Raw genomic sequence first — 288,358 nt, 5'->3', positions numbered from 1 at the left:
AGCTGAAATAAGAGGCTAACTGACTGACTAAACCCCTTCTCCATCATCTTTGGAGGGATTTTTAAGACATCTCTTGCTAGACTTTACAGCAGTCTAAAGGAAGACAGAGGCACTGACTCTGTGCACGCCCCAGTTTGAGAGGGCAGGGGCACAGGAAAGCTTAAAAGGAGATCGCCAGTCAGAGTAGCATGCCCAGCTGCATCCCTCAGCTACCATGAACCTTCAGTAAAATGTTTCTACAAATCCCTTTTGTCCCTCATAGTCTCCAGAAAAGGTTTTACCTGCCTACCACACAACAGTCAAAGTGATCATGAAGTCTGCCTCCAATATTACATCTGTTCTCAGAGAACTTCACCTTAGTGCACTGAACAGCTAAATCTAATCTAGGTTTGGATAAAAAGACACAGGTGTTATTACTTACAACAGAACAGTCAAACAGAACCCATATTTTGATATGGGTTCTGCACTTTGTGTAATTTGGAGGATGCCTTCAACCACAATATCTGCGTATCTGCTGTAATGCGTTGTTACTTGAATGACTAAAGCAAATCTAGGCATACTGGTGAGTTGGGTGGCTGAAAGCCAACAGAGTTAAAGTGATAATAGTAATTCAGGAAACCGAAAAAAATTATTTCTCCAGATGTTGTCACTGGTAGTTCTAACTTCAAGGCCATAACTTGTCCCTGAGCCTGCCGTTTTGGTAAGTTCCAGCTTCTCCTTTTGGAAGTTTTTATTTTCCTCCTTGCTTAATTAATTTTATAAAGCTTAGGCTTCATTCTCCATATCTCCATTACAAGCAATAACTAATTTTCTTAGTTTCCAGATTTCATTGCCCCTCAGGTTTTGCTCATGTTAGATTGTTTGCCTCATCACAGAAAATATAATTTTGAGCTTATCTTTGCCTTAAAACAAACCTTGTGAAACTGAATTTCTCCTTTTTTGAGAAACCTGACATGGATGCCTATCAGACAGCCCAATGCTGAAAGCCTGGCAATTCAGAGCAGAAGACTCATTTCAGCTAAATATGGCATCTACAGAAAGTAACTTCATCTGGTAGATAACTGAAGAGATGTGATTGACCCCTCCTCCACCCACTTCTCTTTTCAGGAGTAACCACTAGGATGTCCATTTGTTTTTAACATCCATAATCTGGTGCAAACCCCTTCATTTGTAGTAAGATTCTAGTGTAGGTTTCTCCATAGAGATTCTCAGCAGCTAAAACATATACAGTGCCTCCCATCTGCCTTCTCCTATTCTCCAGGAGTACCAGCTGCTTGTCCCCCTTGCATACATGCTTACATCTAGAGTTACCCACTATAAACGAACACACAGGAATACTGACTATAGAAGTATTCAGGAAAAACATAGAAAAAAGTATTTCCCCTTCTTATAAAAAAGACAAAGAAGCTCTGCGATGTTGTCCATACAGCGGTCTAGGACAGATCCAAAATTTAGAGAAGCATCATACGGATGTCTCAGCACTCCTATTGCTATCTACTACACTTCCTAAATTATAAGAATTGGATTTAGCAGAAGATTATTTGCTGTAGATACTTTGCTCTTTTTTCTCTGTGCTGGAATACCACATATATTAGGAACTCCTCTGGGGAAAATAACTTTAAAAAAAATATAGTGGATGCTAAGTAACTTAATGGATAATAAAATGCCTTGTGCTTCTGAGACTGCTATTTAAAGACCAACCTGGTGTTTTATGTAAAATAAGTATTGCAGTCTTGGGACCTCACCCCACATTTCTGTAGGATTAACTATAGGTAAAGCACTTTTTTCCCAATAAGAGCATACATTTCTAGAAGTCATTAACAAGCTCCCACAGGACAAGTGGCCTTTTTTGCCACCAGCCCCCCCAAAAAATGTGGGAGTTACTAAGTAAAGAACAGTAAAAAGAAAATCAATAATGAAGTATTAATACAGGCTAGGGGATGAAGGGATTGAGAACAGCCCTACCAAGAAGGACTTGGGGGTACCGGCGGATGAAAAGCCAGACATAAGTGGCAATGTGCACCTGCAGCCCGGAAGGCCAACTCTGTCCTGGGCTGCATCAAAAGGAGCGCGGCCAGCAGGTCGAGGGAGGTGGTTCTCCCCCACTCCTGCAGTCTGGTGAGACCCCACCTGCAGTGCTGCATCTATTTGTGGGGTGCTCAGCACAGGGAAGACATGGACCTGTTGGAGCAGGTCCAGAGGAGGGCCACAACAATGATCAGAGGGCTGGAGCACCTCTCCCATGAAGACAGCCTGAGAGAGTTGGGGTTATTCAGCCCAGAGAAGAGAGGGCTCCAGGGAGACCTTATTGCAACCTTTCAGTAATTAAAGGTGGCTTACAAGAAAGATGGGGACAAATTTTTTAGCAGGGTCTGTTGCAATGGGACAAGGTTTAAACTAACAAAGGGTAGGTGTAGACTAGATACAAGGAAGGAATTTTTTGCTATGAGAGTGGTGAAGCACTGGCACAGGTTGCCTGGAGAGGTGGTAGATGCCCCGTCCCTGGAAACATTCAAGGTCAGGTTGGACAGGGCTCTGAGCAACCTGATCTAGTTGAAGATGTCCCTGCTCATTGCAGTGGGTGTGGACTAGATGACCTTTAAAGGTTCCTTCCAACCCAAACTATTCTATGTTTCTATGAATGCCTCTTTACCACATAGGCAGCGGTGCTAGAGTACAGACACAATTAGTTAAATGTATCAGTACAAACAATTTTGTATTAAAAAAATATTTTTTTGTCCTGTCACCTAAAGTATGAAAATTTACCACTTAAACAGTTCTAGTGCATATATTCTATTGCATATAAGCTCATTTATGACTTGAGTAGGCTGTTTAACTGCTGTATTCTGCCTTGGCATAGGACACTGTAAGTTCCTCAGCATTGATATCAGAGTGTTTTTCCAAGGACTTCAACTTCCTTTAGACACGGTGGGAAGAAAGTTGCACAGAAGTTGAAGCAGCAAGCTACACAGTACATATTGTCCATCCCTGTGAGAAGCGATGTGATTATTACAGAAGTATGAGCTCAGACCTTCCAACATGTCTGAGGACATCTAGGTTCAAAATCAAAGCTGTGCAAGAGTTGGAAGCACCAAAAATGATGAGGACTCAGTCCCTGGGAAAGAGCCCTCATACTGTTCTCTGGATAACTGCGTACAGGGCATTATTAGCATCTTTAAAGGCAGCTGTATCTAACCATAAATACTGGGGTGGAAGCTCATTTCCAAGAAGGATTCAGGGGAGGAAACAAAGGCTACAAAAAATCTATGTGCTACTAGGTACTCAAAAGGGGGGGAAATTAGATGCCAGCCTTCTCTTGCTACTTTCTTCCCTGTTATACAGACCCATATTCCTGTTTCAAGATGAATACCCTTTTTTTCCGAATAAACTCTGTCTTTGGGATCTTTAGAGAAAAAGCCTCATGGTGGCTGGGCAGGGGAAGCAGAAAGGTAGAAGAGGGAACAGTTACTTCTTCGTCTTCTTAGAACACTGCCAGCAGATTTAAGTAGGTGGTCATGGGCCAGCAGGAACCCCAGTGAGCTTACTCAAAGCTGAAAGAAACAGTTATTTCAAACATGTAAAAAAAAGATGAAATGCAGAAGAGATGCTCATTTAGATTTTGTGGTCATCACTGGCTTGGTTGCAGAAAGAGCTCTTTGAGTAAAACTCATACTCTCCTGACACACACAAGAGAAAATTACTGTGTAATATTCCTAGCACTATAAAGCAAATATTCATCTTGCCCCATTTCTCCAAGAGCTCAGTGATCACGGTGGCGGCAAGTTAAATAGAATAAATTTAGGAAATGTTCAGAGAACGGCAAAGCATTCTGACAATGAGAGGTCCCACTTTGGCAGTCTCAGAGGAGTGGGTGGAAGAGCCAGCTGTAAGGGTGGGAAGGCAGGCAGGGGCAGTAGGGCCACCTTTGTTAGCGCACTAGGCAGAGAGCTGGAGTTGCTAATGTTATTCAGAGAAGACACGTTTGAAATCCCATGGAAATTCATCACAAAAGAGGCTTGATGGGGGCAAGGCAGTCGGTTGGAAAACGATATTTCAATAGAAGTCATGTATGTCTCCCCAGTGTGAATGTCTTTTCCTGAGATTTAAACTTTGCTTTGCATTCAAGCTCAGTTTAGATGTGGCTAGCAAGGTTTGAGGTGACAGATCCCCCAGCTCTAATTGATTACAAGTCTAAATGGCCTGCTTTGGTCCAATGTTTTGTTCTCTTTCTAGCCATGGTATGAATAATGACACTCCCTCGTATTAACATTGATTGGCCTTGTTCACAGTTGTATGTGTATGAGCCCAGCGTAGCAGAGCATTGCTGTGAGAAGTCCTTGTGGCTTATTGTCTGCTTTCTATGTCTTTATCTACCATCATCAAATTCTCTGCAAATCCACAGGTTTCTCTGCTGTAGGCTTAGCTTGAAAGAGTTATCTCCTAATCTCCCTTATCAGCTTTCCTCCAAAACTCCTGTGCTGTTACTTTACTCTCCAACCTAAGACTCTTAACTCCTCAACTCTCTTTGCACCTTCTCTTGATTTTAACTTAAATATCTTTAACCAGCTTTAATCTCCCTCCAGTCTGGAAGTGATTCTGGCTTATATGTTTTGTTTGAGTTTGAGAAAATTATTTTCAGGATTGTGTTCTTTGGGGTTTCCAGATGCTGATCTTCTCATTTCATGGAATCATAGAATGGTTTGAGCTGGAAGGGACCTTAAAGACCATTTAGTTTCAACTCGCCTGCCATGGGCAGGGACTACATCATCACTCTTTTAATTTTTGAATTCTACATGTGCACACAGCCTGCATATTGTTTTAGTTAGACCTATAGTATAATATGTGTGTACATGCTATTAATTAGTAGCTTTATTAGTAATATAGGGAATGCATTACATTAGTGTAATATACATACACCTGATACATCTGATAGTATATGGGAGGTGTCTGTAATGATACTTTATACACGATATAAGACTGTAGATTGCCCTGATTACTATACATCTGTTCAGATATCACTGCAAAAGTGCATCAGTGTGAGTTCCCAAGCAAAAGTGATTGAGACAGAATTTATGATTTGGGTGGGAGAAGAAGTCAGTCCCTTAAACCACCATTTCTTTTACTTTGTGCTTGTCTCCTGACTCATTTCACTTCTGGTTCCCACCACTTAGACTCCATGACCCAGCCCCTGGCAGTATTATCAGCCTCATCTACCCAGTAGCAGGCCCAGCTTTGACTGTGTAAGTGAAAAAAGTCTTTTTCATTTGTTAGTAATGACTTAACTCTTTTTAAAAGGAACACAAATAACTGGTTCTGAAACTAGGAGAAATTTCACAGCTCCCTTTGATGGCAAAACACTTGTTTACTTCTTTAACTAATATGGCCTGGACAGCTGTGTTTTCAAGATTATCTACCAATGTTACATTATCAGAGATGTTTTTATGTCTGTACATTGAGCTGGTAAAAGTACGTTTGACCACTAGTTTTGATTCTTTTTCATGGAAAGCAAAAGTAAACACAGAGTCTTACCCAAAGCTGGCTGCCATTAGCATGGGGCCTCTGCTGACATCCTCCTCCTCCAGAATTACTGTAAAACTATTTTTCAAGGCTGCGGATTTTGTGTGGTAAGAGTCAACAGGTACTGAGCTCCCTCCTGCAGCAAAGTCATTGTGAGGAAAAAAATACCATTCTTCACAACTGAAATTTATTTAGCTGATATTTATTTAGGACATTCTATCTGGCAGTCAATTACTACAAATTTAATGCCACAGAATATGGCTACCAAGCATCATCTGTGAATCTTGCTCTACAGCTATTTTATTGCAAAATAAATTGATTGTGTTTGAAGGCTTATTTCTTAATTTATGCTAGTGACAGTTTTAAAAGTTCTTAAACCTATTTTGAAATAAATAATTGAAACATAAAACATAAAATAGAGTTTTTCTACTGCCTCTTAAAGCAGTTTTGTCTACTGTCATCAGTAGTTTCTGACTGGCTTTCACTGTGTTTGAACAGTTTTTGAGCTCTTAAGGACTTGTAAAAAGTCTTTAAAATGTAAACCACCTTTAAATTTAATTAAATTTAATAAATTATTTAAATTTAAATAAATGCTGTTATAGAAGTAGGATCACAAACATTATAAATGAGAGTTAATTATCTTTGGTCTATATTAACATTACACAAATAAAATAATGTATCCCTGTGATAAAATAAGAGGTTACTAATCAAAAAAAGACACTATCCAAGCAGGTTAATTGTATGGTCAGTAGAACCAAATCAAGAAAAAAGCATAATTTTTCAAATCTGGAAGCAAGTGCTAAACAATAACTGATAAGGAAAAATAGTTTTGGATTTTGGTAGAATAAAATATAAAATTGTTGTTATTAAGTTTTTAAATGAAACAATTTGTATCTATACTGTGTTTAAATATATGGCTGTATCTAAAACATTGCATAGACCTATTAAGACTGGGAAGACATCTATTCCTTTAAATGACTTATACAAATTCAGAATTCTCATTTTATTGATGATCCACTGTCCCTGGCCAAGGATGTAACCAACTGCATCTGAAATCCAAAGTAGGCTGAAGTTTCTAATATTGCAATAAGCCAAATCTGAGCAGGTAGTAACAAGCACAGGATGCATTAGATTTATGCACTGATCTCCCACATCCATTAATACTATGCTAACGGCTCAGCTTAAAAATGGTTTGCGGAGTGCATGCTTACCCTTACCCTTCAAAAAATAACTCCTTCTGGAAGGCCAAGAGAAAATGATAGAGAATAATGAAGTGCTTATTCAGCACTGAAAGAGTCTGGCAGGCCCACTGAAGTTTATACCAAAATAAAGTGCACAGGGAGAATATCTGTAACATAATGCATGTATAAAGACAACTCCTTCCTGCCTCCAGAAAGATTTCAAAAACTCAGAATGATATTTTCAAGGGAAATCCAACCAACATTATAAAACCAAATAAAATCATGCATCGCTGTGATAAAATAAGAAGTTATTAATCAAAAGCAGACACTATCCAAGTAGGTTAATTGTATGGTCAGTAGAATGAAACCAAGAAAAGAGAGTATTTTTCCTAATCTGGAAAGGTCTGTCAACAGCAAGTACTTAACAATAGCTGGAAAGAAAAGAAGTATTCTTGGCTTTCGATTTTCACCAAGAGTTTGGACAGGCTAAACTCAACCGGGCAAGCACTATTCCTGTGCTTGCAGTGTGTTAACCATTTCCATCTCAAATGAGAACATCAATGCAGCAAACTGCTCAGGTTCAAAGCTGGGTTCTAGTAAGGTAATATTTTATTTTTCTTAACTGTGCTGATCTAAAATCAGAAGCGGATAACTTCAGAGCACCAGACTGCAAAATGACAGAAGAAAGGACATAAAGCAGGAGCTAGGAACAAATTTTAAGTCAGCATGATGGGTACGGTTACATAGGACAAAGTCATTGATCCAGACCCTAAAGGAGATTAAGAACATAAAGAATATAGACCAAAAAGATCTGAAAGCTCTTTAGCATAGCTGAACAAATTAATTCCTAAATTTTCACAGGCAGGGGCTTACCGCCAGCTGTGGCAAGAGAGAAAAGTACAGAAAGACAAAGAAAACAAAATATTTGGAGGAATTACAGTAAGTGAATCTGAAGTGTGTATTTGCCATCTGGAAAACATGAAACAATACATTCTAAAAGCTACCTAGAGATAAAAGTATTTGATAATATATCTTGTAAGACCAACACATCTTCCCATCTACAAAAGGTATTTGGGTTGTCTATCCTGACCTCCAAAGTTCAAATATGTGATTTGCCTGTTAGTACTATCTGTGTGGTCCAAAACTATTGAGTTCTTAGTTCATCTAATAGTTAGGATTTCTTTTTAAATTATTAATATGTTATATTATTTAATTAATTAATTAATATAATATATGTTAAGCTTTTGCCATTAAAAAAAAAAAATTGAGGAAAATTTGGCTTTTGAACAGACCATACAGATGGGGAAATACCGGTGGCCACTTTGCTCATGTTCTCACTTCAGCAGAAATATGTTTAAAGAGTTTAAAGACAGGACAAAGAAACATCTCTGTCCAGCCACAGAGATAAGTATCTCAGGGCAGACCAGCAATATCAAAAGTAGTATGCAAAAAGTTTCATCCTGACATTCACCAAGGCCTGTAAAAGCAGCCACCCTTTCTTTGGCTATTGGTTGTGTGGAGAGTTTTATAGCAATAATTAAATTCACCAAGAACAGTCTAATAGCCAGCCCAACCATGAAACTTCTGTACATTTTGTTAACCAATTTCAAATTTACACCAATTTATACATGTTGAGACCTCTCTCTCCAATTCTGATGATTACACACGAACAAATGCACTGTAGTACTAAAAATTCACAATACTGAGGACATTACTGACCTTCCAGGCTTGATTTGGCTTCGAATGATCATGAACTACCTAAGGTCTTCCCCGAGTCAAAGCAGAGCCTTGGTGTGAGCTGCACTTAGTGTGAGTTAATGTAGCAGTTGACTATGATTAAATCTTTACGTTTTGAAATAAAGAAGACATTCACAAAACAATCAGATCTTTCCTGGTGTGAACTTGTCCTGAGGAACCCCTGGGAAAACAGATGCCCAGAGTTGATAATTAGATGAGGGCCAAGGGAAGGAACACCTCAAAGTAAAGCAGATCAAAGCTGTGCTGCTTATTCCTTCCAGCCTCTAGAAATGTGAACTCTAGGATGGAGACTCACAGTACTCTCAGCTAACCCCTGTATCAGGCTGCGAAGTTTCCCCCTTAAACTTCCTGAGTTTGAGCTGTAGCTGGTATTCTAAAATTGATCCTTTTACATGCATACAGTCTTTCTTTTGCTTTTTTGGTATTTTTCTTTTAACCTCGTGCAGTTCTCTGTCCTCATTCTGCTTGTTTTTATTCACTCCCTGTCTCTCTTCCTCCCATGACTTCCTTTTTCAGAATTTTCTCAATAGTCTCTAATTTTCTTTGCCACACATTCTCCCTATCATCTCCAGCAGGCAGTCTTTTTGCTGCAGGCTGTGGTGGAAACCAAGCAAAAGTCTTCTGGCCTTTGCTCCCTAGCCCTTGCCATAGGGGCAGTGCTGCTGCCTTAAACATATCGGCAGCTCCCAGGGTCCCCATTTGCCTCTGGTAAGTCTGGGTCCTGGTCTCTGTGGGCTCCCTCTGTACCCCTTGGTGAAAGGCTGGTGCTCCAAACTGTCCCTGACCAGAAGGGACCTGAACCAGCTCCTCTGCATTAACACTCCAGAGGAAGCGCTCACTCACTCTCCATATGGAGTCTGCAGTGTGACTGCCGCCAGATGATTCAGCCATGCCAGTTTTTCACTGAGGACCTCCCCTTTGTAGGGCACTGTGGAAATCTAAAACACAATCACAACATATTCCAACAATTTTGGATTTTTATCCAGGGTTTTCTGATCAGTAAGTTCAAAGACACAGAAATGTTGTCCGTGTAAATGTGTCTGAAACTTCCAGCTATCCCAGATATAGCTTGCTTTCTCAAAATAATAATTTTTAAAACTGATTAACCATAGTTTTCCATCACAACTGATTTTCCCAATCTAAAAATGATCTTTTGCTGCAAGCAACACACAGCTCACGCTTAACAGATAATAAATTGCATTATTAGGAAACAGAGAATGTGTGTGTTTATTTCTCTGAAACGAGCTGTGTGGGTTTCATAATATTTTCAATGCTTTTATATTGCCATACATATGATAATGTTTTAAATGCTCATAATAAAGTTTTCAATGTTTTTCTGTAATGTAGAATTAAAATAAGTGATTTCATTACATACCTCTCTTTCTCAAGGGTGCATAACTTCCTGAACAATTCAGTATTTTGATCTGGGAGAAACAGAGGGTGTTTATTCCTTTACATCCTATGTTCGGCCCAAGGAGCATTTTTGCAAAGTTTGAGTACTTCTCTTTCAACAGATTTTAAGTGATCACAGCAGAGAGGCTGTGGATTCCAGGTCTGTGCTGGCACCTAAGCTGCAGAGTTGGTGTACATAAAGTGTTGTGGAGAATTTGCTTTCCAACCAGTTAAAAATGGCCTTTTTAATCTTGGATACAAAGACTAAAATACAGCACGTTTACAATTTCAGTTTTTCAAAGGATTTAGTCTACTCTGAAGAGGAATATCTGGGTACATTAACTTAGAGATTATATCCTTCTCAAAATTACATTTTTCATGATCTTTTGCTATATTTAGAATGACTTACCAAGTTAGAGAATTAGGTATGTGTTCAATTACACTACCCTTCAGTAGATTTTCAAGCATTATTCCTATGGTATCCTGGCATCATGTGTGTGATATTTAATTATTTGGAAACATTCTGTGAAAACAAACAGAACCATGTAGTTGTGTCTGATTCTAATTTATCACACTCAGAAAAGCATAGGCTTTCACTCATAATGTCATTCTGTTTTCTCCAAAATGACCGTATTGAAGGGTTCTCAGCAGACTTGTCTTCTGTTTTTAAAGAGTTGATTTACCAGTGAAATTTTTTCTGTATTGCTCCCTCCAAGTGTTCCCTCTGCATTCTGCAGGACTGAAACTTAAGTGAAAATGTTTTTTAATCCCTATGTGAAATGACTGTTTTCTCTAACAAAATTGCTAAGGAGGATGCTGACTAATGAAACATGAATTTCTTTTTACTTTGTTCAAAAAAGAAAAGAAAAAGAAAACAGTCTCATTACCAAGGGGGGAAAAGAAAGACTTTTAGGACTGAGAATATAAACAAACAATCCAGGAATTTCAGTTGCATTGTGTGTATAGGACAGTCAAAGAACTTTCAATACATTATTTGTCACAAAAGCAGTTTATGAGCATGTCAAGATTTACAGGCACAACTGTGATGACGAACACAGTTCTAGGTAGGTCACAGAAAGCCTCGGGCTTAATTTAGCACAGCTTGTTAAAGTGTTGGTAATATCAGACTAGAAGTCTGGGCAGCAAATGTGGGTGTGATGGATGCCCTATGAACAACACTTTTCCCTACAGCCCACATACCAGGTGGTAGTCACCAGTATTCACAGGCCACAGGACCTAAGACCAATGCCTTTTGCACCAAATAACTAACTTCATGATACCACATTTTTTACCATCCCTAGCCTTACTAGTGTACAAAACCACTGCCAATTAAAACACTGTGAGGACCAGGTTCAAACTGTGGACTCCTTGATAGTTAATAGTGCAAAATCCTTAATTTATCTCCTGCCTTTCTTTTTTTTTTTTTTTTAGGTGCTCCAACTATTAGCCTCCCAGAAAAAAAGCTGGGCAGGGTTTCCATGGACACAAAGTGCTGTGTTTTAGTTGGCCCAAGGGCCAGGAATTGTCCCCAGAAGTGCATGCAAACAATTGCACAGACACAAACATAAACTCCTCTGGTAACCTACATGTGTTAGGTGAGCAGGAGATGTCTCTGTTGACAATTAAAATGGACCACATGCCATGACAAAGTTCACCTTCATAGCATTGACCCTTCCTCCCCTATGTCAGAGTCTGTCTTAAAAATAGTTCTTGGAATATACTATCCCCTGGTCTATGCAAAGCCAGTATATTAAGACTGATGGTGGGACAGTGACAGAACCTGTGCCTTGGCTTTGTTCTATTTCTGAACAAAGCACTGTCCTCTAGATATTTCTTTCACACCATAGAAGCCCTCACCACTCTCGCCCTAATAAATATTGTGGCATCTGTAGCATGATGGATTTTGTATTAAAGGCAAAATTCCACTGGGAGACAGGGGGAGGAACTGCATCCAAATGTGCTGTAATTCAAACCTGGGTGCATACAATGTACAAGCTTCGGTTATCCTATTAATAACTGCTGCACCGTAACCTTGTACCATAGCTACGGGGTGAACTTGGGATTTCGGAATGTAACCTACTAGCCAAGAATACTTCAAGTATCGCTGTAGGGATTGGTACCCAAAAGGAGGTTAACAGTTGCTTTGTCACTCCAGTGGTAGATGTCTACAGTGGATCAATCTGAAGGTTCAGGATCCATATTACATTAATAACCCATATGGGAGGAGCCTAATGGTGGGACGTGATGGATTATAGTGGTCTATTTTCCTTTTTTAATGTAATGAGTTCATTCTACTCAAAGAAAGAGAAAGCAACCCTGAAAATTAAAATGAAAAAAAATTCTGCTTCATCACTACAAACCCCATATTATGGCAAAGCACACAGCCAAATACAAATAGTTAACCTTTTGGTTTTTCCTCATCGTATTTAATTTTTCATGTTCATCATCAGTTAGTTTTAAAACAGACAGATGAAATTAGTTTAGTAGGCTCTTCTGAAGCTTGCAATACAGTTTGACTTTTTGCTGAAAGGTTATAGCATGGATGATCCAACCAGTGTAAAAGCTCAATGGAAACATGTTAAAAACTTTCCAGCCAGGTTAAATGCACAATAACTAAAAGCATCTAATATTAAGCAAAAGTTTAATGTTTAAAATATAAGTAGTTGTAGCTGAAATATTCAAGCATTTCTAGCAAATCTCATGAAAGGTCATCAGTTAAAGAGTTAACTGCAGTAATTTAGTGCATTAGTAATTTAAATACCCTTCTCCCAAGCTAATTTTCTCTCACCTTTTAGTGCAAAAGGTATTTCCATGGCTGCACTCAGAAGTACCCAGTTTCATATATTTACATTTTACAAATGTAAATCTTTGGTGTTCACAGTTTCATTTCAGAGACAAATACTTCCTAATGTGCAAATGTTATTCTATACAGTTGAGAAAAAATAGATCAGTTTTCCTTTAAGGAATAAAACATATATAATGCTACAACGTAAATAAAGCTGAGTTACTGTTGCTGTGGGAACCATAACTTTGAATATCCTCACTACTGTACATTTAAATTCTCTGCCATAATGTTGCATATGTTGCATTAACTTTTTTCTTTTTTGCATTACATTTATATCTAATGTGATTCCATTTCCTGCTCTTTACAGATGCAGATTAGCTACTGTAATGTTCCTGATGCAAAAACTGTTTTTGGTAAATCATATCAAAATGTTTCATGGAACTCACTGAGAAGTGTTGATATATGGAAATTGGTCTTTTAAAAAATTGTTCCTAAAACCCAAATTGCATATTTTGCATGGCACCCCCCCCCCCCCCCCCCCCTTTCTATCATCACTTCCCATATTTCTGGAGAATTAAAGGGAATGGCACATCTGTGACATTTCAAAAGGAAAGTTCTTATTATTGCTGGTCTAATGCTTATTATAAATACACTGTACAGCATGATACAGTAATCTAAACAAACAAATGTTAGTAATAAAAGTTCACATCATACCAAATTTATCAGGCTTGCATTGATAATGAATCTTTCCAAGTGAACTGTAAAGATTCTGTTATATGAAAAACCTGCGTAGTTTTTGAGCTAGTTCAGGAGAAGGTAATTTCAATTATAATTCATGACCAATGACCTATGAACCAACAATTGACTGTAAACTTCTTATGGTATTGAATGTATGCATTTAAAACATGTTGTGTGGTACAACTTTCACTGGAAATACTCTCTCCTTTGTTAGATAAACCTTTTGAAAATTTCTCTTCTTTCTCTAGTTATTTCCTGCCTTTTTGGTAGGCTTGTTCCAGTTCAGAACAAGATAATGACAAATTAATTCCAGCTAAGAGTCAAATTTTTTAGGCACTACATGGAGTATTTTTATAATTAATATAATTGTAATTATTGAGATTAATGTACTTACGGACAAATAGAGTAGGTTCCAGAGACAATATTGTAAGAGTGCCTATTAAAATCAGGGTAGAGCATAGATCAATAGTACTTATGAGACTGGTTGCTTTCAAACAATTCATGTGAGAGATGTTAAATTATATCAATAAATTATATTATTTCAATGAACAGTACTGGTAACAAAATTTGAGAGCAGAGAACTGAATCAGCTACTGCTCAGTTCATACCAAAATATTTTTCCCTTAGAAAAAAATCTTACAAAGTTATGCTGCAGTGGAAATGAGGCACAGCAGCAAGAAGCAGAATGTTTTGTTGCTGACTGTAATCCTCCAGTAATGGCTCCGCTCTTCCCTTTTTGTGGCATTGCATTTGCCACTGACTTCCCATGTAATCATCTGTGGGTTTGGGGTCTGGTCTGCTTGTCCAAACCCCATTTGTCGCAGGTCTTCCCTCGATTTAAATAGTTTAATGACACGCAAAATAATATTAAAGGAAAAAAAAACCTCGCAAACTAGAAGATTTGAAGCCGTATATAAGGAGATATGGATGTGCAAACATATGTGTATATATACATGTATATATACACATGTTTATACATACACGAGTTTGATTTCTACATTGAGTACCTACATACTGACAAAACCACACGTGTAGTTGAAGGCATTATTAAAGAGAGTATGCTTATGTAGGGAAGAAATGAGTATATTACAAACTTCTGTAATTTGAAATTGATCACAAATCATTCTGAGAAGATCCATTTATTACAGTGTCTTGCTAGCTCTGACTTATATTTATAATCTATCAAGCACTTAATCAAAATGTTACACAGCTTTGACAGAGAACTTTCCTATACTCTACAGGATATGACTGTAAAATGTCTTCCTTTCTTTGACTGCATGATTGAAAAATCAAGCTTTGAAATTTTATTTTAATAACATTGTTAGAGGTCTGTGTATTTCATTTCATTGTCAAAGTCTAATAGAATAATAAACCTTGATATTTCATCAGCCTTAAGTGTTTTTTTTTCTCTCTCTTTTTTTTCCCCCACATAATGGTTTTAGTATTTTAGTTACTTAGTAGATTTAAATTGTACTCTTGGCATCTTTATTATTGATTCAGCTATCCTTAACCTCCTTGAACATGTAGAGGCATCCTTTCATACTTACATAAGGTGGAAGTTTGTACAAAAGTTCCATCTAATTTATACAGGTTCTCCAAAAACAAAACCAAAACTTAATCACTTCCTGGAATTTCTTTAATTTCTTCTGCTTTGACTTCTGCTATGGCTTGGCAGATATTAATAAAAGAATGAATGTAATAGATAACGATAAATAATGAATGTTACATTAATGTTCCTCTGAAAACGATCTTCAATTACAAGTAATTCAGAGGTAAAAAAATTAAAACAAACCACCTTTCCAATCTAGTCCTTATTTTTCAAAATCTCCAACTCAAATGTTCTTGTGAGTTCTGTTTTGTATGTGTAACTTGTAGTACTGACCAGTAAAAGGAAAAAAATTAGTTTCTGTTGAGAGCTTAAGATATTTGCAAATTGATTTCATTTCTATCTGTTCCAGTTACCACTAAAATATAAGACACTTTTTTGGTTTGGGTTTGGGTTTGGGTTTTTTTTTTACCTCTAATTTACCAATAATTGAATTCAGCATCTCAGTATTACATTTTTGCATCTGTCAATTTTCATCTGAAAAATCAAAATATCTAGTTCCTGGGCTCTATACCTGAGTTTTGCCTTAGATAACTATCTTTTCTCTTCCTCACATATTATCTTTTCTTACTAGTATTATTTTGAAAAAGGGGGAGGAATAAGGAACTATTTTCTGGCATGTGCACCTATGTACTCTGATACCCATTTGAAACTGAAACCAAGGTGAATGATGGGAAACATGAGTCACAACAGGTATATTTTAGCATTCTGGCATAGAACAGACCTTTAAAGAGTACATTTACATTTCTTCAGGGAAGACTTCCAAATCAAACCCCACTTCCTCTGTGGACTGGAGAGGCAGGAGGTTCAAAAGGACTTTAGCACAATCTTAGGTTGTAAATATTGTGTAATTGCATCACCTCTGCTTTAACCTGTTAGTTCTCGCCAATTCCTGATTTGTGTGCTTTTTTGTGTCCTTTCACACGGCAAGGTGAAATATCTGTCCCAATTTGTACCCCACAGCCTGACCTCTGATCTAGATTGCTCACTCGGAATTCAGTTCCGAATGACTAGTGTTCTGTCAGGCAAAATCTACATAATCTGCTGTCAAAGACTGTCAAACAAATGGTTGACTTCATACACCCCATTTCAGTACAATGATCAAAACATCAGAAAGAAAAAAAAAATCCTTCCTTGGGCTCAAAAATATGGTACAAAGATTGATAAAATACCTTTGAAATGAAAGAAACCTTTGAAAAGCTAAAACCAAAATTATTCCTGGGAGGATATGAATACTTACAAAATGCTGAATGCATACTCTTAATTTTTACTTCAGTTGTGGGAAGAATTTTTCCTATTTCAGTTTTGAGTTCTGTAAATTTATTTTTTTTTTATATATATATAAAAGCTCTCAGACTCAGAGTATAGTGCAATTAAGTTTGGGAAGAGGTACTAAAGAGCAAGCAATTATATGTGATCCAACAATTGCATGGGAATAATTATTTAAAGTCCAAAGGTCTTTGTTTAAAAATGTCATCAAACCAGTTGATTGGATATAAGCCACCATTAAAAATAAACTTACATATTAGTTTTCCTCAGGGGAAATGGGCAGTTAATACATCCATTTCTAAATGTAATTACATTTCTAGTGCTACGTGTATTTTATAGCATAACTTGTATCTTAGTAAATCATTTTCTTTTGTTCTTGTAACAAAGTTCCTTGGAATGTTAAATGAAGAAGCTGTAGGCATCCTCCATTTAATCTATGTCCATTAGAAATTACATATTTTGCTTTCTAAAAGCTGTACATCCTTTTTGTACCTGAGGTTGTTTTCTTTTATTGGCTTTATAACTATAACAATGTCACTTTATTCTTCCTCTACATCTTTTTTTTTTTTTTTAAATAATTTATTAAACCTTCAGATATACTTCATTCTTGCCCTGAGAAACAGCAATTCACTCTGCTAAAGGTAATGTGCTATTTTGCCTCATTATAATAAACATCAATGTTTTTACAACTGCAACAGTTCTCCACCAGTATTAGCATATTTTGGCTGAGGTATTGTTTTACTGTGACCTGTATAATAAGTGTCACATTAGCAACACAACAAATCAAACGTTTGTTAATTTCCCTCGCTTTCCCACACAGCTGCTAGTGTTATCGTGTCACCAGATTTTAATTAATATGATAAGTAACACTTGCAAGACAACAGGCTGAATTTTCCCCCCTGTGTGTATGTGTGTCTCTGTGTGCACACGTGTAGACCAGAAAAGCAGCAAAGAAGAGACTTTTGTGGCAATTGCCTCGTTAGCTTTTAAAGCAATTCAGTATTAAAAGAGAATTCTCTTCCAGCTTGCCCTGAGAATCCAGTGCATGCGTTGGAAAATACGTTACAAATGTACTTGATTTGCCCATTCTACCGTTGAATTTTTATATTTTTAAGCTTTCACCGCCTGAGATATACATGGCAGACTATTTGAATCTGCCTCATTTCTTTTGCCCCTATATAAGTAATAACAAATATGTGCCTGACTTACGAAAACCCTAGCAAGTGGTTTTTATGTTGGGTTTTGTTTTTTTTTTTTTTCAGGTATTGCATCCTACCAACTGAATTGCTCTAGTACAAGTCAAAAGTGCCATCTATTTGTAACAGCTAGAAATGCACCGGCGGCCACTGCTGGAGCGGAGCGTGTGAGATGCGCACAGGCACCCCCTGCCCCCCGCCTGACCAGCCTAGCCGGGGGGGGGCACCACATCGCCAGCGAAGAGCTTGGGGGAACTGTCGTGAGAAGTTTGAACACAATTTCCTTCGGAACATGTCAACCACACTACAATCGGTGTCTGGAAAGAAATCCCTCACTCCCACAGAAGCACTGAATGGGCTTTTTAGCCTCTGCCCTGGGAAGCAGAGAAAAGAAATGACTTCAAACTAAGCTAGGGAGCTTGCCACGTTTTGAGGGGGGCAAGCATCAGAGCAGCAGTTTGTTACAATGCATTTTTAAGTCAGTAGTGGCATTAGAGAAAGGTGTATATACATAAACTCATAATTACAGCTTATTACTGTGTAATTATAGAATACCCAAATGCATTCTTACTAAGGTTAGGGTACAACTGAAACTGCCAGTAGCAAGTTACCATTTCTAGTACAATTTCATTAGGCACAGGATGGTGTCCTGAAGATTTCACCTCCACCACTGCCAAGGCTTCCCAGTGAGTGGAAGGATTCTTTTCAACATATATGAAAAGCAGGCCCACCCCTTGAAGAATTTTCACGTCAATTGTGTTCTCTATTTTAAGGGCAATATCGAGCTTCCTACAACCTTCAAGTGGGAAGGTTGAAGAATATAACATATATCAAAATGAAAGGAGAAAACCCAGAGCAGCAGGGATCTGAGAGCAGAAAAGTGAGATGGGAATGGGTCTTGCAGAGAAAATTCCCCTGCTGATATCAAAGGAAATAAAAGTGCACACAAAAAAAGACACAGAGCTGCCTTTTATAAGGCCCTGTTATAAACTACTGCTGATATTAGGCTGCTGAATTTTAATTCCCTCCTTCACTAAAATGCCCTTTTGCTTTTAACCTACTTTTCATTATAGCTTGCAAACTGAAAAACTCCCCAGAAGGAGACTACTGGGGAAAAAAATGCCCTGATAAACTCCCAGCATCTCTGCACCAGGTAGACCCCAAGCTAAATCACATGAGTGTGCCAGAGGAAAGGAATGGCACCTGGTTTTTTTTTTTTTATTAGAGGCAAATGTTACTGAGCATTTCAGAAAATATGAAATAGGCAAAGGGAATGTATTGACCATGATTAAAGGAGTATTATGATCTTAAAGTAGTCCTAAGGAAAAGGCATTTCATAAAAGGAACGTTGAAACATATATTTATTCAAGCCTGTCAGACTGAGTCTGTTTCCAAAGAAGTTAATGTGATATTGTCCTTCGTATCAGCAATAAGATTGCTGTAAAACACACAAATAGTACCACATCCCCCAGAGCAGTGTATTTTCCTAGCAGTCTGGACAACATCTTAGTTAAAAGAGTGTTGCCTATAAAACAAATGTAACACCAGAGGATAAATGGATATATAATAATAATAATAGCCATGTCTTAGGTATTTTAGTAGGATCAATATGAGGTTTTATTCTGTGCTTAAAGAGCTGTGAAAAGGCTGTCCCAACATGATCCTGGCTACTGGCATCTAATCCCTCTATAGAAGAGATCATAAATTGATGTTACTGTGCCTATAAATTAAAACACGCTAGGATATGCACACGCCGAAAAGCATCTGCATGCTTAAAACTTCTGGGGCTAAAACCAGTTTGAATAGTTTCAAGTTTATAACTGGCAGAAAATGTCTAGCATCTTGCGAAAAATAAAAAGGAATAGTGACCCATCTACTGTTTAAGCAGAGAAGAGTTACTTCCGTGACCAAAGGAACTAAAATGATGTTCAAATTTTGCAGCTCCACAGGCTGTACCAGTAACCTACTGAAAGCCAAGTGCCAACTGAATTTCCATAGCTATTTACATAAATCTAAATGTAAATACATCCATACAGGCATAAATCTGTCATTGTTTGCATTTTTATTCCCTTTGACTGACAAACAGCTCCTGCTTCTCTTTTGAGTTTCTTAGCAATAAAAAACCCCAACAACAGCAACAGAAACAAGCCCAGGGTGGCCTAATGGTTGTCTTTTCCACGGACTTGTGGAGATACAGAACGTTTGGGGTTGATGCAGTCCCAGTTTCAATGAGGGTATCAGTGTGCCCTACAGCCAGTCACATTATGTGTGTCCAAGAAGGACAAGTCTTGGCTGTCAGTACTGACGGGGAGAGCTAAATCTGCACTTGGAAACCTCTGACTGAGTTGAGAAGGTAAAGACTTTGCAAAATAGCCCACAAAGCTAGAGGCTGGAGGCTATATGCCATTCCTCTGCAATACTTCCAGAACATATTCTTCACCAACTTGGCAATGACTACAAACCAGTCTTAGATGTGTTAATAATGAGAAAGTCCTTTCTGTCCCCTGTTACAGCTAAATTAATATCTATGGTTCCTAAGAATTCCTAGAGAAAAAAGCTCAAAAAACTTTGGTAAAGGACAAATTTGAAAAGGAGTTACAGACTTCCTAGGCACAAAACTCTTCCAGCACACCAATCTTAGGGACAACTGTGCAGCCAGTTAGGTATCAAGTAGGTGACAGTATCTCGGTCTAAGACAAAAGTTAACAACCATCAGAGATGGGAACTAGATCAACCAGCTTGCTAAATCTTTGCTTTCCTAAAGCACTACACCAGGGCTGTTGAAAATGAAGAGATCACAAGTGTACCGTTTTCAACCCTGTGGCATCCAAGAGCTCCTCCAAAACAAGAGCCTCCAGCAAGTCAGCAGTTTTCCAAACTTTGGTGTTGTTACTGCAACACAACAGAGCTAGAACACATGCCCAGGATGTGCCACGCATAGGTGCAAGTAAGGACACTCCCAGCCCCATGGAAAACTTTCACAGTCATGTTTGTGTCTAAGTTAAAGTGTTTAAACTGGATTTTTATGTACAGATTTGCAATTCATCTCATAAATGTCTACAAAGAAAGACATCTACAGTCTGCATGAGCTCAATGTTGCTCAAATACAAACTCTCATTCAAACAAAAATGTCAGCTTTAAAATTTTGTTTCCTGAAAATGTTAATTCATACCCTCCCTCTGTTAATTCATACATTTACGTCAGTTGTTGGCACTGAGCTGGTAAAAATCTCTGCAAAATTGTCAAGTGGATCTTTTTCCAGATTCTGTCTGAGCTTTGCAGTCAAGCCAGCCTTGCAGGAGGCATTTGTAACCATTTAGCAGGAGAAATGACCAGCTCACATCCTGGATCGGTGAGCTCTTGCCTCACCTGTGTAATCTGTGCTAAGTAACTAAAATAAATGGAAGATAATACTGTGAGTAATATGGAGGGGGTTCTCCTGAATTTATTGCAAAGTGTTAGGAAATACGTTTAAATAAAGAACATTTTTTTCTGCTGAAAAAATACGCACTGCTGAATCTAGTGTATTTCTCTTTAAGAAGGTGACTAGTCTACTCTGAAGACAGTCTAGACACTGTATTATGTGACATTCAAGAGGTCTGAGGAATCATGTGAGACAGCAAATGATGCAGTAAAATTGTGTTCTTGCACTTCTTTTTTTTTTTTTTTTTTGTTAAATTCCTACAAAATTGTACTTGTAATGCAACAATCACTTTGTCATGAATAGGGCTCTTTGTCATTTGTTAGCTGACCCATCTCTGCTGTTGCAAAAATCAAAAGAGAATTGATTTTGATGAACTGACATGCAGCTTTAGGGTAACACAACCACCAGATGAACAAAAAGCCAGCTTCACCACCAGTAGGTAGATCGATACTGTACCTATGTCAGGTATATGTGGTTACAACAAAAGAAGAAAAAAAAATATCCAAAGCTACACTTCTCTTAGAATATGAGACCTTCATGGTACCTTGTATCCATTTGGGGGTTTGCTGGTCTTCTCATCAGGTGATTTTTGTGTCTTAAAAAAATGAGGACCCTGACCTACAGCGATGCATATATATGCACATGCATGTCTCGTCAAGAAACCTTGAAGACATAGTCCTCACACTTAACCTTGGATGTTTCACTGCTCTGTAAACAATGTACATGAATAAGCAGAGAATACAATTTCTCTATTTAAACAGGCCTGTGCTCATTAACAAGTGTAGTATTATTCATTACACAAACCATTCAGGTCAGTATATGAGAACAAGTGGGAAAAAAATGAAAGACCTTTATGTCCTGCGTGATACCTTTTGCTTCTGCTATTTTTAGTGATTGCATTTAAACTGGACATCTCATTAATTCTAACATCCCTGCATCTTTTATTTCAAAACAGAGGTAAAACTATTATTATTCTGCAAATGTAAAGTTCAGGAAGCAAGCAGCTATGTGGCTTGCTCGTAACCTGTCTGCTAGGTGTGCCTCTCATTTGAAATGGAAGTGGCAACCTTAACTGTGAAGGCTAGGTAGACTGGTTGATTGTACTGTAAACACAAGTTATGATGTACTTATGTGTGTCATGTTTTAGGGCATAAGTTTTGGTTGTACCCCAATGATATCCATACTCTGTATCAGCCACATATTATTTTAAACATTTTTAGGAAAACGTCCCCAAAATGTTAAAAAGTATTGGTGGGTGCCAGGGTAAAGAAAAATCTAAGTGCTCTCATACTGGTTTGTAAAGTATAAACAGATAATTAGATGTGCTGGAAATAAACCATATATTCATTATGAGAGCATTAGAGGAACAAGCAGCCAAACCGAGAGCTCTCTACCAGATGATGCTGTTAGAGGGGAGGCAGTCCTACAGTCTTTACTTATATTAAAGGAAGGAACAATTGAGCAAGGGCTTTTGGACTGAGTTGGGAAGACCCACCACAGTCCATTCACTTGCCTGCTGCAGTGTCTTCCAGGAAAAAGAAGACAAATTCATCTCAGTTCCCACCACTTTGTCTTACATAATTTGTCTATTCTATGTGAAAATAAAAACTTTATCTTAATAAAATTATGTAGCAAGCAAACTCTTCCCACATGTTTCATTAACGAGATATTCATGATTTTTGTTTCACAAAACCAAAAATAGACATGTTCATAATGATCCTATTTACTTTTATTACTTTTCTAGAAATCAGTTACCTATTTGTTCTTAGATGTGTTCATTTATGTCTCATGAATGTTAAAGATACACATGTATTACTATGCTGACATGTGAAAAACCTTGATATACTGGTGTGTAAAAACTTGATACCATGCATGAGAATGAGCAGCAGTTAATTTTATTCATAATTTGTCAGAAAGGCTCTCAAACATACCACAAAGGCTCTAAAACTTACATGTTATTTCTGGCTTATTATTTAGCAGGGGGGAGCATGGGCTTGTTAAAGGTCTCTCTGGTTGTATAGATCTGTCCTTACTCCTTAGGAATACGTCACATATGTTCCTATGTAAATTAACATCATCTAATGTAAACCACATAATCTAATTGTGTATTTATCTGAAAGACCATAATTACTCCGAAGCATTTGTTTTATTCTCTCAGAGCTATGTGATGTACCTTTAAAGAATTACCTTGTTATGGAGTATCTGCCAGAGACTGGACCCCAGTTTCTTTTCTTTTCATACCCAGCATTGAACTTCATTGATGCTTCTCTTAAAAATACTCTTGGGTAAATTCAACACAAAAAGCTGTGATTAAATAATAAGATAACGGTGACAGAAACAGAGAAATCAACAGTTAAATCTTCCATTAATGTATGCACCTACTTCACAAAGGTATGTTATCTTATATATCAATGGAATATGGGTGAAAAAGCAGAATATGTTTTTCTTGAATTTTTTATCCTATGGAAGTTTGAGATATTTACACACCTGAATGGGTCATCTCCCTGCCACAAATCAGTTGAATTCCAAGAGAAATAAAAGCTATACCCAGACCCAGTTTTGTTCTGAACACATCTGATTGCAAAAAAATTAAATGTCTTTGATGCATTTCATGAGCCCTAAATGCTACACAGTGCTTTAGGTGTAGTGGAACCTCAGGTAAGGACACGTTTAACTTTATAATATGAGTGTTTGATGGGGAGGCTGCATATCAAATCTGTCTGATCTTGCCGTTTGTTGAGCAGCCAGGATTATAAATAAATAAATAAATACACTAGAATATCAAAGGCAGCTGCAGGAAACTGTCTCAGCAGATATCAAGCTGGATGATGAACAGTGCCTAAGAAATGGCAGTCTTCAGTACCGTCTTGGGGTATGGTTGGATAGAGATACTTCATCTATACCTTCCGTCAAAAATGAATCACCTAAGGGAGCAGTGCTCCAGTGCACTCCATACATCTCTAGAAGGTAGGGGCTGATGTGGCAGCATTACCATTACTCTTTAAAATGAGTAGTATATAATAGTCATATAAAGAATGTAAGGAGCAGTTTCATATCTTCCCAAATGCTAAAAAAAAAGCAAAGCAAAGCAAACCAAAACAGAAAACCTCAGACCAGGTGAAATAAATGAGTGAGATCTCATGTCTCAAGGGCTTAGATGCTAAAAATTGGCATTGGAGTTGCTGAAAGGATAAGTCAATTAGGCATATGAATTTTTTTCTCACTGATAAACATCTATAAACTTACCTAAAGAGTTTTCCATCAAAACATTTACTTGGTATCATGACTTTTGAAAGTAAGTTTTGTTATAGGCTGAGGATATACTTATAACGTACTGGGATGTTGCCTGCCATCCTGTTGTGCACCACCTATGTTAAAGGAGCTTCCCATGGCTAAACAAAAAGTGGGGTGGGGATAAATCCCTTTTCTTAAAGTAATAACTGTAAAATTGCTGTTTGCTGTTTTCATGACTCTTGACTGAACTGTTAAAACCAGGAATTGAGCTGCAATCCTTGAGAGCGTTTGATGTTTCTCTTTAGCCCTTTAGCATCAAAGCCATTACCCAGTTCTGGTTTTAGATTCATTTTTATATTGTTCTCTATCCTCTGTGAATTCCTCCTTGTCTTAAAAGGGGAGCTGCTAACTCAGAGGGGTCTGGGGTTCACTTGCATGGCCTATTCTTCCCTAAAGACAGGGGCTGTGGAAAACATTTCAATGTTCTTAGATTTTATTGTTTATCCCAGAAGACTGGTAGGCTGTAAGATTATACATTGACACCCACTTATCTAGATTTAAAATAGAAAAACACGACTCCCACTGACTTGCTGGATGTTGAATATCAGGCTGTCGCCACTTTGGAGAAAAAGAGGGTAAAAAGGGCTGGTCTGAGAGCTTGAACACAACTCATTGCATGGATCTGCTAAAACCCCCTACTGATGCTTAGGCTGTCCAACTTTCATTGGTCGGACTGGCAGCCCCAGCTTGTGAAGTGGGAGAAGATAAGCCTGGTACTGCTCTGCAGCTCTAGGAAGAGCAGAGGCTGGCTCCAAAAGGAGCTTCTTCCTACCTTCCATGGCAAAGTAAACAACTACAGAGTAAAACCAAAAGTTTATTGTAATCAGTAGGCACTACAGGAAAATTAATTTCAAGAGAAAAAGGCTGAGTAAAACAGGTATTTAACTGGTCTGTCTGCAACCAACTCATCTACCTTAATGGAGACCCACACTCACCTGTTCGGAACATTTCTCAGTCAAATGGGAGAGGTTGACACTGCTTTTATGTAATGTAATGGAAGATCGAGTGCTGTAGACAAGCATCTCACTTGTTTTCTTTTCAGAGCTGGTTTACAGAAAGTTGAAGATTAGAGGGTGACTTAATAATTGACTGCTCTGAATTCCAATCACCTGTATTTCCAGCCAAAATGCTTATCACTTCGGAATTCATCTGTAGCAAGCACCTCTGCCTTAAGCCTATTGCATTTTATTAACCATTTGCAAAATATCATTAAATCTTAATATAAAGCGTGGCAACTTTCATTATTTTTAGGGGAAGTACAAATTAAACTGAGTAACTGGGAACGGAAATTAAATTCTGCTTTCCTCAACCAAATACTTTCCTGTTTCCCAGTCAGTTGAATTTTTTCTTTACTCTGTTTTGGTAAGAAGTGGAATCCAGTCATCATGCCTTAACTTTGGGCACTTACTTGAGGCAGCCTTCACTTTTTACTCCATGGAGAGAAGTGACAAAGCTTCTCACAGACATGTCACATGTTCTTTCATTATTAAGCTTACAACATTATGGAGATTATCTGAGATCAGGTAAGAATAGTCTTCCATGGCATTTTGACTTTTCAGGGCTGAATTTTCTGAGTAAACCAAAATGCATAGGTTTGGGTTGAAGTATAAGGGTTTCATGGCTCTTAGCAGCAGCATCTGCAAGTTATTTTCAGTGTGCACCACAAACTTCACGTTGCAATATTTAACCTGTTTCGTTCCAAAGAGTGAAGGGAGTTGCTTTCTTAAACAGCTTTGAGTGCACAGAAAAGGGAACCAGAAAAGAAGCTGAAAACTCCAGGATGGTACAGGAAAAAGATCGTATGGTTGCTATTTCATTAACAAGCCCATTCCTTTGCTTTTCTTGCAGTTATATAGAAATCCTCCATCTTTTGGAAGCCAGAACTCTGTTTATCAATTTGAGAAGACAAAGCATCATCTATTAGTTTCTGAGAGCATAGCCAACCAGAGCTCAGAAAGAAAGGATGAATGCTGTAAATACAGAAGTAACACAAGTCCTTGTGGACTTAGCCTTCCAAAGGCATAAGCCAAGCTCAAGCAGGTCAGCTTTCAAGGCTAGGTCTAAAAATTTATTGTACATTGCCTTTCAGCCTTTAGCTGCTAAACAGGCTTTTGATAAAAATACTGTTATATAGTCCACAAAGCTGTAGTTGATGGAGTTAGAGTTTATAGGTTTTATGGAAATAAAACTGATTTAATTTCTGTTTCATCTGAGGCTTTATTTCAACTTAAGAGAACAAAAAGCTCTCTACGAAGCCAAAGATAAAAACTTTGTGCATATAGGTAGTCAAGAATGTTTCAGCTGTACTTTTTGAATTTTTGGTCTGAGAAGATGATTCAAAACAACTCTAAGGACACAAAACAGCTGAACCAAAACCCAGCCTTTTTTTCTGCAAGAATAATGCCAACGTAGCAGAAATTTACATCAGGATAATCTTTCAGTTCCAAGGTGTTTGTTTTGGAAGATGTCATAAACCATGACCTAGTAGTTAGGCTGCTGCCTTTAATGTGCTTGTGTTCCTTTTCAAATCCTGTGCCTAGGAGCAGGAAGGAGAAAAGCATCTTCTCTAGCCCAGGACATAAGACAACCAGCAGCAAGACCACAGTGTTACACATAAGGGGATCAAGAAGTATGGCATGTAAGAAACTCAGAAGTGTAGCAGAACAGGAGCTTGAAACCAATTCCCCAATGTCTTCCGTGATATTCCTTTTCTGGGTTTGATGGGAAATCACTTATTGGCCCCTTTTCACCCAGAAAAAGAAGGGGGTTGAATTTGTCCTGATGTAGAATAGGGACATTTTTTAAATCTGAAGGACTCCTGTTAGTATTTGTAAATCCTTACTCAGTGACATATGGAGAAAAAGACAATAACCTTACAGAAAGGAAGTCCTGCAGGTGGAGATTAGTATTTCCAAGTAATTATACTTTGACTACCGGTAAATTTTTCTTTGTTTCAATTGAGTAGTTTGACTGTGCTCTAATCAGCTAGCAAAGGGCTACAGGGCTGTAGAGGAGTTAGAGAAGACTGTATGAAAAATATATTTGTAAAAAGGTTGTAAAGATTGTTAAAAACATAAAAAAAAAAGGGGGGGGGGAAGTGTATGGAACAAAGCTGGGCTAATTAGCATTGATAATATACAACTGTGGGTTGGCTTCAGGGTTAGCTTCAGGGGCGGCGGGTTGGCCGATGTAGGTAAGGTGCAGGTGTGGCTGGTTAAGTGGTTGGGCAACCAATGAAGAGACAGCAGCCAAGGAAGAGAGAGGAGGAAGAAGCAGAGAGAAGGGAGAGAACACATGCCCTGGATGAGGTGAGGAGAAGACAGCAGAGGGACTGGTATGAAGAGTATGCTGGTATGAGATGGTAAAAGACCTTGTTGTAGCTTGATAGTTTGGAGAGTGCTGTGATACAGGGCTACAGAAGTATCCACCAGTTTGTTTCCTATTTGCTCAGTCAAAAGTGTTTTCTCAGGGAATTTGAGCTGTTGTAATTTTGTTCCATTCTGAATAGTCCAGGAGATATATGCTACATAGCAGAAGACCACTGAAACTGCCTTTGAAATAAATGTAAAGTTAGAGAGTGTATTTGCATACCCAGGTGCAGAAATACTGTATTTAACTCAGCTCTTTACATTGCAAGCTATATGGCAGAAATATTTTTTTTATTCAAAAGCAGACAAAAGAGTTTATTAAAGACAGTATAGCCAGGGTAACTGAAGACTTTGGCTTAAATATTACTTAAGACTATTGCCGAAACTGTTCAGTAAGACCCAACTGAGATATTCTGAATACAGTAGCCTGGGATATGACCTGATATAATGTTTTTGAAACAATTTCAAAACCACAACTTTGGTGCCAAAGACTAGATAAAATTTATGCCCTGACATCATAGTATGTTCATTCTGAACAAGAGTCATTAGTCTTTGCAGTGGTGAACAACCAAATACTGGACTACATGTGCAAGACCACAGTATATAGATCAAGTGAGGTGCTCTGACTCAGCACTGGTGAGACCACATTTGCAGCACTGTGTCCAGTTTGGGGCTCTCCAGCAGAAGAATGACATTGACATAACTGCGGTGATTCCAGCACAGAGCCACCAAGATGGTCAGGGTGGTGGAGCACATGACGTACAAGGAGAGACCAAAGGAGCAGGTTTGCTCAACTTTAGGATGACAAAGATAAGAGGAGGCCATGTTGCTGTCTACAGCTGCCTAATGGGAGGGTGCAGAGAAGATGGAGCCAAACTCTTCTCAAAGTGGTAAGTCAAGAGGTAACAGACACAAGTTGGAATATGGACTTTCTGACTTCCTATAAATAAGGGATTTTTTTTTTAATTTTATTTTTATTATGAAGGTGATCAAACACTGGAATAGGAACCCAGAAGGGTTGTGGAGGTTGTTGCAGATATTCAAAACTTGATTTGCCTGCAACAGTCCCTGATGAACCTAAAGTAACTGAACTGCTTTGAGCAGATCTCTTCCAACCGGAATTACTCTATGATTCAGCAGTTAAAAGTGCGACAGTAAGGGAAAAGAGTGCAAAGCTGTGCTTCTGTCTTCCCCCAGCATACAAGCCTGCCAAACAGGTGGCCTGATACAGTAGACACCAAAGCCAGAAACTTAGCGTACAAAGAAAACATGATGCTGCTACTGGTAGACTACCCACAATCTGTCAAGTTCTTTTCATAAAAGAATGCACTAACAGATTCACTGGTCTAAAAAGACACATATTATCTAACTGCTTCTTTTTAAAAAAATACTTTCTTCATTCCTAGAACAAATATGTAAAAAAAGCCAAAGGATTCTCTAGGTAACTGAGCCGAGCAATATGAAAACCTACGCCCAGACAGACCTTCCCCAATTCTTTCTGTTGTCAGCCGAGGAGAAAGATCATGAAACATAACATGGCTGACTATACATTTTAGTGAAAGTAACAAGGTAAAAGATAAATTAAAAAAGGGAAAGTAAATGGAGAAAGAAGCATAAGTGGGAAGATGATGAGACCATTGTTTACAGAGCCACTCCTACGGGCATGGAAAGAGGCAAAGGAAGGGGGAGGAGGGCGGAGATAAATACTTCTGTCTTTGTAAGTGAATTCCGTGTGTCTAAGAGCAACGCTACTTCCAAGAGTGAAAGCTGTGCACTGTCTGAGCACTGGGATGCTTGTGCTGTGAAGTGGAGATGCCACTGCCCTCAAGAACAAAGCAACAAGAGTTGCACTCTGCTGTGCCCTTTCTTGCCATCTGGGTCCTATGGTTTCCTTTCAAGTCGCCAGCACAGTCCTGAGAGGTACAAAGGGTCATGACTCCTTCAGAATATAATCACAAATATTTTAAGACACTTCCCAAATATTGCAGAAATATTTTGCCGTTATATCACTGTGCTATACATATGTTTCTATTTAGCAAGTGCACATTGGATTTTTTTTTTTTCTGTCCCTTTCTTACTACAGCCATCCAGATACTGAATTTTTCTCCCTGCTGAGTGGAACAATGAGAATTTTTTTTACCATTATTTCAAATGTTTTTCACAAGCTTGATTCAAAAAAGGATAATTCCCCACTATATTTTCGGTCTGATTATCAGATGATGATGGACAATAGATTGATAAGAGTCACTCAAGAAGATGCAAGCTCTTGTGTATAACAGCCGCTGCAATTATCAGACACTACTAAACTATTATTGATCCTGTTCACATTGGGTGATAACTGAGCATTTTCCACTTATTTAAAGTGCTGTTAGCCAGAAACTCCCATCAATGAAAAGCAGTAGACAAATTTCTTCAAACGTGGTCCAATAAAAAAATAGCACATATAGAAGGTCCATAGTTCCTTAATCTCAGTGAAACAACTAATTGAGGCACAAATATACTATCCAGTTGTTACTGAATGGTTGATTACAATAAAACAGGAACCTCTACAAGTTCATTTAATACGTAACGTGAGTATCACTGACAGAACAATTTTAACCCTCCAGAAAATAGGAATAATAATAAAAAAAGCGCCGTTGCCTCATACAGCTTCAATAATATCAAGCAGAAAAAAACCCGCCTGTCCAGATCAAAAAATATGGATTTCTCCCCTATAACACCATGGGGTAGATCTCATTGTCTTAATCGCTAAAGCAAGGTTTCTTATATGTAATTGTATTATTTCAAAGATATGTAAATCTGTGCTTAGTATTAGACTGGTACATTTTGATAGAACTATAATCACAGCAAAAGTGGTCCTTATCAGTGAAATTCATATTACTTTCATTTTGTTCTCTTTAATACTGGGGACATACAGGATGTGATTAATACTGGGGACATACAGGATGTGATCTGATATTCAGTGTATTATATTTCTCAAGCAGGGCCAGTGGCAACATAGCAGTGGACTACATGTAAAATTGGTTATTAAGGATATTAACTAGTAATTGCTTAGGCTAATCTCTCCAAATGATCAGTAATTAAAAAAATAAATAAAAGGCTGACCATTGTGATTTAAGCTCAGATTAAAATTGACCAAAAAAAGTCAATTGGAATAGTTTTAATTATTTATGGTGCCATATTTTCCTTCAACAGAAATGTTTTATATTTCAGCATGGACAAAACAGATAATTTGTATCAACAATGGCAGTTCTTTTATCGGTTGAACAAGCAGCTAACAGGATTGCAGGTCAAAAATATCCTTTCTTGATTTGAATAAACTGCTAACAAGTCAGGCTTCTTTTGATCCTCTACTATTACGCTAGCAAGCCTCATCAGCAATATGTGTAGAGTCTGAATAAACAGATTTGGTGAGACACCCAGCTACCTTCTCAGCTACTTTCAAAGATGAACCTTTGCAGCTGATGCCCAAGGGGAAGGAAATTGTGTACAGATTATGTTTGCCAGTTGATGATGACAGTCAAATATAAGACTCAGCTTTGACTTGCTGGAGTCCAGAAACATGGCAATTAGTCTTGAAAGGATGACTACAGGTCTTCAAAGAATCCACCTCCTGCTCCTCTTGATCCATGGAGAGGCAGGGCAGAGCTCCCAGCACTTTTAGCATCAATGGGTGCTGCCTTGCTAATAGTCAGAAAGGATGGTTGGACTGTCTGACCCCAGTAGATACTCTTTTGACCTGTTTCAGATGCTGTTCAGGGAAAACATTCAGCACTGGTTTAAACCTCTGCAGTGCCCTTTTCTAACCACAACAGCAAGACAGAGAGCAGGAAACATCTACTAATTACCAAGAATTAAAAAAAACCAACACACCAAACAACCCCAAAAAGCACCACCACCCCAAACCAACCAACAAACCAAAACCCCAAAACCAAACACAAAAGTCCCCCAAACGCAATAGAATCTGAATTAAGCAAAACTGAGTGAAGTTCCTCTGAAAATGTCATTAAAGTGTTGCGGTTGTTGTGAGGTGTACTAGAGGAGTAAATAACTTCTTTATCTCTATTTGATGCAATATACTGTTTAATTTAGAAAAAAAAATAAACACACTTAAGATTCATAGATCTGTAACACACAGCTACAGAAAGTACCCAGCTACAATATAAGAACACCTTATGAGAAAACAACAGACAACTCGCTGATCGCGCTGTCCTCAACATAGCATACCACCAGTCTTTGGAAACTATGGAAAAGGTCATTAAGAAATTGCAAACTGTTCTGAAAGGAGGTCCAACCTTCAAAGGTATATGGCAAACACAAATTTTCCTAGCCTTCAAGTAACCTCCTCGATCTATTACATTACAAACAGATTAAAGTTTCTATAGTCCAAAAAGTACTCTACAGATCTAAACTATATGTGCTCTAACTAATAAGCAGGAAGCTTGCCAATACTTCTGTGCAACATCAGAGTAGCTAAACAAAACAACGAAAATCCTTGGATCTCAATACTTCTCAGCACATAGAATACTTCATACAGGGCTTTCACAGAATCTTAGTAGGCAAAAGTTAACAAATGCTATGACCTAGATTGAGCTCACACATCCATACAAAACAACTAAAGACCCAGATATTCACCAGTCACTCCATCTCTGATCTCTAATCTTGCTCTTCCGTGGAGACGTGCAAAAGTGCCTTCAAAAGGCAACTATAAAATATTATTCATAGTGTCCCTGGATACCAGAAACTGTGAATTCCAGTAAAATGCTGTTTTTGTTTAGATCCAAGGTGTGCATCACCCGTTCCAGACCTAAAGATGGGTTTGTATGCCCAAGAGCTTGCCTAGATTTTGTGGTTATACTGGTTGTCCTGACTAAGAGATTCTGTCTCTGTCTACCAGACTTCTTACCTGCTTCTTTCAACAGTTATAACAACAGTAACAGAAAAAAAAAAAAAAAAAAAAAGTGTATCTACTTGATTTCAGACCTTTTTATACTTGGCTTTGTGCAAACACATCATAAAAGATCATACATAAAGCTTAAATTCTTAAGAAGAATATCAAAGCTTTACTTGGGGGCAGAACTAGGAACAGCAACTGGTTCACTGATTCATTTGTTAAATTGCACTGCCCAAGCCCATGGGAAATAGTCCTGCAGAAGTCCTTCACAGTGCAGAAGTGGCATGTTCTCCCTGTTGTCTCTCTCCAAAGCCTACTATCCCTATGCTTGAAAAAGCCACTAGGTTTGCATTAGTGAGACCCTAATGTTCCCTTTTTTAGCGTATTTGCTGGTTAATTTTGTTGAAATACTGTATCTAACAAAAAAATTAGTGCACTCCAAATGCTTGTGGAATTAATAAACATCTGGGGGAAAAAAAAACCCAAACCTGACATGTTCCTGAATTATTCTGATGGCAGAATTTCTCTGTTAATCCATGAAGGCTCAAGCTCCTGAGTGAACTGTTCTCCTAAAACCAACACAAGATTGCCTTTACACTGAGACAACCTGGATCTAAAAAACAGCTGCCTTCCTATCCTCCATTAAAAGACTTCAAGCAGAACAGCAATTTGCAACTGTGTCACAATCAGAGCTTGAGTTCTTCAGTAGCAGGAGGAGGACATCACTCCAAACTCAGAGACGTGTTAATAATACGTTTTAGAATAGCATGACTACTAGCTTGAAAACTAATGCAATAAATACACAGTTTGTTACAAAAGAAGACTATTTGTACTGATGTCATTTTAAGAAATATAACAACTTCAGCAACAGTGAAAGTTCATTACAGCATTAGAGCTGCACGTGGTAAAGAACCAGAGAACACAATTATGAACCTAAAAAGATTGAAGGAGCTTCTAGTTAAATCTAAGCATCTCAAATTAATTGGGCCTTTGACTCTTTCATTTGGGCAGCGTATATTTCTTATTTCTGCCACATTAAATTTTATGGGAGAAGCAAAACGCCTCTGCTGTGTATCATGGGCACTATTCACTTGCAGCTAGACACAGAGTCATTATATAAAACAGGAAAACACCTTTCACATGTAAACAAATGTTGCTATTCCCATTTTACATGTAAGAAGGCTAAAAAGCTGATTTACTAAGTGATCTTCTCAAGATTAAAATGCCCAGACCAGTTAGCAAAGGAGTTTCAAAGACCTGTGCCTGAGGTCCATTATTTTGAGCTCAGTAGTATCACACTAACATCAGCCCAAACCATCCAACAGTAAATCAGACTCTAGGACTGCACATCCATAAAATTAATCAACACAGCCTACTTATCCAGTTAGCATAAACCAGATTTTTTTTTTATTTTTATATTAGTGTAAACTTTAGGTTTTCTTTCCATCACACATACCTTTTGGTTCTGAAGCCTTCAAAATCCACTTGGGCTTGTTTTTCTGATTTCTCAACTAACCGTTTCTTATTCTGTATTTGTCTTCCTGTCTTATTTTAATACAGGCTGAGATTTTCCAATAGTTACTTTATTTTCCAAAGCTAGAGTTTTAGGTACGATGTCAGATGGCCCAGGACTGCCGTAATGCTCCTAAGAGCAGTGGTGCCTGACCTGGGGCTCCCTCACAGCCCTCACTGCAGGAGAACTTGTCCCACCGCAGGTAGCTGGGGGTCCACCATTATACCAGTAAACCAAGGGTCTGGCCCCGCTGCTTCCTGATGCCAGGTGGAAAGTAGATAGATATCTGTATGTCTATTCCTTCAGTGCCTTCTGGGAGAAGCACTAAAGAGTATGTAATAATGCAAGCTGACATTATGAACAACCGTGAACTCTGTTTTATCAAGTAAAAGGAAAGACTTAGTGTGTGTGTGTCCGTGTCCCTTTTTTTCCTTTTTTTCTTTTCCTCCCCTGATCCTCATTCTTCTTCTTAACAAAACTGATAAAAAATACGAAAAAAGGCAATTAAAAAAAAATTAAAGAAAACCACAAATTAATCATAAGGATAAGAAGCATTTTGATTGACCACGGCAATGTGTTAATGTGGTCCAGTTAGATCTCTTTGCACAACTACTTAAGCAAAAATAGAACAGTAGACAAAAAGAAATGCTTCAAACACTGACCCCAGTTCACTCACTCCAGTTTATCTTCCAAATCCTTACAAAGAAGACCTGCTTTGTATGATAGTCTCTGAGATGTACATTGAAAAAAAACTTCTTGAGGGGATGTCAGAATGATAGCAACTGTAAGAACCTGGAGGACTTTCTTTGCTGAAGTTCACTGCAGAGGCAGAGCACACATCTCACAGCAGAGCTGCAAGAAGCAACAGAATCCTACCAAAAGCACCCCATAAAAGTAATGAGCACAACAGAACAAAGTTAGGTTTATAAACCGAACTGCAGTAGCCTTAGCATTAATTACAAACGCTGTTTCTGATCATCTAGCAGCAGGGCGCAGAAATGTGAGAGGAACTAGTGAACAAAGAGAGTCTTGACATTCACTTCCTCTTAATACAGGCACAGAAGGCATCAGCGAGAAGCTACAGTTCAGTATCACACAATTATGTGCCTCATTCATTAGTACCACATCATTGACTACACCGTGAAAGAAATGACAAATTAGCAATTTCACAGGACCAGCATAATACTATCATTTGTATCACAAAGTCAGCAAAATCTAACCTCCAATAATTCAGCTCACCATTCTAAGCCAAGGCTGGCCATCAATACGGTTTTATGTGCCTTGTACTAATCACTAAAGTCAGATAATATGCAAGGTTAATGGTTGCAGACAGTCTGGGGAAATATCCAAGATCTGATAAGGAAACCCCACATTATTGCTGTTCTATGTGGTATATCCCAATCAAGAATAGGCAAAGGAAGGAAATCAATGTTTAAGGCAGTTATAATACATCTCTTGGTGTAACATATAAATTGGCCCTTCATTGCCCATTCACATTTCAGTTAATAAATAGTTCAGGCATAGGACACATGGATAGTGAAGAAGTGTAACCATTGTATGTTTGTCTCCCTTACTTTAGATTTATTCTGTCTTAGTACAACAGACTCTATCAAGTGTTTTTCAATTACTTTACTAGCCTTTTAAAGAAAATAAGAAGTGATGCTTAATCCTGATCGGTAGGTTGTTATATAGTCTACCACCTGAAAGGAACTTGATGCATTTTTCCTCATTTAAACAGATAATCAACCAGGGTATTCTCATTCTAATTGTACACCATCACTGCTTACAGTCACAAATACATATATTTCATCTCCATTGCTGATAATGAAAATTCCTTTCTTTGATACTAGTTATGGCAGACTGGACGTTGATTTTCTTTTTTATTCAGCACCGAGCTATCCAAGGATAGTCTATAGTAATTTGCAGAGTAAGAAGTATGACTTCAATACACTTATGCACGTTTTTTAATATAGCATTGCTGATAATACGTAAATTCACATCATTTAAATCTGTACCTGTCCAATGTCCCTGAAATGTCAAACCTTACACTTTGCAACTTTTTTTAAGTAAGCCCCTTTCCCCCTCTAATGTAATTGCATCACTTTACCCTCTGCAAACCAAAACCAGGCAGGCAGTGTATTTAATTTGTAACTGTACCACTAAATGCAAATGTAAAATTGGCAGCTTTGATGCTGCAGCATTAAATATAGCTTATCTCACCAGTGACAGTGAGAAACAGACACTCTCTTAGGACTGTGAGTTATGACAGTCTCTCCAATGAGTGAAAAATCATCCCTGTACAGCTGTCACTGATGAGATTTTCCTTTTCTTTTTCTTATGGCATGTGAGTGCTTCAGCATACTTGGAGCCACCACACTGGTGGCAAAAATGGAGACTGCTTTAATGCAATGGAGTGTGCCCTTTTGTTCTGCTCAGTTTTCTTTGCCATTTTAAAAAAAACCAACAAACAAACCTACACCTTTTTCTTGAAAAAAATAAATCTTGTGTTGGGCCCAGTAACTAGCTGATATTAAACTAATGTACTGTTTGAAGAAGGGATTAGAAAATTACAAGCACACAGAGCCACAGGTTAAGAGATGTCTCCAGTGCTCACATCACGCAGAGCATGACTTCTTTTTGCAGATGTATATAGGTGTACCTTACTCACAAATGACTCACTTTAGCATCAGAAATACACAATGTTGTTCTTTAGGGATAGCATCATAGTACCAAGGAGCTTCAGTGACAACTGAGCACACTATCTTTCTGGGCACCATGTAAACACACTCAGAACAAAATGTCTTTCCAGAAGTTTGCAGTCTGAAAAAAAGAGTTTGCAATTCACACACTGATGCCAAGAAGGGAGCAGATCAGTTAGAAGTACTTCTAAATCCTGGGAAGTGAGGCTTTCTTAATTCTGTAATTGTGAAATAAAGGTACCTCCGTCTTTCAAAATATTCTTGAAAGTTGTGGTCATAGCAGTGTTAGATAAACATCGGATGATAAATATTGGTGAACAAAGGAGATGCCTGACATGTCATACATACCTTAATATACCTGCTTCTGTCTAACCACATGGCATTACATGCATATAATCCTTTCTTAGTCCTTTTGTGGGCAATAGATACTGCAGGAGAGTTGCTGGCCAAAGGACATGAACAGGATGCCAGCGCAGTCACTTCTTCCACAAAAGGAATGCAGGACCCGGAGTCAGCGGGCTGCACCCAGACTAAAAGGATAGGGGAATGGCTGCTAACATCTATGTGAGCAACCTTTGTGTTGCTTTATCTATCTGTTATGTATCTTCAGACACATTGACTATGAGTTTAAATAAAACATTGGGGGCAACATTTAACTAGCCAATGCTCACAGATCATAGATCAACCTCTTCTCTCCCCCCCCCCCCCCCAAAAAAAAAAAAAAAAAAGAGTTCCCTGGCACATGACGTGTATACTTGGTCCCTCATGTTCACATACCAGGGAAATGAAAGGGAGTGGTAATAGTCTAGTGACCAAAGCCCAGAAGTTTCTCTAAGAAGGAGAAGGCAACGAGTCTTCTCATTTCAGGTCTGCACTCCAGAGGAGCCAAAAATGCATCTCATATACAGCCACCTATGCAAATGTGAAGCTGTTCTGTGACTGCCTGTAACCCATTTGTGAATAACTGTGCAAGAACAGCTTGTACCTCCTGCTTGTACTTTCTAGCAAATGCATTCCAGTAATAACAACTGCTTGATGGCCAAGTATTCAGCAATGTCTTCCTTAGTCTCAGCTTTATGTCCCCTCTCTGTGACTGCTCTTTCCCTGCTCTTAAGAGCCATCATCCCCCAAGCCTTCCCTTTGTACAGGGGATTTTTTACAGTGAAACCCTCTGGTGCGCTCTGCTTCTCTCTTACCTTGACCTAGTGTTTGTCAGGAAGCGTATAGGCCCCTCTACTACATCCATTACTTTGAGAGCAAGGAGGGGAGACCTATCTGTTCTACCAAGCCATTACACTAAATGTAAGATTTTATGTGCTTTTTGTGATCCTTATGGTTAGGCTGACCACTGCATGAATGCTCACAAAGCAACCCCAATGGTCTTCAAATTCTTCCTCAAAATGCTCATGCAAAAAATAGACAGAGTACCAGTGGCCTATGGTTACAGATGTACATTACGACTAACACGCTGTTCTTGCTTTTATGCACTCTCCATGCATGTGTTACCTCTTGTGTTTTACCTAGGAGGAAAATATTGGGGAATCAAAAATGTATTTGTTCTAGGTTTTTCTAGAAACTTGTATAATGGCTCATTTCAAAACTGATAAGCTAGCCTGGAGGGCTGGGAATCTCCATTTTAAAATACATCATTAACTGGAGAAAAGCTCTTTGAGTTATGCTTTTCTAAGAGTCTTCATGAGAGAAGTCTAACAAATATTCATCCCTCTTTTCTCTAGCAAGAAGATCAGGACAGATGAGAAAATTTTACTGAACTTCACTAACAGAGGACTTGCACCAAGATCAAAGCTAACCATTACCAAATGTTGACAATGTGGTCTTTCTCTGGAGACTACCCATCTCCTCATATCTCTGGCATCTTCATGGTCTGTCACAGTCAAAACCTTCTCATTCAGGAGCACAAGTTTTGCAGCAACATGCAGCAGCTCCCTGGCAAAAAAGCTATCCTGACAATTGTGGTTATTGAAGCAATCAAGATGAAATTGAACCCTAGACCTGCCATCACACTGAAAAAGCAACGAGGTGTCAAGGGGCAGAGAATAATAATGCAGTTTTCTTAAAAATACAGGAGAGAATTGACCATCAATCTGAATTCTCCTTTTCTCACTCAGCATGACAATGTTGCAGTCTTAGATTAACACTATCTGAAGAGAAACAAGTATGCAGAGCATTAGCAGTAAGGCCAGAAGACCTCAGACGGGATGAATTTGCTCTAAATCCTCTTGCCATCATTGTACAAAAGCTCTGTAGGGGGAATGAGAGACAGCAAGGCACAAGGCAGCTGGGGTAGCATCTAGAAGAAATCTAAGCCAAAGAAGCAAGGCCTTGGTAACAAAATATTTTACCATGGTTTTGAGCTCCTGTTGATTTTTTTTTTTTGAGCTCCTGTACACAAGCTTTTCTGTAATTCTCAGCCATATCTTGGCCCCAGGTGACAGTGCAGAGGGATTTCCTGTTGACCACAACACAACTTTCAACCTCAGCAAGACCCAAAACCAAAGTGTGATTTACAACAGAGAGTGCCAAAACAGAATTCAGAAAGACTATGAGTGCAGGAATCCCCAAAAGCTAGATGATTTATTTGAATATTAATAAGAGGATCACCTCTCCAAATGTCAAGAACTTTCAGCGCTATTTGAGTTTTGTTAGGGATATTTGAGGACTAAAACAAGCTCTAATTTTTTATATAACACAGTGATAAGTTTCACAGTTCAGCAGGACTAGAATTTTTCTGCAAGTGAGCAAGCCCTCATTGCACAAAGTACTGACACCTTTTTTTAGGATGGATGAATAATAGCTCTTTTCAAAAGCCTGAAAACAAATGTTTTGCATTGTTTCTCTCAAAGCAAAAAGAAAAGGATGCAAAGGTTGAAAGAACAATTAAAAGATAAGGACAGAAAATTGTCCAGCATGTTCATCGCAACAGCTAATTGGAGCTGTTTTACGGTAGCCATTTCAATTCTACTACTTACAGTACATTTTTTTCAACTCATATTAATGCAACAACACTTAATTGTTTTCTCTTTGTTTCAGAGATACTGTATTAGGTCGTTACGTAGTTATGTTCTGTCTTTGTTTCATTCATACTTAGAGCTCATAAATCAGACTTTCACAAAGTGTCCATTTCCAGCAAGAATCTGATTTGATCACTAAACCTCTCACTTTATCCTACTGCTTCTTTTCTTTTTAGATTTATGATGGCTGGATTGGCCTTTAGCACCCTTTTTGTTTGTTTTTCTAAGCAAGTGGTTACATTGCAAGAACAATCTTTGAAATATTACTTGAATAAAGCGTTTCTGAAGATGTCTGCCTGAATCTGCAGAGAGCCTAAAACACTGGTTTTGAGGTGTGGGCTACCCCATTCACTGCAAGGGCTGATAACTCCGTGACTAATTGCAGAGCTGTATCTGTCACTGTTGTTAATTACATCACCACTAATCAAGGTATAGAAAGAGAAGCATTGTCAGAACTAGTGCACAGTTCTCAATGACACAAAAGGCTAACCAAGGAGAGACAGATTTAAAATTCAGAATAACAAACTTGCTAATGGTTGATACATGAGGGGGGGGGGGGGGGGGGGGGAAGGGCGCAGGTGTGTGAGGGGGGAAGGGTGTGTGTGGTGTGAACGGGTGGTGCAAAATTTTTATTTCCAAGGACTGGAAACCACAACACTGAGAATTCTGGTGAATGACCTCAGAGAACATCTCATATTAGAATGTGATGCAAGTGAGATATATTGGGAGGGGCAGTAAATCTGGGACTGGGAAGGGAAATTTACCATTAGAGCTCATGGCAAAAACCCTACTAATGTGAACAGAATGAGTGTTTTATGACATTCTCTTCTGTGATGTTGGCCAAAGTAGTTGTACATGGGATAAGTTGGAAAGAATATGTCTACATTTAAAAAGGAACTTGTACATGGCAGCTCACTATTCTTTTTCTCATTTTCCTGTCATATCTATTTTGTGTTAATTAGATTAAAAACATTGCTGATGTCAACACAATGAAAATAGTATCTAGAAATGATATGTTGCTTAGACATATGATAACAACTTTCAAACTACAGAAGGTGTTGAACTTCTTTCCTGTCTTCTGTAATTTGATAGTTATGTTGTCAGAGACATTTCTGATGGGAAAGGGAAACTAAATTAAATGTGCCCAGTCATGAGCTTCTCCCATCAGAATTTTTCTCTTTCCTCTTTGTCTTTCTCCTTTTCTTTTTCTTTTTATTTCAACCGCTTCTTTTCTTTCCTTCCCATGATCTTCTTTAATTGTTAGATAACATTTCTTCTATTTGTTTGCTAGCCACCAGCTTTATGCAGAGGGTTAATTGAGCAAACAGATTGATCTCGTATTGGTCAGTAGACAGGACTTGGGCCAAACAAGCATTGATCAGAGTCTAACTGCAAAAGTCCTACATTCTCAATGGTTATCGTATGCTCTAAGGAACTTTTCTGTGTTATTATCCTCATCAATGAAAGGTCTGAGAGAGAGTTGGGAGTAACCCTGGATGTTTTCAAGCTTCAGCTTTCAATACAAGGATTAGGACAACTTGTCTTCTAAATGCACATCCTGAAAATGCAGTATAAACAAACAAAAATGTGACATACAAACATGTGACGCTTTCCAGCTCTCAGGTGAGTAACTGGATTAAGCTAAAATCAGACCATTTGTTATGCAATATTAACCACTGAAGCACTGATGATCATGGCCTGAAGAAGCGGAGTAAACTTCCTACTTAGCAGTGGGAGGCTGGGGCTAGATGGATCTTTGGCAGAAGCTCCTAAAGTTTGCCTCTAAAGTTGGTGGCTGGATAACGGTTAACATAATGACCTTTCTTTGGAAGCCTATAACCAATACCTCTCCTACTCCAAATTTTCTGTGGAAGCAGTGGGGACCAAATGTAGCTGATTGTGAACTTGAAAAAAATTTGTAAAGCGGTTTTGATTGTAAATGTCAGGACTGAAAATTACAGCTGCCTGCTCCTGGAAACTGAGTGCTCTGACACAGAGGAGTAGCCAAGTGAATATACAACCTCAGCTATAGTAGCAGCCAACTGTACCTTCCCTATTCAAGGCTCTATCATCTTTCCTGAACCTTCTGACATAAGTACAGAGCTTCTTCCTGGAGGAGAATACGTTGTATGAAGTTACCCAGTACACAGAGTTTGCAGTTCAGCCTGACAACTGCCATGACTCAGAGCCTACATACTCCTGGAGAATTATTCTTGGTGCCTTATGTGTGGTCTGTCCATCCCAAATTGTACTCCTAAAAAAGGAACTCAATTAGTAGTAAGCTTACCTATCACTTATCAGCTGACCATGTAAATAGCCTGCAAAATAGTAAAAAGGCAGGTGGTAATCCAATGGGATAATAGCTCAGGGAAAAAATATGCTATTAGCCCTGCTGGGCTCCACATGGCAAACAGCCCTTTCCACTCATAAAACCATGAATAGATCTGCTGCACAGCAAGAACACAGCCACATTCGGCAGCATGTGTCAAGGCAGGGAGGGAGTGAACCTGCTCTTGTGAGACAAAAGACTACACTCTGTGAGATAAACAACACTAAGGCAGCATGATCAAAGAATATTTAAAAATAACCACAATAAAGAAATGCAGAGGGGAAGAAAATGTTCAAACAACCTGAGTGGAATCTCACTGAAAAATAATAAAATATTCTTCATGCCAAAAGGTTGAACCTACTACCTTTTAGTCACACTCTGTGTTCTTCCTCCTGCTGTTTCAAGGCCCTAAGGAAACCAATTTAGAAAATGAGGGACAGAAATGTAATCTTTGCCAGTTCACCCCATGGTGGTACTGGAAGCTGGGAAGCAGGGTATGGGTAACCACTGCTGAGGTTCACCCATCCCTAGCTCTGCGAAAGTGCCAAGGAAGAAGGCAGAGGTTCTAAATGACTGAAGCACATCAGTTATTTTCCTATATCAAACCCCTTTCAAGTATGAAACAATAGGTTAAGTGTTTAGGAACAAAATTGTCTTGTTGCATGCCAGCATGAGATTCCCTGTGCCTAGCCCCAGCTTTCCCATTTCTGGAGCAGGCATATGGAGCCAGCACAGACAGTCCCATGGTGGAGTCTCATTTGGGGCTGGAGCCAAAGGAACAGTTGGCTGAACCAAAAACTTTTCCTGTGGCCTTCAGCATGTCATTTAACCCATCTTAGTCTCCTCTGCCCACCACACCTCTGAAGTGGAGATAACATGACTTACTAAATGGCTACTCCAGAGACACTTTAATAGTTGCATGGCAGTTTGTGATCCCCAAGTAGTCTGTCACAGATATCACAGTAAGGATGATTAGAAAGCGATGGTCTCCCTCTGCTTCTTGGTGCCAGAAGAAATGCTCTAGGTAGACCAAAACTGTAGGTACAAGGTCACCCACACAATGATTAAATCCAGTAAATTTCCAGTAAACCAGAGTATTTACTAGCATTGAAGCCCCAATGTTATGCAAGGAACTGTTTGGTGTGTCTCATGGAATGGTAAGGTATAGCACAGGTTGTTTTCCTGACAGATCTGTTTTACTTATCTGTGTCTTAAATTTACAGATTTTCAAAGCTCACATATATACTTATTGTAGCAAATATAAAACATTTGAATTTTACTTTCTTGGCTGTGGGAATGATCTGCATTTATAATATAGATATAAATCTACTAAATCCTAGTGTCACCGGAAAACGTGCACCTAGTTTGTCTGCTTACGCACAGCTTGAAGCAGCTCAGCAACAAAGCAATAAAAGATTTTCCAGGGTGCTGAGTGCTCAAATATCCAAATGTCCAATGGTAGCCGCAGAAGTTCAAAGCTATAGAAAATCTACTTCCTTATTTTCTCGTCTGATGTAAACTGAATGAAGGAATGAGGAAGGAATATGGAGTTACTAGTTTACAGTTTCAGGGCAGATAGTGCTCTTGGAGGCTGAAAAAAGGCTGGAAAACAGTGGCTGATGGAAGAATAAGCAAAAGAAAACACCAGGAGCAAACCCAGAATAAATAACACCAGCTCTATGCTTTCTCCTTCAGGCACAGTGAGACATCTCTCTCCATACATACACACATTGATATATCACTGAATAAGCACACTGACCGCGCCACCAGAGAAGCGTCATATGCAGATGAAAAGAGGCAGCGCTTTAGCAGTGTAGCAGGAATTCAGAAAATCAGCAAAGCCTTGTAATGTTTCAGAAGAAATCCAGAAGAAAAATCTGTTTTCCAGACCATGTATTCACTACCTGAAATAAGTTCTTTGTTACTACAGAAAGGCACACGGACATTGCTTCCAGGAGTGTTGCTTCCACTCTTGTTAAAGTTTTCCTGTGGACCTCTTTTGACTCACTTCAAGATCCCTGGGCAACTACATTGGTCTTTTCTATCAAATTAAACATTGATATAAGCTTGTGTCTAATGAGAAGCAGGATTATGCTAGCAGATTAATCAAAAGAAAGAGCAAAGTGTAGGGAAAGTACATTTGCGAATACCAAACTTGAATGAAAAACTAAGAATGATAAGTAAAACAGGGTTGAATTTACCATCCTGCCCTGCATATTTCAACCTGTCTGACTCTCTCCCCTCCACTTCTTCATTTGCCTTTTTTTTAAACATGAACACCCCTAATTTAATAGAGATTTACATTAGACTCATCAGTACAAGCTTTCCAAAGACAATTCTAAAAAACACCCCTGAAGTATTTTTTAAAACTTTTAATTAAAAAAACAATTGCCAAGAAAGAATTGAATAAACCTACCAAATTTTTTACATAAAGTCCTTAACTGAATATGCTCAGGCAGGTCTTTAGGGTGGTGCTAGCCAGATGCAAACTACCCTGGCCCTGTCTTTCCTTGGCCAGCCTTTTCATCACATTTTCTAACCTGGTAGTCCTGCTTCTTCAGACTGTAGCGAGCAAGCTTACAGACCTGAGGTCCACCTATTTCTTGAACATCCTTTCTACATCAGTCACATTTTTTATCCTGCCATTTTTTCCTCTCCTTCAGGAAAATTTCCAGGCAAGAGAACTCTCACAAGCAAGCCTATCAAGGCATTATACGAAAATGCCCTTATCTTCTTTTGATAGCTTTCAGCCATCAGGTTCATCTAAATCCATGTTTGTTACAGATAAGAATCTGTAACACTATGACATTGAGGGGTATAATTCCATCTAACTGCTTCACAATTATGTCTTCTGTTTTGTGCACCAAAATACCATTGCTTCTCTTCCAGAAAAGAATGCCACAAGACCATCATCTTCTCGCTAATGGCTAGCTGAGTGCTATTGACAGAAGTGTTAACTTGCACTGACACTTCTGAAAAGCTGATGTGCAGGGTGAATATTCACCATATCTAAGTTTGCAGTCATTTAAAGTCCAGGTACATGGTGAGGAAGATAATTTTTCCAGCTGCCCGTATTCCAGTTTGTTTTACACTATATATTAGATAGCCATATATTGTCATATGTACAAAGCAGACCCACTAACAAAAGAAGCAAGCAAATGAAATGCTGTGCCTCAAGGAGTAAACATTTGTTAAACAGCTGATCCAAAAGGTAAACCACTTTTAATTTTGTGATATTCAAGACAATAAAAGAAGTTAAAACAGATGCAGCCATGTCGAGATCATTTCAAAACAGGATGATAATATGCACGTGTTCATCAATCAGTGAGGTGGCGACTGCAAGAGATAAATGGACTGTGGCTCTTCCTTAGTAATACCAACAATCTCTGAAAGGGTTGAGCTCTACTTTTCAATGACTTGCATATTCAGCTGTAAGGGCACATTACTACTTTCTAAAACATGATCTGTCATAGCCTGAATGCTTACCTGGGGACATCCTCAAAAGCAGGTTTAAGGTTTGGGATGTCTCTTAACCCTGAATAATAGTAACCTCCCTCGTGGAGGGCACGAGGTAGCTGAGGGTACGAGCATTTGCCCTACAATACTGCGGGGCAAGTGGCAGCTTACATCAGCGTAATGCCAGGTGGGTATGGCCACTGCTCAACACACAATCATACAGCACTTTCAGCACCCAAATACCTGAGTTGAAGCTCTCAGACCTAGTTCACAAATTCCACCAGTCAAGGCTCCCTGTCTCAAACAAAAGCATCTTCTTCAGCTCTCTGCTCCAGCTAACTCAAAGTCTGTCATTTAGTTGTGAATTGATGCCACACACACCCCCGCCCCAAACAGTGCCATGCATTCACCAGTAGCTAACTGCTTGTCTTTGAGAGCACCTCATCTTTTCCAGTGATAGTCAGCCATCCCCACCACCACCAGCCTGAAGAGTCCCAACAAGGAGAGAGGACAGTCCCCAGCAAAGGCAGCACCATGTCAGGTTGTATGACGAGGGCACACAACAATAATTTTATGTAAAATGAGCCATACCTGTGTGTCATGGTTTAACCCCAGCCAGCAACTAAGCACCATGCAGCCGCTTGCTCACTCCCCCCCAGCCTGAAGGGGTGGCGAGGAGAACTGGAATGTGGCATCACTGTGGCATCTGAGAAAATATTTTTGATGGTATTGCAAGACTAGCTTATAAAGCCAGAACTGAATTAGTAAATGTTCATGGAAAACCAGCAGTAAAGCCCTGAGAAGCCAGCAAAATATAAAATAAGAAAGATTAAGAGCCAATTTAGTAATTAAGTTACACATTAAATCCAATGTACATATTGAAAATGCAGGAAACCGAGGCAACAATGTGTTTCCCTCAACTTAGAAAATGAGACTTTGCCATAGGTAAGACCATTGCAGACAGGTAGGGAAAAAAGACCCCTTTCAAGTTAAACTGGTACTTACTGGGTTTAGAAAAGATAAGACAGCAGAATGTACCAAGTCCCAAAAAGATAAAAGGGAAAGGTTAAGGGAGTGTTCTCGTCTAGTTTGTTCACTGGGTAGGTTGGGCTGTTGGATCAAATCAAACCGGGCGAGTCTGTTTCATGGGCTCCACCATTAACCTAACTGCTCCATAATTACAGTTTTTGGTGTAAGTGCTTTCCACAACAAACACATTTTACTTTGGCAAAACAGGCTTGAATCAACAACACTCCCATCCAGAGACCAAAACCCTTTCTTGACACTACGCAGGCTGCACAGTGCCTGCATGCAGCACCGGCCACGGGAACCAGCTGTCCTTTGTACAGCAGCAGCAGCCCCAGCCCGACTGGGGAGAGCTGAGGATGAGCGGGAAGTACCATGCAGTCAGGGAGCATCAAGGTTGACAGCTCTGACAGACAAAAAAGCCATCCTGACAAGACCACTGGACTGTGAAGGTGCATTTTTTTTCTGGTCCTTCTTAGGGCTTGTCTATATTGCTCTCCCCTCAAAGGCCCTAGTACTGAAAGTGAAGTAGGGATGTACAGCCCTCACCAGCAGCACCCATGGGAGTTAGTACAGAGCAATAGATTCACCGTAAACTCATGCTCTTGCATACCACAAACAATCTTTCCTATGTAAATGAGTATTTTAAATATCACCTGTGTTATTTCACCAAGGTGTTTACTGTCGACACAACACTGACAGCATGGAATCAGTGCACTGAGACTTGGTTAGTCTTTTATACCTATGCAAAGCGAAAATGACAGCCATCCAGATCTATGTGAGTCCATTTACTCACTCACTGTGTCAGTATTCTGTGTGAGTTCATTTACTGATGTGTCTAAATATCTGCACAAGATACTATTAGCAGGCATATGACTTGGAAGCCCACTTGAAACACTTCCACTCTTTCACATTTTAGGAACCCCTATGTATGGAAGTGAGAAGGCTTTGTATGTTTTATAAAATTAGTCTTTATGATCACTTCGACTTCATGATATGGCATTCTGATACTAATGTCTGTCATTTAATGAGAAAAAAAAAAGTGAGAAGTGGGGAATCAGAGACAGTATCATTAAATACTGCAGTCAACATAATTTAGGAGAGACAGCCTTCAAATACGAAGCCAGAGTTCAAGGATTAGCTTTACTCTGTACTGGAGCAATCTTATATTAAGGAATGTAACCCCTTCTGTAGCTGATGGAAGGCTTCTGAACTCCTCAAAGTGTTTTTCCATCCTGAGAAATACTGCCCTGAAAGACATTCTGTTTATTCTTAGTGATTTATTTTTAAAAAAGGTATAATCACCAAAATGTAAGGTACTTCCTAAGAATATAAATTAGTTGGGAAACTGATATAAATCACAAAAAAAGTCAAGTAAAAAGGTATATAAATTTTTGCTATTATCAAGTTTGCACCCTTGAGCCTTAGTGTTGTGAGTTTTGGAGGACTCCATATTAAAGGAGTCAAAAGCACTTGCAACACTGTGCTAAGGAAATTTTCATATATATGTATGTGTATAAATGAAAGAAAAAGCAGGTGTAAGATGCTGTAAAGCCGTAAAACAAGTCATAAGGACAAACTGGTCCATCTTTCAGACACCCTGAAGTAAAAGAAGAGAGAGAGGAGCAATGCAGCCACACCGCCAGAAGACCATTTACATCTTGGAGCCATCCATTTTGTCCCGCATGGGAAATTCACGTGCACAGCTTGTCACTCCATTGCTTCTTGCTGCCCTGTTTATCCCACACCCTTCCACAGGGCAGAAAAAGTGAACTGACCTCATGTGACAACCAAGTCAAATGTCTCTTTTGTTTTACTAAATAAACACATACACATACCATGCTCCAAAAGCCGATAGTAATGAGTAAAGAACTGCATATACAAATTCTTCTTTGCTCATGCAGTTATGCAGTTTTCTGGCTGAGTTTGTAGGGAATTCATTTTCTTTTGAGGATTTTTTGTCACTGCTGGGTTTTTTGTTTCTTTTTTTTTTACCTCCAAAAGCTTGATTACATATTCACATTCAGGCATCACAGTTGCAATCAGTATTTCATAATACCCCAAGTTTGTGGGTAGCTTGGCTGGCCATTTTTCCAGGCCTTATTATCTTTATCTGTTTAATGGTCCAGATGTCAGAACAATAGAACATGTTAAATATTGACACTGGGAAAGCATCAAGAAAATTAATATTGCTTTTGTTCATTTTTATATACTAGTAAATGCTTATTTTGGTGAGTGTTACCCTAAATACTCTGCACTGTTATGGAACTTTTTTTCTAAAATTAACTGCTATTCACAGGTTAAACCAAATTCAGATATCACAGGAATTAACCATTTTACTTTTAACAGTTTGATTATCTTACAAATCCCATTGCTTGAGGCTATTCTTGTGTCAGCTGCATTGTGTGACAGATATTTGCTCAGCTGAATAGTGCATATCATTTCTGTTTGCAGTGATCCTACGTCCACTAGACTGTTTTTATTTACAGATACTTGTATCATCCCTTGCCTGGCTTTATCCTTGCTGCTAACATCTACAGAAATCATGATACAGCATGCCTAACTATAGCAGCTGCTGCGGATCAAGACACAGCCCAGTAACTTTGCAAGCAACTTGTCAGTGTCCTATAGAGCAGTTTTAATTGAGTACTTTAAGGGGAAAGCCTGCATCTTCACTATCTGATGTTGCTATTTAAAATCTGAACATACATTTGAGATTGTGCTGTCTCATTGGAGAATGTGATGGATGGAGAATATAAATATTCTAAACAGAGTTTAAGTCATTTCAAGGTTTTGAAACAGCTGGTGCAATTAATTCTGGTTTTAGCACACAGTGCAGGGGACTTGAAGCTATTTTATGCCCTACTACATCCATCCTGTTTCTGTGGCACAAGCCACCTAACTTTTTAGTATGACTTTCTCATAGGAGAATTATTAGATTTAATAAATGTTTATTTAATGCTCTTAGAGCTCCAGAAGGCAGAAAATGCAGATGAACAGTGCACTGTTGTTTGTTTTCCACTAATGATTTGTTATATTAAAACATTTATAGAGAATGACTATGTGATGCCCTGTTATGAAGGTGGCTGGTGACAGATTTTTCTATGAGATCTCTTCAGAAAGACAGATAAACATGAAAGTAGGTCTTGGCTCATTACGGTTTACTTCAATTTATCATAGGAAGAAATCTTTTACAGCGATGTCATTGAATAGGAGACCTTCTGTGACAGATACAGCCACCCTTTCTGGGACTGAAAACTCCTTAACCACAGAATAAATCCAATTTGACCCAGCAGGGCTGAACGACTGCTAGACAGTGGTGTTGCTTGCAGAGCATTGGCACCTCCTGCTCCAGAGATATTGCTGGAGATGTGAGGCTATCATGGAGAGAGGGTGAGGTGCTTCGGAGACCACCAGTGCTTCAATTCTGCATTGCAATAAGCATGTTTTCCGTTCAGGACTGTAAAGCAACATTTCAGTTTTAGCCTCAGGCCTACTTACTGGCTTGAACTTGCTTTACCAACCTGAGCTGAAACCTAATAAATCTAGCCTAGCTACACAGCAATCTGAGCCAACTTAGCCACCCTGGGTTAAGAAACGAGCTGTAACAGTAGATATTTCCTTCAACAGCTTGCTGTGCTAAGGATTTGCCAGTTACATAAGGAAATACAGCTCAATGCCAGATATGGCGAGCCAAGGAGCCCCGAATAAATAAATAAACAATAAAATGTGGACATTTCAAGGTCTCTTCAAAGCAAATCTTGCAGGGGAGCGCATACTCTCAGGCTGAAGCAGGAGGCCCAGAAGGTCTGAGAATATTCAAGGGCTGATCGTGGGAGCCTCATCGTTTTCCTGCTGCCCCCTGAGAGTGGGCTTAGCTGAGCCTAAGGGGCTTCCAGCACCACAGAGGAGTGACCAGAAATCTTGTAAACCTTGTCTATGGGAGCTCTGTACCACAGGATGTACCACATGGTGAAACCCTAAGGCACTTTTTTCACACCCGCTTTTCTTCTAAAAAATTTTGCTCAAATCAACCTGTCCTGTCAAACACTCTGGTCTTGATGAATAAGATGGTTTTCCCCCACAGAAATCATTTTTATTCTGTTATCTCTGCAATGCTCAGGCATGAATATGTAAGCTCTGCATCTCAGCCCCCCCAGCCCTAAGCCTCTCCTCACCTCACCAAGGTCAGAAGGCATCACTGAACAGGTTCCTGGTTGTGCAACAGAAAGGAGACAAAAGGAGCAGCTATCAGACCAGTTTCTAGCTCAATAATGGGTTTTGGCACATTTCACAAGGACAGCAAACCACCAAGCACTGCTGTTTGACAGTGCATGTTGCCCAATTTAATTATATCTTATTTCAAACAAAGACAAGTAAACATCCACTGTACACCAGAGTGCGGTGGAACCAAAGGCACAATAGCTGCAGGAGTGTATAATACTCCATTAAGAAGAAAAACAAAAGCCATGTTAAGGTGATGTTCTAACATCTTATTCAGCATTCAGAGATCAGAAAATACCCAATATAGGGCTCTTTATATAGTCACCAGACTGCCTGTATGGTGCTGTCCAGAAATTCACTGGTTCCAGCTGAAGCTCCATAGGTTTCCCCAGCCAGCTCTGCTCCCACGACACATGGGTGCTGAAAGAGCACCCTCAGATGTCCTCTAGCACAGCCCGCACTGTGTGTCCAAGCACACCAACACCTTTGTACATGTCGATGCCGGCACAGACCTGCTGCCAGCAAGCTGTGACGGAGGCAGCTGCAGAAGGGGCAGTACATGGTTGTGCTGCATGCAGGTGTGGTGAAAGGTTACAGCTGAGCACCCTAAAATACAATCGGCCACAGTCTTTCAGTCTTTCTACGTGACATAACATGTCATCAAGCCTCAAGTGAATTTTTTTTGTTGTTCCTTTTATCTTTTTCTTGAGTTAACTTTTTGTATCAAGAAATACTGTTACGAAAAAAACCCAGTGAAAATGTGTTTTTTAGGGGAAAGGAGGGGCAAGCGCAAATGGCATGCAGTTTGGGATGATGGTTCATATCAGGTGAACATTAGAACTCTAAGAAGTTCATCCATTGCATTTTTTCCTGCTTTCTATGTGACTGAAAGGGACATCATTCCAGCTGGAATTATTTAAGCACAAGTCATATCCTAATGCATCAAGAATGAATCATTTATCTAATTATATATATTTGTCTCTGTTCATATCTGGTTTTGCATATTAAAAAGACACATAGCAAGCAATCTAATTTTTCTTTCACACTTTTAAATATTAGCTCTTGATAGGAATTCATAGAATAAAAGCATATTATAGCAACTAAAAATGTTGAGCTTAGTGCTGCTCTTTGCTATTACACAATTTAAAAGAATATACTGCTTCTGATTTGCATTCTATGTCTCATTGCTTCAACCTGATTTTTCTTAAGAGAAAAAGTTGGCAGAAAAAAACAGGCAAGAGGAACTGGAATGAAATACAAACCCTTAACACAAAAGCTGTGCTAAATTGGTCTGCTCTAACACTAAGTCTATGTCTAAGTTCAGATCAGAAGAAAGAAAAAATTAGGCAGGTAAAGGCAAGTTTCCTGTCTAGAATCCCAGAACTAACCATGATAAGGAGGAAAAAAAAAAAAAAACCCAAGTAAAAAAAAAGTTAAGAATTGGTGATAAAAGCAGGATGAAGGGATCAGGTGTGATGAAAGGATTGGCTGAGCAGTAAGCACTAAAGAAGAAACAGAAAGCCATAAACTGGAGGCTGAGGATACTGAATTTGATTCCAGAAGAAGATATAAGCAATTATAGGAATTCAGGAGATGAACAACATTGATTTAGCCACAGGAGTTGAGGTATTTATATGTCTATGACCTTCTCCTTTCAGAACAAAAGTGGGGAAAGCAAAAGAACATTCCTTTAAAAATGCATCTGGATGCTGAGGGCCAGGCAGAAGGGCAGGGGAGCGCGGAGCAGCTCGACAAAGGACTTGTGCTTGGGGGCGCCTGGGGTGTGCGGGTGCCCTGGACCCCAGCCCTTGGTGGCTCGCTCTTCCCTTAACCTTTTGTCGCCGTGCCACACCGGCAGTAGCGCAGCCCCTGGCTGAGCACAGAGTGCTCAGGCACAAGTGAAACAGAATTATTATTGTGTGTTATTCCAAACCCACGATTTCTGTACTCGTTTCCTCAGCAAAACCTTACAGGCAAACAAACCCTGGGTTCGCACGAACGAAAACCCGCGGGCGACAGCGGGCACCCCCAGCTGCTGCCTCCATGCAGCTGGCGTAAAAAAACCCACCAAAACAATAAAACAAACAACAACAACAACAACAACAACAACAATAATAATAATAATAATAATAATAATAATAATAATACAATAATGATAATAAAAATAAAACAAACAACAAAAACCCACTGAAACCTCCTCGGCTACTTTCCGTTCGGAGCCGAGTTGCAAAACTGGGCTGGCAACGTGCCCCGCGCGCCCTTCCCGGCCGGCGCGGCGCTGTTCCGTAGGGATGCGGGCGACATCTGGTGGCGGCGTGGGGAAGCGCACCCCTGCGCGCCCCCCCCCGCCTCCCAAAAGGCCGGCGCGGCACGCCTGGCCGGGGTGACGGCTGGCGGCGCCCAGCGGAACAGTCTTCAGCCCGGAGCAAGGAGACGGCAGCCTGACTATGAAAGGACGTAAGATGATGAGAAAAAACAAACAAACAAATAAGCAAAAAACCCAAACAAAAACCCCAAACAAAACAAAAACCACCAAACCTCAGCCTGAATCATACTAGGCGGCTCCAGCCAAGTTCAGCATCGTAGGGAACTCCAAAGAAAAAGTAAGAACAACCCCTTTCCCGTATTTGTACTGTCCTTGTAATGCAGCCTCAGCCAAGGAGAGGTCTGAACCTAGACACGAGCTCCAAACGCTCTAACAGGCTGTGACTCCTCAGGGTGAAGGTCAAGGAAGAAAAAATCATTCAATATAGAGAGAGCAGATTTCAAAAAATATTCAGGATTTTACTGGAAACATAAATCGCACACAAACTAGATGTTGAAGTAGATTTAAAACATAGCAAGCTTTTAGGAGTTTAAGACTTCTATGGAAGGTTCACCTAGCTTCCAAAAAGAAGCAAGAAAGCAAGCAATTTGGAGGAGACCTGAAGGAACAGCCATCAGTCCGCTTTCCAATCCAACTTTTCAGCCTACATTTTTTGCAGTTTAAATGTTACATCTGACAGATTCTGATGCTGCAAAGGAAACCCCAGCCAAAATTGCTGAGTTTTACCTGTACAAATCAAGGAAATTCATAGGATTCCTTTACATCTGGTTTGTCTGTGGTATCAGTAAGCCCATACGCTGACTGCTTTGGAAACTTTTCCCCAGAAGCAGTTAGCCGTTGGAGGTTCCTAAGAACATCTGTGCACACATCTTTCAAACATGAACTAGGTCCAGTGAATGCTTTCTTGTCCTGATTCCTAACGTGGGCCAATTGACCTCCCACGGTCATGTTGAGGAAAATGGGTACTTTTGGCACACAGCTTTCTCAGTTCTAGTTTTGCCTCCTGTTAGAGGTACTGTCAAGATAACTGCTATGACCCTTTCTGCCTTAGAGTCCTTAGAGGAACTTTTGGAAGAGCTGTAGTTGCTTAATAATCAGTCACGTTCAGACATTTCTTAGTTTTGAACGTCATGAATATTCAGCTACACCTCTAGCCACTTGGGTGCTCTAATTGAACCTGATGTAGAGTCCATAAAATAGCTGAAAACCGCTGGCATTTTGAGGTTACCCTTCCCGGTGCATTTAGCACCTCTATTTAAAACTAGTACCATCACATCTGAACATAGAGAAATAAAAATACAAGTACTGTATAATCAGTTTGAATTTGGCTTGAGAAACAACCTAAGGAATGGACTATAACATGGTTAAGCTCAAGAACAAATTTTTGCCTGAATCACAGAGATCTTCTAGGCTGGAAAAAAACAGGTTCAGGCCCCTTGTTTCTGTGAGCTATAAAAGAGGGGGTTCTTGTCCAGGATAGTTTAGGACTTCTTTAAAATAGGTATTGCCAGGTAATTATTTGGTTTGTGTTTCCTACATATATCAGTGGACCAAATGTGTATTGCTTCTCAGGAATCCTAGACACTACAAAGAGAGGGAAGTACAGGTGGAAATTCGGGAGCACAGAGTTGATGTGTTTCCACTTTTCAAAGAGGGCAACAATGAATCATCCTTAGATAATCACTGCAGCCTTGACTCCGACTTACCAGTGTGTTGTGAATAATCCATAGTTAGAAATCAAGCAGTACAGCACACTTTTCTCTATAGTGGTAGGTGCATTTCTAAGAGTGGGGGGAAGGAGAGAACATGACAAGGACTCTTGCGTCCCAGTGAGTCTTGACTGCTGGAGTGGCCTATTGACACTGCTGGCAGCTGATAATAGATTGAAGTACTTCGTGAGCTGCTCCATCTTGCCTTATGGGGACTTCAGCTCTGCTCAGGGTTGGTAAAGCAGCGGTAAGAGTGTGATGTCTAGTTTTGGTCACAGCACTCTGAGAAAGATGTGAGACAAATGGAGAGTCCAGAGAGGTAATAAAGGTGAAGAGAAGTGTAGAAAACATAACCTGAGGTAACAACTAAAGGAAATCTTCTAGAAAAAACAGAAAACAGAGTCCATGAACTGCCTTCGAAAACGTACACAGTTACTGCAAAGAGAAAGAGAATATATCCTGGGGGATAAGAAAAGCAGTAATAAATTTAAACTGCACGAAGGATAATGTACATTATTCTTAGGGTACAGGACAGTTAGGATTTCTGGTTTTAGTTGGACATGAATCATTGCATTACTTAAAAGCCTTCTCAACTCTTTTATTCTGAGTTTTCCTGCATGCATTTTTCTCCACTGCTTTGGAAAAGTAATATATACATTCAAAATACTGGTAACAGAATCACTTCCTAAAACATGTTGGCCAGTGTAAATGAAATCTTTAATTTCTTTATACCTGTTTACAGCAGCCCTACCTACTCCATACAGTTGTTGTAAGTTGTTGTGAGACCTACTCAAATACCTGCTGTGCTATTTGAAAAGTGTGAGTGCAAATAGCATTATTTTACTACCATATAATGATATGGTATATCTTTATTAATAGCACATATTTTATATGTTTAATAGTGCTTTTTATATATGATTATCAGAACTGACACAAAATAAGAAAAACGAGGCCTCCAAATGGTGACCTAGCTTTCATCAGAAAGTTTTTAATCTCACATTTTTTCATCATCTATAATTAGAAAAAGCTGAGAAAAAGGTAGCTGGGATGTATTTTAATAGCTGAAGAAAGAGACAGGGTCAGCAGAGAGTTATAGCACACAGGCGTCTCAACAGACCAACATCAATAACCCATTTTTCCAAAAGAGAAATGTAGTCAATAAAACATAAAAGAAAAGCATTTAAAAAATTTAAAAGCCCTTTCAAATACAGAAAGTCCATATTATGACAGCAACTGGCCGCTCCAGGATGCACATTACCAAAGCATGAAAGCACTGATGAGGTGACTGAAGTCAGTCTGCCTTGAGCCTCGTGTCTCCCAGCACACCCAAGGCACACATTAATGGCTTAATGCGTTATTGCTTAATTAAATGATTAAATGCTTTTATGTGAAAGACAATCTGTTAAGTGGTAGGCACTGGCACGCCTCACCCTGAAAACACATTAAAAGCTCTTGCCATCTGACAAGGAAAGAGATGAGGGCACAAACATTTGGCTCTATGCTGCAGAAAATGAATCCAACCAAAAGTGCCAAAATTTAATGATAGTGACAGTGAGCACACAAAAACATGAACTTCACTTCCAATCTCTGTCAGAAGGGAATGAGGAAACAAAAATAGAAAAAAGCCATGAATCATTTGTAAGCCAGGTGGCAAGTGCCTTCCAAACCTCCCGTGTGCAGTGCCTGAGATATCTTGTAGAAATACATGCCAGAGCTGGGTTACAACCTAACCTTTCTACTGTGCACTTTAAGGCATGTATTTTCACTGATAAAATTACTGCTGCTTGTGGTTTGACTAAGCCTGCTACACAAAACATAAAAAATATGCTATAGGTATATATCTTGCTCTTTAAGGGTGGATTGGCATCATCTAGAGATTGCTAAGGCTGAGAAAACTCTGTTAGCTCCCTTTTTAATTCCACAGAACCTCAATTCAGTCTGCATCACAGAGGATTATTAAGAGGTGTTCTTTAAGCCTGGGCTTAATGACAAAGAAAGACGGCTAAATGGCCCAGTTTGTCTTCCAGGTCCCCTAGCTTCCATAATTAGTCCTCTGGTGTTTCAGTAGCAGAACTGGAAGGGGATTGCTTGACACAGAGGACAGCCCTTACTCTCATCAGCTCTACAGAAAGCAACTTGGTTGCTGTTTTAACTCCTTTGGGAACTTCAGAGTTACATGCAGTGCCAAAAAAGAAGCCAGAGGGACCCCTGAACCTGATCCAAGGCCACCAGAAGTCACAGAACACAGAAAGCCAATCAGTGGCAAATATGCATCTTTGAAGCAAAGCTGCAAAAAGACAGAGCCCAAGATAAAAACAGACATGTTTACATCAAACACTTAAAGTGTATGCCTATTTTTTTCAAACAAGGGTTTTTTTAAAGACCAGAGATTGATGGCAAGAGTGAATTTAGGCAGACAGCTCCAAGGAAAACTGGTTGATGTCCCCTGGTCTCCACACAGCAGGCTGTGCCCAGCTGTGTAGGTCCCAGCAGCCAGCAGGCTGAGCAGCAGCAGCTAGCAGCACTACAACAAAAAGTGCATTTCTCCCAGTGTGGGGCTGGGCTTCACAGCTGAAAGTTGCTTCCTGGTCTAGTCAGCTCTTAACGACAAGTATACAAGGCGTTTTTGCCTACCTTGATGTAGCAAAATGCTGGTTTCTGATCATGTTCATCAGTTAAGCTGGTAAGTTCGACAAGTGTGAGTAATTTTGGAGGCTATATATATGTAAAGAATTTATTGGGTTTTGTATTCTCCTTGCGTCTAAAATCTTGAAAAGAGGAGCTGCTGAGTTTACAGGGAAAGCAAAATATAAGCTGTTACCTGAGAGGCTCACGTTTTCATGATGGAAAATAAGGGTGAGTGAGATGTAAAGGAGGTAGGGTTTTTCCATTTTCCCTCATCCCCTTCTTTAAGATCAGATATCCCCATAGCATTCCTGATAGATTTTTGTCTGGTCTGTTTTCAGAACTCTAGACTCCATTACCTTCTGCCAGAATAATCCTATGTGCTAGTATGTGCCTGTATTTACTGTAAGAAAATATTGGTGTTTGACTAACTTAAAGTTTGATGTAGTTCCACAGTTCTTTTATTCTGTCCGTACAGCATGTGGAAAATAGTTATCTCCTATTTTTGCAACTTTTTCATTTATTTGAAGACTAGATCACCTTTCAGTTTGCTGTAGATTAAATAATTCCAAATTCTTCAATATTTAGGTGTAAAGCTTTATTCTGTCATTACCAATCTCAGTTTTTCAATGAACTTCTTATACTGTGATGCCTCCTTTGTACTGTACTAAGTATTGCAGCAGGAGCCTTCCTGGTGCCAAGTAGAGCAAACGCACTACATCACAGCTTACAAATAAGGCACATCACTTTCCACTACATCTCTATGCCAAGCTCTATGCTGAGCACCCTTTCCAGCTTGATACTGCCCACAAACACTACAGAACCATTTTCTTCAGCTGAAAATACTGAGTAGTGCCAGAACCAGGAGACATTGTGAATACAGAGGTTAACAGCTAGGCAGTGCAGGAGGGTTAAAATATCCTCATACTTTCCCACAGATATTAAGAAATTGAGGGCCTTTTGCTTTGGTCGTCCAAGGTCACAAGCACGATTCATCAACCCACAAGCTTCAACAGTTTCTCTAGGTGAATTTGATATTTTTTCAGCTTATCAGATTTCAGTTATTCTTGTACAGACTGCAGGATCAGTCCTTTTGCTGGATGGATTAATCCCTTTTATCACTGATCCACCCAAACAGTAAACTACTGTTTTTCAGTTTTAGCAAAAAGACAAATCTCTTTAGGTGACCTCCAGTAGAAAACACAGACGTCTGTTTCCATAAAAGCAGCTCCAAGAGAGTTATTCTCTGTATCATACTCGAGCCTCTCATTGACTTAGTACCACTTAGCTTTGTCCCTGGCGCAATATTTAAACTAGATGATTGGGCAACAGGCCTTTAGAACTGCAAGTCAGCTATAATAAACTTAGACTAGTGGTACAAAACAGATTGAGTTTGATTGCTGTAATGCGTGCTGCTGGCACAATTTCATTCAGGGAAATCAGAAGCCTAGCGGATTGGTCAAGGTCATTGTAATGATGATGCTCTCTTCCTTCATGGCCCTGCTGTTGAAGGGATGCATGCTGAGATAATGAATCAGATTAAGTATCTTGCTGACACTTTTGATTATGCTCCTTCCCCAGAAAGGTCATCAGATTTTGGCTGGTAGGTGGCAATCAGCTTTGGAAAGGAAGCAAATTTCAGAGGCACAAGCTGCCCTTTTTTCATAACACAGTGACCTAGCAACAGTAACGTATACATTTGGGACCAGAAGGCTTGATTATTATAATTCTGTCCTAGCAGGACATTTCCAGTGCCTGCAGATTGCAGAGGATTCAGAAGCACATATGCACACTGGAGTAAGCATCACAACTTTCATGTGAACTATAATTTTGCTAAGGCAGTATCTTCACCTCAATTAATGGAGTTGCTCCACAGTCATTTACCAGTGGACCTCTTTATCTGAACTGGAGCAGAGCTTGGGAAGCAAAATCTTATCGTAGAAAGCTGGTCCTATCCCCACACAATCCTCTGTTAAGCGTTTGTTAAGGAGTCAGTGACTTCTCCAGGATCCAACACACACGGTGGGACCCGAGATACGAGCACATGGCAGGCTGGGTTATGCGGCCGAAGTACAGCCACTTGGTTTGGGAGGGCCGTGGTGAAAAGGTGCTGCTGCTTTTTACTGCAGCTCCTCTGAGCCACTGCCAGGTGAAGCAGCACAGCCCCGCAGCCTCTCTCAGGCTCCCAGGCACTCACCCATTGGTGTCACAGCTGTGGGAACATTGGTCAGACCAGTTTGTCACCTCGGGCATGCCTCAGGGTGGGAGAGAAGCTGCGGCTCTCCGAAGAGGATGCCTGAGATGGAGGTCTAGCAGGAAGGGATAGTGAAGCCAGGGCTGTTTTGGGGATTTAATCCTTCAGGTGGGCATAATGTTTCAAATGGACGGACAACTGGGTTTTTGCTTGCTGGCCCTTAAATTTCCACCCATATTCACAGCTGCCTGAGCTTGTCAGTACTCAAAGTTTCTTTGAACTACTACACATACTTTGAACTACTACTATACTTTGACTCTCTTATCTGAACAGGAATTCCAAGGCAATAAGCAATTAGTCAAAAACCTGTCTTCACCCGCTGCTGTCCTTCACTGTCTGTGCTTTTTGCTCTTTACATAGCAAAGGCATTCAGAAGGAACCACACAGACACAATGGGACCCAGGAAAGCATGTCTACTAAAAAAATAACAGCAAGCATGCAAAAGTTACCTTTGTAGACAGTGAACAGGTATAGACTGTGTGCACACACCAGGTTCTCAGAGTTTCTAAAACATGCAAATCCTGATGAAAGTTTCCAAAACCAATTGCATGATGTACTTCCCTTATGTTCAGATGAATGCGGTTAGTTTTGTAGAAATTTTTAGCATAGATTAAAACTCTTGAGGGCTATTTACATGCCTAGTGATACAGAGTGCTCAAATAATTTGCTAAGCCAGAAACAAAAGTCAGTGCATTTAGTTATAATTTAAAATTTCTTAAACTAAAATTATGACATTGCCCAAGCGCTTCATGGTGGTGGGAGGGAGCAGTTCATAAAAAAGGACATGCACTGTCCATCTTGTATGTTGCCCTAACAGTTTGAGTCTTATTAATAGTTAAGTTGCTAAATTGCCATTTTCCCTTAAAACTGCACTCAAATACTGTTAGTTACATGAGTGCGCTGCTCTAGGATAGTAATGCAAGAGCAGTCCACAGGAACAAATACACTGGGTCTCAATAAGTCTCTTCTGTTGCCAGTTAACTTATGAGCCACAAGACACACAAAGAAAAAACACTGGTTCAGGATGCATATAGTGTGCTGGGTGAATACAGACACAGCTGGAAAAGACACTTCGTGTTTTGTTAGTTTAGTTCTAAGCAACATCTTCAACATCTCATCACTAGATGGCGGCGACCTTCACAAATTTCAAAGCTTTATTCTCAAAAGTGCTGCCAAATCCTTGCTTTCTCTCTTTAAAACCCTCTCTACTGCAGAATGCCTTTGCCAACAACAGAGTAAGTCCATTTTTCAGTACAGATATTTTGGAAAATAAAGGCATGTTTTGTTAAAACTGCATTATGCCCTTGAAATAAACCCCATCTGGCTGAACAGAGAACAATCAACCTGTTCTGAGCTTATACCCAATTTCTTGAAGATACATATGTTTTCATATTCAAGTCTGTATAGACAGAGTGTTTGTAGACTTAATACAGATCCCTTTATGCATTTCACCTGTGTTATTTTCACGGTACTATCCCATCAGGGAAAATTCTCTGAAGTCACCCCTTTCCTTTCAAGTTCCTGTTACTTCCTCCAGATGTTTGCAAAACTCACCTCACTCAATTTGTAGAAAAATAGGTACACAAAACACCAAGAGAGTATATCTGTGTAACAGGTCTCCTGCACGTCCTCAGGAGGTCCTTTGGCCCTGTCTAGCTGATGTGCCAACACACACCCTTGGCCCAGCTTCACATCCCTTCCCGTCCTCTTTCTGCAGGCCTGGGAACTCTTGCACCCTGCATGCAGTAGTGTCACTTTTCTCCAGCACCAAAAGCCTGCATTGCCACTGGCATTTTGCTGATCTATCAGCCAGAGATACATCAAACATAGGAACCTGGGGCTGTGAAGAGGCTGCAGCACTGCAGAAACCCCAAATTTGCTGCCTCTTAGCACACATGGTCTAAGGAGCCTTGATGGGAGACATTCCAGTCACAGGCTTGTACTACAACTCCTCCGTCGATCACCTGACCTAACTTAAAAAAGGCACATCCTCTTCACAGGGAAAATGTCATGAGCCTCAGGAACTGGGTAACAACTGCTGGACATTTTATCTTTGTGCCATGCTAAAGATGGGGCACTGACAGAGGACAGTTCTTCACAAGTGACAAAGGGACTAAGCAGTCCACCAGATTTGATCATGGTACTGAGATCGTGTCACATTTGGAGTCAGTTCAAAGTTCAGTCCTGGGTACTGCCTCAATGACATCAGCCAGGGCGCAAAGGTACTTTGGTCCTTCTGAAGCTTAGAGCAGAAGAAAGCCTAGGCTGTCTAGAAGAAACTCCACCTAAATCTGCTTGTCAGTTCAGAACAGATCTCACAGTGCTGAGCATGAGGCAAACATTGGAAGTACATAATAAGATCTAAATGTAAGACTAAGAAGCTGAAAGAAATCATGGTGTTTCTTAAAATAATTATCTGTTGCATTTCTGAGAATTTTTTAGCATATTATGCAAAGTACACATGACATGACTAAATAATCTTTTTAAAAGTAAATCTTTTCACTATGTATTTACAGTCATTAATGTCACAACTACCCCATGTTTAATAAAATGATAGTAAAAAATTATAGCAAAAAAATGTACCTAATTCAAAGACACTATTAGGTTGATCTTTATGACTATCAATAAAAACGTCTTACTGGCATATTATGTAGCATAAGGATAGATTTCTGTTAGTGGTGTTTGTAACAAAAGTATCCATTGGTTATCTGAAGACTGAGAGTTCTGAGACTTTTCCTCAAAGCTTGTCACCTAAGAATCCTCCCCAACTCCAATATCTGCATAGATCAGTTTTAAACATTTACGTGCATAAGAATGACCATTGCAAGTCAGAGGAGAGGCCCAGCCATGGATGGCTGATGAGCTAACGCTGGGGTAGCCCAGGAACGCATGGTGTGAGAAGCACAAAAAAACAAGGCAAGTATGAAACGAACCTTCTTTCCCCAGCATCCATCAGCTGATGTAACACAGATGTGTGCAACTGATGGGCCATAAACATAGCTCACACTGGATGAGAGGGAAAACTTACCAATGGCTTCCTAACATTTCAGTTTCTGGAAGCTGACATAGTCAATGCAATGTAATGATAGGATATTTCATATCTCGATCGATGAGGCCTTCCTCTCTCCCCACTTCACTGTAAGCATCCAAGAGACTGCGTAGCCTGGGAACCCGATCACCTTGTTTGTTGGTGGAATAAATCTCCCTTTGAGGATCACCTTTGCTTCTTTTAGTCAACTATAGACTGCTTAGGATGACTTTTCATATGGAGACATCTCTGAGGAGCCTGAAATAAGAAGAGCTTGCATAACCCCCTTCTGTTAATGAAATTTGCCTTCAATCTCTTTAAATAAACATGCATAATTTACGTAATTTCTTGTACTGTAAAGCAAACCCTAATGAATTTAAAAGGAAAATATTTGCTTAGGCTGAGCAGGAAAAAAGATGTGAATGCTACCTGCGAAACTTCTGTACGGTATTACATCACTCTTTCCAGGACTGTAGCAATGTACAAGATATATTTATCAGGAATGGCCCAAAGTGAATAGGTTTGAGTTTATCAGAAAATGAGTATTTCAGTTGTTCAACTTATCACTAAATCAAGACAAAATCCTATTAGACATTTTCAGTTCCATGGAAGTCCAAGGTTTTGGTCCCCACACTTATGAACCAACCTCAATAGCAGAGTCACCTTTACTCAAAAGAACCAAAATGCTACAGCTTGTGATAGTCAGAAATTGTGAGGCAATTGCCCTTGCAGCTTGCTTTAACCTGTATAGTACTCAAGACAGAAGAATGTTTTCACACCCCCACCACCACTTTTATAATTGAAAATTTTCCATCCTCACAACCTCATGCTGTGCCAGTATTTTGCTTTGTTTCAATTAAAATGTCAATGTCTGTATTTTATACTCTTCAGAATTAATAGTTTGACTCAAGTCTGGAGTCTACATATATAGAGAGTGCTATATTGGACACATACAGTGGAAGGTGAGATGAGAAATTACCTAACCTGCTATAGAAGAGACATGGTTTTGCCACAGAGCTGTTGGATCATCCAGTAAGGTGTAGATCAGATCAGAGTTCCAGTGTACCAACATACTTTTGAAAATATGAGGAATTAAGGACTGACTTAAAAGACAAGACTCAGACCCGAGATGGATCTCAGTGGCTCACTTTCACTTTGGTACCTAAATGCTAGCAAGATCTGCAGAAATTCTGTCTAGCCCAGCATCCTTAGACATGTAAAGTTCTGCTCCCAAACACGGCCAGAAAGAAGCACAGCCATGCTGAACAAGCTTTTAAACACAGCTCATACCTAAGCAAAACCTGAGTACATTTAAAATTAATAACATAAATTTAACATTATAATATTATCAAGCACCAAGCACAGCTTTACTGCAGAAGAGCAGTAGCATTTAGTGTCACCATTTTACACACAGCAATACAAAGCATGTCCTCTCCCATGGCAGTTGAGATGGTGGCTGCACAGTACCACCTTCTGCTCCAAAAAAACCCCATCTAAAAATATCTGACCAGGACAAAGGGGCAATAGGTGCTGGTTGCTCCTCCAGAAAACAGGCAGTTTGGGTTCCAGAGTCTCTTCAGCCTGTGGGTGTTTGAACCCTCCTTTCAGAAGTGTGAGCTCCTGTCACAGCTCAGTAGAAGTTTAAGGATTAGCAATCTAGGCACAGAAAATCAGACATTTGTTTTAAAGTTTTCAAAAAAAATTACTGTTGAATGATCACTAAAAATAGAAGTTTCTTGAACATAGTAATCCATTGGTATGCCACTGGTAGCCATCAAATCATGTATGTTTCAAATAGTATTTGACTAGCGATTGTATTTGACAGCTGTTGGTAAAACTTGTCACAACTCAGACACCTCTATTTAATATACCAGTTTTTCTTATTCTTGAGAATGAGTAAGTGAGAGATACGGCAACAACTAAGCAAAGAGCACCGAGAACAGAGAAGCGTGCAGGAACAAATGAGGAGCGTGAACTACACTGGTCCATGCTAAAGCCTCCAGTTTCTTCTGACAAACATAGGCGGTTTCTTTCCAGCAGTAACAAAAAGTGCTGTACATAAAGAAGAAACAAAACATTGCTAATTTGTTTAGCAAGATGCAGTCTGATAGGAATTTCCCCCTTTTTTGATGTGTGAACATTCACAGGGGTCCTTTTTTTTACTGTAGGCTAAAGTCTCAGCTTTTGCTTTTGTACGTGCCAGTGAGATCCTTGTAAACGAAGACATGCCAATGAGAAAATCATATCCATTAGGAAACTTAGGTATGAATATTCCTTGCACAATAAAATACTTTGGCATCACAACAATCTTTAAAGTATTTATGTTACACAGTATGTCTTCAAAGTACAATGTTATTACTGTAGCCATGATGCAAATAGCCTCCAGAACTAAGTGTTCTTTTTCTCCCTGAGAAGTATCCGAAATACCCAAGACAGTTTGTGTATTTTATAACCTCCAAATATTTCTAATTATATTTTTTTATTTTGTAATGTGATATAATCCTCAGATAACTGTTATGATCAAAGTTGGCCTGCTACTTAACTGCTATGCTACTTGTCCCCTTAAGTAAAAACTGGTTTTGCCTGGATGGTTAAGACAAATGCTAAACGTGATCTTGAAGGCAAGTGGAGCAAATTAAATTGAAAAATGTATTCAAGCAGCTTTGTGGCATTTCTCTCACCTCCAGCTCAAGTGGAAGGATAGATGACAATTTTTAAAGCCTCAGTGTAGGTTGAATCATTTTTCTCCCATCCACCTCTGCCATTGTTTACTTCTTTTATGGGTACATCAAAATCAGCTGCTTCTCTCAAAATTAACTTTGCAGGCACCCAGTATGTGTTATTTTCATCTCCTTTCATAAAAAAGGGCTCCCCAGTTTCTCATCCAACTTCACAAGCTCCTGCTGTGTCAATCCCATCTTGAATTCACCATTTTCCTTAATGCTCTTAAACAACTCTATACAATTATGATTTAAGAACAGCCCATAGCTGTTCCGTCTTGTTATCTTCTTGGCCTTTCCATTCTATAAGTTATCATATCAATATCGTGAGTAAGCTTTCCACCTCACTTTCTGGCCCTAAGGAAGGGTACGGATATATGCCCAATTGTTCTTGAATTCCATGCCAGTCTTTGCATTTTCTGTTCTGTTGGCTAATGCTTTCTAACGAATCACAGGTTGACTCAGGCAGGAAGCAACCCACAGCAATGAGCAGCACCAGCTGGTCTGCAGGGTTTGTTGAGCTGAGCATCGGCTTCTTTTCCCCTTGTCACTGATAGATCTGATAGCAGAGGGTGAGCAAAGGCCTGCACCCACCCCAGCAAAGCTCTTACTTAAAATGCAGATCCCACTGAAACCTAACAGAGAGACAGACCAGCAGTACAGAAGTTATGGAGGACAGCAAAAGGAGGAAGAAATTAGACCTATCACCTAAGTTGAGCATCCCACAAATCCTCCTTTCTGGACCTAATGTATTTGCTAATTGAAAGGTTTATAATTGGTTGGGCGGTGATGCATGGTGGCAGCATGCACAGAGCAACAGGATCTCTATGAGTGACCTACAACACCAAAATGTGGGATTGGGGAAGGGGTGGGAGACAGATGGGGTAGCGAATTAAGAAAGGTTAAACCATTTCGGGTCCAAGGAGAGAATGAAGAATTGCCTCAGGGTGGGAAGAATTACTGCAATAAGATACCCACAAGGGATGACCACTTGTCTGAGGTTCAAGGTCCTTGTTAACCCTCCTCCACCTTCAAACACATACGCTGAATTAATGTATGTGCTGTAAAAGGATACACTTTTTGCCGAATATTTACCGAAAGCAGAAAGGAAAAAGTATTCATAGATATCCTAGCAGTATGTTAAAACTTAAAGTTTCAAATTGTTACACTCGCAAAAGGCATTCTCAAATTCTGTCCAATTGGTTCGAAGTACAGGGTTCAAAGTTTCTCCAATTTCCTCACACAGTTAAACTCCAAAAGCACCATCCCAAGGAAGATCCTGACACAACTCCATCAGAAAGCATTGCATAACACAGCCCTTGGGTTTGCCAAGGTCCAATTATAACACCAGCCTCAGCCAAGGATGACAATGGTTGGGTTGCTACTGCCATTTCATAAATAATAAAAGGTTGCTGTGCCCACAATGGTAAAGATGATGACTCAAATGATTGAGTCAAATGCACAGTAACTCTAAGACTTTTAAGAAAAGCAAACTGTCCAGCCAAATCAGAATCAAATGGCAACACAGGAGATGAAAAACTCTTCGGCAAGACTTAACTCCTATTGCTTTCCAAACCAGTTTTCAGATTCACCAAATCCTCTGGTAAAACAGTCTTAATCAGTTCAACCCCTCCTCCCCCTCTTTCTTCACACATACAATGTCCCACAATATTTCCTGGAAAAACAAAGCAAACAAAATGTTTGGTTTGCAAGTAAGACTGTTAGTAAGAACCAAAATCTTTTTGTAAAAGCTTTTTTCTTGAGTTGCTCTCACCAGACTTTATTTTCCCTGGGAAAGTCCCAATATCTCAGATTACAGTTACTTAAATATACTTAAAACTCAGTTTTGCTGAGCTTAAGTTGCAATATTACCGATCTATTTGTCAGTTCTATTTCATAGGAAATTTGAATTTGCTCTCAGCAATATAGCTTTTCAGGTGAATATCTGTACATTCAAGACTGAAGCCTAGGAACTGTTGGAAAAAAATTCTACCTAAACTAAGTTGATGGGAAAGCAAAACATTGCAAAACAAAAAGCTTTATTAGATGAATCTGCTGTCCACATTTTTGTAGGAAACTGAAATATTAGTCTTTGTATGGATTATTCACTGTCTAGTGAAAGTAGCTGTGTGGGTTTAGTCTCCCATTGGTAACTGCATCTTATATAGCACATTACAACCTTTCATGATATATGGGTCTGGTCTCAAGAAAGAAAATCTGTAATGTATCAGATTATTATCTCCTAATTGAGAACTCAGCCTATGGGAAATAATGAAAGCAGGATGTACTGGAGCTACAATTCTGTGAGGCTTAGTACAAGATTTTTCAACCCAAACATTTCAGCTTTTAATTGTAAATTTTCTTACAGAAAACATCTTCCTCCTGCCTTCACTGCTGCCCAGAAATCACTTGGACACAAACTGTTATTTGCTTTGGCTAAACTGTTTTGGTGCTACTGCAAATTCAAGATTGTTATTTTCACCTGATCTCTTCATAACACTTGGAGACACCAAGAAAAGCTGGGCTGTATGATGAAGTTAAAATAAAAATAGACAATTTGTTCTTATTATCTCAAATGCCAGTCTGGAAGCTTTAAACTCCTATATATAGTTATTTACTTGTTTTCTCCAAATGGACCCTGACATCCCATACTTCGTAGCTGACAATGACTTACTCCAAAACTTTAATAGGTGTTAGACTTTCAGGCAGTTCAAGAGATGAGATGTAGCTCATGACATGAATGGGAAAATCCTATTACTTTAAGAGGAAATGGGACCTGTGATGAAAAGTGCTCTGGGAAGTAATATAGACTGAATTTTACTTTGGTAAAATAATTAAAAAATAATTATAATAATAATTAAAAAAATAAAGAAGAAAAAAAGGGAAGTGGGAGTATCCATGGCTAAATCCATGGTTAAAAAAAAAGTCTCCATCACTTCCAACTTTTCATTTGTCTGAAAATTCTTAAAATCTTACTTTTTCATATATACAGGGAGAAAGCTTCCAGAAACATAGCAGCAAAAGTAGCACTATATTCCCCCCTCCAATTCCCCCTCCAGTTACTCATTTAATATTCAACCTTAAAACAAGGAAAACAAAGAATTTCAAAGACTTTATAATTAATTCCATCTTCTTTTTTAAACTTGGACTTTTAAAAGTTGCATTTATGCATACAGATTTTGCTGTATACTGTTTCCTTGCTTTTAAAACATTGTGCTGGTCAAATGTACCAGAAATTAAAACCAGGCAAATTTGCCTTAGATGTAATCTGCATTGTGCTATGTTTGAACACTTAAAACTTCTCCAAGTACAAAATTACAAAACCGTTAACTGTCATATGTGTTCACATCACTCCCTGAAGTATCAGAAAAGCAAATGCAGGCTAACAAGTAATCAAACACATGCATGGCACAGGGGACTGAGTTCCTTCAGATGATGCTAGGTGATGTGGGGAAACAGAAGACGAGTCAGAATAACTTCCCACAATACACCTCTGTTATTTTTCTCCATAAACATGTTCAAAATTCCTTAAAATATAATCAGACACACCAAAACATTTCTAAAGAACACAAGTAGTCTAACAGAAAGGTAATAGGTTTTAGCTATATATATTTGAAAGCATATTCTTAACCTATCTATCCCTATTATTTACAATTTCTGTAGTACCGGACTACACCACTTTCATCCGTGTGCCCATGAAAGCCTGCAAGTCATCCCCATTTTTGCAGACCTCTAGCACAAAAGCCAGTTGCAACAAAACTGAAAACCAGGGGACTATGCCTAAATAGCCTCTGGGAATCTGGCACTAAAAATTCTAAGATCACATTGGATGCTGGGGAAGAACAGAAAAGTGAACCCAGGTCTCCCAGGTTCTAGGTCTAACTGTGGGATCTCCCTTCTGCAGGTGCTACAGTACAAGGCCCGATTCTGAACCCACTCCAGTGTGAAGCAGATGACTGCTCTTGCATCAGTAGCTGTCTAGCATCAAATTCCTGGGAAGGGTAAAGGAGATCTTATCCCCTCTCTCGTTGCCGGGCGGGATGACTTGGCACAGACTCCAGGACCTCATATCACAGTCAGGGTTGCACAACTGTGCCATGCAGAGCAGCACAGGCAGATCCTGCATCTCCCGTTCAGATCATGACTGCAGTTCCCCTTTCTCCTCTTCCCTTGCTACTACTCTGCCTAAGTCCACATACAGGTGTACAGAGACACTGCAACATCAAGGCAATATTCCAGAAAATAAACCTATGAATCACTGACCAAAAGGAGAACAAGCCTAAAGTCAGCTGATGCTGAGAATTACCCTCTATTTTCCAAACTGTAACAATTTTTTTCTGGTCCTAATTAGGTGAGTATGGAGAAAAGCAACTGAAAACAATTATGCTATTATACATTAAGATGCTTAAGTGGGTTAATAGATTTGGGACTATCAGAGACTATTAATTTAGTTTTAAAATAGTTGTAGCTACTCTAAATGCACTGACACACCATCAAACAATTATTTTGTACATTCCTGACATAAACAATCAGTAGAAGAGTTCAAAACAAAAGCAAATTATTCATTAAAGACACACATATGAGAACTTCCAGCCTAACCAGTCTTTCTCACTGCACCACTAACTTTCTTAGACGCTTTAAAACCAGAGAGGCAACCCAGTCTACCTTACAGTGGCATTCCTTTGACTCCATACCCCAGTATGACAAATGACATAAACACTCCTATGTATGATACAAGGATAAGACCATCCGTGGAGCGGCAATAGCTACTACTCAGACTGTTAATTCTGAGAAGTGCTCTCTAAGATGTCTTTGGTCCATACATGAAAAAAAACCCTATTTAAAGTCCTGGTTTTGCATCCTGAGGTTTGCCCATACAGAGTAGCCTCTGGTACTCCAAGCAGTGGTAGAAAGCAACAAGAAGCAGGCTGTGAGCAGCATTACCAACTGTTTACCCCACATTCGTGTGAAATTCAGTCACAGAAGCTAAGCATGTGCAAACAAGCTCTATTCTCATTCTCTCAACTACCGTTGCCCATCCAAACACTCCCAGAGTGACTGTCTACCTCCATTTTCTGACCATTGTTTTCTCCCTGTCTACCAATTTCAGACCTAAAAAATATAACCACCATCCACTTTCAGAGCATTCTCTCTATGTATGACCGCTTTACATTAACAGGGATCAGCTAATCTCTCGTTCCCATTATACCAACTCTGCTGAGAGCAGTGAGGGAAACTGGGAGCTCACTCTTCCTGGAGCCAGTCTCAGTGCCTGCTGCAGCCTTAGCACACTCTTCCCTTCTGTTCCTCACCTTTGGCAGTGCAACACAAGAAATAATCTGCCACTTGTAAAATGGATCAGAGGAAAGGATGTGTTTTATGTAAATTTCAGCAAAAGTCTTCAGAACTAATTGCTTGAAGTGATTGGGAAAGCTAATGGAATTAAATTGCTGTAGAGATTATTTCCTGTTCTACAACAGAGAGACCCCTGAGTGCCTGGGCTTAGTACAATATTTTGCATATCAAATAGATACCAAATTGCTAGCACTAAAACATTACACAATCCAGCTAAGCACACAACAGGCTGTATGGCAATTATATGGCCTGACCAGAGTGAACAAACAGGTGAAGCACAGGTGAACTTTGTTTTCAGAGATACTCATTATCTTTCCCATACATGAAATAAGAAACCAGTTTAACCTGAGCAAAACAAAGTCTTTCTTAACATAAAATATTGACAAATTCAGGACATGCAAGTTCCTGTAAACATTGCGCTGTGCATGTTGTATGCTAGAGGCCAACTTTCTATAGCACTGGAAAGTTATTACATCATTTAGATTTCCATGGGTGGCACAAAACATCACCACTGTGCCTGCAACTACATGCTGAGTGTAACCAGACTAAGAGCTCTGGGTTTGCACTGTTTGATTCTGTCTGATCAGAGCTGACACCTCTAGTAAGGATAAACAAAAAAGCTATATAGCACTTCTAACACTTCAGCTTTGTCAATCAACAGCTTTCTGTTTCTGCTGTTCAGTAGACAAATTCTTTTCTTGGTGTCTCTCTGTGGCTACTGGTATATTTCTGATGTCTTTTGCTAGTTATATTTCATTTTGTTCCTTTGGCATTTGTGATGTTATCTTCACCTCTTTACACTATCCTTTTAGACTCTCTTTTAAAATGAGACTCAGCCTGAAATGCATGTTCCCTTCTGTATATCATCAGGTTGGAGTTTTCATTGTCTGAGTTTTTCAATGAATCTTCATCTTGTTGTCACTCCATCTCTGCCCATCATGACCATTACTTTTTTATTCTTTTGTGTATAGCCATGAAGTTTTATCTGTGTTTTCCAGAAATTCTGATTGCCACTGTGTTCTAATTGCTTCATTTTTGCCCCAGCTTGCTCTATGTAACATCTGGGGTTTTTGTGCCTACTTGTTTTGCATTGGTATACTCCAAAACTTCTGGGAGTAAACTTGTTTCTTCTTTGAGCTCATCTTTGTCATCTAAGTTTATTTAGTTTTCTAGGATTTACATTTTTCTTTCCCTATACTGAGCCCATAAGAAAACCAGGACTGTTCATTTGCTTTACTGGTAGGAAGTAGGTTTTGCCCCCCATCTTGCATCTTAGTTCACACTGCTGGGACAAACCATGCTTCAGAAGCTATTTTTCCAGCCATAGCTACTTATATATTTCTAAATGCCATGTGTATAACACATAATTTCTGGACAAATACAACACAGACTGTCAGTGCTTTAAGAGCTTACCTTGTTTCTGGAAGTTTGTTGTGCAGGGATTGTGAATGTGTACCCTGATGAGGTGTAGGGTTAGAGGGTCCACCATACAGCACTTCTATGAATCACACAACTCATACACGCTTCTGTCTTCCATTTGGAAGAAGTGATCTTCAGAGGAGCCTGTGTCTACTGGACAAAAACTGAGAGCTAACAGATGACCTATAGCAGACAGACAGAGAAATGCTGATGTGGTTCCACAGAGACCTGCTCTGTACTGCACCTTGAGCAACCGAGTGCAATTAGAAGTTTCTGGAGCATATTGTCATTACCTGGAAAGGGTTTGCCACCCAGGGAAGTCAGACATTCAAAGGCTTCTTCAGATTTCTACCAGATATAGCACTGGGAGGTTCACTTCTGGAGTCATTCATCCACTTATCTTTTCCTCGGAGTGGACATGCTGCTTGGATTGTGAACTTCCCACATCAAGCAAAGCCAACAACTTCTGAATCTGCCTGTCCAGCTCTGTCATTGCTTAGCAATGACCTTGTCCTCAGGAACAACAAAAGCTGTAAGTATGCAGATAATGCAACTGCTACTAGGGCTTATTCTGAAGTCCCTTTTTGGTTCCTAACCATTCCTGTACCGAGCATTCTTATTACCATTTTTATCTGCTCCAGCACAGAAACAGACACTTTAGTCCCAAGTTCTTTCTAATGCAGACTGGTGAAGGTGATTTCTTAAATCCTGCCAATAGCATAAACTGCCCAGTGACCCACGTCAAAGATGGCACTTACATGGCAGCTTCTTTTGCGTTCAAGAAATCCTACAAGGTTTTAGCTCTGAAAGCAACTTACTTCAATCTTAAAAAAAAAAAAAAATTGACACCCCCTACATACAGAGACAAGAAATCTTGCATTTTTTCTAACAGTTTTCTGGTTTTGTGACACTTATTGATGTATCAAGTCATCTCTGCTGTTTGAGATTTATTCCTGGTCGCCATCATAACAGGTGCTCCCAGTTCACAATATTCCAATGTGACTACAGGGCACAGTCATGGAAATGGAGGGGTGTTATAGCATGGTACAGCGAACAGTTTAAATGGGAATTTCCTCTTCCAGGGGTCACACTTTTACACAAAGTCAGTAGAAGTTTTCTTTACAGAAACTGCAGAAAACTTATAACAAATCAAAGCCATACAGCTCATGTTTTGAAGGGTAATCTTGAAAGGGATGGATTTTCAGAGAGGAAAGGAAGGTATGTGCTATTTAGGAATCAGATATTATAATTATTAGTTAAGGTCACAAAAGCTTAGTTGGTGGTTTCATACTCTCAAGATTTTCCAGCTGCTTCTTTGTACTGTTGTTCCCTCCGCAACCCCCCAGTTTATTTTAATACACACTAACAAAAAACAAACAAAAAAAATAACCCTGTGAGTCAGAAAACATAATTTCAATGAAAGACTAAAAGAAATCATCGAAAAAATCCCAGGGATGAGAGAATAAAGATTTTTAAACACTGCTGCAACTATCTCCACATCTATGTCCCTTTTCAGGAAAACCAGCTGAGAATGGGTCTCTTTAAAGCAAAATGATATTTTTTTCCTACAGCTTTTTATTTGATCAGTGAGATAAGATAAGCATCCACAAACTGTAATGGAGTTCGGAATGAAAGAGACAAACCTAAGCCTCAACAGCTGTTAAAACAGTTGTCATACTTGTACCTGTGCAGTTTGCTATGAAGAAACATACATTTTAAAGCAGACATACTTCAAATGTAATGCAGCACATGGTTTTATCCAGCTGTCTGTAAGAAAATTGCCTGAAAGCTTTTCTAGCAGAGTATCATTAAATGAGGTATTTTTCCATTTTGAGAAAAACCAAAATTCATACAAGGTGCTGTGGTACAACAGTGAGGAATTACTGCATACTACAGAACTTTCAAAGGAAAAAAAATCTGCCTTAGCGAGAATTTGTACATGTCATATAGCCTATTTACATTAATCCAACTCAGGGTAATTTTAATATGGAAATAAAGAAAATGAACACCAGGAAAAAGTAGTGACATGAGGTTCCACAGTGACCTAGAAGTAGAAATCAGAGCAGAGACGAGCATCCTGGGCTTTTTCTCAAATGCAGTCCATAGGGAAAAGCAGACAGCAGCACCACTAAACGTTAAGCACCTCAAGACTTAGAATAATAGCACTGCAACATAAATGAGACTTTGATTACAAAGTGACTTAAGAGTCTTTGTAAATGTTGCATGTGGTTCAAGACATTTTTTTCAGGATAACGTTGAGGCACTTTCTGCTGAGTGGATATGAGTGCATTGAGCATAATCGTGTTTAACGACCTGTTTCAGAGCATTTACAGAATGCAATACTAATTAAACTTTACTACATTCTGATTCCTTAATGCTAGACCTGTAACATTATATGGCAATGGGAAAGATTTAACACTCCTGTCATTCAGGGATACAAAGATTTCCATGGTTCCTATGGGTCCTAATGAGAAGCTAAACATAATTCTGAAAACAAAGTTAATGACCAGTAAAACACTCTCCCCAAAATTCAGTGCATGATGTTTTGCACTTGAATTTCTTGCAGGTAGGGCATCTACATGCAGTTACGCAGTTTCATTCATGCCTGCTGGCTCCTGCAATGTTTAAAAGACCCTCTGTAGTTAGGGAACTTGAAGAAAAAGTTTTGAATGTCATATGGCTTGCTCCACAGTTGTTCATCTATTTTATCTCACTGTATTTGCAAATGAAGAAAAGCATTCAGTGCAAAGCTTATACAAAAAGGACCCCAAGTGCTTAAAGCTGGAGCTAAACAGAAATATAGCTAGATCCATCCGAGACCACCTTCCTTATTTTGGGAACACCTGATCTTTGGAGATGGCACATTTCCCAATCAGTATGTTTCACAGGTGTCTAAAACTCTACCTCCAGAAGAAAACTCCTGTGTTAGGGGGCTGAGCAAGGCAGCACTTGCACACCACCAGCCCTCATGACAAACTTGCCCATTTCTTGTACAAAAAAGTGCTTCTGGTCCAAAGCACTCACCCCTGAGGTGGGTACCTGACTGTCACTCACCTCAGCCTCCTGAAAGTGCCATGGTAATGGCAGGTGGGCTGCTGGCAGTGGGGCAGGCAGGACCGTTAACTTTCCCCTTGGAAGCTGCTCCAGAGATAAAAAAGCACTAGTGATACATAACTGTGGAGAAGACTGAAAACTAGCACAATTTGGCAGCCAGCTGGCAAGGGCACCATGTGACAGGACAGGGAAGGGACCCCCCAGTTCATCTGGGAAAGTCCAGTGGCAGGATCCTGGTGCTGAGGCATGCACCAGCATTGCTGGGAAAGACGCACAGCTCCCTGAGAGAGACAGGGTCTAAATGAGGGTGTAGAGAGAGATGTACAGCACTGCTTGCCATGCTCCAAACTGGACAGACATAAGACATCTACCTCTAAAAATCCGGGTAGCCATGCAAAGGGTGATTCCCTGTTCTTGAGACGATCAATTTGGAGAGTACTGCTACCGCACGGAGCTGCTATGCCCTAATTCAGGCAACCTGAAGATGAGCACTCTGCAGGCAATCCCCTCAGCTCCTTCTACAGTCACTGGAGAGAAGCAGGCACCTCTAGAAAATTATTCCTTTCATCTCAAAACTAATAGGTGAAGTGAACTACTTTCTTAAGATGCCCATTTCTCCACAACTGTTGTGAGAAGTTCTGGGCAATTACCTCAGACATAGACCTCTAAAGCAGGGTGGGATGAACTCCACCTGTAATTATCTACAAAAACAATCCTGACCATAATTATCCATAATCTATCATTACAAACCATAACTATTTTCCATATTTTATGTAAAAAGAAATGCAATGTATTTATTCTAATGCCCAAATGGCTGCTAGACAGCATTTAAATCAGCAAGTCTTCCCCCAAACAGGTATTTAATTCAGCACTGTGATGTTCATGCATCTCCGTAGTGCTGTATTTGCTCCAAAACACAGTCCAATAAAGAGGAAAGCATTAATCTGTGCCGCGTAACACCATCAGAAACCACTGACCTCACCCCTCTTTCAATGAGACTCAAAAGCCAAAGAAAGAGGAACAAAAAGCTCCCACCAAAGCCGCAATAAAAATTTTCTCGTGGTGTTGCTATGGCCTTTTATAGTTCCCCATAGCGACTGACACTGCTTTTGAGAGCTGTGCAGAGAAGCAAAAGGAACATTTCTGGTTCTGTGTCATCTCAGTGTCAGTGCTCTGTTAATGTGTTTTCCCTTTCAAGTAACTATCAAATAGAGAGTGCAGTCCACTTGAACTAATTTCCCCTCCCAAATAACAAGTAGAAAAAGGAAACCCATCCTGCCTCACTTTCTGCATGCAGCAAGAAAGAAAAAGAACATCTGTACCAAAACAGTCTTTGCAGAAAGTGGCATTAAATGCCTCCGTGTACCTTCATATACTTACTAGTGCTGCAATATCAAAATACATGTTACTTATGCAAGCAAAATCAGAATTTAATTCTGTGATATGGGTAAGGAATCAGTCAGATACTTGCCTTTCTCTGGTAGTCCACTGAAAGGTAAAGTTTGACTCTAAAGGCAAATAGGGAAATGCCTTTAGGATTAATCTTTTTTTCTTTCTGCCATGAATCGGCAGTAAACTACACACTGTTACACTGGAAAGTTATAGCATTTTTCCATACAGGCAGGCAGTCCAGAAAAACTTCTAGGGTGTCCATTTAAGTTTTCAATGGCTTGGCATGATCTCCCACATACTTTCTTTACTGCCATAAACCAAAGCTACATGAGAAATGTACAGATTAGTATAGCTAATTAGTTAAATTGTATTCTGTGGTGCTCTCTTCCTGGTTAACGTTAAATCACTTCTTCTGAAATTAAGACTAAAACCTAAAATTATTTGATGTACTTTAGTTATTCTGAACAAGAACGGAGTCCTCCTTGAGTTCATATAACTGAAGTTTATTTGGGATTCAGAAAAGGAACAGACCTGTAAACACATCATTACAAAGCACAGTCAACTGAAAGGTGAAGGAACACAGAGGCACTGTGTTTTCTGATGAGTAAGGTTGCCTGGGAAAGAGAGTCCAGAGGCACACACAGTCTTATACTTTTGGAAGGATTATGGACCAGGTACAAAAGTATCTTCATCAGAAAGTTGTCCTACTACTAAAAAACTGAAAATAATGAAATGGTATTATATTGTAGTATTACAGTATAATATTTTTTTTTTGTATTGTAAATAATATATATGCACTTCTATAAGAGTATATGGTGTTCTATTTTTACATATTTGTTCATTTATATTTAGAGAGAGATATATATTATATACTCCAAAATATAGTTTCCTCTCAAGAAAATCTGTTGGAAAAGCTGTTTCTTTGTCATGGAAGACCTGATTAAATACTATAGACAAGTTGCAGAAAAGTGAAGAAATTTTATTTGATCACACAGAGAACAAACAATTCCTTTGTTCATTTAATGTTTTCTGGATTCATAGAACCAGAGTGGGAATAACATCTCCTAATTACATTTCTTCATTGAGAGTATTCACAGCAGCTTGGGCAGGAAACATCACCACATGCCATCACACACTGTCCATGCTGTGAATGTCAGTGATAACAGCTTTCAATGAAGACTGTTGTATTGTCTAATAAAATATTCAAATTGTTGCCATTGATGCCTGCTTTTTTTCATGTCTGGTAGCAGAGACCTACCAAACAAAACCAAATATTGATGTAAATGACAGCCTTTTGGCACTCTGAAATTAAATTTCCTGAAACAATGATTCTTTTGTTATAGTGCTTCTAAAGTCATAAATCCCATGGGAGGTAGCTGGGCAGGAGTGACAAGGCAAAATGCTTTTACAGAACACCTTTGCGTATCTGATGCCTGTTTCCCCATTCCATTGGTGGAAGTTTCACCAAGATGGCAGGGTGAATTGTTGTAATGATGACTTGAAAAATGCATTTTATTTGTGAGCCTGTCAGATCACATCCTAAAAAACAAAAGATCTAAAAAGGATCTAAAAAAGATCCTCCATCCTAAAAAACAGTTACCTGTGGGGACATAAAGTGCATGTCCTAAGAGAGCGGGCTGGCAGCAAGCCAGGAGCCCTAGAAAAATTTCAGCCAGCCTGTCTCTCCCTCTCCTACAGTGAAGTACTGTCCCCTCCAGAAACTCTTTTGTCATTTTGAGGAGGGAGATGAGGAAGAAGTAGAGACTATACAAAGGCTGAGCATAGGGGAGGTGCAGTCCATGTGCTGTGCAGATGCTCACGTTCCTCCTGATGGTTTGCTTCCTGTGTAACTGGACACTGAGCAGAGGCTGTCTAATATATTGCATTGCTGCTGTAAGGTATGATACCTTTGCATGGATGCAAGGAACAACCCATGATCCCTGCATTCATTAGGAATAACCAGTGATTATAAGCCCACCACCTATCCCAATGCACAACACACATTTACCAAGCCCTACAGAGCACTGATACTATTTAGTCTTTGCTAAGAGGTCCAAGTAATACAGTCACGGTTGAATGAAATTGATTTACTTACCTGAACCCAGACCAAAGGTGTGATGCTCTTGGTTTTTGCCCAATATCCATGATAAAACAAAGGAATGTTAGTAATGAAATATAAGCTCTACTTCAGCAGATAATTTCTCTTTAGTAAGTGCTGTTGCTTTCATAAACACACTGTTACAGGCTGGCAAGAGCCTAAAAATGCTTATACATCATTACAATGGAACTTATTCTATTAATGCTTAATTTAAAAGTGATATTCAAATGTGGATTGTGTGTGAATTCTGTTGTAACCGGGTAAGCAAAATGTGAATGACTGAAGTTCCTTTGGACCTGCAGCCTTCTCAAGATGCAGTGAAGTAGGCTGTCATAAATATGCCTGTGGAATAATATGAAAACATTCTCTAGTCAGTGTGTATTCAGCAGGAATATTGCATTCATGTTATTTTCATTTTATTAATTTTAATATGGAAATCAGAACTTCATTACAGTGCAACAAGAAATACATAATAATATAAAATTTCAAAGCACACAAATAAAATTACGCCTTACCGGCTTTCATTTCCCCACAGTACTTTGCAAATAATATAAACAGAAGTTGTGTTTCAGGATCGGTGTGGCATAACCAATTTTGCTCAGGCAGACAGCCAAGAAAACACAAGTTCTAATCCCTACCCTCGGGCTCTCAATTCAGCAAGGCACTTAGACCCTATGTAACTTTAAGAGAAAGCAATGTCGTCAAAGTCAATGAGTCTACTTCACTCAGGCGTTTTCCAAGTGCTCTGCTCAGCTGAGGTGCTTAAGCTCCTTTCTGTCATTTTTTTCACTTATAATGGGAACAGTACTTAACTGTCACAGTGGTGCCATGAGGTTCCTCATCTGTATCTCTGATGAACCGATACAGCCCTACCACCCATCAAACAGGAACACTTTGTGGTCTTTAATATGTTTACTTTTTAAACATAAATTCCCTTTCACTAACATAATGCCTCCTGATCTTAGGCAAGGCTGAGCACCTCTCTCTCTCTTTCACATTAGCCATACCGCAGTTACTGTTACAAGGCAGCAACCGAATCTCTCTCCCACCCTACCAGTCTTCGGTGAACTCACCTGAGCTCTGCTACAGTCCCTCTGCTGCTTTGTACACACGGTTGCTGTCCTCCTGCTGAGCTTTTATTTGGGGGGTTGCCTGTCTATGCAGACACAGCACCATTTTAAAGCTGGATCATGCCTGCCTTTGCTGTGTCCCTACAGCTTTGCATCTGGTGACTGTCTGCACCTTCAAGTCTCTCTCTCCTGCTTTGTGCTAGCTTTTGTTGCGGTTCCAGGAATTTCCTCCTTCCTGCTCTTGCTGTCAGTCACCTCAGGCCTCTTTAAACATATTTGCAATCCTGTTACTAGGACTGTCCTTCAAAATCATCACCCTGATTGCTGTGATCCACTCCTCCAGCTCCCTCGCTTCCATCACATCAGTAACAGGCTCTTACTTTAAGGCTTGCACCGCACAGGGCACCCCAGTTCACCTCTGATCCTTGCCTTACCCCTGCCAGTAATGCCCATGTGAACACAGGTTTTTTGCTTCTTTCTGAAGTATTTTCCCACTTTTTCAAGCTGTCTTCAGTGTGTTTATTGGCTTGTTAGTCTCTCACTACCTCTGACAAATCCTTCCTTAAAAACATTCTCTCCTTTCTGACATCGACAAGGCAAAATATGAACTGAAAGCTTTGCTTTTCTGTAAAATTCATTGTTACTCTATGCTCTCATTCACTCCAACTTAATTTTCCTGTTTCTTTATGTCTTTCCCTTACGTGCAGTTCACTTGTTTTGTGGGGTAAGATCTGTCGTCTTGGTTGCTCATGACTACAGCAACATCCACAATGGATCTCTAAACTGCTATTAGCCTTTCTAAAGGTCTGTGAAAAGTCAACCACAATTTGTTGGGCCCAAACCACATGCTTATCCCCTCTGTTCTCCCCAAGCGGGCATCCTTTGCTGGACACTCCCAGAAAGCCAGCAGCTACCTGTGCTATGCTTTCAGGAAATGCTACTGTCCTGTGATCTGAGAGTTCAATATTTTATCAACACTGAGGAGCATCACCAGGATACTCTTCAGTGTCGCTGGGATATTGTTATGTGCCCACGGGTGCTGTGTATATTTTATTTTGATAAAAGACAAAGCCTTTCAAAAACCTTCAGATCGATAACAACATGTAAAAGCCTGTAATGTTTGAGTAGCAAGGCTGAAACTGATTCAAACACATCCTAATGATGGCAACAACAGAAGAGTCCTGCCCATATTTTTTCAAAACTTGCTTTGTTCTGTATGATTTCAGAGTTCAAAGCAATGTAGACCTGCCTTCAAAACACTGCTTTTCATCATATGATTGTAAATTATGTTAGATGCATATTCCAGTTTCACACCAAAAGTGGCAAAACACTACCAATATTGTCAAAACCTGTTTCACATGTAAATACTGGGCTTGTTCCACAGTTTCCTAGCAAGGTAGTCTTAGAATACATCTACTTGGAAGTCATATTCTTTCAGACATCTGGCCTCGTTATTGCAGCTGGACTGCTATCTACATGCGGATGAATCCAAAACTGGCTTTGATGTCCCTGTGTTTGAGATAGCCTTACATTTAATTACAACTGCTTAGGCACAATTTAAGAAATTAAGGTAGGCTGACTATAGCCCCTCAGTCCTACAATGCTGGAAGTACTAGGTCTTGGAGAATGCTTTCAGTGGGAGCTAAGTGGCAGCTGAGCAACTTGCTATACTGCAATACGCACCCATGTAACCGCTGACTTCCTGCAAGTTTCACTAGCGTATGGTCAGCGCAGGAAAGTGAAAATCAAAATCACTGGCTTCTCCACCACACAGAGGAGTCTGAGTTAACACACAAGATGCAGCTGCTACACATTGACATGGCCTGCGTTCATGCCTTACTGTGTGTGTACAGAGAAAGATAACTTCATACTTTCTTCCTAAAAGCTTTCTACTTTTAGCACACTTTCCAGTACAAGCTCACTACATTCACTTCATTACAATACTTCCACCTAACACTAATAAGCATCCATACACAGGCTTGCATAGCTGTCTGCACCTGCAGCAGCAGCAGAGCACAAGAGTGATGAAAATATTTCAGCCACTGGCAAACAGTGGGCCAGTGTGGTTCATGATCACTATTTCTTCTGGAAATTAGAAAACCTTCACATCCTGGGCTGCATCAGGGAAAGTGTTGTCAGCAGGCAATGGGAGGTGATCCTTCCCCTCTGCCTCACGCTGGTGAGACACATGTGGAGTGTTGGGTCCAATGCTGGGCTCCCCAGTGCAAGAAGGACTTACTGGAGTGAGTACAGAGAAGAATGAAAATGATGATGAAGGACTTGGATCGTCTGTTGTATGAGGAGAGGCTGAGCACAGCACTGCACCAGGCATTTCCTCAGGTACAACTCACAGCATTTCAGCTATAGAAAGGTTTTTAAAGTTTCTTATCTTGGACCAACCTTAGTATTCCATTGCTAAAGAAACTCCTCTCAGAAAAACACAGACAACATCAGAAATGAAGACAGGACCCCTAATCTCTAAAGGTATAAAGGATCTCACAGACTTCACTTTTCCACTGTGAGGTTAGGCATGGGACAGAAGTGAGACACAAAGGTTTAAGCATTGCAGTGTCAAATTGCCTTTCTACTGATTTTCACCTTCCATCAGGTTGCATTTTATTCCTAGTTTGCTGGGCCCTCCTAGCCTATCTTGACAACAAATCTGTTGGCCTCCTGCTCATACAGATCCGTCCAACACATGAGGACTTTTTGCATCGCTATGTACTTAGTTACATGTGCTGGCCTTGGATTCCTATTGTGCCACCTGCCTGCCATCTGTCTGAGGACCCTGCACAGTGACTTGCTAACCAAACTGCCTTTCAGACAGTCCTCAACAGCAAATACTCAACTCAAATGTTACTGAAATGCACGAAGAGGGACTCACTGTGTCAAGACTTCAAAGCACATAGAATTTATTGCGTTAAATAATATATTGTTCAAGCTTTTCCAGTTCTAGGAATGAGGATGGCATCTCAGCATAGCTCTCCATCTTTTATTTTATCTTTGATGACTCGGAAACAGAATAACACTGTTTTCATGTTATTTTTTTGTCTTTTTCCATACAGTCCACTCCTGTGCAATCAATATCCTCCAAGACTGAATCTTAGTCAGTCACCCAACCCCTGACAAGTCTACCAGGGAAGCAGAGAGCAAAGCAGAAAAGAAAAAGTGAGGTCCTAGATGCCTTTAAAAAGTTAAGCTTGAAAATTCAGGAGGGAGAGGACTTTTCAGACTTCATGAAAGAACAGGGCAGACAACACAGTAGAGCCTTACTTCAACCTGAAAACAAGTGAAAAATCTCCAAACACCATAAAAAGCTGTGGAAGGCTAAAAGAAGCAATAGTTAATGGAGATGAACACCAGGGAAACAGCTTTATAATAAAATATGCTCCATCAAACCTCCTCCTTCATCACTACACAACGGTTGCAAGTTTCTTTTTTCACTAAAAGCACCCTATGACCTTTCACAAGCTCTAAAACCAGTTGTCTAACCACAGACAAAAGCAGTACCTGCCTTGGTACAAGCAGCTGGAGACCACAGGGGGCCTGCAGAGCTTTCTCTTCCCACACACATCCGCAGCTGACTGGACATCCTTGGCAGCACAGTGGTAATGGTCTTAGCGAATTTTTATGTAAATGTAATAAGACTTTAATTCGTAGAGTTGCACAAACATTCTGTAATGGATGCACAACTCCCTATTCATCAGTTTTCAAACTTGCTTTATTAGACACAAAGTGGAGAACACCTGAATATGGTCATAATCCATAAAATGGGCAGTCTTGATCATGATTATGAGTTTTTATGATATTTTTTAACATATTTCAGTTACCATCTACAGTATTTCTGTGAAATATTTATGATAATTTACATTCATCAGTTTGATTCCCAGTTTTCAAGATGGTCACCATGACGGGAGCCTGCAGCACCCTGATTGTGAAGGCCTGGCAATTGTGATTTGTTACTGAAGAGTCTTGGGGTGCTGCATAAAATTTCCCCTTGCATTAGCCCCAGCAAGGAATGAAGGTTCATGGGCTCATGGAATTTTGTCCACAGTGCTAAGTTTTGAAAATTCTTGCATCTGAAAATAATGATTTTGCTTCTAGGTGAGCTCTGCTCTGTGCATCATTCAAACGGCTCATGTGCTACCATGTAACAGCAAGGAGACTCCCCTGCAAGAACAGCTGAGGGAAGCCTTTCTGACCAAAGAGTGACTGGTGCCTCAGAGAAATCTACGGATGGCTTATCAATCTTTACAACACACCGGATTTGCAGAAAAATTAAAAACTTATGATGGAAAATAAATCTTCATTTCAGCAGCCCTCAGTGAGCAAACTTTCTGCTGCCTTCAGCTGAGACATTAGAGCGGGCAATGAGGCCTCAGGCTTGCAAACAGGCTCCTGTGCTGAACAAAGAGAAGTCATCACTCATCACGACTCTTCATGGGCTGAAAACCAAGCAAAGTGTTTGCAGAACTGAAGACTAATGTGCCTAATGAATTCATTCCCTTTGCTACTGAAAAAATAATTAAGACAAACAATTAAGCCATTTCCATTTTAAAATTAATACTGACTATGTAAGTAGATGGTTTTCACAAGTCATTTTCTAAATTTTAACAACTGTTTTTCATACAAGTCAAAACCAAACATAAATGAGCTACCCTGCAAAGGTAGAGAGTAGATGTTACAAGCAGTAATTTTCCTTTCTTATCAAAATCAGAGTAAAACCCTATTTATAAGCAAAAATAATCTGTACAGAAAGTCTACGGTATGTGTGAAATTATTTTAAAAATTGCCTACAACCATAAGCTCGTTTTCTAACAATTCTAGAACAGCAAAGCAACAGCATACTGCACAAGTACTCAGATTGTTGAGATAATACTGTTAGATACCCATTTCCAGAACATATTCACGTTGCATTTTCAAATGTTTCTGAAAATATCTGCTCAAACATTCAGGCATAAAAACAAAATCCCATGTTGGTTTTTACTTCAAAATTGTAGCTCCTGCTGTAATCAAATGGAGGAGTTTTTTAAGATAGACTAAAAGAAAGTAAGACCCCAAGTAGAGAGTTTCATATATGCCTCAATTTTTTTTTATAGTGCCATCTTTCAGATTGTGTGGATATTATCTTTCTTTAATAATTACAAAAGAGTAGGGGATACCTATACTTCCCAAAGTAGTATCTTTGTAACTAAGGTATTACAGTTACTAATTATTTTAATAAATTGGCTATCACCAATTAGAACATATATTAAATTATCCTTGTTGGACAATGCAGTTTATTTTGTTTAATCTTACACTGACGATGAAAATAAGAATATTTCAGTAATATTCCTACCATTCACAAGCCATGGATAATTATTTCTAACTGCTGCTGGGTTTCATAGAGAAATGATTGAAAAGTTATCCCCATCAAACTAATATATGTGAAAACATGGCAATACTACTTAGCTTCAATGTACAGAGGAAAACAATAGATAGCTACCTGTTGTGAAAGTAACCTCAAAACAAAGCTGATGTAAGTAATTTGCACAAATCCATTTTCCTCCTGAGCAGAGGGTCACCACAGCATCCAGTCTCAATCAAGAGCAAGCAAGGGGATATACGGTTTTATGTCCTTTAGTGGTTTGCATCATGTATTTTTGTTTACAGAAATCTACAAGGTTCATTGCAGAAAACATTTTTCATTGACAAACACACACTAATCAATGAAGAGAGATGAGCAGGTTTTACTCCTCAACGAAGCAGAAAGAAGTTACTGGCATAACATGAAACATCTCCAAAGGTGTGATACTTCAGTTAGGATGCTTCATTTGCACACTTCAGTTAAGACAAATGGCAAGACTGCCACCTGAAAAATATTTTTAAAGGTTTAATCTTATCTTTCTTAGGTACGTATCTTATGTAAGTTTCTCAGCTCCCAACATATACTTCATGTTAGTTACAGAGAAAGAATCCACAGATCCTTCACAAACCATGTGGCAGCATGGTACCCCAAGGTGAGGAGAGGAAGTGACTACCAGCAACCAGAAATGAGCAAGAAGGCTTTCTGACAGGCAACAAGATATCGGAGAGCATGCCTGCACCTTGAACGTATCGCAGACATGTACAGGTGATGGAACTCAGTAACACCCACATACTCATTCATAATCCCTGCTATGCTCCTGAACTTCAAATAAGCACATTTTTCCTGGCATTACCAGCAAGTTGCCCCCTTGACACTAAGTTCATCCTCACCTGTAGTCTGTTTACTACAAAGTGAAAACTGGCATATGGGGAAATATAACTTTCCCATTGCTTCTATGGGCCATGTGGCGTGCCTGCTGGGCGGCTTCTCAGAAACCCAGAGCTGCTTCCAGTGTTTAGACACACCTTTTGCAAAAAGCAGGCTTCAAAAAGGTGTTGCAGAGCTAGTGATTTAGAGATTTTCCCCAGTTGCTCAATTTCTGATAGACATCACATCACAAACAATTTCTCTGTTAAATTTTCTGCAGAGGAGCTGTTTAGTTGCTTTGTTTACTCAAAGGACTATTAGCTGATTTAATACATCACCTTTCCTGTTTGAACTCACTTCAAAGTCCTGTTTGCCAGCAGATCTAGCCAATGCTTTCGCTGAAACGTGCTTGGTGTTTACTTGAAGTCCTTCAGCCTTAACATCATCTTAATATGAGCCCAAATTAGGCATCCTTAACTCGTAACTGCATTGAACCAAGGGTCTTTGTACCAGGTCAGTAAGCTAAACATCCTGAACCTGGTACCTCACAGATTCATGGCCCTGAACAAGGTGGGAACCAGCTTTTGGAGCTCCAACCTTCATGATTGTACGAGTCATTAACATGGAAAAGCTCTCTTCTTGCTATCAATGAACAGCTGAAGACACTCTCAAAGTTCAAGCCCAAATATACATCAAAGATGCTCTGCCAGTGTGGCTGCAGAGCCCCAAATCACAGACTGTACACAGCCTAAGGGCCTGAAGACTTAGCAGGGTTTAAAGGAGAGGAAAGCAATGCAGCGATTTGTCCTCTCCCTTTGCTAAAAGGAGAGAAGGTGGAAGATCCAAAGAAGATAATTTCTGTGGATCTTAGAAAATCCCAAAACTTCCTTGCCTGCAGATAGAGTAAAGCCAGCAACAGGAGAGAGAGCAAGGGAAAAGGAGGAGGTTGTCCTGATTAAAGAGGTGATTGCTTCCTTTTTGGCCAAGTTCTGTATGGTTGCTGGCTTTTTCTTTCCTCAGAGTGAAAGCCAGGCAAGAAAGGAGGGGGACTCTGCTCTCCTCGCTTCTTCCCCAATATTAAAATTAAGTAGGCCATGACAGCATTTTTTTCTCTTCATTTAAGGATTCAGCACACATTAAATGAGCAGTGGTTTCCCTCCATATGCCACCAGGCATGTCATGCGTGGGGAGGGTGCTACTGACGAGGGGAGCCCACGATAGTGTTCTGCACAGCCCATGCTAATTGCCCTGCAGCCAGCCAGTCTCCTGCACCCAGTCCAAACACAAAAGACAATGCCAGTCACTGCCACCCAAGGTCACATCCATGTGACCAAAAAGAGTTGGCAAGCCCTCATTGCCGCCTTTGACAATCAGCTTCAATGGAGCGTAGGACATTAGCCCCTCATCTACTGACAGAAGCATTATTGTATAAAGCTAGCAGATATTTCACCCTTTCACAGGATGAAAATCATGGGAAATGTAATGTCCCCTGGCCATTCAGAACAGAAATGTAGTTTCCAGATAACAGAATCACTACAGCACGTGACTGGTGCTAGAGCTCAGTAACTGCACAAATATCTTTCTATCTTTCGGTTTCTAAGTCATATCCAGTTTGGAATGAGAGCAGCTGTAAATTACTGCCACGTATGATTGTTCCATGGGCTATCCCTCATGAACAGTTAGTCTCAAAGCATTTCTGTTTGTCAACATTACCCAGGAAAATAGTCACTGGTGACTTAACCTGAAAAATGAAAAGAGCTCATAGGCTTTAGATTCACATATATTTTTACAACACAAAAGATACAATTAGATCCATCCTTCCAAGCAACATGCCTAATGCTCTCTTCAGAGATAAATCCACTAATGCAAGGATTTAATTCTCTGTGAGTTTTGTGCAGTAACTGCCAGCCTCTCCCAGTTATGCTGAAAATGAATACAGCTAATCTATCACAGAGCTGACACATCCCTTCCCTGTGTTATGGAGCCCAAAGAGTCTTTCATGCTCTATTCAGTGGTATTTTGGAATTTCCTTACCCCTTCTAGTGCCAAGTGACAAACTCTGCAGTGGCTCTCGCTGACTACTTGCCCAAGTCTGCACTACCTACCACACACTCTTGGTATGATGAATAACGAAACAAAGAGTATGCTGCTTGAGCACGTCTGACCCTGCCAGGCAGAGGAGGCAGCCTTTAGAAACACACAGCACGTCCACAGAGAGATGTGTAATGCCCATGAAAAGACATGTTCTACAAGGGTATGACAGGAAGTTTGTAAAAGTTCACAGAGCATACAGCATTGCCCATCTCTACAGCGGCTCCTGGATGGAACTGTCAGCAGCCTTTCATCACCGTATGCGTCCTTTGGTTCAGGTTGTCTGTACACAGTTACACCCCTACTTTCAGACAGGCCATAATTTTGAAACTGCAGACTCTTGCAGCTTAAAGACTCCTTGCCTCTTTGAACAATATTCCTCCCTTTGCTGTGCTGCCATCTGAGGCAGCCTTTACACACACAAAAGCTTGACCTCTAGGGACAACGTGAACACAGTGTTCCAAATAGTAAGCTCTCTTACTACATTAAATACCTTATTTTTAGCTTTAAAAATAACTGCAAAAGCACACTGAGAGAGGATCTCTTTCTCCTGCTCATGCAAGTCTCATTACAAATACCAAACTGGACAGAATTTCTATAAGGTGATGTACTGGTGCTTCTCTGGAGTGGGTTTACATCAAAAAGTTGATTCTCAAGCACAGCTTTTCAGGTGGTTAAAAATTCAGACACTTAGAAAGTTGGATGTTTTTTCTCCTTAGTACCACAAAAGTGTCGGTCTGTTCTGGATTAGGTTAGTGTTGAGATATACAAGAAGCATCTTCAACAAAATGTACTTTCATAGCCCATAGAAGACAAAAATTAATCTCCCAGAATTGAACCTTAAATGCTGGTATCCTCACCAGATTAGAGATCTGTATCAACTGGACCTTTTTCTATATCCAGTCAATCTAGGACATTTGTACTCAGACTTCAGGATTGGCAAGGGTGCTGGCCAGCAATGTCAAAGTGCCTGATGTAAACCTCTAATTCTGAGCAACTCAACTCTCACATTCTTATCCTATTAGACTAACTGGAGTACTAGCTGGTTTTTGGTGCTGCAATGTTTTATATACATTAACAGGCAGTAGAGTCTCATTCAAATTACTGTTCTGGTTTGAAGTCCTGTTAAAACTATTCAATTAATTTTAAAAACTCATGACAGTAAATCTTCTTATGAGCCTACAAATTATTTCAATTGTTTCCGTACAGTTATGTCAGCTTATGAATTCAACTCTTGATCCGTGGTCCATTATCTATTTTACATATTTGCAACACAGCCTAATAAAGCACACGTAGAGTCCAGTGTAATTTTATCCCTTAACATTTATTGGCATGATTGTACGGATTTTGTTAAAAATTCTCAATTAAAGCAACATAATGTCACATTTCCAATATGGTTCAAAAGCAACATTTTCACATTTCCGATGTGGTTAAAGACTTCTGTGAAAGGCCTTGATGAAAGGTTTAAGACCAGCTCCAAAGAGACGTTGGAGATGAGCTCTCAAACAGATAAATCAAGACATGTTTTACTAGCTGCTATGTGATATGAAGTATTTGACGTATTTTATAAATGCTTTGCAGCTGGATGTTCCATTTCCCAGGGAGACTGAAATTACATTTTTGCAACTCTCTGTAAGTTTTGTATCTTTGCTGATTGGTAGAAGTATAAGCTGTGCTCCTTCTTCAGTGTAAGCAGTGTATAGAAAAAGGCTACATAAGTGTCTGAGGATGGCTGTTTAATGCTTCAGATGTGCTATCAAGCCTAGACCACGAAGATGATTACCCATAACATTTTGAATAATGATTACCCTTAAAAGTTTTCCTTTTCCTATGGTACTATGTAGTGGATGCACCAGTTACTTCTTGCTCCAATTATTCTGAGTTGGCTGCTATTCCATTGGCTTCAGTGTGGTAGTGGGAACATAATTTTTTTATAGATTACCTCAACACTAGCAAACATGAGTGGCTGTCGTGGTTTAACCCCAGCTGGCAACTAAGGGGAGCAAAACGGAAAAGTTGTTCAATGCATTTAACAGAGCAGACCTGATTTCCCAGTGTTTCCCATCACTTTCACAATGGCATAGCTCTGATTTCAAATTAGTTACAGCGATTTGTAAGTGGTTGGATGCTCTGGGGAAATCAGGACCAGTGCTTTTAGCAATGATAAGCTAAAATTAAGAGAAGATTAAATTATTTTGCAGCAAGGTAAGAAAACCAGTGAGGAAAAAGATCCATGGATGGAAAAAAAGAATAAAAAATTCTGTCTATCACAAAAGCACAAGTAAATTTAGTAAAAAAAAAAAAGACTGTTCCGTGCTGTGTGGGAGTCTTCTCCAGATTCCAAAGCACTACCAATTTGTACTTCCTCCAGTATGTACATACCCAATAAACCAAATAACTATTGGTCTGACTTTGCAATATGTATTCTCTCTGGCCAGTGGCATCAAAAATGATGATGGAAATATTTTGAGACAACACTTGATCAAGAATCTAATTCCTTAAACTCTGATTCCTTACAGCTGCACAAAGTGACTCAAAACTCCCTACAGTTGCAGTGGGTGCTTTTTTGACATTTACACCAGTAGTGTGCCCGTGGCCCCGGAAAGCCGCTGTGCCCAACCAGCATTTCCTCCACCCCACTTTTATAATCTAACCCAGAGGATGCTCTGGCCTTTGATCTGTAACAAGGCTGCCGTGTCAGCCTCTGTTTTTTACTTACTGAAATCTCCAAAGAAAGTGCAAAGTACTAGACAGTGGAGAGTTAGGATCTTGGTTTCCCATTTGTAACAGCAAATTGAAGGAATTTTTCTTCAGCTCACTGTTCAGTTGATTTTCCTTTGCTTATTTCCAGCCCATTTGGAACCCCTAAAGACTACAAAAGTGGGATCTCTACTTTCTTTCAATTCCTGAGGCCCCATAAGTAACTCAACCACCGGCAACATATTTTACTTTTATTGACTTATTTGTACTTGAGAGCCTCAAAGCAGAAAGATGCTGTTTCAACTGTCTTTAAGAACAGTCTTCGTAAAATGAGCTGAATTACACCGTAAAATAACGTTACCTTCAGGGCATCACATGCACTGAGAAAACCTGAGGGACCAGCTCTCCTCATAAAGTGGAAGATTCCTATCTCAAAGCAAAATATTGGTATTCAACTAGAAGGCACCACACACATTAGAGATCTGCTCTTCTTTCTGGCCACATTTCAGAATAAGAAAGTAAGAGTGTGTTCATAACAGCTGACAATTCAAATCTTGAGCACTGGAAAGCAAAGCCTTGTTTACAGAGCTCTTCCTGGATGTCTTAATAAAAACACTTGAAGCTTTTCATTTTATATGCACCACGTGGGTTCAAGTACACCGATAAGGCAGAGTGCATTGAAAGCTGAGAAGGCAATAAAAACTGAAATCTGCTAACCTTGTATTTTAGTAGAAAATAAAAAGTCACCCTTAAACAAGCTCTTAGTTTTCAAAGACTGAAGTAGCAACAGACATGAAATTATTGAAGCTTTGTGCTCTGAACTTTTTTCTCTGTACTTTACATAAAAAAGTACATTTAGCTAAAACCTACAAAGTTTAAGCAAGCATAAGAATCAGAAGAGTAAAAGCAGGAAGGTCCATGAAACAGCACTTTACAGACGTTCATCCACATGATATGGGTTGCAATTTGTGACCTTCATTATCATCATTATTGATAAGAATACTTTAAAATATTTACCTTCTTAAGTATTATTTTTACACATTTAAAAACCTGTCAGATCAGCCTGGTGTCAGATCTATTCTAACAACAGCATTCTTATATGAATAAATTACCCAAATATGCCTTTACTGAACACTGTTTTAAAAGAAAAAAAAACCCAACCAAAACTACATACAAACCCAGATGAGATGACCACAAAGTACTTGAAAAGCAAAGCTGAAAAATTTCAGTACACTTAGTACAGAGAAAGTGAGTGTGTAAAAATGTATTTAAAAGTTCTCCCATTTAGACTAATCTTGATCTTAATTCACCTTATTTACCTTCTTATCTTAAAGGTCAGCTTTCTTTTCCAGTGGCATGATGTATTCATTAGGTAAAATACTCCAAACCTGAATATATCAATATCTTTTTGACTACAGGGTTTGAGGACTTTTGATTACCTTACTGTCTGCAATGGCTAGAACTTGCTTTTTGTTGCAAAATAATTATGGTGAACTTGTTTGTCTTACATCTGTAGGGAAATTCATGCTCAGTAAAAAATGTATGTTCCAGCATCAGCAGATACTGAAAATTTCCAGGCAAATGTACAGTGCATCACTCAACCAACTTTGTCAACAGTGGACAACTTTGGATTGTAATGAGTACGGTGTAATTTATGGCTGCATAGTCTGGAAATGTGCTCCTTGGTGAACTTACAAATGCTAATAGCAATTGAAAATATCTACTTTTGTGAGTTACAGTGGTACATAAAGTTAACATTGGTAAACATCATACTTATTTATATCGTGGTCTAATATAGGCACCAAGAAATGAGTTTGGAGGTCTTAAAGTGATTCACTGCTAGGTAATTAGTCATTATTCATAATGCTGCCAAATAACAGAATAGTACTTGGGCATGAGATACACCAGCAGTTCTCTTGTGGAAAGCTTATGCTTTCTTTAGTATGCAGCTGTCCCTCTGTGGTGCTATCAATATGGGGAATATCTAACATTAGGGAAACTTAAAGACTGAGTTTGTTTTCATGGGCGTTTATGCACATACCAGAGCTTCATTCGAGCACCATACACCTAAGTGAAGCATCCTTTCTGCATGAATCCCAGAACAAAGCATGCATTTCCATGACAAAGGTGAATACAGCATCAGAAATATTAGGAAACATAATCCTCTTCAAACACGTTCACCAAATCTTATTTAAATATAGCAGGAGAAGAAAACTGTTCTCTCTAAAGCTTTGGAAAACTTGTCATACCTATTTGACCTATTTGGTGCTAGTATGACAGCACTGTGCAGCTACAACCAAAATGTTTTCTCCTAAAGAACTCTGATAATACAATGTATCGTAACTCTGCTAAGCCTCTAATTAAAAAGCTAACATCACCACCGCATCTGTCAGTTAAGTAGTCTCCCAATGAAACAAATGCCAACACCACATTGCTAGTTTATTTTTCAACAAAACAAAAAGCATGGTTCTATTCAATAGACTCTGTTCTCATGCTAGCAAGTACCAACAAGTGCTCCATTATGTGCTAACATACATTTCATTCAAATCACTTGAAAATTTTGTTGTACTATCATTCCTTTAAAGACAAGCAATATTATTTATCTCAATTCAACTTTGGATGCAATATAAAGCAGATTTTCCAGCTGTGAAGAAAACTGGAATTGAATGTATGGTACATTTTGTCTAGCCAGCATTTACCTACAAAAACAATTTTTCATTTTAGAAATTTTCTTCTAAACAGAGGTAATCTATTGAGCAACAAAGATGTAAATACATGTAATGTGCAAAAATATTACTCCAACTACAGCAGTAAAACACATATCAGTCTTAAAACACTTTGAGAAATAAAACATTGTATTTCTGAGAGCCAAACACAGAGGTATGTTAAGTGAATAATAAAAACACACTTGTGTGTACTAATTGGATAATGACATATATTGCTTTGACTGTCAGTTACCACTGTGCCTTTAAAAGTTCCTTTTGTTAAGCATGTAATTTCACTGTTAAAAATGAATAAAAACCTCTGCAACTGCCTCAAGACAGCCTTGCATATGGTAGAGATCTAACTTCAATGTTACTTAGAAAATAATCCCCATTGTAAGTCTTTGCACTTTACATTCTCATTTACTTTATATCTGCCTAGGGTACGCTCTGGTTTGTTTTTTTCAAAACTTTTCTGAAGCCTTGGGAAAGTTTATCAGGAGAACAATACACCTGGTTTTAATCAATTCCTGATTTTGATTAAAAAGAGTGGGGTTTGCAGAGGCTGGGTTACAAGCCCTTTCACTGGAAGAAAGCCCCTTGCAAAGCTGCTTCCGACTTGTCACCAAGACACCGTCTGTCCTCTAGTCCTCCTGCAACTGACATCCACAAGTAACAGCACAGTTTTGACCTGCTATCGTGTCTCACACTGCATCTGCCCGGGCACTCTGATGAGTGGTTTTAGTGTTACTCCTGTCACCCAGGCAGGGGGACTAGTCAAAACAGAATGAAATCCTGAAACAATCTCTCACCTCAGCGTTGGTGAGACTGAGCAAGTCTGCATCTCACACGTAAACAGACCCCAAAGCAGCATTTTTACATGCCTGTGTCTGCATGCAATTTTTTTTATCACCACTCAGAGCTCAAGACTATCAAAGCTATCAACAATTTAAAAGCATATGCTGATGGAGAGGAGGGGGAGGGAGGTAATTTCAGGTGCTCAGACTGAAGTTTACCCTCCACTCCCTGCAAGCTGAGGCAAAGAAAAAGAGTCACTGCAGACAGGACCCGCTCCCAGAGTTTTCTGCCAGCCTCTTGCCCACACAACCTATCTGGGGAGCATCCTTCACCCATACCGAGACCTTTAGCATCAAGTTGCAAAACACAGATGCGACAACAAGGTATGCCCCAAAATGCCAAGAAGCACCAGTGACGGGTCAAACCTCTGGAGGATCACCCGGCTAGTTCAAAAAAACACACCGAACCCCGAGGCAACATTTCCAAGAGCACCTCACAGTGCGCCTGGAAACCCTCACTCTGTGACCCCCGCGTCCTCCTCCAGCCCCTGCTCAGCTCCAAAGTGACTGAGTCGGCACCATCCTCCCGGGGGCTGGGAGCCTGTTTCCCCACCGGCGCTTGGAAAATCCCCAAGCAAGTTCACCCACCATGCTCTCCGCAACCCCACTGTACGCCTTTCCCCTCGCCCTGGAGAGAGGGCAGGCAGCCTACCTCCCTGTGCTCGGCAGTCCGGTTGCGTGCAGGGCGCAGAGTGATGGAGAGCGGGGAACTCTTCAGTGATAATCAGCGCTGAGAGGCTGCTCCTGTGAATAGTGTACATCCTGTAGCAGCAGGCTCTGTTTCTAGCAGCTGGCAGCAGCCTTCGCAGGAGCAGTGATGAGCACAGCTTGAGATCTTCCACAATTAACCAAATATTGTATAGCGGCAACAAATCAACAACTAAAACCCGGCTCACAAATAAAAGCAAAGTACAATTTCAGATGGGAGCTGAAAGCTTAAGTCACCGAATGCTACATTTCTTCTTCAAGATTATTCCAGCAAGCTCCTTCTGCTATTTTTACTGTACCATAATGCACTAGGTCTGGCTTTTACCCTATTGAAAGAACATGAATATATTATTATCCACACAAAAGAGCAGGTTATTGTTTATGAATTACCAGCCTTCCCAGCAACAAAGGCTATTTTCATAAGAAAACTCAATTTCATTTTAGCTCCAATTTGATTACCAGCTGAAGAAAAGCAGCCCTGCGCCTAAACCTCAAAGGATTTTTATTCATACCATTGAATGGGCTTTATTGCTTCCTTTTCAAAACTGATGTAGAAAGCTTTTAGAGTAAAACATTGACAAAAAATTATTGCGCTGCTATTTTGTGCAATAACAGAGCTGAAGAGGGGCAATGATTTCTCAGTCATCCTTCACTGTACTTCAGAACAGTAAAGGCTGGAATTAATGACAGACCATAGAGAGGAGCTAAGCCAAGGTCTCACAATGCATGTCAAATCTAAATGATCACTATACATTGAAAAGACCTAAAAAAGCCTGCAGCTGATTGATTCATGGCTTTCACAAGAAAGACAGGCTTGAAGAGTTTATTGCACCACAATTTACTCTGAATTATCATAAAAATGAATGTAGAGGCTGAATGTCACCCCGGCACACTCCAAAAACACACATCCAGGGACAAAGTTCACCTAGGAATTATAGCAGTGCTGTTCATGCTACTATAGTTAAGGGTCTGTCACTTTTCTCCTATTATAGGGGGTTTTAGCTCAGCTGTAAAGCTGTGCTCCAGAATGAAACTTGGCACAAAGGTCTCATTTTGAGGGAATATAATTTTTTTTAAACAAAGGTAAAAGAAAACCTTCCTGACTGTTTTTAAGTTAAACATTTCTAAAAGCAGCTTGCTAATTTCTCAGGCTTTTTAACAATTGTATTACTCAAAATTGGGTTTAGGATTTAAATATTTTTTTCTTTAAGAAATAAAAATTAAGCTGTCAGACCATAAAGGGCATAAACTGGTTTTGCTGTATCAGAGAAAAAGATTTTTAAATTATCGATTTTGTAAAAATGGTTTATAGAACATATATGATAGAAGAGTGGAACTGGACTGTTAGTACATCGACTTTGCCAAAGACACCTGGATGCTGCATTATGAAAGCAGCCTCTGTATACCACTATGATCTGAATTGGCTCAGTCACTAAATTAAGAAGCCTCCCAAAAAATCCACATACAGCAGATCAGAATGACTCAAACACAGCACATTTAAGACTCCTGATTCTGAGACAATTCCCCCCTCTTTACACAGCCCCAGGAAAAAAAAAAAATCCTTTTGATCTTTCAGTGGTTTGACATCAACTTTTGAAAAGCAAAAGCGGAAAATAAACTGTAGTTGCTATCAGAAGTCCCATTCGGGGCTCTGACTAACACAGAAACCTTGAAACCTGAATGAGTTTTACAAGTAAAGCAACAATTCTCAGCTCATGCTATATTCTCGCCTTTTAAATCATTGTGCATTTTTAACATTGCCTGGCCTAAGCAGAGATTCATATTTAAGGCATTCTTCCCAATCTTGTATAGATTTGGGGGGAAAAAAGGCTGTCGTTGGGTGTTGGTCACTCATAACTATAGTGGAGCCCAAACCTGGAATTGCAGAATAATCTGAACTTCATTTCTGGTTCTCTTGCAGAACGGGCACAGTTCACGCTGAAGAGCTGAAAAAGTTCAGCTCTTGCTAAGGGCAGATGTTACTCCTCAAGTTCATATCGAGCTCCAAATCCATTAAAGGTTAAAGGCGTTTGGTTCTTGATGGTCATTTCAGTGAGTCAGAATTTCTGTACTGGGATGATCAGACTGCAAAAGCCCTTTGTGAAACTCACCTAAGAGAAAAATAAAAGAACCTGTTCTTGTACATTTTGATATGAAGTACTTTCTCGGAAAATTTTCTAAAGAGTTTATAAAAGCAAGAGAAACCTGAAAACCCCTGCTTCATTACAAGAAAGAAAGTACATGTACATCAAAAGAACTAATTTTGAGTAAAATATTGCAGTTTGGTTTTGTCACAGCTATTTCTCAGAGCCAGGTAAGTCCTTACAAAATTCCGTGTACACACAGACTACTGTCAACTCACAGAAGCCGAGTACAAAGAAGTATTTTACAATTCCAATATGCAGCTATACTTGCTGCAGTCTTGAGCTACTCACACCTTCACGTTTTCATTATTTCATTTTATTTTTTATGGCGTTTGAAAATTCTCTGGATTTGCACAGCCAAAGACTGGCAACCTGATGCAGGAAAGATAGGAAAATTTTGTGTCCAGACCAAGAAAAAAAAAGAAAGAAAAGAAGAAGGGCATAGACCATGAACAATTACTCAGTTTTCAAATTAAAAAATTTCTAATTCCATAGTGGTTTAATACCCACAAAACACTGCAAATGTTGTATGCTTGCATAGGTATGCCTGAGTAGAGAGAGGAAGGCTACAGCCACTTACATTCTGAAAAATAGTTGTATTTAGGGAATTATGCTGTAACTAGTGAAAAATATTTGTCCAGATACAGCAATTTCAGTTCCTGTTTGCAAGGACTGTTGGCACATCAAGGTGTTAAGAGCACCTGCACAATACCACTACCCAGTGACACAATTTTTAACTACAAATTCTTATATTCTTGGCACCATTTCTGTGTGAAAAAGCTATTGAAGATCAGAAAAGTGCCTAGCATCAGAAGAGATCTCATACCATCACACAACATACTTAAATGTGTATACGCGTGCACATGCAGACTATGAAAGTGGTCTCCATATATATCCACACACAAAATCTAGCTGGTTTTGCAGTACTCATAATTTGCGTGCATCTATTACATGGAGTCACACGCACGTGCACATTTTTGTTTGCAGCAGATGCTTTCTGAAAATATCTTTTGTCTTTAATCCCACATTTTTTAGACATAGAGGATCTGACGGACTAGAGAAGTCTTACAAATAGACAGTATTTTAATATATCACCATGTCCTGAAAGGCTGAGCTGACTGAGGGTTCAGACCCTCCTCATAATTAATGGCTTCACCCTGCCCCTTCTCCCACTTATTAACATTTACTATCCTTGTTTGGGACAGGCAGCATTCAGGACAGGTGAGAAAAGTCCCTTCTCACAAGGCACCACACAAACCAGCAGCAAACAGCCTGCTGCCGCCTGCTGTAAAGCCCATACTGCAGAGACGTGGCAATGTTTGATGCGGTGCTGATCCAGAGGACAGCTTGCTTGTATAAAAGAGAGACTGGAGGTGGAAACCCGTGATGGATTTTGTTCCCTCAGCATACACAAGAGCCTGACATTGTGGAGCAGGGAGATGTCTTTGAATGCAAGAGTCATGGATGTGCATTAAACGCTGCCAGAATAATAGTAAGTAGGCAAATAGCCCCAGGATTTGTCCACGCTGTTTTCTTAGTGTTGCATAGGGAAAGCAAGGGAAGCTGCCAAGCCACCAGTTAAGTACAAGAGATGCTTAAAGCAAACGGACTTGCCTCTACTAAGTCTTCTTCATTAATCTTTCCACAAGATCGATATAGTCATTCCTCCCATGCCTTCATCCTTTGACAAAATATGATTGGGATGCCCTTAAGCACACAGAAGAGCAATACTAACAGCGGGTTTCTAGCAGACATGACCCTGCCCTAGGTGTCTTCCTGCTCCCATTTCATCTTTCCACAAGCCTTTGCCACAGACCCTTCTAGTGCTTCCCTCCTTATCAGGTCTAACTTCAGCAGCAGCCTTAAACCCTCTCCCGTCACACCCTCCCCTGCAAGTAAAGGCTGTGCTTTGACTTTCCCTACAGGTCCTGACCCTCCTTTGCCCTTCACCTCCTCTCACTAAAGTAACCGTGGTGAGAGTGGACTGCCCTAACACAGGAGAGATGGGCAATAAGCATCTCTGGGTGCAAACCTGGGAGGGGGAAGCTGCCCTTATCTTGGAAAAAAAAAAAAAAAAAAAAAAGCAGCTAAAGTACCTGTTCTGTCAGAACTTGACTAGTAAATTCACTACTTGGCCAATACTGAAAAATTGTCCTTTTGCAAAAGGAGGTGACACAGTCCATTTTCAACTGTTTCAACCAGCCAGTACTAAGTGATCCATATAATTTTAAAGATGGGCTCACTGTTTTATCATTGCCTTACAAGTGCAGGCCAAAGGACTGTCAGTCATCCTTCTGCTCTCCCAGATCACAGCACACCTTGTGCCTCAACACTCAGGAGGTAAGAAAAGCCTTAGAGAAGTTACACACAGGAGACCATGGAGGCCTCCTACAGGTAAAGGGGGAGGAATAGGCACTGCAGAACTTCAAACTACAAATTCAGTTAGTCTTTTTATATTATCTCCACTTCAGCTAAGACCAGACAAATTTAATTCAGATTAATTAGCGTATTGACTTTTTATTATTACCGCCCTTTGTTGGTTAGTTTTGGGGGGTTTTTTGTCTGCTCCCTAGGAAGACTTAATTTAACCTTAACCTAAAATAAACATCCTCTCAATTTTTGTATTCCTCGCACAGCCGAGCCTTCCAGCAGCCTTTCAGCCAGTACAGCTGCTCCCTTGCTCACCAGTTTTGGAATCTCAGGCAGAAACCATTCCTCTACCCAGTCTAATCCCATGAAGAAGAGAGAAGAAGCAGTAAGGAGCTGGTACAGACTGGCTAAAAGCACTACTATTGTGCATGTAAGCAAGAAAATAAGTGTTCACCAGCACCTCTTTTTTTTTTTTTTCTCTTCCCTGAGAGAAGGGCATTTTGATAGGATCTTTGAAAAAACAGCTAAGAAGTACCTTGTCATTGCTGTTGGCATTACTGCAAGATGTGGGAAAACTGGTGATGGACTTGGAGTCCATTATGTCAAATAGAAACTGCTCTCTGGCATGGAAAGTGAACAACCCAAAGCAGATACTGACGGTTGTGGGAGCAGAACGAGACAAGGCTGTACTGTCAGTCAGTGTTATTGGCTGTGGTCTCCCTGGACATCAGGTCCTTAACCACATTCATGTTTTTGTAAGTATTCCCAAAGACTCTGATTTTCAGGTGCAAACAGCATCACAGTTAGTTACTGGTGGAAAGTAACCAGCTTTTCAATTAGAGAGGGACAGAGAAGTATACATAACCCACTGTGCATTTTTATTAACAAAGAGATGGTCAGATCATGTAAACCTAAAACCCAGTTTAAGTCTTCATAAGGTTACAGGCAATGTCTGCTCCTTGGCAGAAATCCTTTCTCCCTAACCAGAAAAGTATTTACTTTAGAAAAGTAAATACTATTTATTAGAAATACTATTTAAAATCAGAAAGCAAAACTTTCTGTGAGGGTTAGCTGGCAGAAAACCCCACACAAAGTAATGTAAAAAGAATGTAAAGAAAGACTAGCTGTCGGTGGGAGGAATATTCAAAGACAGCAAGGGAAAAAAGCAAGCTCAGTTCAAAGGAAGGTTTTGATAAATGACTGCCTGGATAGATTTAAATGGAAGAAGATGACTTATGAGACACCAATAGAGACTAATCCCACAGCTATACCTGAGCTATAGCCATGTAGAGTAGCTAGGTAGGTATTTCGGAACAACAGCAGCTGTTTTGGGCCAGTCCTGCATTTCTGACAGAAAAGAATCCCCAAAGAAAATACTCTGCAATAACAGTTACATCTTGCTTATCTGGTTCTTCTCCTCACTGTGTATTAACATATTGAGGACAGGTATGTTTGAAAAATCAGGTACTTGTTATGGCACTAGCCCACTCTCTTGTCTGTCTTTGCATTATCTTGAAAAAAACAGAACCAGAGAAACCTTTTCTACCAATATTTCAAAATAAAAGATAGCTCTTTAAACATCACAGATATTGTTTGTGACAGTATGCAGTGATAGCTGGTGCAGTGTCACTGGAAGGAATTAGCTTTGTTTGCAGTGAAAGGGTTTTTTTTGAAAATGAACAAGGAGAATTAAAAAGAAATTGAAAAGGAAGCTGATAGCAAAGGTTGAGGAAAACACAAAGGGTCTATTGGGCAGCGCTTCTATTCTTCTCTGTATGGTGCATTAAGTGCATTATAGTAAAAATGAAGGAAATTTCTTTCCTTCTCTTTAAAGTCCAACGTTATTGAACTTGAAACCTTTAACTGTGAGCAAAGCTGTGGTTTTTCTTTAATACAATTCTGCTATTGATTTCTTCATGCATTTCATCGGAATGATTCTGACAGTTTAAAAAAAATACATTACCTTGATGAAAGATACAATTTTTCTCATGGAGAAAGGCACTTGAGTAGGTATGTGTGATGTACCAGGCATGTGAATCTTAAATGATGTTCTGAAGTACAAAAAAAAAAAAAAAAAAAAAACCAAACCCAAAAAAAGGAAAAAAGAAAATAAAAGACATTTGAAAGAAAGGTGATCCAATTCTTCTTGGTAAGTGAGACTCTGCACAAACAGGTCCCACACTGTATCAGAAAGGCTTCATTTTTTGCAAGCACAATCACCTCTTCTTCCTTTCTACCCCTTTCCAATATCCTAAATTCCTTTCTGGTCTCTAATAGACCTCTTTTCTATTGTTTTTCTCTCTCTCCTTTCACTTAGCATTTGTTTGTTTGTTTGTTGCAACACTGCATTGGCTTCCTCTCTATGCAACTTGTGTAGTTTCATCTTTGCTAATTGGGAAAGTTATGTTTTTAATGTGTCTTAATATCCTAGTACAGAAAAGACCAGCTGCTATTTTACCACCCCATAACCATTATGGAAAACAGTCTTCCCATTTCCCATCACAGTGTTCCCATTTGGACATGTGCTTATTTTAGACACGCTACACCTTTAGCACATATTGACAAGGCTCCTCTTTCTTACAGACAAGGACTACATGAAACCCACAGACTTGAAGGGCACAAATAATCACCTGCTCCAACCCTGTGCACTGTAAGGTTTTCCCTGTATGTGTTATGTGAAGCCCAAAAGCCTTTCTTGAACTGGAACATGTGCTTGACTTCGTCTTGAGTTGAAATTTGTGCAATGAAGGACATTGCTGCCCTTGATAAATTATAACAATAGTTAATTTTCTATACTGTTCCAGTTTCCTTTATCATGCCCTTTTAGTTTGAATTTGTCTTTCAGCCATTGTGAAGAGAGGGGCTCTATTCAAGCTTCTGCAGCAAGAATGCGTCCTGATTTTGGTCTCATTCTGGGGACAAATTCATCCGAACTAGGTGGTGCTGCCCTGGCTCTTTCCTTCCACACTACACACATCCCCAGCACCCTTAAATCAATCATTTGTCTGCCCAGCATGCTGCCAGCTGACCAGATGTAGCCCTCAACTAGTCTGGTAGAAGCGTGGTGTGATATCACCAAGCCCCAACTTTGAGAAGAGGTAACTGGAATTTTCACTTTTGCAAAGTTACCTCCAAGAAAACGGCACAGGAAAGCATTTCCCAGGCAACCTTGGCCAGCCTGTTAATCCTCTTCTGTGGAGCAATACGAGAAATCCTACATGTCCAAATTCCAGGGACACTAAACTGACCGTGATGCCACTGAGAAGAACAAAGTTTGAATATTTTCCTAAGAATATGAAATCAACTTGTCAGTCTCCGTAACTGTTCTCAGGAAAAGAGAAGCTGTTTGGATGAACAGCGCTCTGCTGGGGGCCTGGAGCAGAAGTTTGCATTTCCATTCTGAGAGGTTCACCTTCACCTACTCCCGTGTCAACGCTCTTTGTAATTATATTACTAGCAAAATGTCTTTCCCCTGCCCACTGTGCACACAACACATGACCTATATAGTACCTGGAGTCTGTGCAATTGTTGCATGAGGAGAAACTGGAACACGGCAGCTACAGAACTGGCTGGCTAGACAGATTTGTAGACCTGAAATTGTCAATTCCCTTGCTGCAATGCAGAAAGTTTTTTTTTAAAAAAAGGGGAGGTTAATTTTTTTTCAACTGCACAGAAAATTGTTATATGTTAGGTTACATGATAAAAGCTCCCACAAAGGAAACCAGAGAGACAGTAGCAGGCAGGGATCCTGAGTTAAGGACTCCCAAGGAATGGACACTGTCTGGACCGCTCCTAGGGTTGGCCCAGCAGAGCCACCAGCCCCAGTGTCCAGGCATGGAGCCCACCATGATGAGTCATCAGGATCAGCACTACACTTCACCTTTCCACCCAAATGGAGCTGTTGCCTAGGGCTGGGATGTATTATGGGATGCAAGGGAAAAGTGTTTTAGGCTTTCCTAGGACTTACTATGGCATGCTTAGAACAGGAACCAAAAGTGGAAAATGAAGGCATCTAGGGGATCTGGGAAGGAAGCACGTGGGAAAAGAGGGATAAGCAGACAAAAAGGGAGGGATGCATGTGAACAGGGAGCTGGTCAGTACACTTGCCTGGCCATGCCCTTTGCCTGATCAGTGCCTTCTGTCCTGTTCCCTAATCACATTCCTTTCTCCTTTCCTGGGGGCGAGCTCTCTGTTCTCTGTGCATGTGTGTGTTAGGGGATCCGAGTGCAGCAACCAGGGTGGGACCTCAGGTCACAGGGGCCTGAGAGTCTGCGGTGGCAGCAGCTGCAGTGAGCGTGGATGTGCTGGTGAGTGAGCGATCACTAGCAAGGATACCTGTGAATACGTAAAGCCATCTGGGAGCCCGGTGTCTGCCTGTCTGTTTTCAGCAGTGAGAGCATGGGAGGAGCAGGTTATCAGTGGGACCAGGGGAGTCCCACCAGCTGCCAGAGAGACAGTGGGGTCTCTAGGAGTGAAAGCGAGAGCAAGAGTGTGTGTGTGTATGTGTAAATGTGTAAAAGTTAAGTCCTTGGGGCGAAGGATGAGTGAGATGGTCTGTGCTAGCAACTACAGAGGGGCTGTGGCCTCGGAGGTTCATATGTCCAAGTGCCAGCAACTGGTGAGACTGGGGTCTAGAGACCAGCTTTGGGGCAGGCTAAGCATCTAAGCCCAGCTCCTGGAGGGATCTACCTCATACATGCATATAGATATACTCTCACTAGTGATTCCCCATCCTGCCCAGCCAGAGAGGGGAGTTAGGGTGAGGCTGCTGTGCTGCCTGTGTTCATGTGAGTCCTCCGCATGTCTGTCTGCGTTGCCCTGTGTGATCAGCTGTGTATTTGTACATATGTGGTGTGTAGATGTGCTCTGTGTGTGTGTGTGAGCATGCTCGCCTACTGGGAGTACGTTTCCAGCCTCAATACCAGGTGGATCTGGGGATGCATAGCTGCAGTACCCTTACCTCTCTAGGGCTGTTGGATCTGGCATGATATATTTTCCTCTAACAGTGTATATCATCAAACCATTCTGGGTTTTCCCCTTGTACAAACATAATGTAACAGTGTAGCGCTGTCCCCCAAAGTTAGATGTCTCAGAAGGGAGGGGAAAATTGAAGATAAGGAGTTTGTCAGCAGGTTAGACCAGAGGGTGGCAAGTAAAGAGAGAACGACTTAGACTGTAATAGCCAAAGTTCAGCAGACTTATAGCCTGTTATTCTGCTATCCCATCCATTTCTGTGTAGATATTTAGGAACAAGAAAGAAAAAGAAGCAAACTCTTCAGTTCATACCTTGGAAAGTGCAGGGTGGGTGCAGGTGCTCCCTTTCAGCACTTCCCATTCCAAGGCAAGAATCCAAGGACTGTGCATACAAGATAACCCTCTCAAAGACTCTTCTTATAAATTCCATGAGACTTTTTCTGACTCAAGGGCATATCTTGTTGAAGAATCAACACTATGAATGGAAATATCACAGTGGTTTCAAAACGTCTCAACCTACTTCATCTCTCATCCAGTCAGCCAAACTGAAGTTACAATCAGATGCCCAATGTACAATTGCATGTTTTTTCTGTATTGGGTTTGTGTGGCCAGGCTTTGTAGCAAGGGGACTACGGGGATGGCTTCTGTGAGAAGTTTCCCCCATGTCCATTGGAGTCTATGGACATGACCAATCAAGACAGACCTGCCGCTGGCCAAGGCTGAGCCCATCAGTGACAGTGGTACCACCTCTGGGGTAACATGTTTAAGAAGGGGAAAAAACTGCAGTGGAGAGAGAAGAGTGAGAAAATATGAGAGCAGCACCCTGCAGCCCCCCGACCGGGCAGGAGGGGCTCCAGGCACCCAGCAGAGATGCCCTGGCAGCCCCTGGTGAAGCCCCCGCTGGGGCAGGCCGTGCCCCCGGCCCATGGCGGCGAACGGGGGAGCAGATCCCCCCCCACAGCCCGCGGGGGACCCCAGGCCGGGGAGGGGGGCCGGGGCTGGAGCCGGCTGGGCCTGAAGGGCAGCACCATGGGGGGCCCGGCTGGGGCAGGGGCAGAGTGTGAGGAGGAAGGGGCAGCACAGACAGTGTGTGATGGACTGACCGCAGCCCCATTCCCATCTCCCTGCAACGCTCGGGGGAGGAGGTAGAGAAATTGTGAAGTTGAGCCTGGGAAGAAGAGGGGGCTGGGAGGAAGGTGTTTTAAGATTTGGTTTTACTTTTCATTATCCTACTCTGATTTGAATGGTTATAAATTAAACTATTTTTTCTAAGTCAAATCTGTTTTGCACGTGATGGTAATTCCTGAGTGACCCCTCCCTGTCCTTACCTCGACCCATGAGCCTTTTGTTGCACTTGCTCTGCCCTATCCAGCTGAGGAGGGGAGTGATAGAGCAGCTTGGTGGGCACCTGGCATCCAGCCAGGGTCAACTCACCACATGCACTCACTTCATTAGGTAAGCCAGAAAAAGGCTAGGTCTTCCAAATTAACAGCGGACAGTCTGTCATGCATATTACTAGTGGGAAACAAAGAGTGGTTTTGTCCAAATATGAAAGTTCCCAAAACACCTAGCGTGATCACCATACTGGAGCTTTGTGTGCTGGTTGACACCTCCCAAACCTTCCTTTTCTGTTCCACAGGGGCCTGTAAAATGACCCTTTCTGGGCTACATATTCGCTGACACCAACACCAATGGCTGAAACAGCTCCTGGCCCAGTTCCATGCCTTGCCTTGTCTCTGCTTGCAGAAGAACATCAAGCCAGAAGTGCTTCTGCTTTATTAAGTTTCCAGGCAAAGAATGCAGAGCCTGAGACAGGACAGACCAAGCTGTGAAATACAAATTGTGTCATGGCATACAACCCACAAATCTGGGAGGTCCTGTCTTGATCTGCACCAAATGGAAGAAAAGTAACATGGGAGAACATGAAGGATGGAAAGCATAAGACATAATAGGAAGAGATGCTTCAGTCTTGGCTACACATGAATACAGAGTCACTGTCAACAAGCATATAACCACAGTAAGACCACCAGCTAGTCACAACCTGATTTTGAATTGCCAAATTCTTCCAAGTGGATTTACTTAAACTCTACGCAAGAGGAAGAAGTTACCTTATTCTGGATAGAAACCCTACACTTATGGCTCTTACCAAGAAATAAGAGGTGTGGTAAAGGCTTTCCTCATCCTTGAAGGAGTTCATTACCCTTGGAAGCACCCTCCAGTAGAAGTTCCCATTAAAAAGTTCAGGAAAGATCTCTCTCCTTCAAGAAACACAAATCAAACCCCCAGCATTTTCCCCTTCTCTGCCATTCTTATTATGCCAGTAAGCCCAAAGCCATTATCTGAAGCATTCCTAATACTAAAATTAGATTTTTATGCACATGCTTTTAAAATCAAGAAATTTTTTTCCCAAGTTAACTCACAAAACTTCCTTTACCTTCTGAGTATGAGTGCCATTGTGTCTGAAGAAATAAGCTTTTACTCTTCCTATCATGAGCCCCCTTGGAAAAACAAGCTCAGAACTGTCTTACTATGCCCTTTAAAACTATTCTGATAAATTGTTCTTTCAACATAATGCTTACAAAATATCTTGACAAAGGTATAGCGTGCTGAGATTACCCAGTATTACTGCAGTGTTACTCCAGTGATGACCTTTAGTCCTAAGGAGACAAAAGGAAGATACAGCCCCAGAACAAATCAGGGCAAAAGTCCATTCAGAATAATATCCTGTTTATGGTGTTATCCAGTAGCTGGAAGTATTTGTCCCCACTATATCGTCCCCATCTCATTGAGGAGCACAGGGATTTCCCCAGGCAGGTCAATAACTACATTTTATAGTCTTCCATCCCAGTTCAGTTGGAGATGCCTATCTCTAGCTATGTTGTACACGAAACCTAGAAGACTAGTTGGACTTTGACATCTGATTTGATCTTACTAGAAGTAAAGAGGGTGAATCCTATCTTTTACTGTCCTGAAAAATAAATCCATATAAACCTCCAGGTTGAGTGGGTGACTAGGAAAAGGGAGTTTGGGATGCAACATTAGACTTCAATGACTTAAATATGCCTGCATTTCAGTTTATGTGTTCCTATGGTCTCTACTGTATCCTGCCCTTAGTTACATGGGTACCTCAGAAAAAATTGTTTGAGTGTATTTGCTCCTCAGAAGGAAGAGGCTATGACTGACAACCTGTAAGGAGTGGGGACACATTCTTCTGGGTGCAGAAACGCAAACTGATTAAATCCATGCATGAAAACAGAGATACGTAATAAAGATATTAACATTGGTATAAATGGAGAGTGAAGGGGCCTGTCTGTGTGTGAAAGCACCAGAAGGAAAAACAGAAGCAGGACTCTAAGAATGGCAAGTGTTGATAGCACCCAGGTTACCAGATCTGCAAGTTCCCAGCACCCAGACACACAGCTTCCCAGAACACCCAGATGGAGAAAGCAGGCAGACCTAAACAAAGGACAGTCTGTGTTATGAGAAGGTAACAGAAAGGTGATGGACAGGACTGGAGTGTGAAGACACAGAGATAAGAAGCTAAAAGGGAATAAAGCCTAACGACTTGCACAAGTGGTCCAAGGATGTCTCAACAGACCACAATCACTGTCAGTTCCTAAAAGGCACATCTTGGTGACTTCAACTTGTTGACCATGTGCTGAAGAACCCAGGAGATAGAGGGAGGGGGAGATAACTGGCATCCCTCATCTATACCCTAGCCAGACCTTCTGGACATGCAGCTCAGTACTTGTGAATAGGGAAGCATGAGTAGAATTAGCTTTTTTTAATATATATAAAAAAGAACATGTTGAGCTTTGCTACAGTATCTCCTGAATTCTGAAGACACCAGCACAACCTCTGGGTTGGATTTCAGGTCCTCTCTCTCATGGTGGCTCTGAAAGTACTGAAGGTCCCTTAGTCCTCTTGCCTCTGTGCCCACATCCTTCCTCGGTAAATGTCAAAATGAGGGATGAAACTATTCACAAAGCCAGCTTTCTCATGAAGGGAAGCAGATATCACATGGGGGCATAAATCAGAGACATGATTCTTGACCGACAACGCAGCTATCAAGTCTCCCATGTTGGAGATCGATTGCTGAGAATCTGGTAGTTATTCAGAGTATTTACAGTAGATCTACCAGCTGTTGCTAATGCATTTAGGGGGGATTGGATGCTTTATACTTGGGAGGATATAAAATTATTCTTGGCCATCAAGGACTGACTCTGAGATATTAAACTCAGTCACTGTCACTTTAATGGAAACAAAGCACTGGAACCGTTGGTAGCGACTGCGATTGCTCTCTAGCTGTTTACAAGCATTACATTCACAATTCCTCCTCTGCAATTCCCCATGAGCAAGTTAAGTGTATTTGTGTACCTAGGCTGTATTTCAGCTGAGAAGTGCTACATGCACAGGCAAATGGGAAAACAGTCTCTGAGCCTTCAAGTATATTACCTGTGGTAAATTAATCATTTAATATAGGTATACATTTATGTAATATTTGCCTAAGAGTTGCTCTGAAATTCTCTTTGTATAATACACAATTAGGTTTAAATGTTTTCTTCAGTTTTCCTTTCATGACCATGTTTTCCAAATTTCCTCCAATAATTCATTCCATAGCTGCATTTCAACTGGTTTGCAAAATTTTACTAACTCACAAAGACATAATTTGCATAGAAATGAAATACAGACAAAAATGCTGAAGAAAAGAGAAGGAGATTTAAACTAAGTATAGCATCACAAACAATTTATTTCATAGGTGCTTTCAAGTGCAGTTGGAAACAGTCATTTAAAAGAATATTATCAAAGAACATGCTGTACCAAGAAATAGTATATTATAAACCTGATTCAAACAGCCACATCTAAATTCCACATTCATATGGATTGAATGATTGACTGATTATTACTGGCATTTATTTCACAGAAAGAGGGCAGCTAAATAAAAGTGTATTATTCAGTCAGTGGTGTGCTATGATGGATAAAGAGGTGAAAATCACAAACATTTAAATCCAACAAAAGGAAGAAGGCAAGGAAAGTAGTAAAAAAGAAGGAAGAGAATTCATTTCTAAGTGATCATCTTTTAGGCTAGCCTATTGATGGTCTACTCAAGCAACCAGACTCAGAAAACAGAATCACAGCTTGACTTTACAGTCCAAACTAGGAGGAAGAGCTACGATTAATTTCTAGTCAATAATAAGATACCACACCAGTCCTTGAGGAATTAAAGGGTAGAAGTATTGGGGGTTTTAATCTGTATTTTAAGGTTTAAAAAGCAGTACATGGGAAACTGCACCTGGGACAGAATTTACAAGTGACCCTTGGGCAAAGAAGGAGGAACTGCTCGTTGTTTTCCTTTCTGTCTGTTATATATATATATACACACATATATATGTTCCCATTGGTCTTTATTGTACTGAAAAGACAGGTCTTTGTTGATTAAATCTTGCATGGGCTTCCTAAAATCAAGTAAAACTAGAGCAAATGTTGGTCTTACATGTCAGGTAGCCAACATGCATGTTAGTGTATTGTATCATGTAAGCCAAAGGCAACCTTCAAACAGAGCTTTAAAAGTACTTTTCTCCACATGCAAAATTCTCCAGCTCACTTAACAGGTGGATACAGAACTTGAGCTCTGCTCCTCAAAATGTCTCAGACCACCATTGCTGATTGCTGATCCTGATGATTCACAAAGTCTGTGGGGAGGTAAGTGAAGTCTCTTATGCAGGCTACACCTTCACATCACCTGGTGGTCACACAAGAAGCAACCAACAGCCATTGTCTTCACCCTTCCCATCAATTGCTTCATTCCCATGAGTTCAGCAGCAACGCAGGTGCTGAAATTCGAGTCCCTACAAAGACCCATCACCCCTCTTCTGCTTCCACCTGTCCTCCTGCCCATGTCCCTGGGAGGCCCAGAACTGAAGCACAAGACCATGAGGGCATAAAATTTGCAAATAACTCCCTTCCCAGCCACTCTGTGCTGGCCTCTCTCTTACACACACAAGAAGTACTGTTTCACACCAACCAAAACCATGCGCTGCAATGGTGTTTCAGGGGTTTCTTCCTAGGGGCGTGCTATCCTGACGCAATCTATGCATGTGACACAAATGCACATTTTAGATTTCTCCTAAAAAAAAAAAATTTTGAAAGTATTTATCAGAAGTCAGCCACAGGGATAGATAAGAGAAAGAAAGCAGCTTGCTGAATGTAAAGTATATGCTGGTAAAAGCTCAGCATGAGGAAATACAAGACTGGGGCCACAAGTATGTAGTGCTCCACCACGCACCAAGGAAGAGACCTAGCTTAACTGCTGAGACACAACTTGGTGTAGAATTCATCACACACTGCTTTAGTTCAACCTGCCCTTAAAACATAATGAAAACAACCTACTCCCATCTAGAACAAAAATAGATTGAATTTTTATTTTGAACTGAATGAATTTTTATTTCTATCCTAAGGTTTCCAGATATAAAGAAATCCTCTTACACACACAAGGCGGTTTTTGAACAGCAAGCACTGATCTCTTCCCAGTCCTCAAATTATACCTAAACTATGCTGACAGATCAGAGTAACTGAATAATCTGCAAAATGCAGTTCACGTAATTCCAGGAGTTTGCACTGTTCTCAGAAGTTTTCTTAAAGAATGATGGGGAAGATGTACTTTATCTCCTGCTTGCTACTCCAGTGCTTTCTTACCCAATGCTCACACAAAGGAGGTTTGGAGAGCCATTTACCTGAACAGTGCTTTATAAATCCTTCCTAAAAATGGCATCTTATTAATATGACATTCGGTTGCTACTCAGGAGACTTGTTTTAATGTCAAAACAAAAAGAGGTGCCAGAATTACATAAGTGAGTAAAAAGCAGTATTCATCTCTGTATTTCCAGTTTTCTCAGTTTTTAGTTTTGAAAAGTATATCACTATAATCATAGAATTACAGAATCATGTAGGCTGGAAAACACCTTTGAGATCATCAAGTCCAACCACTAACCCAGGACTGCCAAGACCATCATTAATTCATGTCACTAAGAAAACAAACGCCTGTATTTAAAAAAAAAAACAACAACCAACACCACCTTACAGGATATTTCTCATGGTAAAAGAATGGAGCTGGGAGTGGTAAGGGTAGCAGAAACAGATCCAATTGGCAAACTCCATTGCTCAGGTTTGGGCTTTTTACACTAACAGACCCCAGTACTAAAAGAGATTCTTTTGTGTATATTCTTGTAAAAATGAACCTAGCAAAGAAGTCCTAAAATGTATTGCCAGCTATGCAAATTTTTGAAATAGTCCATTCTTTCAAAATTTGTGGATGCAAGAGAAATACTTGGAGTTAAGAAAGAATTTCCTTTATGCCTTTTTTCCTGTCAGCCTTTGCACTAGAATGAAAGGCTGGACCAGGTGATCTTTCAAGGTCCCTTCCAACCTGGACTATTCTGTATTTCTATGAAATGGTCATTGTATACTGATTTCTTCTGCTTAATAGATATTGATTAAGAAATCATTGCCCTCTGTAAATCTCCTTTCAGGCGAAAATGAAAATTTGGTGCTCATTTGGTCCTCACTGGAATAGCAGCTGTGTGTCTCAGCTACCCATTTTCCCCCTGCAAAGGAGTAGTGTTCAAACTAGGTATATTCTTCTCATTATGCTATCAGTTAAGTCTATAATAATACTTCATATTTTCTTTTTGTGATAGCAAGTGGCCTGACAAACAGAAAAATAATGAAGACCAAATGCTATGTGTGTGCGTGTCTTATTAACCATAGTTAGCAAGTATGTGAACAAGAACACATTATTTCAGTCTCTTGCAAGTTTTCTGTAAAAAGTCTAATGCTTTAATTATGCTGGTAACACACCTCATTCCTGTATCTCATGGTCATATCATGAAGCTGAGGCCCCAAAAAATACCAGTGGAAAAGATTCATCATAATCTCTGCTCTTCATTCAGGAAGAACATAAGATTTTGGATCGACCTGAAACAAAACCAGAGAAAGTGAAGTTTGAGCAGAAGCTGGCCCATCCAGTGTTATTGGGAGAATGATGTGGCAACTGCTGTAGACAGAGCATTGATTGACTCTGCACAGGGTCCAAAAAGAACATTATTACATACTGTATTTTCCTATCTACCTTCATTGTCCCTTGTAGCTCACCACACTTACTCATACAACTGACTTCTTTTGTAAGTAATCCTACAGTAACTGTACTATTATTGTGGGAAGTGACTGTACTATTATCATGGAACTCAAAGAAATCATAAGCCAATTTGTTTCCACAGACCCAGAAGTACAACAGCTTCTTGGTCATCTAGATCTGTAGCAGTAACTTGAGACAAAAAGGCACAGTCAAGGCTATGGTATGCCATACAACACGGGTAAATGGAAGCACGTGCTGAATGCATTTTTGCATAATAGAAGTTTTTAAGCCATGTGTAGCTTAAAATTATTCAGAATCTCTAAAAGTAGCATGCAATGTTCGTGTCCTTCACATTTGGTTCTTTTTTTATAATACAACATCAGGACCTATCCTGATCCTATCCAATGATATGTGAGTAAAAACAAAGAAAGAAAGAAAACTGGCAGCTTCAGAATGGTAAGTCCCTATCAACGCATGTAGATTTTCCGGTAACATCATAAGAAATTAGATTTTATTTTCTAACAGTGACCCACTGCAAGAGTCATTTAACATCACATTTAACATAATTTTAAACTGACCCAGCTCCAGGAATTAAAAGCTATGTCAGAAATAGATACTACAGGAATCATTGGCCAGCAATACTTCAGAAAAAGCAGGAAACACTAGATGTACCTGAAGCTTTCACATGCCAGCTGCTAACACACAAACTCCTCCAGCAAACAGTCAAGTAGTGACAAACATGTGATAGAGAGGCTGGAGGACACCCACAAGAACTCTTAGCAGTAAGGGAAAAACTAGTCACAGCATCTGGCCTAACACTACAGGACAGACTAGAAAGAGCTAGTTTCTGCTCCTGGACAACATTACTGGCCATTACCGTCATCCTGTGTGGAGATAAGCAAGGAGCACAGTGCTAGCAGATAAGGCAGGAGCCCTTTTCTTTGCTCTGCTGTTCTTTGTTGGGCTTTTGGAACAAATGGGCAGGAAAGAGGGTGAAATAGCTCCCTCTCAATTTGCATTGCAACACACCCCATGGAAGTGAGAAATAAGACCAGAAAAAAATGTAGGGAGAAATGGGAGCATATAAGCAAGGATAATTCTGGAGATTATGGATGAGGGACAAGGGATAAAAAGGAGAACATTTGGACCCGCTGAGCAAGGAAAAGTGTGGGAGAATGAGATGCGAATAGGAGAGCCCAGGGAGGGACAGAGAAAAAACTGGTACAAGCGGAGATTAAAGATGTTACAAAAGAGAGTAAACAGAAGAGCAAATGCTCCCTCTGCCCAAAGCTGAGGAATCTCACCATATTCTTTACTGTCAGCAATGCACATAAACCCCTCCCGCAATCCCCACACCCTAACCTGGTTCATTTGGAGAGCTACAGTCTGCTACTACTGTGTAACACTTGGTTCATTCCATGGAAGGTGTTTGGATGGCAGATGTAATTGTTCCTGCTGATGAACTCTTATTGATGGCAACTTAGTGTAACACTGGGCATTTCTGAAGGCTTTTCTGGAGTGGTTGGTTTTGGGGGTTTTTAAGAGTCCCAGAAATCCCCCTCTCTCAGACATACATATATAGAATTAAAGTATGATTAGCTCTAAAGTTGCCCATGTTATAGTATGGAGGCGTTGAAGTTGCCTGCAGCACCTTTGTAAGGCTTCCTCGCATGTAAGCACTATGATCCTTCCTTCCACCATCACGATCTAAGTACTGCAGAACCCAGACATATGTTGTACCTCCTCCATTGTACTACTTGTATTTCCATGTACAGCATCCTGAGGTCTTCACCATATCCACTTCCATGCCAGCCAGCTACTTCTGAGACTGCCTGCTGCCCTGCTGCAAGTTCAAAGCATACACTTAATCTAACAAAGAGTTTAAGCAGCTAATCCACCATCTTTCTGATCATCTTGTTTAAGACATTGAGAAATTTACTAAAGACGAACAAAGCTTTCTAAAAGAGGAAGTAGGCTTGATTTTAACACAATTATTTTAGCTAAACTGGAGGTTGCATGCTGGTGCAGAGACAAGGCCTGTAGCTCATGGCCTAGGAATCAGTTGTTGAGGTGGATTCAGTACATTTTTGCATCTTGTCTTCTTCGAAGTTCTTCCAGCTCTTTTACTGAGACCTTGAGAACATTGCCAGTTATAACATTGGACATAGCAGATCTTTAAGACCTGTTCCTCTCTGAATAAGGGCAGATCCTGACAAACAATAAGAAGCTTTCTCTGCCTACCCAAACCATCAGGAATAAATGGAGCAAAATCTGTTTCCAGACCCAGACCTGAGACCAATGCATCCTGCTAATGACAAAGCAAGAAGCAACAGCTACAGATTCCTGAGAGAAAGGAGGTTTCAGTACATTAAACGGTCCAATTTTAAACATGAGATGCCCTGCATAGCTAAGGGTCTCTTCACTCCCCTCAACACCCTTTCCAGACAGCCAAGTTTGGCATGCTCCACACTGGGGGTTTCTCTCTGCCATCCATTTTATAATACTCCACACCTGGGCTGCCCCTTAATTGATAATGTAATTATCAGCATAGTCATATTACTTCACACTAAGCATTTTCAACCATTTATCACAATGTTGATCTTTATTTTAAATATAAATCAGGCAATCATTTATGTCTTTTATGTTCTTTGTATTTATTCAAGAATATTTAACTGTAGACAAAAGGTGACTTATTCATTATTCATCCTGAACAAGGCAAGTATGGCAATTTGAAAAGCCTGACATTTGAGCTTTTTGCCAACACTAGCAAAATTATATCCTTCCCATTGTAAATCAATGAAGTGGAATCATTGTGCACAAAAGAATTAAATTGCCTTGTCACTTTAATAAGGCCACCTTATATACAACCTTCAGCCAATGCCATTGTGCAGAAAAAGGGTGCATCCTTTGCCTCAGCTGCCTCAGATCTCAGTAGGCTTTCCAATTAAATGAACATCCTCTTAGTCTTTCACTCCACTCCACTCTTTCTCTTTTTTGAGAGGTGATGTCAGAATGTCATAGGCATAACTTGCTATCAGTGGCATGCACACATCAATGCGAATTAACTTCCTCCAACTCCTGCTTTCTTTTGGCAGCCTTTTAAACTTGTTTGTCAATTCCAAAATGATGGAACTCCAAGAAAGGGGATTTTTTTTTAAATTGTTTACTGGGCTTGGATGAAAGCTGCAAATAGCTATCTGCAAAACAAGAAAACTATACAAATGTGAGAATCCTTTGCCGGCAATGTAGATAATGTAAAATGGCAAAGAAACAACATGTCCAATCAAGCAGAACACAAGTGGCGTATGCCAGAAAGAGAACAACTTTGTGTGTTCTCACTTCATAGGCTAGGACCCTATTATTACAATCAGACCTGATTTTTTCCATCTAACACCCCTTGGATGCATTTTACCCTGAGAGTGGAAACCTTTAACCAGCCATTTCCAGGCTTTTAAATTACTATCCAGAACAGCTATTTCATAATTCAACAACAGATGGCTGTCTATAATAGTCATATGCCTGCCCCTTCCTTTCAATCGTAGCATGCAGAGGTTGAAAGAGTAACTTCAGCCTGGATTTTTCTCAGAATCAGAGAAATGAAAACGATGAGACAACGCTGCACATGCCAGCAGCCGAAACACAGCAGTGTGAGCAAATCTTGATATTTGAAAACATACTCAAAAGTCTGCAGCATTTCAATTGTTTTGGAGTCTGAATATTTTGTCCTGTTTTGATAGTTAGCTGAAAGGTGCATGGTAAAGAAAAAAAAACATCTAAGTATAGAAACAGTGACAACATTCTTGCTGTTGTTAACATTTTGAGTTTAGTCAGAAAACGTTAATAACAAATGACCTTTTTTCTGAAGGGTATTTTAAGGAAACCAAGCAATTTTCTGTAATGTGGTTACCATAGTGATTGGCCCTCTAAAAAGACCAGGGAGAAAAAAAAAAAAAAAAAAAAAGATGTACATCTGTAATCAACCAGCTACTGCAACAACAAATGGTCTGATAAAGCAACACTTTGAGTTTAATTCCAAGCCGGAAAGATACTGGCTTTTGAAGTTAAGTATAAAAGAAACTATTTATGGGTGGAAAATAGGTCCTCTAGTAACTATTACAGAACATTTGTGATGACTCAGAAGGGATTTTCCTTGAAAAATACATTAGTGCACAATAGATCAATTTTTTTTCTTAGAAACTACTTTATCATCTGTACTTTACTGAGTCATTCAGAAAAAGAGCTCAGCAAGCACCTGGGGATGACAAATAGGAACGTCTGCCTCCCCCAGTCACTGTCTCTTGCCTTTCTCAGAGCATACCTAGAAAATAAGCAGTTAAAAGAAGTGCTATGGTTTTAAACTTTTCTGCAGCTAGACTTATAAACTAACACCGCAAATGTTTTAGTCTACCTGTCTAGGTAAGGTTGGTGTATTTAAGATATTTAAGGGCAGGTATTTCAAATCACCTATTACAGAAAATATAAATGGACAGAACATTACAGAACATATAATTTGACATTTAAACCCAAAATTAAAAGTTTTAAAACTTCAACTACCTTCCCAATTCTCTTCATTGTTACTTGACTCTGGGAAAAGACCATGAATGTGGCATTTTCCATGCTAAAGTTCCCTGGAAGCCTAATGTGACAAGCCTGCCCTTATACAAAGAAGCTCTTGCCATGGTGAGATGCTGCAGCCTGAAACCATGTAACACCAAGAACCAGATATCCCTCCCTTCATAACCTTCAAGGCTTGGGACATGTCTAACAAACCCCGGCACAGCAGAGGCAATACTAGGTGATTTCTTGCTTTGTTTTAAAGCATCTAGAATCACATTATAAAAGCAAAAGAGTGACCCTTTTCTAATTGTTAACAATACAGCACAGAATAATAAACACATCATAGCAGCTCACCTTCATGCACAGGCATAGGGCTACTTCTCAGCTGGGACATCCCAGAGCAAGGCTGTAGGGCCAAGGCTGACCTTGGAAAGTCAATTGAACTCTTCCCTGTGTTCAGTTGTAAGCATTTCTTGGGTTGCTCTTTGGTCTGGGTCTCCTCCTGACACACCATCAGCCCAGAGGCAGGTTCTTCTCGCTTGGTCTAGAACACCTGGCAGTGCCACATCCAAATGTCTGTTGACCACCTCCAGCTTCCTTTATAACCAAGGGAGACAGGCATGTACACAGAAAAATTTACTTGGCCAAAATTAGTCTCAGATACAATCACTTACATTATAAAGGTTCCCTGTGCACCCACAAAAGAGCACAGAGAGACAACAGCAGTTGGGGACAACCAAGTAGTACCTTGCCTGACTACTTAGAGGTCCATCCCAGGGGACATCAGCCACATCCACAAGCCCAGAGGAGCCCAGAGGCACAATGGTGAGCATGGGGAACCCTGTCTCAGGACTGTCCCAGGAGACCCTCAGCCCTAGTGGCCAGGAGTGAAACCTAGCAAGATAGGTCACTGCCCGAGCACCCTTTAGACCAGAGGTCCTCAAACTATGACCCGCGGGCTGGATACAGCCCCCCAGGGTCCTCAATCCAGCCCCTGGTATTTACAGAACCCCCTGCCCCGCCCGCCCCCCCCCCCCGGGGGTTGGGGGGGAGGGAACCAAGCAGCCGCAGATGACTGCCTGCCGCTTCATCCGCGCGCCAGCCCCCTGGTTAAAAAGTGCGAGGACCCCTGGTTTAGACTAAGGGGTAACAGATGCCTAAGGGTGGGACATATTACGGGATGCAAGGGAAAAGTGTTTTAGGCTTTCCTAGGACTTACTATGGCATGCTTAGAACAGGAACCAAAAGTGGAAAATGAAGGCATCTAGGGGATCTGGGGAGGAACAATGTGGGAAAAGAGGGATAAGCAGACAAAAAGGGAGGGATGTGTGTGAACAGGGAGCTGGTCAGTACACTTGCCTGGCCATGCCCTTTGCCTGATCAGTGCCTTCTGTCCTGTTCCCTAATCACATTCCTTTCTCCTTTCCTGGGGGTGAGCTCTCTGTTCTCTGTGCATGTGTGTGTTAGGGGATCCGAGTGCAGCAACCAGGGTGGGACCTCAGGTCACAGGGGCCTGAGAGTCTGCGGTGGCAGCAGCTGCAGTGAGCGTGGATGTGCTGGTGAGTGAGCAATCACTAGCAAGGATACCTGTGAGTACGTAAAGCCATCTGGGAGCCAGGTGTGTCTGTGTCCAAGGGTGAGTGTAGAAGAATGAAGCTGGGTTAATTAGCATTGATGACATACAACTGTGGGCTGGCTTCAGGGGCAGCGGGTTGGCCAATGTAGATAAGGTGCAGCTGTGGCTGGTTCTGTTAAGGGGTTGAGAGTCAATGAAGGGAGGGCAGCCAAGGAAGAAGCAGGAGAAGAGACAGTGGGCTCTGGATGAGGTGAGGACAAGACAGCAGAGGGACTGGTATGAAGAGTGCGTTGGTATGAGATGGTAAAAGAAGACCTTGTTGCAGCTTGATAGTTTGGAGAGTGCTGTGGGACCAGGGGAGTTCTACCAGCTGCCAGAGAGACAGTGGGGTCTGGGGGTCTCTAGGAGCAACAGAGAGAGAGAGCGTGCATGTGCATGAGCACGCCTGTGTGTAGGCTCATGTGTCAAGGTGCCAGCAACATACTCTCACTAGTGACTCCCCCATCCTGACCAGCCAGAGAGGGGAGTTAGGGTGAGGCTGCTGTGCTGCCTGTGTTCATGTGAGTGCTCCGCATGTCTGTCTGTGTTGACCTGTGTGGGCAGCTGTGTATTTTTACATATGTGGTGTGTACATGTGTTCTATTTGCATGTTTCAGCATGCACCCCCAGTAGAGCCTTCCTACTGGTTGGTCCTGGGAGCATATAGCTGTTGCAGCATCACCTCTCTTGGGCTGCCGGATCTGTCCCTATTTTCCTGACATAACGCATACTAGTTTCCTAAAAGAGAAATTCTACTTTTTATATTGTGGACTACACACCTGCAAGCTAAATTTGGGTCATGCAGTACATCACCTGTTAACTTCTGGCAGCATCTCTATCAATTTGGATTCATGAACATCTCAACCATTTCAGCCCTACTCCACAGAACTAGAAGTGCTCGTTAATTCCGTGCAAATGTGGTTGATGGCTAGGTGTGAGCCAGCCCACTTTGGAAGCAGCACAGCTATGTGAACTTCTTGCTGCACCAAAATAAATAATCTCTATATCATCAGAACTTATTAACCTACACAGAGTCCATGCAAACACAACTTTTCTGGTTCCATGTACAAGTAAGTCTGCACAGCACAGCATTACAAGCTGTCATATAAACCTACCAATTCCAGCTTTCACTCTCTCTGCATCACGCTGGCCCTCAACTGCTTAAATTATATCTAAGCTAGCTCCCTCAGCACTCGTGAGTGCACCTCATCAGACCCCATGCACTTACGTATGTGCTGTTTAAGTATTCTCTAACCTGATCTTCTTCTACCAAAGGTAAGTCTTTCTTGCTCCAGACTTGCCCACTGGTCTCTGGGTCCTCAGATTTTTGAAGGATGATCTTACTATTAAAAAACTGAGGTGAAGTATGCATTCATTACCAGTGGGGTAGACCTCTCCTGAGCTAGGAGGAGGCAATCATTCAATATCAGCCAACTCTCCTGAACCCCTTTATCTCCAGGGCCATCTCCTATGGGATTATTCCAAGCAGATCCCTGAAGAGGCTGAATTCTGCTCTCCTGAAGTCTGGCTTGTTGTCCAGCTTTTTGACCTGCTTCCTCTTCTAAGGATCCTGAAGCTCCACTTCTTCCAGTTTTCTGAAAAAGCTTCATCTTCTGCTTCTTCCTGATCAGGCCGTGTATAGCAGACACCCACTGCAGTAACACCCATGCTGGTCTGCCCTCTAACCCTGACCCTATAAATTCTAAGCTGGCTCCTCATCCTTTCCTAGGCAGAGCTCCATACAGTCCCACTATTCTCTCTTATAAATGGGAACTCCCTCTCCTTGTCTTCCTAGCACGTTCCCTCCAAAGAGCCCGTTTCATCTGTTGCAGCACTCCAAGCACATAAGCTATTTCACCACATCTCTGTGATCCCCACATGATCATAGCCCTGGAATTGCACGCAGACCTCTAAACCCTTGTTTTTCCTGTACCGCACATGTAAGTGTACAGGCAGTTCAGAGAGGTAACCAAATGTGTGCTAATGGCCCAGAAAAGAGCTTTCCCCAGCGTGCTGTCCTGTAGGAGCTTCCTTATTTGTGTATACACTTAGTGTGAGGCCTTTTCAGTCCTGTTTTGTTGTTTACAAGGTCTGTCTTGTCCATATCACCCTGCACCCTTTGCTTGCCAACCCAGTCCACTACTTCCTCACTTGAATGTGGTCATCACCTCCCCCTCCTGTTATTCCTAGTTTAAAGATCTTCACACCAGGTTAGCTGGCCTGTTGGCTACAATGCTTTTGCACTCCTTGGTCAGGTGCATGACCTCTCTTCCTAGCAGTTCTTCACCCTCAGATAGATCCCATTCTCATAAAAAAAATCTCTGTTGTAGGTACCAGCTGCAGAACTGGAAGACTGAGAAATGGCTACACCTGAGCTGGTTCCTGCTTTTAAGGAAACAAGGACCACCAAGTAGCTCATAATATTTCTTTCAGATCTGTTACTAGAAAAGCTCCTCCTTTTGTGGATTCTTTCTATATTAGGGAAAATAAATATATGCTCTTTCTTTCCACACAACTGCTGATTCCACCCTTACCATCTTGAAGTGGTCTGCTAAGGTTTATTTGGATAGATAACAAATTACATCATCCAGATGTGATGTGACTGTACAGATAAGTATTCTGGGCAAACAGATATGGGGCAGCATTTAGCTTAGGAAAAGAAGAAATTGAAAAACCCTTTCTGATTTCTGATAATAAATATTTGTGACTTTGGACATATTAACAAGAGTCTCTCTGCTGATATGTTATCACATCTTTATGGAACATGAGTTTCCTAAATAAATAAAACAAAGAAACCCTGAAATTCCCCAGGCAGGCAAGCAGCATGATTAACATGGCTGTTAGCTCATCAATACAAGTCAGTGTTTTAACTGTGTTAAATCACTTTATTTTCTTTTCTAGCTATCAATTAACTGACTTTAACAATAACAATTTAATTAGGTAAATGTTCAGAATCTCTATATATTATTTAATCGGGCATTAATGACCAGTTTCTGAGAGTATATCATGCTGCCAACATTGCCATATTAGTTTGATCTGATACTGCTTTAAGTCTGCCTGGATAATTTGATTATTTCGATGTCAAAATAAGTTTGGCGAAAGCATATAATTGGAATGATTGCTAAGGTCTGCTTCTATGAAATTAATATTAAGGATTTATGATTAACCACAAAACAAGTCCCAGTATTTTTTTTTAATTCCCAGGCATTTTTTTTAACCAAAATACCGTGTTTGTAATTTTCCACAGGAGCTCTTCACACATAGACATAGCAAGCAACAATTTATAGACATCTTTGGGCAGAAATTAATAGGAGGAAGACTTTCAAAAGTAAAACTTTTGCCAGGTAGGACAAAGATAAAATCAGTCAATGCAGGTGAAGTGGGTTATTTAGACTCCTACTGGAGGGCCAAGAAACCTTTTCTAGAAGTGCTTGACCTTACAACATTTACATTTTACCATGCACCAATCCTGTAATAAGCCTATCTGACCCTCAGCTCTCCCAGTCATCGTACAAGCATTAGCAGCTTGCAACATCCAAGAAAAGTTTATTTTTAGGTCAATACAAACCACCACCTCTTGTTCCACCTTCACAGTCTCTCCAGCACTACTACAGGCCAGCTGGGATCAGACAGCACAATCCTGAGGTCAGGCTCACACAGCCAGCCCTTTAGAACACAGTAGCTTCTTTTAGCACTGCTCTAACCGCGGCCACCTCAGAGGAAACAGTTTGAGAGAGATTCAATTCCAGACTGAAATGGGTAAATTCGGGTGTCCATGTGTGCTGTGTCTCTAAGATCCCATTGCAGCCAACTGAGATCTAGTCAATACAGTCCTATTTACCCTAGTAGTTGCAAATGTATGGGTAACTGAAGCCTAAAGTGGAGCTGAGGCAGCACTGAACTGAGCAAATGTGGGTGTCTACTTGAGGCAGAAAAGTGGAAGCAATGGTCCCAAGTCACTTGCGAACACAGCGGACTGTGACCCAGCAAGACTGGCTAAATTGGTACATCTGTAACTTTTGTGACTTCACAGCAACACTTAGGGACGTGTCTGGGAGGTCTTTGTTAAGGGATATAAAGAGTTTGAGTAAGTTGTTCACGCACAGAAACCTAGCACCATTTGAGATGTCCAAGGCATCTGCACAGCGCAGGCAGATAGGACATGACCTGCAGGAGACTCATTTCCTTCTGCCGGATTCCGAATGTTGGGGCAACTGAGTTAAGCCTTGAGTTATGCCTCAGTGACTAGACTGGGAATTTAGATAATAAGCTTACATGGAGAAACCTGTTTGAACAAGGAGCAAACCTTACCTTTGAGCTCAGGATGTGCAGCTTGCAGAGACCCAGGATGCCAAAGGAGCAAGGAAGGGACAGGTGACAGGCAAATATTTAAGGGGGAAGACAACACGATAGACAAATTCCAGCTTTCTAAAGCAAGGGGGGAAAAAAAGAGTCATTATACAGATTTTGTATTGTTTGAAATGTGGTACAGCCAGAATTTTAGGAAGCAAAGCTTAAAGCTATCCTCCAGAGTTGTCATTTCAACACATGCATGGCCAGTCTCTGAAAGCATAATAATACCTGAGGCCCTAGATGAGGGGAGGGTAGATCCCTCTGGACCACAGACAGGGATTTCTGAACCTCACTTATGACATCTTTTTCTCCTTAACATCAGCACAAATATTTATAAAGATCAGAAGAAAAAGAGCATCCTGGGCTAGACTGCAAGAGCACTAAAGGAAGAGTAGGAACATTAAGGAGACAGAATGAGGTCAATTCCAGCTTTATAGCATCAGTAGATTTACAGATAAGAGATCGGTTTAAGGAGGGGAGTCTGGGGTCACAGATGATAAAAGTTACCACTGTTGGCAATAAATCTGATGTGCAAGGCAAGGACAGTACTGGAGCCCCAGAATCAGCAAAATTTACTTTTCTAGGAGTTTGGTCTTTGAAGTAGGCTCTTAAACCTAATCTCTCTTCAACAGCCTTGTCAGGGATGAAGAGGCATCTCACATGGAAAGTGATTTACAAATCAGAAATGTGAAAAGTCAGTTTCTGCAGTCATTCATCAAATGAAAAAAGAAATACACGGGAGAAAGATACACTTGAACTGCTAATATTTAAAGAGTATAATGTGTACAATAAGCAGGAATATTGAAAATGAGAGTATGAACAAAAAGGAAGATAAAAGCAGGCCTGTTACAACATACATTTACAGGGTTTTAATTTAGCCTGTGTCTGGCAAATAAAGAGGAAAAAAATTTTCTATTTGCCTCCAAAGTCCACCAAAAAAAACCCCAGACAGGTTAAGAGCCTCTCATTTTTTTGACTAAGGTTGGTGTCATTAATGGTTACTGCATGTCTTTAGGCTTATTGGGAAAAGACACAACAAAAGAATTCCTGAAAGAAATGTGGAGCTTTTTTGTTTGTTTGTTTTGAAAAAGGAAAACAAGAAGGCTGGAAGAACTTTCAGGAGACAAGAAGAAAGAAAGGGTGCCAACAGAGGAGGCAGTATGGGAGAAGGCACCAAAACCATTCACCATACCCCAGAACCACAGCTGAGTGTGCAAGAACCATAAAATCCTGCTTCAGAGTAAGAGGATGGGTTGGTTTGGGTTTGAAAATAAACAGTTAATTTTCTTCATAGTTGCTACTATAGGGCTATGCTTTGGATTTGTGCTGGAAAGAGCATTGATAATACAGGGATGTTTTCACTATTGCTGAGCGGCGCTTACACAGCATCAAGGCCTTTCCTGCTCCTCACCAACCCCACCAGCGAGCAGGCCGGGGCGGGGGGGGGGGGGGGGGGGCAGAAGGAGCTGGGAGGGGACACAGCCGGAACAGCTGGCCCCAGCTGACCCAAGGGGTATCCCGTACCACATGGTGTAGCGCTCAGCATGTAAAGCCGGGGAAAGATGGAAGAAGGGGGAACATTCAGAGTTATGACATTTGTCTTCCCAAGAGACCATTAATGTGTGATGGAGCCCTGCTTTCCTGGAGATGGCTGAGCATCTGCCTGCTGGTGAGCAGGAGCGAGTGAATTCTTTGTTTTGCTTTGCTTGCCTGTGCAGCTTTTGCTTTACTTATTAAACTGTCTTTATCTCAACCCATGAGCTTTCTCACTTTTACCCTTCTGATTCTCTCCCCCATCCCACTGGGGTGGGAGTGAGCGAGCGGCTGTGTGGGGCTTAGTTGCCAGCTGGGGTTAAACCACAGCAGTGCACCTGGCCAGCATTTAAAAATTAACTCGGGGGCAGGAAAGAGGACTGAGGTGCAACCCAGCCCTCTTCCCGTGGTATTTTTCTCCTTACAAACCTGGAATACATACAATATCATAAGTTCACCATTTTGATCAACATAAAAGAGGGTATGTAGGCTTGAAAAGCAGATGTTCTCCCAGAAGAAGAGACACCATATCAAAATCATGTGTCTGACCTGAAGGCGTTAGAGATACCATCAAACATGGGTTGTCCCCTCTTAACATTCCATACAGGTAAGATTTGTAGGGAAAGATAATACCTTTTATAACACTATCTGATGTATCTGGAAAATAAAGAGAGGAGCTTTTAGGCATATAACCTTTCTTCAAGTCTGAAGAGGCAGCTCACTTCTGGCTAAAGACAGAATGAGCACAACACCTCCGAGTTTAAATTAAGTATGTTAATTAATTAAAGCAGTTCGTACCCATGGATCAGAGGGAGGCTGTCAGCAAAAGCGGAAACCTAAGGCAAAGAGCAATAAAAGAAGAGGTAAATATGGAGGGCAGAGACTGTAAAAGCAGTACAGTGTAACAAAAATTGCAGTGTGGAGAAACCCATTATTGTTGCCAATATTTGGTTTAAGTTGTGTAACAGGAAGAATAACTTCAGGCACTATTCAGTCACAAGTAAATAGCAGAACGCTCCATTTCCACAGCCCCACAGCTCACCCCCCCAAACATTTCTAACACCAATAGAAGATGTTATAACCAAGTTCATAACTTTCCCCCATGCAGGAATTCTCCAACGTCTTTGTTGAAATAAATGTCCATCTCACTTCGTACTCTCATAAATAATAATTAAAAAAAACCCAACAAAACACACCACCACCACGATTCTTTGTATTTATGAGTACTAGAGGTCTATAGAGATCTGTATTATCACAGGTCCAAAATCACTAACAATTCCCTCACATGTCCCAGAGAATGCTATTTAAAGTGAATCTATTAAAATAGTGACCAGTACCCTCTAGACAAATGCCTTTAATGGATGAATAAAGAAACTCAAAATATTTTTAGTGGATTTTATTGGTGTTAGGAATATTTTAGGAGCTATGTAGACAGCAGTCAGTGTGACAGTCAGAAGGTTCAAAATGCTTGTGTATAGTTTTGTGCTATATGGAGATGCAGGATTTAATCATCAGTGGAATTCTTAATATCTGTTTTGATTATTTGATTTATATTTGATTTCTGCAAAAAAGGACAGTATTGTTAGAGGGGTAAGAGCTCCTCACTAACCTTCTCTTCTAACACTTCAGTGTGTAAGGACAGCAAAGTGGGCTAGAATGGCTGTCTTCAGGCAAGACACGGGCTGAAGATTAGTTGCACCCAACCCTCCACCAGTGTCGTGGTTTAACCCAGGCCAGTAACCAAGCACCACGCAGCCACTCGCTCACTCCCCCTCACCCAGAGGGTTGGGGAGGAGAATCAGAAAGGAACGTAAAACTTGAGGGTTCAGATAAGAACAATTTTCATATGTAAAGCAAAAGCCATGCATGCAAATAAAACAAAGCAACGAATTCATTCATACCTCCCACCGGCAGGCCGGTGTCCAGCCATCCCCAGGAAAGCCAGGCTACATCACACGTAACAGCTACTCAGGAAGACAAATGTCATAATGATGAATGAAGCCCCAACCCCCCCACCTCCTTCCTTCTTCCCCCAGTTTGTATACTCATCATAACATCCTATGGTATGGAATACCTCTTTGGCTAGTTTGGTCACCTGTCACTAGCTACTAAGAAGAAAACTAACTCTATCCCAGCTGAAATCAAGACAACCAGCTACAAATGAAGGCCAGAGCGAGACAGAGAAATTGTCTCCACATCCACACAGGAGGAAATGGTAGAGCAGAAGATATATCTTCTACCACAATTGTCTGGCATCAAAAGCTGGGAACACTGTGCCCACCTCCTGTGGTCTTGCAAGGACATAATGGACTGCCTTTGCTCTACACTGAAATCTAGCTCATAGTTTATATAAACGTGAACAAGTTTAGCCTATCATAAATTGCACAAAGAGCAACAAGGAAAGCCACATCATTGCTACATTACCAGGGAGCAAGAGACAGGCGCTAAGAAAAACAAGTCTAGGGAGGATTCGGTTTGAGATTCAGTCATCTGAATCTAGGTGCTAACATGAGCTGGGTGCCTAAGCTCCCATTATAGCCGACAGAGAGATAGGACCGGGTTCAGTGGCTTAAATGTGGGTGTCTAGTAGCATGTGAGATGAGATGGGTTTTCTGACTGGCCTCCAGCAGAGCAGAGATTTCCAGTAGGTCCTATAAGATATCTACACGAGTCTGAAATATGCTGGGGCACCAGATTTGGCAAGATATGCTTATATTTAGGTAAATGGATCAAGTTCCACTAATCAGAAGAGTAATGGGACCCCAGAGCAAGGTTCATCTCACCTCAAAATCACCAGCAGACGTCAAATGGCTGGATGGCTCTCTAGGCTCCACAGACTGTATTGACTTGCTATCAGGAGAGCTTGGACACCTACCACATGCACAAAGCTGCCTACATTTAGATGTCTTAATTGTAGCTGAACTGCACAGTCAGGGCAGGATCCAGCTGCCTAAGCAACTCAGGCCCATCCAAAAGGACACAAATAATTTTACTCAAAGCCTCCCTTCAGTAGGATAAAGTTATAATCAGCCTGTCATCCTTTTTCCATGGCTGAAAGGAGTTAGTTGCATCAAATCACCATCCAAGTTTGTAAGGCAGGATACTCAGAATACTTTGTTGTGGCTTACCACACATGTAATTCTCATACCTTACCTTTATTCTGTATGCCCTGGGCGGGCAGCACAGACATTTCTGGGGATTAAAAAAAAAAGAAAAAAAAAAAAAGAAAAAAAAAGTTTAATATCTGTGAAAGCCTCTATAAACCTGAAATCAGGTTATATACGGTATTAATTCAATTTTGCCAATGACATTCTCTTTACAAAGTAAAAGCACTCACCTGCTGTACATAAATACAGCGAAGACAACGAGGACAAGCATTATCAAGCTGGCGAGACCCCTTCACATAGGCTGAAAAACAATTACACTTTGTCACCTATAACTCCTCAACATTATTTCTTCCTCCTCCTTTAAATAATGATGGCAGCAACTTGCAGATTACATGCAGGAGTGGCACAGACAGTATGCATTTAGTGACATGTTTAATATTAATTTTCACAGGAACAGCTTTTCTTTTGCAACATATGCCGCCTTTTCAAAGTTAGAGATGTTTATAGGGTATTATTTGAACAGATATGAATAGTTTGGATCCTTAGCTGAGACTTCCTTTTAGTTTTCCTTAAGTGAAGAGTCTGGTCTCCACACTTGACTTGCAACAGGGCAATTATCTTAAATAGAAAATGAAGAAGTGACCAGTTTGTTTGAGATAATCACAGAAACAAACACACAGAGAAATCGTGCTTTCAGCTCTTCACAAGTTTGTGGGTTGGTTGGTTTTTTTTTATTTTTCCTGCAATCTGAAAGATAATTCTACCTTTCAAACCCTCCACAAAGTCATACTTTTTAGGCTTGCTCATTAGGGAAAATAAAACTTGAAAACCTTATGCTAAAAGGTATGATGCCAAATAAAAGAGTTCTGAAACATGTCATTACAAATACTAGTAATATTGTTATCCTAACTGCCATGACATTTTAAAACACATTTTTTAAAAGGCTGGAGGTTGACTGCTGGAACACTGTCTCACAAAGGTCACAAAGGCACCTTAAAACACATTTCATTTACCACAAAGGAATAAAGTGCCTGAATATTTTTGTACTGGCATTTAAATAAAATATGAAGCATTTCAACGTTCTACCTCTACTTATACAGCCAAGGCAAAGGGTCATGGGATTCCCATCCTTGCTTTACAGACTCACTTGCATCAGGACAAGGAAGGTTTGAACCCTGTGTCCCCACCAGCTGGCAAATTCCCTAGCTGCTGGGTTATCACACAGTAAGGAAGGACTGCTGCATCCTCCCTGCACAGACAGCACCTGTACTTCTCTACAAACCCGACCTGAAACACTGTTTTATTATGGATGTGTTTGAATCAAGCAGCACAAAATGTCATGTAATTTTCCCTTTTTTGGCCAAAAGAATTCACACAGTTCAATCAGGATGTGAAACTCTGAGCAGCCTCAATGAAGCAGCAGTTTTTGGCAGATAGATTTGTATGAAAAACAATACCCTTTTCTCTGCACAATATTCCTTTCAGCAAAGCCTCATACTGAGTCTGAGTCAAAAGTGCCCTATGCCAGAAGAAGCAATACCATGCACCGTCTTCTCGACACTCAGCATGAACCTGCTGCATGGCCAGCAAGTAAATGAAAATAAATGAGGAATTACAGAGAAGTACATTTTACACAACATGAAATAACCCAGTTCTCAGAAAAGGATACTGAAGCACATGCATACATATATATATATATGTGTGTGTGTGTGTGTGTGTGTGTGTGTGTGTTTCGTGCTTGTTTCACAAAACAAAATTAATTAGGGGGAGAAAAAATAACACGTAAGGGGCAGGTTGCAGCCAGGAAGCTTAAAAAAAAATATGCTGTAATCTGAAGGTGAAAACATGACTATGCAGTTCACTTTGTCTACTGTTTCTTGACTACCTTGCGCTGTACCTCAAAAACCTTTTTCTCCTCTCTGGAATTGAAGTCTGTTGAGCAAAGATGAGTTCCTCACTTGCACGGCTCTTTAGGCTAAAGAGTTATAGGTCAGTAATTTTCCCCTTTTTTGAGTTTAATTTTAGCCCATTACCCACACCCACACAGAACCTGTCTTCATTTTAGTATAACTTTCTAACAATCCTTCCCTATCAATGACATTACACCTTTTTTTTTTTTTAGTTCTTTATTATTTGTCCAGGCTTTTCACACTGATCTGGTTTGACTTTCTCCTGTTCAGTTAATCCAGGAAACCTTTTTATATGACAACCAGATGTTGTCAACCATAAGATTTTTCAGAGAACAGTATTTCAAGTATCACAGAATCACATAAACACAGACCGAACTTGTACATGCATGACCATAAAGAAAAAGGTGCTGGAAAATTGTCCAGCTCACAAAGGTGCTCTTTTGCAGATTTCTCTCTCACTTCTGGAAAAAAAAACCAAACTTGCTCTACATTTTTACAAATCTTTTCTATAACTTTTCTAAGTATATTCATTTCTGCTCCTTTACTCATACAGATCTTGTCCTCTTCTCGAATACATCACTTTCTCATCCGTTGGCTTCATGAGAGGAAGCTGAAACCAACCCTCTGAAATGCAAGTACAAGTCAACTTCTGACTATGAGCATAAGTTTTGGACAGAACTGTAGCACTAGTCACTCTTTATCTGCCTCCAAATAGGCTGATTTCTGAAAGATTAACATACATAGCCCGTCCTGAATGTTTTTTTTTAATGAACCTTTAAATAAATTTTAATTGAAATCTGGTTCTTATTCCTTCAAATTCTCATCCCACCTTAACCACATGGTTGAAGGAAGTTGTCTTGGTTCATTGGGTATCAACGTGATTCCTGCCACCAGAAGAGGATGCAGGGGCATAAGGTGTGGTGGGTTGACCTTGGCTGAATACCAGGTTCCCACCAAGACACTCTATCAGTCCCCTGCTCAGCAGAACAGGGAGGGAGAAAATAAGATGGAAAAAGAACCTTCTGGGTCAAGGTAAAGGCAGTTTAATGAAAAAACAGCAAAAGTTTCACGTGCAACTTCCTATGGGCAGGCGATGTTCGGCCACTTCCCAGGAAGCAGGGCTTCAGCATGAGTAGCGGTTGCTCTGGAAGACAAATATCATAAATAACAAATACCCCCCGCTTCCTCCTCGTTGCTCTTAACTTTTATATCTGAGCAGGTGTCATATGATATGGAATGTCCCTTCGGTGACTTTGGGTCAGCTGTCCTGGCTGTGTCCTCTCCCAAGATCTTGCCCCCACCCCCAGCCTACTGGTGAGGGGGGGGATGTTGGAGAGGCAGCCTGGGTGCTGTGGCAGTGCTGCTCGGCAGCAGCCAGAACACTGGTGTGTTGTCAGCACCTTTCCAGCCACCGGTACCAAGCACAGCGCTACGAGAGCTGCTGAGGGGCTCAGCCAGACCCAATACATAAGGGCACTGACCAACTCAAAATGAGAACAGAAAGACTGTGGAAGGCTTCCACGGGCATGGGCCCACCTCTTCCTGCCAGAGACATAAGCACTACAAACACAGCCCACAAAAAGACATTAGATCCGAACTTAGAAGCAAAGTCTGAGATCTGAACAATGTTATCTGACTTTTTAAAATACTTATATGGCATAGGTTTGACATAACTATCTTGCCCATAGAAGGAGCAGTCTATGGTTACACAGACCTGGCACTTTTTGGTGATATGTTTCATAAATATGAAGTTCACAAACTACAAGATAGAAAAAAGGAGGGGGGGGGGGGGGGGAAAGACAATTTAACATTAGCTTTTCATTTAATTTCACTGAAAGTAGTTTTATTATCTTCATCACTGAAAGTGAAATCTGTAATGCTTATCTAGAATAAATTAAAGTTTGAAGCAAACAAAGGTGGAATTGACTATTCATAGCAACTCAGTCTTCAAGTCATAATACACTTCAGTGGAAGCCTCTTGCTGATGCCAGTCTGAATAGTCCGGCAGAACACAAGACAGACTGAATACAATAGAAATTTTGAGATTCAATTCATAACATGTAATTATTCCATATTTTACTGCATTATAAGTTTAAATTATCCACATCAGAGGATTTTAGGATTTCAAGTCTGTGTAATAGAATAGAAAATTTTATTCCCATTTTGACAGGAAGGAAGAAAGATAATTAATATGTACTACAGAAGAAGATTAAAGAAAAGTACCAGTTCTGTGACTGACCATTTTCAATATATGTACAAGTAGTTCAACATTTTCATCAAGAAAGTTTTTTTGTAATATAAAGTGTAAATGGAATTGCAAAATTATTACAACTAGGAAAAACAGCCCTAAAACTGTGAAGAGAGCTACATGCTGGCACTTTGAGGGGCCCACACAAGATGTTGACCGCAACAGGAAAGGGCACACTGAACCCCCAGTAGGGGAAACCTCCCAGATGCACAGCTAATATTAATGGAACACAAACATTAGTAAGTTAGAATTAAAAAAAGATTTTGTGTCTACAGAAGCCCTTTGGCAGCTGCATCTTTGGAGGTGTATATGGTCCAGAACCATAGGCGTGAGCTGCATACCTGCGCATACCTTAACCGCTGAGGAGAAAGGGAAAGCTCATTCCCCATTTCAGCAGTCAGTTCTCAAAGACAAAGAGTGTTTCAGACCAACTCTGCATCAACTGTTTTCATTAGCCCTGTTTCATACAGTGTTTATATATATATATATATATAACAGAAGTGTAGGCATTATAGTACACTACCACCTCAGAGTACTGGATGCTGCAGTACGCAATGCAGTTGTGGTATGGGAACACGTACCCTGATGCTCAGCACGAAGCACAAAAAGACACTACCATCCCATGATTTGAGCTAGGGCCCATGCCAGCTACGCTGCAGCCTTGGAGACGTGCCCAGCCTACTTTTAATCCAGCTGTTTTGAGTAAAGTTCCTTCAGCAGCACCGGCAGCTCAAGCCCACCAGTTTCTCTGGTTAGTTTTCCATCCTTGAGGGTTTTCAAAACTTGACTGGACAAATCCCTGAGCAACCAGGTAACCAGGTATGAACCAGAGCTGATCCTGCTCTGAGCAGAGGCTGGACTAGAGACCTCCCAAGGTCTCTGGCAGCCTGAATAGGTTTAATCACGTACCTAGCCCATACCAAAGCCACTGCTGCTTTAGCTAATTTTACCATCAGTGGTCAGGTGGAGATGATGAGCTAGTCAAGTTCAGGCTTGTTCCTCTGTGCTGCAGTCACATCTCTAATTCCAATATAGGCTTATGAGCTCTGAAATTTAGTAACTGCAGCAAACCTGAAGACACTTCTTAAAAAAAGAAAAGCAAGCACCTGGCAACCCAGCCTAAGTGTGGGACATATTTGGTGTGGGTTTAATGTCAATCTTCCCAGAGGCAAATCTAAGCCAGAAAACTAAATAAAAGAAAAAAAAGTGATTAAAAGACCAGCCTGCTTGATATTGTTCTTTCACTTGACCAGTGGGGAAATTTTCTGAAGGTCCAACAAGATTTAGCTACCAAAACCTCCTTGAGCAGAAACAGGACCCATAGCCTCATTATTCTTTCCAACATGAGTTCAGTTTTTTTGCCTCTCACTAACACTGGAAGGTTGTTCCAAGTCCCAGTTCTAACTCAGAATAAAACTTCCCCGTAGTTTCCAGCAGCAGTTGTTACACTGCATCTATCCTTGACTGATGCTAACTGCAGGAAGTGATTAGGGTCCCCTTTTTGGAAAAATGACAGCTATGGCAACAGAAGCCACCACGTGAAATCACAGACCTGCCAAGTGCTGAGGAGCAACAAAAAAAGTTTGCCACTGAAATAGACTGTGAATATGCAGGAGGCTGGATCTGGCGAGATACGGTGTCTGCAAGTCTGTGAAGTATCTGGAGGCTGTGCTGGGTTTGGCTGGAATTAATTTTCTTCATAGTAGCTTATATGGCACTATGCTTGGATTTGTGATGAAAACACACTGCTACTGCTGAGCGATGTCGACACAGAGCCAAGGCTTTTTTTGCTCCTCACCCCACCCCACCAGTGAGCAGGCTGGGGGGGCACAAGGAGCTGGGAGGGGACAAGTCAGGATAGCTGGCCCCGGGTGACCCAGGGGATATCCCATACCATATGGCGTCATACTCAGCATATAAAGCTGGGGGAAGATGGAAGGGGGGGGGGGGGGGGACATTCAGAGTTATGGCATTTGTCTTCCCAAGTCACCATTACACGTAATAGAGCCCGGCTTTCCTGGGGATGGCTGAACAGCTGCCTGCTGGTGGGAAGTGGTGAATGAATTCCTTGTTTTGCTTTGCTTGCGTGTGTGGCTTTTTCTTTACCTATTAAACTGTCTTTATCTCAACCCATGAGTTTTCTCACTTTTACCCTTCCAATCCTCTCCCCCATCCCACTGGGGCCGGGGGGACGATGAGTGAGCAGCTGCATGGCGCCGAACTGCCTGTCAGGGTTAACCGACAAGAAAGGAAATGAAGAAAATGCCAAAGCAACAGGAAGAGCTCCTAAGAGAAAGGATTATTTGGGAGGATTTTAGGCAACGTCCTGTTTAAAACGTTATTTTCCTTGATTGCTGCTGCATGCCGTGAGTATGTAACTAGCATGGGCTCCAAAGAATGCACAGGTTCCCACATCTTAAGGTAACTACTCAAGTACCGATAGATGCACACATCTGTCTGCACCGGAGCCAGGATTCACCTAGATATACCAAAACAAACATCTGTCCTGAACTATATCCCCCTCTTCACATTGCTGCCCTGAATCCCACCATGAACTGAGGAGCTGAAACACCTGGCTGGGCACCAACACCTTGGAGGCTCAGTCTGGTACAGACAAACAGTAAGGGAGTCCCTCCCTCCCTGAGTGCTCCCATGTAACATACTGGGGGGGAAATAATAATAAAAAAAAAATACATAAGACGATGGTGGAATAAAAGCTTAGGGGAAACACCACCATCCTACACGCCAAGAGGCCCAGGAGGCTGCCGGCCCTGCCCTGCCCGCCAGCCCGGCCCGCCCTGCCCTGCGCGCCCGCTGCCAGCAGGAGGAGCCCCTCCCCCGCCAGCGGCGGCCCCGCGGCCCGCCGGCCGGCCTCCTTCACCAGAAGCAACGAAAGCCACCGCCTGTAAAGTCGCCCAGCAGCCGCAGGCTTTGCTCTCCTTTCAGGGAAGGATAAAAACCCACGGGAAACCGCAGTAAAAAGCAGAGTGCGCAGTTTCCTCGGCCAAGCACGTTAAAGAGACTCCTTCAGAGCACGGGAGGAGGGATTTTACAAGATCTGGGGGAAGGAGATGGATGGGAAGGAGGTCTCCCTGGAGTCCAGAGTTTCTTAATGCCTTCTGCATTTAATTTGAAGGCCCCAGTATGGATTTCCCACAAGCAGCGCTGCTCTGCCACTCCTGAGTGATGTTTTGATTGCTGTGAGTACCTACTTCCCTCATATCAAGTACAGAAAACCCGACTAACAGCAGCACGTTCTTCATTCCTTGGGGACTCGCATTAAAGTTCTTAAGACACTTCTTTAATTTACTTCTACTCTGTAAGCTGTCCTTAATTTACACCTTCTTCAGAGGCTGCTTCTCTTCCACCACTGCTCCTACGTGCCACTGCTCCCATGCATTCTGTAGTGAGATGAAGTAATTCCTACACTGGTAGTGAACATTCACCCGTGGATTCACCTCTTCACCGCAGGCATTTGCAGGGCGATAGATGAATTGCACTTTAGAGGATGCAGGTATGCAAGAACAAATTCCACCCTGTTTAGAGATGTCATCCAGGCTCAGCGCTCTCAGGTGTCAGCACAAACCCCACATTTCATTGTCCACTTCAGACGTAATGTGATCTTGGGATAAATATAAATGAGAGGGCTGAAGAAGAAATCTGCCATCCAGGAGGGCTTTTTTTTGTTTGTTTCATCCATCTTTCCATTTCCATCTCAGTTTAATATGGACAATCATGTTGGTTTCATATTCATTTAGGCAAATACATTTAAAACATTTTTCTTTACACAACTGTAGCAGCACATCTAAACAATCCACTATCAAACCCCTGCAGTTATGGCTCCAGGATGGCATCCAAGCAGCCAGTGGGAGTGCTTGGTTCAGACCAGGGGCTTTCGTGGGCAGCTGAAAAAGAGCTGGGATCAAGAAGATCAGATCTGATCAGGGCTGCCTGAGGAATGACCCTTGCAGAGCCAAGGAGGTGAAGAAAAAGCATTGCCCAGGACCACATAAGCCAGCACAAAACCCATGATCTCTGCAGCTGAGAGCTAGTAATCAAAGGGAGAAAGGGTTTGAGAACAGCAACAGACCCTGAGCCATGCGCAGGAGGGAGAAAGCACCAGAGACAAGAGGATGTACGTCTGTGACAAGTACACAGAATAGGGTTTTGGTGTGGAAGTTTGCGTTTGCTCTAGTCGCCTTTTCTCAAGTTGCAGAGGATACCTGCAAGTCAGTGGGGTTCCCTTAATCAGTATTCCTCAGCTCTTTTTATTTTTTTATTTTTTCCTTCAAATATCCATGGTACTACTTCACACTGAATAGGGGGACAAAAGTCCAGCAACACCATTCCAAATGTGCTGGGTAGCTGTTCTGAAAACAGAGCTTGGCAACTAAACAAGCAAAGTGTTATTTGCTTTAAAAAGTTGTTTGTTCTGGTGGTTTTTTCCCCCACAAAACTGCAAATGTCCACATGACATTATGGCTGCCCATAGGCACAACCTCCAGGCTTCAGCTGTGCCAGGCAGAAGTCATGGCCACACAGGCACCCACATCCCAGCACCCCATAAAATAGCAGTCTGATGCAGCCCAGCTCCATCGTGTTACTTGCAGTTCTTTCAAGGGTGACAAGCAATGACATGTTTCGTTACAAGTCTATACACACCATTTTTACTTCACTTTCCTGAAGTACCTACAAACATGACAAAATCACTTGGCCAGCTCCTCCGTTTCTCATAATCCCTCCCAATCTGCACAATTTTTGAACCTTCTGGTAGACTTTGACCACATTTGACAAAGGGGCTGAGTTCCTGAATTTCCTATAAACCAATGCTCACTAGACTTAAAAAGCTCTGTAAATGATTCTCCTTAAATCAAGATAAAAATAGATTCTACTTCATTAAGGCCAATCATGGAGCATTTCCAAAAGCTGCAAGACAGGCAAAGCAAGAGGCAGAGCAGCCTCACACCAGCACGTTTTTGCCTAGGAACAAAGTAATAGCTCACCGAGTAGTTCAATATATTATGGTGTGCACAGTCAGTGCCTGAAAAATGCATGAATACACAGAGTAAACTGCATTGCTTCTTTCTAACCTTACTGGGAAATCTTCCCTGTGGACAGCTTGGAGATCTCACCTGAACACCGACAGCGGGTTTATGGTCAATGATGCTATGTGACTTAGAGGAGAAGGCTGAAAGGAAGATGTGAAGAAGCACCCTAAAAGAAAATGCTTCTTCATGGAGTACATCTGCTCTTTCTATTGGCAATGCTATGAAGAAGAGTTTCTGGGAAGCCACAGGTTCAGCTGGAAATGAAGGGTAAAAAGGCAAGGGGGAAATCTAATGCAATTGAGAAAACCAAAGCATTTAGTGCAGCTCAGGTCAGTAGCTTCAATTTTAGGAGCAGCGGCTTTTCCAGCTGCTCAGTACCTGCCTCCCAGCCTCCAACCCCCACAGTGCAGGCCAATGCTTGGTGAGGTCACACAGTGTTCCATTCTGTGTCACAGTCACCAGTGGGTGGACGTGGGAGGCGTCACGTAGAGGAGAAATGGAGTAGAAAACAGTTAAACGAGGAGCTCATGCTCTGTGGACAAAAAGCCACCCCAAACTTTCCACCTCAGCTGGGACAATGTCTGTGGGTTGCATAGTGGGTTTGGTCTTGTTTACCCCTTTCCCTCAAATAAAGCCAGTCACTCCAAATTCTTCCAAGAGCCCAGGTTTTGAGCAATGCCAAGCTCCTCCTCATCTGTCACTTCCCACTCAAGTTTTGACACTCCTGTTCTTCACAGTGTGCGTAGCACACAGGATGGTGCCATCTTGCTAAAGGATCGTGTCAATACTTCCTCTATCAGGATAATGAGAAAAGGGTTTTTTCACTCTGTTTTTCTCACCTCAGAGCTCAGCCCCATGTCATAGCCCCCTGCTTCCTTTGTCATGCCTCCCCCTCCCCACCCCCCTCAGCGCACCTTTGCATGGGACTGCCTAATTTATCTGAGTGCAAACCAGCCGATGGCCATCCTTTTGGAGTGCAGCACAAAGGATGACTTGCTACATGATGGTCAAACTGGCTTCTAAAAGTCTCTGCCGAGAAGAATCCTCCCAGCACACACCACACGGGGCTTTGCAGATGAATCCAGCCTTATAGACATGTATGATTTAGGTAGAAATTACTTTTTCTCCTGCTCTACACCAAAGCTTCTCACCTTACACAGATGCATCTGAGCTCTTTATCCACAACCTTGCAGAAAGCATAACTCTTCATGTTAAGTATTCCATGGTAAATGCTGATAAAATCTGACACTCTTAATGATCACAAAGCCATTCAGAACAGCCAGAGAAAGAAAAAATGTTTTTTTCTTTTAATCAAAGGCTTCCCTACTAATGGGAAATGCATTGAAATGTTATTTCAATTTGCTTCCTAATAAAACCCAGTTAATCTAAGTTGGTTTAAAGGCACTTCTAAATGTACTCCAATAAATTACAAATGGACAGAAGCAAAAATACCTGGAATACAAATTTTTATGCTGTGAGTCTTCGTTGTCTTCAAAATAACAGGCAAACAGCAAAAAGATAAACCATTTCAGGGGGCTAGGCTGAATTTCACCTACAAATTGTGCACTTCCTATGTCTTTATGTGTGTTTCCTATGTCCTTTCAGAACAACTTTCCCATTTTACAACCTGCAGAAGGCAAATTATGCAGTGCTGATAGGCGCAGCTATCCATAGCAGATACTCAAGTATGTTGTAGACATAAATTTGATAATTTATAAATGTGTTTTACAGCCCCAAAACTAGGCCTGGGAATATTTCTATGCACGAAGCCCTCGGGATTTACGTTCTCCATTCAACCAGAAACCAAGTCTGATAAATGAGAATAATTCAAGGTTCTTGAACCCATTTCTTTATTACTTTCCCAAAATAGTAACATGTAAATCTGGTCATTATGGTCACCAGTCTTTTTCTTCTTTTCCACGAGTAGGAAAAATTAGTCTTGGCAACCCAAGATGTGTTGCCTATGTATGCACACCCAACCACTCAAAGTCAAAAAAAAGTTCTGCCCTTCCAATATTTGTAGATAAAGCTCACCTCCAACCCTCCCCCTGATTCAGCAGCTGGTATGCAAGATGGGACATGTTGTTTGCTCCCTGGTTATCTGTGAACTGACATATCTCAGAAGCAAGATTCCTGCATACAGTTTGACGGAGCAAAGGAGACTCAGACATGGCTGCCCACATCCATGTTTGGATAATGCCCATTTTGTTTTGTTTTCTCAAGTGAACTACCTACTCCAGGTAGTGGTCCCTCACCAAGACTACTATTGGACGGCAGCTGGGGAATCCTTTAACATTAAACATGTGCAAGAGCACATCCTATCTCATAAACCAAGTGTCAGGATTCACTGCAGCAGGGGGATAATGCACAGCAGGCACATCTCCTCCATGACTACCTCACCTTTCCACATGCCTTTGTACGATAAGTACAAGGCTCTGCAAGTGGAACCAATGATGATGATGATGGTCCATCTAGGTTGGAGGTGTCACCAAGGTTAGGTCAGCCTATACCTCCCACCCAGATCACCTGCATTAAGAAAAACGAGGGGCTACCGTCATAGAAGACTCTATTCTGAGGGGAATAGAAGGCCCAACATGCTGACCAGACCCACTGCTTAGGGAAGGCCACTGCCTTCCTAGGGCCTGGATTAAAGATGGTACAAGAAAGCTTCCTACTCTGGTACAGCCCTTGGATTATTATCCATTATTGCTTTTTCATGTAAGCAGCAATGAAGTTGCAGTAAGAAGACCAAGGGTGATCAGAAGAGACTTCAGGGTCTTGAGATGAATGGTTAAGGGATCAGGAGCACAAATCTTCCTCTGTCTGAATGCTGAATGTACAGATGCTGTAAGTCAGGTGGCCACTGGGAAGTGCTAAAAAAACCATACAAATCCCATGCACATGGCTAGGTCAAATGCTGCGTGAACACTTTCAACCGTGACTGTCCACTTTTGTTCTACAGCACAAAAGGTCAATAGACTGTATTTCCTGGAGCTTGAAAAGCAGCTGCAAAATATACAGAAAGCCTAACACCAGTTTGTTATAAAAGCATAGTAAAGTACAAATAATAACAAATTCAGGGAAACTGAGTGGTTTCAGACAAAGCAGAAGCTAACACAGTCCTCTGCTGGAAAAATACTGTAAAAACATGCTATTTCTGTATTGCTCATCTATCATAGGCTGCTCGACAAGCAAGAGATGTTTAACAAAACCTGAGCAATACACTAGCTAAGAAAAAATACACTAGCTACGGGCATAAGATCGAACACTAGGAAAAGGTTCTTCACCAAGGGGGTGACTGGAACAGGCTCACCAAGGCAGTAGTCACAGCACCACGCCTGTCAGAGTTCAAGGAACACCTGGATGACGCTCTTAGTTAAATAGTCGGGCAAGGAGCAGGGAGTTGGACTCAATCCTTAATGGCTCCCTTCCAATTTGAGATATCATACAATTCTGGTATTTGGGTGCCACATAATGCACCCCACGTTCCTGGGGCTGGTATATAGCAGTAGGTGAAAGCTTTTTCACTGTATCAGTGTCTGTTGCCTTTTAAATGTCACCCTAAAACCAGCCTCATGATCAGACTCACTGCTTAGGCAGAGGACACTGAGGACACAGTGAGACTTGTACAGATCCTTACCTGCCCAGGCTTGTTAGTACTGCCACATTAATTGGCAAGCCAGCAGGTATGCCTGCAGGTGTACATGGCACAGCCAGGCCAATGGGGGCCACAACAGCTTCACGCCCACTCAGGACTTTTCTTGCAGTGAAAGCACAGAAGTAAGCTCTGCCGTGCATAAAGGAGAGCCCACGCACGTTCAACAGAAGGGACATCAAGTGAGAATGTTCAGGAACTAATGAGAGCATCTCAGCAAATTGCAGACTGCGAAGATCTGCTCTATGTAAACAGTGATGGAGTTGTAACTGTTCACCAGTCCCTCACTGAACTGGAGCTCTCATTTCCTTCTAACACAAGAATTAGGTTTGGGCCTGAACAAACCTGAACAGTGTCCTGAGGGCAGCTGCTCAAATTAACAGAAAGCTCCAGAGGTTAACTTAGTTCCAAATGCAGGCTCAGCTCCTCTTCCACGATGATAATTGTTTCACATGAATTAAAGAGAAAGCCCAAGTGCAGAGCACACAAGGTAAAACACAGCAAGCGTACATCCTTTTTCCAGATTACAAAGCACGCCTTGTACAGCAAATTCATCTCAAATTTCATCTCGGCATTTCTCCAAAGTGCAAACTACACATTCCTGGGACCCTTCAACATCAGCACACTGGGATTTGTGGTGTACACGTACATACACACCCCCTTCACTCACACCTTGCTTAACTATTTCAGGCGTCTTGTTCCCATAACCAACAGTTGTTATGTGTTCCTTCCTTTCCCACCTCCTGCCCTGTCACAGCAAGCACAGGTGTCCACTGTAAGTGGGTAACAGCAGGTCCTGCACCTAAACTTCTGAGCCTACTATGTGTAGCTGCTTCACCAGGGTATAAATTAGATACCTCTTGGACAAGCAGCAGGGGTTCAGGACACAACTGAGTCCCTCAGCCAGAATAGTGGTGCATCCAGGAAAGCAGAGCGAAGCAGTGAGAAAAAAGCATGAGCAACAGCCCTGAAAACACCCAGGTCAGACAGGAAGGGGAACAAGGTGCTCCAGGTGCTGCAGGAGGCTCCCCTGTAGGCTGTGAAGACTACAGTGAAGCAAGTTGTCCCTGCCCAGCCCAGAGGTCCATGCCAGAGCAGATACTCACCGTGCAGCCTGTGAGGGACCCCATGCTGGAGTAGGTGCCCTGAAGGAAGCTGCAGTCCACAGAGCCCACACTGGCCCAGGCTCCCGGCAGGGATGGCAGCCCAGGGGGAACCCAGACTGGAGCTGGTTTACCCTTGAAGGGCCGCAGGCCATGGAGAGGACCCACACCAGGGCAGGGAAAAACACGGAGGAGGAACAGGAAAGAGGAACAACTGTGGACAGACCGCAACCCCTATGCCCCATGCTGCTTGGTGGGGGGAGAGGGGAAGAGAGGAGCGTCATGAATGAAGGAGTGAAGTTCAGCCTGGGAAGGGAAGAGTGGGGTAGGGCAGCTTTGCTTTTCCCCTTTGTTCATCACCATCCAAATTATTTTTAAATGGCAAGAAATCAGTGTTTATCTCAACCCACAAGCTTTCCCATCCTACTCCCTCTCCTGTCTCCTGCTGAGGAAGGAGAGTAAGAAAGCAGCTGGGTGGGGGTCTGGCAGCCAGCCATGGTCAACCCACCACAATAAATCACACTCAAAAACTGTCAAAACACTTTTAGGGTGAAAAATAAATGATTATTTCAAATTGCAGGCAATACCTGTCTTTACAGTGATGAACCAAGAAAATAGTAGTAAAATACGAGATTTCTTCTGACAAAAGTTGTAAAATGCTACACTTAAAGTCCTCTACTCTTTGTAAGTACACCTCCTTGGTAAACTAAGCTGGAATTACTGTATTTCACGTATCTAAGCTCAGTTATTAACCCCTTCAAATGTCTTGCCTAAAGACTGAAGCCATCTTTATGAAGAAAGGACTCCCTACACTTAGCTTTACCCATCCCATCACACTGCATAAAGCAGTATTGACAATGTTCCTACCACAAAAATCATCCCCCTCCCCTATTTCAGGTAGCACCAACCAAATAATCTCCCTCTGCTACACACTTGTCATAAATGTTAAGTTCTATTCAGATACATTGTGCATGCAGACAATTTTACTTTATGCAACAATTTGCTTTTCAAGTGTTTCTTGCTTTCTTTCTTCCTTTTCACCGTCTTCTCTCTGATCTCCTCCATCTCTTCCATTACCCTAGCAGGTCAGGTTGCCAAAGAAAGTTACAATTCCTCAGCGTAAGACAGTTAAGACCCTCCTTCTCACCCCTCTAAACAACCCTTAGTTTGGTTTGTTTTTCAGGCATCAAATTTCTGTTATAAAAAGACCATAAGAAAGCCTTTTCAAGGTATTGTATCAACTATTAAATATCAGAGGTTATTTATATGAAACACCGGAAAAAGTAAAGCAATTTTCCTTCTTAATCTCATAGCCCACATACTAGAGATGAAATGTAACACTTCACAGGATAGGGGAAAAATCATGGTTTAATTACAACGATGTAGCATAAACACTTTAGTAGTCGATATCAGGGTATTATTGTGAGGTCTAAACTAAATGTGAATTCTCCACAGATACCGTAAACAGACACTCTAAATTCCCTAAATGATTGGCGTTAAGAAGGTTTATACAAAGGCGGGCAGTTGTTCAATCTTTAAGATGTCATGACATGGTGAGACAAACACGCATACATCAGTAAGTACACAGAAACGTTATGCTACATTTTGGACAGTCGAGAACTGAAAGTGCTTCACATCTACAGGATAAGAAATGGCTTCATCTCCTCATCCCTAAATGATGAGAGCAAAGAAATAACCCTTTAATAGGTTAAATAAACAGTGCCCCATTTATCCATGCTTTATATAAAGTTCCAACAATTCAGAAGGTCCATGGTGAAATTTACAATCTATATACAGTATAACAAATTGTCAAAGAAAAAAGTTCAGATATTCCTTGGTTCCCGAAAGCCTGAAGCTCACTCTCTGCACTAGAGACAAAAATTACCTACAATATTAGGTGGGGGGCTTTTTTCTTTTTTTTTTTCTTTTTTTTTTTTTTTAAAACTTAAGTCATCCCAATCCACCTTGAATAAAATCAGATAAAATCAGTCCCTAGGTCCTGGTCATATTTAACAACTGCTTAATTGCTTAATCCCACTGTTTAAGGCATGTTCATTAGATGTCAGTACAGGTGTACTGTCAGAAATCATAACCACAGGTACTAAGAGTCAGCAAATCTATACAGCAATGCCACTTGTTGCAATATAATGCAAAACAAATTGTTATGATGGAAGTTGTTCCTGAGTTAAAATCTGCTAAATACTGGTAAGATTAATGTATTCCTTTTATACTTCTTCCTCCAGAACGTCCTTTCTCACATACGCTCAATTGAAAATTAAAATTCACTCTGAAAATAGCCTGTCAGAAAGGAAAAATGTTAGCAAAATTCCCAAATTTAGCCAGAATTATGAATACGCAGGGTTTAGTATCACTTAGCTTTTAGTGGGAGTATAAATACGAAGATGAACGCAAGTGTCAGTCCACATCTTTTGTGCGACTGCAAACAGGAAAAGATTTTGGTATCAAGAATTATCATAAATGTAAAGTTTGTGAATATACGTAACTGATACTGTAGACATTTTTAGTTTTCTTATCCAGTCTCCTCCTCTAGAATTAAAAGGAAGACATTTTAAAACTGTAGGAACACCAGTTAGAATACCTACAAACATATTCAGCTTTTTAAAACAGACAACTAATTGCCTATTCACTCCATTCCCACGGAATTGTTTCTCAAGCATGTAATCACTGATGTTCTTTCCCATTTGAAACAACAAGTTGTTCTTGGATGAGAAAAGTGGATAGCTTTAAAAATAGCTTTTTCATTAGATTCAAAATGTGCATGAAAATTCTTACCACCCTAACCATCCTGGCTCCTACTCGTTAAAAGTTCATATAAACATTTGCTCAAGTCTGAGCATTAAATTTAACAGGAGTTAAAGGGCACTAGAAAATCAGCATGACAAAAAGACATGACTCACACCTGTGCTATACCTGCACTTCTGACTGAAATAAACTGAAGAAAAACCCCTCAGAAAATTGCACCATCTGGAGTTTAATCCAAAGTTTGCTGAAATCAATGAAACACAATGAGCTCTAATGGGATTTGTATTTTAAGTGCTCCAACTGAAGCTCACCATTTGCAGTGATGTAGCATCTCCTAATTTAAATACAAGAAAGGATTGCAGTAATTGCACCTGTAAGACTAAGGAATAAATGTCCGTTTATGTATTTGAAAATCTGTCACAGTTCAAATTATGAATTACAGTATGATTTTTTAAAAAAATTCCTATCTCCAGATTTGTTTCCATTTAAATCCTAGTAGGACAGAAACCAGCAATATGCTGAGAAAACAGGGTGGGAAAGGAATGACTGCTTCCACAGTCTGGGAATTTCAGAGTGTCTTACATAGTGGTATAAAAACAAAGCTCTGAATGAAGTTAGGCCTAGCCCATGTGCCTTATGCACAAAGGTTAGCTAAATTTAATTGTTATGACCATAAAACATAAATAGCAACAATTTATTCACAAAATTTTGTTGGGTTTTTTGCTTTAACAAACTGTATTATCTATTAAATTATTAGCCAGCTGAATGTTTAAGCACAACAATAGAAAATGTAGTACATAAACACCTAAAAATCACAGTCATAAAAAGCAGGCAAGTACATCAGTCTTTTGGTGGCCAAAACAGATTAGTCTTCCAAACAAGTGTACATGAACATAAATCATGGGCATTAGTTTAGTTAAAAACTGTTTCTACTGTCAATAAACAATTTTCTGTATTTTAATACTGTTCTTAAAGATTTGTAAACTGTTTAAAAATGTATGCACAGACATAAATAACAGTGAAGGATTTAAATAGTGGTCAATAGGAAAATAGGTTTTTAATAGGTTTTTAAATTTGCATGTGTGATGAGTAGGTAATTTGGAACAAATCCATAATTATCCACAAAGAACTCTGACCTTTTTTAGGTAAGACAGTACTGCCGTCATTTCTAACACTTGTGACCATTATAATAACAAGAGAAAAAAATAACATATCAGCCCTGATACATCAATCACATATGCATTCAAAATTACAGATATTTACAAGAAAAATATATATTTAATTAAAAAGCCACTGAAAAACATGGACTTTTAGTCAGGTGCTGCACTTTCTGCAAAATGAGGTAATTTAGATGCAAACAAATTAAGTTTAGTAGAGTTCAGGATCCACGGTCTCCACACTTTACAGATTGCTTCAGTAAATGGCTTGACTGTTTCTATATGTTCAGAGCAAGAAATCACTAGATCCAGTTAAATCCTGTTTTGTAGTGCTCTTGATGCAACACTGACTAATGTCAGAAGGCTTCCCAGCTCAGTTTTACAACTGGTCTTTCAATAGAAAGAAAAAGGGGAAAAGAAAAAAAAATAGTTATAAGTTGGTTTCATCCCAAGATGGATCATTCATGTTCTTTAGAACTTTTCTAACAAGCTTCTCCAAGTCCTTGCGAGCTCTTTGTTCTTCTTCTAATGATTTCTTCATCTTTTTGTTATCCTGTTTAATAGCGACAGAAATATTAGTGTTTTGGTTTTTTTAACAGATCTTTTCTGACTACAGATACAGTGTCAATTACAAATTCTGAAGGCTCTTTTCAGTAAGACTGCTATTAGCTGTTCAAAAGCAAAGCCTTCTATTAAAATTTCACAAGTTACACACAGTTACTTCACACAATGCAACAAAATCTATCAGGCTAAACTATTTCCTATTTATACTTAGGGGTCTTTTATAATGCAAGTGCTAGTAACAGATGGCCAATAATCTTGAGTTCTTCTGCTCATATCTGATCAACGAAGAGTAGAATGTATTTGTTGTTAATGGAGAAGGGAAATAGAGCAGTAAGTAGAATAAAAATCCCCCCTAAGAGTCTCCTGTGATTATAACTAGTTTCACAATCTCAGAAATGCTTCTTAAAACTTAATGCAAATTAGCTTGCTTCGTTAGGGAAGTAAACAGTTGAAAAGACTATCTTGAAAAACACTATGTTCTCTGGAAAGTGTTTTGTGACCTAAAATTTAAACCAGATGACTACCAACAGTCTAAGAAGAGTCTGAATTTCAAGGAACACCACCACTCTGCACATTATATTGAGTCAGTTCTCAATACTTAGCACCATCAGGTAATATTGAAATACCGTGAACAACAGGACCACAAGGATGTCACTGACCAAACCACAGTAATGCTTACATTGATTAATCCTGTACAGGCCCAGGTGACGCTGGCAACAGTAGGGAAGCAACCAGAAGGTAAGACAACATTACATTAAAGCACCAGGACAACAAGTCTACGGGTGTTTAACAAACAGATCTGCAATCCAAGGCTACCACTGCACTCCCAATAAGCTGTCATTTACAGACATTTCTAGAAACAGGACAGGATCAACAGCTGCTGCCTTGCTGACCCCATTCCCTCCTCAAGTCTGTTGAGAAACTCAGAAATTTCATTATTTTCTTGTAGGTACAGACCTAGTTTATATTCATTCATTCATTTATTTATTTCCAGTTCAGGACTGTACTATTTAAGTATAGTGCCTGTGGAGAAAGAGCCATGAATAACCTATGGAAGCTGTGATGGCAGGCACCCCACTCCGTGTGGTAACTCTCACCAACAGGCAGTCTGGTGCCTACACCAACCAGCACGCTATGTACTCCCAGAGAGCCGTTATTCACAAAGCCCTTGGTCACTTGGGACCTTCCCAGCTCAAGAGATTATTTCTGCCACTTTCCAGTCAGCAACATCATAGCAGCAGACCAATAAATGCTTCTAAGCCGAGACTCCTGATACACACACACAAAAAAGAAATTAGCTCAGGCTTTAATAAGTTTTGGCTTTGGAAGGTACAAGATTCTGAAGAGAACAATCTATTTGGAAAGGAACCAGGAAAGAGAGCTGTTGCTTGAAGTTCAGGAGAAGGCAACTTCTTGTTTATGGTCACACAGATATCTGCAGGGCCTCAGTGGGGGAGCGTATTTATCCTTTGTACAAAAGCAGCCAGGCCACATGAGTATTAGCAGGTTATTACTGATGCTTGTATTAAGTGAATTATATTTTTAGTAAGACCATCAATTTTGTGTCAGTCCTGGGACACACATGCTTTGTATGTTGAAAACAGCAGAATTTAAGACATCAGCTGTCCTATTTCCAGGAACATGCATGACATCCTTAGAAATACTGGGCACGCTTACAGATGGGCAAAGAATTTGGATTCACATTCATAGCTTAAAACGTAATTTTAATACAAATCTATTTTACATTAAACACAGGAGATTTTATCCAATGTCCTGAGTCAGAACTGTTAAGGTCAGTTCGCCAATTCACACATTGGAAAGCGAGGATAATTCAGTGCTTTTTTGCCTACACAATAAGCAATGACTACATGCAGCAGCTTTAGCATGGTTTAAACAGGCCATGTCCTAACAAGGAAAAGCTACTTTTAAACACCTCATTTTGGATACTTAAAACAGCAGCTGCAACTTCCGATACCAGCAACTCAGGTAAGATCTTGCACAATTCCCCCATGTGACAAAGCAGCAGCTAACCCTAAGCCCTCATTAAAAAAAAGGCCACAACAGACACTGAAAATACTCTCATCTCTGGAAATGAGATGTTTTAAGAACTGATTCGTAACAGGTGTTCAAGTCACTAAAAGACCATTAATCAAGGCCTAAATAAATCCAGACACTTATACAACTAAAATAATACATTCTCGAGCAAATAGTATTTCAGTCTCTATAAGCTTATTTTGCTGGTGATACAGCAGAACAGGATTTGCTTAACACTTCAAACATTTCACAAGTTGTAACATCCAAAACCAAATGAAAAGAGCTTCGTAAGTTACCTCAGAAAGAGGATACTTAATGCTATTCTCAAAGGTTGGTGCTCCAAGGACTGATAACCACAGCAGAGGGTGCTTTTTTGTCAAATCGATGTTTCACTTTTAAAAGTGAATCTAGTCCAAAATTTAATTCCTGTCAAACTGAATCAATTCACAAGCTGTATTTATTTCTGTAAGACTTCCACCCTTCCATTCTCCATGTTGCTATAAATGTAGCAAGTTACCTACCTGTCTTAACTCCTGTACTTCATCCTTTAATGCATATACTGTGTCCACAAGGCTTCTAAAATGAAAAAAGACGATCTGTTACAACGGTTTTCAGAAATACTTCTCTAAATCTATTATTAGACACACTGCTAAATGAAATGCATTTTTAAAAAACACCAAAACCCACAGCTAACAGCTAATTTCAAACTTATGTTAAAAAAATTTGTCTCTTATCCTTACTTATATTCAGTAAGGCAAGGATCTGTTACCAGCTTCTGTGACAGGATACACCTCTTAAGCACATTATGGATCTATGCTGGTTTCTGCGTTACAGCTTTCTGTAACCGAACTGTATTTCATTTCCAACATATACCTTATCAAAAAAACAAAATGACACCACATACTAGCTAGAAAGATGAAATCAATTTAGTGCTGAAATCCTACAGCACTTGGAAAAATTATGGACAAGTGAGACTTACTCCTTCCATGCCAAGAAGTGGTATGTTGTATAGAATATACAAAGAAACCAGACCACAAGCATTTAAACGGAGGCCGGCTGCACTTAAGAGAACTGCCAGCATACTCCAGACAGCTCTGTTCCCTATGACAAATATGCCATACATACACTACTATAATGGGAGATGGGAGGAGAAAGAAGAGTGCAAAGTTTACTACTTTAATCCATCATTCATTAAATGTTCTCTTACTTCTCTTCTATAACAGTCTGACCATTACTTTTAGTTTCTTCTACAATAATTTTTTCTTCTTCTGGAAGCAGGACTTGAGGAGCTGATTCTTTACGGGAACCTGTTGCAAAAATAAATTACAAAATGAGCAACTCACAAATATTGCTGCGGCATTTTGAAGATTACTGTTTCATTCATTCCATGATACACCTGTCTGACCAAAATGTATCACTTTCCATCTCCCCCCTTCCTCCACACACACAACTCACACATTTTCTACATTGACAACTACAGCCTTACAACTATGACATTCCTATCCTGCTGCTGACAACTCTGCGTCATCGACAGGGATTCTATACCGTTTAACCGACAGTGCACCGTTCAGCTCTCAGTAAAAGCTATACAAATTCACCACAGCTGACAGATACATGTGTTCATGTAATAGTGATTTAAGCCTCATGGACAGATTCTGATCTCATACAGACACAAACTGAAGAAATAATTCCACTCTAAACCAATTACTCTACCAGTAAGGAGCAGAACAGTGGTATCAAATGATACAACGATGGAAGAAAAAAGTAGTTAAAACTCCTTTCCCCTGAAACACTATAAACAACACAATTTTGTATGCACATACATATACATACACTTACAGCCTTTTAGTCCTATAAGAAATTCCTATCAAATGAAATATATACTTTGTCTTTATGTTTTTAAAAGCACTTAATGGTGTGACAATAAAAAAACATTCCAATATCTTAAAAACGTTTTTCACAATTTTTACAATTTATATCAAGGTAACATACAGATTCTAAAACAGTAGCTCTGAACAGAAAAATCTACAGCTCAGACATGTGCATCCATTTATACATACATAAAGTATGCATTCTAGAAATGTTATTTAATTAGGCTGCAACAAATCACAAGGTTTGGTTTTGTTTTTTTAAAGAAGGTCTGTAAATAACTTGCTGTCTCAGCATTTGTTCAGAATACAAACAGAACAGGTAAGGCACTAAAGTTCTTGCACCTTTTAACCAAGACATCGGTTTTAACAAACAAGGTACACTTGCCTACCAGTTCATTGTAATGGAACTTTCATTAACCAGGAATGTCTTCAGTCTAGTACAGTTTCAACTGATAACTTGGTACTACAGGATACATGCCTGTCAGGGGAAATACATCTTCTTTTGCTGAACTGCTGCTTTGTGACAGGAGTGCTTTTCTTTTATGGTTCATGACAAAATACATCATCTAATCACGCAAAAAACATGAAAGAAACTAAGCTCACTGAAAAACACTTCCCTAACAGCTGCAGTCTTGAGTTTTGAACAATGAGCTTGTAGAGACCACAGTTTAGCAGTATGCGTTAAACTATTTAAACTATTTAGCAAACAATGGCAAACATCCTTTAATGAAGAAAAGAGCTTCCTTAAGCTGACAGTAAAGATCTAATGTATCAGTACACGATGGTCAAAATTTTATGGAATAAAGATAACTGCAGATTTGAGAACAGAATCTTGTCCTTGAAAGCCGTAAGTTCTTCATCTTACAGAGTGAAGACATTTTTTCAGGTTAATAAATACCCTAGCACTCCCACTTATTTTCCAGGGAAGGAACAACCTATAAAACAAGCACATCCGAACTCTGCATGGTGCTCAAGGACATTTCCCTGTTTGCGCTGTCAATCGCTAATTGTAAGAAGTTGTCTTGTATTTCTTTCAGTAAATTGGTTACTACTCTGCTTTATTAACCCAGGAGGTAACACAAAACACTAAGCTAAATGTTGTTTTAGGAATTAGTTGGCAGAAGCTGCTACCAGATCACCACATTTTGGGTCTCTGTACCCATGTGGAGCACCTCAGCCCAGCACACGCTGAGGGAGACAGTGACCAAAGGGAGAGAACTGCCACACGGTTCTCACCCGTGACTCCCTTCACCCAAACGGAGCAGCTCATTGTATTGATCTCTGTATAAAGCTGCATCCAGTTGCCTTTGCCTGGTCAGTTAACACGGGTCCTTGTAAAGCAGAAATAGCATGGAGTAGACAGCTTTTAAAAAAAAATGTCCCAGCTGTACAGTTATATACACACATGCATGTAAAACAGATGTCTACACCAGCATATCTTGATGTATGTACAGCATAGCACAGTAAACACTTAATACTATTGAGACACAGAACGCAGTTTCATTAAGAACTAAAAGTTCACCAACATTATACACACAAGGAGACCACACAGAACATATACACACACAATGCAAAACTGTTGCTGTGACCACTGCCCTTCCTGTGCCACAAAAAACTAACTACCGTGGAATGCAGGACATCACAAGTTTATCACTCATCTTCATTGCTCCAACACCTTGGGTCATGCAATTGATTTATTTGTATCTCAGAACCCTCGGTGCTCCTATGGTTTGTACTTATGCAAAAAAACCTACATTGTTTTGCTTTTTGTGAGTTTTTGGCAGGGTTTTTTGTATGTTTGTTTTGGATTTTTTTTCCTAAACCCTACAAACACTTGCTAAGTATCAAAAGTACAATCACATAGCACATCTATCCTGTAACAAAGAACTCAGTCATCAAATGAGTATGTGCACAGTAATATCAGACTTGTTGTGTCAAGTTCTAAACGCAAAACAAAGCTTCCTGTCTTGTTTCCTGCAACAGTTATGCCAGAAGCTTTTTTTTTTTTTTTTAAAAAAAAGAGATTTATTTTCTGGCAATTATACATCTAGAACAAACTTCAAGCAGTCACCTCATTACTGGCACTCGGCAATACTCCCTAAATTGCCCTTTGTGCCTCCACCAGGTTCTTCAAGTCTGTTCTCTATATGACCATTTCTCCCCAGAAAAGTTTACAAACTACAGCTTTAGGACATGAAGAGAAGATTGTGTTATAGCACAGTGGGTATCTCACACAGAGTTGTACTAGAAGGATGCTCTAGGAAGTTCCTGTAACTTAGATAAGCCTAAGCACCTCATTGAGACGTATTCCACATGCTCATGAAGTAGCGCAGAGGAATCAAGTTACTTCAGTTTGTCATATCTGCCATTCCTCAATCTTAAGCATCTAAATTTCACACTGAATTTTATTACAAGACACTACTCAGTCTCATTCCAAGTCAAACAGGCCAAAAGACGTTTAAATTGACCTCCAACAACTCTGACCCTAAACCACCTTGAGCCAACACAAGCAAAAGTACTAGTTAAAAAGAAAAAAGTGAACCCCCCCCCCCCCCCAAAGCTTTACAAAACAGAGTTTTATTATTTTTTCTTTTGCTTTTTTTTGTGGGGTATTCAGGAATTAAGGTGGATGGGAGAATAAAGGATCTTTGGCAAACCCATATACTTCAAGACTTGCAAACAAATGTTAAGGCTGAGTAAATTGCTGTAACTTTTCAACAAGGAACTCCTAAATCCAGGGTCTTGGAAGAATGACCCCACCATTTAGAAGTCTGTTATTTAAGGCAAAACTACTGACCAATACGACCAAGATTCAACCAAGTTTCCATCAATTAAATTCCATTAAGAAAGGTATCTCTTCAACGTTAGTACCTCCCAGCCCTAGAGTGGAGAATGAAGAATTACAATGCTTTTCGCCAATACCATACCCTAAATTATAGGTTTAGCAAATTTAGTCTCCAGAGTAAGGCAAACAACAGCACAGCCCACCTGGCATTCAGATCATGGCTAGAGACCTTAGCAATACCCACTATGAAACATGGTACAACACCTGAGATACCAGAACAGGCGTGTTGGGCAACAGCCCCCTGCTTTTAGTTTTCAGTGTCTGACCCCCGCTTCCAGCCTAATCAATCAGCCAAACCAGCAAGCAGTTTTGGAAAAAAAAAAAAAAAAAAAAAAGGAAAGCTGAAACCTGTTTGGATGTTTATGTGGCTGAGACTTCATGACGGAAGTTCACTTTATATCTGTCTGAAACCAGTAGAACATCATTCCTAGCCCTGGAGTACGGTCTTAACACCAAAACAGGAAGAAACTAGCGCACAGATCAAATGCCACAGAGGTTCTCAGTGAAGTCTGTTTGCAAGCATAACTGCACAACCCCAACCTTTTATTCACTCTCCTCCAAAGGGAGTGGACATCTTAAAAAAAAAGAAAACCACAAACCGAAAACCCCAAAAACACAAAAGTTGATGTGGTACCATGCTGGTTCCTGACAGAAGTACTGGTTATCAGTCTGATCCTTTGTTCTGAATCATTTAGCAGACACATGTGAAGAGAGTCCAGAAGTTATGCACAGATCTTAATACATCAGGCAGGAGGGAAGGAAGAGAAGAAGGGGGATGACATTTTCACTTCAAAAAGACATTAAGTCTCTGCTTATGTTCAAAGACCTTGTCTGTTCAGGAACCATTTAAGCCAACAGTAAAACAGAGGTGGGTATTCACATCACCTGCTTGAAGTAGCTCACCTCAGGGCCTCAATTAAAGGTCAGCTCTCCCCAATCAATCAAGAACAGGGCTCCTTCCTCCAGCTGGCTGTCTGGAGAAGGCTCAACCTAGGTACTTTCACAAACTCCAAAGAGTTTGCTTTCTTCCAGCAACTATGAGGGTCCTAATTTAAGCTACTGAAGTTAGACATATGGTGACTGTGGTTAATTCTAAGAAATGCATGGCATAAGCTGAGGCAGCAATGATTCTGTTGCACAGCTTTTAAGTACTGCTGTTTTCTCCACTTTTTCATACCTTTATTGTGATTAGGAGAGCTAAGGAGGGGAACAAAGGACAATAAAGGTCAAAAATTAGAAACAGTACTTGTAAATATACAATTCTGTTTTTCACCAACTTTACTAGGCTCTCTTCATAAGGTAAGAAGCTCAAGCAAAGACAGAAGTCTTAACTGCCACTGAAAAACAAGAATTTGCATACACAACTGTTTATATCTACCATTAGCCACTGGCATGTACAGAGGGGTAAATTTCCTGGAGAAGCAAGTGTTAGTTGAAAAATAAGAATTACTTGTCACTTAATACAATGTTTCATTGCATTAGTTACATTAAACATGTTAAAGTGGATGAGCAGACCTGCCAAATTAACATTTTCTTTCTCAATGAATCTTTGATGAGGTCGTAACATGATGAATCCTAAAAATGGTGCTCCCAGACTCTGCAGCCGTTGGATGAAAACACTGAAAAAGAATCCTCTTGCTACGGATCTGCTAAAGTCAAAAGGGAGCCCTTTAATATCTTTGTACAGATAAAACCAAGTCAGAATCCAAACATCAGGCCAAACTTCGGTTCACTGTATAAAGTGCACTGTTGTTTGCAAATTCTTGGGAGTAACAAAAAAGGTTTTGGCATGAAGTTTTTGTTTGTTTTGGTTTTTAACTAATAGTGATACACAAATAGGAAAAAACCGCACATAACTCAGATGACAGATCTATGCAGTTTACAGCAAAACGTTTTGACAAGTAAAATGAAAATAATTAAAGTGGACTGAAACACATACAACTTCATATGTAAGTGCTAGCCATATAGGAACAGAATGTTTGAAACACAGAAACACCATCTGAAGAAGTGGGATATTTCTAAGACAACATTTGGAAAGAGCTATCCCACTGAACTTGCCGTATTTCACTAACCAATACAAAAACTTCCAACCAGAGGGCTGTAGGGCTAAAACTAGAGTTGCTACAATCATAGCAAAAAATTGTTATGACTTTTTAATAGAAGTAGGTGATTACTTTGTTTATTTTAATGTAAACATTTTAGTATGTATATTAGGTTATAATTTCATTTAAATTCACTCAAATATGAGCATCTTTTAAGTAGAAACACTAAAGATAACTCCTGTTTCAAAGAGAAAAATGTGGTAATATTAAATCTTGAAAATATAAGGTTATAGAAACCAGTATCATATTCATAAAATTTCTCCCTGGTAACAGGACCTGCAGAAGTTTTAGACTGTTCCAAAAATTCAGTCTGTGCTTTCACTGAGAATACACCAATCCAAAAAGTGAAAAAGAAGAAAACAGAATCAGTTAAGTGGAAAGGGAGGCAACATCTCTGAATAGCTATTAAAAAAGAGGATACAGAAGAATACATACTCCCACATTACATTGAATTTCCTGTAGTTGTCAACTACATTAAACAATGAGTACACACGTATGTCAAAAAAGGTCTTTCACTTCAGCATTTGATTCCTCCAGGAAGAAAGTAGGGAGAGAAAGGAGGCATGGGGAGAAAAGGAAGTTAAATTACAAGTTTGCTGTCCTTTCCCCCTGCATAATAATTAAATATTAAAGTCACAGTCTAGCAAATGCAAAATTTATTTCAACTGTACATAACAGATGTCCTTTTTATATAAAACAAAACACTTAATTGATATAGGCAGCCACAAACAATATGCATACTGTACAGTACAATGCAACATTCAGATATACATCCATTTTGTATTTTCAAAAGGCAGTCACCTACTAAAGATGGCTTCTCCCATTCACAAATGAAGTGCACAATATATATTATTTTTTCTATGTTTTACGTCACTATATACACATTACTGTGTTTCAGCAAGATTATGCAAAACACCCAATTAATATTGGTTGGTTTCAATTTATGGCAAATACTAATTTATGGAAACACTGCATAAGCCATGTGAAGAGGAGCTGACAATGGCTTGAACCTACCTTGCAATTCAGATTCTCCATCCTCCCAGTGTATTTGTAACTGTACACATATAATTTACAGAATTGCATAAACATAAGGTACTATTATTACCATGACTGAAGTTCCACAAAAATAGAAACACTGAACCTTTGGACTGAATACCACCATTTCCACTTTTTTTTTTTTTTGAAGCATTTTGCATTAATACTCCTGATCAGTTCACAATAGCTTATGGCCTCTAACACTGAAGACATGGAATGATTTTAAATGTGTGGTGATGTTAATACGAGTATACGGAATATGAGAGATCCTAATTATGATAATAGTTAATGACTGAAATGCTACAATAATTAATGGTGGTAAACTGTCAAAGCTTTGGTGCATAGAAAGTCAATAAAATCTTCAGATCTGGATAACAAAACATTCTGTGTGATAAGGAAAGTTCAAGTGCAACAACTGTATTACAAACTCATATTTACACTATATAACATGAAACAGACATAAAGGAATTATTGTTTATCCAATGCAGAAAACATTTTTAACTAGAACACCACAGCTTAAGAAACAGGAAAAAAACAAATCCATACTTTCCATATATGTTAAAAAAACAAAAACTGACTGAAAGGAAGAGGCGAGTGAAGTGGGTTACAAATGCACTGTGGAATGGTATGGAGCACATGTACTTATTTCCCTAAGCAATATTCCTCCACCTTGAAAAAAGTTCAACATATGCAAGTTTCTGGTCATTATGTTAATATATTAACTAGCAGTGAAACATGCCCTGAAACCCCTCCTCAGTAAGAACTGCTGCTGCTGTTAGTCACATTTTGGAATGCCAACAACAGTGAGAGCGGATAAAGCAGGTGATCAAACACGATTGAATGCAAATCTGCAGATCTATACTGCTTTGAAACAGCTTCTCCACACTGACCACCTTCTGGAATCATGCACATCTGGCAATTACTAACTTTCTGATCATGTAACCTGCTTCTAGAAAGGTATTGATTATCTTTCAATCAGTGTGATCAAGTTCCCAGGCAGCAGTTAATTGCATCACGATTATTCTGAACTTGTTCATAGAGTAATACCCGAACACTGGATAACATGCTTACTTGAAAAGGGGTAAGGGGATTGCATTTAGGGACCCTGGTGAAAATGAGAACTGTTTCTGTCCCTTCATCACATGCTTTTCCCTAATGTGAACAGAGATTTAGAAAACACTGTCACTTTTGTTTTGATACCAGTTACATTATCCACAAGACAGAACACACACACGCTTCACCCCAGCAGTGCCCCAGGTGCAGGTTCAAGACCTTCAGCTGTGCACAGCATGTCACAGTTCTCTGAAAAGCCAACACGACTGTAAGTGAAGAGCTGCTGCTGAAAACAAACCTGCTCATGAGAGAAGTTACAAAACACAGTAAAATCTGTCACTGACATGCTCCGAACAGTACAACCCAAAAGCCAAGCATTCTAATATTCAGAACGTCAAACAAGCCAACGTGATCACAGCTGTACCTAGAGTTTCAGATGCTGAACACTCAAGCCTCCATCAGGGGAACCACTTGCATCTTGTCTTTTCAAGAAGAATGGTCAATTGAGAGTTGACAGCTGTGTATTTTAACAGGCAAGTAAACAGCTAGACCCTGCTTTCTGCCACGCTACTGCATACAGTTAAGTGACAGTATGACCATAGGTAACATGCGATTATCAAAACACTGCATGTAATGAGCATGGACTGCCGGGTTTTCATGACAACTGCCAGACTGGGGTGGAGGGAGAGCAGTGCGGTCCTTTGTATAAACGTTTAAGCAATGAGGAAAAGGCAGCAGTATAAAACCAGAATTTTTTTATGGATTAGCAAATGCTCTTCCAAACAAATGGGCCAGATATGTGAGTATCTGAATGATTTTACAGCTCTTGTACTGCTTATTTTTAAACTGCTTTTTTCTTACTCTACCACCTTTGTATTTTGTTAGTAACATGTAGAAAATCCAACCACTACCACTAAGGTATTTCCATATCGCTGGCACTCAGTTCACAAACCAGTATGGTTTCAGTACAAAATACAAAAACGTGCTGTATCCAAAATAATTAAAAAAAAAAAAAGAAAAAGAGAAAGGACCTGTTGCTACACTGACCAAGTCAAAAGAAAGATAAAAACAAAACCATTCAGAGCTACAAATTAACATCTGTCAGTTAAAAAAACCCTCAAGAAATATCATCCTTAACAGGATATACACTTCTTGGAATGATGTATTTGTACGTGTATTGAACTGGCAATAGAGCCTTCCACCAGGTATAACTGAAGTTTCAGAAGCTCCCTCAGAAGTTGTTAAAATATCACATTAAAGAGACAAGGAACAGCAAGAAAACATCTAAGAAAAGCAGGCTGTGATACAACAAGCATTTGTTAAGAAAAAGCTCAGAAGTGCATTAGTTCTGGTGAGAGATATATGAGCAACAGCTCTTACGAGATGTAGACCCCATTCTGTAACTATGGGCTGTCCATATACTGTCATAGTCAGAGTCTTCTGAGAGGTCTGAAGGCTCCAAACGAGAAAGACTACTGCGACGACCCAAGGAGTCTAGACTTGATTGGTCATCATCAGCCAAGACGTGATTATGCATCAGGTCAGTGCCTTGCCATGCTAAGGATGTATAGGTGAAATGAAATGGTGGATGTGGATAGGCAGAGGTGGGATGAGGAGGAGAACGTAAGGAATAGCCACAACCAAACACATGAAATAAAAGCAAAAAGGTGATGGGAAGAGAAGGAAAAGAGAAAATATTGTTAAAAAGGCACCAAAGTTGTTGTTTTTTTCTTTTTGTTTGGTTTTTTTAATTTGTCTGGGGTTTAGGTATAAATTACACTTAGCATAACAATGTTTGAACTGTTACAGAACAATTTTTGAAGTGGTTTTTAAACTTTAAGCAGCTTTTGTTGAGAATTTTTGAGTAACCCAAATCTTGTTTGAAAGTAGTATTTATTTTTTTTTAAGTGGGAGTTAGATTCTTTTGAAGTATGGAGTCAGGTCTGGTCTGCAGGGGATTTGACTGGGCACAGAGCAATAAACACAGTAAGCTAGCATGATCCAGCGCTGATGTGAAAAGCAACAGCCCATTCCCCATCAGCACATCTGTACCTCCATCCTTTCCCTCCCTTGCAATGACACAGTCATTTGTACAGCTGCTTGGTGAGCCAGGTCAGGGAACAGTTTCAGATGAAAACTAACCCTACAAAAGATTCTTTTTCAAGCAGGTCATTTTCCCACCAGCTCACAACACAGCCACAGAAGTGCTTGTGTCACCACTGTAAAGAGGAAAATGCAGGGGAAAAAGCAAAGGTTCTCATGCAGAGCAGGGCTGCTGACTTTCTAAATCAGCAGCAACATCTTGCACCCACTCAAGGAGACCATCAAAGTACAGTTTTTCTGTGCCTGTACCCCCTGTTATTCGTTTAACCACGTAGTAAATTAACTCACAGAAAAACAGGGTCAAGAGGCTAACACCACAGCTTGGTCCATTTCAACCCCTCACACACTTCTTCCTACATGCCTCTATCTGGATCTAAACTCCCAATTAAATATTTTAAGATGTCTAGGGTAGTTGATCAAACATAGCTAAGGACACTTTTTCCCTTCCTCCTTCCCCCCACTTTTTATTTTTTAAAGGCCTGGCAATATCCAAGAACTGAAACCATGTTAAGTGGCCACGCTTAAACCATGTTAAGAAACCACCATACATACAATATTGCAAAAGATTTTAAGCCTTTGTTTGGAGCAAAATAGACTCAGTATATAACAAGCAGGAGAAAGTGAAACGGTGCTTTTTTATTTGCATCTGTCTCCTCAAATTAAACTCTGCATCTTCCCCACCCAAACAACTGAAAAAAGGTGCTCTGCTACCTCTTACAGCTCCCTACCAGTTTGCACTGGTGCCATAGGTCTGCTGAATTGATGTTGCCAAAAGCAGCACTCCTTGGGCTTTGGATTAAGGTGGAATTGCCAAACAAGTGCTGTGAGGGACAGGCAGAATATTAACATGAAGGTAAGAAAGGAGCATGTGAAAAAAGGGCATGTTCCACAAATGAAAGGGAACTCTTTCATCCTGTTGTTCTACACTGACTACTGCTCCCACAGAAGCAATTCCAGCATGATTGTTTTTTCCCCGCTTCCAATTCCAGTCTACCAATGGATCTTCCAAAGCTTAAAGTCTTGGATGACAACACTATTCTTTCCAAAGCAGCCATGTGCTTAATAAAAAAAAATAGTTTCTTGCTGCATTAAGAGCAAATAAAAGCTGCTGACTTCTGATGTATGCAATGATACCCACAGCACTATGTATATTTCTTAAATATACATAGAAACGAAAAAATAGGCAAAAGAGCAAAAAAAAAAATCTCTATTTTATATCTGCACACACAAACTACTGTGCAAGTGCAAATGTTTCCCCAACAATTTCTTGTCACATTATCCTTGGAAACAATAAACACATTCAAGACATTTAAACAGCATTCATCTCATTTAATTTTGTTTGGAACAACAGTATATCTTCAGAATTTTGAACACATTCATTCCCTTTTATCCAATTAAACACCCTACTGTAATGACTGTAGGGCTATAAACATTGAAAGCTATGTAATGGTAGCTAATTTTATCACCTTGGAGACCTATAGTTCATCAAGACAAAAAAATAAAATGAAGGTTTTTGCTGTTACTTGAGAAGTTTATACAGTCTAATACAAGGGCCATATTCTCACTACACAGTCTCATTGCATATGAATGCAAAGTAGCTGGATTTTTTTCAAGGTCATAACAGAAAATGAACATGTATTAGGAAAATCCATGAACTAACTTCGCAATTTCATTTTGAGACTTCTCAACTGTCAGCATAAAGTGCTTTTGCTTCAAAGCAAAACAGGTGCTACTGTGAGTAGTGGTAACAATGATTAATACCACAAATTTAAACAGGTTTAGTGGACAAGGAGTCAATTATAATGTCCACTCTTCTAATTCCAGACAACAGCAAAACCAGCCAAGTACTTTAGGATCATTATACTGTGTTCCAAGGATCCCCGAACTAAATTGGTATTCAACATTGCAAAAACTGTAAATCGGAACAAACACAACAGCATTTTCTCCTTCCTTGTGTAAATGGGACACATGCTGGTGGACTCCCCTGCTTTGCGCAGTGTTTTACTTACAATACAGAGGAACTCCACATGGCAACCTTGATTTGGATTAAATGAAGTAGGACCCCAGAGGCACGTTACAGGTTTTCAATAAGCTAGGTATTGATCTGAGAAACTAAAAATGGCTTTAAGCAACACACAGATCTGAGAACAATTTATCTTGAAATTATGATAATGGGATTAAAATTTGAAGTTAATACTAAAACAGTTAGTGGCAATAGAAGAAATGTTTACAGGTCTAGGTTACTTTTCCATAGTGGAAGTCTTTGTTGAACAGAACAAGACAAAAATACACTCCTCCAAAATTAGGACTTCTTCATTCCTCCTCTCTACTTAACAGCTTCTTGAAATTTATCAAAAAGTATACTGACTGTCATATTCAATTCAGACACCTCATCATTGGTAAAGGTTTTGTGCAGTTTTAAACCATAACAAGCAATAACCATTGGGGTTTTGGTTGGTTTCTTTTATTTAAATCCTGAAAGATTGGCATTCAATAGTTAAACACTCAGCACTGGTAATGAGCCAGAAACAGGTTATTATTTCTTCCAGGTCCAGCTTGCTACTTGCAAAGGCCAGAGAATATACACCTCTCTTTCATAAACTATCTAATTTGTGTTTTAGTTCGCCGTTTCAGTACTTTCTAACTTACTTGAATTTAGTGTTTGACGTGTTTTGGCACTTGTGCAATATGCTTCAATGACTTTAAGAATTTGAGCATCTTCTTCTAAAGCAGCTGTACCTAGAATCAATAGGAAAAATAAAGTTTTAAACATGGTTATGTTTCTTAATACAGGAAAGCCTTTGTAAATCACTACACTTAGTTGAGTCTGAAGTTCTGCCCAATTAACCCTTTAGAATTCTCTTAATCACCCCATTTTAAAAATCAAACTTCAGTGAGCAAAATAACAGTTTAAGCAGCAAAAAAATACTATTTTGGAATGTTGCGGGGAAAAATCCCGAGTTGGAGCAATTACACATTCAAAAAATTTTCCGAGCATCTGAAGTCGCACAGAACATGTTTTGAAGTGTAATCACTCTGGTTCTAAACCAAACAGCCATTAAACTGGGAAAAATCTGTATACTCCAGTTGTTATATATGCATTATTTCATTATTTAATCAAAGACATCAAGGAACAGAATATTAATTCACAGAAATCTTGAAAACTTTGGCGTTTTGTATATATATCAGGTTTACCCCTTTCTGCAGCACACTAATGGAAATCAAACTCAGAATTAACAGCATAATTAATACGCCCATACAATTTAAGTCCTCTGTGCAGTAAGAAAGATGTCATTATCACATAAGTACATCTGTGAAAAGTGGAGTAACTAAACTTCAGACTTTAAAGTAGAAACAGCACTACTGGAAAAAATTTAACTATTCAAGTTTAACATGGCAAAATTTTCCTAAAGGTAAAGGTCCACAGCAAATCTTCTTGCGGAATTCAGTAAAAATGCTGTCAAATTGTCTACTTTCAACAGAATGAAATTCCAATCAAACTGGAATCCAGAGGTACCTCTACCATTAGTTTACATGGAATTAGCAGTCTGTGTGCAAGGCAAGATTTGTTGTTTTAAAAACATTTTTCCTGTTTTCCTGCTTGAAATACCTAGGCTTGAAGATTTTCTGCTGCGCAAATCTGAACTGCCTTCAACATCAACATGTAGTAGTATTCTCTGTCAGCCAATGCATCAGGTTTGTTTTTGTGATTTATTATCACCAGAACAAAGCCAGCTGTCCATACATGTCAGGATCAGCTGTTCAACTAACCGTTGAAGAAATTATCTTCACCTGATCTAGTTTCCCTACAGTTTAAGGGATAAAGGTACACTGAAGTACAAGTCCTTTCTCTTTCAAGGCAGCAAAAGTAATTGGATTTTATTGTGGTTAGCCTGCAGCACCATATTATTACGGTAGCAGGACAAATATTTCACTTCTGGAATAAATTTTGTGAGGGGACTCAGTTAAAATAACTGACAAACCAAAGGTATTATGCTAATCTGACATAGCATTTCTCAAATCATAGCCCACAAATCCCTGGGATTCCAGAGATCGTAAGTAATAAAACAGAAACCTGTCTATCAACAAGCTTTAAGTTCAATAGAAGCTCCTCAGTGGAAAACTTTTACAGCTCCACAAGCTGGAAAAGGTTGAAGGAGCATTAACATATAACAGAAGCTTCTAATTACTGACACAAGGGGGGGCGGGGGGGAGTGGTGAATAAGAAGAATCAGTATTTCTGTACGTAACACTGACTTAAAGCCACCAAAAAAAAAATCCCTTTTATTGCAAGTTATCTCCTACATACAGAATACTGAAAGGTGTTAAATTTTATTAGGAGTAGAACAATGTATTCGGAAGTTATAGGCCTCCTCCTTCCCTCAAAAAACAACTCTTATCTTGTCTCACACTAAGTGACCTTTAACATCTGCAAGTTGACAGCTTTACCAGTGTCATTACAAGTACTGAAACTCTATCCTCCAACATATGAAATGATACTGTATTGCAGTACTTTCCTTTTTCCTAAACAGATACCTTCTGTAAGGATAAAACATCCTGAAATAAAATGATAAAATGTCCACTTGCACACCCATGAGCACAGGATCATGCTGTCCACTATCTTCACCTTTGCCATATGAAACGCACAAAACAGGCAGAAGGACCTCCACCTTACCCAAACCAACAGTGCCTTGAGAAAAAGCTTTTTCTCTCCAACCCTACATAAACCAGTGAGACACAATGGCCATGATAACACACTTCATACATCGAACACTCAAGGCACAGTCTCTATCTTCGCCCATGAGCGAAGGACAAACACAGAGAAGCTGAAGTCACAGTAAAATAATCTGGCCTTCAGCCTAAACACCCTGTCTTTTATTGATACAAGTCATTGGTTTACACATTCATACAGACTTCTAAGAATGAATTAGAGTGACAGTGACAACTAAGTGAATATTGTGTTTGCTTGATAACATTAATGCTCCCTCCACCCCAAATTATCCCAACACCCAGATTTTGACCCTTCTGTCTTTCTATACATTCATCAGTCTCTCTCAGTTCAGTGTTGTTCTTCACACTTCCAGCAGTCTAAAGCTCTAAAATTCATTTGGACACAGATGCTAGCAAATGACCTTACTTCTAGGAGATTAGGGCAGAAGCAACTAGTCTTTGAACCAGCAGCAATGCCCAGCCTTCCAACACCCAGCTCAGATTCTATGAGGATCAGTTTAAGAACATAGTTGCTAAGTATTATGCAAAAGTAGGTTAGTATCTTCAAAATGTTGTTTAAGGTATTAAAAGACAGGTTTACCTTACTGAACTTTACATGGCTCTGTGGTCAATTTCACTTCCCTCTGCAGGGAACACAGAAACAGGCACCTCACAAGCCTAGATCCACTGTAGTCAATAGCAAAGCCCCAGAAAGCAACTAATACCATCATGGCATAAGCACCTAAGATAAATAAAACAAACCCTCTGGAGATACCTACCCCCTCTCCCCTGACAGGAGAGGGAATCACATGACTTGCTTACATCGTACATCTACCTTGCACAAAATTTAAACTGATGTTATTTCCAGCCTTTGTAATACGTGGACATTTGTTCAAATCTTCCTTACTTTTTCTCAGTGCAAACTCTTCATCTGATGGCTTCCGTTCTGGCTTGCGTTTGGGAAGCAGCTTTTTCATTGTTTTAGGGCTTTTACTGAGATCCTGTGTGGGGAAAACAAAAATAAAAAGGAATAGAGCTTCTCTACAATACTTTAAAAGTTTAACTTCTAAGATAAATACAGGAGTTACTAACTAAAAATCTTCTAACAGCACCAAAACTCAGTTTACTAATATTTTTTGGCATATCCCATTTGCCTAAACTGGCTGATTTCCTCTCTACCCTTCCTCCAACTATACACAAAAGCAGGTATTTTATCTATTAACAGAAATATACAGAAAAGCTGCTGCAAAAGCATGCAGGCTGTTTGGGAGCTAGAGCGAAGGGAAGAGGCAGGCAGACATTAACACAGGTTTTTTCCCCCGTGCCTTTTGAAGAAACAACCCATTTTACTTGTCTATTTAGAAGCAGGTAAAAAAGGGACCTAACAAGGAAGCTTGGCAGGTAGTATATTCTTCAAAGCCAGAATTTGTACGTGTTTAGGTCTGTTCTTACAAAGCTCTATGGCAAAAAAAATACAGCAACAAATACAGCATTTCTGCTCAAAACGTGGTCATGCTAATTTACATGAACAACGCTAGGTTACAGGAAAAGGAATATACTGGTCTACCCCTTACCTTAAGGATACAAGACATCCTCTATAAAAATACAGAACAAGAAAGTAAAAAGTTGAATGAGCAGGACAGACTAAAGAAGATGAAGACAGGTTTTGAACATCATTGTATGCTAAACACTAAAGATGACTGAAATTTTACCACATTCAAGAATTTAGTGCCCTACACATGAAAGAATGGAAAAAATTTAACTTAAGTTACAAAACAAGCATATAGTACCACCAAACAGAAGAACCTTTTGTAGCAACTAAGCCTAAATACTAATCCCCCAATTGCAGACCACCTACCACTTTTTCCCTGTTGCTTAGGGGATTTACAGAAGAAAACGAAGTCACACATACACAGCCACCACAAAAAAATATAGCCACCCCACACTGAGGCACAGTGTTTAGGCTACAGTTTCTAAGAAACTAATTTACATGGTCTGAAAAATAAAACGTTTCTGTCACCATCACATATTTGCAGAATAAAATGTTTTTAGGCATAACTGCATGATTCTTTCTGGGTCCTGTTGCTTCTCACTAGATGAGTATCATGAGGACGCATGACAAAGATAGTATCACGAAGCCACAGCGCATCCAATACTCTCCTCCTTACACATACACACAGACTTCCGAAATAAACCTAACATTTTTCTTAGTATTTATAAAATCATGCAAAATGTAGCAGCAGGACCAAATTAACCTACCACCACCATGATTTTATGGCTAAAACCACCACATTTTATTTCTCTTGGAACAGATTCCTGTTTTGTACCTTACACTAGTTCAAAAATCCAACAGCATCTTAAAATCTAAACACTTTTTTTTTTTTGCTAATATTAACATTAGCCATCAGGTCCTTTTGATTACAAAAACATTACATATATTTTGATATCCACCATTGTTTTTTAAATATGCTATTGTTACCTCATAACAGTGATAAATACTGAGGAACCAAGAGTCAGTTATACTACCACAGGTGTTCAGAATGATTTGATACAGCACTCTGAAGCACCACAAAACCCTTATCCTAGATACTTCACAGTGTGCTTAGCAAATAACTTACTTTACAATAAGCCTGGATGATCAACATAACAAATGAACTGCTAGTTTGAAAAAAACATTAAAAAATATCTTATTTATTAACTGGATTAAGAGTGGAAATAAGAGGAACTACTTGGGGGAGGCAGGGGAAGCCTCTCAAGCTTTAGGATTTTTTGAACTGCATGACTAAATTCCGGTTTGAAAAAAACAGCATTCACTAGTCCATTACCATGGATTCAGCACTGGCTGTTAAATCATATTCATATAAACACATGCACAAAACTGTAAAATGGTGGCGTGTAAAAGAAAGTTAAACTTCCCATTGTAGGCCTGCCACACAGTCATGCTTCTTGGCTGTGTATCTCACCTCTTTATAACAAAGAGCTGCTGAAGGCCGTAATGGAGGTGCAGGCCGTAAGCAGCTCAGGCTCCAAGGCTTAGAGGTTTTTGGAGGTTCCAGAGGTCCCCAGTTTATTGTGGTATGTGGAGTCCCATGATGTGAAGGATGAGGGAGAGTGTGGTACGCAGGTGTCAGTGGTATCGGCTTGCTGTCTGAATGCTTGCTGGAGGGTGTTACTGGATGGGAAGGAAGCTGTCAAAGACACAAAGGTGATGGGAAGAAAGTGTATTATCATAATAAAGAGTATTATCAAGGATTGGTGAAATAATCTCACTCATTATCTAGTGCTTCTGTGTGTTACAGCTGGCCTCCGAAAATTTTTACACCAAATTATTATTTGGGAAAATAGAGCTTAAAGAATTTTTTTATTGCCTACTATAGAGCGCGTGCTAAAGAAAGAACAGCTACAAGCAGCCCTGCTCCTACTTCTCTCACCACTAAGGAGGGAGCTAAATTTAGATCCATTCATATCCAACAACTCAAATGCAGAACCCAAAGAAAGTACTGAAGGAAATTGTTTCTCCACAGCTTGTCAAGCACACCACCAATTAAAACTACTGTTTTAAGGATACTTAAAAGATCATGGATGTATTACCGGGTCAAAATAGAAGAAGTAACGATAATGAATTTTCTTTTACCCTGTTAAACTATTACACCAAGTTCTAAGCATTTTATTCTTTGTTCACACAAGTGAAAGCAGAATCATCTTTTGACCCATTAAACTACCGTCATAGCATTCAGTTCTTGTTACTAACAGCTAAAAATTGATTTAGAAGGTACTATATTTGCCAGATAACCTAATTCTGCATAAATTACACATTCATTTCAACCCAGTAGCATTTTCTTACCGTGTGAGATGGCACGGAGTGAGGTTTAATGGTGGGATTCCCAGCAGTTGTGACTTTGGTTTGCTTCTGCAGGTGATCCACCCATTCATGCAAATCTTGTTGGTTGTTACAAGACACTAGTATCCTTTCAATCATATTTCCTAGGTGACAGAAAACAGAAGATGTAGGAAGCCACAGAACAACAACTTATTCAATCTGATATGATTATAAAGACACTGATTTCCTAAAGCATTATATCCCTTAAGTACTAAGCAAAAATTTTAATCCGTATTTTCAGTACAACTGCATCTCACTTTTCCAGGTTTTAACAGACATTTCCTCCGTCTATTTGTTCTTGTGCCAAGCATAGGAGTTCTACTTTTTTCCCCCACCTCTAATAATTAAACACAACCTTTAATGACAAGAAACAGACAGGCTCATCTAGTAGCCTTACGCTTCTTCATCTTCCCTAGGAAAGCCAGCACATAGTTTAAGAAGTCATTCTTGAGTCTGTAAGCTACAAAATAGAAGTTTTAAAATACAGTTTGCTGATCTTCTCAAAGTCATGAAGTTTGTCTGAATCTAATATTAAAGCTGAGACAAAAGTCATTTGGGAAAGCAATCTTAACCAATGATTACTTTAATTTCTGCAGTTAACTCAATTATAACCCATCATATTCCTCATCTAAGGTCAGCTTTGTAACTACTAACTCATACACCATCAACAGCTCTCTACCTCTGCCTCACAGCACTGATGTGTGATACTGCCTGACACTTTAGAGGGTCAAAACTACTTTACTTAAATGCAACCTGCTTGGAGGCAGAATTGATTCAGGAAATGAATGATGCTCCACCATGTGGACTCTGCTCCCACTGTCTTCTAAATTGTCCAGGGATGTAAGGCATGCTGAACCAAATGACTTAACAGACAGAAGTTACCCCAAGTAAGCACAGTGCTTACCATCATTAGCATTAAAGATGCTAAAGATCTCTCAAAAAGAGGTGGACCATTTCTAGAAGAAAGCTCTTGCTTAAAGTTCTTCCAGAGCCTCTGGAATTCCTTTTCTTCCAGTGAGTAGCATACTTTGAACTGCCTCCATTCATTAAAATACAGAAATCTGGGGATGAATCCCATGCAGATAGTTTAACTGCTTAAGCAGTAAAAAGCAACTTTCAAGTGAGGCTCTGTCTAGCTGCCTTATGAAATTTGTATAATCATAGGGTAGTTGAGGCTGAAAGGGACCTCTGCAGGTCCATCTACCCCCTTGCTCAAGCACTTTCTGGACAACTAGAGCTGGTTGCCCAGAGGGCTTTTGAGTATCTCCAAGGATGGGTATCTCATCAGGCAACCCATGCCTTTGTTTGGTCACCTTCACAAGACATCTGACATTTGAAATAGCATATCCTGAAGTAGTAAGTAAAATATTTATGGTCAATACCTGATATTTCAAATGCATTTCTATGGTTTTCACTGTCTTCTAGTTTTGTGATAGTCATTCCTGTCATTGGCAGTTTTCCCTAAAAACAGAACAAAAAAGTAGTAACACTGAAGTTGAATCCAAAATACACAAAAACATTCCCAAATAAAGATTATATAAAACTTCAAGCTCTGAACAAAGACATACACAGTTAATTGACGGACACACACTGACAGGTTTAAAGACATTTAAAAATACACACAAACACCTTATATTGGAAGTTTTTAATATGTCCAACCGCTCTAAGTGACACCTGTGACTTCAGTGAGTCTCTGCAGGCTATGAGATCCATACAAATGTAATAGTGGTCAGTCATCACAGCCTCAGCTTCTTGAAAATGAGACTTACAGGGTTATCCACATTACTATATTATTATTAGAGACAATTGTGACTCATCTTCAAGCATATTTGTTTGCAAACCATTTGATTAGCTCTCAAAATAAGGTTTGTTGTACAAGTAGATTTAGAAAGAAAGATTTCCCTAACGCACACATCAATCATTTACTGAAGTTGTATGTCTCTTAATAACCCCACTATTAAATTCATTCACAGAAATATTTAAGGAAAAAGAAAAATGGTAAAAACACTTTTAAATCTGTAAAGTTTCAGCAGAACGTCTTAAGTCTGCAGAAGATAACATCTCATTCTAAACCTAGTCAAGCTAGAAAAAAAAAAGTCAGTATAGGATAACTTTCTGGCCTGTTATAAACAAGAATAAATAAGACTGAACATTGTCAAGATGAAAGGCTTCACCAAAATTGCAACTTTTATAATGTTAAGACAGATCCTGTATTCTCCTGCACAGAAACACTATTCAGCACATGCTGGCAAAAGCGCAAATATTATGTCCTGTGGAATTTTGGCTCCAATGGAGGGAAAAGGAAAAAAAAAAATTCTTTCCTAATGACTGTAGAATGGACAAAGGTTTCTTAGAAGCTTGGAATCTAAAAATCACTTGGTATTCTGTATGCACAGAGCATGCTCAAGCCCAAGATGTCAAAGAGAAAGGAAGAGCTTTCTTGCAACAGCTTCCCTACTGGAAGAAACATGGTGGCATTGCGCACTACAATGCAGCCTAAAATTCTCTTGTTTTATTGTGTTTACTGGTTCATGAATAAGACAGCACACAACCACAATGAAAGAGAGGTGCTAGAACTGCTGACATAAGTGGAAAGGGAATATAGGGATACACTAAGCAGGGAGGGAAAAAGAATAAAGTCAGAAAAACATGGAGAAAATGGAAATGAACTTGTGAATTATTTTTATTCCCTTTCTTTGAACAAACAATTGTGAAGCCCTCCTGTGAAGTATGGTCTCCATCTCTTGTGACTTCAGTTTAGCACTACTGAAAGTTCTCCCCATTAGTTCATGTGGCAGATATCAGCACTATCAACCAGAAAATCTGAAGCCTGTGATAACTGTAGTATTCAGAAATACAGGGAGGGCGTAATGTAGGATGACTGAGGGAGCTGCATCATCTTCTGTCCATATCCATCCCAGTTCTGAGAGCAGTATCTCAGGAAAAAAGTCTAGGCAGCCCATGCCATGCAACCCAGATGTGGTTCTGAGCCACTGTCTCAGACACAAACAGTGATAAAATAAGTTTATCCTTGCTGTGAATATGTAATCATAAAAATTTGAGAAGCTCTCAGTGTTGGGAAAAGTCACAGGAGGGGTTACAAGGAATTAAGAGTTTTACATTCAGAGGGTTGGATGGTGAACACTAAGAAAGGGCTGTGGCCATACTGAATAGAAGTTGAAGACACATGCACAGAAAATTGCTTATTTACTGAACAATGCTGTGCAGCTGGAGGACGAGGTGGGAGGGAAGAGGAAGAACTCTAAGTGATGTACAATAGGAGAACAAAATAAAGCCTGAGGGATTTTTTCATTTCATACTGTTTCCTTGTTAACGTGCCAAATTTCCAGTCAGTTGCCTTTGTAACCAGTACACAAGAATCCACCTTCATCAGAAATTCTGGATGTGCCACTGAATACAGAGCTCACCTGCCTTTTCTAGTACCTTTTTCCATCCATGTTGAGACAAAGCACTGGCCAAAAATTCTTAAGAGCAGCACAAGGCTAACAAACTTGATTGCCTACCTGAGCCACCTAATACAACACTGCCTCAGACAAATCCAGCTACTACTGTGGCAGGTAAGATAGGAAATCAAGACATGGCATTTTGAGTTTATTTGCTCTGAACAAAACAAAAAACGTCACACAGTTTGTGACTGGCTGTGGCTGATCACATAGGAACCCCGAATGACTGTGTTTCAGCATTCCCTCACAGCAGGTGAATCGCTGCTCAGGAGACAGGAACAAACTGCTCCAGAGCCTGATTTACAGAAGTAGTTACAGCAGGTGAGAACTCTGGTTCCTTTTAGAACTTTGCTGCAGTTTTTCCCTTGCTTTTGGTGCTTTACCGTAATGTCTGGAAACCACGTGGCAATACTGGAAGAACATACATAAAAATTTCAGGAAGTCGTGGACTGTGCATTTGCTTTAACTTCACCTCTCAGGGGTCTTTGCAACTACACACCCAAAATGCAAGAACTTCTGCAAAATGTATTCCAGTGGTACAGGGGAGCCAAGCCAAGTGGCACTGATCCTCCTGCACTATAGCAGGCTCGCTCTATGTCTGCAGTGCCGTAACAGGCACAAGTATGCAGCTAGGAATCATGGTAGAGAGCTCGAAGACACTGCCTACCAGCTGTGAGCAGAGATCTGTCAAGTGCAACACCCGGTGCCAAGGTCCTGAAGGCCACACTGTACACATTTTGGGTGGTGTTACATCCAGCTAGGTCGAGGCTGCAGCCAGGGACTGAAAGTCAGTTCATGCACTTGATCTGCTAGAGTAGTTGGAGCAGATCAAATGCACTTTTGGAGCATGCCTTCTAGCTTCATCCAGAGGGAATCCACTCTGTGAGCCCTGAAATGACTTCTACACAGTGACTCAAAGATCCTTAAACAGAGAAACCTAGAAGATTCATTTCAAAAGTGACAATTCAAAAATAACACACTAATGTAGATGTGCCTGAAGAAACAGATGGTAACAGCCTAACTCACACCAATGAAAGCTTGAGAGTACAGTATAATTTTGGTGATACTCCAGTAGCAAAGAGCACTAACAAACCTGTACAACAGCATTGTTTTGCTACGCAGGTCCAAAAAGCCACTGATACTTCCTCTCATTAGCTACTACTAATAAGGTTAAAAAACCCCTTGCTGATAGTCACAGCTGCAAAAATGAAACCCTGGGCTTCTAGCCCAGAATTTTATAAAACAGATGACCAGTTCTTATTGCAGAAATTACCTTTAATGTTTACAAATGCAGGCATTTAATAATCCTTCCAAGTTTCCTATGAAATACCATTTGGAAAAAAACCTGCACCCCACCACATTTACACACATATGTACACGTATTACTTTACCTGATAGATAAACCCACTCATTCTCGGGCTGGCAGACAACATTAGCAAAATGTTAGGGAAGAGAAGAAGATACCTTTCATTCTTTTCCTTATCAAAAAAAGAAAATGAAAGAGTAAATACAACATCACAAGCCCCCTCCCCCGTTTTTTCTGTATTATTAAAAACTACCATCAATATTACAGCTCCGTAATTACTCCACAAATACTTGCTCCTGGCAAAATAAACTCTCCACAAAATTAAAAAAAAAACACCAAAGTGCCAGAATTACTTTATTTTTCCACTTGAAAAATGCTAGTAACACATGCCTATACTTCTTCCTGTAGAGTACAGCCTAATATTTTAAGACAGAAATTTTAGAGTCTGGGTGAAATACTGACCTTAAATAATGAACAACTGTTTTGCTGATTTCAGGAAAACCAAAATTACACATTGGACAGATTTCTTAATATAATTTAGATGGATGCTATTACTGTAATGTCAAGACCATGGGCTCTCAAACTGGAGAAATCAGATTTTTTAATTATGTTGGACTATGCCCCAAAGTAGAAAAAGAATATGAAAGAAACAATAATGCTTATATTTGCAACAAAACAACTCATTACTTTGTTCTGGTTTTAATTTGCTGGTTTCACTTATCAAGTTGTCCTTTCTGGTTTTATTTTGGGAATATTTTCATGGAAGGAGAAGGGGGGTTACTACTAATCTACTGCTGTAGACAAGCAAGGAAAGAGAGAAGCATTAAGGTATAATGTTTTAATTTTAATCACAAAAAATATATCCCTTGACAAGGCCATCATCTCAGTTTCAAGCATCTTTGCAAAACAATGCAAGTCCTTACCATGATTTAATGTTTCTATCTGGTTTTAAATAAACATTTACAAGTGTCTTATTTTTAAAAAGACAAAATGAAGTGCTTTTGATTAAATGAAGCTGTTCTATTATCTAGATTATACAGCCAAAAAGCTGTAATGCTATGCAGAAACTTCTACAAGTCCAATACATTTGACATTTTAGCTCATGACGACAGCGGAGGCTGGGTTTCATTCTGTTTTTAAGACCAGGAGGAGACACAACTGCAGAAGATGCACTATCAGCTCTACTGAACCTTATTTAACACCTAACAAAATACCTGAGAGAAATAACAGGTGACAGTTTTTTAAATATTCAGTTACATAAAAACTTTTCTCTTTCTTCATATTTATGGACATCTTTGTTCTAAGGGTGGAAACTGACTGAATGAGGTTGCAATTCAAAGCCCGGATCAAGTTCAAAGCTTCATTGATTTTACAGGGGAACAACTTACAGTAAAAACATGTCAGTAACCTGTAAAACATCTCCTTTCTTTTAGCACTTGGTTTTAAGATTCTTTTAACAGTATTTCTGGTAGGACCACCTCTTGTGTGTTCTGTTTGTTTTGTTTTTAAAAAAAATCACCCCAGACTTTGCAGCATCACTTCCAACTGTATAATGTCTCTTTATTCTATTTCTCCAAAACCACTTGGTTCTCAAGCTTGTATTTCAAAATCTATGACTTGAGCAAAGTGCCCAAAACAGCAAGGAAAGAGCGTGCCTCAGACACCTTACAAAACAAAACTTGAAAGTTTTTGTTAAGTAAAACACACCACTAACTGCTACGCAAAATGATCATGCTAACATAACTGCACATGGAAAATCCTGTTTAATTAGGTACTTTGGAAACAGTTCTGCAAAATCATCTTACTACAATGTTTAAACTGATACATTTGGTTATGTTTCACTAAATTTTACAGATGAAACCACTCATCACCTTCAAGGAAATTTATTTCAGGTTTTGTAGTAAAAGCCTTAAAACAGCGGAGAAAGATTTTAGTCTGGATTAGGGTCTCCGAAGCATTCTGTTTATTTCTACTAAGTAATGGTTATAGTTAATGTTATTCAAAATGGAAAGACCTGTAGTAAACATGAGAAGGACGTTACCTCACTTCCAGCACACTGAATCATGACCTGGGACATGTAAATCACATTGCCAAGTGTTTTAATATCCTCTCCCTCCCAACAACGGATAGCTTCTGTCAGTATTTGTAGTTCAAGTTCTTTCCGTTTCCGTACTTCTTGACATTGTGCCTAACAAACACAGGGAAAAATACCATCTCTATCAACTCTATCAATTTGGAGCAGGTTAAGGGTAGAAATACCACTACAGTTGTATTTACTGTTGTGCTTGTAGTACACAGAAGACAGCACCTAACTTGCAGCGTTTTCAATTAGATAACTATTACCGCTATTTCTTATAAAGCCAGTTTCACTAGCTTCAGTATTATTACTTTTCCTTTCAAAATACTGACTTCAGTTATTGTTCCAAATTCAGTCATAGCTCAAACTTCTCCTTTCTTTACATTTTAAATTTCTGTACTTCCAACCAAAAATGGCTAGCCCTAGCAGAAAAGATTAACAAAGCTGTCACAAATACACATGACTATACATCAGATCATCCTCCTTCAGTAAAAAGAGCTAAGCCAATTGTGCAAGCTATGAGTGTATATAACCTTGTGCACCTATTCTTATGTCTCCAACATGCCCTACTAGCTGTACTCCCATTCATTCACATTTTCCTCAACAAAAATTGTTTCCTTTTGTTTGTAAAGCACCCAATAGAATAGGATCCTCAAACCTCTTCTGAACACAGATAATGCTAAACTTCTGCTTTAAAAGTAAAAAATAGAAAATGCCAGGTTACTACCAGTACACACTCCTAACAGGAAGCACAAAACATTAAGTTTATAGTAACTGAGACTGCATTAAATATATGCTTGTTGCAGTTGAGGTGTGTTTTTTCCCCTGTTTTAAAGACAGTAACAGACAGCTCATCTGTTGAAATTAGACTTCGTGCTCCAATTGTAACTAGAAGTTTCGTATCTTCTGAACTTCACTAGCACTCTCCCCTTAATCCTCTCCCAGCTTCAACATCATTCCCCTAGAAGGAATGCCCTTTAGAAAAAACTCAGAAAATATACTCAATTGTTGTAAAGAAGCCCTTCTTCAGGACACTAGTTACGCTAGAACTAGTAGAAAAGCAGAAGCATGAGTAAGAGAGCAGACCAAGAGGTGCAGAATGCTTCGTGTGGCTCTTGCATCAATAACCTATTTGCTATAACTCCCCAGCAAATTACCATCCTTAGCCCTGCTCAAACACCAGCAACTTCCAGGCTTTCAGAAATTTCTTATACAAATATTTACTAAAAAGCTTCATTTTTTAAAGCAATAGAGGGCGATAAAAATAGAAAACATTCTATTTAAAATATACCATCTATTTTTTATCACTCTTACAGAAAGATTTTTGAAGGCAGTCATGGATTTTTGAATATCTGGACGATCCGGATGATAATCCTAAAAACAACGGAGAAAACATACATAACTTTAGTTCTAGTAAAATTGATTTAAAAAGTTTTAGAGGCATAACTGAAAACAAATAAACAATTCTGTAAAATAGAAGTTGTAGACCAATCTGCTCGCTTTTCACAGCAATCTTATTCTTACACCAAACACTGGTGGTCTTGCTTGTAGTACAAATGACGAGTCACAAAATAATCTTATACTTAAAATATAGCCAAGAAAGTTTTACAAGACCTAGTGGATAAGAGATTTTGAAATCCTATTAGGAAAGTGTTTATATTAGAGTTTTATTTGGCATGTTAGCTTTGTCTCAGACTAGATTTCTCACAAACTAGATCCCTCAGATTAGTATGTTCCGTTGTCACTGACAAACCAAACTCTGTGAAAAGACAAAGACCCATGCGCTTTCTATTTAAGTCCCTCCTTCACACTCCAAAAATCTAACTTATGAAACGCAAAGGCAGAAAACAGTAGCTCCTCAAACTCCTTCCCACACGGGAAAGGGCATTTTTGGACAGTATTCAGTAGAAGTCAAAAGGGACTATTTCGGTGACATGTTCAACATGCTGAGGTCTAAGATGAGAAGCAGCACTCCTTCTACAAGATAAAGTAGCCTCAAGTAGTATGCAGGAGACACATTCAATGCCAAGTCAACGGCAATCAAAGACCCTGGCAAGACTGTTCTAGGAGTGAGGATTAGCTTCTCTGGCTAGTTTTACTTTAAACATTCAGCTTTTACAGGAAGTTTTACTGCAGTAAGTTTCAAGCCATTGCAGCCCGTATCTTAGAAGGCTGACAGAAGAGCAAACAAATGTAATTTTGGGTCCCATCATGTTTGACATGTACCTTTAAAATAATTGTTGTCAAATCATCATTAAGCTGGAACATAAATGCTGATAAGATATACCTCCATGTGCCTTTCAAGTTCTTTGAGTAACGTGGGGTATTTATCCAGACGCATAAAAGGTTTGCTGAGGCCCGTGGTCAGTACAAGGATCCCAGGGCTGTTGGCACCTTTCATCTCCATGAATTCTCCTAGCTCCTCACTGTGTACACAAAATATTTAAGCAAATTGAGACCAAATTACCAAGACAATTAAAATTACATGGAATTCTTCACTTCAGTCTTTCATCTGCAAAGAATTCTTCCAATAAAACATGAGGCCAAATAAATAAAAAAGTAATTGAAGTACAACTCCAGTACTGCAATCAGTATCTGCATTAAATAAAATACAGGAACAGAGACGTGTGCGGATTTGGGGTCCATCTAAGGAACAACAGACATATGTTCAAAACCACCATTCTAGGCAACTGACGCTCAAAACCAGCTCCTAAATGCTACCCCATACAAGCAACAATTACAGAATAAAGCCATTTGCACTGTATTTTATTACTCTGCTCTTTATTCTAGTAAAATGCCATCTGACCTTACAGGTGGTTTACACAGGTAATACACAAGCATAAATGAGTCAATGGTTTCACATTTAATCAAGCATTGATATTTTTAAGGTGTCAGGCACTAGCAGGAAGACACAGAATATTTCAGAACCTTTTTCATCCCACATTTACATGTTTAATGGCCTCACCTCACACGTCCAAGGTGTTACTGCAAAATGACCAACTAACCAACAGCCATACAAATGGTAGACCATAAGAGGAATAATTACTGCACAATCTATTCTCAAATGAGTTAGGGTTTCACTGAGGGTGTAATTACGCAACACTTGTTTTGACAGCAAAGCTGCTGAAAGAAATTCATGCTCGCCAAGTATCATGAACTGCCTCCCCTATCCAGATGTTTTTTCATAATTGAATAATTTCTAAGAACTGGCCCAAGTCCTCAACTTTTTCATTAACTCAGTTAAAACAGCAACGTATCCTGGAAATTTCAGCTTACTCTGCTATCAAGGAAACTTAAAATAGATGCATCTTCTGCTTCCTTATAAAGCAGAGATTTCAGAAGACCATGGTAGAGGACAAGTTTTTCAAGACTTTAAATGACCAGGAATAAAATGAGCCCTCTCTGTGGGGAAAGGAAGCCATGGTAACATCTGGGCTGCTTTCCAGGCTTCAGAAAATACAAGTTGCAGAAGAACATGGGATTCTAAAGACAAAAAAAATCTAAATAAAGGAAACTGAGAGCCACTTATTAAAAAAAAAATATAACATTCATTCAAGCTGTGTCATTCTAGACATCTGCAGATGAGGTTGCTCATGTTTTGAGGCCCTGTTGCATTACATTCACTAGTTCTCAAAAAAAACCACAACAAAACCCACTACTACCATGTGACAGTAAATTCTACTCTAAGATATCCTGAAAGTCCTTACTTTCTACGGCTTAACAGCATTACACCCCTGTAAGTCAGAATTACTACTACAACTTTTTTCCCCTCCCTGGTGATCGGCATAGTCTCATTTCTCAAAGGAAGCCTTAGCCAGCTATCAGCTTCAGTACTTTTAGGAAGTGTAAAAACAGTGTCAAACACCAAAAGCAATAAGGGAGGAAACACTTGTACATTATGGCCTCAGTAACAAAGAGGGAAGGGCAAGGATCTCCAAACCTATGACACAGTGTTTTCATGCAGAAGTGAAAGAAAATCTTGACCTGCTCAATTTCCCTAGGAAAAAAACACTGATAGTACACTGCCGTAATACACATGCTCAGTTACTAGTGAGTCATGCTATACAAAAGCATTACATAGGAGTAAGACAAAACAGACCTCTTCAGACACACACACACACTCTCCTTTCCATTTCAGAACAAGTGACACTTTGCTTATTAATGTCATTTGTCCAAAAGGAAGAGAGCAGAATTAGAACATGAACTGTGACCCCTCCATCCCAATGTAAGTGCTTTACCCACCATCCCACCCGGATCTCTCTCCTTCCAGCTCCTAAAGCTTCCCCAGGTTCACAGATGAGAAAGTACTTTTTCCTACAGTTACTCCAAAGTTTACTTGTCTTCATATTAGTTAATTGGTGTTTATTTACAGTACCTTGCTTAAACACATCCAGCAACGTTTCTGCATTGTCAGTTCCAGCACAACCTTATGCCACCTCTTTTAGAGCAGCACTCCACCCCCATTTTGACTAGGTGCCTGCATTTGTGCAATTTCTGCTGTATTCAACTGCAGAGCTGAGAAATCAGCGAGGGGATTTCCCAACACCTGCTTTGCATTTTAAAGATGCAAAAGGCTTCCCGTGTTTGACCATGCCCATAGCTCCACTAAGCAGACCTTGCTACATCCCTCTCAAGCAACATTTATCAGCAACACCAGGCCTTCTAAAATGAGTTTGTGCCATGATCAGGTTTTAACCAAAATGAAAACCCACTGAAAAACCTCCTACAGTACCTTGCACGAAGAATTATGATAATGCAACACAGATAAACCTGAGTAATCTTCTAGCTTGAATTTAAAATCAACTAAATCTGGCCAACTCTGAACATCTAGAGTCTGATGACTTCCCTTGCCTTAGACTTTCTTGGTCACAGACCTCACTCAGCATAAAGTCACACCAACTTCAGAAATTAACTGATTCTGGTGGCACCCTAAATATGACTAAGGATTCTGACTCACATTTTGGTTTTACAGTGTTACCAACTATTTATTCATCATTCAGGCTAATTCACTGAAACATTAAGCTGCATGGCTATGGTATGGTGACACATCCTCTCCTCCTGACCCTGCTAAAAGGGAAGAAGCTGTTTCCAGCCAGTGATGAGGCAGACAAATGATGCTATGGCACATCATTTCCAATACCAAGTTTCACCTGTGAAAGCCCTTCTGTCAGAAGGTACTCAGTGGTTTTAAGTCTCAATTCACTGTGTATATGACACTGATCATGTGTATGCCACTGCTTTTTTTGGTCTTATCCATTAATTCCCCCTGTAAACACCCTCCTTCATCCACGTCAGCATCATAAAGTAGAATTACATATGGCACTTGATAAGTATCTTCATCTATTTTAAGGTAGACATTTGCTACAAGAACCAACAGCAAGTAACTGTTTAAACTCATTCTTTGCATTTTGTTTGCTTCAGCCCCAGCTGCCTAACTTTATCAACTATTCCCCTTCATGTTATCTGCTGTTCTTTCCCATTTCAGGCAGCATAATCCATACGCATATCTGCACAGATTCCCTTTTCTTCCTGACATAGCAGTATGTTCTACAAGACATGCCAAATGCAAATACCATTTGGCCAAAGGCCATTCAATCTAATATTGTTCTAACAGTGTTAATTTTTGCCATTAGAGTACAAAGAGGCAAGCCCCCCCCCCCCCCCTTCCTAATAACTTCAGCCATTGCCTTGCTGCTGGATGCATACAAGCGCATTATATTCATAGTATTTGCTGAGCTATCCACTAACACAATGCTTGTGCTTCTTCCCCCCCACCCTTTTTTTGTTTGTTTTTTTTGGTTTTTTGTTTTTTTTAAATTTAATGCCTCTACAGTAGGAGGAGCATCAGTTACCATTTCACCCACATTCACATTTTTAATTTGCATTATCACTGTTCCATTTCTTCCCAACTTCGGCATTATGAAATGGATGTGAGAAAACAGGAAAAAAACCTCACTGTAGCCTGAATTAACACTGACTACTTGGAAACCCGAAACAAAATTCTGATATTATCTTGTTTTCACTGTCTACTCTGCAGTGCGTTTAAGTAAACACACTGTGGTTACGCAATGTTGCAGCAGTTTCCAGGCCATTCACTGCTCTTTGACGCAAGATACTTTGCTGTATATTACCTCCTTTTTACTTAATCACAGTATAGGAACCTACAAAGCAAGTTTAAACCTCAGCTCACTTGAAATGTACACAAAGTCCTGAAAAACAGGCTTAGCAATGGCATCATCAGGAAACCTTTTCAAGGGAGCAGTGTTAATAGGTGTAATTAAAAGTGAATGACGTAGCTTTTCTCTCAACATTCCCAAGAGGACAATGTTTCCTTTCATACACTTCTGTGCTTCCCTCTGACAAGTTTGGACATGCCAGCTTGTTCAAACGCTAGTATGAACACACATTTTTAATACAATAGTACCCAAAAATTTTGTCTGAGCAGTTCCATCACGTAGACCCCATTAGTAGTCTACTCATGCTAAACTGACCTGCTACTTCTGCAGCTTTGTGGACACAGGCAAAATGGATGTTCCTTTAACTCAAGGCTTAAAGCAAGCATCCTTCATTTATTCACAAAGGACAAATACAATACAGGGCATAATGGAAAGGTTTACTTTCAATAAAGTATGGGTCAGTTAAAATACTGTTTGAATATGACAACAGCTCACAATTGTTTTTTAATTAACTGCAGCTTAAAAAGTCCATGTCATTAGCTTAAAAGCACAGCTGCTTTGCGAAAGACAAGACAGACAATGGCTATTTCATGTCACAGTTTCAGTCACTGCCTGCAATTACCACACTCTCCTAGGTAGTCTATGCTAAATAAAACTCCAGCCCACAGCTAGGCAGTGTATTTTTTTAAAAAGGTATCATTTAGCTGAACAGGAAAAACTTTTGAACGGTGAAATCATCAACTTAGGCAGTTGTGACTAAATAAGTAGCTTTTCAGAAAGAGGCAGCTGAGATTTGAATTCACTACTTGCGTCATTTTACAGAATAAAATGCAGAGAAGCATACAGAAGCGCTGTGTTTCATTTATCCCGAAATCTCGAACTGAAGAGTTCTCCCCACTCCAGACTAGTTAGTTCACAGCTTGAGACACTTTCAAGGTCACCATGAAAAGTGTCTTTAAGCCCTATTAATACATTCAAATCTTTCTTAGTACAACTGCCTCAAAAGCTGCAAATCAAATTGCGCGAAGGGAAGACAAGTACAGATGTGCCTACAGTAACGGAAGGCAAAAAAAAAAGCAAGCCATTTAAACTTGAGGAAAAGCAGATCCAGGAACTAGAACATATACATTTAAAGTCACAACTTACACTTCTGAAGTAGGTCTTTGTTTGTAATAGATGGAGCACGAGCTATCGCTGCTGAGGGGTCTGAGGACTGCACACAGGCACCGCATTTTGAGAACGCTGTGGCACAGCGTGGCTCAACAACCCCTCAACCGCAGCTTTTAATTTCCTAGTGCTAAAACTTCCCAGTCAAGCTCCTCTCCCGGGGACTGTTGCTTGGTGTATGACATCAGCCTGCACACTTGCAGGCTCAGGGATGCACCAAAGTGGGGGAGGCACAGAGTTTTCTGACTCAAGCTGATTTGTATTCAACGCTCCAGTTACTTGGAGTAATTTGTGATGTTTCAGCTCCACACATTTTATCCAGACTGCTAGGTCTGTGATGCAAGTGTAGAATATGCTTGGGACATGTTATCTGAGAGAAGAGAAGAATCTTGCAAAATTAACATCTGAACAAGCAAAGATTTGTGAATAGCTTTCTTGCAGCTGAGAACTGGCTTGATACTTAACAAAATAAAAATAGCAGGTGTATATTACTATTTTCTGGCTGCCTTATCATCAAATTGTATTCTTTTGGAAACATTTTTCTTCCATTTTCTTTTAAAATAAACATACTGTTGTTTAAACAAAGTAAAAAAAGCTTAAAAACCTCTCACCCCTCACCCCCCAATAATTATATATTTAATGCTGATTACCTCGAGTCTGTACTCTCCATATTTCTTCACAAGAGTTTTATGTCCACTGATCAGTGGGCCCTGAGACTATTATTTTTTTTAATTACATTATCCATTCTCCAGTCAGTTCTACACTCATGTATCCTTCCTCTTGTGATTGTGGATACAGTCCACAAAGTCTCAGTCCTAGCTTCTGTCTCCTCTTTTTCTTGGCTGGAGTTTCTCCTTGCAGTAAGCACTGTGATCATCCCCAGGTAGTCTCGGCAACACGAGGTGTTAGCTATCTTTCTCCACTGCAATTACCCATTTCTATACTTGTATCCAGCTGGGTTTTTTAATTTGAGACAAATTCATTCTTTCACACCTTAGGTTGCTCAGCCTGTTTCTTCTCCTACTAGAAGGCAAGCATGTCTATGATCAGAAGGCACACACAGAAACCAATGCTACTTTGACTAGACACTATGCCCTCAAGGCAGCACTGCTCTCACCAGCTAGCAAAACTATCTCCTAAAATAATACTGTATTATTATATTGGATTACCTAGGGAACTGGGATCTCCGAGCAAAACTATGGGATATTAGAAACAAACCTCATACAATGGAGCCAAAGAAAGTATGAGTGTTACAGAATAAGTAAATGAAATAGGGATCGCATACAGTGGCACTAGAGCCGCTATGACAGAAGGGAACAAGGAGAACAAGAGGCAGTGGTGGAAACATGCGAGATGCTGAGCTTCATCAGAGCCACCCCCAGCTGTACCCAGCAAACTCCACCCCTTCAGTTCTAGCCAGTGGCTTAAGACACAAATTATAAGAAATGATGACAGACCTAAGGAAAAGTGACTTATTTCTTCAAAATTATTGATTGATTACACAAAGAATTTTATTTCTGGGAAAAGAATCCACGCAACAGCTCTGAAACAATTTGAGGCAGAAAGTACCTACCAAATTTCAAGATTCTCTACAACTGGAGAAATATGTTGAGTATCAAGTCTAACGCCTTGGCTAAAACAGTCCCACAACTGGAAGGAATAAGAGAAGCCGTTCCGAAACTTAACAGATTTTTTTGTTGTGATTCTCAGGCAAATACAACCTCAGAAGCATGCAAGTCTGGAACCTGAACTCCTGTATGTATTATTAGCTTTTATTCTCATTTCTTCATATTCACATACACTCAGGTCTCTAACGATACTCATTTCAGTAGTTCAACTATTAATTATAAACTTCAGGAAATTAAAGATGTTTGCAGCTTTGACGATTTGAACATGTAAAATCTCTTTATTTATTAAGTACTATAATTAACCCCCTTCATCCCCAACTGTGTATTTATGTAAACAGGCATCAATGAAAACATATGAGCATATATCCCCTTATTTTGTAATAACCGAAGAGAAGCCCCCACATTGCTGCTACATATGATCAAGAAGCAAATAAAGAAGAGAAAGAGGAAACAGGGTTGGTATTCATACTGAAGGGTATTTAAAAAAAAGGAGAAAGAAAAAGATGACAGTCACATTCCAATTGAATGCCCTTCAGCCCCATACCAAGTACTGCTATTTAGAACTGACTTCACAAAAACGCTATAGTCAAAACCTCCTTTTTTTGAAAAAGTCCAAAAAATTCTAAGTTAATATCACGTTTTATCTATACAGATGCATACAACAGAGTCTTTACCAGGTGTCAATGACATTTTAAAAAGTATTACAACACTGCTCTAAGACCATGCTTGACATGCCTCAGAAAATGACATATAAAAACCTCATGTGTAAAATTCCAAACCAGATGCTTATAATTTTGATGTTACAGTGATCCAACTGGTTAAAGAAACAATACAGTTAATGCTTCTAAATAACAGTAAATTTCCTTTAAGTTGTTTTCAGTCAGCAACAGTAGAAACACAATAATATAACTAGTATATTTTATATAATAAAAAACCGAACTAGTTTTTGAAGTTTCACCTAGAGCAATTCTGTAGGTTTTTTGTTGGTGTAGCTCCCACCAAAAGGAAGTGAACTTTAATAAACTGCAGAAAATACTAATTTTGTGGTATAAGAATCTGATTTTAAATTATCTGCTAGGGTGTTTGGTTTTTTTTGCAGCAAAGCTTTTAGAAGCAGTTAATGCATATGTGTTCAGTTTATGAAGTGCACAGAGTTCATGGCAAAAAATAATCTGCTGTAGACAGTTAATTTAAGTTCCAAATCAAACTGCTCCAGACTGTTCCTTTTTTTCTCTCTAAACTGCTACTGAATAGCACAGCTGTTACAAACATGATATTCAAATCCAAGACCTATTTCTCTGCTATATTTTTGCCGGTTTGAAAACACACATAATGCTTTTGGACACTCTGCTAAAACTGTATCACAAAGACAGTCAACAAATCACCAGTTTCTTAAAAAGAGTCTAAACCTTGGTTTTTGATGTCTGAAAAAATGCAGTTCAGTATTATCTAGTATTAACCCTAGTGTAGTGGTTTTATTATTACTACAATCAGGACTATCCTCAAACCTTACAGTAATTTTTACATTAATGTTTATGAGGGATGCTTTCACACACTAAAAACATCTCAGCTAAATAGACAAGGAGCCAGTTCTGAGTATTTTCCTTTTCTTCATGCCTGAAACAGTTTATTACTCCTCTCTTCCCCCCCTACACCTTTAAAACAATGTAGTTAAAAGCTTTCTGAGAAGAAAAGGTTCAGAACTGCTTACAGCCACCTTCAGATTTCTTCATGGCAGCCAGCTCAAGCAGGTTTTTTAGCCAAGCCACTTGCTACCTACAGCAATGTTCAAAAATGAAGGGCTAGAATAATAAAATAGGCATAATGAAAAAAACAACAACAACGGGATTCACTTCTGTTGACTCATGCCTGGCAACACGATAGCATTAAATAAAGCTGCTTATCACAGCTTGTCTCCCCTTGAGCTATCTCTTATGAACAAGACAATTGCTTTGAACTTACTTCAACAGCACATTACTTAACTGTTCTATTATACTTATATTGACTCCACCAGGATTTGATAGGGAGCTGACTCCACAGATCAGAAGCTGAGTTTTTCTTGGGACAACTTACGCACAAAGCAACAGGAGGAGGAGAAATACTTCTCCATTTGCAAAACAAAATGGCTTTCTTCCTCACATTTCTATCACGGTTTCTTCAGACATAGCTATTCCCTGTGTTTTCCAAAAGTTCAGAGAGCTAGGACATTCTTTTACAAATATCTCCAAATCTTAAGAAATGTAGACGATCACTTGGCTATCACTTGCCATCTTCCATCTATACATTAAATCCCAGACTTCTGTATAGAAAGAGCATAAAAATGTGAACAAACAAAAACTTTAAGCCTAAGAGTATTAAAACCCACATAGGTATGGATCACCTAAATATTTACCATTTAGAGTAAGTGATACTGGAAGTAGGCCATTTGAAAGAAAACAAACGCTACAGGGTTTCATCAGGGAGTTTTAAACATTTTTTTTTTTTTTAAGTTTAATTTGTCATTGCTTCTCAAAAATCCTTCTTGCTGGCTATATTGCAATGCAATTTTTCAGCTTTATTTTTCAAACTGGTGTTGGAACACAGTTACATGTCTTACTAATGTAAGTGATAGTTCATCATAGTATTTGGTAGCTAGAAGGTTTATTTATAATATTTTCAGTTGAGCTTACAAATACACCACATAGTGTTGCTGTTTAAACAAAATGTGAGTTCTTGGAAGACGCTACCACTATAGCAAACAAATCAGTTATGCTTCTTTTTTTAGGGAATGTTAAGAATATACAAAATATCTCTACTTTGGTCCATCACATCAATACAAAAAAAAAAAAAAAGGGGGAGGGGGGTTGTGAAGCAAGAAGAACAGACATCCTGCTAGAATTTGTCCTGGAAGTTCATGGTTCTGTCCTGCACCACAAGCAAGCATAGAAAGCCCTGAAGTAACAGCTGCTTTAGCACATGCTCATCAGAAGAATACACAGGAAAATTTTGTGAAACCTGACTTCTTTAATCAAATTCTGGCCTCAACACTCTTCCCTCAAGGTGACACAGGGCATGTTCTATGCAAATTCAAAGTCTATCCCAAAGCTGAGCAACCTACATCGTATTAACTCAGCATCGTGCTTCTTACACACAGAGGAAACACCAATCTTGTAGACTTGAAAAGCTCACACTGCTTTAATATTACTCAAAAGTAAAGCTAAGGGTATACCATTATAAAGTATATACAAGTGTACAGGCTTTTAGAGGGGTAAGTTAAAATTCACCATCTAAAAAGCCTACTAGTAATCATGTCAATTATGCCATGATTTCACAAACTTGTTTTGTTCTCGACATTTTTAAAATGAAGATGACTGTCAGTACAGTTTGCTTATGTAGTCAGAGTCCAGCATGTGTTTTTAAATGAGAAAACTCTCTCAAGCGATTGATAACGCACTGCCAAAAGCAACAAGCTGGTCTTGATCATATGGAACAGCTCTGTGTTGTGGTGGGTTTTTTCCTTTATTTTTTTTTCCCCTTAAACATGCTTTACTATACCAAATCTGTGTCAAGAGAGACATCACAGCTTTACAACATGAGTATATTCTATGCACTTTTTTTTTTATCAGACTTAAAAAATGGCAAAGTGAACATACCTGTGTTCTGTGAGAACATTTACCGCTGATGGATGGTTGGCACAGTATGCAAGGTATAAGCCTTTCATTTGTGGCATCAAATTTAGAAAACATCCTCCAACTCTCTGCTGAGCTTCAGGTAACCTAAAAAACAGAGTAGTAAAGAAGAAATCACTGTAATACCAACCAGACACAGAAATAAATTAAAGCCTGGAAAAGCAGCGTATACTGGAGTTTTGTTTTGTTGTTGGGTGGTGGGTTTGTGGGTTTGTTGTTTGGGGTTTTTTTTATGCTGTTGGTTTGTTGTTTTTTTCCAAATAAAAATCAGATAGGTTTCTGTTGTCACTGACCAGCAACCAACACCTTTTTCTTCCTTCTTTACAGCTTCACAGCTTACCTATAACTGTCAGGCCCGATTATGCCACCACAGTATAGGCAGAATATGGTATATACCTATAAGACAGTCATTCAGCAGAACTTTTTCAAGAACTAGTAGTAGTTAGCACCTTTCTTAGGAGTTTGATTTTTAGTCAATATACCTACCTGTTAGAACAGTTTACTATCCACTTATATATGCCATGCCAAATCTTAAAAGCAGTATTTCAGCACTTAGACAAAAACTGAATGGAGCAGTAACAGGACTCTCTCCCTCTACCCTACACTAGCAGAGATGATAAATCTTTTAATAAATATTTTAAGCCTAAGTATCATATTAAGCTCTGATAGCACATATAGAAGCCAGTCACAGTGCAGTAACAGGCTGTTTTCACACAACTGTCATTAATCTGTGTTTAAGGACCATAAAGGACTTTTATGTTGGCTTTTAACTAGGGAAAGAGTGCTGCTTTACCACCATCAGTACAGAAATACTTTCTATACCTCATACTTACTTCATCTTTCATGCTCAAATGCACCACACTTGCTAAGCAGTGAAGAAAAATTTCACAATTCTGTTCAGAAGAGCTTATTTTTCCTAGCATAGAACGGTGCTTAAATAACAGAAGGCTCAGTGACTAGCAAAAAAAGATGACTCGGGAAGCGAAAGAGTATTTAGAAGAAAAGCTTACTTGCACACAGTCAGTGAACCTAATGAACTTTGATTAGGTTTGTCAGAGAAATATGTGCATATTTATTCATATAAATAAGGGAGGACAGGATATGAAGAAAGATAATATGATATACACAGTGTATTGTTCAAAACTTTTTTAGCAGAAACTCATCTAAAATTGCAGTAAGAAAATATTTGGAGCATAAATATTTGAAATTGCCCATCTGACACCCACTTAGAACCGGTACGATCAGCAGAAAGTAAAAGTCTGACTTCTGAGTTTGCATCTGTACAAGCAGGGGGGAAGAGGAGAAAGAAAATTGCAACTCTTCCAATCTTATTCTTAGCATCTCCTTAAGCTGCATACTTCAGATGCAAATAAGGGCACACTCACATTCTTTTTTAAAATCTAAAATTATTTTCAAATTGAACACAACTGATGGGAAGAAGCATACACTCTTAACTCGCCATGCTTCTTTCCTGCTACTATATCACCATTCTCAGAACCACTCAAAAATATCTATACTAGATTGCTTCCTATGTGAGAAAGAATAAATTGGACAAACAAGTGAACAATGTTGTAAGGGTGTCAGAAGGGATGAAACCCTATGATTTTCTACAGAGCAACTCCCACTTGAAGGACTAAGCCTCTTCAGCAGTAGGTTGTATGGCAGTAGCTGACCGTGTAACTCATGCTGAAGTCAACCAGAAAATGGGACACCAGGTTTTCATCAACCCTAGACCACAAGCTTATCTGACACCTTGTCCAAACCCACTGCAAGATAAAATGTTTCAATTCTCCATACATTTCCTCTCCTTGCAGAGACTGCATCTCCTAACACAAGTCTTTGCTTCTTTGTGAGATGAGACAAACAGTGGATTTTGTTGTTGTTGTTGTTATCCATTTAACTACTCTTAAAACCAATATTCCACACTGTTCTAAAGCTAGATAAGTAAGTCCTCAAGTAAGTACTCAACTGACATACTGTTAGCACAGTCAAAGGGCTTCACACTAACTAATATTAGTTCCAACAATTCTCTCTGGAAGAATATCGTTTTTCTAATTTAAAAAAAATGTATTTTTTTTAAAAGTGAAGATTTTCTGTAATTGTCCTGAGCATGTACATACAGTTTCTAACCAAGAATATTTAGTATGTTCCCTCTGAAAGAGTGAGAGGCATTCCAGTGAACTTCAGTGGAAAACAACCATTCAGCTTTCCATGACAGCTGCTCCTCTGGGCAGGGGGTGCTCAAACACTGTCATCTTTTCCTACTCCTTAGGTTTGCCCATAGTAGTTAAAATTCAAAGTTCATCCCCAGAAATATTCCCGCAAATTTCAATACAGTAAGTCTGTCTCCAACTAAGCTGTTCAGTCCCTCTGTACAGTATGGGAAGGCCTACCCAATGAAGTCAAAAATTAACCGTACAAGTGTTCAAAATGCAAGGTGGGGAAACCTTTCCTTATTTGAAAGCAACACTCACTACAGACACCCAGGAAATGACAGCTGAATCCCCAGCTAGCACATCGTGCCAGGTACTCTCCCATCACATTACCAGTGCTCCTTACATTAAAGGCTGGGGTCCGTGGTTTACTGTCTTTCATCTTTATTTCTCTTCCAGAAAAAAGTTCAAATTCTGAAATCAATAGAGTGGCTACGTTTCCAGGGATTTAGGAGAAAACCAGGGGCATTCCCCAGCATACTGAGCAATGCTATTCTTACAGCCTTCCAAGCAGCATTTCCTGCCTAGCAGCTGGTCCCCTTTAATAAATCTAAACATGAACTAATAATACTTTCTTCAAGTAACAGATGCAGCAAAAGTCTCAAACTGTGAAGATGTACTCAAGGCATATAACTCAGTATAAAATAGTCAGAGGCCCCAGTAAACAGTTGCTGAAAATGATTAAATTCCTTTTTGTACTTAGTGCCAGGGCAGGGGTGGGGGGGTAGGGAAAGTGAATTAGGCTGTTCATACCATGCAGACATCTGTGTCTTCTCAGTCTGCTGTTCTTTTAGCAGAATGAAAGACTGACATTTTCTTTTACATGTTGCACATGCATTGCAACTTCATACTGCACGTTCTTTGTTGAACTAAGTTAATTAGTGGACTTCATGAGGGGGTTGGCAACTCATCCCCTTTTACTTTTCTAATCCATGCATTAGTCACAAGTGTTCTGCTATTTCTAGAGCAACAATTAATAAATTATCTGTATCTCCTTTAACTGCTGAAAAACTAACAGTTTAATGCCTATCACTACATGATATAAAACTTTTAGTAATTAGTGTTGTATAAAGAGCACAGCTTTTTTACAATTTATACCAAAGCTTTCATCCCAATATTCTCATATTTGATACTTTAACTAAAGAAGAATCACATAAGTATTATATATGCATAAAAGTGATAGCTTCAGTTATGAAAAGGCCAAAGGTATGTTTTAATTTCATTTACAGCATCAAGAGAACCATAACAAAGCCTCTGCTGTTGTACACATGCTACAGGCATCATCATACTACTACATCTAAACTACCTAACATCATCTGCTTGTGGAGTTACATCTGACAGCTATCAGTTCTGTTTCTCCAGACTTAAAACAGATTCCCACTACAAGGTATTTCAAGAAAAGAAAGAAAATACCTTGCTACTCAATCACACTTACTTTAAGATTCTATTCAAAACTGGACTAAAGTTAGACTAGCAGCCAATGGAGAAAGAATGACATTACAGAACATCCAATTATGTCTTGTGTGTTCTGAAGAAACCTGTCTTAGTTTTGGCATCAGCGGACATTACAACGTTCTGGGAAAGGCTGTGGGAACTGTGCTGAATCCAGACAAATTTAAACACAGACTAACAAAGGCAATTTTAAAACAAAAGTAGGTAACAAAATGTAATCAGCACTGTATGTTTTCTTTTTACAAGGAGATCAGATGCCCCTAAGTTTCACTTGACTGTGTGGTTAACATAAGAGCATCATGCAGCAATGTATGTCCCTGCGTATGTGCAGAACCTGCCACAAACTGGAAACTTTCAGTTATCTGGGTGGCATTTTACGGTCTTCCCCATCTTTTCCCACAGAAAGATAACTGCAGAATTTCCTGCCCCTCTCTCAGTCTCTTGAAGGAACTGGAGCATCATTGTAAGTTTGCTAAGTTTGCAGGAGATCAGTACAGAGAATGCCTTGAACTTAAAAGCTAATAGCAGAGAAGACCCACAAGAAGTGAAGGTCTGCAAAAATTAAGGGGTAATTGTGATCAGCAACTCCAAGGGATGCAGCTTGTGAACAAACACAAGATTAGATGTTATCTCATGAGGCTTCACAGTTAACAAGGTTACTAAAATAAGGGGGACACTTCACAACTTTGACCTGATGTTTGCACAAATGGAGGCATCATTCAACTTACCCACAATCCATCAGTCTAATTTTCAATGCTCTCTTCACAACTATGCCTTTCACTATTTGTCTATTTGCTTCACCTCTCAGACATCACTTAATACACACGTTTGTTTCAGGCAATCTGAGACACTGTGTTCAAACTCACTTAATGATAACCTTATTTCTGTTGATATTCACAATAACCAAAAGAAAGGGACAAACTGGGATAAAACTTTAACAAGCTTAATTTGTATTTATACTCCCAACACAAACCTGAAACACTGACTAGTTTCGGATTACATTTACCCACCCTCCCTTTCACACCCTGGCTTCCCCCTCTTCTTTATTCCCATTCCACTTCAGGATCATCCCAGAACATGCAGTATCTGCTTGCACTCAAACACAGAACGACATAAAGAAAAACAACACATTACTGCCACTGCAAGAACAGGGACATGAGGGAAACAGGGTAAAACCCAGCTATAGCTGTTACAGGGCAAGGAGGTAAGTCTGTGATACTACTTAAGGGACAGCCAGTGCCTTCAGTTTGCTACACAGAAGGTTATACCCAAGCAGTCCACGCAGGTTGGCGTCACCAGCCAGCCTGCGTGTCACATGCTTCCCCTTAGTGAGAAGTACAGCCACAGACTGATAGCTTCTGTCCCCAGGTGAATGGAAGTTTTTTGAGCAGTAAACATCTGTTCAATCACCTGCTACAAAAACACAGAAAGCACAATACTTGCAATAGAGGTCATACGTCAGCCCAGAGGTCACCTTACAGACACAGCCTTTGTTCATTCAGAGACTCCTCTGCTGTGTGAACCAATACAGAATTGATCTCGGGCAGTGGATCACAGATCTGGGAAGAAACCTAGAGCACTGGGCCACTTTTGGTATTCAACAGACCGGAGCACGGAATGCTCTTGCCCTGTTTTACTGTCAGAAATCCTTTTGCAAGCGAAGACTCTGACAGTGCCTCTCTGCCTTGTCAGTGACAGCTCTTTTCCATTCAACAAAAGAGAATGCCCTTGAAGGTGATCAGTCAAAAGAAAGCACTTTTGAAGCAGATCAACCAGAAGATTCTCACTCAATGCTAGTTAATAACGTTTCATAGGCTACTTTTGTAAATGAAAAAGAAGTATCACAAAGGTAGAAGTAATCCCAAACAAATCTGTCTGATGGTGCCCAGCATCCAGGCAGGCAGACAAGAAGTGTTCCCAGGCCTGTGACAGATGGAACAGCCCACAGAAGCACCACACTGATACTGCAACAGAGGCCAACGCAGACAAGTTGAGAGAGGACAAACCTTCAGCAATGCACCAGAAGAGCTTCAAGGCTGTGGGCAGAGTGGCACACAACTTAAAGCAAACACATCCAAACAACTACTTCCATCAAAACACAAAAAGCAACTACCACAGCATTATGTGTTCTGAGAAAAATCACAACCCCATGTTTAACAACCTGAGGATTAAATAACCCAAAGTGGTGCAGGCAAGAAGAAGAAAAGCACCAGAAAGTTCCTGTCACTGAAGTACGTGCCACGATTTGTTAAGAGAAAACTCAAATGACAAACTGGCTCAAGAGGGGTGTGGAATTGGAAAAACATTCAACTCTCACACCCAAGAACAGGAATTTGTCAAGCAAGGTAGGCTGGAAGCACTACAACTAGCAGGACATTGGCATTTGGTCGTTCTGACATGTCAAGTTAGAAAAAACACCACATTGGATGCTGCAACATGAAGTGCCTGAATGATGGAACTATAAGCTCTCTGCCAAAAATAAAATAAAATGATAAATCTATTTTCAGCCTGGGAGCTACTTTGAGTTTACAGAACAGGTTCACCAGCCAAAAAAACATGGCAAAATGACAAAAAACAAGGCAGCAGGGCAAGCAGGCTTCTACTGATGGGAATTATGATGGACTAGATTCAGAACAGGAGAAAGCTGGATGCTTGAGTTAATACACTAGGATGAAAATTAAACTGAAAATACAACTTGGAATGACCACCGTATTTATGAAATGAAAATAACACAGAATATGTGCAGTAACCCTGAGGCATCACTTCCTCTGCCCACCTACTAGCATCTACTATGTTCCTGATTTATTATGCAGCAACATTTCACTTCACAGGAAGAAGAAATTAATGGAAAGCTTTCTCATAATGTCCTTTGAGTTTAAAATCAAGGAAGGAGTTCTAAATAAGCTTTCTGAGCTTGAAACTACATTATATCCCATTAACCTACATAGCAAGTTAAAACAAAGCTTGCATTAATATTTGTTTAAAGGCATAACCTCTTCCACTCTTGTTTTTAACCACCTCAATCATAAGTTTTAAAAGATGTTCATGCAAGGTACTTCCTGATTCACAGAAACGAAACCATGATAACAAAAGAATGAGACAAAGCAGCGCACTGACAAGAAAAGACAGGAAACATTTCAGTATGTGGACAAACAGTCATTCTCCGGGATTTAGACACTTAACTGATCAAGTCTAACTTGCCAGAAAGAATATCCTTCTTTCTCAAACACAGCATGGAAGAAAGACCATTTCAAGAATGTTTCCATTCCACTGCTGAATAGTCATCTGAACTACACCATTTCCATTCTCTCTTAAAAGTCATCTAGAGGCAGAAAAGAGGGAGAGAAGCCAGGTCGTAGGAAGAAGTGGGATCCAAAGTCAGCAACAGATCCAGACATAAGTTACTGCCTAGTGAAAAATGCAGCTTGTACATTGTCATGACAAAGCTTCCCCTTCACACAGAGCAGCTCTGAGAAAGAGAGGAGGAAAGAGATCAAAACAAGACACACTAAGCAGATCTAAAAGATCACTGCTGCCAAAAGAGGCATTTTCTCCTCTGTCCAAGACATTCATTTGTGGTCACAGCCAAGTACCCCCAGCAGACTGAAACTTGTCTAAGCCTCCAGTAGCAATTCGAATTACTAACTTGGAAGAAACCAAGAAAATCTGGATTAGCAAGTTGCCTTAGCAACTTAGTGTGACCAGACAAAACCAGGACACAGGCAAAGAAAAGGTCACAACTGAGGTTAGGAACAGGAACTACACTTTTTAGTGGAGTTTCAACACTAGAATATTGTCAGGACAATTCAAGTGTGATATGCTCACATTCTTTCTTACACCACCAAGTGCTGAGGAACAAGCTGAAAAAAAAAAATCTACTACTTCAGCCTAATCTATGGAAGAAGGACAGGTGTCTTCATCCCCCTTCTTTCTGTGCTTTGTGCTTCCTCTGTTGTACAGTACAGGCATTGAGGCTATGTTTTTTGTTGTTTAGATTGCTCTTTCTGCCTGTCCTCCACTCCTCCCCCAGCACATTTCAACAGCCACCATGGCTTAGTAAGTATCCTTCTGTCCTGAACATTCTTATACAGCGTCCTTCATCCAAGTCATTTATACCCTCCACTGTTCCATCACAATGTAAGCTCCGTTCATTCTTTCTCTTTAAGAAAAGACTTAAAATTCATGCCTCCAAATAAAACACACCACTTTCTCTGCCACTTCCCCACTGATGCCACTGCATCATGGAAATTCATAAATTGTTTTGAACTATGTCAAAATTCCTACCTTTGCAACTGCATCCTAGGGCCAATATCTACCTACACAAGCAACCAATGCATTATCCAAACGTTTATTACTGTACTGCTGTAGCATCTATCCTTAAAGTGAGAAGACAAAATTTATATCAAACAATATACACAACAAATAAAAAAAAGTGCTTGTTAGAATTCTACAGTATCTGGGTATGCATAGTACTTACTTGGTGCATTCTTCTAAAGACTGTACAAGCATTTGCTGGAAAGAACTTATTTCTTCCAGATTTCCCATTAAGTATGAAGTATTTGCCGAGTTTAACCTGGAGCCAAAGCAAATAAAAGGTGTTTACTTTGTGATCATTGACTAATTGTGCTTTAATAAAACCTATAACCTTAAAAAATGCTTACCAGTTCTTAGACTGAGGACCAGACTGTTTTAGTCAGCAAGCGAACTGAATAAAAAAAAGCCCTGCCTCAAGAATCTCACAGTCCACCCAAGAAAATGCACATTGACATTGTTATTTCAACCACGCAAACCCTCTCCAATATACAACAGTTCTCAAGCTTAATTTAAAATAGAAAACCAAAACAAACTCACATACTTTTCACTGGCTTGTAACGGTCGCAGGTAGTTTGTAAGCATTGTTTGTAGCTCCTTAGCATATTCATTTTCTGTTTCTAATATATTTTGTAGCACCTACAATAAATGACAGTTTCTAATAGGTATTTAAGAGATACTTCAAAATGTTCAAATCACTACCAGTTTTAAAGGCATACTAAAATTTACTTAGTACTAGGAAAACTTAAATGAGTATTCCTATACCAAACTTAAGAATCAGCAGGTAAGAACTGAATAGTCTACATTATGAAATTCCCCAGGCAAAAACCCACCACAGAAACAATGAGGCATCCTTTAACCATAAATAAAATAAGTGGTAAATGTAGTGAAATTCCTGTTGGCTTAAAACTTTTACTGTAAAATTTGAAAGCTATACAGCATTCTTCCAAAGCTAGGGGTAATTATGCCTCCTATGTACTTCAGAACAGTCATCAGAAAAATCATCAGAAATTGGTAAAGCACAATAGAAGTTCTAACAGAAATGAACAGTTAGTGCTGTTTTCTCGGTCTCAATTACAACACACCACAACTAATCTTGCTAGCAAAGTGTTTACTTGTTCAGATATCCTGTTCTATCTAGAAGGTCTGAATATTAACAGATTTACAAATACCAAGTAACTGCCAACTTTATTTAGCAATATGATTACCACTATCGCATTCTTTTTAAATGGGGCTGCCGAATCTTCCAGTAGGAATGCAGTAACATACATTACCATGAGAAAATTATAACACATTCTGATGTAAAGCCAAGAATTTATAAAACAGCACACACTTGTTTTCTGGCTGAATATAAATCAAACAACTGGAATACCCCCAAACATGTACAAGAGAACATTTTACTGAGCCATCTCCCAGGAGCCTGCTTTAGGATATCCTCCAGTATAATCACATCAGGCTCTACTGTGCTGCTAGCAGGCAAATGTATTTTGCCTCCAAAAAATTAATGATTCAGCAAAGGAATCATCAGAATTAGATGTAATTCAATGAACACAGCTGAGCTTTGAGAACTTTTTGCTATTCACTGGTCAAAAGCCACGCCACAAACCTCCTCCTTTTGCTACATGCCGTATTTGTCAAGCCTACAGTAATATCTCATTTCAGCATTTATACTAATGACTGTAATTGAGTGCATTATTCACTGTTGTAGTCAATACTCTTTCTTAGGAAATAAAAAAAGCCATTCATTCCTAAATGCAAACCTGATGAAATAACTTTAAATAGTTCAGTATGTCAACGAAGAATTCACTGTTCCTTTCATTGGTGTCATTGATTCTGCTTATTCCTTGAATGCTTCTATTCATTTGGAGAGGGAGAGAGACCATTTTTGAGTTCGTTCTTTTCTTGGAAATCTGAATCCTGAACTGAAGATTAAAATGTCTCCATTCTCTGCTAAAGACTATGACAGAAGAATGTCACAGGGAAAGTTATGGCTACTAACTAGAACACTACAGCGTAAAGTACAATATGGGCACACAAATTTTAAAAAAGCTAAGGTTTTTTTGACCACTTAGACCAGGAAAAAAAAAATGCAGCACTAATTAAACCCCATATTCTTTTACACATACATAAAACAAAGTAAATTGTTAAAATGGAAATATAAAAGTACTTAGCATCCATGAGGTTCACAACTAAATGCAAAACCTATCTTTCCCAATATGGCTTTCCCTACAAAAATCTCCCATCCCAAAGTCACTACAGAGCTATTAGTAGGGAAAAGGAGACTGAAAGCCAAAGACAAAAAAAAGAGTGTACTGACGAAGCACTGAACAGCATTAAAAGCAATATGAAGATAAAACTCAGCAAATTTGCTAGAGAGCTTGAAAGGCTGCACCACTGCTCCACTTCCCATTCTTTGCTATGAACAGCTGTCTGAAAAGCTTGAAATAAAAACTAGTTCCATGTTGGACACACTATTTTCCTGTGGTGGCAGGGATTTCTATTTGAGCATTTTCTTTGCAATATGGAGAATACAGGATTGGAGAAAAATACATTTAAAGGAGAAAAAAAAGAAAGAATAAGAGAGCCTAAAAACTAGAATTATCAACCTGATAAATTAATGCAAAAAGGAAAATAAATGCAACTGTACATAAAACAGCTACAAAACCTATACAGAGTATTAGATACATTTCTGTTGCTTTATGTTATTCTAGTAGTTCAGTGTTACACAATATTTTAGATACAGTTTCAAACACCTCCCAAAACACATTAAATCTTTTTTTTTTTTTACAAGTACAGTTTCCACAGTATACAACATTCTTTTACTTTGAACCTCTTTAAAAAAGAATATTCTTGCTTACATAGCTCTAAACCATCAGTTCTGTGAAATCTCGCATCCTTCCAGCTTGACTTACCTACCTCGCTGAGAAGCTATGAGGATTAAATGCCCAGACTGTGCTCTGAAGTGGTAAGTAGTCAGTATTTCAACTCAGTATTTTGGCATCAGAGTACCCTTACATTCCTCATATCCACATCTCACCCGCACGCTCTAATAATCACCTTTCTTCCCTTTCCTGCTTTCTGCACGTTCTGGCTGCTGCAAGACCCCATGAGACCTCGAAGACCTTGTTTCCACAACTCCACCACAACATTTGCACAGATAAGACTGGGTACCAAAAAAGCAGCATTGAAGTGGGAGCTTTTGCAGTCCGTAACACTGATGAATGGCAGGCACAGACAACTGAGCTCGTACAGCACAAGCTCTCTCAATCACACAGCATGGAAAATTCAAGTATGGTTAACAATTCTGTCATACAAAACCCCAGCCATCTCCCTAAGGCAATAACCTACCACCCAAAAATGGATTTAAAATGACCTACATGAAGCTGATTGCCTTCCAAATCACAGGGAGAAAAAGCCAATTTCACAGCAATGCCTGGGCATGATCCTGTAGCACATTCCCATTTTAGGGGAGTAGTATGGCACTCAACTGAAATATCACGTACTTCAGCAAAACAGTGATCAATGTCTAATTTTCCTGGATCACGAGAATCTGAGAGATGAATGCCTTAAAATAGGCCCCCCAAGAGGGACAGCGTAAAGCATCATGCAAGTAATAGCACATCTCAAGAGTCCTCAAAAACTTTGATGAACTTCAGTAAACACACTCTTGACCTAAATGCAAAAGTGTGGCCTCAAAAGGAGTGCTTATTTTCCATCACTTCTCAAACCCTTAAATGAAAAGCGAGGTCACCCAAACATTCATACTATGGGGAAATTTGTCCGTTTCTTTACCTGCTTTTAAAAGAGCTTCTTAATCTCAAGGCAATTATCCTGTAAGTGGAGATAACCTGACTATTTTGGACTCAAAAGTTTTAAATTCTCAAGGGATCTCAAATAAAATTAAAACTCAAGACTAACACCTGCTCTCTGTCTTCAGGGAACAACCTGCAGTAATATGCCCGCTTCTTCAGTAACAGGTTACTAAATTACTTCTATGTGAAAAATGCTTTGTGCTTGATCACAAGTCTGGTTCACATTACACACTGCTGCAGACTTGTACCATTTTAATGGAGAACAAGACCTTGTAGCACTAGTCATTCTCTACTAACCTCCATTCCTGAGCCATGGAGAATATAAGCATAAACCAAATGTGCTCTGTCTTATCAGCAAGACCTAGTGCATAAAGTGCACTGAGACTACAAGGCATGTGATTTGTGTTATGAACTTCAGATGGAGCTCTGTGAATCCATAAAAATAAAGAACACTTTTACAAGGGAGTGAAGAACAGCAGAAAGCAGTGAAAGCAACCTCCTCTTTATATTAAGCACATTTCCCTTAGCGTATCTCAGCCCTTCTCCCAGAAAGGGCGATTTGCAGAGCCCCTCCTACCACTTTCTGAACTTCCTCTGAACTGCCCTTTGATTTTATCCGCAGTCTGAAAAATGTACCCACAGGTGCTGCCCATACCTGCACAAATCCTGCCCTAGGAAAAAACAGCAATAAATAATCACAAGGTTTACAGGGTCTCAGCACATACCTGTATGGTGGAAGATAGCCACGACTTAAAAATAGCAAGCAGTCCCAGAGTAAAAGCCTCAAATCATGCCTGGTTGTCAAGACAGCCTTTAACACACAATTTAGTGCTCACTCTTTAACTCAAGCTACATCCTTTCAGCTACCAGTTGCCAAAGGTTTATTTGGAGCTGTTCTGTTTTTACCTTAGTACGGGCTCAATTTTGTTACCAGTACAGTCTGATAAAACTCTAGCAGAAGGAAGTCCATATGTAAGCTGCAGACATGGAAGACAGAACAAAAACTGAACTCACAGGTTAAACTGCTTCCACTTCAGTGAATGGTTTTGCTGCTTGTCTTATTAAAAATGTAATTATTTTTATGTGTAGATAACTAAAGTAATTATTTTATAGTTATATTGCCGTCAGAAGCACTCGTCGTTTTTCAAGAAAATCTAATGCCAGCATGTCTAATTTAGGTTTCAGGTAAAGTCTTATTCCTCTGAAACAAATGTGCATGCTACAACACTGCCTCTTATTATTTAAACAAAAAGAATAAAATGTTAAGCTTAAAAAAAAAGTGAGTATCTTCCACACTGTGGAAAAATGTGAAAACGAGACAATTGTCCAGTTCACTGCAGACAGATCGAAGAACAGCACTCTAGGGCCAGTGTTCTAATTTACTATATATGTATTATTATGAACTGATAATTTCTACCTCCTGCACATCCCCACAAGATGTCATCAACAGTTAATAGCTAGGAATCTTATTACATCAGCTTAGTGCACCAAGACAGCTGTACCCAAGCAAGGTAAAAAATAACCTAATTCCAAGAGTAGGTACGATGGTTACTAGGGGTTTTTTTTGTTTGGTTTGGTTTTGGTTTTTTTGGTTTTTTGGGTTTTTTTTCATTGAACTACTTTAAAAGCCAGCTACGGCTATCTGTTTCCCAAAGTATATAGTAGCTTGAGTCTCCATGGTTATGATAATAGGTTATCCAGGGAACAATTATAAAAGGCACACAAGCCAAAGGTGGTATTTCCAAGTTGTATGGCCTTTTATAACGTAGCCACCTTAACTGTAGTTTCAGGCAAATCCAAACATTTACTTTCTGTTTTCACTGAAGCACAATATCACACCCCCAAATGGCCTTTATCACCCCTACGAAGTAAAATATACAACAAGATTCAATTCATTTTGGACACAAACTAGAGTTTTAGTTAAGCCCTCTGTTAAACAGCTGCAACTCATTTTTCATCATATTAAGATCTGTCAGGGAAATAACAATGTAAGATTATATAGAGAGGCACGTAATTACCAAGCACTTCAAAAAAACCCACCAAAAACCAAACCAAAACCACCACACTCCCCCTCAAAAAAAAGCAAAACCAATCCAAATCTAAAGGACTGTTCAAGACAGCTGCAATTTATTTTGATTAAAAACTCAACACAGATATAAACTTAATTAAGAAGTCTTCTGCCTAGTGGAGGGACTAAATCCTCTCCTTTGTTGCATTCACCTCAGTTTACTTGTCTTGAAAAACATAGGTTTTAACGTCAAAACAATAGAGAAGACATATTTGCTACTACACTCTACAGCAACTTTGGAAAAAAAAGACTATAAAGAGATACAGTGAAAAACAAAAATAAAAAGGAAAACTATCCAATATTTTGTTGCTGGATGTACCACAGTAAGATCATTATTTCTAGCAGTTTGAAGGAAGGTGTACCTGCACAGGTACTTTCCATCATGACTAGCAGGTGTGGGATACAACAGCCAAAAAACTGCAGCCCTCCCTTTACCATGGAATTACAGCTACCATCAGAGGCACTGAACAAGCCAGAGAGAGGAGCAGAAGATTGTTTCATTGTTTTCAATTAGGGGACTATATACAAAACAGCACTGTTCTTCCAGGTGGCTGATATTATTCATACCACAACCACAAAAGATGAAAGCATAGAACTATGCTATATGATCCCTACTAAAAACTGACGGATAAAATTAAGAACAATGAAGCTGCTTCAAAGAAAAGGGAAAGAAATTATGTTTTGGTTTTACACCAGCAGGGTGCAGTGGTTAACAAAACCAGTAAGATGCTTTTTGTTTCCCAATATATCTACTGTTAGTAAATAAAGGATTCTCAAAATGGTTACAACAGGTTAAAAAACAGTTTGGTATGTTTCTTACATGCATCTACCAAAGAGGTCTGAGTACTAGGTTAAGAATTCCTGAGGGTGTGTTAATGGCTGACACTAGCTATACCACTTTTACTGTGAAATCCATCCATCAGTGTATGGGAGAGATTCCTGAAGTTAATCATCAAGTTGATTTATAAGCATGAATACAAAAGATGCAAATTCTTTCAAAATATTCCATCCCTTGTTTAACAAAAAGGGCAAAAATATTCTTAATTACTTTAACACAGCAAGATTTCACGAATTCATAGAGACTGGGGAAGACAGATTGCATATTTGGGGGATGGGGGAGAAAAGGGAAATCCACAACTAGTAAAGCAAATAAAATGAGCATAATATATTACATAAATGCCTATTATTCACTTTAGACTATAATTTTGCATCATGCTTAAGAATCTGTATGTATGAGTCTATTAAACTAATTAGGATACTGTTCATATGAGAATTTATAAAACTCCTATCTAATTTCAGCCGTAAGGCTCTGACAACACTGCCAAATTTTTTGCACAGGTAAGAGCATTTAGTTAAATGATATTCTACCACATACAACAGCTCACACGGAGGAAAAAGGATCACTCACCACATTGTAATAGCTTTTGTTAATTGCAGACGTATCAAAGCCTTTAGGTGGACTCTTCAGTGTACCTGATTTGGGGGAGACCGGTTTTTCTGAAATGTAAGATATTCTGAGGTCAAAGGGGTGCAATTTCATAGCTCAACACTAGAGGTCAAACAAACTGCTTTAAAATATTTCTCAATAAGATACAGTGAAAATAGTGCTTCACTGAGAAACATACTTGTGCTTGACACTACTGGTAAAGAAACAATATGGTTCATATGTTGAAAATGAAACTCTAGCCTCAATGAAGGCAGGCAGAAAAACTCCCATTCTTTTTCCTGGAACCCAAAAATCAGTTAGTAAAATTAGCTTTTCCAGATTTTTAAAAAACAAAAACGAAACTATGACAGATTGCAATTAAAGAACCCAAGCGTTTCCAAACACCACACACAATTTCAAACAAAAGTTGTATTAATTTTAATATCAGTTTAATGAACTCTGTAAAAGCAAGTGACTAAAGCTGAACATACTAGAGGCACGACTTCATACTCAGTCTGGTTGAAATAGAGAATCAAAAAACTACACAAGTAGTAGAGTGACTTACCCAATGCTTATCTCTGAAAACTAGCTTTTTTAAAAAGTTACTTTCAATGTTAAGTAAAAAAAAAAAAAGCTTATGTACTTGAGAAGAGAGTCCATCAGAACAATAAATGCAATCCTTCCTGTATCCCATAGTGAATCTACTCAGTAATGCACACTTTTCCTGGAAGGACAATTAAGTCTGTGAGATCAAAACAACAGTCCTAAGTTACCCAAGTGCTGACTCCCAGAATGGAGAGGTACAGAAAGCACACTCCTAAAGCTTCCCCTCCTACCTCCACCATTGCTCTAAGTCAATCGAAGAGGAGCAAAGATGATGGGAGAGACAATCAAAAGCACCATGCTGCTGCTGGAGAAACAGTAAGTAAGACTTACACCGTCTCTTTTCGACCTCTCAGCACTTTAAACGAGAATGCTTGTGAGGCTGTATTTATCAGGACATTATGGTGTTTTGATTTGTTTTTTAAATAAGTAGGCTTGTCTAACATGCAAATTTCAAATAAGCACTGAATTTGCATCTGAACAGTAAAATTGCAAATTGTAAACAAACAAAAAAACTCCACAAACCAACAAAAATCCCGAAAAAAGCATCATCAAAACATACCTACTGGAAGTTTTACCTTTATTTTAAAAGCACGCTCCTGTTTCAAACACATTTTAATAAAGATATATGAATAATTTAGCTCTAGTTTACCCGATACCTCAGGCCACTAAGAATAAATTATGCAAGTTTCCAACACAGACCCGCCTTTCCAGGGGAAGCCCAGTCAGCCAGGCCAAGGGCCCTGCTATCCCCACGGACAGTAAAGCTGACCAGGGAAACACCACCATAAGCAGAACAGCTCGTGTGGTACCAGCCTCTGCTAGACTGTACCCTGGCTAATCTAGTGCTTCTTTCAGGCTGCCCAGCTGCAGTCCCATGGGTGTTGCACTCTCAGGGGAGCTGACTACAGATGCAGGCCACAGTTTCGCCTCCAGTGCCAGGAGCACCCAGCAGGCCAATGGGTCCTGAGGCTTTAGCTAGCAGTCTGCAAGGAGCAGCTCAGGCCCCAAAAGCACGCAAGTGGTATTATCTTTAAGGGGATTTTCTCTGTATTTCACTGGAACTCCCCTCAAAGAAGCTATTCTAAAAATAAAATATGGTCTTAAGACTGTCAAACACGGGCAAAAACATTTCTCCTTACTATGTTCAGAGATGACAGTAAAATCCTTTTGGTTCATATCCCCTGCCCACCCCAGCTCCCAAGTCAGCTATAAGCTGACAGACAGCACAAAAACCATTAGCCCCAGCACTTAGCTGGGAACGCCGACGCTCTCAGCCACCTGCAGTACATACATGCTTGCTATACAGTCAAGCAATTCCAAATGACAGGACTCCTCCCATCCCCTTAGAGCAAAACCATAAACCCAAGCAGACTTGTCATCAAACACTCAGCATGAAAACAGCACCTAAAGTCATGCTGTATGGATGGCTACCCATTTATATATTCACATATAGTGGTACTCATTTATGGGGAAATTACAATTTGGTTTTTTGTACTGAATGATAAACCTGTCGTTTACACAAACTTGGTAATTTGCTTTCATTCTCTACAGAAGCTCTGACTTCTATTTCAATTTATAGTGACTTTCAGGTTCACCAAATATGTAAAGGCTTATCAGTCATGCACCAGAAAGGAGTTATTTAAGAAAAAGCAAAAAGTCAAAGTAAGTTTTCTCATAATACAGATGTCTGACCCCTGTTAATCTGGAGAAAGCTGGCCAGTCATAGAAATCTGGCTCTTCTTCCAGCTAGTTTGTTATCTTTAAAGGGTCTAAAAACACATCTCTGCCCCTAACATTTTCTCTTCCTAAGCTGCTGAAGTGGGAGATTTTTTCCTCAGTCATTTATATTACCAACCGTTCATCTGATTAAATTATCCATCAGAGACACACGATCAAATTGAGATTTAAAAACAAGACACAAAAAAGAATCACACAGTCAAACAATTTCGCCTGAACAGTCACAAACAACATTCAGCTTTTAAAATGCAAAAGCCTTTTCTATTGCAGAAACACAGAATTAGACACAGCAAATCAGTCCAGCTGTCCATCATGTCTGGTATTCTGCCTCCAAGCACTGTCTTGCTCATGAGGAGGAATAAGAAACATTCTTGTTGTAATCAACTTATTGCACAATGCATTACACAAAAGAAAATCCTGATCCTGCACATAAGAAATCACTTCCTTAGCATAAACAAAGATAAATGTTATCATCCTTCATGACAGGACATTACAGTACTTTGGCAAACATACAGGCATAATTCATTAAACATTTCAAGCAGGTGTCATGCCCACTCAGCATACTGGTAACTTATACCGGTCTTATAGTTCCATAGGTCTATGCAGTCCATAGGTTTCCAAAACATTAGCAAAATACTCTGGCACCCTGCCCACTCCCCTAACCAACTCCTCTGTTTCTCAAAGCACTGGAAGAGAGAGACTTGAGCCAAACACCAGGTTTTCCCGTACAGAAGATTCTCCCCTTCAGTCACCCATCCATTACATTAACACTAAAAACACATCAACAAGCACAGCATATGATCATATCCAAAACAAACACGATCTGCTCAAGTACTGGAAGAGACTGTATTCAGCTGATGACTGATACCAAGAGTTAAAGTTACCACTATCAGTTTCTTTCCTGATCAAAGCATTACGGTCAGCTGCACTCAGATACACTTGATAGTGCTTTGAAGTGTCTAGTGGCTAGTGATAAACCAGATAGAACTCACTTAACAGATCATCTTTGGGTGGAGACCGAGTTTGGCATAGGCTTCTTAACGTTATTCTTCCAGCAAATAATTATTCTCAGTAGCACCAAAACAACTTAGAGCAGCTGCTTCTGTAACCTTTCCCTAAGCAGTACATAAGATGCCATCAACTTTCTAAAATGCAAGTTGTGTTATCCTTTACAAGCATCTACCTTTCTAAGTGACTGTAAAAGGACAATTTACCCAATCCTTCCCAACATTTTGTTTCATTCTTTTTTCATTTACATGCAAGTATTTATTTTACTTGCCTTCAAATTACTTGTCATGCTCACATTCTCTACCTCTGTCACATTCATTTTCATGCAACAGTCTACTTCACAACGCACTGCTTCAAGACATCCTTTAGTAAAGTATTGCAACCCTACTGCTGCAAGAACATCACCATGTGTTTCTGCCGTTACTAGGCTATGGTGTGTAAGATGTGATTTAGACTATTTCATCCTACAGTGCAGGAGGAAAGATGTACCAGCTGGGACACCGAAAGCTAGATGGTCCCTATTAGTGAAGTGCGACAAGCCAGCTCTGTCTCTCTACACTAATTGGTTCAAGTCCAGTATGAGGAGGGCAGACCCAAACTTGTTCCCAGTCGACTCAGGCATCGCTGCAACATGCTCTATTCTGCAATGGGGACACTACCAACACTTCCTCCCTAGTAGCATTCATTGGTCCCAACCTCTACTCTATTTATGTCTGTAGAGTAACACTTGGCAACAGGTACGCTTTACCCAACCACGTACACCTGAAGGGGGAAAGCAAAACTAGCATTCTTTGTGGGTTTTTCTTTTCTTCATTCTTTTTCCAAAGCTACAAGTGGATCTTGTCCTTCCCTCACACACCACAGGATGGAAACAGCAGATACTCTGCTCTTCCACTACACTTGAGCCTTTTCCCCCACTGATTTTTATTTATTTATTAACATCCAACCAGAAGAACCACTAATTTGCTCTGGGCCTGATACTAACATAACTGTCAAAAAAGTGTAAGAAAAGATAGGCTAGAACAGTAATGACACATTAATTTCTGTGAATAATTAGAATTAAAACTTTGTGACATAGCAAATGTAATTTTTCAAAGCTGTATTTCCTTCTGCATAATCTCATGTCATATAAATTGATTACATTTTTATAAAACCCAGCAAGTGACCATGTGATTTTTTAAAAAAAAAAAAGTGATTAACATCTGACAGTAGCTAAGCAACTGCATCCCATTCTGGCTAACCACTATTCTTTTTAATGCAAGGGAACTCTCAAAACTATGTCTCCAAATCTCTCTACTGTTCGAGACAGAAGCAGCACTATAAGAGACAAGACTCCACCTACACCTTCACCATCACTGCTCTGTTTTATGTAAGTAATAAACTCGCAAAGGCCACGCTGTCAAATATCTAACAAGTTTACACAGTATAAATCTTTTATCCTATGTCACATGTAAGAGCATGGCAGAATAAAAATAAAAGTCCTCTCATTTCAAAGTACTTCCTGACTAGTGATCAAAGAGCTTTTTAAAAAGAAAAACAGGTAAAATGTTAAAAGGTTTAAGAAGGAAAATGAAAACATGCACACAGGGAAGGAGGGAGAGAGAAAAATGGACCATCTTTTTGACCTTACAGTGTATCTGAGCACATACCTGAAAAGAAACTATTACTATGGGGTTTTTTTCCTATTTGTAAGTTTGATCATAAGTACCACAATTTCAAACAGATCTTCTTTTTCCCCTTTGGTTGGGAGGAAGGGGGAGGAAAGAAAACACACGCAAAAGCAAAATAAAAATCATTTTGCATCTCAGCCAAATTTATTCCCCCCAAACCACAGAATTATTGTCCAGCCTAAGAAAACTAAATGCTGTGCTTTGCTCAGTAATCTCAGTATCTGTCCTACAACCATTCATAGCTCACCTCATACATGTATTAGCATTCTGTGCTAACACTAATCATTCTGGCATAGCTACACAAACAAGTTACAGCATGGGCACAGCATTGCAATGTTTTATTAGCTACATGGAGATACCTTATCATGTAACATACTCTGCTTGTACAACTATACACAATGTAGTTTACTTCTAAAATTTTTAAGAAAGCAGTGTGGGTAAAGGCAGTTCCCGTTACCAAGCAGCTCCTTCCTCCTTGTCTTTAATATCTAACTTCAGATCAACCATACAAGCTATCTGGCATTAAAGGATACCAATTTACAACAAAAATCCATTTATCTAAACATCTAATAGCTATGAATTTTGTGAGAATTAAAACAAAAACACACATCCATGAAGAACTTTCCCTTTCTTCTTACCCAGTTTGCCAAAGTCTGGTTATGCCAGACTGAAGAGATTTATTTAATCAAACTCACCATTTCCCAGGAACTCTCCAAATAATCAAAACATCCAGAATCTCCAAAACATCATCAAAAATGCTAAGTGTTAAGAATTCTGTATAGGTAACTAACTGCTGTACTTTCAGCCCCATTTGAGAGAAGAAAGAAGGGTGGAATCATACTGCCAATGCCAGAACACTTTACAGAGTACTGTGAAAACCAGTTAGATGTCCAGGATGAACATTTGTTCCCAAGACCTTAATCAAGAGCAAGTATTTCAACAAACCTATCCTGATCTTTTTTAAAATAAATTCATTGTAATGCTGATAGAAAACACATTTTGAATTTGAGTTTGCAAGACAGCAAGTTCTACTAAATCATTTTGAAATAAATCAGGAAAAAAAGGCACTGTTGTGTTTCAACCTCATGCTTAAAGCATGAGGGCACTTACAGTACTTCTAAATTAGGAAAAAATCTTACAGTAACGTACATACAGTTGCCAGTAAGTCAAGAAAAAAGGACAGTGAAAGACTATCAACTCAAGAAATGTCAACCAGTCTAATGAAGACTAGCAAAAAAGAGCAGGGGCACAGGAGTGCAACAGAGACTGTCAACACATACATATAACAGACAAAACTTCTCATGAACCTCTACCAGAGCCATTCATGTAACTTCAGAGCTTTGTGGTAAACAGTACTACATTCTTGTTTCAACAAGGACAACAGAACAACAAGTCTAACCTCAGGACACAGTGACAATGTACTTTGATACAGAAGGGAGGAGAGTTACAGAGAAGTCCCTCTCTCTCTAGCACCTTCTACAATACCCACAAGGAAGAAATCACTTGAGAACAAATGTTCATAACAAATTCCTGGAAACAACCAAGAAAAAAAGAGCATTGCAAAATGAGAACAACAAACTAAGTAAGAACTCAGTAAACTTCAAAATATGTGTAAAAACAGGATTCGCACCAGTGACGGTGCAAGGGTAAAAAGGCTCACAAGAATGACAAGCCTTTTAAGAATTAGGGGCATCTCAAGGAAGACCAAGAAAAGTAGATGCAAATTGACAAGATCAAATATCACAAATACTACGGTGACACTACGGTGACTCAAAACACAGAAAAAGAAACAAAAGTAACTAGAAGTCAGGTCACCAGCTGAAATACAACATGGACATAAGAGTAAGAGCAAACAAAACATTCCATCACATACATTCACCAAGTGGGAAAGCTGATCTGCAACTCAGAAGAGTTATTAGCAGACATCAAGAAGCTCTTAATATGTCATGCTTCCCTCTACCCCCCCATCCTCATTATAAAAGGTCAACTTCAGACAATTCAAACATACCTACGAAAGACATTAAAGCAAGTTAAAACTAGTATTTTGATAAAGGAGTACCTGCTGTGCCGATTTGGCAGTAAGAGAACTAGCTACATCCATGTTTGAAACCACAGAAGACAAGTGAAGTTCCACAACATAGTGGAAAAGGCCAAACATAGTAACAGTCTTTAAAAAGGAGAACAGAGAAAGCTAGTGCTACAGGTCAGTCATTTTCACTTTGTAACAGTCAGTAAATGCAGGGAAAACAAGCAGTAACTCAGCTTCCCGAGAAAAAACATAGGCCTGTATTTCCTTCCACAGAAGCAACTGAACATATGAGAGCACTCCAAGAACACAAGAAGTCTGACAGAATCCAGGAGCACAAGCCCTTGCAGCACAGGGAACATGCCTATACAGCAGAGGGAAAAGAAGAACTTTATAGAAAACTTTTCTGATGGTGAGAAGTAAAAACTAAACCATGGAGTAGAAGCAGGTCATGTCAGCCCCCAGGAATCAGACCAGGATGCGAGGACTGGTAGGAATCAAACTGCAGCTGGTATTAACCTCAGCCCTACAGCTTGTTGGCATTTCTGTTTAGGAGAGTTACTTCACTTAGGTGAAATATTCTTAAAAAAACCCAAGAACAACCTTAATTTCAGTTGCTGGCAACTTTCAGTTCTCATTTGTTTTATGTTAAAAGCCAGTTTCATTCAGGAGCCTGACTGCTGACCCAAGATCCAGTCTCAGGAGTCAGAAGAGATCAAAACTGATGAAATCCAAAGCTGACCTCTGAAGCAACGTTTTAAATGAATAATGATGAGACAAGAGAATAGTCATGGCTGACAGACTGCTACAACACCAAAGACAAGAAAAAACGGGCTTCAGGAATTGTTTTTCAGATCTCTGAAGAACTTAAATCATGACTGTCCAAGAGGATCTAGTTGAAAATGACAATGAAGTTACAGATCTAAGTCTCTAGCATTCTACAAAAAACAGACTGTAGATTGCAAATCAAGGAAGAGAGTAAAGAGGATACAACCGGAAGAGAAAGAATTTTAAAAATGAAGTTTTACCCTTACAACTTCACTTGGCAATCATACATCGGTATGGCTGCCTAAAAAAAAAATAAAATTAATGCCAATGATTTTAGCATGGCCCAGAAAACATGTGTTTTCATTGGAGCTGTGAAAAGGGAAGAGTTGTAAAGTCTCTCAGAGAGTCCCTGGGTAGTTTTATCCTACCAGGTTTATCCCTATCTCTGAAAGTAAGCACAGACTGGGCTGGGGGGGATAAAGGGGGATGGTGTGGAGAGAAAAAATTAAAAAAAAAAAGATGTCACCCATCACAAGGTCCTACTAAATTAAAAAGCAATGTTAGCTCACACATTCGGTCGTGAAGATGACGTTTACAGAAAACACTTTCTCTGTATGAAGTTCAAAATAAAACTTCAGTGGAAGAGTGAAGCCTGTATAAAGGAAAGGTGAAGGCCTATAAACAAGAAAGAAAAAGAAAAATCACAAATACATTACCTTTCAAAACCTGTCTCTAACTTTTAGTAGATTTTGGTAGAATTGGGGATTTTTCCTGCAATTGTTTGCTTTGAAGTAATGGGACTTGTGCAGAGATTTTCTGGCGTAGAGTTTGTGGTTGGTTTTGCAGGGTTTGTTTTAGATTGAGTTTTGGTTTTGTTTTTTTTTTTTTAAAGAGATTTGCAGGAAATCTCTCACTATTCAAAAGCCAAATCACCAATTCAAATTATGTCAGCATCAGAGCCAAAATCCAACAGTCTAGGAATTCAGACCGAGGAAGTCAGAGCAGCCCAACTGTGAGAGACGCACAGACAAGCAAACAGAATGGAGGAGTCTTCTGCATGCTTACTGTCGATTCCTCAGTCCTAGAGCACCCTATATAACAAGTAGGGGTGAGGCAATAGGAGTTCATGAGCATTAATGATTGCTGTGAATGAAGTTCAGTAAACACAGTCATGCTTAAACAAAAAGCATTACCATTTTTAAGCAATCAAGCAACTATCAATCTCTACCAAAAGAATTTATGTAAATATGATCTCCTTGAAAACTCACCATTTGATTTTATTTCTCGTACATAGTTACTTGGAAACCACCCTGTTTTGCCATTTAGAGTTCCTTCCCACCAGCCTCCTTCTTCCACTCTTGTAACATGAATAATATCTCCTTTTGAAAAAGAAAGTTCATCTTCATTTGTCTGTTGAAAATTAAATTTTGCTCTCACCACCAACTGATGGTTGCTGTTATCTGTCATGTCCTAGTAAGTGAGAAAAAGAACAAAAAGATCACATTAGAGATTTGAACAATTATTCCATGAACAAAACAGAAGTATCCATAAAATGGCAACAGCCTCTCTTCCACACGTCCCACACATTTCTACTCCAAGCATTTGTAAGGGATGATTTGCCATTTCCAGTATTTCTGTCATTTTAAAACTATAGATTTGTATCAGTCCAGGGAGTATACTGTCTTATTACAGCCCCTTCAAATCAGAAGAGAGTAACAGAGTTAAAATGAGAATAATTCTTACTCTTCCAGAAAACCAAATTCTATTTTCTATATATAGTATAAATTGAAACTGCCTTTGGCAACTACGAAGAAACAACAGATTTACATTAGAGGGGGATTTTTTTCTAAAGCTTTCTGGTTGGGAGGAGGATGGAATGCAGTTTGGTTTAATTTAATTCTGGATATAAATAGAGTCTGCAGCTTAAAAACATTTGGGGTTGGATTTTTTTTTCCCTGTAAAAGGTAATGTTGGAAGGTTCCACACCTGAATATGCAAGTCTCCATGACCTGCCAATGGAGGACAGTGTTCTTCCACAAAACATAAGAAACAGTTAGGCAATTTACCTTGAATAAGTACTCACAAATCATCTGCCTCAAGGTTAGCATAGCTGCAAGTCTGCAGCATGTCAGACTTGCAGCTGTTCATATATATATATACATACACACACACAGATAATACATAAATTCATCCCCATGACAGATGGGAAGAGAGATTATTGCGCTATTGTAACAACTAAATGTTAATAGCAACTCTAAAGAAGTCTTTCAAATTAGTGAAGTTCAATTTCAACATTTTGTTCTTAGATGTCCATCTTGAATATTTGCATCATTCAAGCATTTCATGACAGTTAGGACAAACTTTCATGCTAAAATACCCTAAATATTTGGAGAGCTTTAAATAATTCAAATACAATCCACTGCACTGGAACTGAGAGAACAGACTATAAATCATATCTGCCTCCATCATAAGTAAGGATCAATACCTGTGTAACTAAAGCAGTAACTTAATGAGAAAATGACTGTGTCAGCAATCCTAGTCACCTGTCCAGATAGAAGAATACATGTTGTCTATATAGTTTAGATGATTAAAAAGATGTACTGCATAATGTCACTGGTATTTTTAACATGTCAGCTTAATTCGTATCTACAGCAATCGTTACTGTATCACAACTTAATTTAACAATCAGACTTTTAGTGGCTGAGAAACTGTAGGAAAACGAGGGCAAACACCTCTGAAAACGTGCAGAAAGCCCCGATATGCTGCAAGTCACAATGTTCAGCAATTAGACTGCCACATTTTCAAACAAGTGCCTCAGTGCTCTGCTTGTACACCATGTGCACTCATCCACTATGACTACTCAGCAAAAGAAAAAGTTTTGCCATAGTGGCCAGTAAAAAGCTACAAAATAAGCACCAACACTGCACAGTGGCATCAATTACAGTCCCTCTCCTCTGCCAGGATGGCTCTCCAGTAGAGGAAACCAAGTACAAATTTGGTGAGAACAGTTCCAAACTGATCAACTACAGCAGCAAAACCAACCTAGTAATTTCCCAGTTTGGCCACTAGCTCTCTTTCCCTCCTTCTTGCACTTCTCTGACCCTTTGCAACTTTCTGCAGAGCCACTCAGATCACCAAAGTGATAAAAATACTTTAAAACTCTGATTACTTCCATGATCCAGCTAACAGCTAGTCCCACAAAGTTGCATCAGCAAAACTGAGTGGGTTGCGAACAGCAGAGTGAGAGCTGGAATTAGTGGCCTAGGGCAAGAACTTGCATGGGCTCTGCTACCAAAGAAAACACACCAAACCACACCTAAGAAAGCTTGAGTACTGTGTTTCAAGTTTCATGTAGTAATCATCACATAGTTCAAAACTGCCTCCTTCAAGCATGGAAAAAAGCAGTTTACAATAGGGATCTGAACCCTTCTTGCAAACCTTTTAGTCAGTAAAAGCACCTTTCACCACAGTTAGTTTCAATACAGTACTCCATCCTGACCTCAGCCATACCGTGTAACAACTACCCACACCACTCAGCTACCTGAAGGCTGGTTGAAGGATTCACCTTGAAACATAACAGAAAACTGCAATAACTACCAATACTGCCAACATTTAAAGTACCACCTTTGCTGAGATCTGACTCTCCTTCAATCATCATCCCTAAACTCAGACATGGAGAAAATGAGATTTTTGCCTTTGGAAGAGCAAGTCCTTATACTGAAAAGAAGATACTGTGTATGCAGACAACATGGAGCAGTAAGTGAGGAAAAAAAATAATTAGAATTTCACAGGAAGCTGCATATATTTTGGAACATCATAAGAAAAGCTGCAAAAATAGAATGTCACAGGCTTGAAACACAGAGGTGAAAGAGAAAAAACAGTTACTTTGCTACACTATCGTTCACTTATAAATCTTGTCAAAAGAAAAAAAAAGTATCACCACAGTATGTTTCATTTCTTCTTGAACTTACCAAACTCCGATACTGTCCCTGAAAGAGTTTTGAAGTTCTACTGTGTAAAGACTGGGATCCCAGAGAATCAAAAGATTTTATTCGATGAGATGAGGGCCGTGCGCATACAGAGTCACTGCCCAGCCCTATGTCTGCAAGAGGGAAGGAAAAAAAAATTAGATACTAAGAAATCTGCATGTATCTTCTGCTTACCTCTGTAAAACGGACATGCTTAAAGGAGGTTTGATGTATCTGCAGTTGCTGAATAATTCAAGATTAAAAAAATATATAATATTTAATAAATATATTACAGATAATATATAATAAAAAATAAAAATAATCTGAAATCCTGAGATACTGGCAGTTTCTTCCCCACACAGGCATGAAAACCATTTGAGCTGTTGAGGAAGAGGAGGGCTAGGGTTTTATTTCTCCATTCTTACTCACTGCCAGTCCATTTAAAGGTAATTAACCAGCATCATTTTAGCTAATGGCCAAGAATTTTGAATGCATAAAACTTGCTTGAAGTAAAGCCAGCCACATCTGTTTCTTAGCTCTCCTCCCACCCCATCTCCTTCTCAATTAAAACATTCCTTCCACTGTCTTTTTTCCTGTGTTCCTTTGTCTCATCCCTTTTTGCCAACTAAGCTGTTTCTTCTTCTTTGGAGGGAGGGGGAGGGATAAGAGGAGTAGAAAGGAGGAAAGCTGCTTGCTCAAAAAAACAACACCCTCCCAAAACCTCTCCCCTCCTTCAAGGTCTCTCCTCTGAGAAGCACACCCATTTGAGATGTTCACCCAACATGCTGTCTGAGTGCTGCTGGGGTCCCTGTGAGCTGGGAGGCATCAAGGGAGTGGCAGGGCAGAGCTCATCCCACCACTCCAGCCAGGAGCAGTGCAGCTGGGGCACAGCAGCCCCAAGCCCTGGACACTGGGCACCTCCCTGGGGATGGAATGTCAGCCCACCCACAGGTGGGGTGTCCTTGTCCAGAATAGCAGGCCACAGCCAGACCGAGGCCAGGCTGCAGCACTGCTGAGCCCCTCCCCCAGCGTTACGGTGGGACAGGGGTTGCTTCTGGCTGCACCAGCTCCCCAGTCCTCGCAGCCAAGGCCCCAGGAGAGGGATGCTCCCAGGGCCCTTGCATGGGTGACGTGTTACAGCAAACACTGCTCCTTTCCATGAGTACGGCGAGTCACTCCTTTTCCTCATTTTCCCCACATACAAGGAAATCATTCAGTAAGCATCTGAGCTTCAAAGAGCCCTGAAAGCAGTGCAGTATTTTCTGTCCCAAAACTAGATGTTTTCACAAGATTACACAAGCATGCCAACTGCTCTCCTGGTTTTTATGCCTCCGTTACTCTCTTTCCTAGTAGCCTGCTTTGCTTCCAACACTTGACTTCCATATCAGAGGTACATGCGCACAACTACAGTTTCATATTAGTTACTGTCAGACTAAAGCAGACCATGATATTATGCAAGTCCGAGTTCATTTTGGTCCAAGGGAAATAACACATACAGGCTCAGTTCCATGAGGAGACTGGTGAACAAGGCATATCTGCCATTCCACTTCAAACCTGAAGGGACAACTGGATTCAACTTAACTGGAAAGCCTTTCAAATTCAGCACGGCATCCAACAGGGGCTGACATGCAGGAGGAAGGAAAGGGTTTGAGATTGACAACAAGCACAGAAGCGTTGACAAAGGATGCTCCAAGTCCACAGTGACTGAGCGGGAAAGACCTTCTTCAGGTGCATCTTTTTTTAAAAAGTCACTGTTTTCCTTTGAAAATCATTATCCTCCAAAAAAACCCCAATCTATAAATACACATTCCCATGTCAAATAGTGCAATATTAGAACTATTCATATTAGAGTTGCGTATTTTGTATGAATAGCATCATCACACATTGAAGTCACAAAAGACCTCACACTTTGTGAGCCTGCTTTCCTAAAAGCATTTAAAGGCTACTGTATCAATATAAACACCAGCAATTAAAGTCCATTACAGAAAGGGCATACATCTTTGCAGCCAGGCAAGAAATCAGACTAAACCAACCTGGTGTAGTGGAAAGTGTCCCAGCCCATGGCAGAGGGGTTAGAACTAGACGATCTTTAAGGTCCCTTCCAACCCAAACCATTCTATGATACTACAATCATAGGCTTCATTTGTAAATCCCAACTTTGTGGCTAATTCTGAGGCTCCCAAAAACTTTCAAGTTGCTGTAACTATCTGTGACTAATGGAACTTAAGGATTAAAAGCAACCTGTAACATCTACATGTCCAGTTTGCTATGTTTCCTAACTGCAGCCAAGTGGAAGAACAGACACGCCACCAAATCCAGCATTATGCCTTAACACAGCTCACCTAGGGAAACAGGATTAGGCTGACTGACAGCAGTGCATCCCAGCCTCTGGGCAACCCTAAAACATCCCACCCTAGAATTTTTTTTAGTGTTGCCTGATGTGCAAAATTTTCTATTTTGCAATAGCAGAGCTAATACACCAACACAAGAGCACCTTTTGAGGCTTGAATTAGAAACTGCCTGTTTGAACTGAAAAGTAAGAAAATTACTACAAACAAACCACATGCAAATTGCAATTATTTTTACCAATATCTGAATAATTTCAAATCAATTTGAACTTTTGGTAGACTTAAGAGGCTTGCAGACCCCACGTATCCATAAAAGTTTCCATTAAAATACCACAAACATGTTCAATTAATTTCTCAATGGCATTATTATCAGAAAAAAAAAATCAGCTCTACTGCTAAAAACTCAAGAAACTTGAATGGCAACACAACATGCATGTTTGAAAACATTAATCTGGTAATTTTCTCAGAAGGTTCACTTTTCTACCCATCCAAAGATTGCCAGGGTCTGTAACACCCTTTCTTCCTCTCTACCAGTATCTCAACTTCCCTACACCTGTTCTTCTCCCCTCATCTGGCTACAAACAGCAACTGGTACCTTGATCCCACCCCTCCTGAAGTTAAAAATTTTGATGGGAGTATATATTCATAGCAGCCTTTCATCAGTCCTCATGCTCATTACTCACACTGCCTCCACTGCACAAAGGTCCATCTCAGAAGAACCTGTGTATATCTGAAATTCTTGCAGACCCAGACAGGGATCTGAAAGCCATCTTCCAATACTATCACAGGGAGATAGTCTAAAATGTTTCTACACGGTCACCAAATTAAAAGAAAATGGTTTGGAAGAACAACGGGTTAGAAGATTTATGTAGCTCTGCTTGCTGCTAGGAATGAGGCAACACCACAGTTTGCATGCAGTTTTGATTTCTGGTTTCCATATCATGACCACCACCCACTCCCCCAATGAAAGGGATCAGCCTGGGTCCCTTCTAAGCCAGCTACAATTGTGGCTTTCTGATGTGGGTATTAATCTGTCAATGTCTGGACCAAATGACTGCGCTTTTTCTTCCCTTTAAAGACAGCTACTGTCAGTGTGCAGTACTGAAATGGTCTATACCACCTTTCACCTTAACTGCAAATGCAAGTATCTTCAACTGGTGTAAGTCACTTCAAAGAAGTCAACGATATTAGTCCATGGTCATTCATTAGCACAAAGAATTTGGTTGTAAACTTACTCTTAAAGGGTGTTCGCTGATGAAAGGGAAAGAAAGCCATAAAAAAAGTCTCTGTTGTAATGGACCAGAGAAGTATTACTGAAGTGACAAGACACTTATTACCATTACAATGAAATAATGCTGATCCACCACTGACTTCTCTATCAGCTTCTTCTTCCTCCTCACATAAAAGTTATCAACTATGGTCTGTTTTAAATAATCTCTCATCAGACTCTAACCTGACGACCATTACTGGAACTTGCTGCTGAGAGTGTGAAGCCCAAACACAGAGCAGCAAGAAGCCAAAAAGGGCCACCAATGTTAGTAGATCTCAATTGCCCTTGTGTCCAATTGGCATTATTTGGCACAACCTCACCCTACAATGAAGCACAGATACCTCTCAACCATATGCTATTTCTACAGCTCTCTCCTTCCCACCAAAGAACTTGAAGTAGGTGGTTCTAGCTGCTACTTACATGAAACATGCATGGCTTAAGGGATCAAAAAAGTTGGCTATCCTTTTGTTGCTGTCAAAGAAGGAGGACGCTGGGGAATGGAGAGTGGGGAGGGAATAATGAAAACCTTGACAAAATTGTTCAAACATGGGAATGACAGACTGGAGCAGAAGTCCACTTCAGTAGTTCAAGAAGTCTGAGCCTTAGCTCAACCACAAAGCTTCCTTCTGCAGAAGGGGGGACTAGAGAACCCAGAGAAACAACAGAAACTGCAACAAAAACTAAGCTGTGCTTGTTCAGCAACAGGTATAAATATACATTGATGTGAGTTGAAGGTAATTGTTAAGTGAGCAGCAAGATAAAGCAGAATCTACTTACCTGCAGTCACCTTATTTAAAGCCACAAGAGAGCTGAGAACTTTGCTGAAATTCTGTCCCTGATACAGGTCATTTGCGTCAAAAGTCTGAAAAGAAAAGAACATGCAATAAGTCGTATAAACAAGCCTGAAAACTAAGCTTTTTTTTATGTTATCATGCAAACCAGGACTGTAGAAGCTATTGCCTCATCAAGGTATCAGTCTTTCAGTGGCTCTTCTGGACCAGTAAAAGTATAGGGGGTTTCCTCCTTTTAAAAAACCCACAAATAAAAGCAAAAAAACCCAACTCACAAAAAACCCACAAACCACTTCATTTTTACATAGAAAGAGAATATAGAAACAGCTGCATTTGAGAGAAACTGAAGAAGATACAAGCTAAAAATATCATGTCATTTAAGTTACAGGAAAGTCAAATAAAACAATTATCAGAAGAGAGACACTTTCCTCAGACATTTTGGCCAAAAAAGTTACTGGGTACCATTACTCTTGGCATACACTTCTTTTCCGGTAGCAACTCACAACCACTGTACCTGATCATTCATAAAGTACTATTGAAATTACTACAAATACTTCTTAAAGTACTGTAACAACATACATGTTATCTCTTTATTCTGTAAGACACAGAGGAAAGCAGAACTCCTGAAAATTAATGAAGTTGCTGGGTAGGTTAGATGGAGAATGAAGTTTGGGAAGCGGGAGGGATGAGAGGTGAGGGTTATTTTATTTTTCTTTTTTAACTGTGGGGAAGAGATCCAAACCTCAAACTATCTTGTAGAAAACACTGCAGTAATTTTCAGGCACTGGGTGATGACATTAAACATCTGGATTTTCAGGGGGAAAAGAAGAGACTTAAACCCCCACATAATATTTGCCCGAAGTAATGGAAACACTCCTTCAAACTCTCATGAAAATAGCTCTCACAACAGATTCTGCATAGGTTTAAAGGAGTCACGGTATTCCCTTGTGCAAGACTAGAAAGAGGACAAGAGACAGCTATTACAGTTGCTCCAACTGATTTAAGAAACACAAAGACATTTAGTTTCCCACAGCATAGCTGTTTTAGACAAAAAGTCAACAAAAACCTGTTTATTTTCCTGATAACAGACCCATCCCAGAGGCGCTATCAGAATGTCTGTACCACAGGAAATGGCCTTCAGAGGCAGGAGTGGAAAAACCCATGTTCCCAGGGGAGATGACAGAAAGGGACAAAAAGCAGCTAGTTGAACCCAAGAGAAGCGAAAATTTTAATGAAAGCTACGGAAAGTAGTGACAGAAGGGGCTGCCAGACCAGTTGTGACTGTTTATGTGATATACTGACAAAGGTAGGGCAGATTTAGGAAACTTTCAATTACAGTACTATTCATAAGAAGGAAAAAAAAAAAGTATCTCCCAAAGCGTTCACAACACTTGAGGTACTCACATATACTAACACACCCATTTTTTTCCCCTCAGACTGCGGATCATTCTCTGGTCCCTGCGAGCCGCAGTTCTACCTTGGCTGTAGAGGTAATGAAATCTCTCAAGCTCAGGCAGTGCGTATACAGCTCAAAGAGCAATGCCACAAGACAGGTGCAGAATCAAACAGTCAGGGGCAAACACTGATATACTCCAAGCAGTTATCATTCACACAAAATAAAGTCAAATAGTTATTTCATCATTTCACTGGCCTACAGATAATTTAAAGACTACTCTTATTTATTTGAAGCTGTAAGAAAAAGAACCAGGGAATGGCCTAGGTGTAAACTCTGTAGGGTTCTTCCTGAAACACAAGGAAGTATTTAAAGACTATGTACAGAAAAAAAAATTAAGCAAATAAAGAACAATCAGATTGTACAAAAATTAAAGTTTTATTAATAGCATATTTTATAATAAGTAGAGATCAGAAGAGACTGACAGCAGAACACATGAAACCTGGTTTAAACACAAAACCCGACTGGACATTAGCCTAACCACTGCTCAAATTGGCGAAGAACATTTAAGCTGTTACGGAACAAGAAGGCATCAGGAGTGTAAAACTTTCATTAATTACATGCTTATTGTGGTAATTTTTAAAGCAGCGAACTACAAGTATGAACAGAATCACAAAACAACGGCCCTGATCCTAAAAAAAGGGAATTACATGCAATAGAGGTGCTTGTGCAGACACCAGAAACTAGATCCCAAAGGTACTACAGGGGAGAGAGAACCAAGAAAAGGAATGTTTAAGAATAAGATTACAAATTACATCTTAAACCCACAAAAACTTCTCTAAAAAAATCCTAAGTAATTTTTTTTTTTGCTCACCTTCATTGTGGATTCTGAGAGCCTCCAAAAGTCAGGCTAACGGGAAAACAACAGGACAAGAGGAAGCCTTGTTTCCTGCTATGCTGAGACTATAAAGGATACCAAGAACGATTTGATTGGATCATCCCAACACGCATATTGCCATAAAAAAAGCCTGTATCCAGGACACGCATCCAGTCTGCTACTTCACAGGAAACAACACAATAGGAGGATACAAGAACCATTTGCTTCCTTGCTATTCTACATAAAGCAATTCTGACAGGAAACCACCCTCAGCATGCTCATGGCCAGTATGTTCGTCAGTAGCATTTGATAAAGGGGGAGGGGGACATGACACCCTCCAGAGAGATTTTCTCCTAAATAAATACTTAAGAATAATCTAACCTAGAGAGATAAAATGCAAGGGAAAACAAGCTTAGGTGATCTAAAGTTCTGAGGCTAATTCGTTATGAACAGAACTACTTGATTATAAAACCTTGTTTCAAAAGAAACAAAAACGCACACCAAAAAAACCCATCCCACACACCAACAACAAAAACCCCACCAAACATATCCTTCTTCTATCTTCATGGAGGTTTGCTCGTTTCCCCCAACGTATTTGAAAACTCTGACATGTGTAAAAGCATCAAGATGCTCTGGATCTTCTACGGGACTGCTACAGAAAAATGGCCTACTGCAAGTTCTCAAGAGAAGTCCAACTTGCCTGTGGACTACAGTCTTCACTCGGGTATTTACAGACAGATCAGCTGTGAGAATTGACTCTTCAAAACATCGTATCTTGAGATACGAAAGAATCGTTCAGTAACTTCCCTATTCAATGTCACTGGTTGACAAACATCCCCCCTATACAATACCCCCAATTCTGTGATTGCAAGAATCAAAGCTGAATTTTGAGAATCAAGTATCAAGCAAAGTTATTTTTATATTGCAAACTTATCAAATAACAAGGTCTGTATGCTAAATTATCTTCTATGATACTAGCGTAACCCGCTTTTGAAATCATATCAGAAGCACAACGTGAATTCAAACTTGCATATGCTTACAGCTCATAAAACCTAAAAATGCAAACACTCAGAAAGACATTACCTTGGAAATACTGAGATTTCTCTTTTAAACATTATGTGATAGGCATATATAGACAATAAACAAGGCTTTATGAAAAAATATTTCCAATATACCCTTGCTTCCCAGGCAAACGATGTTTTTCACTCTTCAGAGACTCTACTTGTGATGAAGTTTACTCTCATTCATCCAATCCCATCTTCCACCAAGACAGACAGGTAAAGCATTAGCCAGGGTACAAGTATAAAACAGTTATAAATCACATCAGATGAGGACCCAGTCAAGCCAAGTCCTTTGAACAAGTTATTTAAGTAACATACCTTTGTTTTTAAATTCCATACAACTGACCACATGCAGATATGCTTTAAGTATTAAAATGAAGCACACCTATTAAATAAAGACAGACCAGGACACTGGAAACACTTTGCAATTTATAAATAGGTAGCTGGGAATCAATGAACTTCAAGCTTAGCAGACTCAACCCCATATGCCTCTTACCTGCCTGTTTCCTAATATTCTTCTCACATTCTTCTGTTCTTTCCTGGATTTCAACATTTCACACATCAATACCTGTGCTGGTTTTGGCTGGGGTAGTTTATTTTCTTTGTAACAGCTTGTATGGGGTTATGTTTTGGATTTGTGCTGGAAACAGCACTGTTAACACAGGGATGTTTTCACTATTGCTGAGCGGCGCTTACAAGCATCAAGGCCTTTCCTGCTCCTCACCAACCCCACCAGCGAGCAGGCGGGGGGGGCACAAGGAGCTGGGAGGGGACACAGCCAGGACAGCTGGCCCCAACTGACCCAAGGGGTATCCCATACCACATGGTGTAGCGCTCAGCATGTAAAGCTGGAGAAAGAAGGAGGAAGGAGGGGATGTTTGGAGCGATAGCTTCTGTCTTCCCAAGTAACTGTTAATGCATGACGGAACCCAGCTTTCCTGGGGATGGCTGAACACTCAACCGCTGATGGAAAGTGGTGAATGAATTCCTTGTTTAGCTCTGCTTCTATGTCTGTGTGGCTTCTGCTTTACCTATTAAACCATCTTTATCTCAACCCACGAGTTCTCACTTTTACCCTTACGATCTTCTCCTCCATCCCACCAGGTCTGGGGGAAATGAGTGAGCGGCTGTGTGGGGCTTAGCTGCCAGCTGGGGTTAAACCACAACAACATCCCAGGCAGATACTGTGTTCCAGAAGCAGACCAGACCAAACTGCCCAATAACAAGGGGTCTTATGCAATCTATAACATCCCACACACGCTTCAAGAGCGCACCGGGCCCTTTCAGTTAGTTACAGCACACTGACTGCCAAAGCCTGCTGATTGCCTACCCTGACCCACAGATTCTGGCTTCTCTTTCCACAACCCCACCAATTCCAAATATATAAGCCTGTCTTTCCATAACTATGCCTGCAATTTTTGCCCCTAGGATTTCAACTGGCTGCAAATTTTATTGACAATTATTTTATGGCCTCTTCCAGGTCATTAATGACATGTTAAATACATAGTTTAATACCAATGGCACCAAGTTCCCTACAGCAAGGTGTACAATGGATGGCCACTCCACATTTGTAATTTTATTAAAGCCTATTAATAAGCCAGTTTTTTAATTCATTTCATGAGCCATGTTGATTTTTCCATCACTGACATTTCTTAAATACCAAATGAAATGCCTTGAAGATCCACTTTATCTACATACCAGTTGTTCAACCACATGCTGGTTGTCAAACTACCAAATCCATCCCCTCATGTTTTAAAACAAGACTGATCTCTGCATGCATCCATTTAAACTTCATCACATTCAACATGGCCATGTTAATACATTCAGGTCATTTTAAGTCATCTAAACCCTTCACCAACCCCCAGTGGATAGACTTCTGTTCAAACAGCATTTATGATCCAATAGCAGTAAGGAAAATTAACATAACAATGCTTGTCCCTCATATACCTGCAACAACCAGTAACTACTGAAATTGGAGAAACATTAACTGAGGAATTAGTGAAAGGAAATTGGAAAATAAGGTTGAGAATATACCTGACGAGAGCAGACTAAAAGCATACAGTAAGCCTGCAGCAGCATTCTTTTCTTCAAATCACTCAGTTTCAAGGCCTCAGGTATGCTTTATACTATTTTATTCCCCCTTCTAGCCCACTAGAAGTCAGAAGCCAGTTCTGGAGGAAATACTTTTAAATTAAGGTACTTCATGTGATAAGGCAAATTCTGCAACTAGAGACAGGGGGAAAAAAAAATAAAAAAAAATCAGGGATGGTGCAGCCAAGCTTCCAGACACATACTTTTTCTTCAAATATGTCTTCTACCAATCTTAATTTGTTTGTATCCTTAAGCCACCAGAGCATCAGTACAGCTGTACCCAACAGTCATAGTAACAAAAGTTCATATACTGGTTAAGAGTAAAATAGCCCTTAAATATTTCCTTGCTAGACTAGCGTCTTGAATATACACAGGTACAGAATTCCCTGCGGATACTAACATTTTAAGCATCCACCTGACAAAAGTAGATGACGGCTTTCTTTACAGCACTGCACCATAAACTGCTGCAGCTGAGGAGCTGACTTATGAGCAGCCCAGATATCTGTGCAAGCACAGACAGAGCTGCCACTGCTAACCTCACCATCCAGCCCCAAAATAAGCTGTAAAATGTGTGTACTAAACTGGCAGGCCACTTCCCAGCTCAGTTTGGTGGCCTTGGGCCCCTAGCACGAAAGATTACAAGAACATTGGCTCAGTCACCCGGAGGAAATGAAAGGAAATGAGCAAGGCAGCTTGGCAAAACATAGCATGACCATGGACAACATGTTACTCCACCTGTTCCTTAGCATACTGGCTGCAGCATTTTTGGCCACAGGAGCATGAATAAACAAGTGGTAGGAAAAAAAGCAACTCATGGTTAGAAATAGATGACCTTCTTGAAAAACACTAAGAATCTCCAGCACCTCCCTTCATTGAGACACCACCCCCAGTGCATTTCTACCCCTGGAGCAGCTGGCAAGGAGAAGCCACAGAGGCCATCCGGGGTCCACCTTTCTGTGATGACACCTAATATGCCCCAGGTGGAAAAAAGATCCCACGGGCAAGCCTACACGCAAAGCAGAAATTTCTTCATCTATTAGGTCACTACATTAGTGGTGCCGAGTCTTACTCGGCTATTACACAGCAGCTGTTTCTCGAGCTATGTATTATCATCTGAAAGCTGTGGCAGTAAAAGGAGAGATAAGAAAAGCAGGGAACTATGACAACTGAGGGAGGAAGGAACTACAAATGTTCCAGAAATCTCTATGAAGCATATTGTTGCCCAAACGTAGTAATGCACAGCACACCGGAGAGCTAAAAAAATTTTTCATTTCAAAAATTAAGAGTAAGACAAGAGAAAAAGTTTGAAAATAACTGGGAGAACAGACCTGCAGTGCAGGCTTTCTGTGTGATTCAGTAACAGTTACAAGAGAAATTAGAACTCAGCAGTAAAGAATATATAAAACTTAAGAGGAGAGCTGGAATAAATTTTACTGCTCATATAAACCTGTTCCTCAAAAGTAAAAACTTAGTCATACTAAAAAAACGTCACCTAAAAAGTTTTATTTAATTCCTACAACTAGTAATATTTTTAAGACTTAACATGTTATCTACAAAAGCAGGCACAACCAGCAATAAAAACGTATATAGAAGTTTGTAGTGTCTGTGCACACATCTGTCTGCATGTATCCAAATATACATTTACAGCACAAAACTGAAGAGGACAAAGGTTAAAACAAACAACTTCAGTCCCTGAAAATGTACTAAGGCTTTCCAGCTCCAAGAATTTTTTGCCCAAACCAGCTGCATCAAAGCATGAATGATTCTGCAGAGCATTAATTTCAAATGCTAAATAACATTTTACCTAAGCCATTACTTCGAAGTCAACATCTGAACATTGCCAAAATTAAACATACACAACTTATTTTTCACCAACCACAGCAAAAAAGGGCATAAAAAAAATCTACACAAAGAAATACTAAATTCCTTTTTGGAGATGAACCGTACAATTTCCAAAGCTTTCCATGTCTGCCTGGTTTTATAATGTGACACAACAAGCTAGTGTCCCCACATGTATTCTTTAGTAAGAGAGTTGTAGAATTTGGTATTTTTAACCATTAGCTTCTAGTAGTAGCAAACCAAGATGTAATTTAAAAAACAGAAAGGGCAGCACTGCCTACATTTGTATAAGCACATCAGAAAACGTAAGTCTGTTTCAAATTTCTACCTGCACAGCAAAACAAGAACCACGTCACACCTTTATCCTAAATCACTTTCCAATTGCTTTCTAGGTTTTGAATCTTATAGATGAAGCCACACGGATAATCTCAGCTACCACTGAAAAAAAAGACAATCAGTGGCATACACTATTAATGCATGACCGAGTACTAAGGCTTAAAGAAGCTCATACTCCTGGAACTACAGGCAAAAATAAAAGTTGTTGGAATTAAACTACCAAAGATATAATCTGACTGGGACACTGAAGTTGAGATGCCTTGGAACCTGCCAACATGACAGGTTATGCCTACTTGCTTAGCTGAAATAAAGCAATTGCATAAGCACCTTTAGTGCCAATGAAGAGAGGCACCTCAACAGGGAAACTTGGCCAGAAATATAGCCCAAGGAAGATTCAGCTCAGTAGAAGTCAACTCTCTTTCTGATATACACACACAAACTATATGAATTACTTTCCAAAAATAAATCAGGAAACGCAGCTGTGGAAATCCAGGCCAAAATGCATAGGGAATACTGTGTGTAAGTAAGAAGACACACAGGACCAAGTACAGTACACACTTGGAAATAAACACAGTCAGTTCTGCTATGAAGCAAGGTAAGCATTCAGTGATAAAAATGGTAAAATTAATTTTTGGCTAATAAGTGCACATGCCACCTCAGATTGCCATTGCATCTGATAAACAAGGACACTGTTAAGTAGTCATACGTTCTGGCAAAAATCACACAAAAAAGGCGAAGGATATTCTACTGAACTATAACTAGCTTTTCTTTCTAAAAATAAGAACTGAAACTCCACCTTAGCCTTCTCCCAATGGTCCAACTTGTAAAAATGAATGAACCAAAGGCATTTGAATGAGAAGTAAAAATTAGACACAAGCACTTCACTGCCTGAAGTACCATGTCCACCTGCTTAGATGAACACCTGCTGTACAGAATGACAATGCCACATTTGGATGACCAAGCCTAGGTGCTCTGTTAACTACAAGTTACATTAATTTCCTAAATTTGCTGATGGGCTCTACTTAATCTTCTGTGCTCTACTATGGCAGATGTGTACCCTAGCAATGCTCCAGAGGCCAAAAGCTCAAGTCTCTGGCTGATAGAACTGCCTCACAAGAAACCAGCAAGAAGTTTCTCAAGAGTGTCACAAGGTATTTTTCCTCCTAAAAGCGACTGTGTTACCTGACCCTGTAATGAAAAAACCACATATGCTTCTGCAGTGCTTATCAGCATAGATATTACAGAAGAACTGCAATATGTCAGTAACTTTTCACTAAAAAGAAAGTTCCTGCTTTCATAGAGTTTCTTTTGGACACCACAGGTGACAAACTTATTCAGCACTAAAGGACGTGAATGCGCTAGAAACCAAAACTGCCATGGGGATTGGATACAGTGCCACAACTGCCCCAAGTTTTACAAGCAAAAGCAAACAGCAAACCCCACAGAACAGGAGATTTTCCCAAAAGAAACAGGTGGCAGAGTAGGAAAGCAGCTTCTAGGTCCTGCCCCACACACACCCCCCCCAAGAACAATGCTAATATCTACTTCAACATTAAATGTCTACTCTCAGAATCAGAGGCACAAGTCTCTTCTTGTACTACTAGTTCATTAAAGATCAATGTAGCAGGAGAAAGCCTGTCAAGTTGGTTTTTAGGCCTTTCTATGAGGCAGATGCTGATAATTAGTTTGAATTAGTTTGTCAGTAACATGCCAATTACAATAAAAAGAAAAGAAAAGAAACAAGTGGCACATTCTGGTCTTCCAAATGCAGGTGATGTCTGTAACAGTATCAACTGGTCACCTTCCCAAGACTATAGATGTGATCAACTGCAAGTCATGGGAGTGGCTGGTCACTTCAGTGCCTGTACTTTACTTTTTTATTTATTTATTTTTTAAATCACAGTAGTAGTAGACTGTGGTTTTGATAAGATACTCCATCACACAGCTTCTGCTGCTTCAGACCCTGTTGGGCACCCATCGTTCCACCAACCCCACACAACACCGTCCCAATAGAGCAGCATGGAGAACACATGCCAGTTTAAAGGATGTCTATCATGTCTTGAAGTACTAGGTAAAGTTCACAGGCAGATATCCACCTTCTCCTGCATAATTTATAGATAAATGTTGTACTTGCAAGAAAAGTTACTGTAATGGAATCTGCAAACTGTTTTCCATCTTGAAGTACAAACATACATTATGGCTCCATTATTCTCGTACATCTACAATTTCTTCCTTATTTTTCTTTTTCTCCCCCTGTAAGTTAAACAAGCTAGGAAAAAGCCTTAACAAAAGAACTACGCAAAAAATGGCTCTGCACAAACACCAGACCAACACTTCACACTAACTCAAAGTAGAAAGTGCATTGTACTTGAAGACTGACCTCAAGCAGATCACACAGTCACAGCAGAAATCAAGATGACAGGACAGCAGCGATGACAGTTGTGTAAGACTACTGAAACAGGCTGCCCAGTTGGCCTGGCCAGGGTCTGAAAGCAGATCCTGAACATAAACATTCAGAACCGAACCATCTCTGTGCAAGGTTTTACAAACTGCTGTTTGTTAATGGCTGAAATCAGTAGTGACACACTGAATTTTTTAAAGCTCAGAATAAACCAGTTGCTAAGGAAGAGGGAGTTAATGCACTCAGGAAAATTGCAACTAGGTTTCAAACATTAGGAAGGGAGATGCCTCCTTTTGGAATACTTGAATTTTAGATTTATTTTCTAAAATAAAGTAATACACATCAGCTAAACTGTGAACATCTCCATAGTCTTACCTAAAAACACAGGAAGGATGGCTTGCCATAACTGATTTAAAATGCCTTCTGTCTAGATACATGTTCTGCCAAAATTTCTCTGATTTCTGAAGTGTCAGCTTAGTTTCAAAAACCATGCTGTATGGAGTGAGAAGAGGCCTATGTAATGAAGAGAAAACTTAATTCCTATAGTGAAAAGTGTGGAAAAAAAACCCCACAACTAGGAAAATCAACTTCTCTGGGTCCAAAATAGGTAGCATTACCTGCAATCCCACTCTCCATTTGCAAAACAGAAAATAGGGAAAATAGTAGCTAAATACCAGTTTAAGTCACTACCATCAAAGTATCACAGACACATAGTAAGATTGCTGAGAGGGACTGTTTTTAAAACAGCAGTTTTTATAGACAGACACACCCAGAGCATGTCAGAGAGCAAGAGCTAGAGGCAGGGGAAGGAGTCATCTTACTGCAAAGGATTCCGTACTACATGAGGTTATCATCTGCCCTCTTAAAATAGCCTGCTGGCTGGTTTACTACACTACCACGTGCTCTAGCCACAACTTAAATGCTATCACATGCTCACATTTCATCTGGAACAAATGCATACAGCCAAGTGATCAGATGATGCACAGATTCAGCATCAATGGAGAACCAGCTACAGACAAAGTACAAGCCACAAAAACAGCCCCACTGACCTCAAACACACTGTTTCACCTACTGCTTATCAGCATGCTTAGGAACGCTGTTTGTGTGCGCACACTTTTAAAAATAAGCATATTAACAGGAAAAAAAAACCAGGACAATGCTTGTAGCATTAAATATGTATCAGTAGCTGGAGGAGAAAGACTGAAGGGGAACTGGTATTTTGAGATTTCTGGCATTGCTCTGAATTTGACTACACATGAGTAGACACATGAAAAAAAGCAGATGAGGGAAAGACAGCAATTTAAGAAAGAGGAAGGAAGGAAGGGAGGGACGGACGGACTGTTATACCCTTCAGGTAAAAAGGGATTTAATCCAAAATTTCAACTGCTTCCTGCCTGTACTGTGGGAAGTGCCAAAAATTAAGAATAAATGCTTACTGATTTTCCATATAGTCTCTTGAAGCTTTCCTTTAGAATCACCAACTGGAAGAAGTAATTCCAAAATAGTTAGCAGAAAGGAACAAGCTCCCAAAACCAAGATTTCAGGTTTCAATTAGATCAGAGGGAATTCATTTCAATGTTTCCAATACTAAAAGTTCACTGAAGAGCCCAAAACTGCATGCACATCCCCTGAGCTATAGCTCCTCCCAAGCAATCCCGTTTTCATTCACAGCTTACCATTTTGATTTCAGTCAGTACGAATACTGTTAACAAGGAACCCAGGGCTGCATTTCTCCCTCTCTCCCAGGTACCTGCAATAACGCGATCCAAGATCCTCCACCATTTGTAACACCCATTGAAAGAGCAGGCACAGGACTTTATCCAGGAAGCAGGGATGAGCCTCACCACCACCTGTTCTGGTGACCAACCACTCCTGTTGCAAGGCTGGTGGAGCTGCCTAAGCAGCAGTGGGGCAGCCAGAGGGCCCAGCACCTTAGGGTGAGGAAGACAGAAATCTGAAACCAATTTAATGCAACAGCCTGTAACTCAAGGGCATTCAGCAGCTGCCGGGCCAGCAGCTAGTCATCCCTATAAAGGGTGACGCAGACACTTGTGGGCATGACACACGCTGCAGGTCTAGGTAAACCATTCCTACTCAGGATCTGCAAGCCCATAGATCAGGGCAAGCTTTCAGGAGGGAAAACTCTTCTCCCACACCACCTCACACTTTTCACTTACGGGGTCATTAAATCCCCACAGGAACCCAGTTCTACAACCTGAACTGGCAGAAAATTATTCCAGCAAGAAGTGGGAAGTTTGCTGCAAGTTTCACAAGCTAAACCAGTTCAGTATCTGATGAAAGCAGCACCTGAGCCCATGTGTAGGAGAGAAACATCTTGTCTTGTCAAGGGAAAAAGATTCACTTGCAGTGCTGGGAAATGTCACAGTTCAAGTATTTTCCGGGGGGGGGGGGGGGGGGGGGGGGAAGATGGGGCAGTGGCATAGATAGATACGGACATGGAACTCTGCAATTTAGCTACAATCCACTCCCAGCCCAAACATCCAGCATCATGCTGATGTTCAATAAAACATTTATGTAAGAAATTCAAACTTACAGTTTATGAGACTATGTATAAAAATTTCCACATTCCAAATATTAATAATAGATGGCCTCTAGCAGGTTACAGGCAAGAACAAAAATGAAATCCACACCAATTCTGCTTATTCATAGCAATGCCTTGGGACACAATCTGAAAGAAATACGTTAGTTTTTCCAAGAAACTAGCTATTACAAGAATTTTGTAGTTCTGATTCATCAGTTCATGAGCTATATGATGGGCTTGGATAGCCAAGCTAGGAAGGGCAGCTAGAGATGATACTATGAGCAGCCAGGCCCAACCGTTTACCTCAATTCCTCCCTTCTCCTAAATATTCTCATCACCATGGTCCAGGATTCTTCTAGCCTCATGTCATCACATTCCCAGCTGCATATGCCCTAACTTAAATGACCTCTCCAAGACACAACCACTCCCACTCCAACCTTCACAAAACAAAGTCCTAAATCCAGCCTCTCACTTGCAACACATGCTACCTCACCAGCACTACCTGGGCCCTGATTTGGCATCCTGATCCAGAAGGCACTGAAAAGAAAAAGCTTCGGCCCCAGTCTGATAAATGGTACCCATTCGGAGATAATCCTGTTCCTATCACCTCCATGCAGCCAGCCAATGCCAAGGAGTCCATGCCTGCAATAGGCAATACACCGTACACCCAGGAACATGTCTGTCTGCAAGCACCAGAGCTTGGGAACTTCTGAAGACGACTCTGGTATAGTTATCATGTGCTTTTACAAGTTATAATAGTTCAGTGACTGGCAAAGATTGTTTCAGCATGAGCTCTTTTGCTAATGCAACTGTTGTTCATGCAGCAGAACCCAGGAGTTCTAGAAATTGTTGTTGTCAAGAGGAGCAGCAGTAGAGGGCCATACACTCCTCCAAGCAGCATCTAGGAATGCCATTTGTGGAATCAGGACAAGCACTTAAGAAAAATCAATGACAACCTATCCAGCCCCAAAACCTGCATCTAAGAGTTGCCAATAAGGATACAGAAAGGCAAGTATTACATAGTAATACTTAACCAAGATGTTCTTCCAATAGTTTGTCTCAGGGACTATCTGCATTTCAAAGTCTGAAATGGATTTTTTTTAGACTTCTCTAGTCCCTTATGTAACCCATGTAATTTCAGCTTCTACAAAAACCCACAGAAATTATTTGTATAGCTCAATTACAGGATGAAGACTCACTTTCTTTTATTTGTTATGACCATGCCAATTGCTTGCTTTTTCTGAGTAGCCCTTAGTTCCTGTGCAAGGAGAAACAGAAAATAACCTTCCCCCCTTCTCCATGCCACCCATTAAGGAGATCCTATTGACCTCAGATACCTATCTCCTCTGTCAACGGAAGAGTCAATGCATTTATCTGTAACTCACATGGACTCCATTCCTTCCTTTTCTTGTAACAACTTCTGTTAAGTCTTGAAATGGCTAACTATTCCATTTCCTTTAAATACAGCATTTCTCCTGGGCATTGCTATAAATATAATGTGTCTCCATGCTACAACTCACAGAACAGTCAGAGGGAGTGACCAAGCACAATATCTTTGTGATTTGCCAGGACTATATGATACCTGTCAGTTCAAAGAACTCTAATACTAAATAGAAATTTCAACTATAGAATGCAACAGTATTTGGCACAGCCTCAGTAGCAGAGGAATGGAAGGCAGAAAACAAGAACCAAGACTTTAAAGATCAAGGAAGAAAAGAGATCCAGAGAACTACGGACAGTAAAGCAAATGCCTAAGCCTGGTAAATTGATAAAAGCTATAATAAAGAAGAGAATTGGTGGAGTTTGCATAAATATGGAAATAGAAAAGAATTAACATTGCTTTGTTAGAGGGAAGTAACCATTCCAAAAAGCATCTATGCTCTTTGAAACAGTTAGCCGTAAATATAGGGTAGTCCAGTTAACACATCGTATCTGAATATCCTTTCAAAAGACACCTTACAAAGGGTTGCTTTTGTTTTAAACAAAGGTAATATAAGCTAGAAAACTCCTCTTGAAGATTCAGAAGTGCTCAAGAAATAAGAAACAAAAACAGCTGTACACAAACAATTGGGTTTCACTATGATGGGAGTATCAAAAGCATCCCACAGGGACTTAGGACCCACGCTACTCAACAGAGTATCCATGCGATTTCACACGAGGCATGAACAGTGAACATTGCTGAGGATACACAACTACTCAAGGTAGTCAAAACTGAGCCCACAGCAAACAGCTAACAAATCTTGTGGATGACCAAATGTTAAAGTGGCAGGTGAAATCTAGTGCTATCAAATGCAAAACCTAACCCCAGGCAAAATAATGAAAAACCCAAACCTCATCATTATACATGTATAAGAACGAGTTCTAAATTAGCAGTCTAAATGAAAGTCAGCTAACAACTGCAGATCAACGATCAGTCAAGTCACGAAGTCCAACAGAAACAGGACTGGAAAATTAGAAAAGACAGAGGCAACAAGCAGACAGCTTTTATTATTTCCATATCATCTCTGTAACTTAAATATGACTCTGATCCACCACAATAATGATACTATAAAACAGGAAAGGATACAAGGTATAACAAGAAAGCTGTTTAAACAAACTAAATTAATGCAACAGTTTTCATACAAGGGAAGAGTAAATAAACTAAAAGTGTTCATCTCTGAATGAGATGGGATGTAGCAAAGTATACTAGTGCCATATGAAGTCACGTACAGCAGGGAGATCTGTAACATAAGAACAAAGTCAGCCACTGCCACCAGATGCAGCAGCTGAACAAACAAAAGGAAGTTTTTATAAAATGCATAATTTAATGAAAGAACTTACTGCCATAGGATGCTGTGAAGGTAAAAAAAGCTCAAAATAGCTTGGGAAAGCTATTTTTTTAAAAAGGCGCCACAAAAGGAGGTCCATTGAGCTGTTAAATACACAGTGATAGGGATACTGTCCCCGACACCTCAAGAAACTCCTCAGCTATGGACTGTCAGAAGCTACTAAGATTTAATAGAGCTATCATGCTGTATTTTCACCTTTTTTTTTTTTTTATATACCTTTTTACTGGGCATCTATTACAGATCTTTATCTCACAGGATAACAAAGAAAGCAGACCTTTGATCCGAACTTGCATAGTCATCCTTAGGTCATTAAAGACAGCAAAACCATTCCTATGTTTTTAATCTCCAAAGCCAAGTTAAGCAAAAAAAGGTCGTCGCGTTAACTCAGTCACTAGAGAAAACCCCTCCGTAAAATACTGCCTGAGCAGCAATAGCCTTTATTCCCCAAATTCTCGAAACCACGTATCAGACTTCATTTTACCATGAATACAGGATTTTAAAACTAAGCAATTGAATAGTCATATTGGAAGATGCAGAAATATTATCATGATACATATCACCTTACAGAAATTTGAGAACACATTTTACCTAGGTCAGTGCATCTACACCCTGTTACCCAAAGGGGCAATGCTGACTCAACACCTCCCAGATATACCTCACACACCTCCCCAGTGTGGGATCTGGCGACAGGGCAATCAAGGGGCAAGTCAGTTCAGCTACAGAAAGCTATTCAGCCTTAGTCTTTGCATACTATCAGCTCACTGAAACAACTCACTGCAACTGCACAGTCTGTAGATACCAGGGAAGTGGTAAGACTGTGCCTAAGTCTGGACTATCGGGATTTCCCTTCACAAAGGCAGCCCACAGCTACAGCAGATGTGCAACAAACCATATTCACCATTAAGGGATGCAAACACGAACACTAATCTCACTAAATGCACCACTTAAAACACCAAAGTGAACTTTGTACCACTTCAAAATCAGCTAGTAATTATGTCTGGGTTTAAAGGACAGCAAGGAGATGAGCAAGAAGAAACAGCTCCATGTATCACTACACCAATGTTATAGTTATGCCACAGGACAGCAAAAACATTTTGTTACCAAAATTTCACATGGTATATTAACATGCGCAGTTTACACACAGACACGCATAGTATTTGCTATTTAAATACCACAAAAATCAGCTTCAGACTAGATGAATGAGCTACGTATTATTACACTGACCAGTCTTCACAGTTGATGCTGTGGTGTTGAGACAACTGATACTAATGGGACTTCTACGGGAGGCTCATGATTTTCAGACGGCAAAGTTCAGTGTGCCAAGTTAAGGATGAGGCTTCAAATGTAACTGAAGCACCTACAGGGAAGCACTTAAAACAGAAACTGTCACTTACATAACATTTTAAGAAGAAAAGATACCAGTCAAACCACGTGGAGCTACAGCATCCTCAGAAACACAATTCACCATAGATGTCACTGTAAAGGCATAAATGGCTATAATACTAGCATTTAGCTCAAGTCACAGAATAAGCCAGAGTCAGAGCACATATAAACCCCCCTCCAGATTGTGATCTCCATTATAACAGCCCCCAAAAAACCATGTGAAACTCCTGCTGAGGTCAGGGATGTGATTAGCACCAGCCTTAAGACCTCAGCTTTTTAGCTACGAGATCAGAGTAGATATCATGTTATTACCAGATTCATACTGCACTGGAAACCTGACTTCTATGAAAGATGAAGTTTGCAAAATATACCGTTATATTAACATAGAAAATGCCAATGCAGCATAAAGTTCCCAACTAAATAAAAGAAATAGAAAAATAAGAGGTCGTGCATTAAAAGCAGAAACTAGGACAGTGATCATAAAGATCCTGCCTCAGAGGAGTTCAGTACACACAGAAAACCCACTGAGGTGCTCTGCACACGGCAAAAGCAGGCATCACATCATATATGGATAACGGAGTAAGATGTGCTGTTCTAAAAGCAAGTTGAAATTCAACAGCATGCACCAGAAGCATTTAGGAAACAGACACTCGAACAAAGCAGAATTACTTAAAAAACTCCAGCAAACTTGTCTCAGAAAGTTGGTGCTGCAAGCAATGTTGTCTCCCCTAAAGATAACACAGAAAGGTGACTTGTATTCCCCACCAAAAAATGTAAGTTCTTCTACAGATAAACTCTTTGAGATACATTGCAAGAAACATAATGCAAGGCTAACAAAAAGCAATAGGAAAATCTGTTTTTAATAGCAGACTGAAAACACTTTGTACAATCAGTCTGTCAAGCCCAATTTGCATTACCCAAGCCTTTGCAAGGCTTCTAGAATAGCCTGCCTTATTTTGGGTAACATGCCAGTCTGTACAATATCACACAGCTGATAAAGCAATACATGAATAGTACATGCTCCTTGTATTTAGTGCCCTGCAACATAGTTAGTTTTAGGGTACTCAGACAATAAATACAGCTATGAAGATCGCTCTTAAAGCATGCAGCAGTAGCTTCCACAATACCTTTTTTTACCTGCTACAAAAGCAGCTCCTTCCAGACAGACATCCACACCATAACCTTTAACTTCAAGCCATCTTGTTAAAGTGGAGTTACTTCAACATTCCTCAAGTAAAGCCACAACATAACGTCCAAATCTTAACAAAGCAATGCATGTTCTACTTCATGGCAACTCAACCTTAAACTCCATGATCCTAGTGCTTTCCAAACAATTTAGCCTACACAGTCCTATGTAAAGCTGTTGTGGCTTCCAACACAAGGCTGTCTCCCTCCCAGTGCCACCCTGCTGCCCCAACTATTGGCCAAGGCATTCTGTCCAAATCTCTTTCAAGCCAAGAGAACAGGTGAGCAACTGTGCTCTCTCCAAGCTGCTCAAGCAAGAACTTCTCCGACTGTCAAACAAGCCATAGTTCACTGCCTCAAAAGGCTGGCTGCGTCTGCTTGCATAAATTCCCTTGGAAAGACTGTTTTAAAAAGGCAGGAAAACAAAGGAGGAAGGTTTCCTGTTATGATTTCATACCCTTCATTAACGTACAGGAAGGGCACCTGAGGTGTCCTCTCTAGGTCTACAAAGCCTCCATATTCTACAGAAGCAAAAGAAATGTACAAAGGTGAAAAAGTTGCCTTAATATTAAAATCAGGATTATTTCAAACAAAACTCAATGCACCTCACTTTAAGCATCGCCACAGTTACCTGAGGATAGAGACTGCCATGAAAATATAATTATTCCACTTGGGTAGTTTACCTAGTGAAACTAGGTAAATTAGTATTCAGTATGCAGTGAGGACATTTCTTGCTGAGACCTGCTTTAACTACTACCAAGGACAGACTCAAACTTCAGAGCAATTACAGGCAGCAATTAGGTGGAATTCAATCCAGCTTCAAGACTTCCAGTAGCAAGCAATCCAAGACCCTGTTTCAAGAGCTAAGCACGGCAGTACAACATCACTCCAACAGTTCCAGGTCTCTTCAACAGACACTAGTAGATGTCTGACTGCACATCAGCAGTCTGCAGGACCAGGTCCTGGTAGCCCTGTCAATGCTAACACTTTCCATTACCAGATCTTTTATTTTCTCTTAAGCCTTCCTAAACTTCACGCATTTGGACTGGTACTTTTTCATGTAGTGCATGTGCCCCATGCTTCACACTATCATTTTCAGTATTTCGTACAGACTTCCCTATCTTGTCATTACCAAAAATGACACTGGGAAAAGGTTTTCCAGAATTCAACTTTGGGAAATCCAAACCTTGAAACAATTCAGCTCCCCGTGCTTTGGAGCATAATTTTTGAAGGCTCTACCCCACCAAACTTTCTTTCCAAGATGTAGCAGAAATCGCCCCCTACAAAAAAAAAAAGTAAAATAAACTCACCCAATTTTGACCAGCTTAAGACCCTTTGTTTTGTTCATTTCTTCTTTAAACTAGTCTATACACACACTTAGGACAGACTGAGCATGTCAGAGATTCACAGAGGAGTCCATTTGCAAAGCACAGAGCAGAACACTTTGTGAAGGTCTCAACACAGTTCAGACACTAACACCAAAAGAGGGAGCCTCCAAGAGAAAGCAACTGCCCAACTCTAACACCATGAAACAGAAGCTAAATCCAGAACTGAGGACCTGCAGGTGGAAGAATGACATTGCCAAGACTAAGTTTCACTTAATTTTAGGAAACTTTTTCAGATGTCTGGGTCCATGCTGTCTCCTTTTGTATCCCTAGAGAGACATGCATCCCATCCACTGTAGGTTATCCTCTGGAGATGTTTCTGCTGTTGACTAGAAAAGGAAGCCTCTAGAACTAACTTCAGCTGCGGTCCAGGAGCCAAGAGCTGAAAGCAAGGGAAGGGAAGGGATGGATAGTGTTACAGGAACTGCAGCCTTATGAAAACCCACTCCTCCTTAACCACACTCCGCTCCAAAGTTGCACCCTCCCTTTCCCACCAGGTTTTGAGCCCATCACCCCTGTCACTGTAACAAACTGAATTGGATAAAGACTAAGACAAGCCTTTTTTTTTTTTGCTAGAGTAGTTCTCTGCTGTTTCAGGGACCTGAGCAACACAAACAGATAGAAAAAAACCTTTCTCTTTGAGCAGAGACAGCACATTGTCTCTGAGACCTCAGAAATCAAGGCTAGACAGCTGATGTTAGGCTAGGAATAACAGGAGAGAGGAAACAGCAAGGCAAATCACTGGTAAGAACATGCAGAAAGGAAGATCAGGACTCAAAACCCAAGTGGGAAAACAAAGCCCACAAGAAAGGGAGAATGCAGAAGGAGAAACAGAAACAGTTGTCAAGAGCTTGGTGTAGAAGCCAAATCACACCATCCCTCTGCTATAAACAAACACTTCAAAAATGCAGCAGTTGAATGTACCCGTTTCTTCCCAGCTTGGCACAAAGAAGAAACATGAGCTTACCACGGCTAGCAGATAAACTGACAGTTCAGGTGCAGAAGCTAAGCAGGGAGTTCTGCTCCCACACATCAGCATGCTGCCACAGGGAGCTTCCCTCCTCACCCCCCTTTTTTTTAAGTTTAGGATCACCTGAAAATGATCTGCATATTCACTGTACAACAATCAACTATTAACATTTCCCTCAACATCTCTGTCCCCATTCAGCACAAGGGACAAGGCTGGGTCAAGGGATCAATCAAAAGCCTTAAAAGAAAAACTTGCCTGTATAAGCATTCTCCCAGGCCCCAAAATCTCTCCCATCAAAGACAACCTCCTACTCCCCACATTCTATAAGTTACTCAAGCAAATAATTTCACTTGCCTGGATTGAAAGCAGCTTCAGAAAAAAAACGGTCCCAGTTTGTGATTTAGTTCCAAAATTAAATTCAGTTTGCAAAACAGAGTGGCTGGTGCAGTGGTGGGCAGTGCTGAGGCAGAAACTCACTAAACCTACTCCTTTAGATGTCTGTGTCATTTACTACAGGTACCAGGAAGGCACAGTAAGCAGCCAGCAAGCTGCATGTCTCACAGTGAAGCCATCTGACAGCTACAGCAAAGAAATCAGTTCTCTCATCTGCCACAACATTGCTATGTCGCTACAAAAAGTAATCTCATTTCATGTGAGTTGATCTGTTGCTTGTGTCCTCAGCTGCTCAAAAACCAAGGCTCTGAGCTTAACAAAAGTGTTTAAATGAATCTGAGGCAGCACCACAACTATCCCCCTCACTTTGTGACAGCCCCAGCTCCCTCCCAAACTCCACAGTGAGCCAACTCAGCAGGAAAGAGAGCAGGTTAGTAGAGTTACTTCTACCAGCCCATCTCCCCACACAATCTCACCTCAGAGTCTGCCAAGCACCCATGCTAGAAGGGGGAAGGGCAAGGAACATGCAAGTAATAGCATGACTCGCTGCTGCTGCGCTGCCACAAAGGTTTAAGCTACCCTAGGACCACAGCCTGGCTTCAGTCTGCTCTGCGGCATGTTTAGCACTCACAGCTGCAACTGAGGTCCACGGGAGCTGTGTCCAACTACAGATGCTTTAGCCTGCATCTCAAGCACTGTGAAATGGGGATAATACCACTCCTTCATACATAGTCTTCAAACGAAAAAAAATCATAAATATCTGACACTATTGTGGAAAGCACCACAGAACATCCATGCACAAGCCACAAACTCTGCCTCTAAACTAAGACTGAAATAATATCCAAGAAAAGCCCAAGACCATCCAGTGAACAACAGAAGAGCACTGAATTCCAGTTGAAACCAGGCAAGGTTCCTACAGAAAACCGAGCAATTACCCGTTTTCACAGTGCATATGCAAACTGGGCTCAATAAAGCTTTTTGGCCTTGGTGTAACAATTTTCTTTGGTCAAAGCCTTAGTAGCACCCACAACAAAAATGGATGTGAGGAAATCATGGTGAGCAGAGGTTAAGTCCATGGTGGTTTTGATCCTGAAATGCTTTTACAATACAAAGATAAGTACCCCACTTGGCTACTTTCAAGCTAAACTAATACAAAAACTGATTTATTTACATCTATGCAAAACAATCCCAAATTACACACTCTTGAGTGTGTCAATTAGGAAAAACAGACTGCAGCATTTTAAGCTACAATATTGTTTCATTTCTATCTCAAGAGTACTTTCCTGAGATCTGAGATATTTTTTTTGACTGCTCTAAAGGTCTATCTACATTTTCTTACTACATTTGCTGACAACAGCTATAAATAAAATTACAATTTTTCACTTAATTCTGAATTATACACTGACACTTGAAAATGAAAATACTTCTAGCAAGGAATATTAACAAAAAATTAAGAGATAAGCCATCTTAGTAAGCAAGTACAGGCAGGAAAGAAATCAACAAGCTCACAGTCATTTTCAAAACTGCAGAGCCCTCCATGCCAACTAATTAACTTAGGCCATAAATAATACCTAGATGTGGTCAATTTAACTATCAGCAGTTTACAATATCAAAGTCAGCTAATTACAACTTTGTATCTTAACAATGAAGAACTGCTCTTTCAGTTTCACTGACAAGTACTTTAGCTGTATTTACCCATGGAAATAGTCTTCTGCAAAACGTTCATGTGACAACAGGGTGAAAAACTAGCTTAAGGCAAGGGGCACGAAAATGCATTTTCTTGTAATTTACTTTAAGGTGCTCGCAAGCCTGAGGGGTGGATGGATTTAAATGGCCTATTCGAGTAATGATTAGATTAGTATAGATTAATATCCTACTCCGCATTTGTAGTTCAAGCACTTTCCTAAACAAAAGAAAAAGTGGGAGATTATCCTATCTCCACACACTTAAATCTTTCAACACGCATGAGAACAAAGAATTTGATCAAGTGACAAAAAATTATAAACTGTCATGATTTCAATGAGGCTGCTCTTAGACAAAATGTGGTAATCAAAGTATACCTTTTGAAGGCACTCTATAATAAAACATACAGAACATTCAAGACCAAAAAATGCAAAACTGCAACATGTTTTGCATGGAAAACCAGTTGATTTATCAAAGAGGAAAAAGTATTTATGGCTGCTGATTTAAAACAAACTGCTTCTAGGCACTTTCTGCTAACAGATTTTAGAATTAGGAACTATGTTTTTCTTAAACCTCCTTTTTATTCATTAAGTGAACAAGGGGGGGGGGGCAGGCGGGCAGCAGCATTGGAGAGAAAGAGATCCCACCCCCTCTTCCAGTCCCTTTGCTTTGTACTGACTGACTGAATTCAAAACATTTGAAGAATAGAGTGCTACAGCTGAAACGTAAGTACAGGTGTATTTCTTTTAGGTTGGGTTGTTGCTGCCAAAAGAGGAGGTCCCAGTCCCCTCCTTTCTCCACTGTGTCCTTTGTCCCACAGTCGCTCAACTGATCCACACTGACCCAGTTCAGGGGATCAGTTACACTGGAAGAAAAAAAATCTAACCCACCAGAGACTGGCAGCAAAGCAATGAACATTTAACTGGGAGTCTGGCCATTCATTTAAAAAATAAAGCAAGGGATGTTTCTGCTCAAACTTCATTAGAAATAAACATGAAACACAGCATAAACTCATACTGATGAAGTAAAAATAATAAAAAAATAATAAAAATTAAAAAAAAATAAAAAAAATGCTTGCTGTCAAGAGTCGTAAGGAAAGTCAAACACAGAATTGGCGGGCACCTGGCTACGGATATTTCCATTGCAGCCCATGCTAATCTAAACCAGTGCACTGCCCCAGCCTAACACTTCCTCTGGCTCCCCCACCAACCGTACACATCCCACACACATACAAACAGATGCTTGAGCAATTGCCCATGAATGTGATTCTCAAAAAATATTATTTAAAAATTGGAGCTGGATTTCAAACTCCATTAAGATGTTCTGAAATAAGCAGTCCTGCTCCTAACAGGTGTCCCTAACTCCTCCCTTGCATCAGTCCCGGCACTCAGAACCCGCACTGAGGCAAACTGTCTCACCATCCCATCAGCAGCGGGCCTGGGGGAAGCACAATTTTCTGTTGTTGATGGTGGAGTGTTTTCTTCTTTTTCCCTCTTGCCTTTTTCTTTTGAGAGGGCTGGGAAGGAAGAGGTTGGATTTTTGTGTATTTACTCAGCTAGCTGGCAAATGTGAAAACCAGCACAAGACTAAATGGCCATGGCAGGGAAGGATGCCATGGCAAAGCAGAAGTGGGAGCAGACCTCCTCTTCTGGCAGCAGCAACCAGTTAAATTGGCTCCCTTTGTTACTCAAATTCACCACCAGTAAATGTTACACTGCACCACCAATAATCTCACCATCAAATATTTTTGTGTTGTTTCAATTCAACTTCATTTTCCTGGCTTCAGAGGAAGCTGCCCAGCACACAGCTATGCGCAAAGCTGCTCAACACCTGTGAAAGCCCTGCTCCACCATGCTCAGTCACTGCCAGGCAGATGGGCAAGAGGAAAGTATTTTAACCTGCACTCAAACCCTGCCCCGGGACATCCAGAGTCCCCATTCTTAAAATTTCTCAGAGGGGAACTTGATGGAAAAAAAGAAGAAAAAAAAAGTGTTAGTGCCATCAGCACAGAGACCAGAGCCCTATTTAGACAAATCTCAGCTCACTTAAATCACCCTAAAAATTCAGGACTATGTAGTTTGCTCCAACATCGCAGATGCCATTAAAAGAAGAATGCCACTCACACTCCACTCCCCCTTCCATTCACCTGCTGAGTGACCTGCATGAAGGAATCAAACCTGTTACAACCCATTTTGGAGAGATGGGAGAAGAGGGTGCAAAAAAAAAAAAAAAGGGGGGGGAGGGATAATTTAATTAAGGCTAGGGCAATAGTTTGGTTTTCAGCAGTACCAGCCTAAGAGAACAAGATCCACTGCTTTTGCTGCCACTTCCAGCTAATAATTTCCTAAAATTGTCATGCAAAACAACCTAGGCGTTTTTGTGAAGCAAGAACGGACATCAAGCAGAGGACTTGATCAGGTAGGAATTTCACAAGATATTTGACAAGTATATATCTGGAAAAAACTATTAAGCATGTCATCACCACGTTCTCACTAACCACTAGTCCTCTCTCTGATAACCACTCTCATGCTCCCTCTTCCTTAAGGAAAACAAGTCAGGGGGTAGGGGGTAGAAAATACAATGGGAGGCAGGGGAATAAAAATGACATATATATACATATATATTAAAAATCACTAAGCACTGTCAGGAGAGATCTGTGAAGGTGGCCTTCAGAAACAGGAAGTACACAAGCCCGTAATGGCACGTATTTGTTTCTTGTGTCCCCCCACCTCTGTTTTTCCCTTTATTATTTCTATATTATCTAATTCCCTATATTAAATGGAGTATCTTAGGCAGTTGCACTACTGCACTCTACCTTTCATAGAGCAGGTAAAGCAAGCAGCATTGAGGATTTGCATTGAAACAGGGGCTTGGCTCAGTTTTTAATGTTTTGTTTCTAAATCAGACACAAAGCAACTGCTACTTTAGGTTTTAACACTCCATTCAAAGAAGCACAGCCAACTGGATGATGAAACAGTGCAACACTCCACACAACAGTCGAAGTGCAGGGGTACAAGGATCAATCAGGATTTCATCTGCTAAGCATGAGCCTCTAGCCCCAGCCCTTCCGGAAGCATAGGATGCTCCGAGCACACCTCGCCCCCTCCCTGCTGGCCCCACAAGCAACAAGGGCTGCTGCTGTGCTGCCCAGACAGGCTCCCCCCACTCCTCACAGCAAAGGCTGCCAGCCGGACAAAGCCACCTCGGGACACCAGGCAGGCAAACCACTCCGCACCAGAAGGGACACCCCTCTTCTTTCCAAGCCACCAGTGCTCGGGCTCGCATATTTATTTGCTCTTGTCCCACAAGATGGCACTGACAGAAAGACTTTGCTCCCTCTTTTTTTTTTCCTCTCTGCCTCCTGACATCAGGCTCACCACTGGCCCTGGACCGATTCAGAGAAGGACTGCCACCTACTGAAACATCACATCATTTTCCCACACAGCTGAGCTTCCCTCCCCACCTGCCCACCAGCTAGATCCTGCTAGTTTCATCAGACAGGTAAGGCAATGGACTGAAGCAACACAGCTGAAGATAACTTACTTTCAGTAACAAGAGTCTGAGGTTTTCAGCACTACAATTTTCTTTATGTAAAGACCTGGGAAAAGCTAGCTGCATGAAAAAAAACATGATGCTTCCCACATAGGCAGACTCCAGCTCTCAGTAACACTGACAGGACCAGCGCAGCATCTGATGAACCTTCTAAGCACAGTTAACTACAGCAAAATAGAAGGTTCAAGCTGAAACATGCAACAGCCATACTCAGGCAAACACAGTAAAATAAGATTAACTCCCCTAAAGGAAAAGGAAAAAACTACCATATTCTAAAATTTTATTTCCTTTCAATTAGAGGAAGGGGGCAAGACACTTTTCTCCTCTCATTGACATTATCTTGGGTGAAACCTCCTCTCCCCAGCAGAGTGCTTATCACTTTTCTGACACATACCAAGGTATTTACATGCAAGCAGACATCAGGAACAGTTGCAAAGCTGGAAGCATTTAAGAAATCCGAGTAAGTCACAGAAGACCTACATTTGATATTGCATCATTTTCACATAACTGAGGTGATTTACGTTGACTCTTAAGTCCCAAGTAAAATCAAAAGAAGATTCTGCAGAGGTGACAGTAAACAAAACCCACAGCCTGTTTCGCAGAGCTGGACTCTCTTTTGCACAGTTCCCATCTCAGAAAGCAACCATTCTGCTAGAATTCCTCCCTTGCCAAAGAGGTGCAACGCAGTCACTGTTACAAGAGAAGAAGGTTTTCCAAGTTCTTACCATTTCCTATACTGCAGGATGCACTTCAGCAACGAGGAACTTGTATGTTAAAAACATACAATGCTATGTCATTAGATCTGCAGGTACTCAAGTCTTCTTCACACAGAATACCACCACCTATAACACATTCTGTGTAAGTGTAGATCTGTTGTTCTCCCCCTGCCACACAAAGGCTTGGGAAATTCAGCTGATACCTACTAACAAGGTAACTGCGTTCAGTATACACAAGCGTAGTTGTGGAGTGCAAGCTTTATCTAAATTTCTATTTTCAGTACATTTGCCAGATAAAAAAAAAAGTCTCTTACAAGTCTTCAAAACTATTTAAGAGAAGTGTGTGGGGGGGGAGGGAGTCCCAAGACTTCTGAAGTCCAACTTCATAAGTCATTCATAAAAACCACAACAGCAACTAGCAAGACCATAGCCATCCCCTGTAAAGGAAAAAGACAGGCAGTTCCTGACATGTACTCAGACCTGTCTCTCTGAAACACACTTCACTGCTCAGCACTCACCTCACAGCAGGTGCAACACTGCCCAGATGCCATCTCCACTCCCATCTCACCACCCAGCCTACTGTACCTGCTGTCACTCTCTTGCTGGGAAGAATGGAGCAGCTCACCTGCTCTCCTCTCAAGAGCTGTCTTCACCCCTGGCATCCCCACCACCCCTGCACAGCTAGCTCCTAGCTCAGGGCTAATCAGAAGCCCCTCCCACAGCTCTCACCCTTCATAAAGCCAGCAGCTGAGCCCTTCCTCACAGTGCTTCACACCAAAGTGCTGGAGGGCAGGAAAGGACTAAAGAAATTGGAGAACATGAACTCCTTTGGCAAGTCATAAGAACAGCTTAAATCAGCAAGCAGCTTCTAGTCCTTTTTTCCCCCCTCAGGGACTCAGAAGCTCTGCCCAAAACCCTCCTCCCCTTCAGCCCTCTCTACCCATCCTTTCCTCCCAATTCTCCCAGTTTCCATGCTTTCCCCTCACATGGTAACTCCTCTTTATCAAAGCAGCACTGAAACCTTTTTGTGAAAAGTTAGAGCTGTATTTGAGCATGAGAGTACAATGCTGAAATCTTCTGTGCATTTTAGATTAATAGTGCAATACATTTTAATTGTTACTTGAAGGTTCATTTTAATCTTAAGATCCAAATGAACACCACAAATGAAGCAGTAACATAGAAGCCTCTCCCAAACCACAGAGCAACTCATTCGCAAAACTACTCTGAACAGATCTATATTGGTGCCATGGTTTAACCCAGCAGGCAGCTAAACACCACACAGCTGTTCACTCACTTGTCCCCAGTGAGATGGGGGAGAGAATCAGAAAAAAGGTAAAACTTAGGGGTCAAGACAGTTTAATAGAACAGAAAAGAAAGGGGAAATGATAATAATAAAAGAATATACAAAATAAGTATATTTGAGCAATTGCTCACCACTCACTGGCCGATGCCCCAGCCAGCAGCAGCCCCCGAGCAGCAGGCCACCACCCCCCAGTTTTATTGTTCAGCATGATGTCATATGGTATGGGATATCCCTTTGGTCAGTTGGTCAGCTGTCCTGGCTGTGTCCCCTCCCAGCTTCTTGTGCCCCCCCCAGCCTCCTCACTGGCTTGGCAGTATGAGAAGCTGAGAAATCCTTGACTTAACACACTGATGTTTTAGTTGTTGCTGAGCAGTTCTTAAGCTATCAACATCATTCTCATCCTGAATCCAAAACAGCACTGTGCTACTTACCAGAAAGAAGATTAACTCTATCCCAGCCAAAATCAGAACTAGATATTTACAGCACAGAACAGCATGTCACTGCAACTTGCCTTGTACATACTGACCTCCAAGACATGACTGACACATTTTGGATGTATTTTGACATGCTGGACCCACCTTCACATATGGTCCATGCAGCAAAAGCAAATGGATCTGCACCTGTGGTAGATCCACCATGCCAGTCAGATTCTTGTATTTTTGTGTGCAGAGTTATCACATTAGCATACAACACAAAAAAGACTGCAGGAATTAAAATGTTTATGGTCCAATTCAACATTTCCAAGTTATTTTTTCACTTGGGAGATGTTGAATACAGCCCTCAAGTAGCCTAAAAAACCCCTAGCTCATTCCCCAACCATGTTTGTTACAGTACTCCTTACAAAGCACACATTTGTAATCCACTTCTATTATTTGCTAGCCCTTTTTTTTCCCAAATTATTCAATATCAGGTGCTTTTGAACATGTACCCCAGTAAGAAGATCCATTCTTCCTATTAAATGAAAGGCACTGGAGTCAGTTTAGTCAAGAAGTGATAGCACAATACCACACTAGTGGTGATGCAGTAAGCTTAGCAGAGCCACAAGAAATAAATTCTCATGGGAAGAGAAGGAAGGTTTAATTGAGCAGGGATAAGGTGTATCCTTTCATAGATACAGGTGTATCTATTCAGTGTAAGGAGCTGAAATGCTGCCACACACATTTGTGTTTTAGACTGTTTTACTGAATAAAACAGTAATAGCTTCTGGTACTACCATTCCTACCTGTCCAACACTGTATGTTCCTGCCTCTCTGTGTCACTTCCTCAGCTACCATGACACTATGCATGAATGGTATATGAGATGAGGAACTGGTTTGACCTTAAAAAAAAAAAAGACAACTACTTTTCCACCATTCTATTCATAAGACACCGTTAAAATAGTACTCAACGGCTTCTCCTCAATGGAATACAAAGAATGGTTCAACATACGAAACATGGTCTCTGTCCTATTTTGTGCATAAGAATCCTACTCATAGTAAAGAGAAGCTATTCTACAAAAGTAACAAATAATTGTTTAACAACACCTTCCCGTCTTAGAAAGGTTCCAAGATGTGCTAATGTGGCCTTCCAATCATGCAAGTCAGGTTGTGCTTTTCTATTACATGCAAATATGTTCAGTATGTACAAGACTAGTTGCAGTGATGCACTGCGCTTCGCTGTAAGTATTCTCTGGTACAGATCTGTTCAGAGTAGTTTTGCAAACAAGTGGAAATCAAGAGGGAAGAATACAGTAGGCGTATCTTTAACAAAAGAAGTAACTTTCTTGGACAATTTTTCCCTTTTGGAAAAAGTCTGCCAGTAAGATCTCAGCCTCCAAATAAAACTTTCCAATGTGTGGTCTGTAAGCAAAGAATGGTAACTTTAAAACATCAAAATTGTGGAAAATATTTACAAAAAAGAATCGTGAAGGCGTTCGGCCACAGAACTTGGCAGCTCAGCTTCCTGGTTAGAAAGACTTTCTGTTGAAATAAAACCAAGAGCAAATCTAAAGAAAATATTGTTCTTGACAATACATAGACAATAGTCTAAACAAGGGCTGAGAGCAGTAGGTGGATGATTGAATTCCTGTATTATCATAAGATTGGCCTAAAGCTCTTCAGTACCAGAACCTTAGTCATTCCTGATTCACTAACAGACGTAATTCAGAGTACTACTCCTGTGCAAACAGAAGGGTTTTGTGCAAGGTGTACCATGCAGTAGGGTGCCTTCTAGTCAAAGTTTGTAGCCACCATGGCTTAACAGACATCAACTAAGTTCATCCATGCTAGTAGCTTAGCTCTACACCTTCCTTGTACAAATAGGTCTTCAAAAGCCAACCTGCAGAATACCTTTCTAAGGCCACAATGGTAGTAGGATTGTGGCCATAATTATCTGAAGCAGCATGCAAGGCACAGAAAAACAGGAGCATCACCTAATAGATGCACTGCTACGGCAGGAGTGGGTGTGAGGGAAGAAAACAGACATGCAAGCTTGCTCCCAAAGGATTATACAGCCTAACAGAATGACAATGGGACCCCTTACAAACTTTTCCCCAAGGCTAGAGCAGTACAATAGACATTTATAGACATTTGTATATCTTGATTAAATCTCGAGAGCTATGAATTTTATTTCCAAAATTTGCATACAGTGTTCTGAACCTTAAGAGCAAATCCTTGTACAAGAGATTTAATAACAAACAGACACAAGATCTTCCTAGACAACATAAGACTGCCGGGTTTACTTGATTTCTTCTACAGTTAGCTTGCTGTGGAAATAAAACCCTGGTTTTGGCATTGCTGCCTCTGTAACAAAATGACCATCCTGAATCCCAGAGGCACGCAGGTCTCTTGGCAGGTAGGGAAAAGGTTCTCAGATGCATGGCTTGTCTATCTTTTTCCACTAGCCAGTTACCATCTTTCCTATCAATATATAAGTCAGAAATACAAAATATTTTTGAGCTCAAGAAACCTGTTAACATTAGGTACTTGCAGATAAGCAGGCATTAATCGTCCATTTGACAAAAGTCTGCAGAAAAATGCTGCAAGACACTACTCACGGACTTTGATCATGTAGAGCTTGGTATTCTTCACAGAATGTACTAAGCATTCTGCCCTTTAAACAATAAGGCACAAACATGGTTTTCTTTTAACCTGTTTATTATTCTTGCTTATTATTCTACATTTAACTGCTCCACAAACAAACTTCTCTGCTGTTGAACTACACAGTGATTTCTCCAGGGTTTCTTTTTAGCCCTGCAAGATGTCAAGCAGCTCTGGTCAAAGAATGGCGAAAGACTGCATTATACTCAGGAAGCTGAAACTCCTTTCAAAGAGAACAAAACTCAAGAAACATGACACAGGTACAAGATAATCATTGCAGCAAAACTTACTGGGGCTAAGACAAGAACAAATGCACTGTGACCATCACCTTCTCATTACTGTCCCTTTTGCCAGACTTCTTTGGAAGATACTTTACACCTGCAGTGAGTTGCATCTCAATTATACATATTCACCTATATTCTTCTATATCAAGATACTGTCTAGGACCCTGCTTTGAAAAACCAGGTCATTCCTCTCAGAAGGGAGTACAGTTAAATGTTTTCCCAACCAAAGACAAAACTGTGGGGGAAAACAACCTTTAAAGCAGAAATGGCAAGAGCAGTATATGGCAAATAGCCTACGTCTAAGAAAAAAGTGCACATTAATTTGTGAACTGACAATATAGGCAGCTAGTCTATAGTCTCTTCTGTCTACATAGACATTCAACATAGTGAAGCTTCAAAGTAGAATAGTTGTGTCGAGTAGTTTTTTCTAAGCAAACACTAACAGATTCTACACAGGAAAAAACAACTTGAAGTTGCAAATTCAGTCCCTGGTTGAGGTCCTAGGAACATTTTTTTTTTTTTTTTTCATTAAGAGGTCTCAGCTCTTTATACCTGCATACAAAAATCTGTATTAAAAAATAATTAAAATCAATACTTGCAGAACGTTCTTCTGGTTATTTCTCGATGCTTGCTCTGCTTTACCAACCCAGACTTCATCCTACAAAGGATTGCTGCACATTCCAGATTAAGTACTCTCTTTGTTCTGTAACACTTAAACATCAAAAAATACTGAGGGCATGTGGCATAGGAGCCACTGGTTTCCTTTGAGGAATTGCAATTCTTATTAGAACTTAAAATATCCTTCCTGATTATCCTGTTATCTGCCTGATAGCCCAAACTTGCTTGAAAGTAAGAGGAAGATAAGAACAGCTTTCAGACACCAGAACATTTCTAAATCAACAAAGTTTCTCACCTCCATTCCTTATTTTTAGGGTATGAAGACAATAGTCATTATGTCCTCTAAAAAAAGGACACCACAGATGAAAGCATCTCAAAGAAGCCATCTACTGCTGTGTAACTTTTCATTAGCCACAGCAGTTTACCAAGTTCTCAAACATGCTGTAATGAAGTCTCCACAGCTGGAACCATACAGAGCTCCAGCAAGGCAAGGAGTTCTGATAGTTTTGTAAAAATACAGTTCTATTACTTCCAAGATGAGTTCGGGTTTAGGAACAAAAAAATGCTTGTGCAATGCTGAACTTAGGCTAACCAAACTAGCACCATGTTTTTACCACACTCTTAAAATTACATACAGAGAAATCACCTAACCCAGGTACATAAAACTCAGATTCAACGTCAGGCTCAAATGCACCCCTTGTAGAGCCACGCTAAACTCCATATTGTGGAACACTTCTTAGGAAAAACACCACAGTTGTGCACACAGCATCACACCTCCCTACACCACTCCAGAGCTTCCTAAAATACCTGTATTATCCAAAAGTTTCTACTTTTTAAGGTATCACATACACATCCACCACTTTGACAAATATTTATACTCACCATTAACCCTTTATTACCTAATAATCTGCCCTCTCTGAAAATCTCCCCTTCACTGATTCCAGAGACGCTCTTCACATTCTTTGCTCAATGCAATTGCTAAACCTGATCATAACTAAGGAAACATTACATAAACACTGCACAGAGGAGCTATGGCATCTCCCCAGTTCCCACAGTGAGGAAGGCAAAGATTCAGGAGGGCTGACTCACACCTTGTTAAAGGAGACGGGAGAAAGAGCCCAGGATCAGCAGATGACCGATAGGCCCCTGCCAGCTACTCACTGGTTGAATCCGGGTTGCTATGACTCTCATCTTTGACCACAGCTAGGGGGTTGGAAAAATTAATGAGAAAACAACAGGGAATGGCCAGGGTACAAGCCATAAACACACACACGAGAGGCTCCATAAGCTCAAGCATTTATGCTCCTTCCTACCAGCAGCCTCTGAACTCTTCTGGTACCTCAGGAGTAATTCCTGTCCCAACATGCTGAGCTGGAAGCTACTACAGCCAGTTACCTCCACGTAAGAAAGGAGTTTCCGGCAATCTTGCTGAGAAGCCCCTGAGGCCAGATTAACAATTTGACTATGCCCAAAAATATTCAGGCTCTGCAAATAAGACCTGAATTGTCTTTTCTTTTAATCATTTTTCTTCATTTTCTTGTCACTCCAAGGAAAAGAACTGACAAAAGTTTTCTGCCACTACAAAAGAGACATAAAACTGCAATGCTGCAACTACTCCCAGCCTGTCACAACTCCAAAAACTTCAATCTTAGTGACTGACCTGATGTAAGTAGTCCGGGGGGGGGGGGGGGGGGGGGTGGGTATTAATGGTATTCCGCCTCCCCCGTTTGGTTTAAGATTTGGAGTACTTGATGACTTATTTGAAGTGCCTCCCTCCCCAGCTCTCTCTAGCTTATGCATGTCTACTACCCAGATTTTAGATCAGCTCTCACACATGGACGTTCAAAGCATCAAAAACTTAACATAGCCTTAGAAAAGACAAATGGAGTGACAGTGGCTTTAAGGCAAAAAAGAATGCTTGACATAACACACAGTTCACCCCAGACCTTGGTTTCTAAGTATTTGGTAACTTAATTTGCTTGTTCTCCCAACAAACCCTAAAAGATTCTCTATTTGGGGGGGGGGCAGGGCGGGCACGGGGAGAAAGGCAGGTAAAAATGCGAGATCTTATTTCACAAGGAACAACACTGAAAGCTGTCTTAATTTCCATCTTTCCCCATGACAAAACCCAAGATTAAATGCAAGTCCTGTAAGTATCATTAATTTCATTAATGTTTAGAGGCCTCAGGAAAGCCATCAGTCTTTTTAATAATATTCTGTTACTGCCAGGCAAAAATCACAGGCAAGACCAAAGGTACTGTAAGAACCTGAGAACTAAAGCAACACTTGACTAATTTAAGTTCAGAAACACTAGAAACAATTTTTTGCACCCAAAATACACCTCTGAGAACCGAAATTACAATACCTCTCACTTTCCAATGCAGAGAAACTGGAACCTGTTCTTAAGCGCATCAGTTCCTTCCCACACACAAACATCAAGTAAACTCGACAGCAGTATGTACTTGTTATAGCTAAATATACCGGTAATATATGGCTTCCTAGTCTGCAACGCTGTGAACGCATGTGTGGAAAAGATGGTAGTTTGCTGGGCTTTTATGTAACGTAAATTTAAATAGAAGAAACAGCACCTGCCATTTTCTTTAATTAGTATTTCATTTGGCTGTTACCAAGTTAATTTGTGTAAGCGAGCTCCAGCACTTCAGAAGCGGTTGCACGAATAAATCCTATACAATTTAAACGTTATTATCAAGAATCCACTGGCACAGAAACCCAACGGTTTTACCCGCAGCGGAGCCAGGCGAGCGCACCTCCCCGTCCCCGGCACAGGGAGCCCCGCTGCACACCGACCGGGGGGACGGGGACGGGGCGCGCCCTCCCCCACCGCTCGGCGAGGAGAGGCGAGGCCCTGGGTGCCCCTTCCACGCCGTGCAGCACGTTTTACACTCACGCCGCCAGCAAGCCAAGCCGAGCCAGCCCAGCCCAGCCGAGGCATCGCCCGGCGACGGAGGCCCGGCCGGGGCGCAGCCGCCCCCGAAACCCATCGGTGGGCAGCGGAGAGGCCGCGGAGGCAGCCCCAGGCGGGCAGCGGCGGCGCCCCCCGCCGCCCCCCGGGCCCGCAGCCAGGGGAGGGGCGGCCGCCACCATCTTGTCAGGCGCCCGCCACCGGCCGCCCCCACGTCCCCGGGCACAAAGGGAGGGCAGCGCCGCCTCCCGCGGCGCCCGGCGGGCAGAGGGAGGCAGAGAACCCCCCGCAGACGCCCCCGGGGGACCGGGCCGGGCACCCCCCTCCCGGCGCCGCCTGCCCCCGCCCCGACTCACCTCCAGGCGGAGGGAGGCACCGCAGCCCCGCAGGAACTCGCGGATGTTGCTCAGGCACTCGCCCTCCGTCCGCGGCTCCGGGTACACCTGCAAGAGAAGAGGCGGAGGCTGAGCGCGGAGACCGGCGCAGACCGGCACGGCGCTCCCCCGCCCCGCCGCTCCCCTCACCTCCCGCTCCCTCCGCAGGCGGCGGCACCAATCGCTCCCAGTGAAGGGGTTGAACCGGGAAGTAAACACGGAGCACAGGAAATGGCGTGCGAGGGCAGGGGGCGGCGGGCAGGAGCGCGGGCAGGGGTGCCCCGGCCAGGCGCGGCCCCGGGCGGGCCCCGGGCGGGGGAGGAGGGAGGCGCGGCCCGGCCCGCCCCGGCCCCGCCCCGGCTGCAGAGGCAGGCGCGGCCGGCGGGGGGAGGGCGGGGAGCCCCCGTGGATGTGCCCCCAGGCCTCGCCGCTTGGTGTTTTTAAGTAATTTTTAAATAATCGCAGCCGCGCCCCATTGCCATTGAGGGTCCGGGCAGCAGGGCGAGGTGGCCGGGGGGCCGTGCGGGCCCCCCTCCCTCGGCACGGGGCCCACCCGGCCCGCTGCACGCACTGAGGGTGCACGGGCGAAAGGCCCGCGTCGCCGGTGAGCCCTGTCGTTTGTGGGGCTGCCGGTGCCCCCCCCGTTTTGACTTCGGTTCACCCGTAAGTATGGGGTTTCTAACAAGGGTGTACATCAGAAATGCCCCAAAAGGCCTCGGTGGAAAAACATCAGTCCTCAGAGTTAATCATCTACCGATTGGAGGGTCCGATGTTAACGAGATTTGTTTACCTGTAGTTTATTAAACAGCTTCAGTCTCTTCTTACCCTAGAGGAAAATCAACTTCACAAAGAGGAGAGAACCATGACCCAACTTAAAGAGAAAACAGGTTTTGGCAATGCAGTGGCATTCACACTGCCTTCAACCTCTACCCTGAAACTGTAGACCTTCCACGGAAAAACACCCAGCCCCATGGGTTCCAGGGCTGTAGCTTAACTTAGCACAGCTTAACTCAAATCCTGTGTGCACGTAAGCATCCTTTCAGAACAAATTCATTGATTTCTATGAAGTAGTTTAGCAAACAAAGCATTGCCCAAACTGAGAGGTAGAGCAGACCTGCAGCCCTGGACACCTCCCGCTAGGAAGGGAAAGCCTAGCACAAAAATGTACTGCAAGTCGCTGGAAGCTACGGTGGCAACACACGGCATCATGTCCTTCGATTATGCATTACACTCGGAAGGAAGTTTTGTTAAACGCACACATATGTCAAGGCTAGATAAACTCACAAGCATGATCTACCTGCATAGCACTGGGAACTTCGCATCAGGTTGACTCCAAACATTGTTTCAAGCTGAAACCACGGTAGTGCCTTCCCACACCTCTATGCAGTATCAAAAGTACCTCTGACCCCATGATACCACAAAAATTAACAAATGCAACAGCATGACAGGGTGAACCTGGTACAAAGAAATTTAAAACACAAGTCACTCTCATTTTCTAAACACAAAATTCAGTTGAGTTTTAAATGAAAGCCACTATTTTGTAATGCAAGGAATTTGGTAGCAATATGAGTTGAGGAATTTTCCTTTCTTCAGGCAAGCCCAAACACACACACACCCTAAACTCCTCAAATTATTCAGTACTATGATAAACCATTGTGGGTTAAGAATAACCCTTTTACTACACTAAAATATAAAGGGAATGGCAAAGAAGTCCTGTGTGAGTACAACAGCCCAAAAGAGAAATTCAGTAAGTTTGGAAAGGATACCCAGTCGGTGAGAGAACCCTCCTGGAAACATGAGCTTCATCCCTCTTGCTTGTTATACATTTTAGTTACTCTATTAATTTACTTCTTATTTCTAGTAAGAAATCTGAAGCTTTGTCAACCATGCCAGCATCATTCCATCAGGCCTCTTCATTCTGAGCCACGTTAAAATTACTTCTACATTCAAAACCAGAATAATTTCTAACAAGAAATCACAGTAAATCTAGATTTCTCTATAAAGAAACAAATGTCTTGTCTTGTAACATAATCCACATAAACATTCTTCATGGCCAAAGTCCCCAATACCTTAAGCACAGAACCCACTTATTGTAAAAAACCCAGATATATGTATTACTACCTCATAAGTGACTGCACATAATTCATAAAAGACTGCACCACACCTGGACTTAGGCCAAAAAAAAAAAAAAAAAATGGGGGTGGGGGATGGTGTAAGAGGGACATCTCATTAGAGGAGGGCAAAAACTTCCAATTAAAGATTAAAGAAACAACAAGCAAAGAAAACCCAAACCCTGCAAAATGTCCTCTGTCAGGTCTGGAAGTTTAAAATGCATGCCAAATATACGTCCATGACCAGCACTGATCAGCCTGACCAGCACTCTAATGCATGATTCCAGTTAAAAATCATCTTCCCTCAAAAGAATAAGTTACAGTAAATCTTTAGAATTTTTTTCTCTCATAAAACGAGGGAAAAGGCTTCAGGGGCAATGCAAGAAACAGGCTATGTTTTCTCAGCTCTGTGGCTACAGTGGCATTTTTATCTAACAGGAGACAGAAGCATATGGGTAAAGAATTTAAAAATATATTAGCATTTGTATCCTGCTAGAAATTTAAAGTATTAACGATCCCATAAAAAGAAGCAAACCCATGAAGTTATTTATCTAGAAAATCTTAATGTGATCCTGGCAACCTTCTCCTACAGATGGCTGAGAAACACAGTGGGGGACCCAAGTAACAAACTCAGCCCCCCTGAGAGAATCTCAAAGTGCAATTACGCAGGCCAAGCCCATGCTAAAATCATACTTATATGACATCCTTTACATACAGTTATAGGAAGCTCAGGAGACTGACCTCTCTCTCATAGATCACATTTATGGCCTCACAGACCATTCAAAATGTAACAGAACATAACGCAAGCAGACCACAGGCAGGTAAGTCCTCGTCTGCCTGAAAGATGGCAAATTTTTCCTTCTCTCTTTCAGAGAGAAAGGATAAGCAAAATAAAATTACAGCAGGGTAACACTCCAAATTTACTTTGCTTAATAAAAAGTAGGCTACATGTACATAAAGCCAATGAAATAAAGAGGTTACATATTTTCCTCTCCAGTATTTGCTTTATCCTCTTGCTCTCACAGACCAACACCCACTAGTTCATTAGTAGGAGCTGTCTTCTTGTATGTCTATACGATGCCTAGTACAAAGAGGCTTCAGTGTCCAACTGGAACCTCTATGTGCTCTAGTAATACAAATAAAAAAGGTTAATAGTAATTAGAAAAGACAAGGACTCCAGAGGGACCCGACAGATTCTTAATTAGGGACTGGGACTCCACAGTGGAATCCAGAGAGACAAGTGGAATGCAACAGTTTAAACCACTTCTTCGTGGTAAAGGGACAGGTTCTGATTAAGATTTAATCTCTCAGGGAGTAGTTCTGGGAATCACGGCTAGTTCAATGAGGACACTTACATGATGCACTGGAGCTATCAAGGAGTGGAGTACATTTTCCACTATCCAGAAAAGATGGGAGTACAAATAGATGATACCTAGCTAAATGCTATGTCCCTTTTGATCAGTTTAAATCTATGATTTTAATCAACAACAACAAATGCATTAAAAAGGGCAACGCAGACAGGCAGTATCAAGAACAGTATGACAGGGTGGCCTTAGGAAAAACAAAAAAGACTACCATTAGTTCATTTGAACACGGAAAGTATATGAAGAAAATAAGCAAGGAACCTGTAAATAGTGAGTTTAAAAGAAAAAAAAATACAGTCCTTTGAGTGCAATGAGTAAACATTAGCAATTAATAATAAGTAGGAGATATCTTCAGCTATACGTATGGAAAATGAGCTGTTTACTTGCATTTATCTGCTGAACAAGTTGACAAAATGAGTCAGAGAGGTGTATGAGGTCTTTAAATATAAACTGGAATCTACCAAGACAAGAGGAAGAGATTCAGTATGAACTTACTACATATAAGTTTAAAAAATCGGTCATTTATCTAGCACAAGATGTAATATATACAAGATGGTTTACTATGCAAGAAGACTATCTCAGTTACTAGGAAGCAGAAACTAACGGACAACATAACAGGTAGCTGCAAACTAGTAAGCAGACACTTAAACATGCCCTTTTCCAGAGTACAGCTGCCTGAGTCTAAAGTTCAAAGACTTGTCCCTCCAGTAGGGATACTAGGGCTAAATCCCATAAAGAGGCAACCCTGCACTCTAGAGAGCATTGCAGAAGAATGCAGTCGCAAAGGGAGGTGGCGTAGGGACAGGCTGGACAAGAGTACTTGTCCTCCACCACAACATGCCAGACCATTTTTTCCACACCCAGTTTATCTGGCCTGGAGTCCTCTACACCAGATCCACCCCACAGTAGGAAACAGTTTTCTTTCCAGGTTTCAGACCACCTTGCACACACAGAGCATTACTGCAATCCAAAGAGTAAAAACACTATAAATGAACAATGTAGCAAAGCTAATGAAAGGGTCACATTGACCACATTCGGTCCCACAGCAGCTGTGTTTTGCTTCCAGCGCCTTTGACTGGCTAAGGCACAACATCAAGGGTAACTGATCTTCTGATGGAGCATGGTGGCACGGAGGCAAACACCTTCTATACAAGCACTGCAGGCTGAGGTTTGTCACCACGGTTTGTGTTCAGGAATAAAGATGAGATTAAAAAAAATCATGAGGAAGGAAGCCAGGCCATTCTCACACTAACCTGGGCTGTGAACCTACAGGTGATTCACTTGTCCAGCAGCTCCTGCAGGTTCCTTCCCTCCCTACCTCTCCCAGCAGTGCTACCTCCTGCCTGCTCCTACACCAGTGCCCAGCAGAGCTCATCCCTTGGGATGTTCAGGTTTCCTGGGATGTTCAAGTTTCCTGCTCCGTCCTCCATCGCACCCACCCTCACAAATTGCACCACCCAGCAAGGATGGAAAAGAAAGAGTGGCATCACAGTGATGTCCTCCATAGCTACAGAGGCAGACACTGTCTGCTTCTCGCGGAAGCACCACCTGATAGGGACTGATGGCAGATGCGGTGCTCCCTCTGTAGCCAGTGAACACAGCTGGGCTCAGAGGACTGCAGACGGACAGAGCCCCACGCTTCTCCCAAGACAGCAGGAGTCAGAGCTGCACTTGAAAGGGTCGGACCTTCCATGTCTGTAAGTGACAAGCACTCTGCATTTGAGCCCAACCACTTCAGAGATCACACATCTTGCTGGTGGCATTAGGTGACATTAGCAGGATGCTATAATTAAACTAAAAACACGGACCAGGATTCTCAGCAAGGCGCAGTTCTATTTTAAAATTAGGTGTCTTGATGGAACACCAGATCTTACCATGATACTGTTTCTGTGGCACTGTAGCTCCTTAGTACTGGCTCTTCCCAACCTATAAAACCTGCTGCCCACAAACTTTTCAGCAATGAGGAAACCCATGCTCTGAAAACACAGCATCAGGCAGTCAGCATACCTACTAAGAACTAGATCCAGTAAAAGGCTGAAGTTCCTACAAAGCCATGCACTAAGGTGCCCAAATTTCCAGGGTTCATGCAAGAATTCACTTAGGCTCTGCACACAGCACAAAGCAGAAGGCGGGTGCCTTAAAATACGCCCTAAAATTCTTACATGCTGAGAAGAACACCTGGTCTTGAAGTTAACAAAGAGCCAAGGCACAGCAGAAGGCAAAAGCAAGAGTGCACCTATGTTCTTGACCCCATCTGGGATTTTAACACAGTGAGCCTTCATCTGCTTAGCATTGCAAACTCCAGTCATCTCCTGGACTTACAAGAGTCCTTTAAGTGCCCTTTGGAAGAACTCAACAGTGCATCCTCTCTGAGGAGTGAGAGGTGCCCACTTTTTATGATGTAATTTAGCATGGAGGTTCCCAAACCTCTTGCCCTTGGACACCACTAATAGTGACAGCAGCAGCTCTTAGGTCCCACTGCCTCGCTCCATAGCCATCAGCACGGTTAACCCCACATCTGACATTCCTCTGCCGCACATCCTACGTCACCACACCAGTCCCTGTACTCCATCCTTCCATCTATCCCACCTGAGACCACACCTTCCAAACCAGCGACTCCAATCCCACATTTAACTCTATTCTACTGCCACAAAACCTTATCCCACCATCCTATGGGCCGTACCAACTCATCAGCCACAGCTTCATGTGCCCTCAACTTCCCCTGCTATGGCACCTGGAACCAGGAGCACTCTGGTTGACTGTCCTCCAGCTCTTCAAGTTCTGCCCTTGCACATGTTCAGAAATGCTTGACCAGCCTTCATTAACAGTGACCTACATTCAAACACACTGATGTTCTGCTTTAGCAGCTTCAGTCCCTTACTGGAAATAGCCGTCAAAACCTAAGGTCAGCTACGTTTGCAAAGGAAATTTACAGTTCGGTTAAAATGCCAGCCAGGTCTGTGGCAGCCTTGGTAAACCGATTCTTTGAGTCTTACACAACAACTAGAGCCACTTTTTTTCTTTAATTTGCTCTGCAAAACTGATACTGTAAAACTGATACAGCTGTTTGAGGTCATCCTTTCGGATCTGCACCTGTATTAAACAATGCTCAAGTAAACAGTATGTTCTTTGCAGTGGAAGTACTGTACTTCTGTCACCTCCCTTGGATTCTGACCAAATACCCATCAAAGTCTGTAAACTGACTCCCAGGAGGTGGGAATATGACCAGACCCTAAGAGACAAACACAGTAAGTTAAGAGCACCCGGACATTCCAGATGGTGTTTCTGTTTTCTCAAGTTTCCGTTATATTTTTGTATTTCACACAAAAACCTACATTAACACAGCATTAAGAAACTGAGAATACCAAGCACATAAAACTTAGCAAACACAAGTGACAGCTGCCTTTTGCAACTTCAATTATGACCGACTTGCAGGCCCACCCTGTGAACTATGCATGAGTCCTACCAGAACACACGCACAGGAGTGTCTCTAAAGATTTTTGTATGTCCACATGACAGGGTCTAGTGGCAGCTGCAGGAGTAATTTTCTTTCCACTGCTTCCTAAATGCTGAGGACTAATATTCCCAGTTCCTGTGGGTTTGCTTATTTTCTTGCTGTTTTGAAGGAAAAGAGGAGACCAGCTAGCGTGCAACTGTCACCAACCCCATGCAGTACCATCAGCCTCGTGCCGCAGAGCTCCAGGGGTGCCAGCATTAGGTTCCCTCAGGAGAACGTGTATTTCCCTGAAGTCAGTGAGAGGGAAAAGCCCAACGAAGTGCTGCTCCAGGCATGGGCGGTATTCGGGCAAGGCTCAGCAAGAACCTACCTCAAGGGGTTCCCCTGCAAAGGGAGGCTGGTGGGTAGGGATTCTGCACCTTTTCTCATGTAAACTGTGCAGCGTTTCCCGTGCAGCGCCACTGATTTGATGCAGCACAAGCTTGGGCTTCAGGAGTCCAATCACTCAGGGTTTGTTTACGCTGGGAGAGTTCTGCTGCTAGATATGCTGGCATCGCTCCGCAGTGTGGATATAACATATGCCAGAGAGGGAATTCCTCTGCCAGTCTAACAGTACCACTTCTCCCAATGACATTAAAGAAGCCAACAAAAGCATTTCTCTGTCAGCAAAGCTGCACCGGCCAGGGGGAGTGTATGATTTTTACTGCTTTTTCCCCCCTCTCTGTGTGAAAATATTCCACAGGACTACCAAAGCCCTACAGTGGAGACCCTCTCCTGGGCAAGCTGCCAACATCATCCAACAGCACTCACTGCAGAGCAGGAAAATGGAGACCTGAATGAAATGCTTTTAGACCTGAGCAGTGTTTTGCAGGCTAACGGGGTGACTCTGCCCACTGGGTGCTAAAGGTCCACGGTGAGGAGCTGCATGATGGCAACTTCTTGCAGACGAGGCCAGCCACCCCTCCTCAACTCCATGGTGCTGGTGGTGGGTGATGGCAGCAACCTTGTTGTACCAAGAGATATGGAGAGAAGGTGGCTTTGCTCATGCAGCGAAGTCAAGGAGAGCACAGGAATGTCACACTGGCTGAGGATCAGGGAGTAAAGCTCAGCCAGCCAAGGTGCAAGACTGATGCTGCTTCCATGCTGCCAGCCCGCAGTATTTTTGTAAGCCCTGTCATGCTTGAAATGTGTTAAGGTTCCAGCTCTGCAAATCACAGCCACCAGGTAATGACTAATTACAATTATTTAACAAAGATGTATATTGAATTCCCTTCAGTGGTTCAAAGCCAGATTTTATTCGAGTACATGGGTATATATATATGAATAAATACACTTACATACATATACCATTTGTAAACTTCAATTTTAAAGCCAGACTTCCAGGTTTTTTTAAAGCTTGAATTACAATCTTAAACATTTTCAGCCAAATGATGTGGTGCCCTCAGCCACTAGCATGCAGCAGTAACCAGAGGAAGGGTGCTGGTGGCATCCCCACAGCTCTTTCTTTTCCCCACACAGACACAACGTTCAGACAATGGTCTGGGTAGCAGTAGAGCACCTGAGGGCTAAGAAATTGTCTATTCTGTTGTCCATGTTCTGCACAAACGTATCTAGAAACTGTTGAAAGGATATTAATGAGAATAAGACCTGCAAAACTACATTATCTTTCTGTATTTTCTCACAAAAATGATTTAATCACCAACAGTTTCTTTAATTGCCCCCTCTTCTCAGGACCTGGCATGCCCTCATTTAATTCAGTCTAGACCCTTATGCATTAACAGGGTCCGATTTTCAAGGAAAAAGACAGCAAACACAGATGCAAGTCCTCTGCTTCCTCAGCGTGTACACGCAGACTGTGTTTCTCTGGATAACATGCCAGTCACCAGAATTACAGAGCCAGTGCATAGGTGAGAAATACATGGGCGTTCTCTTTCACTGCATCCTTGCACCACCGCTCTCACAAGGCAATAGAAGTAACGTGGTAAATGACAACACAGCCAACGACAACTCCATAACAGGACCAAACGACGCTGTAAGAAGCTCACTGTAACACTTACAAGAACAGTGTAACAGTGTGTATTCAGGAAAAAGGCACTGTAAGGACTTTGCTTGGGATAACTTTCCCCTGGTGCTTGGCTCGCCCCTGCAGTGCTTCCACCCTGGAGCAACAGCATGTGCACGTACGCCAGCACTCCCCAAGCATGCAGCCATGGCAGGCACAGCTGTCCAGTACGGATTATTCTTGCCAGAAGCACAATAATCTCCCGGGAGGCTCTATGTAAGGACTCCTGCCAGGGGGAGAGAGCATATGCACGTTAAAACGCAGATTTTGCTTCCTGCCTCCCAGGTCTAGTCCTACGATGACCTGCTGCTGCTGTAACACCAGGACCATGCAACATCATTCCAGTGAGCAAGGCAGGACAGTCCTTTTGTTCAGCCAGGCAGACCCCGAGAGCCTCACCAGGGCTGCAGGGGCAGACCCATCCTGCCAGAAGAATTTCCTAAATTCAGATTGCTTGGAGGCAACGAGCACCTGGCAACCGCTTACTTTAGGAGTAACCTCTGCATTGCTGGTGGGGTGCTCACCACAGTTCCTGAGCTCTGCCTGGGCTCCACAACCAGCTCACAGCCAGCGTTGCACCCTTTGAAAAGGTACTGGGGCATAAAAATCAACACTTGTTATTAGCTCTGGCTCCCAAACATCTTCCCTTTCTTCTCCCTTTGCAACACTTGAAATACTACAGTCAGGTCACACCTTGTCACAACAGGTCAGAAGTACTCAGCCCTGACATATTCATGTGAAATCAGAGACCAGTGAACATAAAATCTCCCATTTTTTCCAGAGCTGTAGGTACACACACCCACTGCGAGGACAAGGCTGGTGAAATGGCTGCCGCATGTGGCAGCCCAAACCCTCCTTTTGGGGACTCTGATTCTCTTTCAGTGCTTTTGGTCATACACAGCAACTCATTTGTCTTGCAAGTTGCGTAGAGTTAATCTCTTCCTAAAATTGCAATTCAGAACGCCTCATTTAGCCAAAGACCTCCATCATTAAAAAAAAGAACCATACTAATACACGAGGTATTTATAAAAAGACCCTAATCCGTGCTGCCGTCAGTCCTGATACTACCCCAACTAACAATCAAATTGATGTTGATGCTGGTGCTAAGCCTCCACAAGGCGAACAAAGTTTTCTTCCAGCCGCACACCAGCCTCCGCCAGCGAGGGCACGCCGTATGTTTTCCCGGGGCCAGCCCCGCGCTGCTCCCCTCACGCCTCAGCGACGTGGGAGCGGCGAGAGGAAGCGGCTGCAGTTCGGATCAGCCTCCCACGCACAGCCCAGCAGCTTCTGGGTTGTTCAGTCCTGCACTCGGTGCGACGGCTGGGGACGGTCTGTTCGATGGAGGGGAGCCAGGGCACGCGAGACCCAGCCGTGCACCCAGCATGCTTCCCCATCCCCTGGCTTCAAAGCACTGAACCAGCTGCTCCCACCCCCTCCAAAAGCCCCTAACGGGAGGGGGGGAACCACGGGGGGGGCAAATGGCTGCTGCATCACATCCCCTGATGCGTCTTCCCTGTTTTCCCTGAACGGAACAAAGCTGTCTTCAAAATGATGCTTTCTGTCGAACAGCTGACCAAAAATGAAAGTACAAACAAAACTTAATGGAGCGCGAAGCCTCATATGACAAGGAAAATTCCCGCTCCAATTCTGATCTCTGTTTACAACGTCGAAAGTGGGTCAAACTGGTCTGCGATGGAGGAATCTGTTTGGAAAATGATCTCTGTGAGGAAAAGCATCTAAGCGGCAGACAACTGCACTGCAATGCTTCCACGGGGATCCTCTCCCCTGCCATCAAAGTAACTCAATTTTCCAGCGCGGGGCTGAAATCCTGTAACCTGAAACCATGGCTTCTCATTCAAACTGCTCGAATTCAGCAACTCCCCATCTTTTAGAGCAGATCAACCCACCTGTGTGTTTCAGCACAGATCTTTGTGCTTCAAAAAACTAAGACATGGCTGGGTTTGATCAGGGCAAGGGAAGCTGTTAGGGTTTTTGTTGGGGTTTTCTGGATTTGTTTTTTTAATTAACTGCTCTCCCTTTTGTCCCTTTCCTATGTTCAGGGTAAGGTTATTGAGCCGTACCATTGCACTGCCTAACCCAACTATTTTGTTTTACCCTGTCGTGGTCTCTCTCAAAATGCGAAATGACATTAAATGGGACTCCAAAAATGAGAGAAACAGTCTGTAATAACACTACTTCCCAAAGTATTTTCATTCAGAGTTCTTGGAATCTGGTGAATTTAGTATTTGTCCTTTGCTGTCATTTAAGATAGAAGATGACTGTAATGTAAACCAATGCAGCCAAAACTTCCTGACAAGAAGCTCTGTATGTTATTCTGTGCAAGGATGGTATACAAATACGCAACGATCTAAAGGAAAAACAGGCTAACCAGCCTTAAAACCCTCTGATTTGCTGTACTGACTTTAGAAAAATCTGTTCTTTGACCTTTAAGTGCTTGATTCCTTTTATGGTCACACAACCTTTATTTATTAAAAACCTTCTACTAATCAGTCTCGGGCTACCCAGAGGCTTTAAAAAGCACAAAATGCCAAAATACACATTATTGCATTCCTGCGGATACTGAATCCTCTTTCTACACAGTTTTTGAAAGAAATAAATGTATTTATAGCATTTTCTAGAAAACATCTGAAAAAAACCCAAACTGATAAACAATCCCTCTTATTTATAATTTGTAATTTTTTTAATGTTCTCTTTGGTTTTAGTTACTACTTTGTATTTACAGAAAAATGAGCTCTGTGAGTCTTCAAAGTGTCTGCTGCTGTCAGATATTTATAGAAAGTTATGAACTCAAATGATTTTAAGAACTGAATTAATCTACATCTGTGCAACAAACTTTTTATCTTTTAGATTTAGATTTCAAAAATGTCCAGTTGAAGTGCAGACTTTCAGAATAAGTAAGGAACAAAAGGGCTCGTATTTAAAATGCACTCAATATTTTAAAATATTTTAAAAAATTACATAACAGAACAGTAGTTGCAAAAGAGTTTGAAAAATAACAGTAGAGGGATGGATGTAAATTCTTTAAGTTTTTATTAGAAAAAAATAAAGTATCATGGAAATAGCTTAGACTATAATGGTAGCTGAGAGCATGAAAGAAGTATGTGGTATATATTCCCAAGTCTATAGAAAAAGAATTCATAAGTTGGATAGGAAAATTAATTCATAAGTCTCTCAGATGCATCTAAAGAGCCTCTAAAAAAACAGCAAAAAAACCCCACACAAAACAAAAAACCAACAAACTTCTCCCCAGACTTTAGCTAAGCCAAAGCCAGCGGAGACACACTAGGTCAGCAGGGTCCTCCAGCAGCCGCCCATCCCAGCACCCTGCTCAACACGGGGCAGGCTCGGGGCGGTGGGAGGCTGCGAAGCACCAGCGTTCCTCCCGCCTTGGCTGCCGGCCCAGCCTGCACACCACCCCCTGCAAACCCCACACCTCTGCACCACGAGGTCCATGATAAGCCCCGCTGACAGCTCCTGGCACGCCAGGCTGGTGGCAGGGTAGGCTGTGGGGAGCTGTGCCCCTCTGCAAACCTTCCTCTGGGTGCAGGTGCTGCGAAGGGGCGCCCTGCCCCAACATCAGAGATTTTCGCTCCTCTGACATAAAAAGAAATGAGCGCCTCTCATTCACGCTAACTGAGCTGTCCCTAGTTATACCACACACAGAACAGCACGTGAAGTTGGTAAACGCAGTTCTAACAGTTCTTTCTGTCATGCTTTTTTATTTACTTCATTGTTCAGTAGAGTCAGTTTCCCAGTTCTGGACCCCATTTTACTAGCCTTGACATCTGCAGAAGGGGGAAAACCTTTTCTGCCCCAAAGCTCAGGACCCAAAGCCCAAGATTTTGGAGAGGTGCTCAGAGAGGATGCCTGGTGTGGTGCAGTGGGATGGGCTGCCAAGATCCTCCCTGGGCTTGATGCCACGAGGCAAGAGAGCTGGGGAGCAAGGAGGGATGGGCAGAGCCTGCCTGAGCAGGTGAGTAGCCAGGCAGGGGATCCCTATGCTGAGGGGGTCCCTGCCCTCATCCCCACATCACACATGTCACCCTGGACAGCGGAGCAGGACATTTACCTGCTCCGGAGCCACAGTTTACAGCCCAGCGCCCTGGACAGCAGCTTGCACCTCAAGTACCGCAGCAGCAAAGCTGCAGCGCCTGAGGAGCAGGCGCATCCTTTTCAGCTCTGTTGCCCAAACAGCCACTTCTGGGGAAATGGTGGGGGGGAGAGCTGGCAGCAGCAGCAGTGGCTTCAGCTGTCCCAGCTAGCTCCACCGGCCACCGCAGAGGACCTCGAGTTACCCACACTCACACTGATGCCAACACACTGCCCCCACTCTCATCAATTCCATCACCCATCAACAGTACTGTGGGCTCCCCTGGGCTTTCCGTATTCCCACACCACCTCCTAATTTGCTTGTGAATTTAGTAGGGGCAGGAGCCCACTTACTACATTCCAGTAGAGTAGGACTCCAGTCCGAGCCAGGACCTCCATACTACGGTACAACATCAAACAGTAACAACCCCAAGTCGGCGGCAAACTGAAGAACTGAAGGGAGACAGCCCAATACTGAGCTGAAGGCACTGGTTTCCAACCTTGTGGGTCAGCAGACTACTTGAAAGCAAGCCACAAAAGGTAACAAAAGCCCACTGCCAGCAGGCTCCAATGCGTGGTCTGCCAACTGCAAAATGTCAAAAATATGGTGTTATTTTCAAGCAGGGAGTTTTCCCACCAACAGAGCAGACAACCTTCATCGATCTCTTCTCCACCACCTCGTATTGGCTCACAAGGAAAGTTCTGCCAAGATGTGGGTCCTACGCGCTGCGTTTTCAGGCACCAGGTGAGACAAGGGCACTGTCCCGAGTCTCGAGGCGCAGCACCAACAACCAGAACCCTCCCGACTGGCTGAGCCACAACGGGAATTACGTACGCGTACATAGCACAGAAAAGTTACCTGACAGAGCACATTTTCTTAAAACGCAAGGCAGAACAGGGTGCGATGCATTTTTTTCAACCCCAAAAAAATGAGCTCTTTTTTTTTTTTTTTTCCACGGGCTAGCAAGCAGTAAAAGACCCAAACAACACCAGAACAGCCTCCAAGAAAAATAACCATCAAACGTTACAATGTCCTTCAGAGGCTGGCGGGGATGAGCTGAATCACCTCCCCAGTGAGGTGAGGCACCGACTATTCCAGCAGTTGCGTAGCCAAGTTTGCAGCCGGCTGGTGGCATGCCAGAAAAGGTCCATAACCCCCCACCCCCCCACCCCCCCCCCCACACACCCACCCCAAAAAAACCCCTGCTTCTCCCATGCATGTCCAGGATCTTCGATTTGGAGAGCGGCGCATTTTTTTATGCAAAACACTTGCAAAGCCGTGGCCCTGGCGGGGAAGCCCTCCTCGGCCCGGCTGCCCGCTGCCGCTCCCCGCTCAGCCCCGGACCCCCCGGGCGCCGGCCCGGGGCTGCCCCCTCCCGCGCTCTTCACCCCCCGGGCCCGGGGGTCCCCTCCCCCCGCGCGGGCGGGCCGGAGCGGGGGGCCCGGCGGCGGGCGAGGCCGGGTCCGGGGGCGGCGGGCCCGGCTGCACAAAGGGCGGCGGGGGGCGGCGGGAGCCGGGCACTTACTTTGTCTATGGTGCCCGGGAGCAGGCGTTCGAGCAGGCGGCAGAGCACCACCCCGTCCTTCAGGGAGGACTGGAGGAAGCCCTCGGGGTCGGAGATGGTCTTTTTGGGCGACTCCAGGACGCCCAGGGCGATCAGCCACGTAACGGTCTGCTCCGCCGAATTCATGGCGGCGGCGGGGCGGGGGTCGCGGCACCCCGCGCCTCGCGTGGGTTTTGTGTCTCCCCGGGCGGGGGCTTCAGACGGAGCCCGGCGCCGCCCCCATGTGAATGCAGATGACGACGCCCCGGCCCCGCCGCCGCCGCCGCCACAGACACATGCAGCTGCAGTGCCGCCTCCTCCCCGCCCCCCCCCGCCGCCGCCGCCGCCGCCACCGCCGCCGCCGCCCCATGACATCACTGGCAGCGGCGGCGGGCGGCCCCGCCGCGCGGGGGCAGCGCGCCCGCGGAGAGGCGCGCGCCGCCCCGCACCCGCACCCGCAACCTCACCCGCACCCGCACCCGCACCGAGGGGTGGGCGGCGGCTGCCCCCTAGCGGGCGGACGGCGCCTCCGCGGGCGCGCAGCGGGGCGCGGGGCGCCCGCGGCCGGGAGGCGGCCGCCGCAGGGAAGGAGCAGGCGGTGACCGGCGGCCGTGGCCTCCCGCGGGGGCGGGGGCAGCTGCCGGACTCCCCGGCCCCTCATTTCCTCCTCGCTCACAGCCGTCCCGCAGGGGACGAGCCCCCACGGGCGCGCAGCGCCTGGCTGAGGGCGGCTCATTTGGTACCACCTACCTCGGGAGCCCCGGCGGCGGGTTCCCGGCCCCACCGGTCCCGTCCGCGCGGCCCGCGCGTTCGCCAGCCGCTAGCCGCTAGCCGTCCCCGGGCGCTAGGAAGCCCGTCTGGGAGCCTCGGCCCGGCAGGCGCCACCCCCGCCACCGGCCCCGCAGCTCGCCCTGGTGAGGCGCTCAGAAGGGCTGTGACAGCCGACCTGAGATGGAGCGGTGACAGCCGACCCCGACCTGAGGTGGAGCGGGAGCCGTGACAGCATCCCTTTGCTGCTTCTGGCACAACCCGTTCCTCAGGGCTTTGCTCCGGCCGGGCCCTGCGTGCGGTCAGCGTTGCTTCCCCAACACCTGGCGTGGGCTCCCCAGGGCCCCCCATTGCCGTCAGCCTCCCTGCTGCCGCACACCTGCAGGAGAGGCCACGCCGCCACGGCCCCCACTCGCCTCCCTTCCCCTCACACCCCACCCGACCCCCTCCGGGGGCAAAACCGCCTTCAAGGCAGCATTGGAGGGGATGTTGCCAACCCTGAACTCATCTCGGTGGTTCCCCTTCCAGCCCGGCTCCCCGCGCCCGCCACCACCGCCACCCCTGAGCAGCAGGTCTGGTGGCTTCACCTCCTGGTCCAGAGTCCCCCCCGACCCGCGGGCCAGCCCACCCGCTCCTCTAAAAGACAGAGGTGCTTTGGGATTTGCAGCAACATAACCCAGCTCCAACATCCCGTCTCCCTTCTAAGCTGTAATAGAAGCTAGTTTTCTTAAACGCTGATGCTGGAGGTGTGATGCCTCTTTTAAAATTTGTTAGCATTAACTGTTTGGAACTCTTGTCTTTCCTTTTGCCCCTTTCAGATATATATTTTGAGCAACAGCTTCCTACCTGACATCTGGCTAGCTATGAAGAACACAAACATGGCAATTTTTTGCCGTCAGAAAGCCATGTTGGATGGCCTGCCTGGAGATCTTTCAAAGAAGCTTGATTCAGGTGGGGGAACCATTTCCAAATCTTTAGAGGAGAAAAGTGAAAGTGCCCGAAAGATTTAGGAGCATGCCAATCCCTTCTGGCTTCGTTCCTTGTCAGAGCTTCCCCTACAAGGTATTTACTGGAAACCACCCAAAACCTCTGCACTGTGCCCTTCTTTTATCCTGCCCTCCTGCATGTCCCAGTACTGTCCGTCTACACCACAAGCTTGTAGGACAGACAGGTATCCTGCATCCGCACCATCCAGCAAGTGGAACCTGTGCCATCGTGGGAATTTTGAAGTAACACAAAGAACGAAATACATAATTTTTGCTGATCTGCACTCCTTCTTCTTTGTTTCACAATTAAAGCTGTTCTGATTCTCCTCTGTCCTGACTTTGGTCCCACTTTTGCTTCTGAATCATGAACTAATCATATCTTTATTTAACCACCCATTTTGATAATGTTTAAGCAATCTGAACTCTTTCTGAAGGCATCAAGGTGTGATTTGAAGCACCTTTTTCTGCAAAACTTTTTAAGTATTTTCAAAGCTGAGAAAGTAATTTTGGTACTGACTCTTGTAAATAAAGAATAGATGTGAAGCACGCATGCAGGTTCAGGTAACTTCTAGGTCTTAAATCTCTTTACACAAGCAAACAGATTTTTATGTTCTGTTGGGGTTTTTTGGGGTTTAAGATCTGGACCCTTTTTTTGAACAAGAGAGAAAGAAATATCCTACGAAATATGTCAGCCAGCTTTGGCAGAGATCTAGCAGATTTAACAGTGCAATTTTCTATAGATAAAGATTAAGCAGTCGACAATTTATTTGGTCTTTTCCAAGCTTTTGTCATATTCTTATGAGAAGTTACTAAGGAAACCAGGTAGGCACGAGGTAGAAGGTAACTTTCTGCCATGGATTAGCAAGTGGTTGAAAGACAAAGCAGCAGGAGTAAATTGTCAGTTTTCAATTTGGCCAGAAAGTTACCAGTAGAGATACCTCCTCTATTCTGTGCTATGAATTAACTAAAAGGCTCCAAAAGGCAATTGTACTTGTGTGGGCTTTAGTCTTTTAGCCTGAGCAAGAGGTTTTAGAGCAGAGAGAGCAGGAGAGGAAGAAAATAGCAAGTAGAGAAAGCTGCTGCTTCATTTTGGACTCTCATTTTCATTTCCAGCTGTTAATACCTTGTCTGCATGCCCCAGCACAGCAATGAGATGCTCTGGCCGGATACAGGACTCTCTGCTTTCCCGGTGCCAAACTGAGGTCAGGATTTTAATGGGGAGGAGACTAATTAAATATCAGTCCAGCTTGAACAGAAATTGCCCTGACAATCTGTAATTAGCTATATAGGGGTCATACCGAATCAATCGCAGTGCTGGGATTCCCATGCTATAGGTAATTATCTCTGTAGTTTTAGCCTAGGGAGGTTTACGTCCCTCTGAGTGAAAACCTCACCCCAGCAAAGCAACACTTCTGTATTAAACTCGGAGATATAGTTCCATGTCTAGTTAAACCTGATTTTCAAAAGTATCCGAAGGTTCACAGGGGAGCTAGTCTTTTGCAGTTACTGAAACCAGCTATCACGAGTTCAGTACCACCAGCCCTCTTTGCTGTTGATTGACCACCTGTCAGCTGAAGGTGTCAGTTAAAATCTATATGTCAAAGATGGTGTTGGTGAACTTGGGAAGGCAGATCCGTGAGCTTTGTGGTATTGGCACAGGTGACAATGGAGGAAAAAAACACAACAGAGAACCAATTATTTCATTATCTTCCAAGCTGCAAAGTAGTTTAATAGGCAGATGCAAAATTCTAGTCCTGAGAAGCCTGTCAATCAAGCATAAATAAATGAGTGCCATACAGGATGCAGGTAAAGTACTGATGCAGGAACACAAATGTGGGACTCCTAGAGCAGGGGCAACAGCAGTGTGATGCTCAGGGCTTTAGTGCTCAGCTCCAGGGCAGCGTGGTGGGTGGCCAGGCAGACTTGGGCCTCTCAAACAGGGTTCACAGTATGCAGTGTGCTGAATGCAGACACATCCAAGCCAGTCCCCAAAAGAGAAAAGCAAAGGGAAAGTTGATTCTAAACCTCTTTCTTTCAGGGGGGCTGCAGGCACCTGGTGCACGGTCTATGGGAAAACAGGGATGCTGGACACGGTTAAAGCATTTAGCTGAGAGAGATGCTCCAGAGCTCAGTTCCCAAATTTATTTCCCCTGGACATGGATTTCAAATGTCTAAAGCCTCTATTCCACTTGCTCTACTGCTTCCTGGGCAAGTGCCTTTAGGGTCTATTCAAAAGCAGAAATACTGTCACCATGTCTTTATTTAAAATCAGTGCAGCCTACTGATACCACGCTCTGATTGAGTTCAGAGCCCAGGCTGCTGCCAGATCCTTGGCTATCCTAGTCTTAGCAGTCGAAATTGTCATTAATGTCTGCTTCATTTGATGGGGTAACTAAGACAATTCTCTGTGTTATAAGCTTTATTGCAGTCATGGGTGCTTTTGTAGCTTTTACCCTGGCTATGATCTTTAGTTGGAAATATCCGCAGAGTCCTCTGGCAAGTCTGCAATAGCCCAAAATGTAGCTCTGCTTCCATGCTCCTGAGAGCATCAATTCAACAGCTACACTGCCTTTGTCTTCTAAGTGCAGTTCAGGATAATGGCATTGATCTGCTACATTCTTTATACTTTCAGAAACCAACAATAAGTGTCTCTGCTTTAGGAAGGGGCAAATATAAAATGAAGGTCCTTGCCATGAAGGGCTTAGTCTAAATCACAGATGATAGAACATGAAGGATAGACCTGAGAAGGAAAGAAATGAAGAAGGACAATAGGCAGCAGTGCAGTCACACATAGGCTCTCTGCACAGAAAGAAATCTATTTTTATTGCCATTTTGAAAGTTTTATTCACACTTAATGAGGACTGGGTAAGAAATGAACGACAAGAATTGAATGGCTAGAAATCAAAATGGCTAAAATGATTGAAAATGTTTTGCATTTAAACAAAAAAAAAAAAAGAAGCCGACATTTTCAGATTTTAACACATGCATACTGAATGAATAGTATTTGCCAAATTTTGCCCAGTATTTTGTTAGCATGAGATGAAGTTAAATGCTTTTTTAACATTGCCAGCCGGGTGGAAGCAAATCAGTGGTTCCCCTGGGGAAGGTCTTGGGGGAGGGGAGTTGGCAGTGAGTTCCACCGTTTCAGGCTAGCCACAGAGAAAGCTGTGTCCTGCAAGCTGAAATATCAGATGCAGATCCCCAGCTGGTGGCAGTTGTCACAGCTCCCTTGAAGTTAATGAATCTGTGACATTTTTTAAACAGCAAGCTCTAATACTTTTGCAAAGAGCTCTGATCACGGAGGACTGACATAACCATCCATAAAAAGGGCAAAGTGGATTCTAGGATGTATCTAACGAAGGATTTTGGGCAGAGTAAAGGTAAGAAAGGGTGTTACAGAGTTGTTAGTAAAACCTCATTTGGAGTATAGCACAGGGACTTGGACACTCATGTTCCAGAAAAATTAAACCACACTGAAACAGAGTCATTAGAAGACTGACAGCGATCTTATGGGAGCTTGGCTTGTTTGCCCTGGTGAAACAAAGCCTGAAAAAGGGTACAGGAGGGCTGTCTATAAATACATCACTAGGTAAATATCACCAATAGACAGGCAAGAAGCTGTTCAAGCTTAAGGACAATGCTAGCACAAGAACAAATGGATATAAACAGGTTCTGAATAAATTTATGCTGAAAATCAGAAAGACACTTGGTTCTTCCATAATAATCTTCAGTGCTGATAAGAAATAGTGGGGCAAACAACACAACCATTTTTAGAGGGGAGTGTAATGAGTGGGTTAAAGTGATTGTATGACTTGACTGCAGTAGCAGGGGCTGGACTTCGCCCAGGCTCCATTCCTCGGCAGACTTCATGTTATGCCTACCAGAATCAAAGTGGGCCAAGCATTCATCATGACGGATAAGGTTTAGTGAGAGAAGTCAAATAAGCAGAACCACAGTCAAAGCCATTCTTTCACTCAGAGTGAATGCTAATGACATCCGTTCATTGCAGCATGGAAAATTCACTTAGTGAACTAGGTTAATGGAAGAAAATCCTCTTCTCTGAGATATAGGCCCATTGGGTTGGATGCTACACATAACAACCCTTGGATGTATTTTGTAGAGTCCTTTTCTAGTCATATTTTTGAATCCTATAAAAGTTTGCTACAGATCTATGCCTCTCTTGTTTTTAAACATGCAGCCATTACCAGAGTGAAGTAGCGTCCTGTTGCTAGTGTGAATAGCCTGTCCTCCACTTTACTCCAAAGTCCTTGGCAGTAGACAGATAGTTTTCAAGATGTTTCTGAAGTACGGGAGGATGGAAGGGCAGCACATGGGATGAGAGACGGGAAAAGAACACAGAGATGCTAGAGGCTCTTGGTTAATGCATTGAGCAGGAGCACAAAATGTACAACTCTCCCGTCAGCATATTTATGATAGCATTTCCACACTCTGGTCAGGTAAAGAGAAAGAGGACTAAATTTGATGGGATCGGTTAGTTGGTGAAGTTTGTAAGAGGACTCTTATTCACAGTTGTATGAGTGGTCAACACACTGGGTACATTTGATAAAACCATCAACCTGGATCAGTCCCCATTCACAGGGGAAATCACTGTCTCCCCATGGCACAGCAAGCGTTGCCATCTGTCACCCTTGCTGGTTTTTGGGCACAGGGGTTGCACTCGCTGGTACTGACAGCAGGGAATGGTCAGGGGAGGGTTTCGGAAACTTGCTCCCTTTGGCACCTGGCCAGAGCCCCAGCCTGGCAGGCAGCAGGGCTCAGCGTAACGTCTATCAGCTCGATCAGGCTTTCAAGTGCTCTCTGGACTATTTTTGCAGCAGACCACGTGAGCTGGTGGAGCTTTTATTTTTAGTCCTACAGTATGATTTGTTGACTATGCCTGTTTCCTATGCAGTAGGTACTGAAGTGCCAAGGCGCTAGAAGCCTTCTAATGATCCATCAATAAATGTTACAGTCAATATATGTCACCATCTGCCTTACAGTTAGCATCTGCACCCTTCCAGCCCTTATTTATAGCATGTCCATTTAGGTTATATACCTTTGTATCATCACTGGTTCAATTCAGGTTTACTTCTGACACTCTCAGTCAGCAGTAGGATGTTTTCCTAGTGCTCCTTTTGAACGAAACCAAATACTAAATAAACTCTTCCAGCACAAGCCCTGCTGAAGGCTCACCCAGCTTGTTGGAGCTATACCTCCCCAGACTAAAGGGTTTGCATGGATGCTGTTACTGGGTAACAGGAGGAGGGCAGAGGGCCGGCTGGGGCAGCGACTGCCTGCCCCATCAGACAGGACACACAGAGATGGCAGCCGCTGAAATCTTGTACTTCACCCCAGCATCTCTGGGCACCTCTGGCTGCTCTCTTTTTTATTGATGAAAAACTGCAGCCACCCAACAGAGACAGATTATGGTGGTGGTTGTGTGGCTCCGCCCTCTGCCTTTTTCTCTTTAAGTTCCCAGTGTTTACGAATCCCAGTCTTGTGTGGCTTTCCTTGGCTTCTATAGTCCTTTTTGCAGCAATTAACCATTTCAGTGCTCTTAGTTTTGGCCAAATAAAACTGAAAAGTATGCTCTGATAAATTAGTAGTCACTTGACAAGCACCTTACCAAACAAGGTCTTCCAGAGGCCCTCAATCCTAAAGATCTTCAACTTTATAAAAGCCAGGGTGCACACACAGAGTCACACCAGAGCTGATTAGAAAGGAGAAATAACAAAGACACTGACACGCTGGAGTTCCTAGAGTTCTCAAGCTTAGGTGACATCATCATTTAGCGAACAAACCGTCTATAAGGTCTGCCCTCATATGCCATGTTCTCCTATGCCATATTCTCCTGGCATATTTCAGGTGTAGTCCACTGAAGTTATTACTCCATATAAAAGTGTCCCTTGTAAGGAGAGCATCAGGCTTTCATTACTCAGTGCCCTTGTGTTAAACCTCGTGTTTCCAACAAGGTAATGGGATATTCCTGCTTTTAAACTCAGGAATTGGACTAGAAAACATTGGGTTGAACCATGGGCTGAAGACTGTCTGAAATTTTTGTCTGAAATTTTTGTCTCCTTTTTCTTTGTTCATGTTTGCTACGTTCCCAATGAAGAGTTTCTGAATTCACGTAAAGTGTATTTTGAAGACAGCTCTGCAGCCGTTGCTGCCACATCTTTCAGCCAGTTTCCAGAAGGCATGTTCCAGATGCCTACTGGATATGGCTACAAAAAGGAAAGATGTTACATAGGTAAGATAAAATCTTTTCTTAAATTAAGCAAAGTAAGTTTTTCAGTGTTTACCTTGGCTTTTCTAGGGCACATTCAAAGCACTGCAGATCTCTGTATGTTTTTAGCATGTTAGAAGTGATGGCATGACGTGATATTTATAAATCTCTTTTACATTAATCAGTAATTGATGACGGATTGACTCTATACCTAGTTACTTTTCAATCTAAAGAGTGTTCAGTCCCATCTCTATTAATAATCTCTAATCAGTGAAACAGACCATGATAAAAGCTGTGTAAGAAAGCTTCCTTCTTTACTAATTGGACTAGACTTGGAAACCAGAGGCTTTCCTCAGAGCACTGCCTATTTTCCTCATAATTATTTGCATATTCAGTTCAACAGCAAAACAAGTCTATAATTGTTCAGCTCAGAAAGGAAAAGCCTCTTATCATGTACATCAGTCAGATGAAAACATGTGCTATCACTACATCAATGCCAAATAGTACTAAATCAGTACTACCTGCACTAATTTAGGATTAGGAAGTGTCTTAAACAATAACTTAAGAAGCAAAGGACGTTAAGGGAAGGAAATTGGCTGGAGATGTCGTTTAATGTATCCTTGTTAGTACAAGGAAGAATTTTTGCACTGCTCAACATGTAAATTACATTTGCCATCTAATTGCACCAATTGAGGCAATCTGAGGTAGTTTACCATTCAGAAATGTTTTGTAACCTATTTATATTTGATGTGTAACTCACAAGAGTATTGACATAATCTTTAAATTTAATAATATGGGTGGGGTCAGATCTAAATGTGAGCCACCCACTTTGATGTCTGACATAACTAATGTACGCAGAGAAGCTCAAATGCTGCTTGGCTGTGCTGCTGTGGACTGAACATCACAGCCTAATACCACTGGGAAGAAAAAGCAACACCAAAATAACTTGATCTAGTTATTTAACTTTCCAAATATATACTAGGAAATGAGACAAAGCCTGCAAAAAGGAAAAAAAAAAGAAAGAAAAAGAAGGTGGTGTGGTGGTAAAATAAAAGAAGCTTGAAATGCAGTGTAGTTCTTGCGATTCAAACCTACCTTGTTTTCTCATCATTTTGCCCCGTCCAAACTCACAGGACTGTCTGGACCAGTAATGATTACTTTAACATCATTACACTCCATATGTGTCTACTGGTCAAGTACTTCTTGAAAATAGGATTATTTAATTAGTTGATATAGAAGTTCAAAACACCGAAGTCCATGCTCAAGAAAATTCTCACAAAGTAACTAGGAGTTTTATAGGAGAAAGGGATGATGAAGAAACTCAAAGCCCACTTCTGGCTCTTTTTATATCCTAAATTTCAGTACAAAACAAAGGAAAAGTACTGTTTTGAACATAAAGTATGGAATCCCATATTATCTTTCATTCTAAAGACCTCATTGCAGCAGACAAATTTAATCTGTGGCAACTTCTGCCTGCAACTTCTGTGGATGAGAATAAACCCATCTATCAAACTTGTAGCTGAATAACATTTAAAAGGTAACACTCTGTTTTCAGGGGTGCAGTTTCCCAGGCTGAGGATTTGATCGTAGAAACCTGTGTAGAACAGGGGACAGACTTTCACAAGGACTGCTCCATCTTTGATTACAAGCTCAGACAGCTCAATCGACATGGTACAGATGAGGTTGAGCCACCAGAAAGCCAGTCTTTCACAAGTGTGCTCCCCCGTGCTGGTTTCAACTTCTTGTTCTTGACATCAAAGCTGTTCAGAAGTTAACTTCAAGCTTGGGTTGTTTTCTAAACCAGCTAGGAGAAAAATGTAATCAGCCACTGTCGTGCCTGTACGACTGCACTCCTTTTGCGCAAACCGACATAAAAATAAGTCTTTTGTACACATCTTCCATACAGATATGAAATATTTCAAGAGAAAAAGCAAGCATCCCTGTTTCCTGTCATTTACAAGGTTCTGAAATGGCAAATGAAAAGTCAAAGACACCATCCACTGCTGCCATTTCCTTAAAAGTGGAACTGGACCATTTATCAGCTCTGATAAGGGAGCACCTCTCTGAATCTGCGCTTAACATCTTTCCAGGAAAGATGCTTTTCTGCTGCTGTGGAGGACTGATCTTACACCACCATACACCATTGCACTGTCCTGCTGTACAAAGGAAGTGCAAAATGATGAGAGAAACACTAGTACAGGAAGGCTGTACGTTTTCCAGGCTCCTTACCTCATTATGTTGAAAACCAAGTTTCATTTTTCCCAAATTAAAAGTCAATGGGGAGAACTCCAAGGGGAACTTCATAGGGATTTTCCTTCCTCACTCTCTCCTCTTGATTTTAATCATGAAGAAATAATTCATGTCCAGGGAAAATTGTTCTGAACTTCTACAGATTTTGACTAAAGATGTAAATAAAGATTCGTTTTTACACAGAAGTTGCAACAAATTATTAATTTAATAAATGCGATACTGTGTTTGGACCTGAGCTAAAAATTTTGCATACATAACACATAAGAAGTGAAAAAAATTTAAGTAATTAATTCTGCAATTACTTGAGGTCTTTATCTATGCTCTTTCAGCTAGTATCCAAGTTGCTTCAAGGGCTTAAGTCTTGAATGTATGAATTAGCTAGTTCAACACCATAATACTTGTTTAAGCATTACATGAAAACAGTCTGTAATGCATCTGACTTAAACAGCAGCTATAAAGTGATCCCACAATTTTTATTCAGTCCCTGATAAATACACTGAGATCTTCGCCTAAATAACTGTAAGAGCAGACCTTCTGCAGTAGTAATGAAACATAATTAAATATTGGGTGACAAAGTTGGATAGACTTATTGACATGGAAGAAGACTTTTCTCCTCAAAAAGACACAGCAGGATTGTTTGAGGAGCCGCTACTATTCCATACAATAAGGAGATCCAAATCTGAGCCCAAGACACATTTATTTAAGACTCTGTTTGTACCTTTGAATTTGCAATGCACCAGACAGATTATTGGCTTTATTTCAAAATACATTTTAGGGTTGTATTTATTAAATGGTATAGGTCTATTTGAAATATACACATATATAATTTACAGCAAAATAACCTAATGAGAAAGAAATGATGGCACATCATGCCTGCAGGACTGCAAAGCTGATACAATTTAGCTTCCTCTTCCAAAACGAAAAGAAAAACTCAGAAAAACTAAGCAAACAAACTTTGAAAGAATTCCACTTATTATTGTCAAATATTGTTCTTTTACTAGGTTTGTAAACACTAGAATCTCACATAAGCAAATTTAGCTTCAACAAAGGCATTTAATTGTTTATGGTAAAATACAGCTGTATATATTTTGATCACTGTTTCAAGCCAAGAAAAGTTTTGTTTCAAGTTAAAGGACCTAAAAATAAGATGACTGTCAAGAAATACTCAATTTTAGATTGTGAACTTTGACACTGTCCTTTAGTCATAAGTCTAAGAATAAATTAAAAAAAACCCCTAAGTGCTACAACTTATTTCCTGCAACATATGTTCATGATTGAGGTATTTCACTAGCACAGGATGTGCTCAGATGGAACGGAAACTGCCTCTCCGTAACAGCCAGTTGAGCTCCCAAAATATAGATGAGTTTGCTGACCACAGCACAACTAAGCCTCAGCTTTCTACTGAGGCAAAGAGGTATTAATACGGTCACAGCAGGAATAATACACTCACAGTTTGAATAATCAGTTAAAAGTATTGAAACATATTCAAGAAGAAAATGAGATCTGCAGACAGCTATTCTTTTAAAGGCTTTAGATGATGCAACCCTGCAAATTTTCTTCACCGGAAAAAATTCTTCTCTGAAAGGGTGGTCAAGCATTGGAACCAGCTGCCCAGGGATGTGGTGGAATCACCACCCCTGGAGGTGTTTAAAAAACATATAGTTGCAGTGCTTAGCGACATGGTTTAGTGATGGACTTGGCAGTCCTGGGTTAACAGTTGGACTTGATGATCTCAACCTACATGATTCTATGATTCTGTGAAATGGACTGGTGTCCATCATGGTCATTAGTTACCATGACCTGTTTTAAGACTTGGGAAGCTTGTGGCACTGGTAGCACAAAGGAGTGGAAAAGCCTGTTTGAGAGAGGCGTTCAGATTGATGCTGAACTCTAAATAAAAGTTACACACATGGGAACTAAGCAAAATCATTACTTCTTCTGAAGAAAGCTCATATAACCAACGTGAAGCAAAAGGGAATAAAATAAGTTTTAAATCCATACAGAAACTTCCTCTCAGCTACGTTAACCCCCTGTTGCCTCGAGCACGCAGTGTTAAAGAGTGTAGCCAGCCAGCCAGCCAAGGGAAGGGATTTTTCCTCTGTTGTGAGGATGTTATTCCCATTTGAGGTGCTACATCTGGAGGAGTACATCCTGTCCTGGGCACCCCGGTACTGGAGACTTGCTGACAATCTGGAGCCAGAGGGCCACGAATATAGTCCAGAGGCTGATGCACAGCGCACAAAAGGAGAGGCTGAGCATGCTGGGCTTGCTCTGCATACCTCGTGTAGAGGAGACCAGACCAGGCACTTGTAGTTATTCAAAACCCAACTAGAGAAAATACTGCATAAGCCTTGCTTTGAGCTGGAGGCTGGGCTAGAAACCTCCAGAGGTCCCTTCTGACACAAGTTATTCCACCATTCTGCTCTGGGATTATGTGAGGTGAAATGATAGATGTTCGCCTTGCAGGGAGCGCAGACGTTCCACCGTTGGAAGCTGGCCATGGGAGGAGAGCACCCTTGCATGACACGAGCTACCATCTAGGGGCAAACTAGTCAAACTCTTGGCCAGCTAGTAGCACCAGCCATCTAGCTAATTTGAAGCTAAATCTTTCTGAGGGACAAGATATATAGCCCTGCTACCTAAAGTTGTTTCCCTGGAAGGAATGGCACCTGCCAAGAATTGTCCAGTCTGACATCCCAAAACCAGAGGTAAATGCAAGGGACACCTACCTGCTTTTCAGCTGGAGAGCATTTTTATACTGGAGACCTGAAAATGGAAATCAGTATTTAAAAAAATAGTGAAATAAAGTATTTAAATGCCAATGACTTAGCAAAAATCCTTGATGTACTGACTTTAGAAAACTTGTCTTTCCAGTGTGAATAAACTAATCCAGCTAAAATATAAAAGCAAGTTTTGATGATTCACTATCAAGAAGTTACTCACTGTGAAGATTCTAACTTTAAGTACTTGAGGCAAAAATCAAAGAATGATAAGAATAACAACAGACACATGTGCTAATGAAGCTACCAACAAGAGCAAGGGGAAAGTGAAAATGCAAGGCAGAACAACAGCACAGTACACAAAATACATGACCTATGTGAAAAGATGGAGCAAATCTTCAAATATGTAGAAAGGCTATTGCAAACCATCTGGAAATAGTCTTTTCCATGTCTGTGGTGCATGAAATGAGAAAGAACAGTTTTAAACTGCAGCAAGGCAAATTCAGATTGGACACTGTGAAGACAGAAAAGTCTTCACAGCTTTTCTGGGGACATGTTGTAACTTTAGCATTGTTAGCAACCTCTAAGAAAACATGAGACAAATATCTGTCAGAAGGGATATATCTACACGTGTTCCTGCCTGGCAACAGGAAGATGCACTAGATGAACTTTGATGTTCTTTCAAGTCCAATGAATTTGTGCAGAAGCTTCTATATATCAAGCATAGGAATACAAAAATATCACTAAGGCTAAATTACAGTCTAAAATACAATCTGAACTAGAATTACAGCTATAAATTAAAAATCAGTAATCAATGAGCTTTAAAGAAAAATAGCTAATCTTTTATTGTGATGGTATTTGCTAATGGAAATTCATAGTAATCACTTTGACATTAAAAAAAAACTACATAGGAATAAGCTCAAGGCATTTTATCACTCAGTACTGAATAAGCAGATGAGACAGCAGCCAGTTATCTAATGGAGCCTCCATGACTACGACTTAAGACGTGACCTGTGTTATGGAGAATGTCAGACTAAATAATCATCGCTCTCACTTCTGGTTTTAAAATGCAGACACAAACCAGGATTTCTCTTTGGTCACCCAAGACCAGAAAGACTGAAACAATATCAGTGATTGCTTATGATTTTCTGGGATGAGAAGTTGCATTCACAAGAATAGCTCTGATTTACTCTTCAAGAATTTTCAGGGAAACAAAACAAAACAGAACAATCCTAATTTGTTGGCATGTCCTTCAAGATAAAGAAAACAGCAGCCCAAAATGAACCTCCGAGTGTTGGCAAGAGGCTCTGTGATTTCTTGAGCAGCAGCATGATGTTAGGCAACCAGCATCTTTTCTTTTCTTCTTTCTCTTCCTCTGGGCTATTTCAGGAGGTGACCTCATCCATATATCTAATAAGATCACAAAAGCTCAAAAGCATAGTATGCTGAGCTCACTGATGTTCTTAGCTCTGTCTCTTAATAATTACTTTTACAATGCCTCCCCTTATAAGTAAGACGAGTTCGATGAATGGGAGTTAACTTCATTATGTGTCTTCGCCAGAAGCAGCTTCTCCTTCCTGTCATGTTCCTGGTGGTGAAAGGTTCTCTCCAACTTTAACTGCAGAGTTCAGACCACTGTGTACATTCAACTTTTACTCAGGCAGTGTGATTTTTATCAGGCCACATAGGCTGAATTTACATATATACGTGTGTAACAGTAGCTCAAAGCGATATAGCCACTGCATGATCTTCTTAATTCTGTTGCAGTGTAATTGTCCTTCTGAATTTTAGCAACGGACAATGGCATCTGTGCAAGCAGTTAAAAATAAGTGTATTTGAAGGCTAACCTGGAGTAAATAAATAGCAAGAAATCAAAAATGCCTTAAAAATATCCAAACATAACTAACAGTTAAATAAATGCATCTGTTAATTCTGTAATCATTAAATTGAGTTTAATAAAAAGAATAATATTTCTCAAGACTTACAGTCAGTGGCATTTGAACATATATTATTTAAAAAATTCCAGGTAAGAAACAAGCCCATTTCATGTTAACTTTTCCCTAGCCTTTAGCTATATATATGGCAGTACTGTTTGCACACATAAAGGCTATAGTGCAAGCAGAAGTTACTCCATGCCTTTATTTGCATTTGCACAATCAGGAACAATTTTTGAAAATATAAAAGCCATAGAGTTGTACCAAACCCACTGCAAGAAGCAAATATGAATGATGCCTTCGCTAAGAATATCCTGTCTTATGTATAGCTATTACTTTTATGTAGTTGGAAGTTAATGTGGTATATATAAACTATCTTTAGGTGTCTTATCCAGCATCAGCGCTAGGCACCAGAATCAGTAAATGAAGAGAAGGCTCAGGATCAAAACCCAAGGTTCAGGATCAAACACAGAGTATGATCTTGCCCTCTCTGACTCCAGTCACATGGCACATTATTTCCTTCTCTCTTCTTGATGCTCCTCCTTCATATTTATTTTACTTATCCCTTGTGGGGTTTTTGCTCTTTTTCTTTTATTGCTACTGGTAGTTACTGCTAAAATTTAAGTTTTCTTTCCAGCGGGATTTCACAACATGCACACAGAAATCAGTAGGTAGTACTGCCAAACCCGTTTTTGTAACCAGAGTTTGCCTGAGCTCAGGATTTTAAGCGGTAGAGAATGCCAGCAAGGATCAAATGCCAATTAATACCTCAGCCACTTTTTTAGAAGATGTTTGCTAGAAATTAGATGTTTTGATTGGGAGAAAAACTTGGTATTTCATCTGCTTTTGAAAACTAATTAGTAAGACTGGTAAAACTATCTTCTGATAGGAAAGTGTGACACTGGCCAAGTACAAATTTCTTGTGAATTTTGTTTTTTACAAAAAATACTAAAAGTTTTTTAAATTTTCCTCGATCTTTTAAAATGAGACTATTTTGGCTTTCTCGACTTTTAAACCAGACTCCAAAGGCACTTTTCAATCAAAAGGTTTACTTTTATGCAGCGGATCATACCTTTTAGGGAAAACAAATCTGCTCAGATGCATTGTCCGGTTTACCTTAGACACGTGGGACATTTCTTTGAAAAAGAAACTCAGGCTCTTTGTTCCCACTGCCTTGTGTTGCCATGGCCTTCCCTCCCCTTAGTAATTAAAAGAGGTTTTATTTTGATATAGTGGCTCAGACGTGTACCTCATGCAAGGGGAGTAAATGCCTCTGGTTTTGCTCCAGTTCAGTATTTTTTGTCCTTGATTTTTTTTTCTATCCTTTTATCCCTGACTGCCAGCTGTGTGGTTTCTGCCTGGGACTGGTAACTACAATCACATCCCGTCGTGGGCCTAAACAGTCATTCAAACAATTTCCAAAATGTAAAGGCTCTCTACCAGCTAAAGAAGAAAAAAAGCCCCACCTGTTCCAAATGTAAACGTTCACTCACAGGTTATGGTTTGGAAATCCCTGCCCCAGCACGGACAAATGGAATCAGCACATCCCTCAGCTGCTTCACCCACATCTCCAGGTCCTGAGCACCTGCCAGGGTCCTGGTGACGAGAGGGTGCCAAGCAGCTTCGTGCCAGGCCAGCCCCTGTTCAGGCAGGCTGCACACCCCTGGAGCCTGTCCCCAGGGGGCTGCTACCCCCCCAGGGGCTGCTACCCCCCCAGGGGCTGCTACCCCCCCAGGGGGCTGCTACCGGCTGTGCCCAATTCTGCCCCGAAGTCCTCACACAGGCAGCACAGCCAACGGAGGATGGAGGACCGGAGGGCAGATTTTCTGTGTAATCAAGCGATGACCAGCCAGAGAAGTGGAATCAGAGACAGCAACTGCAGTTTAAAAAAAGAAAGGTCTTGTGATTGCTGGATGTGGGCTCAACACTCAGACAGGGACGCCCGAGTTTGATTCATCTTTGAGGCTCTAGAGTGTCAGCATAAAATAATATATGATCAGCAGAGTCCAAGTGGGCAATGTGCATGTTTAATAACTAGCTGAAAATAATAACAAAAATTTGACAGTATTGATAGCTGCCTATTTGGCAGCTTAGGAGAAGAATGAATGAGTTTACAAACTGCTGCTCAGATACAGTGACAACATTCAGCTGTCCAGGTCACTCAACTGGACATTTTTAGCTCTATCTGCACCATCCTTCAAGAGAGTAATGTGAACCCATTGCTAAACATGATCCTAAAGTGTCAGCAGTCCAAAAAATGCACTAATCCTTTTGCTACACTTTAAAAGCTTCAAATTTTATTGGAAATATACAGATAAAAAAATATTTGCAAAGTGGAGGTGGACAGACACGTGGTGAAACCCAGGTGATTTGAAGCAACAGATAAACCAGGATTTTTATCAGGCTTGCTCTTCCTCTTCTTCATGCAAGTTTCCCACTCATGTGACATGTTGCAAAATAGCAGAGAACACATAGCCCCCTGTATAGGGTAGTGAAGCTTTTAAAGTGGCATAGTAAATTTTATAGAATCTTATGACATCCACCAACCTGTTTAGAATTTTTAAATTTATGTATACTTACGTCTTGGCCCTCCAAATAAATTTATGAAGTGCAGTGCAGCATTGGTCCTTTTCAGGACACAACCATTTTATAAAACCTGCCAAGATACATTTTGCTAGTTCGCAAAACACTCCAGAAATAATATCAGCATATCTATGAACTGGCAGATTTTCATCCATCTTTGACTTAGATGTGAGATTCTGCACAACATAAAACACCCAGCTCCCTGTCAGCAGATTAAGAGGAATAAAGGATAGTTCTCTGGAGGAATGGCAGATAAGGAAATCCATAGCATTCACGAATCTTGCTTCAAATCCTCACCAGAAATGAAAGAAGCTTAAAAAAACATGAGATTTGCTTCAAAATCATGAGATTTGAAATATAAATAAATTCAGTTCTTTTATCTGCCATTGAAATTTTGAGCCTCTAGAGTGTGCTCCAGTCATATTTTCAACTATTTCCGTAGAAAATGAAATGTGTAGATACTTTATTTCCAATGAAAGCTGAGATGCACTCATAAAGGTAATTGATTCAGAAGTTGAGGCCATCAGAGAAACGTGAAGCTTTTTAAAACTCCTAAAACAACATGATTAGCAATACAGTAAAATATTAGAAATGTAATAGAGGAGAAAATAACCAAACTGACAGCAAAGGGCCCAGAAACACATAAACATTTCTGAAAAGATTAAGAAAAATTTCTTGTGGTTGCAAGGAACACAAACTCCAAATAAATTTTTATTTATAAATTTTATTATATTTTTAAGAGGTAACTTAGCAGGCCACTTGGTGTACCAGTTCAGTTATCCTCTCAGTAAATATTAATAACAACCAACTGCAGCAAAAAGAGACTTTTTACAATACTGAACACTCTACACCTTTACAAGTTCTGAGCTGATTCCTCAGACATGAAGAGAGCTGGCTTGCAAAAAGTTTCAGATTCACTTTCCAATAATGCATTCTCAGCTCCTTTTATTTGCCCTCAAAAGCTCTTCTCACATAATTTTTAATATTTCCAGGCACTTGCCTCCAACACCTAGGGCTAAAAACTTTACTATTATTTAAAAGAAAACAAGTTTGTAAACAATCATATAATCACAGAACAGCCTAAATTGGAAATGACCTTGAAAATCACCTGGCCCAACCTTTCATGGAGAAAGGGAGACTTGATGAGATTATCCGGCAGCTTGTCCCAGTCACATCTTGAAAACCTCTGGTGATGGGGACTCTACCCCACATCTGGAGAGGTTGTTTCAGCGAATAGTTGCTCTCACTGTGAAAAAATCCTTTCTTATATCAAGATGAAACCTCTCCTATTCAACTTGTGCAACTTGTACCCATTGCCCCTTGTCCTCTTTACATGGCTCCTTGCGAAGAGACAGCCTCTGTCCTCTTTGTAGCTGCCCTGTAAGTGGCAGCTGGAATACTGTGATGGGGTATCCTGAGCCTTCTCTTCTCCAGAGAGAACAGACCAAACTCCTTCAGCCTTTCCTCATAGGGCAGGTTCTCCAGCCCTTTGGTCATCTTGCTGGCCCTCCTTCAGAGTCTGTCCATATCCTTCTTGAATTGTGGGGACCAGAACTGGACACAGTGATCCAGGTGTGGTCAGACAAGCGCTGAGTAGAGCGAGATGATCGAGTCTCTCTCTCCCTCTGTTAGTAATGCTCCCACAGATGCAGCCCAGGATCTGACTTGCCTTTGCTGCTGCAGTGGCACACTGCTGACTCACGTTCAGCTTGTTGTCCACCAGCACCCACAGGTCCCTTTCAGCAAAGCTGCTCCCCAGCCACACTTTGTAAAACTTCATAACTGTTCTTGCTTTCCCACTCTCCCAGCCTGTCCAGGTCTCTCTGTAGGATGGCTCTCCCTTCTCACGTGCCCACCTCACCACTCAGTTTGGTATCATCAGCAAATTTGGTAAGGGTGCTTTCAATCCCATCATCCAGATCATTTATAAAGATGTTGAACAGCACGGGGACCAGTATCAATCCCTGGGGGATCCCACTTGTGACAGGCTTCCAGCTTGAGCAGAAACCATTGATCACCACCCTCTGAGTGCAATCTGTTAGCCAATTTCCTACCCATCTGGCAGACCACCCATTCAATCTGTATCTCACCACTCTGTGCAGGAGAAGGCTGAGGGAAACTGTGCTGAATGCTTTGCTGAAGTCCAACAAGAGGCTGACGTTTTAAGGAAATTCCCAA

At 40.6% G+C, this 288,358-nt stretch overlaps 1 protein-coding gene across 5 annotated transcripts; it reads right to left on the bottom strand.

Moving 5' to 3' along the window:
- Nucleotides 1-143,124: 143,124 nt before the first annotated feature.
- On the bottom strand, nucleotides 143,125-268,975 carry ARHGEF7 (Rho guanine nucleotide exchange factor 7). 5 transcript variants are annotated; one of them, XM_037375897.1, is made up of 23 exons: nucleotides 268,696-268,975; nucleotides 254,048-254,134; nucleotides 218,838-218,922; nucleotides 214,446-214,576; nucleotides 211,743-211,944; nucleotides 202,642-202,730; nucleotides 195,898-195,992; nucleotides 195,520-195,615; nucleotides 187,342-187,464; nucleotides 177,026-177,164; nucleotides 176,053-176,112; nucleotides 174,703-174,849; nucleotides 172,747-172,833; nucleotides 169,274-169,352; nucleotides 167,856-167,995; nucleotides 166,975-167,199; nucleotides 164,919-165,012; nucleotides 161,951-162,040; nucleotides 158,579-158,755; nucleotides 149,500-149,599; nucleotides 148,814-148,868; nucleotides 146,938-146,968; nucleotides 146,143-146,247 (listed from the first exon to the last, which is right to left on the bottom strand). In XM_037375897.1, coding segments are annotated over exons 1-23 (2,499 nt in total). In that variant the 5' UTR covers nucleotides 268,861-268,975; the 3' UTR covers nucleotides 146,143-146,245. The 5 variants fall into 5 exon arrangements, with proteins under 5 accessions (XP_037231792.1, XP_037231796.1, XP_037231795.1 ...); XM_037375895.1 differs by lacking the exon at nucleotides 146,938-146,968 and having other exon boundaries at nucleotides 143,125-146,247; nucleotides 268,696-268,974; XM_037375899.1 differs by lacking the exons at nucleotides 146,938-146,968; nucleotides 268,696-268,975 and adding an exon at nucleotides 254,216-254,331 and having other exon boundaries at nucleotides 143,125-146,247.
- Nucleotides 268,976-288,358: the final 19,383 nt, after the last annotated feature.

The sequence above is a fragment of the Falco rusticolus genome, chromosome 2 (assembly GCF_015220075.1).
Source record: "Falco rusticolus isolate bFalRus1 chromosome 2, bFalRus1.pri, whole genome shotgun sequence".
NCBI lineage: Eukaryota > Metazoa > Chordata > Aves > Falconiformes > Falconidae > Falco > Falco rusticolus.
The sequence above is the reverse complement of the archived record's forward strand: the minus strand, read 5'-3'. Positions and strand labels throughout refer to the sequence as shown.

Coding starts and splice junctions, on each gene's coding strand:
- ARHGEF7 (XM_037375895.1), bottom strand. CDS start 268,860: ATGAATTCGGCGGAGCAGACCGTTACGTGGCTGATCGCCCTGGGCGTC. Junction 177,165..187,341: donor AATGTTCTCACAGAACACAG/GTATGTTCACTT, acceptor TTGTGTACACAG/TGAGGAGCTAGGAGAATTCA. Junction 149,600..158,578: donor CAGAATGGGGTCTACATCTC/GTAAGAGCTGTT, acceptor TTTTTGCAACAG/GTTCCCGTAAAGAATCAGCT.